A 288,358-nucleotide genomic window follows, 5' to 3' on the forward strand; every position below is an offset into this window, starting at 1 on the left:
TATTACCAAGAGCAGATTTTTGTGGATGACCTGCTGCTCTCCCATGCTGCCAGCAGTATTGGAATAAATGCTCATATATGATTCAACCATCTCTGCTTAATTGGCTCAGTTAGTGACCGGCAGCATGGACCCATTATTGTCTAATTACATATTCTGGCGACCATGAAAGGACATAAGCAAGAGACTCCGCTGGGTTCTTTTCCTAGGAGAGTCTGATCTGCAGAAGTGCCCTCCAGCAGGCTACAGAAATAGCAGTGGGGGGCCACTCCCATTTTTGTAAAGAAAAAGAAAAGAAAATAGTACATTCACATTAAAGTCACTGGAGGCTGGTTACAAGCCCTACTCCCACCTAGGGAAAACCACCTTGAGGTGCCATTGCCACCTCTTTCTGTGCCCGGGCCTCATCTTCCCTCTGACAAAGAGCAAGGACCTCTTGTCTTGAAGGAAAACTTCACCCCTCCTCAGCAGGAAGCAGTTACAGAAGAGACGCTGTGCCCCTTTTCTCAAAGAATTCAGAGCCAAGATACTTGAGGGGGATGTGGTGTGATGTTAGACATGAGCAGAGCAAGGAGGACGAGCCAACTGGAGGAGAAGTGAACGGGCCCTGAGACATGCTTCTCACCACTCCAACTGCTCTGAAGCTGGCAATGGAGGAACCTGTGTAGAACGGACCTTTACATTTTGCTGAGTAGGTGGTGGGACACCTATTGATAATATATAGAATTAGTCCATTCATTTTTGGAAAGTCATATACAGGGACCTTTATATGTTGGGACCTACTGTCTGGGAAAAGGATGGCTATTGCCTCTAAAGCAAACATGTCAAACTCGTGGCCTGTGGGCCAACAAATATTTCTGCAGCCCAGCCAATATAATGGTATGTAAGAAATGTTTCAATAAAAATTTTGTGAGAACCAAGATGGCGGCATAGGTTAACGCCGGAGTTTGCTGCTTTGAACAACTACTTCAAAAGTGAAACCAAAAAACGGAAGGGACATCACCCAGAACCACAGGAACGCTGGCTGAGTGGAAGTCCTACAACTAGGAGGAAAGAGAAACGCATACGGACACTCAGAGGAGGCGCAGTGCTGAAGTCAAATTCTGAGGTGCGGAGTGCTCGGAGCGGGCTGGCGGCGGAGGGCGCGGTTGGCGTTTTCAATCGGGAGGGAGTCGCAGACTCTGAGCTCCAGATCCGGGCGAGTCTTTGGGGACCCAGACTCAAACGGGAGAAGCGGGACTGTCTGGCTTCGGTCAGAGCGAGTGCAGCTTTCTCTCTGAGCTTTGCAGCGGGTGCTGGGACTCAGAGAGGCAGAGCCCCTGGGGACAGGACTGAGAGCCGCCATAACTGCTCTCTCCGGCCCACCCTGTTGATCCTGTTCTACCCGCCCCGCCCAAGCCCTGCACACAGGCATTTGCCGGATAGCCTCAGGCAAAGGCTAGATTAGCACCTCCCTAGAGGACAGAAGTTCTCTCACTACTGACACAGCTGATTCTCATAGCCACTTGGCCTAGAGGTCAAACCCTCCCTGGAATTAGCTACAACAATCAAGATTTAACTATAAGACTGCAAACAAAGACCACTAGGAGGTGCACCAAGGAAGCATAACAAAATGCGGAGACAAATAAACAGGACAAAATTGTCAATGGAAGATATAGAGTTCAGAACCACACTTTTAAGGTCTCTTAAGAACTGTCTAGAAGCCGCCGATAAATGTAGTGAGATCCTCAAGAAATCTAATGAGACCCTCGATCTTATATTGGGGAACCAACTAGAAATTAAGCATACACGGACTGAAATAACGAATATTATACAGACTCCCGACAGCAGACCAGAGGAGCGCAAGAATCAAGTCAATGATTTGAAATGCGAGGAAGCAAAAAACACCCAACCGGAAAAGCAAAATGAAAAAAGAATCCAAAAATGCGAGGATAGTGTAAGGAGCCTCTGGGACAGCTTCAAGCGTACCAACATCAGAATTATAGGGGTGCCAGAAGATGAGAGAGACCAAGATATTGAAAACCTATTTGAAGAAATAATGACAGAAAACTTCCCCCACCTGGTGAAAGAAATGGACTTACAGGTCCAAGAAGCGCGGAGAACCCCAAACAAAAGGAATCCAAAGAGGACCACACCAAGACACATCATCATTAAAATGCCAAGAGCAAAAGATAAAGAGAGAATCTTAAAAACAGCAAGAGAAAGAAACTCAGTTACCTACAAGGGAATACCCATACGACTGTCAGCTGATTTCTCAACAGAAACTTTGCAGGCCAGAAGGGAGTGGCAAGAAATATTCAAAGTGATGAATACCAAGAACCTACAACCAAGATTACTTTATCCAGCAAAGCTATCATTCAGAATTGAAGGTCAGATAAAGAGCTTCACAGATAAGGAAAAGCTAAAGGAGTTCATCACCACCAAACCAGTATTATATGAAATGCTGAAAGGTATCCTTTAAGAAGAGGAAGAGGAAGAAAAAGGTAAAGATACAAATTATGAACAACAAATATGCGTCTATCAACAAGTGAATCTAAGAATCAAGTGAATAAATAATCTGATGAACAGAATGAACTGTTGATTATAATAGAATCAGGGACATAGAAAGGGAATGGACTGACTATTCCTGGGGGGGAAAGGGGTGTGGGAGATGCGGGAAGAGACTGGACAAAAATCGTGCACCTATGGATGAGGACAGTGGGTGGGGAGTGAGGGCGGAGGGTGGGGCGGGAACTGGGAGGAGGGGAGTTATGGGGGGGAAAAAGGAGCAACAAATGTAATAATCTGAACAATAAAGATTTAATTAAAAAAAAAAAGAAATTAAAAAAAATAAATAAATAAATAAATATGTAAAAAAAAAAAAAAAAAAAAAAAAAAGTGAAACCAAAAAACGGAAGGGACATCACCCAGAACCACAGGAACGCTGGCTGAGTGGAAGTCCTACAACTAGGAGGAAAGAGAAACGCATACGGACACTCAGAGGAGGCGCAGTACTGAAGTCAAATTCTGAGGTGCGGAGTGCGCGGAGCGGGCTGGCGGCGGAGGGCGCGGTTGGCGTTTTCAATTGGGAGGGAGTCGCAGACTCTGAGCTCCAGATCCGGGCGAGTCTTTAGGGACCCAGACTCAAACGGGAGAAGCGGGACTGTCTGGCTTCAGTCAGAGCGAGTGCAGCTTTCTCTGCGAGCTTTGCAGCGGGTGCTGGGACTCAGAGAGGCAGAGCCCCTGGGGACAGGACTGAGAGCCACCATAACTGCTCTCTCCGGCCCACCCTGTTGATCCTGTGCGACCCGCCCCGCCCAAGCCCTGCACACAGGCATTTGCCAGATAGCCTCAGGCAAAGGCTAGATTAGCACCTCCCTAGAGGACAGAAGTTCTCTCACTGCTGACACAGCTGATTCTCATAGCCACTTGGCCTGGAGGTCAAACCCTCCCTGGAATTAGCTACAACAATCAAGATTTAACTATAAGACTTCGAACAAAGACCACTAGGGGGTGCACCAAGGAAGCATAACAAAATGCGGAGACAAAGAAACAGGACAAAAATGTCAATGGAAGATATAGAGTTCAGAACCACACTTTTAAGGTCTCTCAAGAACTGTTTAGAAGCCGCCGATAAACTTAATGAGATCTACAAGAAAACTAATGAGACCCTCGATCTTATATTGGGGAACCAACTAGAAATTAAGCATACACGGACTGAAATAACGAATATTATACAGACTCCCGACAGCAGACCAGAGGAGCACAAGAATCAAGTCAATGATTTGAAATGCGAGGAAGCAAAAAACACCCAACCGGAAAAGCAAAATGAAAAAAGAATCCAAAAATGCGAGGATAGTGTAAGGAGCCTCTGGGACAGCTTCAAGCGTACCAACATCAGAATTATAGGGGTGCCAGAAGATGAGAGAGAGCAAGATATTGAAAACCTATTTGAAGAAATAATGACAGAAAACTTCCCCCACCTGGTGAAAGAAATGGACTTACAGGTACAAGAAGCACGGAGAACCCCAAACAAAAGGAATCCAAAGAGGACCACACCAAGACACATCATAATTAAAATGCCAAGAGCAAAAGATAAAGAGAGAATCTTAAAAACAGCAAGAGAAAGAAACTCAGTTACCTACAAGGGAATACCCATACGACTGTCAGCTGATTTCTCAACAGAAACTTTGCAGGCCAGAAGGGAGTGGCAAGAAATATTCAAAGTGATGAATACCAAGAACCTACAACCAAGATTACTTTATCCAGCAAAGCTATCATTCAGAATTGAAGGTCCGATAAAGAGCTTCACAGATAAGGAAAAGCTAAAGGAGTTCATCACCACCAAACCAGGATTATATGAAATGCTGAAAGGTATCCTTTAAGAAGAGGAAGAGGAAGAAAAAGGTAAAGATACAAATTATGAACAACAAATATGCATCTATCAACAAGTGAATCCAAGAATCAAGTGAATAAATAATCTGATGAACAGAATGAACTGTTGATTATAATAGAATCAGGGACATAGAAAGGGAATGGACTGACTATTCCTGGGGGGGAAAGGGGTGTGGGAGATGCGGGAAGAGACTGGACAAAAATCGTGCACCTATGGATGAGGACAGTGGGTGGGGAGTAAGGGCGGAGGGTGGGGCGGGAACTGGGAGGAGGGGAGTTATGGGGGGGAAAAAAAAGGAACAAATGTAATAATCTGAACAATAAAGAATTAAAAAAAAAATTTTGTAACTTAATTTTTACAATATCCTGTTATACATAATCCTATATAATAAAAGTCTAATATGCTAAGTGTCCAGTCATCTGCTCAACCAATCAAAGTGTAATATGCTAATGATATGCTAAGGCTGCTCAACTGCTCACTATGACATGTACTGACCAACAGGGGGCAGAGAGTCAACCGGTCAACCAGTGGCTATGATATTCACTGACCACCAGGGGGTAGATACTCCGACCGGTAGGTTAGCTTGCTGGTGGGGTCCGGCTGATCAGGACTGAGCGAGCAGGGCTGGACCTGCCCTGGAGTCCTCCCACGGTCCCTCTTCAGCCCCAATCGTGCACCGGTGGGGTCCCTCGGCCTGGCCTGTGCCCTCTCGTAATCCAGGACCCCTCAGGGGATGTTGGAAAGCCAGTTTTGGCCCACAGGCCAGGCCGAGGGCCCCACTGGTGCACAAATTCGTCTAGTTATTAATAACGAACTACAACGTTCGATAATGACTGATTACTATAATCATGTTGCATTCATTTCCTTTACATGCCTTACATGCAGGTGCACCATTTCTCTCCACTGATACTAGCAGCGAATATTTTAGCAGCCGATGGCCATGTCATTAGTCTTGGACTGACTTGTTTGGTGTGCGCAATGGGAAATGTTTTGCTTTCGGAGAATAAGAAAAATAGGTTTATTTGCATTACACTTATTAATTTGTGCAGTTATTCAGTGTCTGGTAAGTTAATGTTCAAGAAAAAATATTAATTTTTATTAAAATGTTCTATTATTTTGTTAATGATTACTCATTTATTTCAGCCCTTTGTATTCAGCATGTCTCTATTGAAATAAACCTACGTTTCTATGAAAATGAACGCTTTGGTTTTTTTGTGACCCACATAAGCTTAAACCTTTTTATTTAGCCCGTTAGCCTTTGAGTTTGACATGCTTGCTCTAAAGGTTAGTGCAGTAGTTCCCTGTGGCGAATGTCTGACTTCTACCAGGTGTTCTAGTTATTGTCTTTAAGTATCTAATAACTACAATAGGAATTGTTCTGATCATTTTACCCTCCCGTAGAGTAATGGACGTATTAAGCCGCCGGGTGATTGGTTTCTGATATGTGGGGTAGCTGTTCATTCATATATCCCTGCCAACAGCACGGGGTGCTGGGGGAGAGGGGCCTTGTTCCTTAGGATGACTGACATCTTTGAGCCCCAGAAACATCACAGGGTTGGAACCAAAAGAGACCTTCTCACGCTGTTACACTGGACTGCAATGACATCCCCGCTGTGGAGCGCTGCTGAATATATTGTTTTATCCATCTTTGTTATGCCGGTACTGGTAGGCTCCCTTAGAGTAGAAGTGACCCAGCTGGCTTGGAGCATGGTAAAAGCCCTGAATGCCACCTCGAGAGCTACACGTGGGATAAATTAAGAGCTGAGCCAGGTCAGGAAGGCAGCACTAGAGAATTGGGTAGTGTTATGCCCAGATTTCAAGATCCCCCAAGACAGACCACTAGGGAGCCGAGTCCGATGCAAAAGCATAGAGTCATTTATTCAAGCCCGGGACTTGGTCCCCCCCATGCCTCCATTACTGGATGCAAGAGAGAGCCCTGAGTCCCAAGGGAACAAAGAATTTATAGGGCTTGGAGTCGGGGGTGGGGGCACACTCTCACCACTGATTTGGCCGATTCTGGTTGGTTGAGTGAGGGCCGGGGGCTAGTGACGCAAGGGCAGGTGCAGCTAGGGTCTGGTTACACAAAGACAGGGGGGTGGCTAGCATACTCTTGGCCTTGGGCTAGTTTTCCCCGCTTTCCCATTGGCTGAGATAAGGGCAGGCTGAGTAACTGATACATTCTGTGGCTTTCCTGGGAGAGGAGTTAGACACAGCTATCAGTTCCATTCTGTCCCTTCAGGTAGCAATAGATTGTTTGCTTTTGTGGCATGACCACAGTTGTGAGGAATTCAAAGGAATGTGCTGTTTTAATCTTTCTGACAATTCTCAGTAGATAGAAAACATATACAAGATCCTGCATTTGGTGTGTTCCATCCCTGGGAACTGCTTTCAAGGCAGAAGCAAATGCAGTCCAGCAAGATGAGACTTTCATGTAAAAGGAATTTATAGATATGAGATGATAGAAATAGCAGTGGGGAAATGTTAGGGACAAAAATAGAATATTGGGGGCTAGCTATGGTTATGGGAAATATTCATCATGCTGTTATCCATGATTGTCTTGTGTTAGTTAAAGGACATTCTGACCTGGCTGGGAGTTGTATGCCCCGGGGCCTGGGAGTCAACCTTGGAATATGGTCCATTCTCATTCAAGAACTGCCTGTTAACATGGAAAGATTAACAATCTTGTTGCCCAAACAACAGAGCCCCACCCCAGCCCACCTTGCCTACTTCCCCATGCCTATAATGCCTACTGTCCATGTAATCCTGGTCCTACCCTGATTAAGCAGCTGGTTTATGGGGTGTTGCACAGCAGATTTTTGTGGATGATCTGCTGCTCTCCCATACTGCCAGCAGTATTGGAATAAACACTCATGTAAGATTCAAATAGATAGATAGATAGATAGATAGATAGATAGATAGATAGATAGATAGATACTATCTACAATTAAAAATCAAAACCAATCTTGGTTCTCTATTAAAAGACCAATTTTTAGTCAATAACTATACTTTCTTCAGGAAACTATTGTGAAACTCAGAGAGAAAATAGAATGCACCAAGACAATTTATTTGCTAAATTACAAGACTCTATACTAGCATAGGCTGCTGTTTGGATTTCCAAAGCAGCTTGAAAAGAGGAAATACCAGCAATGATATGTAACTCATTGTGATTTTACTGATTAGCAGTAAGTTGAGAATTCTCTTGCTGACAGAAATGGGTAAGATGTTAACGCTCAGTCATTCTGCCTATCTGCCGGTGGGCATAGCACTTTTCCACAGCTGAGCTCAGACCGTGTGTGAGGGGTTCACTGTGTTGGGCAGAAAGAAGCTAGAGAAAGAAGCTACCATCTCACTTGAGGACTACCCTAGACTACAGTTGGGCCAGTGGGAGGGGCTAGTAAATTATAAAGGTAACTGCATGTACAACTTGTCCTCGGATACCAGAGGTCAGATAATAACAGGTCAGATAAGAGAGTAAAATTTGGCAACTCAAGTTTATTATGGTTTGAATCTCTTTGACAAAGAGGCTGTTTGATGGTTTCTATATGATATGAACACCCACTCATCTTCCCACTCCCCCATCTCACCCATCCTTCGATCTCTCCTCCCTGTCCTCCAACATCTTTTTACTCACTACCGTGATTCTCCCACCTACCAATCAGCGAACCCATGTCCATGCTCTCGAACCCTTTCACTGTTATATCAGGCATCGTGGTTATCTGTGTGATGTGCAAGTATTTGTTACTTTTCATCTCTAGAGCATGCTGTTCTTTAGGTAAACAGGTCCTTTGGCTAACTTGTGTGCCTATATTGTGACATGATGTGATGAGGAGGTGTGTGGACCTACTGAGCGATGGGTGAATCCTGAAGGTGGTTTAAATCAACCATCTTTTTATACAAAGTACAGACCGTATGTATGTAGATATGTACATACCAAGAGGTGTGTAACTCTTGTGTTTATCTGGGTACCTGGGTTTAGATACCTGGGTGTATTTGTGTGCATAAATCTGCATCTGTATACATCTGTATGTGTGTCACAAGGTGCAGCCAATAGCTTCCTATAAAGTATGACCGTCTGTCTCCAAATCTCTCTGACTCAAAATAGTTCTCATTTTGGGGGGGGGGGGGGGAATGTGATAAGATATATGTAACATAATATTTAACATTTTAACTGTACAATTCAGATGCATTAATTATATTCACAATATTGGGCAAACAATTACAACTATCTGTTCCCAAATTTTTTCAACACCCAAACAGAAGCTCTGTACCCATTAAGCAATAACTCCCTATTCCCCTCTTCTCTCAATTCCTCATAACCTCTAATATACTTTCTGTCTCTATAAATTTTCCTATCTAGATAATTCATATAATAATTGTCCTTTAGGTATCTGGTTTATTTCACTTAGCTTGTGTTTAAGGTTCATCCATGTTGAAGCATGTATCAGAATTTTATTCTTTTTTATGGCTGAACTAGAGGCCTGTTGGTTGCATGAAGAGATTTGTGCAATAGGCCTTCCCTTCTCCTGGCTGTCGGCACAGGTTTTCCTCCGGCACCCGGGACCCAGGCCTTTGCTCTGGCCGGAGCCGCCTTCAGTCTTCCGTCTTTGTGGCTCCGGCTGGAGCTGCCTTCAGTCTTCCATCTTCGTGGCTCCAGCTCGCCTTCAGTCTTCCCTCCGCTGCTTGGAGCCTACGTATGCAAATTTGCATATTGTGCTGATTAACCCATGGGAGGCATAGCGAAGGTATGGTCAATTACCATGTTTGTCTATTATTAGATAGGATAATATTCTACTATGTGTACTATATATCACATTTTATTTCTCCATTCATTTGTTGATGGACAATTGAGTTATTTCTAATTTTTAAATATTGTGAGTAATGCTTCAATAAATACTGGCATACAGGTATCTGTTCCAGTCCCTGTTTTAAATTCTTTTGGATATGTATCTAGAAGTAGAATTACTGAGTCATTTTATGCTTCACTTTTTGAAGAACCACTGGATTGTTTCCATAGTGGCTGCATCATTATAGATGAGTTAATAATGATTTGGAGATATGTATCTATGAGGGCATCACATATGTAGTCTTTGTGTGTGTGTGTGTGTGTGTGTGTATGTGTGTATGTTAGATGAGATGCTGAGGGTCATTCTGAAAACCATTTAATCCATTAGCTCTCCCCACGCTGAGAGCAGAAGGCCCTGCACTAGATTCTGCCTCCTGAAGAACTCACTTCATGTAGAATTACTTCCATTTACATGAAGAGTGAAGAAAAGAGCAGGGAAGAGGATGGTGCACTTCTTTACAAACTGGGGGATTCCTAATGTGATTCAGAAAAAGAGTTGTTTGTTTTTGGCTCCCTCCTGAGGTAAGGGGTCAATTGGCCTGGGACAGTGTAGTCCTCCCTTATTTCGGCATTTTTCCAAGCTGTGCAGTCTCTCCGTCATTCTCCTCCTGATAGAGGTTTCTCCCAAAGAAACCTTCACCCATAGCTCAATTTAATTCTTAGCTGACACAGGAGCTTAAAGAACAAGATGAGATCATTTGAGCCAATGGACTCCCATGTGTCTTTTGGCAAATTAGGTTTAGAGTAACTATTAGGGAGGAATTCTAGGTAGCCAAGATAATGGTGGAGGCATCAATCTGAATCTCCCAACATATCCCTCCGCCCCAACAAACAATGTTGGCAACAACAACAACAAATCAAATAAAACTACATCAAACCCATGTCTTCAGCATGAAAACAGAGGACGTCCAAATTTCACATTAACTGGAAACAGAAAACCACTGAACCCCAGCCAGTGCCTCCGTACTGTGACGCAGCCTCCAGGAAATAGTCAGGTTGGGGAACTGTGGAGCATAGAGAAGGGGAGCTAGTGGTGAACTTAAGATTGATTTCAAATCACTACCAGAAAGAGAAAGCCCACCCCAAGCTCTGACCCATAAACACTGAGAACAAAATTTGCTATTTTAAGCTGCTGTGTTTGTGACAATTTGTCACACAGCAACAGAAACGAACACAATGCTTTCCACCTATCTCGTAAGCTGGGCGCTTTAAAAGATCATCTGTGATCATGAAGGAAAGGTCAAGCACCCCGGCCCGACCTCTTGCCCCCTAAAGCAAGGCCAGCAGATGCTTTTCTCCAAACACTCTTTACACCAGAAGAAGAAATGTCTATCTGTACAAGGCAATACAAATTAACATGCTCTTCTTTTACTTGCAGTTGAAAGCATTTCTAACTGATAGAGCAGACTTCCAAAAGTAGCATGAACAAGTTCTTATTTATGCACTGGCAAACATTTATAAGGCATCTATAATGTTCCAGAGAGGGGAAAAACACAAACCAACCCACCAAAAATATAATTTAAAAGTCTTTGCCCTCAATAAGCCTAGTGTTGGGAGGGGCTGTGGGGAATGGGAGGGAAACGACGGAAATCAGGGTACCATTAAAGTAGAGTGGTTGGGCTGTGACAGGTATAAGCAGAAGGCCTTAGGGAAGCTCAGAGAAAGGGCCCCCCGTGCAGACTTTAGGGCGGCCAGGAGGGAAGATGGCTGGATATGCAGGTTTGGGTGTGGAACAGAATTACGAGGGAGGGGTGTGGTCACTCAGAAGCAGTGGAGCGGGGAGCCCTGGCAGAGAGAGAGTAGAGGCCAGTCAGTCAAGCCATCGACAGCCCCACAGCGCCAAGTTCGAGGCCCGGGGAGGTGCCAGATGCTACAGGTGACAGAGACGGGGGTACCTGACACCAACCCCAGGTTCTTATCATCACCCCCCACCTCCACCCCCAGTGGAGCAACGCGAGTGCTCCCTTGTCAGCTAGGGAAATGCCAAGGACACCTGCCACTTGGTTCTGTGGCCTGCTTTCCAGATGAGTGCCCTTGGCCGCTGCCCCGATGGAACCACATCCAGAGTGCGGCTCACCCACGGGACAATCTAGGCCGGAATCCTCAGGAATGTGCTGGGCACAGGAATTAAAGAAAAGAGAAACACACCTGACAGGGAAGACAAGCCCTTCGGCCTTTGAGGGAGAATCCTGAGGCACTCCAGCTCTCAAACCACAGCCTCTCTCCCCCTGACTTATGAGTCTTAGAGCCTCGAATTTTGCCTGGAAATTGGAAAGCTCCTATAAATCCTCTTTAAATAAATAAAGAAACAAATACGTCAAAATGATAAACTGTGACTTCTGAAGTAGGGCCTCGAGGAAAACCCTGGAGGTAAAAGACTGAGGCAGATATGACTGCAGGAAGCTGAGAGCAGCAACAAATCTCATTCCATCCACTGACCTGTTTTGTCATATTTGAGGAACTGCTAAAAAAGGGAGCGGGAGCTCAGGGGCAGGGAACCCACACATCCTTCCGGCCTCAGGGGCGTCTTACCCCCTGGTTTCCCCAGAAGAGGTTGGGAACCTTTCTTCGTGGCAGCCTGTAAGGAGCTTGCCCAAAAGCCTAGGGTTTGTTTTGCACCACCCCCCCACCTGCCCCAATTTCTAAATATGTCAGTTTTACTGAGGTTGAATAAATAATACAGTGATATTTGCCCTTTTTTAGTGTCCAATTTGATGAGGCCTGACAAATATGCACAGTAGGGTAACGGCACCAGGAGGAAGATGTGGGACTCTGTCACCCCACAACGCTCCCTCCCGCCTCTCTGTAAACTCAGCCCCACCCCCACCCCCAACACAGGGACTGACTTAATTTCTGCCCTATCCTTTTGCCTTTTCCAGAATGTCATATAAATGGAAGCAGATAGCCTTGTGTGTCTGCCTTCTTGCACTTAGCATTAACACAAGGCCAATTTTTAAAAAATATGTTTTTGTTGATTTCAGAGAAAGGAAGGGAAAGGGAGAGAGAGACAGAAACATCCATGATGAATGAGAACCATTGATCAGCTGCCTCCTGCATGCTCTTCACCCCGTCCCCCCGCCCCTCCCCCCCCTCCCTGCCACAGGAGATCCACCCTGAAACCTGGGCATGTGTGCCCTGACGGAATCAAGCCATGACCTCCTGGTTCATAGGTTGAGGCTCAACCACTGGGCCACACCAGGTGGGCACAAGGCCCATTTTTAAAAGCATTAATGTTGTCTGACCAGGCCATGTTTCCTTGTGACCTAAGGCTAAGTGGGTGAAGATCAGTGTCCATGCTTGTCTTAACAAATCCACTGGAGTGTGACTGTAGACCCTAAATCAAACCCACTGAATACCAAGCAATTTCACTTTGTAATCTATCCTGATACGCTGGCTCAAGTTACACTTGTACAGTGCAAACAATAGCATAGCGAAATTATACATGAATATTGTCGTATTTATTAGCATTTAGAATGCATAATTGCATCTTAATCATCTAAGAGCATTTATAGGCCTATACTACTGCCTTCAAGGAAATTGCAAAGGTAATTAAAAAGACAGCACATAATTAAATCATAAGGTTTTATTGCTGAAAGGGGTTTTAGGGAATCATCTAGTCATAGCATCATAGAATTTCAGAGCTGGCAGTGACCTTCAAAGATTATGGACCTGCCCATCATCTTAGATGTAAATTTCCTCCAGGGGTGGCAAACTCCAAGAGCAATGAGTGATGTGAGTGTGTGAAGCTTGCCAGTAGACAGTGATGGAGATATTGCATCCCGGAACCCTTGAAATTGTCTTGAGAAATCTCTGATCTATAGAAATATCTTTTCCTTACTGACATGGAAGTGTCTTTCTAGGTTGATATTGAGAAGTTCCCTCTATGAGACCATATACTATTGTGTGAATTTGTCCAGAAATCTCCCTCTTTAGAAAGAATCGTTCAACCCAATTCTTAAATTGCTTAATTATTCTTAAATATCTCCTACATTTCACTCACATAATTATGCCCCCCCCAAAATTGTTAGTTTATACACAAAGCCAGTAGTGACAGTCTGGAATTAAAAAAAATGCCCAGGAGAAGAAAACCCCCCAGAAATGTGGGGGTTGGAGGATGATACTGAAGTTCCTCATTATGTAAGATGGAAATTAGACCCATTTTTAGTTAAATGTTGAAAAAAGAAGATTTCCTGGCCAGTGTAGCTCAGTGGTTGAGCGTGACCTATGAACCAGGAGGTCACAGTTCGATTACCAGTCAGGGTACATTCCCAGGTTTTGGGCTCGATCCCCATTAGGGGGAGGCAGCCCATCAGTGATTCTCTCTCGTCATTGTTGTTTCTCTCTCTCTCCCTCTCCCTTCCTCTTTGAAATCAATAAAAATATTTTTTTAAAGAAGGGTCAATACAGAAGACTATAGAACATGGAATCATTTTTGTTTACATATATAATATATGTATTGTCTGTATAATTTATGGTCTAAGTTTTCCACTTTGGGAAAGAATATGCAAAAATATGCTATGTCTTAGTTTCAGCTTGACAGTTTTCAGGTGTTTTTTTGTTTCCCTGTCAAGTGTATAATATTTGTTCTAGTGTATACCACCTAACAGGGCTTCAAACACTTCGTAACGGTGCTGGTAGGGTATTAAATTCTCAGCTTCTTTCCAATACATGTATTTTGGGTACACTGTATACAAACTACACATAAATATTTAAAAACACACACAAAAGGAAGGTTCTGGATGGTCTTATCAGTGTCCTGAGAGCATCTCCTACCTATCCCTTCCCATCTTAAGGAGAGTTTCAAGAGACCAAAAAGTTGGGTAAAATGAAGCGCAAACTAGAGTAAGGGGTAGATTTCCAAGTCCTTATGAACATGCCTTCTGACACTGAAATAAAGCACTTGTTGGAGACTTAGATGTATTAGTTTCTAAACTTTGAAAGCACGTTGAGGACATCTATGGCCATTTTTTTACAATCTGTTTCTGGGACATGCTGAAAGAACTGATTACTTGCTAATATGCCTTGTACCCTCTTGTGGACATTCTAAGAACAGCACCCTAGTAAGGGAGGCATTGCAGTAGTGCCCTCTTGTGGACATTCTGATGTGGACAAAGGGGCCACATGCTAAGCTAACCTAACTCAGGGAAGGCCTGCATTGCGGCTTTGCAACCTCAAGAGTCCTAAATTAACCACAAAGGATGGTCTGAAATCAAAACCTTTAATTTAAAAAAGCAGTTTATATTGGGTAGTCATGTCCTGTATCTTTCCTGACAAAGATCAACTTCGGTCTTTACTGAGCCTATTATCTTTTTGCATCTAACATAACATACCTGTGAAATGTTAGCTTATAACTTCCTTTTCTCTGGACCCCTAACAGCACAATTAATGGCACCAGGGCAGAAACCACAAATTCCCTCATCGTTATTGTTATCATATTAATTGTCGACTGTTAACTCTCCTGTACCCACCTATGTAAAAGAAGCATATGTCCATCATTTCACTTTTTATCCAATCACAGAGGTTTTCCTGCTTTGCTTTCTCCTACCTCCCTAATTTATTACCTGTGGATTTCATGAAACCCCTTTACGTCTCCTCCTTTGATGGAAATTTATAAAACAAAGTGAAAAGCTGCCATTTTTCGGACTACTATCTCAATAGATGGAGATACTGCTTCCCAGCAATTGTTGACAGTTTGGCTCAAATAAACTCACAAAGATTCTTTATAGGTTTGAAATTTTTTTTTTACCTTAACATTATTTGGCGTAGTTGGCAGGATTCCAAAGATGTTCACCCAGGACCACCCTGCATACCCACTCTTAGTGTGAGGATCCAGCAAAGGGCCCATTGAGCCTGCCAATTCCCTGCCCATTGGGCGAACTTGGGTGAGGTGTCTCTTGGATCCAGGACCTTCCCTTACTTTTGGTAGAGGGTTTGACTTTATTTGAGCTGTATTTTAAAGTCCTTGAGGTGGAATAAGGGTAAGAGTTAACAGAACCCAGGCTATAAGGCAAGACTGGAGGAAAACATGGGTGGCTGGTTTTGATTTAGGCTTTTCAATTGGAATTGCTTTCTGAAAGTCTGAGCAAAAACCTGCGCCATTTAAGAGAGAGCTGAGCTCCTTCCGCTCCAAAGATAAAGGGGCACATCCTCCCTCTTGCCTGGTTCTCAGGTGTTCTTAGGCAACTAAGAATCTTTGTGGAGGTGTCAGAGGTTATTCCTCATGACATGCAGGAGACCCATAGGGAAGTTCCAACTCAACTGTAATTAACAGACTGGCTTGTTCAGGGGGCCTCCATAAGATTTGGTCTGCCAGGGCCCTGAGCCCTTCCGGTTGTTTTAGACAGCTGAGAGAGAAACTGAGGCAGATAAAAGGGTTGAATTGCAACTCAAAGGGTGTGAGCCTCATGGAGCTCAACCCATAAGCAGCACCCTTCAATGTACTACATTACATAACATCCCTAGAAAATTTGCTCAGACTCTGCAGATATAAAAAAAGAGAGAGAGATGGGAAATTGCATCTCTAAAGTTGGTAAAGCCCAAAAATTCTAGCCCCGTTAATACTCCAGCAGGGTACTTGCACAATTCATACAGAATTTCAACTTGAAAGTATCTACAAAAATGGGAAAATTTAAAAATGATATCAGCTTAAAATGGCCAAAGTGGGGAACTTTTGACACCTCCAAACTGATTTTTCTGTGCGCTCAATTAGAAAAAGCCATTAGGCCGAATCCCCTACTAAGGTACTGTTCTCAGAATGCCCACAAGAGGGAGCCATTGTGCCTAATCCCTTATTAGAGTGCTGTTCTCAGAATGCCCTCAAGACTGAATCCAATCAGCGTGCAGGCAGAGGTGGTCTCTGGAAGCTTTGAGTCTTTGCTTGATGTAATTAGTCAGAAACAGCATTTGACATTGTCCTGCACTAGAGATTGAGAGATGCAGCATATCTTTCGAATACATAGTCACAAATCCAAACAGGCAACCAAAATGGGGAGACAAAACAACCCCCAAATGAAAGGAAAAGAGAATTCTCCAGAAGAGATAAATAAAATGGAGATAAGAAATTTATCTGATAGAGAGTTCAGAATAATGACAGTAGAGATGCTCAACAGCATGATAAAAGATACAGCAACTATGAAAAAAGAGCAGTTGGAAATAAAGAATGACCTAGCACTAATAAAAAAAACACATTGGAAGGGATACTCAGCTGATTAGGGGAAGCTGAGGATTGGATCAGTGAATTAGAAGACAGGGTAGAAAAAAATCACTCAATCAGAGAACCCAAAAGAAAAAACAATTTAAAAACAGGAGGACAGCTTAAGGGAGCTGTGGGACAAGGTTTTATTTTCAACCTCACCAGCACCCTGACTCACCCACATCCCTCTCCCTTCCTTAATTATTAAGCTCTGAGGACAATGAGGTCTGGTCAGCATCCAATAGTCTTAGGAACAAGATCTTGGGTCTATTGACCATAAAGACAGAGTTTTCCATCAAACTAAGGATAATATCTCAGTTGTGTTTCACTCCAACCCAGGAAAGTGAAATAACCCCACTGAACGAATTCTTGTGAAATTAGATAGAACAATGCCATGGCTGACATCAGGACCAGATGCAATGATCAATTACCCCTACGCTAGCACCAACCAGTCAGTAGAGAAAATGACCCCAACTCCTTCAGGCATCATGATTAATGATTTTTTCCCCCCTATACTGCCGGAAGCCGGTCCATCCTTGCTGCTTGACACAGTCGCTCCAGGGAAGAAACATCTGCACAGCATATGTTTCAAGGGGCATGGCATATATGGCATACTGTTCTTAATATGTTTGCTCCCCTATTTAGCGCTATGTGTTTTAACCAAGGTCACCTCTCCGAGAAAGGTTGTTTCCCCAGGTGGGTATTTTTCCCTGGAGTTAGGGATTAACAGGACTAAGGAAGGGAATAAATCAGTAAAACCCCTTAACTAAGTGCCAGGCGGGTAGTTAATCACTTTAACTATGAACAATCACGCTTAAGCTACATAATCTTTATTTAGGATAATCTCCTTCAGTTACTTCCTTGTAGCTTAACAGAACAATAGAGTAGTGACCTTGGAATGGAGATAACAAATGCCCTAACCTTTAAATAGAATGGATAGGATTAAAATCAACTGGTATAAATACAGATTTAACAGAATAAAGACAGAACCTAGCAAGAGAACCTAGCGAGAGAACCTGGCTATGCTGATCAACTGAACACTGCCTCCGTGTCATTCCTTCTTCGCTGACTCCGTCCACACCTTTGGGAACCCCTGGACCTGTTGGGGCTGGACCCCAACACTATACAATCCATTCCCTGGAAGCTATCAGGGAGCCAGGTCTTTGGGCATTAGCTCACCTGTGACTCAGGGCGTGGCCCCATTTCCTCCACTAATAAACCCTCACTTTCTTGGTTGTAAACTCCTGTTTGTGTCTTACAGGGCTGTGGTGCGCACAGGCAAATGGACCTCTTCCATCTGGTAATGATGCTCTAAACATGGTTTTCTCCGAGTATATCTTCACTGAGGCACCAACTCAGATAACAGAATTAGTCATTAACTTTTCAGGCAGCCTTTACGTTTTCTTTATGTAGTGTGTTCTATACTCATCGTAATATTGTGCCATTTTTATCAACTAGTTAAGATTTCATTGTATAAACAGTAGCTGAATATATTCATGTCAAAGATAATCATTCCTTTAAAAGGTTTCTTTGTCAGGTATTCATTAAAGTAGGTTTCACATCAAAATGAGTCACTAACAGAGGGCAAACATCTTACCTACCTGGCAGGCTTTTAAAATTTTTTAATTTTATTAGCACTGTCTCAAATCCTCAGCCTGTATTATGTGTCCTTAACAGCACAAAGATCTGTTTTATGAATACACACAATTGGTGGGCATGCAAAGTGGAATAATCTGTGTATTGTATAAAATATAGGAAACCACAATAGAGATGATGTTCATGGATGCAGCAGAAATTAATTACTGCTCTTTGCACTAATGCTATGCTTTGTAAACAGTGCTTTTACTTTCTTAATATTGGTCTTCAGAAATTCACTGTGTGATTAAAAAGGTTTCTTACAGCTGATGTCCCCAACTCCAGGCTGCACGGAACACTGGCATCCTGCTTCAAGGCAGGAGGCCACAGGAATTACTAAAGCGCTGCCACACTTCCTCGGGTCGGATCTGTGAATGCTGCGAGCATTGTGATGGAGAGCATGGGGGACCAGAACCTCACGGAAGCGCCCACACCAAGAGCAGCCCTTCTTCAGGGGCACGGCTGCCCGTCTGGCTCCTGTCATCACAGTTCACACCTCCTCCAGGGTTCCAGCAGCAGCTTGCAGGCACAACGTGTTTAGCCCAACCCTGATGGCACGGGGTGACTTCTTAGGAGGGAGGGCCACTGGATTTCCAGACCGTGAGAGGGAAGAGAAAAGGGCACACGTGGAGGTCACAGCTGTAAATATCTGAGTTCTCGAAAGTGAGAATAGACACTGGCAGTCATTAAATTAATGCCAGTATAAAAAATCTACATTCCGAGGAGAAACCAAGATGGCGGCATAGGTTAACGCCGGAGATCGCTGCCTCAAACAACCACTTCAGAGATATAACTAAAGGACAGAACGGACATCACCCAGAACCACGGGAAGGCTGGCTGAGTGGAAATTCTACAACTAGGAGGAAAGAGAATATCATACCCAGACTCAGAGGAGGCGCAGTGCTGAAGTGAAATACTCAGATCCCCGGGGACCCGCCCCGCCCAAGCCCTGCGCAGAACCATTTGCCGGATAGCCTCAGGCAAACGCTAGATTAGCACCGCCCTAGAGATCCAGCACAGAAGCCCTCCCACTACAGACACAGCAGACTCTCATAGCCAGTTAGCCTGGAGGTCAAATCACCCCGGTATTGCCGACATCAATCAAGGCTTAAAGGCAACAAGACTGCGGACAAAGACCACTAGGGGGTGCACCAAGAAAGCATAAAAAATGCGGAGACAAAGAAACAGGACAAAACTGTCAATGGAGGATATTGAGTTCAGAACCACACTTTTAAGGTCTCTTAAGAACTGTCTAGAAGCTGCCGATAAACTTAGTAAGGCCCTCGAAAAGACTGGTGAGACCGCCGATAAATGTAGTGAGATCCTCAAGAAATCTAATGAGACCCTCGATGTTGTGATAAAGAACCAACTAGAAATTAAGCATACACTGACTGAAATAAAGAATATTATACAGACACCCAACAGCAGACCAGAGGAGCGCAAGAATCAAGTCAAAGATTCGAAATGCAAAGAAGCAAAAAACACCCAACTGGAAAAGCAAAATGAAAAAAGAATCCGAAAATATGAAGATAGTGTAAGGAGCCTCTGGGACAGCTTCAAGCGCACCAACATCAGAATTATAGGGGTGCCAGAGGATGAGAGAGAGCAAGATATTGAAAACCTATTTAAAGAAATAATGACAGAAAACTTCCCCCACCTGGTGAAAGAAATAGACCTACAGGTCCAGGAAGCGCAGAGAACCCCAAACAAAAGGAATCCAAAGAGGACCACACCAAGACACATCATAATTAAAATGCCAAGAGCAAAAGACAAAGAGAGAATCTTAAAAGCAGCAAGAGAAAGAAACCCAGTTACCTACAAGGGAATACCCATACGACTGTCAGCTGATTTCTCAACAGAAACTTTGCAGGCCAGAAGGGAATGGCAAGAAATATTCAAAGTGATGAATACCAAGAACCTACAACCAAGATTACTTTATCCAGCAAAGCTATCATTCAGAACGGAAGGTCAGATAAAGAGCTTCACAGATAAGGAAAAGCTAAAGGAGTTCATCACCACCAAACTAGTATTATATGAAATGCTGAAAGGTATCCTTTAAGAAGAGGAAGAAGAAAAAAAAAAGGTAAAGATACAAATTATGAACAACAAATATGCATCTATCAACAAGTGAATCTAAGAATCAAGTGAATAAATAATCTGGTGATCATAATAGAATCAGGGAAAAAGAAAGGGAATGGACTGACTATTCTTGGGGGGGAAAGGGGTGCGGGAGATGCGGGAAGAGACTGGACAAAAATCGTGCACCTATGGAAGAGGACAGTGGGTGGGGAGTGAGGGCGGAGGGTGGGGCGGGAGCTGGGAGGAGGGGAGTTATGGGGGGGAAAAAAAAGAGGAACAAATGTAATAATCTGAACAATAAAGATTTAATTAAAAAAAAAAATCTACATTCCTAGGTTAGTTCATAGGAGAGACCCATATTTGTCCTGGGGGCTCAGTGGTGGGGGTCAGGGTGAGGGTAAGTCATGGGTCCCACATGCCATGCCTTACGCTTTCTGGGGAGTTCTGTGAGAAGCCAGCCCGGGACTGCTGCTGAGGAAGCCCCGCCCACTGTGCTGACCTCTGGAGACTCCGATGGGCTTGACTGTGCATGTGTCAATCACAATTATGTATGTAGCACTATAGCTGTTTGTTGGGAGATTATAAGTGAAATTTGAAGTTGTTAGCTATTTTGGGGGGGTTTTTTTGGTAAGTCACAGCATCTATCTAAGTGAGAGTTGGCTTTCAACATTGTGACCTGACATTTTTCCAAATTTACTGTCATTGCTTAAAACATTTTGGGGTGTATCTTTCAGAATTCCATTCAACCCCAGTGGCATATTCTTTTCTATGTCCTGAGTACTATTAATCTTCATCCTTTGAGGGGATATTTTGTTTTGTTCTATTTTTTGTATGTAGTTTTTTTATTGTGGTAAAATACACGTAACATAAAACACATAGCGTTGCCATTTCAAAGTGTACAATTCAGTGGTGTTTAGCACATTCACAACATTCTGCAACCATCACCACAATCTAGTTCCAGAACATAGTCCTCACCCTAAAAGGCAGCTCCCCATTCATTAAGCAGTCACTCCACATGGCCCTCCACCAGGCCCTGGCAACCAAGAATCTGCTTCCTGTTTCCATGGATATTTCACATAAAAGAAACCTTCCAAGTGTTGTTTTCATGTCTAGTTTCTTTCACATCATGTTTCCAAGGACCACCCATATTTACTTTGAAGCAATAGGAACTCATGGGATAATTCTCGCTGGTTAAATGGAATACCAGTTACGACTGCCAGGGGGCACTGTGGGCCAAGTTAAGTGTTCTTTCCATTCCAGTGTTGCAAACTATAGAGGTTTCTGAGGACCTTCAGTAAAAGACGGTCCTTGAAGGCGACACTATTCCTGCCACCTTATGAGTCAGATGTTTCAGCTAGCTCAAGGTCCACCAGAGTGCTGCACAAAGAAGGCACCCCATGCATGCGTGGGAACTGGAATCTTGTGATGTTACACTACCAGTTACATCAAGGTCTAGAGGCTTTAACAGGAAGGTGTATTCACTGGGTTTGGATTTGTGATCACGCAGTCACTCCAAGTATTGGGTGCCCATCCGATGCAGCTTTACTCCGGGACACTTAGAGCTACAGCTCTGGGAACTTGGGAGTCCTGGTGTGCAGGAAAGGAACGTGAACTTACTTACAGAAGTCACATAATAGCTCCCCCTTCTAATCAGTAAGAATGAACTGCTTCATTCTGTATTGCTTTGTAAGATCTGCGGGTGGTGTATGACAGTGCCTTGTCTTCCAGAGTCACAATAATAGAGAATTATCCACTTTTATTGTCTTTCCCGAGTCAGGAATCTGAGCTTCACATCACTCTAAACCTGAGTTGGGCTCCCCAAAAACCCATTTGGAAAAATATTAGTCTAGAAAAATAAAGAATGAATGAAAAAAAAACACAGTTTGATGAAAAAAGAATGGCCTCAATCTATTTTATAGAGTTTGATAAACGTTCACCATATTCTATTTACAGTCAATTTGAAGGCACTATGAATTTTATATTCTACTAAAATAAACCACCGTTAAAGAAGACATATAACTACAGAGATATTATTTCTAGAGTATTTGCTTTTAAGAGAAAATACTCAGAATCATGCAACCATAGAAACAGAAACCTCTTTTTATCAAGTCTGATGGAATTTTAGGTTCTTCTTATGCCATCTAGTGGGGGGACTAAATGGTTTTATTTGAGTTTTGTGTAGATAATTTAACATCAATTTTTCCAGTGTCTCACTAGTAGCAAATCAACTATATTATACCTACTATATATGGTACATGTCAAATTATATGTCAAAAATAAAACTAAAGTACAAAACAAAGTGCTAACCCTGCCTTATGTTACAAATAACTTTATGCTCAAGCGTCCAACTCACATCACTAATGACACTAATTTAAGATTTTATGAGTAAGATATAGGTCATTTCTGCTATTGGTAAATTATTATATTATGGCATGATGACACATACTGATTTATTCAGTCAAGAATATCCTAAAGACAGATTTCTAGATTTTAAATAGAATGTAAGGCCTTTTCTCATGCTGTTTCCAGTCTTTCCTCTCCTCTGCCTTTCCTCTTCTCTGCATGGTGAAATCATACTCATCTTTCCAGAGTCCTCTAATATCATGTCCTTTGTGAACCTTGCCTTTGTCACAGTCTGCCTGCATATCTCTCTCTCTCTCTCTCTCTCTCTCTCTCTCTCTCTCTCTCTCTCTCACACACACACACACACACACACGACTAATTGGTCCCTCCTCGCTGCATTTAGAGTGTGCTGCTCTCCACTTCAGTTAGTGCACTAACTCACATTATGGTTTTCACAGAGCTGCTTGAGGACAAGTGTCATGTCATCTTCATCTTTGGAAAAGGAAGGGAGGGAGGAAGGAAGGGAGGGAGGGAGGAAGGAAGGAAAGCTCTATAGAGTCATCGCTACTGCTCTTTCCTCTTCCTCAGTGGATTGCAGAAGCCATGCCTGTCCAATTCCCAGTGCCTGGAGGCAGTGGAAGATTACAGAGTGTGTGAGAGATGAAGAGACAGGCAGGGGTGGGAGTGTAGGACGTGACAGAGCAGCAGGAGCAGCTTTCCAAGGGGTAAATGATGAGCTTCCCCTTCCTGATCCTTTCCCCTTTGTCTGAAGCCCCTTCTCCCCTAAGGCTGGAGACAAAAAACTCAAGAGATAAACCATCTCACAGTTGGATTTGGCTCAGTTCCACGCATGCAGCTTATGGAGAGCAGGGATAGTCACAAAGGACTCAAATGCTAATAGTGACAGTTCAGTTGGAAGTGAAGGGAAAAACTACAGGACTTCCCCTTTGCATGGATATGCATATGCAAAGCCTGTCCCTTGAGTCCAGCTCCAGGTACCTGACTTTACTGGCCTCTGGTCAGCACTAGGGCTCCTCACATGATCATGTTCCAAAAGAAATGGCCACCATCCCTGTGGGCCATGGGAAGAACCATCAGCAACTGACCACTCCTCCTGAAAGAGCAGCTTCTTCAGTCCCTACAGCACTGACAGTGTGCTTGGTCCTGTTGGGAAAACATTACAATAGCCCATTCCGTTAAGGGGTACATCCAAGGGTCAGAACATGATATTAAGCACAGTCTGCCTCCCTCTAACTTTCCTTGAACCGAGTGTCCTCTTTGGAACAATGTAGAGCCACACGAGACCTTCCTTCCCACGGCAGACCTACAGGTATCTGAGAAGAGCCACCTTTCTCACACCCTGGAGTCCTGAATGACCGTGGCTCATCAATTCTGTGAAAGTACAGTGACCAAAAATGGGCCTCATCCTGCAGGGAGAGTCTGGTTTGGCACGGCCATACGTCATCAGCTCATTTGTGCTCTTTCTTCCCCTGCCCCTCAGCAAATAGTTCTCTGCTTTCTGAGACACATTTAAAATGAATCCTTCTCCCCACACCCAGAGCTGCCACCTCCTTTCACTCCCCTGAAATTCTCTCTTACATTATTTCCTATTTCAAATGCCTTTGAGAGCTACCTGTGATTTTTTCCCATCAGATTCAAGTTTCTCGATTTTACTGTTACCATCTGACCCCAATCATTATTTTTACTGCTTCCTGATTTTCTTGGTCACCTTTCTCCTCCACAACTTTGTTCCTGGTCACCTGTACTGAGTATACTGCTGATCTCACACTGAACTTTGAAATGTTCAGCCCATTTTCATTGTTTCCTCTTTTACAAGTCCCTTTTATATAACCACTTTATGTTTAAAACTTAGAGGAAATACATGCACACATACACACAAAATCCAAATGATATTTTTCTCCTTCAAAGATCACAAGTGTCCCCATTTTAGTGCTTTGATCTCATTCTCTGACTTTCTCTGTATTAAATACTAGTGTCAAGGGTAAACTATTAGTACCAAAATCATAGCTTACAATGTTTCATGAAAAGATATGCCCTGTATAATTATGTAAAATCTATAGAACTTGAAGTACATTGGAAATAACACTTGAAATAACATTGGTTGACAATCACTTCACTGAAAGATGTATTTTATCATATCGATCATTCAAATGCTGTATAATGCTCTCATTAGAGTATTTGTCACACAGGACTCACACTTAGCTCTGCTCATTGTGAAGAAGCCTAAAATTCAGGCCTCTGAGCTTTGATGAAAATCTACTCGAGCTCCTATTTTAAAGATGATACCAAGTTAAATATGCAGCACTGAGTGAGAACTTGCTATCTATATCTGGACAAAAGCCAAGTTAAAAAACAACAACAACAACCCACATCTATCCTGCCAGAGGGGCTCAGTTGGTTGAGCATCATCCTGTGCACCAAAGGGTTGAGGGTTTGATTCCCAGTCAGGGCACATATCTGGGTTGTGATCCCTTGTTGGGCACATACAGAAAGCAACCCTTTCTCTCTTTCTCCTTCTCTCTCTCTCTCCCTCCCTCCCTCCATGTCCTCAGGTGAGGATTAAAAACAACAGCAACAACAAATAAAACATTTGAATGTAGATACAAATATCATAATGTTGAGTCACCAGAATTCCTTTGCTTATATTTATACATTTTTATTGAAGAAGCTTAAAGTCCTCCTTAGATATTATCTATAGAACCCTCATAGCATTCTCTTTAAGCAAGTAGAAACTGAAACAGTCCTTTAAGTGGAGGCAGCTGCGCCTTCCCCTGGGGTCATTCCTCTTGACAGACTGATGGTTTGCCTGAGGTCAAGGTCACACATAAGGTGCTAGTGTGGCAAGAAAAGATTCTAGTTTAATGATCCACCCCAAGACCTGGCTGACTTCCATAAGTACAAAGTCAGCCCTGAGACACTGCGGAGTAGGACACTGACTGAAGCACTGTCTATAAAAACTCACTGTTTTCTGATAAAACATTTCTGGAAGAAGAATACAAACATACAAGTAACATATGAATGCTATTCACATGGTCATGACCCCTCGGGTCCCATCCTTTCTTGATATCATGATAGAAGACTAGCTTGGCCAGCAAGCCCTAATGAATTTATTTCCTTGTCCCAACCTGCTTTTCAGTTCCTGCCCTAGACCCTGTCCTCATTCTTTTTTTAAAAAAATTTACTCTTTATTGTTAATGTTTCTAATAGACAACTAGTTAGCCTGCTGCTGCCCCTCTCCTGGAATTAAATTAAAAAAAAAAAAAAAGCCAGTAAATTTACACAATAACCCTCTTTGACCCCACAAATCAGTGGGCTTTGAAAACAGTCATACTAGACAGTGACTTGACTGAGCAGCAGCCTTCTTCACCTACCCTGACACCACCATGGGAAGGGCAAGCCACCTCTCTGGCGTCTTCTGCAGGGTTCTCTCTGTCTTTCTTAAGGTCACAGGTAGGAAGGGGCCTTTGTTTTCTGAGTCACCTGACTGAGGCTTCTTCCATTTCCCATTTCTACCAATACTTTAGTGCCTCTGATTGGGTCTTCCTCTTCCTTCCTGCCCTGTACCCCCAGAGATTTCCTGGAAATACCCTGGATTGCTGGAAACTTCTACCCTCTCTGCTCTAGAATTCTAAAGGTGTACCCTCATCTTACCATCCCATCCACTTGGACTGAGCCTTTCCTTGGACTACCAATGTTTACCCAGAGTGGGTCTGACTTTGCTTTCCTCTTAGAACTTGCTCTCCAAAAGCTAACCTTCATACATACTGCGGCCACCATTCCCAGTTGCTCCAGGTTCCTATTAGTTTCTTACTAATCCCCTTTCTCTTGACTGACTTCCTCTTCCTCTTGCTCCCCACATGCCTTGTGGCCATTGCCATAAAAGGGTGTTCTATTCCCTGCTGAGGACCTGAACTGACACTGCGTTCCTCTTCATATCCTTGCTTTTTCCTGTTAGATTGTCACCCAGCCTGTGCGCAGCGGGCTGCTCACGCACAGCAAGTGGTTCTTCCCTAACCAGAAGCATTAAAACCAACCAACAAACAAACAACCATGGCTAGGACAGATCTGCCTCAGAATGAGGGTCATAACTCAGTATGTACCACCAGCCTGGCATGTTGACCTGGGTCACTCAACTGCCTGGATTTAGGACACTGTCTCCCAGAACTTACAAATGCCCTGCTTAAGAACTGCTTCTTAACTGGGGAAAACAATTTGCAAAACATATTTCTGATAAAGGATTTTTTATCCAGGATATACTAGCAGAAAGATTTACAGCTTAATAAGGCAAACAACCCAATTACAAAATGGACAAGATAAATGAACAGATTTCACAAAAGAATATATTCAAATAGAATAGAAATACATTTTTAAAAAGAAGCTCTACAGCATTAGTCATTATGGAAATGCAAATTAAAACCAAAATGAGATACCACTGTACATGTGTCAGAATGCCCAAGTTAAAAAGACAACGTCAAGTCTTGTTTGTTAGCGTTCAGGTTAGTGTTACATGAATTCTGCTAAAAATCAATAGTTAACTAAGGGTAGTTTCCTGATACCTAATGATGGATTATGTTTAATTGTAAGTAATTCCTTAAAGTCACTCATTTCATTTCTTTAAATATTTTTTATTGATTTTTAGAGAGAGAGGGAGGAGAGGAAGGGGGGGGGGGAGAGAGAGAGAGAGAGAGAGAGAGAGAGAGAGAGAGAGAGAGAGAGAGAGAGAGAGAGAGAGAGAGAGAAACATCCATCTGCTGCTTCCTGCACGCTCCCGCTCCCTACTGGGGATCGAGCCTACACCCTGGGCATTTGCCCTGACCAGGAATCGAACCAGCAACCTTGCTGTGCACAGACGACACCCAAACAACTGAGCCACACCGGCCAGGGCTGAAGTTACTCATTTCTAATAGAACTTTAGTTATCTTTCTATCTTTCATATAACAATTTCAGTTAATAGATCAAACAGCACTACATTTCACCAGTTAAACCTTAAGCTCTTTTCATTAAAGACAAATTTGCACAGCATTATCCTGCTGTGGTTAAAAGATTTTGCTAATGCTGGAATCGGAGGCAAATTGTATTCTGTTGCATAGTTAACTCTAGTGAGCAAGGTTGAAATTTCCTGTTTAAGCCTTGTGGACTCTGGCTGCCTGTGGCCTGGGTTTACATCCTGTTCCTGGTCTCAGTTTTGCAATCTTTATAATCTCCTTAGCTTCTCTGACTCAATTTCCTCCTGTTTAAAATAGAGATAATAGTAGCCCTTCACGTGCACTAAAGATTAATGGAGTTTATGTAGCTAAAGTTCCTGGAACAATGCCTGGAGCACAGTAAACACCACGTGAGTTATTAAGGCAGGCCAGTGGCTCAGCCATGGGAAGTCTTATTGCTGGTATTTCTCTCCTAAGTCCTTTTAATTGTCTATGACATCTCTGGTCAAAGCACTGTGCTCCCCCAGATCAACTTCCTGTCCAGGGAGAGCAGAACCGCAGTGTCCTATAATAGGCCGTAAGCCTACCTGGCCTGTTGCCTTCTCAGCCTCCGGTGACTTCCCATTGCAGTTATTTCTCCATTAGCAACACCCTTATGGTTTAAGTGTGATCAGCAGGATCTTTTAATACCCCAAGCATCCACTCTATATAGCGTTTGGCATATAAAGAGAAGCGGATTAATAGCGATGTTAACTACTAAAAGATTAAATAAAGAAAAAGGTTTGGTTCAAGATTTGGAGAAAGAGGCAGCAGATGGCAGCTGACGTGTCTACCTGAGCTCCTTGGCACAGGAGGGAAGGAGAACCCCTGATTTCTTGTGGTGACTTGTTTCCAGAGATGCCTGCCAGTGTTTCTCCATTTCTTGGCGTGCTTCTGCACAATGTCGATTCCTAGGGCTCACCCATGCAAAAAGATTTTGGGGGGTGGAGGAGACCTAGCATCTCCCCGTTTATAACATGTCCGCCCATGTGATTCTAATGCCCTCAGCTCACCTGCTGCTGCCTCATTTCTCAGAGTGATAAACAGACACAAGGTGTTGGTCCCGGAAATGTGGGATAAGAGGAGGCCTTATAGGCCATCCAGGGTGCCTCCCCTTCATCCACAGGACAAGGAGGTCCATAGGTAGAAGCCGAAGGACTAGCCCAGGGTCACTCGGACTGAATAATTTCAGCACTGCTGAGAGGTTCCGGATCTAAAGAATTGCTTACCCACAAAACCTGCTTAAAGTGTAAGTTATTTGTTTTGCTAACAAAGTATCAAGGCGGGACAATAATGTTCTGTTTTAAAAGACTGCCATTGGCACTACATAATTCAAACATCCATAACTAGTATATCATGGGAGTTCTCTAATTAGCTTTCTTTTTTCTTTTTAAAAATCAACATCATTTTATGCTCTCTTCGTTTCCGTAGATCAGAATTTCAGGAAGACTCAGTTCAGGATTAGGGGGTCTGTCTTTTTAAAATATATATATATTTATTGAAATATAATTCATATATTATACAATTCACCCATTAAAGTGTACAATTCAATGATTTTTACTGCATCCACAAAGTTGTGCAATAATCATACTATAAGTTCACAACATTTTCAACCTCTCAAAAGGAAATCCCGTATCCATTGTCACACCCATTTCTCCCAGCCTAGCCCATGCTCCCAACCCTACCACTGCTACTCTCTTCTAAGAAACCACTAATGATATGGAACATTTTTTCCTATGCTTATTGGTTATTTTATCTTCTTTGGAGAAATGTCTATTCAAGTCCTTTGCCCATTTTTAAATTGAGTTTATTAATTTTTATATATTCTGGAAACTAACCCTTAGCAGATACAGAATGTTAAAACATTTTCTCTCATTCTGTAAGCTGTCTTTTTACTTTCTGTATAATAGTCACTGATGCATAAAAGGTTTTAATTTTGATGAAGGCAAATTTAATTTTTTTCTTTTGTTGCCTGTGTCTCTGATGTCATATTTAAGAAATTACTGCCTAATCCAGTGATGGCGAACGCGTGTCAGAGGTGACATGCGAACTCATTTTTTTGGTTGATTTTTCTTTGTTAAATGGCATTTAAATATATAAAATAAATATCAAAAATATAAATCTTTGTTTTACTATGGTTGCAAATATCAAAAAATTTCTATATGTGACACGGCACCAGAGTTAAGTTAGGGTTTTTCAAAATGCTGACATGCTGAGCTCAAAAGGTTCGCCATCACTGGCCTAATCCAAAGTCACAAAGTTGTACACTTATGCTTCTCATAAGAGTTTTGTCGTTCTAGTGCCTTTATTCATAACTTTGGTCCAATTGGAGTTAATTTTATAGATGTATGAGGAAAAGATCCATATTCATTCTTTTGTATGTGGATACTCAGGTGTCCCAGTACCATTCATTGAACTTTGTGTATTCTAATCGATATTTTGCCCAGATTATAACATAAGTGAAGTTAGTTATTCCATGTTGAATCCCATCAGAAGATATTATCTGGAAGAACCGTCATTACAGATAAGAAACATACTATACATTTAGTGTGATGTCTACTGGATACCTCCAGGATACAATAATATTTTTCTTTGTGACTAGAAAATAATCTGTGTGGTGTGAATCTGGCATATAGGAATGGCTACTTATGCATAACTATTCTCTTAAGGATTTTAGCATATAGTAGTTTTACTGCTTGTCATCATCAAATTAGGCATTTGTTGTCTGGTTTACAAAATGAATAACTAAGACCAAATGGTCTTAAATATCACTTTCCATTCTAATATTTTATTCTTAGTCTAAATGTTGACTTTATTTGAATCAAGCCATATTTTATTTTCTTCTCCAGTAATAAAATGAGACTATTACTTCAAATGACTAAGGGAGTGGTCATACAACCCCAGGAAGAGGGTGCAATCCTTTGGTGAATTTTTCTTTTCCTAATACAAGCAAAAGTTTATTTAGAAAGTCACAGACACAGAAGAAGTGAGCTGGGGAAGAAGTGAGCCAGTTGGGCTGCATGGGCTCAGGAAACAAGTTACAGAGGCAAAGGAAAGGCCCTTGGAGCTTAGGAGAAAGAAAGCAAAGGTCTGCACCTTGAAAGAAGACAAGGGGAAGGAAAGCACAGTGTGCTCCAGAGAGCGAGCCAACCCTTTGGTGAACATTTCAAGGAGATATACTATTTGCTCTCCAATATTTGTTCTGTCCTCCTGCTCTTTCATTGTGCTGCTCATGAGACTGATATAACAGCCTTAGTTAGAGAGTTTCATATTTTAATGTCATGGCCCTAAACATCGGTGACACCAAGTCCAACCTCTGGAGAAATGTGAAAAGCTGCCTTTCCATAAGTCAGCATTATGACGATAGAGATTTTGTGGCGATTTTCCTGAAGTCTTGGGAATGTATTAAGGGAAGAAGACTGGAGAAGACTAAAGAGAAACAAAACTGCTGTTTCTAAGAATCTGAAAGGCTCAGATCTAAACTTAGGAAAGCAGAGCTAGTCTTTGTAGCATTAAGACCAATGGATGGACTTACAAGGGCAGACAGACTCAAGGTCAATGTACAGAAGCTCTCTCTAAAATCCATGCTGTCCAGGATAGAGCAGGCTGCTGCCTTATGAAGCAGACAGCTCCCTCCCTGGACGGGTCTCAACAGAGGCTAGTGGGCCACCATTTGGGAATGCTATGGACAATACTTCTGCATTGGGTCAAAAATGAGGCTGAATAATACCTAAGGCTCTTTCCACACTTAAGAGACCTGGCAGTCATCCATGCCTTCTTCACATTACTGAACTCTACTTGTCATTCCACCTCCTCGACATCTCTCACATTTACCCATTCTCACTCTTAGCTCTGCAGCCACTAGGGCTAAAATCTCCTACTCCTCCTCTACATGAATTTCATACTCAAGGCAACTTTACCCAAGTTGTTGCTCCTGCCTCCTTCTTCATTCTGAATGTCTTTTTTTCTTGCCAATCAGTTCAAACTCTCCTCCTCGGGAAAGCCTCTTCTTACCCAGCCAAGCAGAGTTTTTACTACCTCCACTGAAGAACAGAAAATACTTTGTACACACTTCCATTATGCACTTATCATCCTATATTGCAGTTTTGTGTTTACACATTTGGCTCCCTACTTAGATGATAACCTCCTTGAGGGCAAGGATCATGCTTTATCTGTGTATTAGCAGAACCTAGAAAAGTATTTCCTATAAACATTGCTCAACAAATATTTGGTGAGTAAATAAATCAATGAATGAATCACCAGGATTTCACTATTGCATTCAGCTGATTTTTTTGTAGCAAGACTTTCTTGATTTCTATTAACAGTTCTTTTAATCATATGACTGACATCTTTGGGGAATGAGACTGTAGTGCTTGGTGACTGATACCAGTATTTTTGTATCTAGAGTAGTACTTTTTAGCTTTACATTTTTATTTTTTACTAGAGGCCCGGTGCATGAATTCATGCACCAGTGGGGTCCCTCGGGCTGGACTGTGGGATCAGGCCGAAACCAGCTCTCCGGTATCCCCCGAGGGGCTCTGGATTGAGAGATGGGGCAGACCAGGCTGAGGGACCCAACTGGTGCATGATCAAGGCCTGGGAGGGACACGGGAGATTGGCCAGCTGGGGAGGGACTGCAGGAGGGCTTCAGGGCATGTCCAGCTGTCTCACTCAGTCCTGATCGGCCAGACCCCAGCAGCAAGCTAACCTACCGATCAGAGTGTCTTACCCCTGGTGGTCAGTGCACATCACAGCAGGCAGTTGAGTGGCCTTAGCATATCGTTAGCACATTACGCTTTGATTGGTTGAACAGATGACCAGTCGACCAGACACAGCATAGTAGGCTTTTATTATATAGGATTGAATTTATTGGGGTGACATTGGTTAATAAAATTATATTGGTTTCAAGTGTACAATTTTGTAATACATCATCTGTATACTGCATTGTGTGTTAACCCACCAAAGTCAAGTCTCCTTCTGTCACCATTTATCCCCCTTCACCCTCTTCTACCTTCCCCCACCCGCTAGCTTTAAATTTTTTGTTCCCCATATCTTCCTCTGAAAGGATGCTTTTACTACAGGTGACTAAAAGTGTTGATTACAACAGTAAAAGGAAAGTGAAAAGTTATTGCCATGAGATTTGGCTCTGAGAAGATCCCACCTGAAGACTTCATTAATATTGATGAGAAGGTAGATAAAACAGGAAGTACAAAGGATACCATCTGATTGACAGGAGGAAGAATAGGAAAGCAAAAAGAACAAACATGGGCAGGAGAATGTAAACATCAGAGGAAAAAGTAGATGGACCACAATTTGGAATATATATATAGATATTAGTGCCATTTTGACAATCTGATTAGAAAATGGTGCTTGGAAGATCCTGGAAGTTTTTTGTTTTTTTTAAAATATATTTTATTGATTTTTTACAGAGAGGAAGGGAGAGGGATAGAGAGCTAGAAACATCGATCAGCTGCCTCCTGCACACTCCCTAGTGGGTATGTGCCCGTAACCAAGGTACATGCCCTTGACTGGAATCGAACCTGGGACCCTTGAGTCCGCAGACCGACTCTCTATCCACTGAGCCAAACCAGTTAGGGCGATCCTTCAAGTTTTCAATCTATGGTCAAGAACAGAGTACAGCCCTAACCGGTTTGGCTCAGTGGATAGAGCATCGGCCTGCGGACTGAAGGGTCCCAGGTTCGATTCTGGTCAAGGGCATGTACCTTGGTTGCGGGCACATTCCCAGAAGGGGGCGTGCAGGAGGCAGCTGATCAATGTTTCTCTCTCATCGATGTTTCTAACTCTCTATCCCTCTCCCTTCCTCTCTGTAAAAAATCAATAAAATATATTTTTAAATAAAGAAAAGAATAGAGTGCAAAGGGGCAGAGCATGGCTCCTGTAAAGGCTTTACGAAGATCAGCAGATAACGATTAGCCTAGAGATGTGTGTAAGGAAGGATGCTCAAATAGCTGGCACAAGGTTTCTTCCCTTCCTGGCACAAGCAGAATCCCTTCACCCCTGTGCCATGAGAGGTAATTTTTGGCTTTCTTGGCTAACACCAGCCTGAGGGAAATCTGAGAAGTAAACAAAGTTTAACATTTATTCATCCTTTTTGAACAGCTCCTTCCATTATCTCATTTTCTTTAATTTCCTCACCACCCCTTAATTTCACTGGTTTTCCCGGCCCTCTCCCCAGTCTGTGATAGCCCAAGGCATCCCAGCATTCCATTCTCTGGGCTTATTCTTTCCTAACCTTCCTCGGTGGCCATGGCACTATGTCCATTCTCTCTGGCAAAAGTGCTTGGCCAGTCTCAGCTAAGTTGTTAGTGACTGACTCTGGCTTTGGTTCCTACTGTGTTATTTTTCCCACACATACTTCTGCTAGAGATTTTCAGTGGCTTAATGAAAAGGCGAAATAAATATTGAACACTAAATAAAGGAAACCATTTGCAAAGCTAACACACAATAAACTTTTTATTTTAAATAGAAGTCTCATCTTTAAGGAGCTTGAGAGCCTTAAAAACAGTTTCATATTTCATATTTTATTAAAATAAACAGGACGCACAGTAGTTCATTTTTTTGTTTCACTCTAAAAATTTTTATAGCAGCTGTTGCTAATTGGGGAGGAGTATATTTGTCAAAGCAGCTAATCATCTTGTATTAAAAAAACCAAGACAGAATGTAACGGAAATTTGGAATCTGCCCAGGATGCCTTTTGAGAAATGGATGGCAATGGTTGGCATCTCTTTTTTGTACCTCTTCCTGACACTCCCTCCCAGGGGCACACCCTGCCTGTTCTCTGGGAAAATCTAAAGACAGATGTTGTCTAATAATTTAATGACACAGAAATGTGTTGTCTTCAAGCTACACTGAAGGAGCATCAAATGAGGCAGCCATAAATTATTAACAGTTGCTCCTATGAACTTGCTCGTCAAGAATGTAATACTGGTTGTCTGGAAACTCTTTTCTGTGTGTTAAGAGAAAAAAAAAATGCAGACAGGAAAAGAGGAAAAATTAGGAAGGACTATCCCAGCTTCTTACTGTCAAGTAGTTCTGTATCTTTGAGATGTCAACATTTTGAGATGAAGCTTCTTGGAATATTAATTTTTCCCAAGACTTAGTCAAAGTCTCCATTGGCAATACTTGATCACTGTATTGCCCATATATTTTTTTAGTAATTATGTACATATTTCCATGTTTAATTTTATCCCTCAGGGTGAATCTGTATTAAGATGCTTGAAATCAATATTTCCTCTCTCTAATGAAGGACATCTCCAATTCTCTTTTGCCTTTGCCTACATTCTTTTGACTTTAATTTAAAAAAAGATCTGGCCTGGCCCGTGTGGCTCTGTGGCTGAGCATCCACCTATGACCAGGAGGTCATGGTTCGGTTCCTGGTCAGGGGACATGCCAGGTCGCAGGCTGGATCCCCAGTAGGGGACATACAGGAGGCAGCTGATCAGTGATTCTCCATCATCACTGATGGTTCTCTCTCTCTCCCTCTTCCTTCCTCTCTCTGAAATCAATAATAGAAAAAAAATATTTTTAAAAAATAGATCTGGCCCTGGCTGGTATGGCTCAGTTGGTTGAGCATTGTCCTATGCACCAAGAGGTCACCAATTTGATTTGGTGTACAGGAGGCAGCTGGCCAATGTTTCTCTCTCATCAATGTTTCTCTCTCTCTCTCCCTCTCCCTTTCTCTCGCTCTAAAATCAATTTTAAAAACATTTAAAAAAAATAGATCTGAGCCCTGGCCGATTGGCTCAATGGATAGAGCATCAGCCTGTGGACTGAAGGGTCCCGGGTTAGATTCTGGTCAAGGTCCTATGCCCAGGTTGTGGGCTCTATCCCCAGTAAGGAGCACGCGGGAGGCAGCCAATCGATGATCCTCTCTCATCATCATTTATGTTTCTCTCTCTCTCTTCCTGTCCTTTCCTCCCTGAAATCAATAAAAAATGTATTTTTTAAAAAATCTGATAATGAGCTTTAATGGGGATGAGCCCCAGAAATGGCTGAGGATTCAGGGATCAGCATACTATATGGCCCACAAGCCACAGCATGTTTGCTGCCTGTTTTTAAAATAGTTTTATTGGAACACAGCCACACCCATTCATTTATATACTGTGTATGGCTGCTTCTTTGCTATAATGACAAAGTTGACAGAGATTTTATGGCCCTAAAATATTTACTATCTGTCTCTTAACAGAAAAAAAAAATTGTTTGCCTTTAAGCCTTAGGTCATTGTCACCAAAAGCATGGTTTACAGACTGTAATTGGTCTATGTACTATTTATTACCCAATTGTAGTACTATAAGGAGCTTTCATGAACTATGTCATTATGCACACTATTGCATCCAGCTGATGTTTTCTGTAGTGAGACTTCCTTGATGAAGGAAGCAGTATACAGGTTTACATTCTATGGCAAAGTCTTTATCTCTCTGTGGATCAGCACTTTTAGTGCCAACAGGTTATAGGGCCTGCTACGCCTGCCCCCACACTGAGAGTTTTCTTTAGTACATTGCCTAAATGCCTGCAGCCAAGAGAAAGGCAACTTTTCTTCTGTATTATTTCCTACTACAAAATTCCCTTTTCCAGTGACGGAACATTCAGAGAGAGGCATTAGCTTCAGAGGACAAGGACTTTTTGTTCTATGTTTTGTCACTGACATATTCCAACTATCATAAATAATGCCTTAGCATACTAGGCCTTCAATAATAATTGGAGGATTGAATAACATTGCTTGCTTTTATTTAAAAAAATAATCAAGATGCAATAATGGGCACATTTCCAGAGTTCCATTATTTCAGAACACCACCAGAAAAGCCTCACCAGGAAGCCAACCATGGCTTCCTAGTTCACAGGTTGACGCTCACCCTGAGCCACGCTGGCTGGGCTGTAGTGAACTCCTTTGAGAGCAAAATTAAATATCTTAATGAGAGCAGAACAATAAATGTAATGTTTTTAGGAGCCTTTGATAAAATTCTAGACTAAAAATCACTATTAAAACAAAAGTCATCACGGAAAACAACTTGTGAAAGAAGTGCTCTAAAACCATTAAACAAAGCATGAAGGGAAGTGGGCAGGTGCACATTCAATCAGTGCACTGAACAAGCACTAACCTGTGGAATGTACTCAGAAAAACAACTTTATCTTTTCTCCTTCATTGTCCACTTACATCTATTCAGTGGGTCTCATCCTTCCCCTGCTTCTCTGTGGAAGTTTGGCTTTTCTTCTTTTCCTTAAATGAGTTCACAGTGCTTGTCCACTTTAGGACTCACTCTTGACTTGAGATAAAGTGGGAGGTGTTGATGTTTTTTTTTGTAATCTCTCATTAAAAAAAAATCAAAACACTTTAGAAATGCCCAATAGAACTAACCTTTATGCCCGTGATATAGGTAAGGGCTCTAAGAAGGTTGTAACTCTAAAATTCATAAATTCACAATTCACTTAGGTATCTGATACTCTAGGACAGGGGTGGGCAACCTTTCTGTGAGTGCGTGCCAAAACCAGCAAAATCTCTGACTCAAAATTCTTCTGCGTGCCAACCCTAATTTTTTGAGAACATGTTATGCCTACTTGATATCTCTTAAGGTGTACGTATGTGAAGAACCTTGAAGAAATAATAAAATTCATTCAAGTGACAAAAACACAGTATATGATGATGAAAAATACATTTATTTTTTAATGTATACATGTATACTGATAGTCCGGCAGAAAACTTTATGACTCCGTTTGATATGATCAGTGGGACTTTTGCTGCTGCATCACTGATGACAGATTTTACATCAGGTTTGTATTTTACAACCTTCAGAGATATGCATGAGCTACTACTTTCATCCGTCAGGCTACTCCTATGACGAGACTTAACAAAATTCATCACTGAGAACAAAGATTCACAAGCGTATGTGGGTGAAAACATGGAGAATAACACTGTTGCAAAGTTTTTTAAACAGAAAAAATTTTCTGGAATGGCATTCCAAGTCCTCAATAGTTCGTTTTTGACACTTCTCTCTGGTACTCCTGTCTCTAATCGCTTTTTTCCAATGTTTTCCAAGTCAATTCTAAGGTCAATAAATTTCTGCTTCCAAATTGAGCTACTCTGAAATTCAATCAATTGCATTTCAAAGTCAGCCATGTCTAGCCACGAAAACATTTGTAAGTTTAGTTCCTCCAGTTTCATGCTGTCTGGAAACTTCATGAATTTTGCTGTTTCTTCCAGTTCTCTGAATTTCGCATATCTTGAGAACTGCTCAACAGTTGACTCAATGATGTTTAAAAACAGCTTTTGAAGGCTTTGACAGTCTGTTCTGTCATCTTTTGGGAGGTCTTTGATGTGCCTCTTGAGGTTTGGGAAATATCTAAATTTCTCACCATCCACATCCTTCTTAAAGACTTCCAGTTTCTTTTCAAAAGCCTTTATGTAACCAAACATAACATCAAGTGTCTTGCCAGTTCCTTGTAATTTAACATTTAATTCATTCAAATGTTCACAAAAATCTGCAAAGAACATCAGTTTAGAAACCCACGTGGCATCAGACAATTCTTGGTAAGAAACATGTTGGTTATTCAAGAAGAGTGTTATCTCGTTTAAGCATTCAACGAATCATTTCAGAACCAAACCTCGGCTAAGCCATCAAACATTGTACATTTTCAGTCCTTTATACACAGACTCTGCCTCTCATTCAGTAAAACTTGAAATTGTCTTTTGCCGGGAGCCGGTCCATGCCTGCTGTTTCAAGGATCCTGGCATATATGGCATACTGTTCTTAATATGTTTGCTCACCTTCTTGGCACTATGTGTTTTAACCAAGGTCTCTGAGAAAGGTTGTTTCCCCAGGTAGGGATTTTCCCCTGAAGTTAGGGAGGGAATAAAACCTCTTAACTAAGTGCCAGGCAGGTAATTAATCACTTTAACTATGAACAATCATGCTTAAGCTACATAATCTTTACTCCCTGGAATGGAGATAAGAAATGCCCTAACCTTTGTAATAGAGATTGATAGGATTGAATCAACTGGTATAAATACAGATGTAACAAGACAGCAAGACTCAGAACTTAGAATACAGAACTAAGAAGACAGAACCAGGAGGCACAGAACCTACAGAGAACATTCTCTAGAGACAGAAGAACTTCACTGGAGAGAACATGGCAAAAGATCCTGGACAGAAACTGGCCTCAGAACCTAGAGACAGAACCTAGCGAGAGAACATGGCAAAAGATCCTGGACTGAACCTGACTACAGAAATTGGCAAGAGAACCTGACTAGAACCTGGTAACTGAACCTAGCTGGAGAACCTGGACAGAACCTGGCTGGAGAACCTAGCAAGGGAACATGGCTACAGAACCTGGCTGGAGAACCTGGAGAACCTAGCAAGAGAACATGGACACAGACCCTGGCAGGAGATCCTAAGCAGAACCTCTCTGGAGATCCAGACCAGAACTTGGCTGGAGATCCTGGCTGGAGATCCTGGCTAGGCTGCTGATCAACTGAACGCTGTCTCCGTGTCATTCCTTCTTCGCCAACTCCGTCCACACCTTTGGGGACCCCTGGACCTGCTGGGGTTGGACCCCAGCAGTCTTTTATTTAAAGCCCGAGCAGAAATGTAATTAACAACTTTGGTAACTGTTTGCATCACTTCCTGCAGTTCCTTCAGGCCAGCTTTTGCACATAAAGCCTCCACATTATGATGCAATGGAAACCTATCAGTGTATGACCAACTTCTTTCGCAAACAGATTTACAAAACCTGCCTTCTCACCAGTCATGCAAGGAGCACCATCAGTGGTGACAGACACTACTTTTGAAATGTCAATTTGTCGAGAAGAGAATTCGTTCATAACTGCTTTACATATTTCAGCCCCGGTAGTACGCTCAGGTAGAGTTAGAAGGGCAACCATCTCTTCACATATTTTATCACCTTTACAAAGTCGAGAAAAAATGGCCAGCCTAGGTGACAATGTAATGTCTGTACTTTCATCAAGACAAATAGAAAAAAATTGACATGAAGACAAATCTTTTGTTAATTGTTCAGCAGTATTACTCTCCAGCTTAAGTATCCTATCTTTAACTGTTTTCCTGCTCAAGGACAAATCTTTAATGCGCTGAATAATCTTTTCTTTTTCTGAGAGGGTTTCGCGTGCCAGCAAAAGTTACTGGCGTGCCATGTTTGGCACGCGTGCCAGGGGTTGCCCACCCCTGCTCTAGGCTCTCAGCTGAAACTTCCACTTTAACATTTCATTCCACCTGAATAAGGAGGTTTAAACAGCAGAGTACACCGGGGGTTGACTCTAACGCATTCTTATGAAATAGTCTGGTAAGTGATTCAGAGGTGAGCATGCGTGTGAAATATCCAAAGTGACATATGACATGAAACTTTCAGTTAGTAAAATGCCAAGTGCAGAATAAACTGCAGGAAGATGGCACCAGGCTGGATGAGTGGGCAGAGACATGACAGATGAGTGTTCAAAGATACACTAGAAGATGCTTTCCAGACAAATAATTCAAACACCGTTTTCAGGGTAATGGTCTCCAGGGCATTAGTCATGACCCCCTGAAAGGATGGGCTTCAGAAAGGCACAAAATTGTTCACAAAATAAGGATCACTTGAGATACAATTAAAAGTCTTCAGGAGCCCAGCCGGCGTGGCTCAGTGGTTGAGCACCGACCTATGAACTAGGAGGTCATGGCTTGATTCCCAGTCAGGGCACATGCCCGGGTTGTGGGCTCAATCCCCAGTGTTCCTCTCTGAAATCAATAAAAATATATTAAAAAGAAAAGTCTTCAGGAGACTGTCAAGATTTTTTCCCCCATTGAAAAGATGAGGCATTGGATAGCTGGTACAATTCCCACTAATAAAAATAAATGCCCTTCAGACAGGAATCAGATAAGCAGCTTGTTTCTGCAAAAGCTGAACTGTAGCCAGTTCTCACAGAAACTCATTTCATAAATACTTCCCTCTTCCAGAGAGAGAGAGGATAAATGGATTAAAAATGTCCAGGAAGGTGCTAAGGGTTCTGCTCGGGATTACCCCAGGGGGAAGGTCCATCTGTTCCCTCTAATAGGTTAACTTGCTCTACTCTTTCTGTATTTCTTCATCAGGACTTTGCAGTTTCTGCATAAGATCAAATATTTTTCTCACTTCCCCTTTTATATTATTAAAATACCACAATTATTTGAAAAATCATTTCCCTGCTCTATTGCTTACAGTATTTATCTTAGGAGAGAGGAAATATTTTATCACAAAAGATTTCATGACATCTCTATGGCTATACAAATATTTATGTATCTTTTTAAGTGCCTTGTTTGATTGGTCTCAGATCCTCTCAGATTTTATCTGATTTCAATCCCTGCTTTATTTCCTATTTAATCCTGCTTCCTAGGCCACAAAGGTCACCTTCAAAATAACTATGACTTTTGCTCAACTGGTGTGGCTCAGTGGCTGAGCATCAACCTCTGAACCAGGAGGTCACGGTTTGATTCCTGGTCAGGGAACATGCCTGGAATGTGGGCTTGATCCCCAGTGTTGGGCATGTAGGAGGCAGCCCATCAATGATTCTCTCTCATCATTGATGTTTCTCTCTTTCTCTTTCTCTTTCTTTCTCTTTCTCTTTCTCTTTCTCTCTCTCTCTCTCTCTCTCTCTCTCTCTCTCTCTCTCTCTCTCTCTCCCTTCCTCTCTGAAATCAATAAAAATATATTTTTAAGTGTTATGACTTTTATGTCATGAAAACACCAAACATAACCATCACTTAAATGACTTCAATATGAAGCATGATTAAAACCCAATGTGAGTAATTTTCAAGTAAACAGGATGTCAAGGTAATTCAAGAAGAGGAACTCCACAAATCTTAGCATTGGAACAAGCACATAACTTTCATCTGCTGAATTCTTTGAATATATGTGCTGTAATATTTATTTACAAAATCATTAACACTTTTATACTCTCGCCTCATACTTGGTATTAATATGCTATACAGTATCTCGTATTTGGAGTAAAACACTTCCTTGTTTTAATGTATTCATGTAAATAATAGCATTCAGAAGTGGATAGATTTTAATTTTTAGTAGTCTCTTGTTTTTATTCCATACATTCTCACATCTATAATAATAAAAGCATAATATGCTAATTAGACCTGATGTCCTTCTGGACGTCCTTCCGGGACAAAGCAAAGTCTACAGAAGGTACTTTCAACTCCCCTGTGAAGGGCAGTACTCTGCAGTAATTCTTTTCTGGCAGGCTCCTGTAATTTTCCATCACAAATGAGTACTCGAGCTCCTTCCAAGCAGACACACCTTCCATGTGCTCTAAATACGTGGCTGACCTTGAAATGGAAGTGGAAACCAGCCCAAGTCACATTCTACTTTCCCCTCTCCTGCTCCGAACATTTTTATATGGGAACATCAGCTGAAAAGAAATCAACCTTAAACCAAAGAATGAGGAAGAGCCACACCCAGTCTGGGCAGAGGGTGTGCATAGAAGATAAGCCAGTCTGACCTGCTTGCCTCGCTGACCCAGGGGTGGCAGGAGGTTGGGCACTCATCAGGAAAAACTTTTCCCCTAAAGGATGTTGAGGACACTGAGTTTTATACCCCTGGGAGACAGAGAGTGATCTTATCCCCATATTTACAGATGGGAAAACTGTACTTCAGTTGTTTTTAGTACCAGTTGGGGAATTGGCCAACTGCCTGAGTGAGTCATAGTCCAGATGCTCAATCCTACAGCCATGAGGGCCTAATGTTCTTGTCACTACTTGCATTAGCTGTGTCCAGCACACACCCTGAATATTTGATAACATATGCTTAAAAAGTAACTCCATATTGTACTGATTATCACACAAATATCAGTGTTTGTGAATATTTATTTTCAGTATTTGCATCACTAACCCTCACTGCAGTACTGATTTTCTCCTTGGCCGTTTGTGCCAATATAAGGAAGCATTGGCACGGACATTGGAAGTGGGCAATTCGCCCACCCAGCAGGACCATGCTCCTCACACAAATGTGCCAAACACTGAAATTTGCGGTCACCTCATTCCTCTACAAGTAAAGCTAAAATTGAAGAAAACTACCACTAGGGGGCAATAAATATCTTATCATCTGGTCTGAACCAGAGATAAATTGGTGGCCAGCAGCCATATTTCGCTTGATTCAAATGGTTTGTTGGCTTGTTCATTTTAAATTTAAGTCCACATTTAATAATAAGGAGTGTTCACATAACAATAAAGATTTTTTCAGTTTTTCTTGGAAAAAGAATGAGAAGATCTAGCAATTATTGGCTCTGTGTTTCCTCACAATAATGATTGGCTGTCACTGAGTCCAACCGCTCCATTTAGACAGCGAGGCTGTCTCCAGCATTCGTCATTCATATAATCCATGCACACGTGCTCCCCCCGGCCTGCTACAGGTTACCCACCTGGCCTCTGTGGCATTCACGTTTGTGAACTCCTCATCCAAATATTTAGGCTAAGGCGGGAAGTATGGTTTTAAGAAAGATTGTATTCACTAAATGTTAGGCTTCCTTAAGTAAAATTTTAACTTTGTTTTAAAAAAACAACAACACTGTATTATCACGGATACAATAATTAAACATTACATGTTTGAAAGTGACCGAATTTTAGGTATGATTGGATGTATTTATCACTAATGTTTAACTAGCTTATTCTAATTCTATTCTTAATCTCTGATGAAAACAGAAATTTGGATAGTCAGTCTAAACCCACACCCTGAAGGAATCAGGACCCTCCTAGAGAAGCTATACATTGTGTTACTTCCAACCCACCTGGCACCTGGCCATTCTCTTAGCTGCAGGGGGAAGCAAGAATTGTACAGCTGCCATCAGGGTCTTGCTTAGATGCAGCCTCCCAACTTCTTACCTATTTCCTTCTCTCTCTAACAGGTAAGCTTACTCACACTCAACGGGCAGAGGGAGCAAGTGATGGTCAAGAAGGGCTTTGGCAGGGATACAGTATTTCTATTTCCAGACTCCTAGACTGTCCTCACTGATTAGGGTCAAACTTTCTGGTTTCCTAGAGAAATTTACTGTTGCTCTACAGAGGTAGTTTGGAGTGGCAGACAGAGATCTAGGTCTGAGAAAGGTGTGGTTTGAGTTCTGACTCTTATCACTCGCTGACTAGACATTTCTATTGTGCCCTGAGGCTCAATTTTCCTGACTATAAAGTGGAGATGTTACTATTTGCTCTTACTATTTCCCCATGTTATTGTTAAAAATAAAATAAAATAATACAATGAAAACAAAGTGTAGAACACTGTATAATACAATGTATTAGAATTTGAAAAATGCTTGGGAGGCAAACGGGCCTAAGATGCCTATTTTTCTTATCTAAAAGGTTTAGTAATTAAGATGCAGGTGAGCAAAATCCTCACAGTGAAAGAGACTTTTGGTAAGAGTTAGTGAGTCTTTGGGAAAGGAGCAGGCAGAGTAGTCAGCACCAGGAATCTGACTCCCCACGTAGGTAACAACTGTACTCAAATCTGCCTGATATAACTATTTGGAGTCTATTAAAGTCTCCAAACTTCCAGGAGAAGGCTTGAAGGGTAAATTGTGGTTATTTTTTACAATGTCAGCTCTGAGCATAGTAGCCACTACCCAAGCCCCCACCCGTGGCAGGCAGCTGTGCACTTGTTCCTGGGCAGCTTGCATGCAGCGTGCCAGAGCCAGCATGGGGTTGGGGGGGGGGGGGGGAAGAACACTGTCCTCCAAATATCCGGATCTGCTCTCTGATTGCTGACTGCTGTTTATGACCACAGAGGAGCAGACAAAGAGGCAGCTGCCATGTGGTACACCTACCCTCATGCTGCAAGCCCCTCCGCCTCTGGCTGAAGTTAACTTCCATGGGTTCAAAGGGCTTACCCTTAATTTTTCTCTCTCTTTTTTTTTTTTGGAAGGCATACATTAAGAACTAGGACATCAAAAGCAACCATATATACAAGGGAAATTAATTAGAAAGTCACTGCACATATCCAGGCAAAGGCACAGGCTCAGAAAAGACCTGAGAAGACCTTAAAGTTACACCTCTGCCTGATTCTCAGTACAGAGACAGCCTACAATAATAAAAAAACCAAACCCCAAAAATAAAAACAGAAAACCCTAGGGAAGGAGGAGTCTTATTTCCAGAGTTACCAAATTATTGGATTTAAATGTCCATTTTTTCAACAACCAAAAATTTGCCAGGCATACAAAGAAACAGGAAAATATGGCCCATTCAAAGGAAAAACTAAACCAACAGAAACTGTCTAGATCAGTGGTTCTCAACCTTCCCAATGCCGCGACCCTTTAGTACAGTTCCTCATGTTGTGGTGACCCCCTATTTCATTGTTACAAATTGAACATAATTAAAGCATAGTGATTAATCACAAAAACAATATGTAATTATATATGTGTTTTCCGATGGTCTTAGGCGACCCCCTTTGGGGGTCGCGACTCACAGGTTGAGAACCGCTGGTCTAGATGGTGAAGCTACTTGACAAAGACATTGAAACAGCTGTCTTAAAGATGCTCAGAGAACTGAAGGAAGACATGGAAAAAATCAAGAAAATGATGTGTGAATGAAGAGTGTAGGCAAATATAAAGACTAACAGATAATGCAGGTAGACCTTAGAGGTGAAAAGTCTTAGACAATGAAATGTGAGTAGGGCTGCCACAGTCAGACTTTTAGTCTGAGTGTTATGCAGATACTTGATAGAGCAGTCAGGGGAACTGAAATTCAGACCCAATTTCACTTGTCAAACCTCATGTCCTGGGGAAGGGGGGAGAATGGACTTTACCCCTAAAAACAGGTACCTTTTTCTAATTCACAGAAAGACACTACACAGGCTATCTGTGCCCCTGACTCCAAAGGTGTGCCTTTAAAACTGAAAGTATTAAGGAGAGAGACAGTCGGTGGTGCTGGTACTCTGCACTCAATCAAGGGTCTTCTTAACAATTTTCTCACATGTTTGGAATTCAAACGTATATTTTCAAGACTTTCAGGTATGTATATCCTGGGCTTATAATAACCAGTAACAATAGATTTTTAAACGTGGTGCTTAAGTTCTTCATCTATTTTAAGAGAATACTTTAATACTATATGAGATAATCTATAATAATAAAAGCATAATACGCTAATTAGACCAGAAATGACCTTCTGGACGAAGCCAGGGCAGTGAGGGCCGAGCCCCTTGCACGAATTTTGTGCATCAGGCCTCTAGGGTATTAAATAAAACAAAATACCAATGTCTTGTTTACCTTTATATTATGCTATGTTTTAAGAATCATATTATTATTATTATTATTATTATCATAATACTTGAGAAAATCACCAGGCTCCAATGTAAAACATGGTCATTTATTATTTGAATAATAAATTCCTCATGGTAAAAGAAAGCAGCTGTGCACTCATGTTCATACAAATCGTAGTGTGAACCTAAAACACAAAACCTTGTGTACATGTATATTTTATGAAACCTAAAGTTTTATAGCTTTTTCATGTGCCTATCTAAGACATGGTGTTTTTGGTTCCATAAGTGTTAAAATTCATTAAGTGTGCATTGTGCAAAGCATTGTGGAATTAAGCAGAGAAATATATGATTTCTGCCTTAAAAGGGATAGGTTATTTTGGCATTAAAATATCAGTTTTAATGAAGATTATAACAGCAGGAAGATGGGTCGAATATGAGCAAAATTGTACAGCTGTCTTCTACTGTTTTGATTTGTCTTTGAGGATTCGGAGGGGGAGGGGGGAGGGAGGAAGAGGCATGTGGAGATATTGCTAATCCTCCCATGACAGGATGACAGGATGACAGGAGAATGCCAGGAGTGATATGCTGGCTCTCCAGATTCCCAGAGGCAAGCAAGTTATGAAAGCTGAGCACACCATTGCCTCCAGGTCCAACCGTGCTGGGCCCAGGCCCCAGTTCTCTCAGGCAGTAGTGCTGCGAGACTGACTATACAATGCTTACTGCCAACGCTCCCCATACGTCCTCATAGCATAGCTGTGTTCTGTACACCACTCCCACCCCCTTAGAAAGTGTCCCCCTGTGATTTCTGAGTCACCAACAGGGTCCTCACCTGCACAGAAAAACCAAGTCCTTCCTCTCCCGTTGGGTTCCCTCTTGCCAATGTCCGTGGCACCTGACTTCAAGGACCTGCTGCCCCGCGAAGGACAGTGAAGCAGCCTTGAGTCGGCCTTCACCGGGCAGAGCCTCGAAGGGGAGCCCCAGCCCTTCTCCAGGCAATGGGCTTCCGAGGCCCCCTGCTGGCACCTAGTGCCTCTCAAAATAGAACGCCCTCCCTTCTTTATGCCTTTAAGCAAAAACCTGTCTCAACAAGAAGCGGCAACAGTTCTCTCTGTGTTCCCACTCCTGCATCCCTACGTCCAAGAAAAATGTTTCCTTTCCCTGCCGCTGAAATGCACGCAAACACGCGCACGTAGGCCGTCAACCCGAGACTTGGGGATGAAACCTCGCCCCACGCTACCCCGCCAGCCACTCCTCTTACCACCCCAGGATGCTGACTACCCTGCTCAGGGGAATGGCCCTTGCTTTATATTTGTGTAATTCTAGGCATGATTTTCTTTTAAACAGGAAACAGTTTAAAGATGAATGAATATTTACTTGTGGAGACCCAAACACACAGAAAAAACTTCACAAATTTTGAAGTTCAGCCTCAGCCAAGACCCTCTAATGCCTGTGGGTGAAGACATCAAGAGTCGGGAACATTGAGTTTGGTGGTTAAAGTCACCCAGGCAGCGGCCGAGCCGGGGAGAGCCCAGGGTGTCTCCTTCCCAGGCTCATGCTCACCTTGGGAGAGGGAGAGGAGAGGAGAGGAGGCTAAGCGAGGTGTCGTTGGATGCTTTTCCCTCTCAGGAGAAAGAAGAATGAATTTCTCTGTTCTCCTTTGCCTAGTTTTTTGGTCATCTGCTTGGTATGTGTCATTTCTGGCTCCTGCGTTTTCAACACAGCCGGCTCTTGTCTCCTGAGCGTGGCGGCTTGGTGGTTTTTCTGGAAGCTCAGCCTGGGCCTCCTCGGAAGGGAGCGTCGGCACAGCCCTCCCCACCCTAAAAACACACTCTGTTTCAGCGGAGGTGGGTAACTTATGATTAAGTCTCGTTTTATTATGGCCTGAATTGTGTCTAAATTCCTTTCACTGGTTTTCTTTCCAACTTCCCGTGTTCCGGTCCACCTTTCCACTTTTCTATTTTTATCTTTTGAATAAACTGATTGTAATGTGCTCCCTGGATCCTAGCATCACTGACTTGTGCTTCCTAATAAGTCAGTGTCTGCAGGCTGTCATTCATGTGCAAGCCCTCTCCTGGAGCATGGCTGCGTGGAGGCGCTGCCAGAGGGCCCGCCATGGGGTCAGACCAGGACCAAGGCCGGACTGATCTGTGAGGCCCCCTCCCTCTCCCTGGTCCAGGGCAGGGCTCCTTCCCCCAGCTTCACCAGGAAATAGAACGTAGACACGTGCCAGCTTCATAACTCCCTAGGCTGCTTGCTCAGTGTGCCATGGGAGAAGATATTGGGAGTTTGTGGTGGCTGTCTTACCACATTCCTGTGAAAAGCCTGCAGACAGACGGCTCCACTCAAGGGCCAAAAAGCCTTCCTCCAGCCTGTCACCTGCGGGGCTGTCCCTGCTAGAAGGCGTGAGTATCAAAAAGAAACCCCTGGGGGACAAGATTCCTAGGACGTGTCCCCAGGCCCAAGGATTCTGTCCTTTTTGGGTAGAGCCCCAGGACCCTCCAGCAGCACCCACATAATCCTGATGCGGGCTGTGCAGAGCATTCTTCGAGAAATTCTGATTACAATTTCAGAATTAGGCTCCTTATTCTTTTAAAAATCCTCTTCTTTTTTTTTTTTTAATATATTTTATTGATTTTTCACAGAGGAAGGGAGAGAGATAGAGAGTTAGAAACATTGATGAGAGAGAAACATCGATCAGCTGCCTCCTGCACATCTCCCACTGGGGATATGCCCGCAACCCAGGTACATGCCCCCGACCGGAATCGAACCTGGGACCTTTCAGTCCGCAGGCCGACGCTCTATCCACTGAGCCAAACCGGCCTCGGCATAAAAATCCTCTTCTTTAAACTGTGGGTGGATAGTCAATTTTGAGGAATGCTAGAGGAGGTTAACAAACAGATGGGGGAGCGGGCCAGATTCCTTCCTTCCCACCTCTACCATTCTATGATTCTGCACTTTTTAGGCTGTTATAATACATCAGAATCCACGGAATTCAGGCTCAGTATGGAGAGACAGCTTGGCATCTTTTTTCCCTAACTGAAGAATCTGCCAGATGAAGGCTTATATTAAACTGTAGACACTGTATATATAGAAGCAGCTTTGGTACCTTTCTGGAGTGACTCTGCTGATGAAATAAAACCACAGACTGCGGTCTAGGTCTGTCCCCGTTCTCACCCTGTGGGCAGTCGGCTTGGTTTTACAGGATTAGGACTAGAGTGAATAGTCTGTAAAGAGGAGCAGAGGGGGAGTGTGCCTGAGGAATGCGGTGAGCCCTGAGCCTTAGAAGCTGAAAGGGCGGGCCTGGAGCACGGGCACAGGGCTGGCTCACTCATGGTGGCACAGACGGGACTCCAGTGGTGTGATTTTAGAGCCCAGGACACTTGAGCATGTCATTTCTCTACAGGGGTTAAGGTGGCTGAGTGCCAAAGCCTCAAACTGTGTAAAAATAAAACTTAAAGATATGTGCCTGGAACATGATTTCTCATACTATTATAGATAAAGGATTTCCATGAACGTTTAAAGAAAGCTGTTTTCAATGTGGAGGGCGGAAATTGCCATAGAAAGTTGGAGTGGTGGGGGTGGAGGTTGGGGAAGGATGCAAATAAAAATAGATCATTATCACCATGACATAGTTCTTCTTTTTTGTTCTGTTATAATGATGGCTCCTTTTATTTTATTTTATTTAAGATGATTCAACTACTTTTATTTATTTACTAGTGGCCCAGTGCATGACATTTGTGCACGGAGGGAGGGGGGTGTCCCTCAGCCTGGCCTGCACCCTCTCCAATCTGGGATCCCTCGGGGGATGTCCAACTGCCAGTTTCACAATCCGGGACTGCTGGCTCCTAACCGCTGACCTGTTTGCCTGCCTGATTGGCCCTAACCATTCTGCCTGCTGGCCTGCTAGGAGGAGGACTCAAAGTGGGCAAAAAAAAAAAAAAAAAAAAGAGGAAAGACTGTCAATCTAGACAGACAACCAAGGCCAGAGAATGCAGAAGAGAAGGTACCTAACGTAGTGGCTGGCACTTAGGAACAGTCATAAATATGCATGAAGGAAGGGAGGAAAGACAGGCTTTCCTATAAAAGCTCCTATATCATCGGAAGAGGCGATGGGCTATAAAATGTGCTGTCATGATAAAATACAAATGGGACCAAGTCCAGAATCCAACCAGAAAGGATTTTAGTACTTCCTTTCAGAGACCTGTGCAGAAGCACAGCTCGGGAAACTAGAGCAGGTGACTTAGCCATTGGTAAATGATTCAAAGGCTCATGTGATACGAACTAGAAACCAGGTACAAAGACACGCGTGCAGGGGATGTTTCTACCGAAAGCTAAGGAGAGGCAGGGCCTTGAGGTACTTTTTTTCATAGTGAGCGGCCCCTTCTCTTCCTCTTTCTAAAATCCCTCTTTTCACATAAAGTTCAGTTTTGCTCCAGAATCATTTGCAAATATTGAAACGCAGTGGCAGAGGTGGCGGGGGGCGGGGGGGGGGGGGGGAGAAAGGACGCTAGTTAAAGAGAAAGTAGGAAGAGGATGAGACACAAAGGTACAGTATTTGATGGAAGCATTTTCTTTCTCTTTTCCTCCTGGAGGCTGGCTCACGAAGAACCCCCAAAGTTTGCCACCAGGTTGCCTGGAGTAATGTTTTCCCATGTTTCATGTGTGTGGGAGAGAGATCTTTTGATAGGGGCAGAAATAGAATACTGGGTGCCAGCTATAATTGTAAGAAATATTAATCATACCCTGTTATTTTGTTCTGATTAAAGAAGGCACATTCTAACCTGGCTGGGAGGTGCACATGGGACCTGGGAGCTCACCTGGAAATGTGGCCCCTCCTGTCCATCTGGAAGCTGCCTATGATCATGGAAAGATTAACAACATAGTTGCAGAAACCGGAGCTGCCAGCCCTTTGAAAGCCCCCCGCCCTTTGCAAATCTCCAGCTCCCATTACCTGTGAACTGCCCATTTGGCATTCCCTTTTGCCTACTTCCCCATGTAATCTTTGTCCTTCTACCCAACAGAAGCAGCTGAAAGCTTATAGTGGGGGGCAGAGCAGATTTTTATGGATGATCTGTTACTCTCCAATACTGCTGGCAGGATTGGAATAAACGCGCATATGATTCAACCCTGTCTCTGCTTAATTGGCTCAAGTAGCAACAGGCAGCAGGGACCCACTGATTGTCCAGTTACACTTTTACTATATCCGCAGGTAGATTCTCCAGCAACAAGCACGCCCTGCACCCTTCTCTGGGCCAGCCTGTGGCCGTGAGAGAAGCAAGCCTGCTATCCTGGCCCTTATGTACCTTACAGTCCAGGCGGGGAGAAATGGTCACATAGGATTATTCATTCGATTGAAAGGAAAGAACAGGTGATAGAATTTTAACGGGGAAACACATCTGAGGAAGTGACATTTAAGCTGAGACCAGAAGAGTACGATTTGGCCAGCAGCAAAAAGGTTAGATGAGGGTTTCAGGCAAAGGGACAGCATGTGCAGAAGCAGTGACAGTCCCCAATTACATTCAGAAGGGCCTCTCCGGCAGCAATGTGGCTCTGAGCAGTGCAGTCAGAAGCTATTTTTGCACAGCATTTTACATAACATTTATAGAGTATCAACTGTGCATATTAAATAAGTTGGGGTTGATGCCTATTACATAGGAGATAAAGCCTCCAAATCTCCCCTTGTGCTCCTACCGTGTAGGAGCCATGAGGCAGCCCTGCCCATCTGAAGACCTGGAAGAAGGCAGTGCGGCCACAGTATAACCCTAAGGCGAGACTGGCTGACGCTGTAGCTAAGACTTTACTAGTAGGCAGAGCCGAGGCGGCCTTGTGGGAAGGCTATGAATTTTTAACATTACCCTTACTGCAATGGGAAGCCATTCAGCTGGGGAGTAGTAACAAGATCTGACTTACAGCTTAAGAAGATCACCTGGGTTTCTTAATAGAAGTGGACTGCAAGGGACAGGAAGCTGACATCTGGTGAGCTCCTGGGCCTGTCCCTGAATAACACGCACACACTACTCATTGAATTCTCACCACGGTCCCCCAAAGAGGTGCTACTGTTTGCTTTACAAGTGAAGAAACAGAGTTCCTTTGAGAAGCAAGGTAAGGGTGCAATTTGTTTTATCATTGTGCAGTTCATGCATGGGGCAAACTATACACCCAATAAAATTACAGTGATTGATTTACCATAACGTTCTGTAGGTGGGTGATTGTCATATCCAGAATGCAGTGACCATGGAAGGGTTAATATGTGTTTTTGCAGCAAGAAAGTGCCTGACCCTGGCTGCTGATCTGAGAGAGAATGAATACAGCCATGTTTGATTGAAGCTATTACAGCATTTTGCTCTTAAAACCTCTCTTATCATTGTTAAATGTGCGAAAGGCCTCTTTTCACTGTTTTGATCTTTTTGTCAGGTTGTTTTCCAGGAAGTGGTTGCTAGGAGTGAAAGAGTTATTATTTAGAGATAAGTGGAGCCTAGATATCCCATTCCCTTAAAAAGTACACCCCCCTCCCAAATAAAAACCTACAGTAATTGACTTGAAAATTATTTTCGTGACACTGGTTGTGCCAGTCCACCTGCTTTCTATTGACACTGGGGTTATCTCCTTCTGCTAATGGCTCTCTAAAAGTACACACCAAGGTTCGCACCACTATGCTGTCCTGGGGACCGTCAGAGGGGTCCGGCTGTAAAGCTCTTAGAGCCAACAGCTGCTTCTAAAGGCAGGGAGCATGTGCGTGCTGAGCGGCTCCTGAGCCCCCTGCCGTGGGTCGGAGTGCCAGCTGGCCAGTGTATGAATTACCCGCAAACATGGTTGCCTTATATTCTGATAATGTCTGCCCCTGGGGAAAACCCTACTGAGACTCACATTATACCAACCAGATTACAGTGACATTGTTCCACATACTGGGACAAGTTCCCACCCAGGCTCTGAGGTTCTTGGCTGTATATATCCCATTGCCCCTTCTCGCACCATCCCTTAACAGTATCTTTAATTATTAATCTAAAGGTGCATGTGCCCTTTATTGCTCTTGCAAAACTGCCATATGCTAGGCGTTTATAGCTTTTGTCTAGTCACTGGACTTACAACAATCTTTCACCTGTTTGATATTTATAGTGTGTCACCTTGAAAGTAATGCCCATAGTATATGTTGGAAAACAATAGACATGAGAATTCATCAGCAAGTGTCAACTAATCTCCAGACAAAAGCCACAACTGCATGTAACCCGTGCTCAGAATCACACTTGGGACTCAGACAACACCTTTGAGGTCACTTAGTTCAAGCTTCCATTTTAGAGGCGGGGAAACTGAGGCACTGACAGGTCAAGACTTGCCCGAGCCAACCTGCTAGGGCAGCGGCTGCCAACTGGTGGTCCATGAGGTCCAAAAGGTTGGCGACCAGTGCGCGAGGGGATGGCCAGCCTGGAGCTGGAACTCCAGTTGCCTGACTCTCACAGTTCAGAAAGCCTGTAGAGATCTATATACATTATTAAAGTTTTTAAAAAATGTATTTTTATTGATTTCAGAGAGGAAGGAAGAGGGAGAGATAGATAGAAACATCAATGATGAGAGAGAATCTTTGATCGGCTGCCTCCTGCATGGTCCCCCCTGCCCCACACTGGTGATCAAACTCACAACCGGGGCAATGTGCCCTGACTGGAAATTGAACTATGACCTCCTGGTTCATAGGTCGATGCTCAACCACTGAGCCATGCCAGCCAGGCTACATTCTTAAACTTTAAATAAACAAATTTAGTCTTCAGAAATGGACTTAAAATTTATTTATTCGATTTCTCACTGTGCAGGGACTTGATTTTCCTCTCAACATCTGTGCAGACTCTAGAAAGTTACACACTTGAGGCACTTACCTTGGCCTACTTCACAACTTATTGAGAAAAAAACTACAATTATGAAGAGACAAAGTTTATCTCCATCTTTGTTCCACATCCCCTTGTCTTCTGTTGGTATTTCTCTCAGTGCTCAGGTATCTTAAAATATGTATTCCAACCGGTTCATAGACCCTTGACCTTACATGTTTCCAATTTAGGACAACCCCTCATGTCTAGACCTTTTCCTACCTCATTTCCTTCTCTGCCTACATAAGCTTACCTCTACAGAAACTACAAACTCTTAGCTCCTCCTCTCACGGAGGGTGTTAGCAAAGCTCAGGTGCTAATCAACACCAACATTCTTTTTTTGCCTATCATGAGATGTCAAGTTCTTACTATTTCAGTCACATTCTTGGATTAAAACAATATTTCTAGAAACCTCTGTTAAAATATAATGTTAGCTGGGAGGTAAAAATCCATGAAGGAAAGAAAAAATCCATGAAGGCAGTACTGTGTGAAGGTAGTACAACCTACTGGAATTAAAATCTAAACCTGTCTCTCTCCAAATTGCAAGCATTTTCCTTTGTATCATGCCTCTTGCAGTAAAAATGTAATGACAGCTAGTGTTCAATACCAACGATAGCTAATATAGACTAAGGCTACAGATGTCTCTGGATACTTTTTTCTACCTGGAACACAAAGGTCAGTGACTTTGTGACTGTAAGATTAAATAAGGCTTGGATTATGAAGACATCTTTTTCTTGACTTAAATTACATTGGTCAACTTTAGAGTTAGTTGTGAAATAAGAACAGCTAGTCAGAAATGGCATTCAATTGAAAAAGCATAAAATGTGTTTACTTGAATTCATGAATTCAAATATTTTGGCAACACACTTTTAGGTAAACGGTCATTTTATAAACTGACCTTTATATATGCTGCCAATAGGACTGGCTTCTCAATGATCTTCCTCCTACCTTCCTCTCATATTAGGTGGATCAATCAGAAGAGAATAAAGTCCCCAAATCACAGAAGTTTAAACTGACAAAGTTTCTCTCTCTAAACTTTTATACTCTGGTAGACAAAGCAGCCAACAACTTTAAGCATTAACAGCTATAGGGGCATAGGAAAGGAGAGATTGGAAAATTCTGCATTGGCCTGTTAAGTTTATAATCACATTCCCCTGGCCAAAGCAAGTTGCCTGGATCCATCCAACTTCAAGGGAGTACAGATATGCAATCCTACACAGTAAGAGACTGGAAATATTTAGTGGAGAGTACTAATAAGACTATACCAGATTATTTGTAGTTCCCTGAACCTACCATTTAACTTCACTCTTTTTTGTTCTTGAAAGACTGCCCTGGTCAATCTATACACTAGGGTTTTTACCTACCAAATGCCACCTCCTTTCTAGAATATTCCATAACCCCCATCGATAGAATTCATTTCTATATCATATTTACCCATAAAAATACATATATGTGTAAGGTCTATAGCATCCAGAATACTGTATTTAATTAGGAGTTTATCTATCTGTGTTTTGTCTAGCTCCTCAAAGCAAAACACCATGTTTTTTTTTTAATCTATGTAATCTCCTTGGTGGTTGGCACAGGTAGACAGTCACTAAAAACAAGGGGTCCATACAGCCCTTTTGCAATTTGATTTTTAAAATCTCCTCCTCTTTCTGAAATATAATAAAGAATAAATTTACTCAAGATTCAAAAAGCGTCAGAAAGGTTCATTTTTTCTTATATATTTCTTTTATTTTATATGTTACATTAAACAGCCTCAATTATGTGATTGAAAATGTTACTCAAAATGATGGTAGATATGTTGAAAGTTAAAAATACTAAATCCTCAAAAAACAAACAAACAAACAAAAAAACCCCACTAAATCCTCCTATCTAGTTCGAAGACAGAGGCACACAGAGTACTGCAATAAATGAAGATATTACCAAAAGAACCCTGATACAGAGAGAAAGGACCCCTTAACTCTGCCTGGACAGGCCAGGGAAGACTTCTCAGAAGAAATGACATTTGAATTCTTAGGAAAGAGGAAGTATATCCAGATGAAAATGGAAAGGGACAATGGTAGGGGTAAAAGACATAAAGTCAAATATTTGGTACTTTTGAGGCAAGTTACTAAAATGCTGGACAGATTATTTAACATTTCTGTGTCAATTTTCAAACCTGCAAAATGAGATTGTACCTACTTGCCCATCTTCAACGGCTGTTATGAGGGTAACAGCTGTTACCAGCGTAAAAGGGCTGTTACATAAGAAATTGCAGAGCACCGAATGAAGATGTAAGATGGGGACCTGGAAAGGTCAGTGGGATTTGATAAGTAGAGAAAGGGGCTTAGGACATATATGGTGATAAGAATGGCATAAGCAAAAACTCCCAGGAGGAAAGTTGGTTAGGTAAAGAAAAACTGATCATTTTGGCAAGAATGAAGAATAGCAAGTTAAAGTCCAAACATTAATCAATCAGGCACAAGCATAGAAGTCTAGTTTAACACAAGGGCAAAGCTGGTTGTCTTAATATGGCTCAATATTATTTTTGTTGGGAGAGAAGGGAAGCAAATCTAGAATGAAATGAAAATGATTGTGAGTCCAAACTGAAGGTTAGGTGCTGGCTTCTTATGCTCTCCGTATCTCCAACTCCATGATTTTATTTTAAATAATGCGAGTCATATCATGTGTATATAGGTTAAAACATAGATATATAATTCAGTAGGGTTAAAAAATGAGAGCGGAAGTAGATGTCATGAATTGTTCTCAGGGCAAAGAGAAACACAGACACTATAGGAGACAGAATCTCCTACAGTGTGATTTTGAATTAGTCAGAATGTCTTAACAGAAACCCAGATTCAAAGTGATTAAAATGATAAGGAAATGTATCACATGTAACAAAGGGGAGCAGGCATCTGAGCTGGTTGAGTAAATAGCTCATGAATGTCATTGAGATTACAGATTCCATCTCTCCTTGTCCTGGGTGTGTTGGTTTGTTGGGAGACTAGCTCCTCTCCTGGTAGCAAGGTAGCTGCAGCAGTTTCAAGGGAAATGGGATGTGCATGGCTGGGACTACAGATCTGGAGTAGAATCTGTCAGGGAATAAACCTCATCATCTGACTGCTCAGCGCAGTCAAATTATTCTTGCAGATAGTTTGTATATAGTGTTTTAAAAAATTTAGTGAGCTGCTTATGTTTAAAAATCAGTCATATAATTTTATTTTTTTTAAAATCATATTTCTTAATTGGATTATCTTTAAGAATCCAAAGAATCCAAAGGTCTGGTAACTGTGCCTGTATGCCACTTAGCTAAAATGCGCCGGAATGGATTAGACGAAGCATTCCAATTCTGACTTATCGGAGCTTCATCTTTATCTAAAATAGTACAACCTGTTCTTCTTTACTCAGCTTGCCAATGGAGCCTCTCATTAGGGACATTACTCCCAGAGATTTTATGACCCTTGTGGCATTTTTACATCCATAAACATGTCTACTGTAGGCATTTGTACAATGGTTCAAAAGAAATGAGGGCAAAGGCCACATTTAGTTTGAGGGTGTATCATTGCCAACTTTATTATTAATTAGCTGTGTGACCTTATCTACACTAATAAAAGAGAAAGATGCAAATTGACTGTACTGTGTGACACCCACCAGCCAATCAGGAGTGAGTATGCAAATTAACCCAACAAAGATGGTGGGTTAATTTGTATACGCAGGCACTGAGCAGCTGGGGGAAGAACTCAGGCATTCTGCACCACCCCAGCTTCTCTGGGCTTCTGGGAAGCATGGGAAGGCAGAAAGGCGGCTCCAGCTGGAGCGAAGGCGGTGCTGGCAGCCAGAGGAAGGAAGGCCCATTCTTTTCTTTTCTTTTTTAATTTTTGTGCATTTTATTTTTTATTTTTTTAAATATATTTTTATTGATTTCAGAGAAGAAGGAAGAGGGAGAGGGAGATAGAAACATCCATGATGAGAGAGAATCATGGATTGGCTGCCTCCTGCAAGTCCCCCACCTGGGATCGTGCCCACAACCCAGGCATGTGCCCTTGACCGGAATCAAACCTGGGACCTTTCAGTTCACAGGCTGACGCTCTATCCACTGAGCCAAACTGGCTAGGGCGGAAGGCTCATTCTTGCATGAATCTTCGTGCATCAGGCCTCTAGTTAATTTATAATTTCTATAGCCATAAAGTTTAGCAATTGATACCATCCCTAACAGCAATATTACAAAGATAAATAGCTTCTTTTTTTTTTAATCATCACCTAAGGATATTTTTTCCATTGCTTTTTAGAGAGTGGAAGGGAGGGAGGCAGGAGAGAGAGGGAGAGAGGGAGGGAGAGAGAAGGATAAGGAAGAAGAGAGAAACATCCATGTCTTACATTGGCTCATTGACTGGTTGCCTCCTGCACAAGGCCCGACTAGGGCGAAGAGTGAACCTGCAACCCAGGTACATGCCCTTGATCAGGAATCAAACTTAAGACCCTTTGGTATGTGGGCTGATGCTTTACCACTGAGCCACACCGGCCAGGGCATAAATAGCTGTTTAACTTCAAAGGAAGGAAGGATATACATATAAATCCTCACTCGAGGATATGTTTTTATTTATTTTTGAGAGAGAGAGAGAGAGAGAGAGAGAGAGAGAGGCATCAATGTGAGAGAGAAACATTGATTGGTTGCCTCCCCCCATGCACCTTGACTGGGGATTGAAACAACCTAGATATGTGCCCTGACTGGGAATTGAACCTGTAACCCTTTGGTGCACGGGTTGACACTCCAACCAACTGAGCAACCAAGCCAGGCCTGGAAGCATGTATTTTATTTATTTATTTTTTTGAGAGAAACATTGATCAGCTGCCTCCTGCACACCCCCTACTGGGGATGTGCCCACAACCAAGGTACATGCCCTTGACTGGAATCGAACCTGGGACCCTTGAGTCTGTAGGCCAACGCTCTGTCCACTGAGCCAAACTGGCTAGGGTTGGAAGCATGTATTTTATACTCATACTTGTTTAATGAAAGAATTACTTACATATTTATGTTTATAAATATAGCCAAGAACCAAATAATTTTTTCTATAAGTTTCATTTAAATATTAGTCATTCTTACCTTTTGTAAAGTCTTTAGCTCAAGGATAGTGTCTGTTGGTTGCACTCTTGAAATATATTTCTAGGGTAGCTATATTGCTTACTGGTTTTATCAACCAGCATTGATTAGGAAAAATTAAATAAAGTTTAAAAGGAACCTTAAAAATTGAATATTGTATTTTTAATATTTTCTACACTTATAATTGTTAGGGAAAAATAATGGCTTTCAACATAATAAAATTTCTTCAAACAGAGAAAAAGAGAGAATATAAAGAACATCCATAATCAACTATCCAGGTGCCGTATTGCTTCAGATTTTTTTTTTAAATCAATCATTACAGATGAAGCTCTCTGTGTACATGTATGTCTTCAATCCCATTCGGCATTGTATATACACAGAGATAATAACCAAACACTGAATTTGATGTTTATCATTCCTTTGCACATTTGAAACTTTTAAACCAAATGTGTATAAATCTATAAATGTATTGTTTTGCATGTTTTACCATTTTATAACCATGGTATCATACTATACACATCAATATTTAACTTTTCTTCCTCCTCAACGGTGTTTTTGAGACTTATCTACTTTAATACATGATACTGGGGATCATTGATTTTAAATAATTTATGTTATCCCACTATATGGAAGTATCACATTATTTTATTCTATTCTCCTACTCCATTTAGGCTTTTTCTACTATCTGGGGTGCATACGAATAAAATTCTGCCTTACAACACACCACATGGTGTTGTTGCTGTGAGATGCAGCTCTATCATGAATCATGAGCCAACATTTCTGTTGTGGAGCTGCTGTTGCGACTTATAACTGGACAGAGGGAATCACATGCTGACTGTAAATGTCAGATGCTTGAAAAGTAAAGACTGAGTTTGAAGGAATCCAAGCTATATAGAGGATGAATATTGATTCCCCTTTTCCCAAGAACATCAAAACACATTACTGTGGACGTGGATGCTTTTTCTCAGATGTCTGAGTTTAGCTCTATAAATAATGGTTTCAGTGGATTTTAGTAATTGGCTCCCGCATTGGTAATATGATCTTACCTTCGGATGAACATAAACAGGCAAAAGTCCAGGCTCATTTTTCTTTTTCAGGGTTTAAAAATGTGACCAATGCCAGATGTTGAACCAACATTAGATTTCACAGAATAAAGCCAACACAGCATAATTGGTTTAGAGCTCATACTTCAAACCATTGCTAATTCCCCCAATTAAAATGTCCAAATATGTATGGCATGCTGAAATATTAATCAAACATCTCTTATCTAACCTTTGGTTTTAATCGATCCTGAAAGAGGTCTACTCTGACTGTTCTCTCATTGGTATTAAGTTTCAACCACTCTGGAGGTCTACTGCCTATCTTTCTGAGTTCTCTTTGTAATCCATACTAGTCTCAGGGCTGCGAAGTCTTCTTCACTGAGTTGGATGATTTACTGGTCAAGGTAAGTCAAGTCATTTGATGGTAATAACCCCCAAGTTAAAATGACTTACGGTCAGGTGTCTCTCTCCATGCTGTCAGTGGCAGTTACCTTCAGCTTTGTGCCATCATCCTGGGACCCAGTGAAGGACATCCTCTTTGTGGGACATGCTGTTCTTGCTGCAAAAGAAAAATATGACAGAACCAAGCAATTACTCTTAAAGTTTACGCTCAGCAGTGGTATATATCACTTTCTTCCTCATTTCGTTGAACAAATGAAGGCATAAGGCCAACCCTGCCATTCAACAAGGTGGGGAGGTAAAATCCTACCAGTGGGAGGGACAAAATTAATTAGGAACAGTAATACAATCTACCACAGAGGCTGTTTGCATTCTCAGACAGGTATGGTTTTGACTTTTGGATTATTTATAAAATAAAAAAATTTTAAAGTTTTGCTAATATACAAGTAAGACTTTCTTATCTCTGGGACGGGTGTTAGTTCAATTTAATGCTGTGAATTTACAAAAAAAAAAAAAACAAGCCCCCCCCCCCCTCAAAAAAAACCAACAAGCCCTAGCCAGTTTAGCCCAGTAGATAGAGCGTCGGCCTGAGGACTGAAGGGTCCCAGATTCCATTCCGGCCAAGGGCACATGCCCCGGTTGTGGACTCGACCCCCAGTAGGGCCGTGCAGGAGGCAGCCGATCCATGATTCTCTCTCATAATTAATACTTCTAACTCTCTCTCCCTCTCCCTTCCTCTCTGAAATCAATAAAGAATATATTAAAAAACACAAAGGCAAAAACACCACATCTAGAATTAAAATCACTTTGAAAAAATCAATAAATATCTGGAAGCTCTATGCATATAATTTTGATCTACGTATAAACAATATTAACATAAACTGAGCTAATTGAAATATTTACTATATCACTCTGAATGAAGGAAAAATAACTGATTTCCACCCCACTCCCATTGCAGCTATTAGGGGATCCCTCAAAAAGAATTTCATGTATTTTATTTAAATATTTTTTAAAATTAATTTCAGAAAGTAAGGGAGAAGGAGAGATAGAAAAATCAATGATGAAAGAATCATTGATGGGCTGCCTCCTGCACACCCCACACTGGGGATCAAGCCCACAACCTGGGCATATGCCCTGACCAGGAATCAAACCGTGACCTCCTGGTTCAGAGGTCGATACTCAACCACTGAGCCACGTCGGCTGGGCATAGTTAGTATTCTAAATGAGAACATTCAAATAGTTTCTTCAAATTTGATAAAAATTTCTCTCACCATTTCTGTGTAATGCCACGAGGGAACAGAGGTTTAATTTATATAGGTAGCAAATGAAAATTTTTTTAGATTTAATGGTATATGACATATGTATTGAGGCAAGTTTTTTGTTGTTCGATTTTCGCTTGCAATTCTTCTTTCTTTAGTATTTTTTAAAAGTTATTTGTCAATAGCTGGTACCTGGGGCACTGAGCCCAGCTTTGCTTAATTTGACTGCTTTTGCAGCAGTCTGTATTTCAAGATACTTTGGAAATTCTTTCTAAAAATGAATTAAATAATCTCATTTTGGGAAGCTAGCTTCTTTTTAAATGGTATTTTATGACTAGAGTTTTTAAAACAATTCCTAGTTTGGCTTTTCATAACAGACCTGACAACAAATCACATTGCACAACAAAATGTATTCACTCAGAGAATGAGAGTAATTATTATCATTGCTATTAATTATTATTGCTATTAATAATTATTATTATAGCTAACAGTGCTACTGCCATTGTTCTAAGTGCTTTACATGTGTTGATTCATTTCACCTTCACAAGAATCCATGAGATAAGATACCAATATTATCCCCATTTTACAGAAGAGGGACTTAAAATACTTATTTTAATGCAAATCTAAATTCAGCTTTGGAAAAATAAGTCATGTTTGGCAGGGTTTATCAGTGAGGCTAGGAAGTTGGCCAATTAAAGCAGGAAACCAACAGAAGAAAGGGAAGTAGCAGCAGAAGCTTGTGTAGAGGTTTCCTGAACCTTACTCTCTTCTTTAAATAGAAGAATTTCAAACAAACAAATAAAAAACCTTAGGCAGTTCTTATGAGCTGTTAGTCAAAAGAGAATTGTTTTCTATTTAGCTCTAGGTCAACAAATAGCCTTTTAGTTGTTATGAAGGGCAAGATCTGGAACTTATGTATAGGTTACGTTATGATCCTGAGACATTAGCCATTTTTTAATCTTCAAAAGAACAGAGAAGCTCAGGAACTGTGCTTCTAGAGAGAATAGACACAAAGTGGGTGCGTTCCAACCTCTCCTGTGATGGTGGACTGCCTTCCCAGTGGCTGTGAGACCACACCCATTGTAGGCAGCAAAGAGGAAGTCTGAGAGTAGCTCTGAGGACCCAGCCACTTGCTAGTCTGGAGAGGCCTTTGTATTTGTAGCAATCTTGGTGGGCCATTGCACGTGTAAAAAACGTTTTTATAGGGCTGTATTTTGTTTTATATGATATGATTGAGGAGGTGAATAATTAACCTCATGGAAATAGTAATTAACTGCAGTTCATAGTTCCAAAGTTGTACTTGATTAAAAGACAATTAGTAAAGATTAAAAGAAACATTGTAGATGAAGAAAAGAATCAAATGAAAGCACTGAGTCACATTTTTATTCTATTTATGGTCATTTCAATTTGCTGTCTCTAACTTTGTCATCCGTCTTCTCAGAGGGGTTGAATTTCATCAGACTCTTCAGTTTTTCATAATGTTAGGAGTAATGTCTATTCTCACCAGTTTATCCTTGAAAGGAGGAACTCTACAAAATAATCTATTACAAGGTTTGCTTTTTATGTTTAAGTATACTATAAAGTATTTACACCTTTAATCATTGGAAAGAATTTGCATAGAAAAATTAGAGAAACTAAGAGAAAAGAACAGGGAGGAAAATAACGGGATTTGTCAGTAACCTGAACGTGGTTGAAAGGAAGGCACCCACGAAACGGATTAAGCAAAGTTATACCTAAAAGATGGGAGAACACTCAGGTTTATGTCATTGATAAAGCAGACGGGAGAGGTTAGGCAGAGGTAGTATTTATCGTTCTTACAAAATGTGGTGTTCCTTTTCATGAGTATGTTATTACTTTGATTCCTGTCAAATTTTGGTGACAGGCAACATGAAGTAGTAATAAAAGGCCTCTAAATAAATTGCAATTGCCTTAACATTTTCTTTTTTAAATGTGGTTAAGTGCTTTACACAATAGCTCTTTCCACGTTCTTCTGGTTCAGGAGCAGATAGAGCCGTGGCCGGTTTTGCTCTGTGGTTAGAGGTCAGGCCCCCAGAGCGAAGGGGGTGAGGTACCTCGATCCCTGCTTACAGGAGGCAACCACATGGATGTTTCTCTCTCTCTCTGTCTCCCCCTCCCTTCCACTCTCCAAAAAAAAAAAAAAGGAAAAAAATATCCTCACCCAGCCCGGGTGGCTCAGCAGCGATTGAGCGCTGCCCTATGAACCAGGAGGTCACAGCTGGATTAGGGGTCGGGGCACATGCCCAGGTGGCAGGCTCCATCCCCAGTGTGGGGCGTGCAGGAGGCAGAGGATCCATGATTCTCTCTCATCATTGATGCTTCTATGTCTCTCTTCCTCTCTGAAATCAATAAAAATATATTAAAAAATATGTACTTATCATCAGGTAAGGATTAACAGCAACAAAAAAAGGAGCAGATAGAACTTAAACATGGCAAGAGGGTGACATGCCACAGGTGACACACCCTGTAGGGACAGCCAGCTCTCCTAATTAAGAATCTGCTGCAATAGTATCAGACTCATTAGCTTTCTACGGTAAACCTGGTGATCAGTTCATGACGCGCCTGACACACACCCTTCGTAAAAATCACCCCACTAACCTTTTGGGGGAAATCTATGCATTTAAACCTACTTGTTCCAAGAAACCATCTTTGGCCCTGCTGGTGTGGGTCAGTGGGTAGAGCGTCGGCCTTCGGACTGAGGGTCCCGGGTTCGAATGGGGTCAAGGGCACAGGCCCGGGTTGCGGGCTCCATCCCCAGTGGGGGGCGCGCAGGAGGCAGCCGATCCACGGTGCTGTCTCATCACTGAGGTTTCTCCATCTCCCTCTCCCTTCCTCTCTGAGATCAATAAAAAAATATTAAAAAGTTCATCTTAAAAAAAACAAGTCTAAAAATACATGTTTTAGAGCGTTGAGCGGAGTGACTGCAGGCTCAGAGGGACACTCAGGGGTCACGACCCCGGCCGCCCCGCGCAGGTCCAAAAGGGCAGGCGGCCCCGGGGATGCCGGCCGGCCCCGGGGGGACCCGAATTCGCGGGCTCCCATTGGGAAGGGACGAGGCGGCCTTTAACACAGAAAAGCATCTTTCTCTCGAGCTGCTGCCCATTAATGCTTTTTGGAGATCCGGGTGCACATTGTTTTTAAAGGCATTTGGGACCCGGAGAGCAGCCGCCTTCTGGGACTGCCCCTCGCCCTCCGCCCGGCCCGGCCGTCCACATGGCCGCGCCACACAACAGCGGACTGGGCTCATTTTTTCCAAAACACTTCACATCTGGGCAGTCGCCAGCCATGGAAACTGCCAGCGTCTGGGAGAGGGACCAGGCTCGTCGGGGGCTGCCCTCGCGGGGCCGCGGCCCTCGGAGGTCGCCGCACGCCCTTACCCGTCGCCGGGTCCCGCCGCCCTCCCGGTCTCCTCAGCAGCGGGAGGGAGCCCGGGAGCCTTATCCGCCGCGTCCATGACGACCCCTGAGCCCGGGGCTCCTCAGTAGAGCGGCCGCGGGGTGCGCACGGCGAGAGGGAGGCGGCTGCCCCGAAGCCCGGACGCTCCCCGCCTCGCGCGTCCATTCCACGCCTCTCCCCGCCTCCGGCCGCTCCGCCGCCCGCCGCGGTGCGCACCCAACGCCGAGGGAAGTTTGACTGCTCCAGTCCCCAATCAGAAGAGAGGTCTGGAATCGCAGCCAATAGGAGCTGGCGAGGTGGGCGTGCCCGCGGCGTGGTCCCGCCCCCGGAGAGGGAGCGCGGTATGTCCCCGGCCGCCGCCTGCGCTTCAGCCTCAGTGCGGAGCCGTCGCCGGTCGGAGCAGCAGCGGCGGCCGAGTCGGAGGCGGCGGAGTCGGCGGTTGCGGAGCGGCCACCACACCCACCCCCACGTCGCGGGCCCTGTCCTTGCTTGTCCTCTCGCCGCCCCGCGGGAGGACGATCCCGGGAGGAGAGCGGCCGCCTACGCCCCGAGCATCTTTCCCCGTCGAGCCGGTGCGGGCTGAGCGGGCGGCATGATGAGGCTCCGAGGGTCGGCGCTGCTGCGGGACCTCCTGAGGCCGCCCGCCGCCGCGGCCCTGAGGCGGGCGCAGCCTCTCGCCACGCTCCGCCGCCGCGCCCGGGGCGGGGGGCCCGAGGCCGCGGGCCCGGCGGCCGCCGCGCGGCTCTGCCCGCGCTGGGGCGGGGGCGGCCGGCTGGCGGGGCCCGGCGCCAGGGGCCTGTCCAGCTCGCCCTCCGAGATCCTGCGGGAGCTGGGCAAGGCGGGCGCGCAGCAGCCGCAGGAGCCGCAGTCGCCGGAGCCGCAGCCCGGGGCGTCGCCGCCCGCGGCCCCGCCGGCGCCCGGCGCCAAGGACGGCCCCGCGGACACGGACGCGTTCGGCCACAGCGAGGGCAAGGAGCTGGCAGCCTCGGGCGAGAGGTGAGTGTCTCCGCGGGCGGGGCGGGCGGGGCGGCCTCGCCCTGCGTGAGGGCCCGCGTCCGGGCGCGGCCCGCTGCGGGGCGGGATGGGAGCGGAGGTTGGAGAAAGAGAAAGAAAGAGATGCCGGCGGCCTGCGTCGCCTGCGCCATGTGATTAGGCCCAGCCGCGCCCCAGCCGTCGCCGCCCGCGCCCCTTCGCGGGCCCCCACTTCCCTTCCCGGCCGCCCGCCCGCCCGCGTGGAGCCGCCGAGGGGCCGGGTGATGCCCTGGCGCTGCGTGTCCGCGCCCCGCGCTCCCCGCTCGGGCTCCTCCGCCCGGCCCTTCGCGGGCGATGCCACACGGACACCCCCACCGGCTGACAGGCAGGGGCCGGGCGCTGAGCGGAGCCCGCGCCTCCCCGGCTCGTGGCTTTTCCGGGCTCGGGTGTCCTCCGTCTGCCCTCCTTCCGTCTCTGCCTCCGTCTCTTGGGAAACCTAACGTGGCCGAGGATCCTGACAGTTTCCAGAGTGGAAACATCCCGGTCTGCGTGGAGCCATCTGGGCGCCGGAAGTAAGGTTTCCGCGAGGAGATGAGGGGCCGGAGGCCGCGGGGATGGGGCGCGCGTGCCGACCACCTGTTGGCCCCGGGGACCACGGGCTTGGGCCTGTGGGTTGTGCTGCGGGAGGTGGGCGAGGTGTTTTGGGAGACAAAGGTTAGAATTCCGAAGATGAAATGCGGCCGGCAGAACGCTCACTGAAAAGGTCGAGTTCAAACAGCGATGGCATGTGAACGCCTCTGTACCGCACAGCCCTTTAGTCTTCACGCAAAGCTGGCTTTTCTCCCACGGCGTGGGAAGCAGGCCCTGGGTACTCTGTCCTGTGCAGTACAAGTGGGCACGACCCCTGTCTCCCCAGGGGCTTACAAATACTCCTGTCTGTTCTCTTCATGCCCTGCTATTTTTCTGATCTTGTACCGACATTATCTCCAGCCCCATGGAATCTTAAGTCAAATCGAAAGTGTGATTCTTCATACGTTCAGCCTTAGGTCAGCTTCATGTTTCCTGTAATTGAAGCGGGCACCTTCTTAAAACATTCCAAGCTAAAGTTTTCCCAGACTGAAAAAAAAATGTTATTTTTTTTAAATCACTTGATGATGGGCAAAGTCTGTGGTATTCCGTGGTGATGATGACGTGCTGCAGAGCAGGACCTTGGGCATCATTTAGCACCTTCAGTTAGATGACTCACATCCCTTCAAGATCTAAAAGGCTAGGTTTTTGTTAAATTTCCAACTCCTCTGTTTTTTTAGGGACTAGAATGGGTATGGTTAATGTCATCTGATACCTTTATGATCTGGTTTACCAGACGTGTAACTAGTTTAAATACCTGTACTCACACACAGAATTGCAAAATGCGATTACTGGCATTTAAAGTTGTCCTTAAAGGCTATAGGATGGGACCTGCTTTCTACTGAAAACGCCTTCCAGTGTATGTCTCTTCAGTGGCTTTAGTATCCCTCTTTTTCCCCCAGAACCCTGTGCCTTGATTAACGTTGAAACCCTAGCAATGACTTTGAAACCCTATTTTGGCTAATACTGACAACCCCTACATAAATGTCCTCCTAGTCTCCCCAGACCCCAAAGAAAATCAGCCTCGGCCGGGGATCCGTCAAGATTATTTGCTTAGATGTCCTGGAGTTTGAGTGATCAGTAAGATAGTCTTGTTTACCTCAATTAAAAGTTTGGAGTAATAGGCTAGACTGGTTCAGGTACTACAGGCATACCTTGCATACCACTGTAATAAAGCAAATATTGCAGTAATAAGCAAGTCGTAATCTTTTTGCTGGTGGAGAGTCTTGCCTTCAGTTTGTAAAAAAACAAACAAAAAAACCCTCAATACCTAGGAAGGGCAATAAAGCTAAATGCAATAAAATGAGGTATGCCTAAATATGAGAATCCTGAGAGTTTTCCAATGAAGGATTTCAAGAGTGAACGCCAGCTGTCTCCAGTTTACATATGAAGTGAAGAGCACTGGCTTTGAGATTGTGAAAAAAAATTTATCTGGTTAAAGATCCTATTTTCTGAATGTTCTGATTTCCAATTGTAGCTGTCCTCCTTTCCATTTGCCTGTGTTCTGGGAGGTAAGCTTCCAGTTGATTTTGTTATTACTGGTGCTCAGCTTCCAAAGCATAGGTCATCCCTCCAACCGCAAACCACCTGGAATGCCAGTCCTCACTCAGGACCTGCCAGGTTTTATAGGGGGTTATTAAAAGAAATAGCCAAGTGAAAAACGAGTTAACGTTTTGTAAAGGGCTTACTTAGAACAGTTTTGGCATGTGTTGTATACAACATAACTGTTCATTAAATAGAATGAAATTGCTTTGTTTATTGTAAAACCTGACAAGGACATTGGCCTTGAATTTTAGGACTGTGTACTTTCTTAAATATCTCCTGGAAAAATGAAATGATCTGTGCTCAGTTTTCCATGTAGTGCTCTTATTTAATTTTGTTACTGTCATTCTATCATTTTGAAAACCACTTTGCTTGGCTCTCCCATTTTTTAAGTTGTCTGTCTGCTTTCCTGACTCTTTGGGTCTGTTCACTGGGTAAACCCTGAGGCTGGGGCCTTTGCTGCTTTGCCATTTGTCTACCTTCTCAAGAGCATCTCCCTTTTCTCGGCTTTGACTCTCATCTTTGTGTAGGTAATATCATCTCTCCTCCAAGCTCTGTTCTCACATTTACCTCCACATATCTGATGACTTCAAATTTAAAATCTGTATCCTCATATCCACTCTTTGGTCTCATTTCAACCTATTTTGCATACTGTTTCGAGACTAATGATAGACTTTTAATTTCAAAAAATCACTGGCCTTTCAGAAAACCAATATGGACTGGAATGAGTATTATATAAAAGTCACAGAGCATGCTATAGCATTAAAGATTCCTCATTAACCTTTATAGCAATGCTTGTCCAACATGGTCATTTTTATCACAGTGTTTCGTCTCTGTCAAGCATGCCATGCTTCATGTCTATAAAGCCTAGAAGTGTGTATATTCTAGGTCCCTGGGAAGGGTTTGCAGGTGGGAACAGGGCATTTTAAGTTACTTTTTGTTGAGCAATTTCTTATTTAATTAGAAAGGAAAAGAGATATAACGGAAGGACCAGGTTGGGAAAATACCACTACAAGTATGCTCTTTAGAAAATAGGTAATTCAGACAGAGGGCAATATTGAAAGTATTCCATTAAAATACCAGTGAGATCATTTTTACTCTATCAGATTGGCAGACTTTTGTTAAGTTAAATCAAGTGATGCAAAGGGTGTGGGAAATGGGAACTCTTATGTTGCTGGTAGAAGTATAAATTAAATTAGTTCAGCTATTTAGGAGGGCAGTTTGGTAGTATCTGTTAAAAATTGCATACCCATGTGCAATAATTGCACGTTTGCTTATCTATACAAAATCATGGCACTTCAAAAATATTTTTACAATTAGAATAATTAAAAATACTTTATTAAAAGTGAGAGTGATTTCCTCTATCTTCAGATACTGTGATCTTGTTTTGGAAATTCATATTTTTTTAAAAAAATTATGTTTTTATTGATTTCAGAGAGAAAGAAACATCAATGATGAGAGAGAGTCATTGATGGGCTGTCTGCTGCACGCCCCCTACTGGGGATGGAGCCCGCATTCTGGACCTGTGCCCTGACCAGAATCAGAGATCTCCTGGTTTATAGGTAGCGGCCCAACCATTGAGCCACACCGGCCAGGCTGGAAGTTCATATTCTTAATAAATGGAAAGCAAAGGCCATAGAAGCATTATATTCTATTGAGAATTGAATTTCGAAATAAGGTTAAATACTTATGCATTTCAACAAACTGAGTTGGGTCTATAGAACAGTACTGATAATAAAGTTGCCATGGTATTTGGCAGATACAGATAATATATTTTGGAATTTAAAAAAACCCTTTATTGACATAGATGACAAATTTTGTTATGATCATTTAATTATTTGCTTTTATTGTAAAAGTGAACATATTTTCATTTCACAAGGTAAAATTAAATTGGGACAGTACAGTTAATTTTGAGATAAAATAGTTAATTTTTTCACTGAACCTCAGTCATTTTGTTTGTGATTTACTCTACTACAAATTTTTACTGGTTATCAGTGAGTTTAAATTTTGTTTTAATAGCATCATAACATAACATTTTTTGCTGCCTAATGTTTACATTAAACCACACATCTAGTTAGCCATGGATATATATATATATTTTTTTTAATATATTTTATTGATTTTTTACAGAGAGGAAGGGAGAGAGATAGAGAGTCAGAAACATCGATGAGAGAGAAACATCGACCAGCCGCCTCCTGCACATCCCCCACCGGGGATGTGCCCGCAACCCAGGCACATGCCCTTGACCGGAATCGAACCTGGGACCCTTCAGTCCGCAGGCCAACGCTCTATCCACTGAGCCAAACCGGTTTCGGCAAGCCATGGATATATTAGTACACAATCTGTAATTAACAAACTACATGTTACTAATTAATGTTTAGGTGAAGTTCACTGATAGAGCATGAATTAGGTCCTGGAATGTAGTCTCCTTGAGTTTTAACTTCTAGTTTCCGGGCTTTACTGTTTTACAAAGAAGTCTGTGTACTTCAGAATCAAGTAATTCAGGATAGGACTACCAAATCGAATTTAATCTTTTTTTGCATGTGAGGTAGTATGTAGGGAAAGTAATTGGGGAGTAGGACATTATTTTAGTCTGGAAAAGATAGAGGTCACCTTGAAGAGAAATTTGTTGCAGGTATTTGTGGGTTACTTTGAGATTTACAAAATTATTTGAAACCAGTAAAAAGCTGCACTACTTCCTTCTTGTAGTATTGAGGTAAAGGAAAAGTATGTCTGTAGAAACTGCAAGTCTAATTTGTAGAATTTGCATTCTTTAAGGAGCTCAATATTTAAATCCTATATAAACAAAGGAGTTGCCTATCATTTTTAAAAAATTTATCTTTATTGTTGAAAATATTATAGATGTCCCTTTTCCCCCAATGACCCTGGTCTGTGCCTTTTCACCCTTTACCAGTCAGCATGGCTCAGTGGTTGAGCCTATGAACTAGGAGGTCGAGGTTTGGTTCCTGGTTGGGGCACATACCTGGGTTACGTACTGGATCCTCAGTGTGGGGCGTGCAGGAGGCAGCTAATCAATGATTCTCTCATCATTGATGTTTTTATCTCTCTCTCTCCCTCTCTCTAAAATCAATGAAAATCTATTTTTTTTTTTAAAAAAGAGGAATTCTTAAGCCTAATGAAGTTACATATTTACAAAAATAGTTACTAATAATTGATATCTCTACGCGAGGTAAATAGCTTATAGGTAGAGAGACTGTTAGTATGATTTTTATCCTGGAACCTACTAAGGTATAAAATTGCTTTGGTTATGAAACAGTGCATATGAGTCATCACTGCACTTGTGATTTTTCTGACCACCTACAGTGTGGTAGAAGCAAAATGTTAATGTAAGTCTTGGCTTCCTTTGGGAAGTATCTCTGGTTGGTATGTAACATTATTGCTTACTAAAGAATTGTTCATCGTGAAAACACTAATTTTTAAATCAGAACTATTGATATTGCATAATGAACAAAAAGTTGATAGCCTTGAGGATTTAGGAATTTTTTTTGCATACTAATTTCTGATGCAGGCCAAAGAAAATTTTAAAGTTGTCATGTTGCTGAGGTTATTTTGAGTGACAGAAGTAGATTCTTCCTGGTGGGAGTTATTGAAAGAGTACAAACTTTCTGAAGAATAGTTTTTAAACTATATGAAGAACTTTAAATATATTCATACCTTTTTAGGAATTTATGGTAGCAAAGTAAGCTGAGGTATAGGAAGAATCATCTAATATTTTGGCACAGTGTTATGCATATTAGAGAAATGTGGGGAAAACTTGTGTTCAACATTAGTGGAGTTAAATGAATTATGGTACATCCACATGCCCTCCCTGTGCCCCTTCCACTGTTAGACTTCTAAAGCTGTGCGTGTGGACAAGTGGCCATCAGCTGATATGAACAGCCTGGTTATTTCCTCATGTAAAGCTGGCTTTTGTGCTTCTTACTTTGGCTTGCTCTTGAATACATGTCAATGAAGTCCAATCAGAACAGCAGCCCTAATTTAATTTAATCTCATCCTCACTTTGTACAGGATGCAGTTTCAATAAGACAGAACAAAAATTTAATCATGTAACATGTTCAAGGGTAAAACTAATTTTTGTCAAGGAAGCTGTAGGCGTAGGGTAGCTACCCACCACGGCCTGCTTTTAGTTAGCCACCCCACATAGTCACGTCTCTGGATTTGTGAGGCCCACCGTGCACCTCCCCTGAGCCTCTCCGGCTTCGTGTGAGGCCCCATGTTTGTCCACACACAGCAAGTAGAATCTGGGGCTGGGAACCCAGGACCGGCTTTGTAGGACTAATTCTGGTCGAACCACTTGAGTGTGTGATGTTGGACATGCTGCTTGAATTTGAGACTGTCTTTATCTGTTAATTGGGGACAGTTTTATCCAGCTTGCATTACTGTTTAAGGGTTTTAAGATAAAAGAACAGAAAGTCCTTCAAAAAAAATCTATTACATATTTATATTTTTTATTTTTTATTCTCACCCAAGGATATGTTTTTATTTTTAGAGAGAGAGGAAGGTGGAGAGAGAGGAACATTCATCAGTTGCCTCCCATTCATGCCCCAACCCGGGATTAAACAAACCCACAACCTTCTTTGATGTATGGGACAGTGCTTCACTAACTGTCCTCTCTCTCAAATCAGTCAGTAAAAAAAATTTAAAATTAAATAAAGATCACTCGGGGCGGTAGTTCCTCATTTATAAGTTGACTTAAAATAGATTTCTTCTAACCCTGAAAATTGGGCATTTTAATGGACACATAGGTAGCGACAGGCACTTTAATTCGTAAGTCCTATGCTCTGTTTGTTTACTGTTCTTTATAAACACCCAGTGAATGCTTACCTTCATCGCTTTGGTGATTCTGTTTCCTTTGCCTGAAATTCCCATTTGTTGTCATGTTTCCAGCTCCTACCCATCTTGCAAGTGTAGCTCAAATTCCACATCTTCTAAAAAAGCTTGACCTTATTAGTCCACAGTGAAGTACTTTTCAGTGATGGGATCCCATAGTTTCTTTATTATAATTCCTCCTTATGTACGTGTTCTATTTCCCTTAGGTTGTAAGCAGCAATTAATAACACTACATGTCATGGGTGGCAGTTAAATACTTGGGAGTTTTTTCACTTTTTAACAAAAATCATTTGTTATTTTAGGCAGGTATTTTGTGAGGGTAAAGTAGGGGAAGGAATGGGAAAAAGAAGGAACAAAGTGATGGTGAATGGATCTTAAAGGCAGAAATTAGAAAGGGAGTGAGGGAGAGTAAAAGGAAAAATAAAAAGGTATGAAATGGGTTTTTCTTTGGATTTATTAATCTATGTATATCCTATTTTAGTTTCTGAGTGTCATACAATTTTATGTTTTTCCCTAGGGTATTTGGAGGAATCACTCGGGTTTACTTGATGTGATGGTTTGAAAGCCTGCTATAATCTTTTTTTGTCATTAAAACTTAAAAGACTTCTCAAGGATTTTCTAGTTATTATATAAGTTACTGAAAACTACATTTTTAGCTTTTGAATTTTAATAGCAAAATATGTTATTGTGAAGTGTTGCTACAAAGCCATATTCAATTTGGGGAGAAAAAAGGGACAAGAAAGATATTTGTAGTAATTTCTACCTGGTTGAAAGTTTGGGGAGAATCTGTACATTGGTTTGCTCACCAGATTGTTGAAGCTAACTCGGTCTCTGTTCAGAGTCTAAGCTTTTAAAGGCCTACATAGGTAGTGAGGGGGAGAATAAAAAGGCATGAGACAGATTTTTCTTTGGATTTATTAATCTGTGTATATCCATCCTATTGTAGTTTCTGAGTGTCATAAACTAATTTTTATTTTGTTTTTATTAATTTTGACCATTTATTTTGTGAGAATATTTTTTAGAGATGACTTAAATTGCTCTCCTATGGATAAAACTTAGTCCCTTGTCCAAAAGCAAGTAACAATTTACTTTTGCTAGGCAATAACATGGTCACTAATTTTTTTGCACTATGATACCATAAGGTAAGAAGTGTGTTCCTATTTTATGTTAGTTATGTAGCTTTTAGTGAAAGCAAATACCATTTACTGGGGTGATAAATAGATAGAAAGCTTATTCTGCAGTTTTTTTTTGAAACTACCACTGTCATTTATTTGACAAACCATTTTCTGTAAATAATCAGTATGTTATTTTTCACTGACTTTTTTGACAGCTGGCTCAATTTTCCTTTAAATATTAAATCACTAGTATTGTTGAACACTGTTTAATGGTTTAGATCAGGGTAAGACCAAAAAACATTGTACCTTATAAAAGTAATAACTAATAACTAGCTAGTAAGTTTGGTAGTCAGTATACTCTAGTACAGTGATGGCGAACCTATGACACGCGAACTCATTTTTTTGGTTGATATTTCTTTGTTAGATGGCATTTAAATATATAAAATAAATATAAAAAATATAAATCTTTATTTTACTATGGTTGCAAAGATAAAAAAATTTCTATTTGTGACACGGCACCAGAGTTAAGTTAGGGTTTTTCAAAATGCTGACACCCCAAGCTCAAAAGGTTCGTCATCACTGCTCTAATGGTTAATGGTTTGGAATAAGAGAAACCCATCTCTGCCACTATGTAGTCATGGGAAGTTTCATATGTATGAGCCTCTATTTCCTCGTCTCAAATGGGGATAGAGTCATTTATCTTATCAACAAATAATAAATTTATTGAGCTTCTACTATGTACCTGGAACCATAATGTATTTTGGGTAATAATAGTACCTTCTGTCATAAAATTGTTGGAGGCATTCATTAAATTAGGTAGAATGCATGCTCTGAGAGTTTATAGCACAAAGTGATTGGTAAATGTTAGCTCTTATTTTTAAAATATCGCAAATACATTTTTAGAAGTTCTCTAAGAGCCAAAATTGTTTCAGGGAATACTTATATATCCGGGATATGTCATTAAATTAGGATATGTGTTAGTTTTTTTGTTTGTTTGTTTTTTTAACATTGGCATGAAATTCATATATTTTAAGGTTCACTTTAAAAACTAAAAGTTGTAACATCTTTGAACACAACTATAAATTATATTAAAATCAACTTTAACATTTTAGGATAAACTTTATAGTTGCCATGTATAAATGTATATGCTCTGTGGACCAACTCCATATTCTATTGTTTTTTTAAGGTAGAACTATATGGATCACTAATAATAGGGAAATAATTATATTAAGTAATAACTAAATACATAAATACATGTGGTCAGTCTTATTATCAGGACATATTTGGACAATGAGAAAAGTTTTTTTTTTTTTAATATGTTTTTATTGGTTTTGGAGAGAGAGGGAGCAGAAACATCGATGAGAGAGAACCATCAAGTGGCCCCCTACTGGAGGATGGAGCCCATAACCCTGGCAGTGTGCCCTGGAAAGATGCTCAACCAACTGAGCCATATCAGCCAGCACGAAAAGCTCCTTTCAACAGTATAAAAACACAATTTTAAACATACTTATGCTGTGTGATAGTTTATTTTACAAAAGTAATTATAGGATTTTCCTTTGAAAGTTGTCGTTATACCAATAACCCTGTGAGATCTCCTTTTCTCAGATGAGGAAACAGAATCACAGACAGGTAACGCAGTTTAAGTATTATAGCCAGGATTCAAGAACTTCTGTGCTAACCTTTCCTATCCAATACATAATTTCTGTCTCCCTTAAATTTTACAATCAGGTTAAATATTTGAATAACTAGAGGCCCTGATGCACGAAATTCATGCAAGAGTAGGCCTTCCTTCCCTTGGCTGCCGGCACCGGCTTCCCTCTGGCACTCAGGACCCGGGCTTCCCCTTGCAGCCCCGGCTTCCTCGGAAGGTTGCCCAGTCTAATTAGCATATTACGCTTTTATTATAGATATGTAAATATACTCATAATTTTTTTTTAAAAAGAGCAACATTTTGACACTTGCCTGAACATTTGCTGAGCTCTAATTAATATTGGGTGGTTGTATTAGATTGTGCAGGAGAGTACACCATAACAGATGGTTAGGCATTAGCACAACTAGGAATGGTCATCAAGGTTTTAAAACCTGGTATTAAAAAATATCTGTATTTAAGAATGAATCGTAATTTACTTGTTTTTCAGTGTGGATTCAGTAATACTGGTTTAATTTTGATAAATCGGCACTTAATGCTGTCTTGAGTAGATCAGTTCAGCCTGGGTCAATGAATATTTAATAATGGCTGTAGCTTAAATTCACTAGAATGTTCACATGATTAATTTTTTCTTCTTTTTTCCCCTTTAGTAAAATAAAACAGGGTCTGTTACCTAGCTTGGAAGATTTGCTGTTCTACACAATTGCAGAAGGACAAGAGAAAATACCTGTTCATAAATTTATCACAGTAAGTTTTTATACTTTTCTAAAACTTTAAAAATCAGCAGTACTGAATCAGTAATACAGAAATACTGAAATGTAATCTTAACGGTCATTTGATAGGTAGATTCTGACTGACACTTTCTCATGTTTTCAAATTTTCATTATGCTCATTTCAAGGTAATCAGTGAAAGAAAAAGACTGAGAAACTTATCCAGAAAGTGTGTAGTAGTGACACTAAAATGCCATATACTATATATTCAGGTCCTGGGTAGAAGTGTTTATGTACAGAAATAAAAACTTGTATTGGAATAAGCATATACATTATTTGCACTATATATTTACACACTCTTATTTTTTTAAAAACAGGCACTCAAATCTACAGGATTGCGAACATCTGATCCCAGATTGAGTGTATGGATATGTTAAGATTAACTCTTCAAACAACATCAGATGGTGTCATGCTAGACAAAGATCTTTTTAAAAAGTAAAAATTTCTGCCAAACATTTAATGGTGATTGCTGTGCTATATGGTCATTTTTATTTTATAACAAAATTGCATCATTTAAGGCCAATGCTTCCTGTGTAATTGAAACAAAAAGGAGGGATTTATAAACATTAATTGTTTGAAAAACTTGGTGCACATTAAGGTTTCTTAAGACATTGGGGCTATTGTGTATTTTCTTTGAAACTGATCTAAAGAAATGTAGCCATGGGTGCTTCCAATGGGTAGTACCTGGGGATTACATTCACTTTACATAGAGCCTCCTCTTTGTCCTGCCATGGCTTCCATTGATCTCCACTTCCTCCGATTGTCTTACGGCTGTCTCAGCATGGTCTCTGCTTTCTTCTCACAAGGTGACTTAGAGGACATCATAAAATGAGAAGGCTTCAGACAGCCAGTATTCCTAAGGCTTACAGTTCTTCTCTGTTCCTTTCCTCTCTTTAGATGTATTCATACATAGGCTTTTATCTGTTTTCATTTTCCTCACATATTTAGAAACTAAAGATAACTTTGGAGATTAATGCCTCCATTTGGTAGATTGAGAATATTTTTTGCTTCCCTATACATATCTATTTATTACTTATCTTCATTAATGTGTTCCTGCTAGTCTGGTTACTTAATGATTTAATGGACAGCATGGTTGTAATGGGTCCCAAAGAGGTAAATGATATTTTAAACTAATAAAGTGGAAAGTAGTATAAACTTGTCAACACTACTGTAAGATGGCTTTTTTTCAGACCATAGGTTTAGGTTGAAATAGATCCCAAAGAATTCCAGTGTCGACCTTGAAAATGTATTTGTATGTGTATATGTATTTATCTTTTATTTTCTTATGGGGATTGGATGATTTGTTCTAGATATCGCCTGGGAATATCCTGGAGTTTTAAGTTATCTAAAGGTGTAAGAATTTTTAACTGAGATCCTTCAGAGTTTCCTGGCATGCTGTAAAGCGTTGCTGACAGTTTGGGATTATCTTTCACCACGAGGTTCATGATTCTGTTAATCCAGCTGACCTAGTAAAGCCTAGACTTTAAGGTCCGTATTGGAATTGGTGTTAGGAATTTCGAGTTTTCAAAACCTGTTTCTTTGTGGAGAGAAGGAGGTAATTTCTGATTAGCTATACCTTTGCAGTAAGGATTGTTTTGTTAGCGTTCATAAGCTCTCACCTTTGATTATGGAGTTACTTCGGCATATCTGAGAATGAAGTTGTCAGAGAGATGGTAGGTAGACCTGTTGATAATAGCAATGAGAATATGCCTTGAAATTTTAAGTGAAAGCAGCAATTCACACTTTAGTACTGTTTAAATTTTTTTGTGCTCAATAAACATGTTGCTATGCTTTAATCTGAAATTAAAAGTAATTTAAGTACATTGATTATAAATCTAGGAAACATAATTATAAAATTTCCTAGCCATAATTATATAAAAAACAACCACCATTATTTTAAACACTAATCCAGTCATTTAATAAAATTGATTATTGTAATACAGGCAGTTCCCAATGGGACAAATGTGTACTAGTATGTAAGCAGGCAGAAAAGCCTTAAATCTGTAGGCATAAGGGTTGATCTTTCAAGCCCTAGAACAATGGTTCTCAACCTTCTGGCCCTTTAAATACAGTTCCTCATGTGACCCAACCATAAAATTATTTTCCTTGCTACTTCATAACTAATGTTGCTACTGTGATGAATCGTAATGTAAATATCTGATAGGCAGGATGGTCTTAGACAACCCTTGTGAAAGGGTTGTTCAACTGCTAAAGGGGTTGCGACCCACAGGTTGAGAACCGTTGCCCTAGAATGAGTTGATTTAAAAGTGCTGAAAATTAATCTTTTCAAAATAAGTTTTCTAGTTAGTGTTGCCAGAAATAAAACTATTTCACCTCCATGCAGGTGGGAATGAGATGGTATAGTGGAATTCATTTCCCCAGAAAAATAAAGATTTTATTGAAAATAATTTCAATGAAAATACGTTTTTGGTTAGTATATTAAGCCTTTGAGGATAATCTGAGAAGCACCTATTTATGACTTTTTTAAAAATTGATTTCAGAGAAGAATGGAGAGGGAGAGAGATAGGAACATCAGTGATGTGAGAGTCATCGATCTGCTGCCTACTGCACACTCCACCCTGGGGATTAAGCCTGAAACCCAGACATGTGCCCTGACTGGGATTCAAACCGTGATCTCCTGATTTATAGGACAGTGCTCAATCACTGAGCTGTGCTGGCAGGCTGACTCTTTTTTTGTTTGTTTGTTTTTTAAATATATTTTATTGATTTTTTTACAGAGAGGAAGGGAGAGAGGTAGAGAGTTAGAAACATCGATGAGAGAGAAACATCGATCAGCCGCCTCCTGCCCCCCCCCCCCCCCCCCCCACTGGGGATGTGCCCGCAACTAAGGTACATGCCCTTGACCAGAATCAAACCTGAGACCCTTCAGTCCGCAGGCTGACGCTCTATCCACTGAGCCAAACCGGCTACAGCAGGCTGACATTTTTTTGAAAAATGGGAAAATGAATTCTGAGCATATTGTTTGGAGCATAATCTATTTGAAAGTTGGAGACTGCCTGTTAGTCAATTATTTTTAATGCTAATAACCTTAAAATTAATAGAAGTAGGAAATTTATGTGGAAAATGAATGCCATATTTATTCATGCATTTTTAACCATATGAGTATTAGAATTTTATGTGTAATCACAATTTTTGGTCTTTTCTCTTTTGGGGGAAAATGAATGGTAATCTTTGCATTTGTATAATGTTTTAATTTTCTTTAAAAACAGGGTTATTTTACTTTTGTAAAATATTGACATACATTACAGTTGTTAATAATAAACACTTAAGAAGGAAAGAAAAGTGATTATTATTCCCAGTTTGCAGATGAGAAGACTGAACAAAGCATGAGAAAGATGTGACCTGCTGAAATACATAAGGACTTCCTCCTCAGAGTTCATTTTTTATGACTTCTAATTATAGATTCATTCCATCTATATTAAAATAACTCCCAAGAAAATATTTGCTATTTGGAATCTCATCCGTACACAATTAGGCACACTTCTGAGTTTAAAATTGCTTCTGTTGGCCACAGAATTCACCAGTTAAGGCTGCTACCATTGCTTTACCAGCACTTTCTTATAAAGAAAAAAAAAATTCCTACTTTACTGACTGTACAATTTCGTTAATTATAAAGCCTTTTAAAAGTGCTGATAATTTTAAATAGTTAAGTAGTTGGTAGTAGGTTAATAATTTAAATTTGTTTGGCAGTTCTCATTTTCTCATGCATAATTTCTTAAAAATAAGGATGTGTATTTGTTTTGATGCAGATACAGCGATTTAAGATCAGGAATTGTCTTAACTTTTCTGCAGAGTAATGTACTCAGTATATGTCTTGCAACTCTTATGTACAAATTGAATTGCTATTTGAAATATATTGGTTGTTATAAATGAATGCCAAAATTTAATTTTTAGATTAACATTAAGAAGGTATCAAAAAAATTTATCAAATTTACTGAAGCAAATACTTGTTATCTCTGGAGTAGCAATTATTTATACATCTATAGGTTAATAATGGAAAAATAGGACTAATTTATGTTCTGCCCGGGGCACATCATTATCACTGAAAACAACTTATTTTGTTTTATATTGTTTTAATCTTATGTTGATCAAGTGAGTATATATTCTGAATTTTTATTAATAGTTAAAAGTGAGTAGAATAATGTAATTGTTTTGGTGATCCAAATATAAATTTAATTATACTACATTATATAATTTCATTTAAAATCATTATTTTTACAAGCATTTTAATGTTATTTAAGAGACATTAATCTGACTAAACAAAGTTGATTTTATCTCCATTTTTTTAGCTTAGAAATGCAAATTTTTCAAAATGTAATTCAGGAAAAATACGTTAAAACACAAACTTCAGCTTTTTGGAAATACTAGTAATACTTTTATAGGAACTAAGATTAAAGTTTAATTTTTGTTACCTAAATGCCATGTTTAAAATCGTTTTATTCATTTTTAGAGAGAGGTGGAGAGAGAGAACGTGGATGTGAGAGCGAAACACCAATTAGCTGCCTGATGCATGCCCCCCACCAGAGACTGAGCCTGCAGCCAGGCACCCCCAGCTCTGGTGCCTGAGATAATGCCCAACCAACTGCGCCACACTGGCCAGGGCTAAAAACTTGTTTTTAGATGTTCTTGATACTTAACCTGATGGAATATTCTGTTTTAATCTTTGATATATTTTTTTTGGCAATCTAATTTATTTTGTTAACTTGTTCAACAGATTATAAGCAACTACATGAAAGGCTGCTTAAAGGAAAGAAACTGTAGAAAGAATATTATTTCTAGAATTTAGTTTGTTGTATAAAATGATTAATTTCTCTATTGTTTAAATATTCTCCTAATGTTATTACCAAGTACTCATATTTGAAGGGCATTCAGTCGACTAATTTTTTTTCTCACATTCCACAGATGTGTTCAGAGCAACATTGTTTTGTTGACGCAAGCCTTTCGAAGAAAGTTTGTCATTCCTGACTTTATGTCTTTTACTTCTCATATCGATGAGTTGTATGAAAGCGCTAAAAAGCAGTCTGGAGGAAAGGTAACATTTTTAATGTGAATATTTTCCTAAACCAATCACTTAATAAATTCAACTCAACTTGAGGTATAGAGAGTAAAATTGTGTAGTTTTCTTATGTTTTGCTAATTAAGAAATTTAAGTTAAATGAAGCCATTGGATAAAGTACTTTTAACATTTTAAATATTTGAGTTTGTTATTTTGGCTAACAAGTTTACAAACTCTTGATTTTCAAATGATTGAGATGGCTTTAAATCTCTAATAAAAAGTAACTTTACTGGGAATTTCTGCAGATATGATATTCTCAAACATTAAATATTTTTAGTTTTAAAAATCCTCTAAATAAAACTAAGGGTTATTTAATTTATTTCTTCTCCATATTGAAAGATTTTAGACAATGAAACCCTACTGGTATGACCCTGATTAAAGAAATTCTCTATTTCTTTTCCTTATTAAACATACTCAAATTCTAATTCCTCTTTTAGACTCTGTTCTTTCCTAGGAAGAGAGAGTGCTTTGGAAAACAGGATGGTGGAGACAGATTTCACCTATAATTCTCAAATCTGTTGTGCCCTTAGTTATTATGAATATTGTCATAAAAGACTACAAAGCCACCAAGTGCTATAAAATAAGTATTCATTGGTGGAAACTAAATTGAGATAAAATTTTTGGTAGACGAAAGTATTATTTTCTTGTATTAAATCTGTTAATTTCTAATATTTTGATTAGGTTGCAGACTATATTCCTCAACTAGCCAAGTTCAGTCCTGATTTGTGGGGTGTATCGGTTTGTACAGTTGATGGACAGAGGTAAGTTTATTTCAATCCATGAAAACCAGTCATTTGTGAAGTATGAGGTCAGTTGCAAAACATGCAGGATTTCATGAAGTTTATGAAAGTTGTCTTTGGGAAATGCTTACACTACAGGCACAGGCACTGACAGACGAGGGTCTAGCACAATTATAGAAAGGATACTGATGTGAGGTTACTTCAAAGAGAATGATTTGATTTTAAAAACCAGTGAATTAAGGAGAGGCCCTTGGAAAAATGGATGAAGTCTGCAATATTTTTTTTTTGTCAGTTAAAAAGAAAAAACTTTTTTTTATTTAAGGGCTTAGCTCAGAGGTATCACCCAAGGTAATTCTTTTTTAAATTAAAATATAACATAAAATAAGATATGCAACACCTAAGTGTATACAACTTTATTTATAGCATAGATGTAATTTACCCTAGATTTTGTGAAAACTAACAGGTCATTTAGCCTTATAATTTTAGGTTATTTCTAAGAAAATGTCCAATTAAAGCTTTCATTCCCCATTTGTTAAATTCTGGTATGAAGTGCCTTTATTCTAATCTTTTCATTATTTCTTCTTATTTTCCTCAAGTATTTATAATAAAAAAACATTCAGTTTAGTGTATTCATTTTTGAGATAAGGAATCTCAAGCCCAGAGATCATATAATACTGGAAGAATTGAAATTAGAACCTAGGTCTCTTAACTTATAGTGCATTTGACTAAATGTTCATCTAGTCTATTAACATTTTATCCTCATCTGGGCCTGTAAAATATACTAAAATGCCATGAAAGGACACAAATCCAGAAAACATGTGGTTTTATCCTGATAGAGCACATTCCAATAGGCAGTAAGGAAATGGTTTATCATGTAATGGAAATGTTTATATTTGGAGAAAATCATTACTATGTAATGCTTGCACATGGCTTTTCTCTTACACATTGTGTATAGAGGTGATTCTTTTAGTTTAGTTTTCTTATCTAGAGAATTTTAAAAGACAACTTTGGACTGTTTTTGTTTTTATTTATCCTCATCCAAGGATATTTTTCCATAGTTTTTTTTCTTTTCCTTTTTTTTTTTTTTTTTTAGTGAGAGAGAGTGGAAGGCAGGGAGAGGGAGGGGGAGGGAGGAAGGGAGAAAGAGAGACGTCCGTGTGAGAGAGACACATCTATTGGTTGCCTTCTGCTTGTGAGCCTGCAACCATAGTATGTGCCCTTGACCGGAATCTATATATGTAAAAGCCTAAGGAACCATTTTGACTGGTCACTGTAATGTGCACTGACCACCAGGCGGCAGATGCTCAAGGGAGGAGCTGCCCCCTGGTAACAGTGCACTCCCACAGCCAACGCTCTGTGACTGGCTAACCTCCCGCGATCTCTCCCCCAGGCCGGATGGCCCCTGTAAGCCTTGATCGCCGGCCAGGCCTAGGGACACCACCTGTGTACGAATTCGTGCACTGGCCTCTAGTCAAATATAATGCAAATATCTCTCTGTTCTTAACACATTGTGTACCACATAGAAATCTCTAAGACATACGCCAGGGACCGCACGTTTTTGGGCAAACTGCACGTTATTTAAATCCTCATAATGCACTTTAGGTGTTGTTTTTCAATAATTATAACATTTTTATTTACAAAAACAAACAATTAAAGTTCCTAGTACTTTTTTAACGTATGGTACAGCGTAAAACATTTCCCTCTATGAAGAGGGACCAAACAAAATTTACATAAGTATCTAGATTCGCTCCTTTTTCCACGGGCGTGAAAAACGAGAACACTCGTGAGCGGTCCTTACAGATGGCGCACGAAACACGAGAAAACTCCTGAGCGGTACGAAATGTGTTAAGCTTACATTATAATGGCGTCAGTAAGGATTTTTCTATTTTTAAACCTATTCTCTACTTCATGAGAAGACCAGTTGGGTAATATATGAAGTTTTTGTTCTGTTCTTATCTACATGGTGATAACTGATAACTATTAGTGCTAGCTATACTGGATGCCATATATAATGGTGCTGGAATTGTAAGTAGATATGGTTGACAAGATGAAGCATTTATTGATAGTGTCTCAGAGAATGGTATTGAGTCTAAATTGTGCTCCATTTAAAAATTAACCATGGTTTAGCTGTGATTAAGGCTATGAGTAAAAAAAAACAAGGTGACTAATTTCTAAAAGGGCTAAGTGATTTTATATGATTGAGTACAGGTTGGAATAAGGAGGGCCGTACCCGCTTGCCCTGAGGAAAAAATTTACATTATTTAATTATCTAATTTGGAATTATTTTATTGCCCAAGTACTTTTAAGGCTTGGCTTTATTTGCACTATTCCTCTTAAAATAAACATACTTACATTTATTTTTTAATATCTAGGTAAATTTGTGGTTGAATTATAGGGAAACCGTTGCAAATTAGCATTACCATGTAAATATAACACCAATGATTCCAGTTTATTCTAAGTATTATTTAATCTTCCTTTAAATAGGCATTCTATTGGGGATACCAAAGTTCCATTTTGTCTTCAGTCCTGTGTAAAACCTTTGAAATATGCCATTGCGGTTAATGACCTTGGAACAGAATATGTGCATCGCTATGTTGGGAAAGAGCCAAGTGGATTAAGATTCAACAAACTGTTTTTAAATGAAGATGGTAAGAATTATATAAAAGTTGGTCAGAAAAAAGATACCTTTCCTATGTAAACTTAAGTGGGTCTTTTTTTGGAGGGGGAACATTAAAAGCATTCATACTTCATTTTTCATAGAATTCTGTGAAACCAGTGGAGATGTTTTCATAACCTACTTTTTTAAATGGTTATTTTAGGCATCTCATACCACTGGAAAGTGGAATAAGGAGAAGATAATAGGGGTGGGGGCAGGATAAGATTTTTACTTTATAATCACATAGGGGAATAGCTTATAGTAAAATCTCACTATCTGGAATTTGCTTTCAGAGAATTCATGGAGTGTAGCTGAGAGTGCTAGGTGTGACTTCCTGTATGTTGGTAATTGTTAAAGCTAAAGGATAGCTATACATGGGTGTTTATATTTCTGCTTTTGTATATTGTATTAGGGGCCCAGTGCATGAATTTATGCACCTTGAAAGGAACTGTGGGCCGAGAGGCTGCAGTGGGCACAGGGGCGGGTATTGGCCAATCCTCCACACCCCTGCCTGGGCCCTCCCATCGCAGTCCCCTGTCTGCAGGCAGCCCCCATGGGCTGATGGTGCCAGCCCTACTCGCACCCACTGCTGGCACGGGGCTGGCGCTGTCAGCAGTACAAGCAGCGGTTCATGCCCCAGTCACCCCTCAGGAGCCAGGGGGAGGTGAAGAAACCCTCAGCGGGTGCGAGAGCCAGGCGGGACTGTGCACACGGGAGCAAAGAATTTTCAGTAACCACCAGAGGCTCGACCCAATAACAGCAACCGGTGCCCCACCTTGTTCTGGCACCCCTACTCACCTGCTCCATCTGCCATGGCCGATGCCCACCATGTTCCGCGCACGCCCATTGGTGGTCAGCACATGTCATAGCGACCAGTTGTTCTGCCGTTCGGTCTATTTGCATATTACTCTTTTATTATATAGGATAGGATATATTTGAACTTCCATAATAAGTTTTAAGTGGTGGCCCTGCTTGAGATAGTGTTTTTGCTTTTTCTGTTTTGTAACATTTAATATTTGAAAGAAACATTTTGCATTAAATAGTTAGACAACTAACAAGCCTTATTACTTTACAGGGATCCAAAAGAAAAGGGAAGACAAAGGTAGTTAGTACTTTTGATCTGATAGCAGTTGGTGTTTTAAATCTACATATCAACCTATAGATTTGTGTGTTTTTTTTAATGTTTCAGGCACATGCTAGGTTCCTCATTGTGTAAGTTAAGATAATTGAAGAAAGCAAGAGTGAAGGAATTCAGTAGTTGCAATAATGGTTTCGAGAAATACTTTTGTATTTTTTCTTTATTTTGGATAAAAATGAAATGTGGTTTATAGTCATTGTTTTGTTAGTGAAGTTAGAGGGTATTTTCTCATGTTTCTTTTCCTAATTATTTTGGGAATGACTACATATTATTCTTTTATTATAATCTTTCTAATGTGATGCTACGTTTGACTATGGATATTACCATAAACTCATAACTTCAGTAAGAACAGTACATGCAGACGTACTTTATTTATTTATTAAACTCACTGAAATCAAGGTTTAATGTGGAAAAAAAGATTTAATATGGGAAGAACAAATATTTTTGTTCTAGCAAGTTAAACATTTTACAAGAAAAACTTAATATTTTTCTATGTAATGTAAAATAGAGTAATCTAGGAAGTTCTGGTGAATTGACTGGTGGTGGTTTTTTAATCCTCACTTGAGGAATTGCTTTTGTTGATTTTTTTCGAGAGAGGCAGGGAGAGAGAGAAAAATTGATTGGCTGCCTCCTGTACATGCATGGGGCCTCAGGGAATCACCAGGGCTGGGTGAACAGTGATTGTCAGGTTGATGGGACTCAGAGAGAGTGCCTTTCTGCACCTGCATCAGGAGGGCTCAGCAGTGAAAGCATGGCCTCTGCCAGCTCTTGTGTCTGTGAGAAAGCTGCCCCTCCAGTCCTTGGCTCAAAGCCAGACAACTCAGTTCCTCCCTGTATGTATGTCCCTGGTGCCTTATAGGCTGCTGCCCCTGCCCTGGGGCTCAGAGGGAGTGAGTCCAAATAAGTCCACATCCAGGCCCTTTAATAGGAGTGCCTGAGACTCTAGCAGCCCTCCATCTTAACTTAATTCCTGCTGGTTTTCACAGCCAGAAGTTATAGGGGTTTCTCTTCCTGGCACTGGAACCCTGGGCTGGGAGCTTGGTGTGCATCGATACGTTGGGAAAGAGCCAAGTGTGGGTGCCGGGCGGGACCCCTCAATTTTCAGGGGGCCTCTGAGCTGCAAGTTTCCCCTCCTAATTTTTAACCTACACACGTGGGTGTGAGACTAGCCTGTTCAAATCTCTGCCCCTCCTACCAATCTCCATTTGGCAGCTTTATGTCCTTAATTATAGGACTTCTGGTCAGTCAGAGCTCATGCCATTCTCAGTAATGGCTGTACTGTAGTTTAGTTTTAATTTTGATGTGATCTTTGGAGGATGACAGTACCATCTTTACCTATTCTATCTTGACTGGAGTCCTCTATTTAAGCGTTATGACTTGCTGGGGTGCTGGTGCTATTGTTATCCTAGTTTACAGATGGGAAAACATGCACAGTGAAGATCAGTTAGTTGTCCATAGTCAAATAGCTAGTAAATGGCAGAATTAGAAAATTTGGATGCACTCTTAACACATTGTATGCGGGAAACGTATTTATACGTTTTACTTATACGTTTTACGTTGACTGGTAGTAGAGCGCAGGACACGTATTAATACGTTTTTTATAGACTAGCGGTAGAATGCGGGTAACATATAAATACGTAAACTAAAGTTATCGCAATTTTACTGAACGTTGCCATTTGTGCAAAAAATTAGCAAAAATGGCCCGCGCCACCTGTTAGCGCACGATAAAAACTACCCGCAAACAATGTGTTAACACTACTAAGCACTGCCTTCTGTACATGAATTTTTGTTCACGTATACAATTATTACTAGAGGCCCGGTGCACGAAATTCATGCACTTGGGGGCGGGGGGGGTCCCTCAGCCCGGCCTGCGCCCTCTCACAGTCTGGGAACCCTCGGGGGAATGTCGCAACTGATGGCTGGAACAGGCCTAAGCCAGCAGTTGGACATTCTTAGCTCTGCCACGGAGGCGGGAGAGGCTCCTGCACCTCTGCTGCGCTCACTAGCTGTGAGCCCAGCTCAGGACTTCTGGCTAAGCGGCGCTCCCCCATGGGAGCGCACTGACCACCAGGGGGCAGCTCCGGTGCTTAGCATCTGCCCTCTGGTGGTCAGTGCATGTCATAGCGACTGGTCGTTCCACAGTTTGGTCAATTTGCATCATCTCGGATAGCAGCTTCCTGGAGGTGCATTACTGGTTTGATATGTAAGTGATTTTTAAGTGCATTCCTTCATACTCCCCACCACCCCCCAAAAAACTGTGACAGTGGCTTACATGAAGAAATAGGTACATGTTCATGGGGAAAAAACTATGCGTCACAGAAAATGATATCAGATATTCGAAATAATGCTGTTGCTTTTTTGTGTTACAGATAAGCCACATAATCCTATGGTAAATGCTGGAGCAATTGTTGTGACTTCATTAATAAAGGTAAAATGGTGACATTTCCTTTTTACCTAGTACATCTTTTTAATAACTAAAGCATAAATGTGAATTTTGGATTATTTATGTAGAACTATAAAAAGTTTTCTTTTGGTGTTAAATTACTCTTTTGGTATAAAATTAGGATATCTATTAATGTAAAAATAAATGATATAATTTCAAAACAGATGACTCATTGTAAATTTCAACAGTTGTGCTTGATCTGAAGAGCTGGCAAAAATTCAAAAAGTCTCTGCTGAACAATAGGCACAAGTTTTTCTTCTTAAAGTTTTGATTTTTTTTTTTTCTGTTCCTTTTGGCTCTTTTAAAATGCACAGATGTAAACAGTTAAAAACATTTTATTGTTTAATGTTTGTCATCAACATATGTAGGAACAAATGTTCTGGTACTTTGTGTTAAGACAAAGTACATTTACCCTTGAATATTCTCAAGTCTTTGACATTTTCATGAACTTTAATTATGATTTTCATTTAAACTTGTTTTATTTGGTTTACTTCAATCATGTTAGTATAATAACTAAAATAATTAAGACTTAATTCCAATTATTAAGTTACATTATTTTTTATGCTTTGGTTTGCATTGTATGTTTTAATTAAAAAAATTTTTCAGTGTCTGGTTTGCCTTAATAATTGGAAGCTCTAATGTGATGTTTGAAATTGGTATTTGAAAATAGTTCTGTTGTGTGGTATTATTTAGATTTTATTATCTACTAGTTATAGTCAAATAAGTTTCATTTGTGTTTGGAACATTTATGTGCTGTCTTAGTAAATCTGTGCTGTGTGTTCCGAGCTTGAAAAAGTAAATGTATGGCTTTGTAGGTAGGTGTGTGACTGAGGATGGGATATCTTGGCTAGACAAAGAATGTTTGAATATCAATTATGCTCTTGGCCCAATTAATGAAAATTCATCTACCTTGTATGCTAGAAATCCTGTTTCATGAATTTTATATGCTCATGAGAAGAGGCCTTTAAATTAGAAGACTAATCTTAAGAATATGTATATCTATTGACCCACTCAATCCTTGTAACTCTAATGACGTAGGTAATATAACCAAGTGTTATTTTTATGTAACTAATTCAGTAAGCTCTGGAAATTTTCATTTTGTCCATTATAGCATCTAGTTATTTATGACTGTTTTGCATAAGAGAAAAGTTGTCAGTTTGAGGCGAAAAGAAACTTTGTCTCTTCTAGAAAATTATAATATGAATATAGCTAGGCACAGCCCTGCCTTCAGGTGGCTTACATTATAGTGTGGAGTATACACAAGTAAATGGGCCCTTACCATGCAGTGCAATAAACACTGCAATGAGAGAAAAGTCTCATTAATAATTGTTAGATTTGAATAAGTAACTTGAATTAGAGGTGAGCAAATTTATAATAATACATTGTATGTGTTAATAGTGTTTAATGAAAAAACAAGAAGGGTTCTGAACCTTTTGTGGATCTTCCCAGAAAAAACGTTCACATACCATGATTTTATGTAACTTTTTGGGAGTTCACAGACCCTTTGAAGCTGATCCATGGATCCTAGTTTGAGCTCATATGCTGGAGAAAGATTCATGTGGCACAACAATAGTATCAAGAAAGGGCATATGCAATGCCTTCCTTAACTGCATTCGCCTTCTGTTTAATGATTCCTGGGTTTAACATACCACACTGCAAGGCTGCGTGTGGGAAATTCATGTCTGGTCATACCATACCGTCACTTCATTAGTTTCACTTACCATGTTCATTCACAGCCATTAAGCCATATTAATGTGAGCACTTAGAAACAGAGTTAAAACACAAATACACAAGTGTGGTTCAGCGTCCAACAGAGCAAAAATTTAACTGAGTCATCTTGTATTTACAAATTTGATCATGATTTTAAATTTACAAAAGTTTAAATTTACTGGAAATGAAGCTTTAGGGTATGGTTTATATTTAAGGTCACTTTAAATTTTTATTTTTATTGTTTTTCAGAAGGTGTTTCACAAGGGGTTTTTTTGTTGTCTTTTTAAATGACCTTTATCTAAATCTAGAGGTACATCAGGGGTAAGCTTGGTGTACCTCTAAAACTCACTGCCCCAGTATATAATAGTCTTCAAAAAAGAATTGAAAACTCTTATATTAATTGTATGTAATCTCTACAAGTTATATGATCATGTAATGTTTATGAGTTGGTCATTGAAATTGGGGTGAGAAAACCATAGCCGAAAGGTTCTTCAAGCCCAGCCCTCTTACTTTAATATGTGCAGTGAAGAAATCCCATGGCTTTTAACTGCAGCAGGATCGGGCTTGAGCTAAATCTCCTGATTTTTCTGTTTGCTGTTTCTGTTAATTTCATCTTTGACTTTACCTACCACAGTTATATTGTCCAAGAAGCAGAAATTTTATTTTCTGAATTTTAATTTATACAAAAGATACAAATTTACTGGCTTAAAAGTCACGTCTGATTTTCAGTGGTGCATGGTCATTCTTAAGACAGTAGCGGGTGCTCACTACCTATAGACCTAGGCCTTTGCTCAAGGAGCACCCAGAGCTTGGGTATTTTATCATGGCTACGAGATAGGATTCTCTCTTTTAGCTTTTCGTTAATGTCTTTCAAGCTATGTTTTTTCCTTTCAAATTCAAAACTTTATTATGGTGCTATTAAAATAGTCTCTTCACGTTACTTCCGTTCACACACACACACACACACACTAAGTAGAGTCTTTAGTAAGACTCTTTATTTCATAATTTTGTAGTATTGATATTTTTTCCTTGTAGGATTGGTGGTGATCCTCAGGAAATGGGGCAAGAGGCAGAACAAGTGTTCAAAGGATTAGCAGATTGTGGAGAAAAGGAGGATTTGGACAGAAGGAACCTGTTGCATAAATTCTTACCTACTAAACTTGTAGGAAACCGCCAATATTTAACATTTTAAACAAAGCTATATAGGTAAATACCTTCATAAAAGAAATGTCATTTTGTACATAAAAAAAACCAACATAAAACATAAAGGTACTACCTCTCTTTTTCTCTATGGTAGCTATTAAATTTAAAGGAATACTTTCTGATGTAGTTTTATTGGATGATGATGATGATGTGATCATTTGATTTAAAGAGGAAAAATAAATTTGAAAGGAGCACTGTTATTCTGGGTGGAATAGTAGTATTCGTATGTAATTTTTTTCTTTCCAGTGGTAAAACTTTTCATGTAGCTGTAGTTTGAAAGTTAAGCCTGATAATAACTTGAGGGTTAGGGCATGAAAAATGAGGATAACATATTACAAGATTATTGCCACACTTCTGCTTTTTTATCTTAAAAGATTTACATTGTCTTCTTTGCTTATGTATCTATTCTAGTGGTAGTTTCCAGTGTTTGTCATTTGAAGAAGCTGTTTTTTAATATCAGAAGTATTTTTTAATTTAAAAAATCAGAAGTTTGTTTCCCTTCTTTCTCTTAAAATGAGTTAATCATGCTCCATGAAAATCTGCCTGTTGTGATGCTCGGTTTGGTTATGTCGGCAGTAACCTGTCAGGCTGGCTGGGAAGCCACATTTTTAAGGCGGTTTGTGGTTCTGGGAGCAATCGATGATGCCTTGGACTTGCTGACATGCATAAGAAAGGGTTGTATGGGTTTATTACTTCATGTTTATATCAGTTGGTGTATTTGAGGTTTCTTTTAAATGAAAAATAATTTATTGCCAAACAATTCACTTTTTTGTTGCTTTATTTTTAAGCAAATTTATTGGTTTAAAAGTCACATCTGATTTTCAGTGGTGCATAATCATTCTTGAGATAGTAGTGGCTGCTCACTACCTGTAGGCCTCGGCCTTTGCTCAGGGAGCACCCAGAGCTTGGGTATTTTATCACGGCTACAAGATAGGATTCTCTTTTTTAGCTTTTAGTTAATGTCCTTCAAGCTATGTTTTTTAATCTATGAAAAAACTAGTTTTAGAACATTATTTTTTATCTGTAATACCTATTAAAATACTCCAAGTAGTTAGCTTTTAAAGCATTCTCTTTAAAGCAAGATTAAACTTGGGAGTATTTTATAAAATTTTCAGTTACTTTGTTTTGCCTTACTTCTAGGCGTCTTTTCTCTAAGATCTATAATTGTCAGTTGGCTTTTATATCTCCATATTTTATGGACGGAATCAAGTTATTTGTATACAAAAGAACAGATTAATGCAGTGACTTTGTCATTTTTATATTAAATTTATTTCTGTTAACAGTGATATTTTCACCTGTTAAATTGTATAATACATGGTTCAATTCATGAGTATTTTGTAAAAACAGGTTGTAAAACCACTCTAGTAATACATTTTATCAGCCAGTGTTGAAAGTCACTGCCTCTTTATCAAATTTTCATTCATAAAGTTTTCTTTAAAGGAATGTAGATTCTTTAATATCTTTGATAGGTATGTTTATAGAAAAATAAATATATATAATTTTGTAATCTCGGTCTGATTACTGCCTTTTCAAACAAGCCATGTGGTTTGCTTTTTAAACATATTTTTTATTGATTTTTTACAGAGAGGAAGGGAGAGGGATAGAGAGTTAGAAACATCGATGAGAGAGAAACATCGATCAGCTGCCTCCAGCACGCCCCCCACTGGGGATGTGCCCGCAACCCAGGTACATGCCCTTGACCGGAATCGAACCTGGGACCTTTCAGTCCGCAAGCCGACGCTCTATCCACTGAGCCAAACCGGTTTCGGCAGGTTTGCTTTTTAAAAGTCATTTGGTCATCCCTGGCTGGTTTTGCTCAGTGGATAGAGCGTCGTCCTGCAGGTCCCAGGTTTAATTCCTGGTCAGGGCACATGCCCAGACTGCGGGCTTGATCCCCAGTGTGGGGTGTGCAGGAGGCAGCGGATCCACGATTCTCTCTCATCATTGATGTTTCTCTCTCTCCCTCTCCCTCCCTCTCTGAAATCAATAAAAACATTTTTTTTAAAAAGTCATTTGATCAGTGGATTAGAAATTTAGTGAGTATATTTTATCCAGCTTATTTTTTTTAAAGTTTTCCTGCTATACTTAATGTAACTTTTAAAGATTAAAATAATGCGATATATAATAATGCTGCAGTGATTTAAAACTGGAATAAACATACTTCTGGTCATAGGGTTTTTTCCCCCCAAGAATAAAAGGCTAAAAAGAATAAAAGTATTAATAGCTTTAGATTATCAGTTTTCAAATCTCAGTTTTTATATATGCTTTTTTAGAAGTTAATCTGCCTTTAATCCGGGTTTCCTCCCACTTCCCAAAAGAAAGGTATACTTCTCATGTGTCCCAAATTTTACCATGGTGCACTGCTTCCGGTTCTGAAAACCTGTGGGCCACCAACAAAAGAGGACATTTGAAACAGTGGAGTCAGTGGTAGTGAGGATGTGAAGCACTGTAGTGACTGGGAGCAGGTCCTCTTATAATACCAGGTTGTTTCTAGTTCTTTGGTTTCAGCAGAATAGAAAGAGGATCTAATCGCGGTCTTAGTTTTTGTAGCAGCAATAAGCATAATTTTTGAGGATTACTGTGACTTCTGTATGTAATGAGATAGATGTGTAAAATACTGTGACATTGCTTTTAAACCTTTTCTATTTCTATCTTCTCATCTGTTGTCAGTGATATTTCTCAACTTGTGCATTTGTAAAAATTTAAAATAGTGAAAGAATTAAACTCATTCTAGTAATAGAAAATATCCACTGATACATGAACTAATTAAAAATCAAATATTGTTTTAAGGGTAAAGAAAATATTCTCAAGGACGAATTTTGTAAATTAATATGAGAAATTATTAGCAAATAGACGTTTTCCCTTTAATATTTAATGAGAATCTTCAGACATACACAAAATAAACGGAAGAGTCTACCCAGCCCCCATATGGCCATGACCATTTTAATTTTCACCCCTGTCCCTCCACACCGCTGCACCCACTAATTGATGATGAGGATGGTTTTTTAAGTTCACGTTTGCTTATTTGTTTGCAGGGTATTTATTCTATTTGTATGCGTATTTTTTCTTTGATATCTTTACAAATAAATTCTATATAGTAACTTTTTCAAAATAAAAATAACATGACATCTTATGATTGTTTGGGTTCATGAAGTCTTTCCAAGAGATACAGGGGCAAATATATTTATTGACTTACATTAAATGCTATTTCCAGGATAGATAATAAGAATAAATAGTAACCAAGTGCTTTTACATTTAAATGGGGTAAGTTTTGGAGAGTTTTTTGAGTCAACACCATCATTTAAATATTTTTATTTTTTACATAATTTGTCTAGAACACTTCAAGTAGCTTACTCAAATTTTTTATAATGATAGGCATTGGTAAATATGAAGGTTTCTGTAACAAAACCATAGAAACAAAACTCAATCGTACTTGATTTTGGTAAGCTACAAAAAGGTGGCCATAGTCTAGGATTGAAACGGTTTTTCTTTTTTCTTTTTCTTTTTTTTTTTTTTTTTTTATTAAACACAACAGCTAAATAAGGAAAATTTGTGTTAATTTTATAGGGCACAGTTTAGGTGAGAGAATGAAAGTTCAATCTAACTTGTTTTACATTGATTAATTGTATAACCAGTAATCAGGTGACATCACAATGCAAATGCTGACATCCTTTTCCAAAAGAGTTGTGGTTCTTTTTGTTTGTTAGTTTTTTTGGGTTTTTATTTTTTATGCTTTTTTAAAGGTTAAAAAGGTTTTTGTGGTTTAAATGTTGTTACATATTTTACAGCATTAGGATCTATGGAATATTTTGACAACTGCAACAGTTCAATGAAGTTGGTAATTTCTTCTTTTAATTATTTTTCATTGAACAGCTTTGGAGTTAAATTTCTACATTCTGATTTCTGGTGTATTATAAGGAAAGAAAACTTAAAATATGTCAGAAGAACATTTTAGAGAAAAGACATAGTGATTACAGTATGGCTGTAGCTAAATTATCCTTGTATAAGTTTGTTAATAACTAATTTGATGAAAAAATGTGGTGTTCTTTCTAGCTACTGATTGTATATGTGGATTGCGCATCCTTTCTTAAATAAAGTGATTTTTAGGATTCCACAGATTGTCAGCCACATTCTAATCTGCTTATAAAGTGGAGAATGAACCTGGCTTTATTCAGTTAAATAATACTCTCATACAGGTTTTCCCCCCATACTAAAATTTTAATAGTAATGTTTTGGATTTTTTGAAGGTAAAATTAAAATTTTTTATTTTTAAAACTATAGTTGTCAAATTTTTTTATTTTGAACCTGTTTTAAACTTAGAGATGTATTGTTTCTTTTGGGTGCACATCACCAATTAATACGTTTGATTTCAGATCTACAACTTACTGCTTTGTAAACTTCACTGAGGTAAAATGCAACCGTTTGGCTACTTGAACTGATCTACATTACATAGGTTTTACCTATTGACATTTGCAGTAGCTAACATGTCAGAAATAGAAGCGATGAAACAATACATCTTCTATATTCTGAATTGGCACAATGTTAAATACAGACGTAGCTAACTTTTTAGAGACTCTGAAATATGTTTTTTTATTTCAAGGTTTATTATATAACAAGTGAGATATTAAAAGTAGAGCTTTCTCTACACTAGTAAAATCTATCCAGAATGTTTGCATATACTAGAATTAAAAGATTAATTTTGCAACATAACTCATTTTTCTAACTCATATATTGGTTTAAGGTTATTTAAAAAATATAAGTAGATTGCTCTTAATTTAAAACCATACTTACTTTTTCTCTAAGGGTGAAACTTTATTTTAAGTTTTTTAAAAATATGGAATTAACATTGTCTAGCAGATTATCTGTCATGAAAGATACGGGATTTGGAGTAACTTGTATTTAAAATTCTATAACTTTGGGTTGGGTAAAGTTATACTTAAAATAAAGCATTCCCTTTGTAACTCAGATAATTTTCAACATAGGATATTAATGAAAAAATGTATATAATTTATGTAAATATTAGGTTACTTTAGAAGCATTTTCTAGATTTGAAAGTACTAATGCACAGTATATTAATTTTATGATAGTTTGAAATTTTTATATTATATTCATTTAAAACTTAAATGTGGTACCTTCATTAATGTTTTCATGTCTAATTTCTTTGTAGCAAGGAGTGAATAATGCTGAAAAATTTGACTATGTAAGTGCAATATAGAATTCAGTTTTCATGCTACATTCTTTATATCTTTATTTTTTGATACTGACACTTTTAAATTTTGGTTTATAGGTGATGCAGTTTTTGAATAAGATGGCTGGTAATGAATATGTTGGATTCAGTAATGCAACGTGAGTCTGCTTTATGACTTAGGATTTTATAATGGACCATTCCTCTTAGCTGCTTTTTATCAACCTCTCTCCTTAGTAAAAAAATATATGTGTATCTCTACATGCATACACACACACACACACATACATTCTAGAGCAGGGGTGGGCAAACTTTTTGACTTGAGGGCCACAATGGGTTCTTAAACTGGACTGGAGGGCCGGAAAAAAAGCATGGGTGGGGTGTTTGTGTGAACTAATATAAATTCAAAGTAAACATCATTACATAAAAGGGTACGGTCTTTTTTTTTGTTTTGTTTTATTCATTTCAAATGGGCCGGATCCGGTCCGAGGGTCGTAGTTTGCCCATGGCTGTTCTAGAGGCTTGGTGCCCGAAATTCCTGTGCAGGGGGCGAGGGGAGGAGTGGTGGTTCCTCAGCCTGGCCTGTGCCTGTTCCCAGTCCAGGGATGTCTGGCTGCCAGCTGGGGCCTTCCTTCATTCTGCGCCACCCCCTGGTGGTCAGTGCGTGTCATAGCGAGTGATTGAACTCCCAAGGGGACACTGCATGTTAGCCTTTTATATATATAGATATGTACATTTATATGGGTGACTTCTATTCTAAACTGTTTGAAATTACGTGAACATCATGACGCTTCACTTTTAAATAACTTCACCTGTGTATCCTAGGAATAAGGGCATTTTCCTACATAACTATAGTACCATCGACACTTAAGGACATTATTTAACACTAGAAGCCCGGTGCACAAAAATTTGTGCACTCAGGGGGGTGGGGGGAGTCCCTCAGCCCGGCCTGTGCCCTCTTGCAGTCTGGGACCCCTCGGGAGATAACGACCTGCTGGCTTAGGCCTGCTCCCGGGTGGCAGGGGGCAGGCCCAATCCCTAGGTGCAGCCCCTGGTCAGACTCAGAGCAGGGCCGATTGGGGAGTTGGGGCGCCGCCCCATCATGCACAGAGCAGGGCAGATTGGGAGGTTGCAATGCCACCCTCAGTCACGCTCAGGGTAGGGCCAATTGGGGGGTTGGGGCACCGTCCCCTGTCACACTCAAGGCAGTCGATGGGGAGGTTGCGGCGCCACCCTCTGTCACACACAGAGCAGGGCCCATCAGGGGGTTGGGGCACCGCCCTCTATCACCCACAGAGCAGGGCTGATCAGGGGGTTGGGGCGCCGCCACTCTCATACTCAGGGCAGGGCCGATGGGGAGGTTATGGCTCTACCCCATCACACACAGAGCAGGGCCCGTGGGGTGGGGGTTGGGGAGCTCCCCCCCATCAGGCACAGAGCAGGGCTGCTCAGGGGGTTGGGGCCCCACCCCCTGTCACACACAGAGCCGCAGGGCGATCGGGGTTTGGGCGCTGCCCCCTATCACGCTGATCCCGGTGCTGGGAGGCATATTACCCTTTTACTATATAGGGTAGAGGCCTGGTGCATGGGTGGGGCCGGCTGGTTTGCCCTGAAGGGTGTCCTGGATCAGGGTGGGGGTCCCCACTGGGGTGCCTGGCCAGTCTGGGTGAGGGGCTGAGGGCTGTTTTCAGGCTGGGGGTGACTGAAGTTCCCAGCCGCTCCTTTTTTTCTTTTTTTTAATTTTATTCTGGGCCAGCTTTACCTTGAGGCTTGGCTCCAGCTCTTAGGCCTCCCTCCGGTGCTGAAAGTAGGTTTCTGGCCTTTGCTTACAATGTTGCGAATGTGCTGGCTGAAGTTGGGCGGTATTTGTTACAATGTTTCTTAAACTGCCCGCTCAGAGGCCTGCAGCCACAGGCGGGGAACGTTGGTTTCCTCCGTCACTGAGGCAAGCAAGCCTCATGTTAGTTTCAAGCTGCCTGGCTGCCGGCCGCCATCTTGGCTGACAGTTAATTTGCATATCTCACTGATTAGCCAATGAAAAGGGTAGCGGTCGTACGCCAATTACCATGTTTCTCTTTTATTAGTGTAGATGTGATATTAATCAATATATAGGTGTCCCCAAATGTCCTCTAAATGCCATAAACTAATTAAGGAACTAATCATGGTCTCTTGTCTTTTAAAAGTAAAACAGTCTGCCTGCCTTAGTCTCTTGCTTTTAAAAATTTTATTAAATGACTTTTTTTTAAGCGTGCCAATCACTTATTTTCTAGAGCAGGAATTACCTAACTTTTTCTGTGAAGGACCAGGTAATAAAAATTTTAGACAAGTAGTCTCTGTTACAACTATTAGTTCTACTCTGAGTATGAACGTAGCCATATAAACAAACCTTATTTATAAAAACAGGAAGCAAGTTGGATCTAGTTCATGGGCTGTAGTGGATATTCTCTGTTTTTTATAGGCCTGGTTGTTTCCTTGTGATTAGATAAAGTTCAAACACTTTTGGCAGGAGTTCTAATTAGGTGATGCTTTTTATGTTTCAGAGGGCAAACCTTTTCAGGTTGTCTGCCTTACCAACTGTTATTCATCAGCTTCAGTAACTTTCCCAGGAAGCTTTTTATTAATTTCATCTCACCCTTCTGTGCTCTCATATTTCATTGAACTATTTCTATATCTTGTCTTTGCCCCATTGTCTCCATTAGACTCTGCCCTCCTTAAGACCTGGTAGAGTGACTTCACACTATTTCTCTTTTTTCCCATCAAGTCTGAAGATTTGCACAACTGCTCTCATTTTAGTCAAACTTCTCCCTCCAGGTCTATCATCACTACCTAAATTCAGGCTTCCTGTAATTCTCATTACAGTAGTCACCTAATAACATCACTCATCCTTTCTTTTTCCTGTTCCCAAACTGATGTCAGAACTAACCTTCTAAAATGTGGAGTTAACAAGGTAGCTTGTTTGAGAGCTTTAAGCTTTCATTTTGTTGGCAATCAAGAGCTATTACATTTCTTAGCATTTATCAGTCTTGATAATTTGGTCCTAGTCTCCTTTGTTAGTTTTTTTTTATTATTATTAACCTTTATTGTTGAGATTATTACAGAGGTCCCTACCCCCCAGAGCTCTCCTCCACCCAGTTCCCACCCCACCCAGACCCTTGCCACCCTATTGTCTGTGTCCATAGGTAATGCATACATGCATATAAGATCTTTGTTTAATCTCTTTCCCCACACCCCCTTCCCTCTGAGAATCATCAGTCAGTCAGTCAGTCAGTCATTTCCGTGCCCCTGATTCTATTCCATTCACCAGTTTATTCTGTTCATCAGATTTTTTTACTCATTTGATTTTTTTAGATTCAATTGTTGATAGATGTGTATTTGTTGCCACTTTGTTGTTCATAATTTTTATCTTTACCTTTTTCTTCTTCTTCCTCTTAAAGAATACCCTTCAGCATTTCATATAATACTGGTTTGGTAGTGATGAACTTCTTTAGCTTTTTCTTGTCTATGAAGCTCTTTATCTGATCTTCAATTCTAAATGATAGCTTTGCTGGGTGGAGTAATCTTGGTTGTAGGTTCTTGCAATTCATCACTTTGAATATTTCTTGCTACTCCCTTCTGGCCTGCATAGTTTCTGTTGAGAAATCAGCTGACAGTCGTATGGGCACTCCCCTGTAGGTAACTGGTTTTCTCTTGCTGCTTTTAAGATTTTCTCTTTGTCTTTTGCTTTTGACATTTTAAATATGTGTCTTGGTGTGGACCTCTTTGGGTTCCTCTTGTTTGGGGTTTTCTGTACTTCCTCTACTTGTAAGTCTATTTCTTTCACCAGGTAGGGGAAGTTTTCTGTCATTATTTCTTCAAATAGGTTTTCAATATCTTGCTCTCTCTCTTCTGCTGACACCCCCATAATGCGAATGTTGGTACACTTGAAGTTGTCCCAGAGACTCCTAACACTATCTTCATATTTTTTGTTTCTTTTTTTTCTTTTTGCTCTTCGGGTTGGGTGTTTTTTCCTTCCTCATATTTCAAATCATTGTTTGATTCTTGGGATCCTCTACTCTACTGTTGAATCCCTGTATATTATTCTTTATTTCACTTGATGTATGCTTAATTTCTGACTGTTTCTTTTTCTTTCTTTCTTTCTTTCTTCCTTTTTTTTTTTTTTGCCATTCTCACCAAGATCCTTGAAAGTCTTACTAAGTCCCTTGGAGGTTTCTAGAAGATTCTTGAGTAACCTTATAATCGTGGTTTTGAACTCTATATCCACTAGATTGCTTTCTTCCATTTCTTTCATTTGTGACATGTTTCTTTGTATCTGCATTTTGGCTGCTTGCTTGTGTTTGTTTCTATGTATTGGATAGAGCTGCTAAGTCTTCTTGAGTTGACAGAGTGGCCTTGTACAGTAGGTGTCCTATAGGGCCCAGTCACTCAGCCTCTCCAGTCATCTGATGTGGATACTCTAGGTGCACCCCTTTGTGGGCTGTGTGCATAGTCTTGTAGTTGAGCCTTCATTGCGCTTGGTGTCACTGGGAGGAATTGATATCCAGGCCAATTGGCTGTGAGGACCAGCTGTGACTACAGTGGGAGAGCTGCTGTGCAGGAGACACGCCTATGGAGTAGGATTTGCTTCAGTGGGGCTTTGGTGTTCACTGAGTCTGCCCCTTGAATTGTGTTGCTTGTGGATGTGTAGAGTTGTAATCTGGTATGGTCTCACACTGACCACTGGGTACACTGGCTCTTGGGTCTCCAGGGAGGTGCAAAGTCAGCCACTGCCTGGGGCCACCCAGCAGGAGCTACAGAGAGATCTACAGATTCCTCCTGTTTGTATCAGATTTGGAAGTGCCCAGACGAGGCCCCGCTGTGAAGCAAAGCAGGCTGGTGCTCGTGCTGGGTCTTCGGCCTTTTGATAGATTTGGGTCTCCCTGACCCAGCTGCAGCCTTTTTTTATTTTTTTATTTTTTATTTTTTAAATTAAATCTTTATTGTGCAGATTATTACATTTGTTCCTCTTTTTTCCCCCCATAACACCCCTCCTCCCAGTTCCCGCCCCACCCTCCACCCTCACTCCCCACCCACTGTCCTCATCCATAGGTGCACGATTTTTGTCCAGTCTCTTCCCGCATCTCCCACACCCCTTTCCCCCCCCAAGAATAGTCAGTCCATTCCCTTTCTATGTCCCTGATTCTATTATGATCACCAGATTATTTATTCACTTGATTCTTAGATTCACTTGTTGATAGATGCATGTTTGTTGTTCATAATTTGTATCTTTACCTTTTTCTTCTTCTTCCTCTTCTTAAAGGATACCTTTCAGCATTTCATATAATACTGGTTTGGTGGTGATGAACTCCTTTAGCTTTTCCTTATCTGTGAAGCTCTTTATCTGACCTTCAGTTCTGAATGATAGCTTTGCTGGATAAAGTAATCTTGGTTGTAGGTTCTTGGTATTCATCACTTTGAATATTTCTTGCCATTCCCTTCTGGCCTGCAAAGTTTCTGTTGAGAAATCAGCTGACAGTTGTATGGGTATTCCCTTGTAGGTAACTGAGTTTCTTTCTCTTGCTGCTTTTAAGATTCTCTCTTTGTCTTTTGCTCTTGGCATTTTAATTATGATGTGTCTTGGTGTGGACCTCTTTGGATTCCTTTTGTTTGGGGTTCTCTGTGCTCCCTGGACCTGTAAGTCTATTTCTTTCACCAGGTGGGGGAAGTTTTCTGTCATTATTTCTTCAAATAGGTTTTCAATATCTTGCTCTCTCTCATCTTCTGGCACCCCTATAAATCGGATGTTGGTACGCTTGAAGCTGTCCCAGAGGCTCCTTACACTATCTTCGTATTTTCGGATTCTTTTTTCATTTTGCTTTTCTGGTTGGGTGTTTTTTGCTTCTTCGCATTTCAGATCTTTGCCTTGATCCTTGCGCTCCTCTGGTCTGCTGTTGGGAGTCTGTATAGTATTCGTTATTTCAGTCCGTGTATGCTTAATTTCTAGTTGGTTCTTTATCATAACATCGAGGGTCTCATTAGTTTTCTTGAGGATCTCACTACATTTATCGGCGGCTTCTAGACAGTTCTTAAGAGACCTTAAAAGTGTGGTTCTGAACTCAATATCCTCCATTGACAGTTTTGTCCTGTTTCTTTGTCTCCGCATTTTGTTATGCTTTCTTGGTGCACCCCCTAGTGGTCTTTGTGCGCAGTCTTGTTGTAGTTAAGCCTTGATTGTTGTCGGCAGTACCAGTGGTGATTTGACCTCCAGGATAACTGGCTATGAGAGTCCGCTGTGTCTGCAGTGGGAGAGCTTCTGTGCTGGATCTCTAGGGCGGTGCTAATCTAGCGTTTTTCAGTTGATCAGCAGCCTAGCCAGGATCTCCAGCCAGGATCTCCAGCCAAGTTCTGGTCTGGATCTCCAGCGAAGTTCTGCTTAGGATCTCCAGCCAGGTTCTGTGTCCATGTTCTCTTGCTAGGTTCTCCAGCCAGATTCTCCAGGTTCTCCTAGCCAGGTTCAGTCACCAGGTTCTAGTCAAGTTCTCTTGCCAATTTCTGTAGTCAGGTTCAGTCCAGGATCTTTTGCCATGTTCTCTCCCTAGGTTCTGTCTCTAGGTTCTGAGGCCAGTTTCTGTCCAGGATCTTTTGCCATGTTCTCTCCACTGAAGTTCTTCTGTCTCTAGAGAACGTTCTGTGTAGGTTCTGTGCCTAGGTTCTGTCTCTCTTGGTTCCGTATTCTAAGTTCTGTGTCTGCTGTCTTGTTACATCTGTATTTATACCAGTTGATTCAATCCTATCAATCTCTATTTCAAAGGTTAGGGCGTTTCTTATCTCCATTCCAGGGAGTAAAGATTATGTAGCTTAAGCATGATTGTTCGTAGTTAAAGTGATTAATTACCCACCTGGCACTTAGTTAAGAGGTTTTATTCCCTCCCTAACTTCAGGGGAAAATCCCTACCTGGGGAAACAACCTTTCTCAGAGACCTTGGTTAAAACACATAGTGCCAAGAAGGTGAGCAAACATATTAAGAACAGTATGCCATATATGCCAGGTCCCTTGAAACAGCAAGCATGGACCGGCTCCCGGCACTGAGGCTATCCGGCAAATGGCTCTGTGCAGGGCTTGTCCGGGGCGGGTCGCCAGGGGATCTACAGGGCGGGCCGGAGCGAGCAGTTATGGCCCAGCTGCAGCTTTTTGACAGGTTTTTAGCCTGAGAAAGGACAGGCCCTTCATATGCAAAAGCTGTTCCCACAGCTTGGGTGGGGTTGTAAATTGGGTGGGGTGGGGTCTCAGGGAATCACCAGGCAGAGCAAACAGAAATGGCTGCCAGTCAGCCCTGCAACCAGAGAGGTCCCAGCACAGGAACAAAACGGCTCAGAGCACCTCCATCTGGAAGAAAGCCGCCCCCACATTCCTGCCTCGATGCCAGACAGTTCAGTTTCTCCCCATATGGGTCTGGGTTCCCCAGAGTCTCACCCAGCACTGGAGCTCAGAGCAAGTGGGAGATTGTAATTGTAAGCTCAGTTCAGGGTGCCAGCCTTTTAACCAGCCTGTAGTTCTTACTGCCCGTAGGGACTTCTGTCCCCAGCTCTTGGACCCTGGGCTGGGCTTCTGGTGTTGGGCTGGGACCCCTTGCTCCTCCCGGTGGCCTCCACAGAAGCTAGCTCCCTCCCAAGTGCAGCCCACATGGGTGCCGGACCAGCCCGTCCTGCACCTGCTCACCTCCTCCCAGTCTCAGTGTGCTCCCTGCTTTACTTTCCTAGTTGTAGGACTTCCATTCAGCCAGCTTTCCAGCAGTTCTGGTGATGGTTCTGTAGTTTTCTTGTCATTTTGGTGTGGTTGGGGGAGGCGGTGAATACAGGCATTTGCCTACACAGCCATCTTGGTTCTCTCCTCCTTTGTTAGTTTGATGTTTCTCTACTCTTCTTCATAAATCCCATTTCCCAGATACGTCAGAATATTTGCTATTTTTCAATGAAATGCCGTATTTTATACCTTTACAACTTTGTTCGTGCTACTGCCTGGGCTTCCACCTGAAATCTGTTAATCCAGTGAATGCTGTAATTTCATGTGTCCCCACCTCAGTGCAATGTCCATGTATTCCCTTAGTTAGAATTGACTATTGTACTTTTGAGAGAGCTAGAAAATTGTGCATTTTAATGGTGGAATTTTGGGTAATTAGCTTCTTTATTAAAAACAATAGGAGGATTAGAAAGGGCCTAGTTCCGTGGTCGGCAAACTGTGGCTCGCTAGCCACATGCGGCTCTTTGACCCCTTGAGTGTGGCTCTTCCACAAAATACCACATGCGGGCACGCACGTACAGTGTGATTGAAACTTCGTGGCCCATGTGCAGAAGTCGGTATTTTGTGGAAGAGCCACACTCAAGGGGCCAAAGAGCCGCATGTGGCTCGCCAGCTGCAGTTTGTTGCCGACCACTGGCCTACTTTATTTTAACCTTTTTACACTGAGAAATTTAAGATGGAAAGAGGTGTCACTGAAATGACTTGCCTAAGGCCACATGGCTAGCAGGCCTATCGACAGAACTGGGACTGGGACCCAGCAGTCTTGACCATGAGGTCCGTGTTCTTTGTACTGCACTTGCACATACAGATTAAGCTACACAGCCATACTTTTACAGAAAATAAAGCAAATGTTATTTTTTCTTCTAGGTTTCAGTCTGAAAGAGAAAGTGGAGATCGAAATTTTGCAATAGGATATTACTTAAAAGAAAAAAAGGTTTTTAACTTTTGTTCTATTTCAAGTTATTCTTTTATTTAATAAAATATATGAAGATACATGCTAAGAATTCAACAGTCGATTTTAAACAGTTACCTACTATTTAAGATTTAGAAGTTTTTGCAAAATAACCTTGAGTTATGCTATCAAAGTGTTCATGTTATTAAATTGATTTGTATCTGGCAGTATTCAAATATTTGACTAGTTATGTTAATGCAAATTTTGTGAAAGGATTCACCCATTTACTCAAATAAATGCCTTACTATTGTTGATTACACTTGATTTTTTAAATTTTAAGAGGCTGGTCCAGTAACTTGGCTTATGAATTATGAATCAGTTTATCTTTGTCATTTAAACTAGAATCTAGAAGTCTATATGTGATGTTATTTTGTTTTATTGTTCTTTGTGATTTCATGTTTATACCCTTTCTTAGGTTATGTGCTATTTTGTTCTCAATTAAAATAAAACATCAATGTACATTTTTAAAATTTAATCTTATATCTGCATTTCCCCCCCCCTGTGTTTCTATGTTTTTAATTGCCTTTCTTTTTTTTTCAGTGTTTTCCAGAAGGCACAGACATGGTTGGTATATTAGACTTCTATTTCCAGGTAATTTACTTTAAATATATGAATTGTGTATACAAATAAATGCGTGTATCATTTAGCACAATATAAAAATCTCTGAAATCTTGTCTGTGAGCCAAGAGAAAATACATTTCCCACTGACATTTGAAACAATATACTCATGAAAGACACTCTCATGTGTGTATCTCCTAAAAAGTCATGACTCGGGATGTATCAGGGAATATTTATTTCTGTAAACACATTCTATTTAAGAAGTGTCAGGAACAATTGACAGCTTCTTGTTATAAACGGACCTCTGTTTTCTTAGCTTTTACATTTTGTTTGGAGGAGTTAATGATGGTTCATAGTCACTTGCAGTTTCTCAGTTCGCTTCTGCAGTCACATAGTGGGTTTTCTTTTAAGGTAGAACAGCAAGCTCCACTCTCTTCAGACTCATCATCTATTGTGGTATAGACTCAATTAAAGATAGTATTCCTGGACATCCCTCCCCCCATACTTTCAGCTCATTCATTTTTATCACTTTAATACCATTAGCGCCTCTGATGGGTCTGTAATGTGAAGCTACATAGTAACATCGATCAGCTGCCTCCTGCACATCTCCCACTGGGGATGTGCCCACAACCCAGGTACATGCCCTTGACCGGAATCGAACCTGGGACCTTTCAGTCCGCCGGCCGACGCTCTATCCACTGAGCCAAACCAGTTTTGGCAGGGCTGTAGAATATTTTTGACCTAACTTTCTGCATTGAAAATACCATGAGACTATTGGTGTGAAGTTTATTATTTAATATCATATTTACTTTTATCCAGCAGCCCTTATTTTTTCCCCTAGCCCATATGAATTTCTTGTATGTGTAAGTTCTTTTCCTTTGGTATACATATTTAACTTTGGCTATTACATGCTACTAAATCTGTGACATTTCTACACTTCAGTGCAGAAACCAAGAGACAGCCACAGAAGTACTACTTTTTGTAGAAGGGCTGCATCTAATTAAACATTCATCAGGGTATCAGGAAAGTACTCTTAAATTAGGATATGTCATATTAGGAGTGTATTACCTTATGACACACAAAACTCATTAATACTAAGTATAAATTAAGAAATGATTGTTAGAATTTAAATTTCATTTATTTTAGAAAGGTTTTCATGATTACATCAACCTTTGTCTTTGCTGAATGGGTCAGTATAGTAACTATGGATTCTGTAGTTTTGGGGGAATTGGGAAGAGGTTTTAATATAAATAGGCAAAAGTGCAAGTCAGTAAAAAAGTGGCTTCCAGTCATTGCAGTTAATTAGTCTTTCTTTTTGCTGTCTTCAAACCCCTTTGCGCTTCTTGTATGTAGATCTTGAGGTGTGAGTGAGAAAGTTTCTAAGTCAGAGAACTCAGTTTTTTTTCTTTCTCTTCTCCAGGCCCTATTTCTCCTCTACTTTTCACCCATTTCGTTTGCTGTTAATTAAAAATTAAATAGGCCATATTTATTGTTTTAGTTTTATGGGTAAATTTGGGTTTGGTATAGTAAACTTTTTCCATTAGTTTGATTATATTTAACTACAAACATTTTATTGTACATTGTAACTGGGCTTTGCTTTTCTACATTCAGCACCCAGGGTCAATAGTAAATAAATATTTGAATGTTAGGAGAAGGTTAAAAGAAGGCACTTTGCTTTAGGCACACATGTATCCAGGCTAGAGCTGCCTTAGATTTTTCTTCACTGAGTCCTTTGCATGTTGCCATATGGGGATGCTGAGCTTTGTTATAGGCGAAATGTCAGGCAATTAGCATTTTTTCTCTAAAGTGACAATTTCTCATGTAGATGTACCTGTTATACTGCTTTATCTAAAAAATATCTCATGTCTCCTTTTTTCCTATTGAGTTAATAATTATGTTGGTGTATCTTAGAGAAAGCATTAAATATTAAGCAGTTCTGAATATTACATGGAGCAATTACGAATACAGTGGGGCCTTGACTTACGAATGTCCCGACTAACGAGTTTTTCGAGATACGAGCCGTCTCTGCCGATTTTTTGCTTTGTTGCTTTGAGTTGCGAGCTAAAATTTGGGTTACGAGCCAACTTCAGATACCCCACTGCTAGTTGGCGCAGTGATCGCCACATCAGCCCAGCATTCAATTCATTGTAATGGTGAAAATTGATTTGACATACGAGTAATTTGAGTTACGAGCTCCGTCACAGAACGAATTAAACTCATAAGTTAAGGCCCCACTGTACTAGTGCGTAGGGCCTGGCTGTTCCTAGCCTAGTTCTGCCATTAAAAGACTGAATAACTGGGAAAATCAGAATAAACCTTAAAGGGGCTAGAACTTTGGTCAAATTAAAATCTTTAGAATGTCAAGTTATATTAAAATGACCCCTTTGGGATCATTTCAGATCTGTATGAAAAGCCAGATAAAATAGATCATCTTAGAAATCAAATGCAATACTAAAAATAACGTGAGCCTAGATTTTCAGAATTGGTTTTTTGCTTCCTTTTAGTTATGCTCCATTGAAGTAACGTGTGAATCAGCTAGTGTGATGGCTGCAACACTGGCTAATGGCGGTTTCTGCCCAATTACTGGTGAAAGAGTACTGAGCCCAGAAGCGGTGCGAAACACTCTGAGTCTGATGCATTCCTGTGGCATGTATGACTTCTCAGGGCAGTTTGCTTTCCATGTAAGTTATTGTTTAATCTTAATTTTCTCTGTCAAGAAGCTAGTCTGGACTAGTTCTTTTAAAACTGCAGTTTGAACTTTCCTTCTTTAATTGTACGTTAATTTTTGAGAGAGAAGCTTGTTTTCAAGGTTAATTTGTTACAGAATTGGTAAGAAATAGAGTTACTGTTAAGCAGTCTATCAGATGTTCTTAAGAACCTGAAGTTTTATTTATAGAACCTCATCACTTCTTTTAAGGCATTCCAGTATACAAGGTTAGTATAGACTACTTTCATTGTTAATGTTTAAGTTCAGAAATAGTGCATAATTGTGATGTTTAACATTTTTTGGTTAAATCCACAGATATTTTAAAGGACATAAAGTATATTAAAGTTAAAACTTAAAAATCTACTGCTTTAAATTCTGTTGTGCATGTGCCACTTGTAAAATGTGTAGACTTTTTATTTCAGTCTGTTTATGTCAATAAGCAAATGCCCTAAAATGATTATTTTATTTTAAAACAGAAAAACAGACTTATTTAATGTTAATGCATCACTCAACTTTAATACTTACCAATACATGACCAATTTTGTTTCATCTGTATGTATACCTGCTTCTTCCATCCTTGTCATAGTTCCGTCAGTAATTCTAAATGATAGCAGCTCTTAAACCCACAGCATCTTTCTTACATAAAAAAACAAAAAACCTTAATCCTTAATATCAAAATATTTCATTACTATTCAGGTCATCTGGACTGTCTTATAAATTATTATTTTTTCTTTGACTTGGGCTGCAAATAGTGCCTTACAATTATGATTGGTTGTATCTCCCTCTATTTTTCTTCTTTAATCTATAGTCTCCCGCCCTGCCTTGTCTTTTTTTCTTGTTATTTTGGGTTGAAAAAACTGGGTCATTTATCCTGTTCAGTTTCTCACAATCTAGATTTGCTGATGCTCTCACTGTCTGTTGTATTCCTTGTGACTTGGTAGATCCCATTCAGGTGAATTTTTTGTTTAACTTAGTTTTATACAAGATTACTTGTAGCAAGAGGAACTCATTGTTTGAACGTTAGTAAGCGATTAATTTTGTCTTTTATCATAATTATTATCAAGTTTTGCATAATGTAAAGGTAAATGTCTTGAAGAGGATTAACTTGAATTATCATCTTATCTCTATTCCTCAAAATTTCTCTGACATTATACCACAGAGAATCTTTTAAGAAGATAGAAATTCTCATTTTTCTAGTCAAAATATTTGTTGAAAATCATTTTTACACTTAAGCAGTACATGTTTATTATAAAAACAATTAGAAAATGTAGGCAGAAAGAATAAAATAAAAACATAAGCCCACAAATTAGAATATCTTTGAAATTTTTCTACATTTAAATACATCCCAACTGTTTTATATCTGTCTTTTACCATATTATAAGCATGTTGGTAAATGCCCACAACATTTTTAAAGTTGGAATTCTGTATAGAAATAAATACACCATGACTTTTAAGCCATTTATCTTATTGTTGGACATAATAACTTATCTTATTTTAAAATGTTAACATAAATGGTCCTTTTTTCAAATTACTTTCAGGTTGGTCTTCCTGCAAAATCCGGAGTTGCTGGGGGCATTCTTTTAGTTGTCCCAAATGTCATGGGCATGATGTGCTGGTCACCCCCTCTGGACAAGATGGGCAACAGTGTGAAGGGAATTCACTTCTGTCACGTAAGCATGTGTTCTCAACGGAAATAATGATCATATAACTTGAGCCATCTTATGATTCTATTTTTTATCTTTTTATTTTTTTTACTCGTTTTCATAGTTCATTGCTTGTTGGCACTCTGCCTGCCTGTCTGCCAGTTACTAGGTAGCCATGGGAGCACTCATAGAGGGCTCTCCTAGAACCATCCTCGCAGAAAATTAATTTTCTTTGATGCTTGTATTTTACTATTTATGGTTGTAATTACTTTTTGGTTTCCAAAAGCTCAGCAAAACATACCAACTTGGAGAAATAATTTGAAATCCAATATAAATTAAGATTATTATAGTGTATTGTATCATCTTTAATCTTGCATGGTTGAATAACTTTATCCATAAAAGTTTTTGTTTTTTTTTTAGGAAACAGGCACTGCAATTTAAAATTATTACACTTCTTGACTAGTTCAGTGTTTTATGTTGTGACCCAACTCTTGCTAATATTTTAGCTTCCAGCTTATTTACAGTTATTACTTCCCAGGGTCTTCATTTTTTTCTCCAGACTTTATTAATTAAAACTCTGATTTATCTTCAGTTTCTTATTTTCTATAAAAATTAGAGAATGATACGAGATTGCTTGCAGATTATAACAGACTGTAATCAGAATATGTATTTGTATTTTTGTGGTGTTTTATTTTATGGCTATTTGAAAGAATTCTTTCATATGGCCTGTTATTATAATGCTCACTTTATAGGAAATGAAACTTAAGCAAGTTGAGTCGCTGAGCCCTGTGATCATGCTAGTAAGCAGTGATCTCAAAATGTGTATTCATATCCTTTTCTTCTATTGCAGTCCTCTTTTTGATGGATCGTGTTGCTTTAGTAACATGCAGAAGTGCTTTGTAGGAGATAGTAGTTAAATTGGGCTGCATTCGTATAATTTATTCAGTTATGAAGAAACAATAGTTAGTGAATAGCTAATTTCTTATACCTGGCTCTGTTTATTTACAGGATCTTGTTTCTCTGTGTAATTTCCATAACTATGATAATTTGAGACACTTTGCAAAAAAACTTGATCCTCGAAGAGAAGGTGGCGATCAAAGGGTAAGCTAAATTCTTATTTAGAGTGTTATGCAATATTTTTTTAAGAGAGAAAATGAGACTCACCAGTTTAAATAAAATTTAGTGTAATTGGTAATGGCCTCATATCTGTACTGATCGCAAATGAGTGTAAAACAAATTGTTCACATTTTTATCCTGGGCCAGTACTTCATAGATATTAAGTATTGATGTTTTAATTAAATTGAAACTGGTTAGCCTAACAGCGGGGTTTCCTCTCTTCCCATTTTTTGCTATTTTAAGCAATATTTTAAAGAATTGATTCTGCCAAGACACGTTAGAAAGCGCTACAGGCTGTAAGAAGAAAGCCTGTTTTTACTCTTAATACTTGTCTAGAATTTTATAGTCTTGGAATGAAGTTTACTTTGACGTGGATGGATATGTAAATAGGAAGGGATTATGGTATTACAGTATTAGTGAGACACCATACAAAGCCTCATAAGTTTTATAACCCACTATTGTTGAAATATTTTTCTACAAAAAGTGTTTAATGCAGTATCCCTGATACTCGTACTATTTTTTTTATTAGTGTGCTTGGCTTCATATTACACAAGCACTAGTTGTTTAGAGTTAGTATTAGGAATCAGGACTTAAATTTCAGGAACAGGATTTTTTTTGTTTTCATTGTTGTTCACTGAACTAAGGAACTTGTTTTGTTTTGAGTTTTAATTAAATTCCTTTGCAACCATATGGAAAATGTATGTAATAAAATTACCTAATTAGACTTGAAGCTTATATGAAGCACTTATAGGTAGAAAGAAAATCCTTTAATGCATAAACTAAGTAAGTTTTCATGTCATTAGTTGCAATCAAAGTCACTTATAATAACATATGAAAATTAGAGCCAGCACAGTAGGCACTCCCATGAGAGTCAACATGAATAACATGGAGCTAACATCAAATGGTGGTGGGTGAAAATGTGAGCAGATTTTAATAACATTCACTGAAAAATACCATTTTATAGCTCGGACCTTTCTTCACTCAAGTGCACTAATAAATTATGTATGTTGCTTGAACAACTAGCATTCCTTGGGACCCTTGGACTGTGAAAGTCTCCAACAAGAACTTGCTTTAAAAGAGACAGTGTGGAAAAAAGTGTCACCTGAGTCAAATGAGGACACCTCTACAACTGTAGTTTATAGAATGGAGAGTCTGGGCGAGAAAAGCTAAAGCAGTGGGCGCTAGTTTCAGAGTGTTCTTCATTTACCTTTCACACATCTTTAGTGTTTTTGCATAATATAAATATTTATATAAGTTTTTTGTGTTCTCAACCTTTGCTGCTAAGCCATAAAACTTTTTCTCCTTTTAGTCTTTGTGTAAAGGTAGATTTGTCGGTTTTTAAAAAGTATTTATAAGTAAGTAAAGCAAATTTGCTTTATTTTAAAAAATGCTAAAAGGATTTAAAGTTTTTCCTGGTATAATTAAAAAACTGAATTATGGAGTCAGGTAACCCCATTTAAAATAGTAATCGAAATTCGTAATTCTTTGGTTCTAAAACCCACACATTGAACCTATCAGTTTCATTACATTCTGTTTCTTCTTTTCCAGTTTTAAAGTGGACATGTCTTTAGTGGCAATAAAAAGTATTTCTGAGCTAAAAAGAAAACTTAAAAAGGTAAAATAATGAATCCCAAATTATTTAATATAGCAGATTATAAAATTAGCTTATGTTTACATGTCATGCCATTTTTAGTGATAGATTGATTGGCTTTAAATTTTAAAAAATCCATTTAAAATTTTACCAAACGCTCTATAAGTCGTGTCTTTGCCTTTTTACTTTGCAACTCCTATGTTCTGTCAGAATTGTCATATACAGGAATGTCTTATGTTACTAAAACATTCCAGCCAAAGAATTTCAGGTACAAGATAGTGACATGTTCTCTGCTAAGAAGCTATGGTCACCAGAAGGAGCAGAGTGTCTTCAAGTGAAATGTTTACCTGATTATTTTCTATTATGCACGTAGCCTTTTCTGTTATATTTAAATAAAATTGGTGAATCTTGGTTTTAGCTTTTAGTAATTTTGTTCCAATGGTTTTACAAATGCTAATGAATCTTTTATGACAAATTATAGCATCTCATAAAGTTTGTTCTATGGGAACTCTTTTAGAGTACTTAGGAAATTGAGTCTGAAGGTAGTGAGTGTTCTACTAAAACACCTGTTAGATATGAATCCTTTTGTTTGGTTATAAAAATGGAATATTGAGAATCAAAACTTGTTTTTAAGAGAAGAACTATATGTTCTACACAATCTGATTTCAGAGAATTAAAAGTATTTAAAGTCTGTCTTGGCAAAGTGATTATAAAATTCTGTAGGACCTATTCACTCTTCCTCCTTCCTCCATGCATCTCTAATCTCCCCACAGTTTCTCAGCTTCCAGGTGCTTTTTGTTAATTCATTTTTAAACTTGTAGATTTTGGAGGTGCAGGGGTGGGATCCTAGAAAGAGAACTTGATAGTTTCTTGTGTCATGGCGTATTTGTGGTAGGTAAAGTCTAATAAAAGTAAATACAGGATAGCGAGAAATATTTCACTGGGTCATTTAGATACCAATGCAAACATAGATGTAAAAATTCCTGATCATATGATTTTCCTGATCATTAGGAAAAGATGTTTCCTCCCAAAGGTGTTCAGAAGCCTTTTGATCTAACATAAGTATTAAAACTTTTCTATTTAAATAATTATGTTAATGTGAGGTTTTAGAGGATTTTACCAAGGACTTTATGGTTATTTGAATGTTCCTCTAATGTACAGATGTATATTCTAACTGGATGCTTCTGGTGTGGCCGTCCACAGGAGAGGAGTGTGTGTGGAGGCCTCACCTCTGCTAGACCCGGGGACAGTATACGTTCAGAGCCATTTGTGGTTTGGGGAACTGAATGCCTTAGTTGACAGTTTGCAAAAAAGGCGTTATTTCCCCCCCGCCCCCTCGTGTCTTAAATTCTTACATTTTACTATTTTATTTGTAGGTTAGTTTTACTTTATAAATGAAAATTTAATGTTTCATATTGTATTCATATTTGTATAGATTTCAAAATTGTTAATCTGTGGCACCTTTTTATGTTGGTAAGGCTAACTGCACACTTACCAGCGGAGTAGGGCACTGTAAGCTACTGTATTTATAGCCTCTGGTTAAGGAGGGGCATCCAGAGATGTATAGGAAGGCACAGAAGGAAGACAGGGAGGTATTGTGAATAGGCCCTCCAACTTTACTTTGCAAAAAAGGGAGAAAACTTTGCCAGATTTAACAACATTATTTTAATCCCTTCAGTGTTTTTAACACCTTTTCAAATACAGTTCTTGAAAAGTACCCAGTATTGTTGGATTTAATGTTTCATGCCATTACTGATTCTTGATATTCAAGCACTTAGAAGTCAACGTATTTGTTTTTCTTTTCATTCATCATTAACATTTCATTTGAAATGTATATCTTTCTTGAAATACTTTATTTTTAGCATAAATGTTGTGCATTTTAATCTTCATGTTTGGATTAAAACATTTGTGTTATTTAGCTTTCTTTCATTTGCTTTGTATATTTAATAATGTATCTTTTATTTTCTAGTATGCCTACTTTTTGTATTGTACAATAAATTTATTTTAAGCGGATTTTATTGGGGTTTTTTTTTTTTTTTTTTAATGACAGCAATTCCAGCATTTATATATAACAAATATTTAGAACTTTAACTTTAAAAAATTATCCTTTATGAAGATACTATTAAAATGCTTTATATTCTTAATTATTTCTGAGGCTGCTGTGAAGAAAAAATTAGAAATACTCCTAAGGGATTCTTCCTTATTTTCTTTCTTTTCTTTTTTTATAATGCAGTGTAGCATTAGTGGGGGTTTTTTCCTATTAGTTGTACTAAGAGTATTTGAATAAAGACTTTTTTCCTAGTTCTTGGTTTTGTTTTGTTTTTTATTTTTATTTGACAGCCTAAAAAAAACAAAACACTACCCTATTTTTTGCAGGTCTTTCTGGTATTTGAGGAGGAATATCACTGTTGTTATTGAATATATAATCTGTTATCTAGAGTTAAAAAAAATTGCTAAATCAAATGAAGATAATCTCAGTAGAACTTATATTGTGAAATAACTATAAATATAGGAATTTACCTTAGCTATTTTCAAGGAATTCAGTTTTCAGAAGGAACTTAGTATATTTCCATAGCACAGTTAAAATTATAACAAGTTTCCGTGCATTGTGGATCAAATACAGCACTTAAAATTTTCCTGTTTGATGAAATTTGCCATTCATGTAACAGCTTATGATCACTTGTTCTAAAAGATCCCTTGTTTTTTGTTGGTGTGTTTAACTCATTTGATGCACAGGAAATGGTAACCCAAAGAGCTTAATTGTCTTGGCTCACAATGTGGTGTCCCATAGGCATGTATGTCTGTGGAAAGAATCACTGATATAGACTGATACGTCAATCTGTATCATGATAATCTATATAAGATGTATGTGTTATACGTGCAAGTGTTTATGTGTCTATCTATATCAACGTCTATCTTGCCAGCCATCTCTCCACATTCTGAAAACCAGCAGCAGTTCTTTCCACATAGTTTGTTATGCATAAATGATTCATTGAGCTATTCCGATTCCAAGTTTTGTCATAAAAGAAGCTCTAATATTTTTGCTGCCCCAGAATTTATTTATTGTTCAGTGTAACGTGAAGGATATGTGGTTTCTGCTGTTCCCATGCACTGCCATGCTATCGGGGTGAGAGAGCCACCCGTATCAGGCAAGTCCACAGCAGGGAGCAGGGCCATCAGCGTGCAGCGGAAGTGACTGCCAGCCTCCAGCACTTGTTATATAGGAAGGTTGCTTTCAACCTAAACAGTGCGCTGCTCAGTTTCAGCAAGTACTTTAGTTGATTCTAAAAGTTATGCACTATTTTTAGTTTTAAGAATCTGCTTTACTGTTCATTTGTAAAAATTTTGTTTTTTCTCCTAGGAAATGCTAGAATGCTTTTTTTTTTAAACAAAGTAATGTAATTTCTGCTCAGTCTCTTCTTTGCCATTTTATATTAAATGTGATACTTACATTGTATAATAAAAACCAAAATCAGATCTTGGAGATGCAACTTGCTGTGCTGTATCATGGCACATCCCTCAGATTTTCACTTAGATTACTCAGAATAAACTTGACCTGATTACCATTTTCTGTCATGGCAAAATAGAATATTTGTTTATTTCTAAAATATAGTTCAATCTTTCTAGATCTTTGATCATCTTCTGTTTACCATAATCTTAGAGTTTGTTAGAATCACATTGGGCTTGAGAATAATCTTAAAGGTTATCTGCTGTAAACTCCCACTCCATCCAACCCCCTTTCCCAGGTTTCTCACACCTTCCTCTCTCAATTAACGTCTTTGTAATTTTTTATGAGTCAGTCTGTTTTATGTTTCGTTGGAACAGCCTTCTGCTTGTGGGTTCATTTTTCATGAGAAGTGTGGTCGGCAGTATTTAGGATGACGAGACGTTATTTGGCAGACTGACTCCCATCCGTGTTCCCTTGGACTGCTTGTGTTTTTCTAGTGAGCAGTCGTCTACCACAGTTTATAAAGACGGGTCACGTGAGAAGTGAATGTTACAATTATACAGAAGCTCTAAAAATAAACATTACCCTGGAACCTTTGAAAGAAAGTGAGTGTAGCAGAAATGTGACTCTAAAAATAAATGTGCACCATTGGCTTTTAACATAAATTCCTTTGGAGCTAGGCTAAATGCGTAAGTAATAAGATTTTAAACAAGCAAAAGGCTGTTAAAGTTCTAGACAAATGTTTTCTTTAAAAAACGTTTTTTTCCTTTTTCTTTACAAGTTAGCTCTTCCAGCATATACTATGCAAAATGTATAGCCACTTCCCTCGTTTTTACTTTAGATATTTGGATCTCCTAGTGTCTTCAGAGCAGGGCCCTGGTTTTTCTGTTTATTACTCCACTGTGTTAATTTTCCTCAGTACCAATCTATCTCATAATTCTGGCTTTTTATTTTTTACTTGTGAAGGAAAAGTATATTGCTTTTGTTACAGTGCACTAATTTTTTAAAAAACCTTTGTTGACTTAAATGCTAAAATTCAAATATTGTTACTCCAAAAAAAAGTACTGCTCCTTAATTCTCAGTTTAACCTGGTGTGGGAGCTCTTCTCCCCACAGGTTCATGCCGGGGAGCCTGAGCATGCAGGAGCCTGGCTCTGAGCCGGTGAAGCGCTCTTGACTTCACATTAAGCCCTATTACCATTAGAATGACGTGGAAGTAGTAGCACCAGTGATGCAAGTGTAATTACTCAGATTTGGGCCGTTCCATTGTGAAATCCAAATTAAAATCATAATTTTTTTAGCCTCTTACTAGACTTTTTTATGTTAGAATTAACAGTTTTCATTATTTTGCGTGTGTTTCACAAATTATCACTAAGGGACACTTACAGATTGTCCTTTGAGAGGATAGCATAAAACTTAAGTCTTGACTTTCCTCCATTAAATGAGATTAATGATGTATGAAACCATGGTATTATTAATTGAACTCCATTCTAGATCTCTTGTTTTGTTCTTTGAGTCATTCAAAATTAAAAGTTCTAATTAGAAATCTTGAGATATATTTATTTCAAGTAGTCTTTTTCATCCTTTCCTATCATTCATTTTTGGCTGAAAATCAGGTATTTAAGAAAATTATATCCAAGTTGCTTATAAAATTGGGGTTTTCATTTTCAGATCTTCATATTGCTTATATATTTGTTACCAAACCTTTTAATATTATTGACATTTGCCATTCTAGTTTTATTTTCTTTTTTAAAAAAATATTTTTTTATTGATTTTAGAGAGGAAGGGAGAGGGAGAGAGAAACATCAACGGTGAGAGGGAATCATTGATTGGCTGCCCCCTGCATGCCCCACACTGGGGATCAAGCCTGAAACCCGGGCATGTGTCCTGACTGGAATTGAACCATGACCTCCTGGTTCATGGGTTGAAGCTCAACCACTGAGCCACACCGGCTGGGCTAGTTTTATTTTCTTTCAAAAGTGTCAATCCAAACTTCTTGATTGGTCTTTGAGACGGGAGTCTGCCATTCTCCCAGGTTTTGTGACTGACTCCTGAATAAAACCTCTTTCCTTTCACACCAAAAAATAAAAATAAAATCCAAACTTTTTTCAATATACTATGGCTTCCTGTTGATCATTTATTTCACACTCAACTTCAAATACATGCATCTGTGGGTTCAATTATATGCACAAGATTTATAATTTAAATAAATCACCTGAATCATTGCTTCTATTTTGAATTGAGATAAATGTCACATTTTCTGCACTATGAAACTTCATTAACATCTCCATGAAATACAGAAGTGATTTTGTTAAGATTCGGTGGTGACTAATACTATTTAACCCTCTTTAATCATGCCAATAAAATATTTCTTCCTTAATGCCTCACTTTTTTTTTTTTACCTGAAAGACAAGCTTTAGAGAAGGACTGATTTTAAGGAGTGGAATAGAGCTTAACTTTCTATTTGCCTGTTTGTGAAGTGTCTCAGCGGTTACAACAGAGTTTAGAGCACTTATGACGTCCTTTTCACCTAACGGAAACACAGAGGAGCACGGAAAGCCAAGAAATGAAAGCTTGAGAAACGTTTTATTTGGCCGCGGTTGTGCGATTCTGTTTCACATCCACCGTGTGTCTCTGCCACAGAATCAGCCCCGTTGTCGCGGGCCCCTCCCCTGCCGGCTGTCCTGACGAGGCCTGCCTGCTCACGGGGGCCACTCACCTTGCTCGGCTCCGGCTGGAGGCTGATGCGCTGCGCTTGTCGTCTTGGCTTTGCAGTGATCCTTACGCAGCAACCTGTGAGGCTTGGGTTCTGGGTTCAGAATCTGGTATCTTGCGCAGAAGTTCTTCATAGACTGGAGCTTGGTTTTATCTTTGTTTTGCATGTTGGGTTTAAATAGCACTAGTGAGTGCTGGGCGGTTGCACATAGATCTGGATGGGTCGCCCAGTGTGAGTTAGCAGAGACAGGAACTTCTGAAATTCGTTTTCTACCTTAAAAGTCCATGTAATTTTTTAAAATGCCCTGATACCCGGTTTAGTGTTTTACAGCTGTGATACCAGTTCTATGACTATTCCTTCTCCAGAGGAAGATGTGCCATTCTAATTCCTTCTGACAGGACAGCAACCCATAAGAATCCCTTAAAAATAGAAAGCACGGGTGGAAATGGCCATGCATTCCTAAATCAACTGATTGAAAGTGGAAAAGAACGCCCCATCCATGCCTACTCCCTGTGCCCCAAGGCCGTGGGAGTCTGCACTTCTTTGTCAGCCTGTCGCAGGAAGCTTAGTGTGTAGACTGGAGCAGAGTGGACACTGTGGGGTCCTCAAGCATGGCCCTAAGCCAGTGATGGCGAACCTATGACACGCGAACTCATTTTTTTGGTTGATCTTTCTTTGTTAAATGGCATTTAAATATATAAAATAAATATCAAAAATTGCCGGAGTCCAACCCCAGCAGGTCCAGGGGTCCCCAAAGGTGTAGACGGAGTCGGCGAAGAAGGAAGGACACGGAGACAGTGTTCAGTTGATCAGCAGCCTAGCCAGGATCTCCAGCCAGGATCTCCAGCCAAGTTCTGGTCTGGATCTCCAGAGAGGTTCTGCTGTTTATTGTCTTGTTACATCCATATTTATACCAGTTGATTTTAATCCTGTCAATTTCTATTACAAAGGTTAGGGCATTTCTTATCTCCATTCCAGGGAGTAAAGATTATGTAGCTTAAACATGATTGTTTGTAGTGATTAACTACCCGCCTGGCACTTAGTTAAGGAGTTTCATCCCCTCCCTGACTTCAGGGAAAAATTCCTACCTGGGGAAACAACCTTTCTAGGAGAGGCATCCCCTCCCTGACTTCAGGGAAAAATTCCTACCTGGGGAAACAACCTTTCTCGGAGAGGTGACCTTGGTTAAAACACACAGCGCTAAGGGGAGCAAACATATTAAGAACAGTATGCTATATACGCCAGGTCCCTTGAAACATATGCTGTGCAGATGTTTCTTTCCTGCAGCGACTGTGTCAAGCAGCAAGGATGGACCGGCTTCCGGCAAATTCCCCCTTTTTTATTTTTTAAATGATCACGCATGCAAATCAGTGGCCACCTCTCAGATTGGGCCATTTAAGTCTCGGAAGAAGAGTGGCAAGCAATGATAGTGAGCATAGCTATAAACATAGTGGATGGAGCACAGAAGGAGCCCCATTCCTGTAGAAGGTTGCCAGCCTCTTCAGTCAAGGGATTTCAGCTGTCCTCAAGTTGTTGGTTTAATTGTCTTTGTTGGTCTGGCTAGCGGGCGGCGTCACTGGTGACAGGCTTCCCGAAGCGTCAGCAAGTTGAAGGGCTGCATCAAAGGGTCCATCAGGGCCGTGGTTGATGGTGGTGTCGATGTCCGAGGAGGAGTAAGCTGTGCTCTCTGGATCCAGCTGATATGGAAAATGGAGGGTAGTAGAAAAAGAAGAGAAAGCAAAAGAACTACAAGGCATGGAAGTGTTTAGAAAAAAGAGGGAGAAGAAAGGGAAGAATGCAGCATCCTGACACAGCCCTTTCCTTCAGCTGCCCCTTTCCCTGTGGTCCAAGGTAGAAATGGGAAACAAGTCCTGTTGCAGTGAGAGGGCAGCTGCTGTCAGCCAGTCTCTGTCTTTACGTGGGTCCCGATCTGAACTGGGCATGGGAAGCAGGAAGCAGCCATGGGGACAGGAGACCTTCCTCAGAAGGGCCGAGTGTTCAAGCCCCTGCACCATTGGGGAGGGGGGTCTGTGCCCCACCTTTGTTGCACCCCAAGTTTTCTCCTACTGGCCCCCGACTGTGCCTGTCTTAGGTTGCCCCACCCTGTGGAGTCTTACCCGTCGTTGACTACCAGCCATCTCCGGGCCAAGTAGGGTGATGTGAGGTTCAGTTTTGTCTCCTTGATAGCCTATGTCCCTCTGGCCTCCATGCCCAGCAACTGCCTTGGGATCCCCTTGCCTGCTGGCGGGGCTCTGGCATTGATCATAGGGAACGCAGGTTTCTTCTCTAGAGAGGGCCCAGCTTACGCCATTGGGCCAGAGACAGATCCATGGTACCAGCCACCATGCGGCTTCAACCTCAGCATGAACAGAGAGCTCAGGCAACAGCTATGGGCAATTGGATTGTAAGAAGAGGGTCCCTCTTGACACAAGGGTAAGAGGGGCCAATACAGGACAAAGGAGAGTCCTGGAACAGGGCTTTCTCAGCCCAGGATGTCAGGCTCTTGGCCCAAGACAACTCCATGTATGGGGCATATACCAAACACCCTTAGTCACGGCATAAAAGGGAGATGCCCTTCCTGGAACAGTAGGGTAGGGAGATTCTAGAAAAGGCTGTGTTCAGGAAAGAAGGAGAAAGGCCAAAGAACCAGCAAACAAGTATTTAGATTTTAAAAAAAAGGGAAAAGGAAAGGAGATGTGGGGGAAAGCTGGGACATGTGGAAAGACAAAACGGAGGCACATGTGATCCTCCCAATGGACAGATTGTTCCAGCTCAGGGCTGCACATCTGCTACAGACGGGCACTGGTCAGGTGTGCTATGATGAGGCAGAGATGGCGGGCGGTGAGACATAAGGTCGGACTAGACGGTCTGGAATCCACACAGGTGAGTCTGCGTCCTGTGGAAATATACAAGCATATCCTCTCCCCTGGGTTAAAAGTACATCAGGTCCCTTCCAGGCTCCTGTAAGCAAGTCTCTCCATTTGACGAGGGCTTTAGGTTTAGTTAGATCAGGGTTCCAATGCCTGTACATCGGGGAATTTCCCTCAGAATCTACATTTAGTATATTAATTACAAATTGAGCATGTTGTAGAACATGATGAGGAGAGGAATATTTAAACTCATTTTCTTGTAATTTTTTAATTTGTGTTTTTAAAGTTTGGTGAGCCCTTTCTACTATTGCTTGGCCTTGAGGATTGTAGGGTATTCCTGTAGTATGTGTGATGCCGAATGTAGAGCATAAGTTTTTAAAAGCTCTAGAGGTATAGGCAGGCCCATTGTCAGTTTTAAGTGCCCTTGGTATTCCTAGGTAGGAAAAGCATTGGAATAGATGTTGACTTACATCTTTAAAGGCTTCTCCTGTACGTGCAGAAGCAAGGATAACATGAGAAAAGGTATCAATACAAACATGCACATAGCAAAGTTTGCCAAAAGATGGGACATGAGTAATATCCATCTGCCATAAGTCACAGGGTCTAAGTCCTCTTGGATTAACTCCAGTAGCAGGGCTAGGAAAATGAGTAGGACAATGGCCGCAGTCACGCACAATACTTCGAGCAGCTTCTGTAGATATGCGATAATATAGACGGAGAGCAGAAGCATTTTGATGGTGAATGGCATGAGACCGCCGGGCTTCTTCTAGAGCTGTACAAACTACTGGGCGAGTTAGTAAATCCGCCTGATAATTTCCTTCGCTTAAGGGTCCTGGTAGGCAGGAATGAGCTCTAATATGTCCAATATAGAAAGCCTTTTCTCGTTTGTGAATGCAAGTTTGTAGCTGAGTTAACAAAGAGAAAATGGCTGTTCTTCCTTGTGGGAGAGAGGCGGTCTCAATATGAGGAAATAATTTAACTATATATTGAGAGTCAGTGTACAAGTTAAAGGGAACCTGTTGCAATTGTTCAAAAGCATAAATGACTGCCAAAAGCTCTGTTCTCTGAGCTGACGTCTCTAGAGTTTGTTGAACATGGGTTATTGAGTCAATGATTGTTACTGCCCTACCATTAGAGGAACCATCTGTGAATACTAAGGAGGCAGGAGGTGATAATGGTTCTTTTGAACATTTAATAGGAAATATAAACGGATGTAGGGAGAGAAATTGCAATATAGGTGATCTTGGCAAATGATGTAAAATTTGTCCTGGGAAGTTACCTATAGCTATTTGCCACTCTTCTTCAAATTGTAATAGTGTGTCTAATTGTTCTCTTTTATAAGGTATTATTATCTCAGTAACTTCTCTTCCAAAGAGTTCGATACTGCGACGTCTACCTTTGATAATGAGAGTGGCCACTAGGGAGGGATAGGGTGGTACAATCTTCCTAGGAGTGACAGGTAAATGTATCCATTCTAATGGTCCTTCCTGCCACAAGCATCCTGTAGGAGTATATTTAGTGGCTAGAATAATTAAGGCCCAAGATTTGGAATAATCTAGATACTGTAGTTGCTGTTTATTGATGGCCTGTTCTATTTTTGCTATAGCCTTTTCTCCTTCTACAGTTAATTGTCGGGGAGACTTAGGGTTAGAATCTCCCTTTAAAATGTCAAATAGAGGTTTTAAGTCAAGAGTGGTTATTTTTAGATATGGCCTGACCCAGTTGATATCACCTAATAGTTTCTGATAATCATTCAATGTGTTTAAATGATCTTTTCTTAATTGTAGAGGCTGATGGGTGATAGTAGAGGTATGTAATATTCTGCCTAAGTATGAAAAAGAAGGTTCAGTCTGAATCTTTTCTGTGGCTATTTTTAGACCATGTTCTTCTAAAGCAAGGATGGTCTGAGTAAGAATTTCCTGTAAAGTAGCCCGATCTTTATGAGCTAGTAAAATATCATCCATATAATGAATAAGATATAGATCTGAAAATTTCTTTCTAATAACTTGCAATGCCTGATCTACAAACTTTTGACATAATGTAGGACTATTTTTCATCCCTTGTGGGAGAACCTTCCATTGGTATCTCTGATAAGGCTGTTTAAAGTTTTCTGATGGTATGCTGAATGCGAATCTTTGACAATCAGCTGGGTGAAGAGGTATAGTGAAAAAACAATCCTGTAAGTCAATAACAACAACACAATACTCCTGTGGAATTGCCACAGGGGAGGGCAATCCAGGTTGTAAGGAGCCCATATCTTCCATGGTGGCATTTATGGCTCTTAGATCTTGCAAAAGTCTCCACTTGCCTGATTTCTTTCTTATTACAAATATGGGTGTGTTCCAGGGACTATTTGATGGCTCTATATGTCCCTCTGCTAATTGCTGATCAATTAATTGTCGGGCTGCTGATATTTTCTCAGATGTTACGGGCCATTGCTCAACCCATACTGGTTGTGACGATTTCCAGACTATGGGATCAGCAGTCCTAAGGGCAATGGCCCCAATTACAGATCCTGTCGAGGAGTGTGAGGTATTACTTTCCTTTCCTAATCCCTTTCCTGGATTAAATCTCATGTCTAGCATCTGTGATGTTACTCTATCACTGGGGCTATATAATACAACTCCCATTTGAGACAAGATATCTCTTCCCCATAATGTAAAGGGGATAGTCGTAATTACATAGGGACAGAATGTTCCTGAATGTTGATCTTCATCAGTCCAAGTTAGAATCTGAGAACTCTTTTTTACATTAGATGCCTTGCCTAGTCCTACTAGGGAAGTGGAGGTGGTGTGCGTGGGCCATGAAGAGGGCCAATCCTTCTCTGCTATGCAGGAAACATCTGCTCCTGTATCCAATAGACCTTCAATTGGTTTTCCCTGAATTTGTAAAATTTGTGTAGGTCTAGTAGCATGGATTTCTTGTATCCAAAATGCTGCATCACTAGATCCAAAGCCTCCGGCCCCTCTAGCTTCCTGGGTAACAGCTGTCCCTATTTTATGTATTGGTAACAGGATTAATTGGGCAATTCTCTGGTTGGGCTGAATCTGTATAGTTGTGGTGGGTGGGGAAAGTAAAATCTGTATTTCTCCTGTGTAGTCTGCATCAACAACTCCTGGGATGACTAAGATCCCCTGTAACGAGGTGGAGCTCCGTCCTAATATTAAACCTACAGTTCCCTCAGGCAGTGGCCCAGACACTCCTGTAGGAATGGCTGCTACTGGCGAGTCTGGGGTTAGTACTGCATGGGTGGTTGAGTGGAGGTCCAATCCTGCACTGCCTGGGGTTGCCCTGAAGAGGTCACTGACTGATCGAAATTTGCAAAGGGGTTGAAGGTTGATGCCCCTATTATTGCAGGGGCCTGGGGCTGGCCCCTTCTCAAGTTTCCCGATTGAGGTGATGGGATATAACCTCCTTGGGAACTATTTGTAGAGTTTAAAGGCCGACCATTTTTATGGTATTTTGATCTACATTCCTTTGCCCAATGGAATCCTTTCTGACATCGGGGACAAACGGTTTTTGGAGGATTAATATTATTCCCTAATGTATTTCCAGACTGTCGAGGAGCTTGCCATCTGGCCTGAGTATTATTATTTTTATTTGGGCATTCTCTGCTAAAGTGCCCAGATAAGCCACAAGAGTAGCAGTTCATATTTCTTTTATTACCTGTAGTATTGCTGGCTTGTCCTATAGCCTGTACATATTGAGGGTATGTCTCCCCTTTGAGAGCTGCAGCTATAGCTACACCCTGTATAAATGCTGGACTTACATCAGCACACTGTTTTATAAAATCATTTATAGTTCCTGTTCTGCGAATCGGCCTTAATAAAGCCTGACAGGTATTATTAGCATTTTCAAAAGCCAGTTGTTTGATTAGGATATCGGCTGCCTCTTTGTTATTGATTACTCTCTTGACTGCCTGTATGAGGCGAGAAAGGAAATCCTGATATGGTTCCTCGACCTTCTGTTTAACCTCTGTAAGGGTGGTTGTTTCTCCTGCTGTATAAGGTAGGGATTTCCAGGCACTTACTGCACAACTGGTTACTTTGGTAAGTGCCTCTGTGGGCATATTCATTTGCTCCTCAGCCGTGTTAAAATCACCTTCTCCTAATATCATGTCTAGGGTTATTCCTTTTCTGGTTTTTTCGCTAGTGGCTACAGCTTTCTTAGCAAGATCTTCATATTCAGTTTTCCATAATAAGTAATCACCTCCTGAGAGACAGGCTTTACAAACCTGTGACCAATCATAAGGAGTCATCCATTTACTGGCTAGGGTTTCTACCAAGGTTTGTGTGTAAGGAGCTAGAGGTCCATATTCAGAGCAGGCCAATTTTAATTCTTTAAGTACTTTGTAAGGTATAGGCTCCAAGGTGGGGTTTCTATTCCCACCAGACTCATTCTCATATGTAACTGGGAAGCAGAGTGAGAATTCAAGATCTCCATTAGCTTCAGCTTCTCTTATTGCCCTTTGAAATTTAGACATGGAGCTCATAGGAGCCACAGGACCTGGTTTAGGCTTCCTTTCTAATTTGGGGAGCCTGTTTTGAATGGGAGGGCCATTCTCCTCTCTACTGACTGGAAAGGAACAATGGTCATGTTTATGATATTTATTCTCCTCCCGATCAGTAGGCATAGCTAAATTGCTTTTAGATTGAGCTGAAGACAATGATGATGTGTCCTCTCTGGGTGGAGCCGAGGGACTATTTAAATTTTGAGAAAGTTCAACCGTTTTTGCCTCTGGTGCCAAGGTGTCACAGATTGAATCCCAGAGGGAAAAGAAACATGGCAGGACCTTGTCAGATTCATGGTGTTTCTTTAATTGCTTTCCTACTTCAACCCAAGTTTTTAAATTAACAGTTCCATCCTCTGGAAGCCATTGACATACTTCTTCTATAAAACTTTCTGTCTCACTGGGAAAAACCTCAACTCCAATTCTGCTAGTAAGCATATGCGTTAAAAGATTAATACAGAGTCTTTTTTCTTTAGACTCAGTATGACCCATCTTGTCAATCTAAGTTCTGTACTAACTACCCGCTTACCCTACTTATTCTCTATGGGGGGGGGGGGGTTCTGCAGCACCCTACGGTGCAGTCCTATCCGTCCCAAATATGGGGGGACTTACCTAAGGGAACCCTGTTCGGGCGCCAGATGCCGGAGTCCAACCCCAGCAGGTCCAGGGGTCCCCAAAGGTGTAGACGGAGTCGGCGAAGAAGGAAGGACACGGAGACAGTGTTCAGTTGATCAGCAGCCTAGCCAGGATCTCCAGCCAGGATCTCCAGCCAAGTTCTGGTCTGGATCTCCAGAGAGGTTCTGCTGTTTATTGTCTTGTTACATCCATATTTATACCAGTTGATTTTAATCCTGTCAATTTCTATTACAAAGGTTAGGGCATTTCTTATCTCCATTCCAGGGAGTAAAGATTATGTAGCTTAAACATGATTGTTTGTAGTGATTAACTACCCGCCTGGCACTTAGTTAAGGAGTTTCATCCCCTCCCTGACTTCAGGGAAAAATTCCTACCTGGGGAAACAACCTTTCTAGGAGAGGCATCCCCTCCCTGACTTCAGGGAAAAATTCCTACCTGGGGAAACAACCTTTCTCGGAGAGGTGACCTTGGTTAAAACACACAGCGCTAAGGGGAGCAAACATATTAAGAACAGTATGCTATATACGCCAGGTCCCTTGAAACATATGCTGTGCAGATGTTTCTTTCCTGCAGCGACTGTGTCAAGCAGCAAGGATGGACCGGCTTCCGGCAAAAAATATAAGTTTTTGTTTTACTATGGTTGCAAATATCAAAAAATTTCTATATGTGACAGGGCACCAGAGTTAAGTTAAGGGTTTTTCAAAATGCTGACTCACCGAGCTCAAAGAGCTCAAAAGGTTCGCCATCATTGCCCTAAGCCCAGGCAGTCTGGTTTGCTAACAAAATCCTACTTTTGTAGATTTTCACCCAATGACAATTTTAGTCACTTCTAGCAACAATGCATGCACAGTACACCATTTTCAGAAACGGTAACACCCAAATTTGAATGGCCTGGCTTTTAGGATCATTGGTAATAACTAGTACTTACTGTGGGTCAGCCACCAGGGCAAAGCATGCTTTGTTGGATTTTTAAATCTTCATAAAGTCTATGAAATAGGAACCCCCCAAACTGTCCTCACCCAGCCCCGTGGCTGCCTCCAGAGCCGGGCAAGGGGTTCAGAGCACTTACCAGAAACTTTTAACAAGAGGCTTTGGAATCTACTTCGGACCCAGCCTATGTAGAAGAATCCTGTTAGGGTTTTTCCTTGTAGAATTTGGTTCTGCTTAAAGAATTTTCCACTTACTGTAGATTACACCAACAAGTGAGTGTGTGTAATTCTGTGGTCTCCATCCTTGCTTCTCGGAATGAGTCCTGGTAAGAATCACAAACGTTAGCGGTAGATGCAAGTCTCGTGCGAAGGCCCTGGGAATCGTGTTGAGTGCGAGTTTTATATAGTTCCCTCAACTGTCACCTTGTGTATTTGAAGGGTCTTAAAACCCTGTTCTCCAGCTGCTTCCTGTATTCTGTGCAGGACTAGCAGTCACCATGGAACGTCTAGGACAGCACTGAGGGGCACAGCACAGAAGCAGACGCTGTTCCTGGCCTGTTCTGTGGGGGGCGTGAAGCACACTGTGGACTTCCCCATGCAGTCATGGAATAACATGAAGGAACGTAGGCCCTGGAGACCAGTGGGCATGAGGGATTGCTCTCTCGAGTCAGAGCCGTCGGGAGGGGTGCTCGGATGCCGTGTGCATTTGCTGTGCTGGTGTTGAGGGCGTCCAGAGGAGAGGGGCCCTTAAGTGAGACCAGGATTCTGCCTGTCATTGACCAAACTTTGTTTCCTGGCAGAAAGAGCCCCCCCCCCCCCCCTCGTTTCAGGGAACTGGTTTGTATTAAGTTTTTTCCAGACTCAATCTTGATTCCAGTGGCCCTGCTCCTGGTTTACTTATTTTTTAAGTAATACAGGCATTTGGTGACCAGTTAATGCTTGTAAATAAACGTGACATTCCATCATGACAGCGGGCGCCTCGTTCTCAGCGCTGATGTGCTAACCACGGAGTTTTACGCGTCTGTAGGAGAGGAGGGGGTCAGGAAGATGGGGCGCGAGAGGCGGGCACTGTCCGTGGAGCACCGGCCTCAGGCCTGCTGGGAGGGGCAGCGCGGTGTCCCCATTGGCTGCTGCTTCTAGAAGGGAGCACTGGCCACACAAAGACATCGCTGTTCGCTCTCAGATGCGGGTGCACTCAAGCCGTGGGCGTCTTTGGAGACTCTCCACTGAGGAACAGGAGCCTCTGAGATCAGTTGTTCACCTGCTGCCAGGCCCAGCACGTGCCGCTCACCTTGGCCCCAGGCTCACATTTCACCCCACCTGCTCTGTGCCCTTCATTTTCTTCAGTAAAAACACGCCCTTGGTTAGCAGCTCAGGAGGAAATTGGTGTCTCTGATTTTTCTATAATTTGTTTCTCTGTGGCCGTTTCTGGTTTCCCATCTCAAGTTGTAGCCTTGGGATGGTATTGAAGTCCCAGCTCAGGTTTTCTTAGGAGTCTCGGCCCCATAGACCCTGGGTCCTGGTCTGGAGGCCGAGCCCGGCCTCTGACAGCTGCTGGGGCCCGCGCCTGCCCTCGCAGCAGCGTCGCCCGGCTCAGGTGTTGAGCATGCTGTCCTTCTCTGTCCGGCCTTTTATGATAGGACCAGGGATGACCATTCTTAAAGCACTGGGCTTAGTCCAGGCAGAGCAGGTGTTTCATATTAGCCACTTGGTTGTCAATAAAATATAATCACTTCTTGTCAACATGGGTTGTCAGATTTCTTTGATATAATTGCGACTTAGTTTAAGAAGTTATTTCATTGGGAAATTTTGAAAATGGTATGCTTCCGAGATGTATTACTTGGCTAATCAAGAGCAGAATACAGTGTTTGGAGCTGACGCGTCTAAGGTTGCATTTCATAGATGAAGTGTCTGCATTCCCGTTCAGAGCACAGCTGGCTGACACTCTGTTAAAACGACCAAGTGAGAACCTGCGTTGGTGTAAAAATTCCGAAATGCGGTCATGAAACTGCCAAACTGTTGCTCCCTCAGGAATGTCTCTGATCCCCGATCGTGTCTGTGTGGATTCACTTTGTCGCATATGAACAACAGTGTCTGAGTGAATCGCCAGGACGAGTAGGGACGTGGCTGCACGCCGATCTTGGGACGTGGCCGCACGCCGATCTTAGGCCGTGGACCACCCAAGCACTCTCGTCCCGTGTTCCTCGCCCCGGGAGCAGGAAGTCGGCTCAGTGGGCAGGAAAGGGAAAACACCTGTGGTCACAGGCGTCTAGTTACCCCCGTGCCACTCGCTGACAATAAACATGACCTTCGGCTGCGCTGCACAGGCTGACGGGTTCTGACCTGGCCTGTGAACAGTGTCTGTGAGAGAAGGCTCTAAAGGGCCCCGTTGTAGTGAAGCTTTTTAACAAAAACGATCTGTAACAGATGAGTATCTCTTTCCCGGCAACAGATACGCCCGGGCTGGAAACAGGAGCCGCTCATCTGCCTGGAAAAGGGCGGCTCTGCTGCCCCAGGTGCGCAGGGCAGCGACCTTGGGAACTGTGACCCTGCTGTCCTCCGTCATCGTGACTTAAGATAAGCTCAGATAAGGGCCAGATAAGGCCGCTGGCTCAGGCTGGGGGAGATCTGATAGGGGAAGGCGGCAGCGCTGGGAACTGCCGCAGCGGGAGAGCTGACAGCGTTTATAGGCGCCCGTGGCCCCTGCCCAAGTGCAGCTCCTCTGCTATGGAGGGGCTCTCACAGCGGAGAGGCACCCCGGAAGCCAAGAGCACTTACAGGCTGCGGAAGCCCTGTCCTCACACAAGAGTGAGTCATCAGAACAGGCTGGCCTGCTGGCAGCTGCTGTTAACCCATTGCTTGCCAGACCCTGGTCTTCCTGACAGGTGTTTTAAAGCTCACCTAATCAGTGTGCACTGGGGAGTGAGGGGCGGGCAGAGCAATGGTTAGCACACGCCCTCCTTTGCCCGTCGGCTTGGCACTGGGTGAGTCCTCTGTAGGGTCCCCCCCACCCCTCCCCCATGTGGTTTTCGTGGGCCTCGTGGCAGAGGGCGTGCCCTGGCGTCGGGGATGTCAGTGGGGACTCACTGTGGTCCCAGCACTGCCAGTTCCCTGGTCCCAGCCGCCCACTCCTGGCGCGGAGGTTCCACCTTCCGAAAGGTGGCTGTGGCTCAGTTCAGGGGCGCCGTGCTGTACCCTCCTCCCTGTGTGTCTTCTGGCCCGGACTAAACGCACCCGTGCAGCCTTCCGTTTTCATGGGAAGACTCCCGAACCCCCATGTTACGTTTAATGTGTGTGCTTTGTAAGACAAGCTAATGGTTTCTCCCACCCCCCGGTTAGCCGCAGAGTCTTTTAAAGTGCATTGTATTTTTCTGCCATTCTTTTACATTTATCTCCCTGAACTGAAGCATGCTTATGAATAAAGTATTAGTATACTCTCAGTGACCTGATTATATTCCCAAATCAGCCTTTCATGGGCTTTATTAATAAGGAATGTGCTCTTAAAACTTTGGAAATATTGAATAATTGGTGATACTTGCTATATGTAATAAAATCTCTTCCAATGAGCTTGGCCTAAGTTCAGAAAGTGGAAAAGGTGTAGGTGTGCATACAGTCACAAACAGGCCAAGGACTTACTGCCGATAAACGCTGTGAAGAATGGGAACTGTGGGTTTAAGGTTAACATTCATGCTGTGCCCGTCGGAATTCCGGGGTGAGATGCGTGTGTGGGCTGGTGCCGTCCATCAGAAGCACATGTAGGAGCAAGGAATGGCTTCTGATGTAGGAGACTGGCCTGGGGCTCACAGGGAGGGGCTGAGAATAGCATTGCAGTGAGAAATGGGGGGAGGAACTGTGATTTTAGGGAAGAATTAGCATGTACTGTGGCCGGGGAGGAGCAGAAGAGACATTCAGGGCTGTATTGGGAAGAGGGTATCTACTTGATGGCTCTGAGCACCACATGGACAGTGTGGGCCGTGAATGCTGGGTGAGAGCCATGAGGAGGCGTGGCAGCCCGGGGGCTCCCCGAGTCTTGCGAGCCGGCCGGAGGGAATGGAGAGATTGACCAGGAGCCTAGGTGCTCCCAGAGGGAGAGAGAGGGGCGCAGACAAGACAAGAACAAGGGCAGTGGTAGGACCGTGTTCTGCCGGGGGTGAGAGAAGAGGCAGCAGGCTGAGGAACCCTATCAGGAATGATTCGGGGATGTGTTGACACCCCTTGCTGAGAACGGTAGTGATCTGAGCAGTGTTTTGTGAAGACGGTAAGGAGTGTGTGGAGGGTGGAAGGAGGACTAGACGCAGGGCCCCAGTGAGGAGAAGCGGATGAATTGGGTAGCGCTGTTTGAGGGTTAGGGGAGGTAGAATTAATCATGACTCTAACGGAATCCCCAGGCGGTGCTAACAATTTGAATATTTGATAACTTGGGAGAAAATGTTTAGTGAACACATTTTTTAAAATTGAGATGTAGTCAACAACTGAGCGTAAGGTGTGCAATGTGTTGACTTGAATGAGTCAACCATTTCATGAGCATCTATTAGAAGGGGAGCCACGCGGGTCATGTGGGAAGAGCAAGGCGCAGTCTCTGCCCAGATGGAGCTTGCGTTGAGCGGGAAGGGACACGGAACGGGGGTAACTACCTAAAGCCAAGTGCCCGGAGCCCCGAGGAGAGAGAGCAAGGAAGGGGCTAGAGCAGTGGTTCTCAACCTTCCTAACGCCGCGACCCTTTAATACAGTTCCTCATGTTGTGACCCCCAATTTCATTGTTACAAATTGAACATAATGAAAGCACAGTGATTAATCACAAAAACAATATGTAATTATATATGTGTTTTCCGATGGTCTTAGGCGACCCCTGTGAAAGGGTCATTAGACCCCCAAAGGGGTCGCGACCCACAGGTTGAGAACCGCTGGGCTAGAGTGATGAAGAAGGGGGCAGTGCTTTAGAGCTGCCTGGGAGTGAGACCAGGCAGAGGGAGGGGAGCCCCTCACCGCCTGGGGGACAGCACCCAGCAGCAGGGGCAGGCCTGGATGCCCGGGACCAACAGGACAACTGCCTGGCCGGGCAGAGCCACACGGGGCAGAGGGTGGGGAAGGAGAAGTGTGACCGGAGTGGGGCAGTTAGAGTCCTGAAGCCACGGTGAAGGTTCGCCTTCTGTCTGGGCTGTGATGGAGAGCCACCAGGAGTGCCACGATGTCTGTTTTAAAAGCTGCTTGTGTGCTCAGCCGGCGTGGCTCCGTGGTGAGCATCAGCCTATGAACCAGGGGGTCACGGTTCCATTCCCTGTCAGGGCACAGGCCTGGGTTGTGGGCTCCATCCCCAGCGTGGGGCGTGCAGAAGGCAGCCGATCCATGATTCTCTCTCATCACTGATGTTTCTCTCTCTCTCCCTCACCCTCTCCCTTCCTCTCTGAAATCAATAAAAATGTATCTTAAAAAATTTTAAAAATAAAAAGCTGCCTGTGGCAGCGGAATTGAACAGAGGAATACAGCCACGGGCCGCCTCACGAGGGGTAGGGTCTGAAAAATGTGTCGCTGGGCGATTTCGTTGTGCAGACATCACAGAGCACCTGCGCGCACCTAGACGGCAGGCCCCGGGCTCTGGGACACACCCCCTGGGCGGCAGACCGCTGACCCACACGTGGTGATGCGATGAGAGCCTGATGAGAGCCAGAGGCTGTCGCATCCCCGGGGGGATAGGGCGCGGTCGAGAGGGGTGAGAAGTGGGTGCTGAGCACACTGGAGGTGGAGCCTGTTTGTCGATGAGGCCGATGTGGGCTGTGAGGCAGAGTCAGGGACGCCTCCAGGTCTGCGGGTGGTGGTGTCCCTTAGAGAGAGCTCGTCCTGCCTCTGAGGGAAGCAGGCCCTCGCACAGCCGTGGGAGGGACCCGCCCCGCGCTCCTCAGTGCAGCCGGGCAGCAGCCTGGGCCACGGGGGAGTGGTGCCCTTCCATACGGGGGCGCCGGGAGAGGAGCTACGAGGTGGGGTGGGGGAGGCGGTGGAAGTCGGAGACACCTGATAAACATCCTGGAGGCAGCGTCCAGCAGGCGGTTGGATGTGGGCTTTCAGAGCCCGGGTGGCAGCCTGCGGGGAGGTGTGCCATTTTTAAATAAAAAGATTGAATAAATATAATTTTATTGATTTCAGAGAGGAAGGGAGAGGGAGAGATAGAAACATCCCTGATGAAAGAGAATCACGGATCAGCTGCCTCCTGCACGCCCCACATTGGGCATCAAGCCTGCAACTCGGCCATGTGCCCTGGCCAGGACTCAAGCCCTGACCTCGTGGTTCATAGATCAACGCCCAACCACTGAGCCACACTGGCCGGGCTCAGGTTAAAATCTCGTAAGAGTCCCCAGGGCTGTGGCTTTGTCTGTGGATAGCTGGGTTACTTTCCACCCCTCCACTTAAACTTCTCTCTTCCACCATTAAGTCCAGTATCAGTTGCTGAAGTTGCAAAGTATAAGATAAAAGTGGAAATTTACGAAGTATTTACAAATAGTGTACATTCAGTAATTCAGTTTCTGAAAACCAGGGCTGGCTAAAGGCTGCATGGAGGCTGATGAAACCCAGAGGCCTTTGGGTTAAACCAGCCTTGTCCTTATCGTAAGACAAGACGGTGGGTATTGTCAACAGCAGGGACCTACTGTTTGGGGAGGGTCCGCCACCTGAGAGCAGTGTTGGGGCTGAGCCGCTGGGCTTGCGGATAAGACCGTCTTCCCGTGACACAGCCTCGTCCGGGGTCCAGGTGCCTCGTGCTGAGCGCGGCCTCTGAAGGTCTGAGAGGAGCCAGCGATGGCGATGGGGAGACGGTGACTGGGGCAGGGCCTCGATGCTGGTCGGGCATGCCTTCGTTTTCAATCATGATGGGACGTGAATGCTGTGCGCACGGTCAGCTCACAGTCCTGGACACGCAGGGAGAAGGGTCCTGAACACACTTCAGAGGCCCAGCCATGTGTTTCGCACGCAGGTTACAAGTTTGCGTCCTTTTGCTCCAGGTGACATCATTCCATCCCTTCCCTCCCGCATCTAATCTTTAGTGTTGAATTTCCCAGAATCCTCTAGTGAAACAGGAAAGTAACGCCCCCGTGCCTGCCTTAGGTGTGGACGTGCATGCAGCTGGGGTAACTGGGCAACCGGATGGAGCGTCCCCAGCTCGCGGGAACCCCCGGGTGCCCATTCCATTCTGTCTCCCCCGTGAAACCTGACTTTCCCTGTCTTCTCAGGTGAAGTCGGTGATAAACCTCTTGTTTGCGGCCTACACGGGAGACGTGTCTGCACTTCGGAGGTATGTTCCCGGGAGGGCTGGCGAGCGGCTCACAGATGTTCATGAAGCAGCTTCTGGGCACATGGCCATCTGAAGGCTAAGCCTCACTTGCATGCCCCTCTAATATAAAGGACCCAAACTAATGTACATTAAATGCCCGCTCCCAGGGCAGTAGGCTTGCTGTGCAGTCTCCTCCCTTCCTGCCTCCAGCAAAGCCCAGGCCCCTCTTGTCCTAAGTGGTAGCGGGACCTTCTCCAGCCCCAGGCACCCTCCACCCCATCTCTGGCCGGAGGGGGAAGGAGGGGCAGTAAACAGGCCGCACGGCACTGCGTATCTAACATCAGGTCTTTTGTGTAGAGCTGCAACTCCAGTGTGATCAAGTCTGTGCTTAACTCCATCTTTAGAGTCTGTCAGTCCTTGTGTCAGTGCTGTACCGTGTGCTTCAGAGTCACTAAGAGACTGGTCTTCATGTTCTCACCACGAAGACAATGATGTGGGCTGCCAGGTGTTAGCTAACCAGCACTTCGCTGGTATTTATATTGCAATATATAAATGTATGCAACACATGTACACCTTAAACGTACATCAAGTTACATGTGAATTACATCCCAATACAAATGTGCTCTCCAAAGACATTTAAGAAAAATAAGGTGACTGGTTCTGGCACTCTGTGGCCTGTAACCTGTGGAATGGGAGCTGGGGGAACACTGAGTGAGGCGCTAGTTGCTTGCCCGCTGAAGCGCACACTTCGCATGGTGGTGTCACTGTCCTTGAGTTTGAGTAACTGGAGTGCCGCTCACCCTGTGCAGAGGGCGAACGCTTCCTCTTACCCAACGAGAGCAAAGCTGAGGAAGGGGGCGAGGTGGCCGTGGCCGGCGGGACCAGGCCTCGAGCTCCGGGTGATGAGCCGGGTGGAGGGCCCTGCCTCCAGGGCCTTAGCCCGAACCCAGGGTGTGATGCTGTGTGAGTGTAATATTTTGTAAACACACAGTGAAGAGCTGTGCCTCCACATTTTCAGATTCGCCCTGTCGGCCATGGACATGGAGCAGCGGGACTATGACTCCAGAACGGCCCTCCACGTGGCTGCCGCCGAGGGTAAGGACGTGGCCCCGCGTCCACTTGTTTTTCAGACTTGGCCTCGACTCGGCACTCAACTCTGCCTGCTTTGTGTTGGATACAGGTCACGTTGAAGTCGTGAAATTTTTGCTGGAAGCCTGCAAAGTCAACCCTTTCCCCAAGGACAGGTGAGCCCAACAGGCCTAACACCGTGGCAGGCCCGGGGTGCGCTAGTTAAGGGTGGCGTGTTTAAGCCCACCAGGTGCATGTGGGAGGTGTGCTTGAACTCGGGGTCGTGCCTTCTAAAGGCAACACCAAACCGTGTCTGCTGGGGAGAGGGTCCTCTCTCCCCTGTTCTATTTCTTACCCAAAGATGGACTCTTGTCCAGCATTTTTCACGTCAGTGTGAGTGTGGTCAGCACACGTAGGAAGGAAACAGCTGTTTGCCCTTGGAAAGAGCAAGTAGGAACTGTGTCCTCGGGTTTTCAGCGACACGGGGTAGCCGAGACGTGGACAGGCGCGCACTGAGAGCGTGTATGCATGCTGCTGCTCTGGAGCCCCCAGCGAGCGGACGGGGTTTCCGAAATGCCCCATTGGCCCGAGTCCCTCTCGGGGGCTTCGAGGAAGTGGGACTTCAGTCCGTGCTCTGGGGAGACGAGGCTGGAACACAGTTCGCTCCTCTCCTCTCCCTCTCGGCCCACATGGCAGACTGCCACTCATCCTGCAGGAAGCGTGTCCAGAGGACGGCCCAGGAGCAGTGCAGCGCGTGTAGCTGCTCGAGCTCTCCCCACACACTCGCACGTCAGAACTGCACGCGTGCTCATGCGCTCACACACAGTAGAACTGCACGCGTGCTTACGGACTTAGGTGCCCCAGTGTCTACAAGGGTTACGTCCTGTTGGATTGATCCCTTTATCGTCATGCAGTGCCTGTCTCTTCTCACAGCCTTTTCGCCTTGTTGTTAAAGTGTAGTTTGTCTGATACGAGTATTTCTACCCCAGCTTTTTTCCCCCTTTGTATGGAATGTTTTTTCCATCCCTTTACTTGCAATCTGTATTTTTCACTGAGGTAGATCCCTTGTAGACAGCATACATCAGAGCCTTGTTATCCATTTTGCTACCCTGTCTTCTGACCCATGAGTCAGTGAGGAAGGAGAATAAAGGTTTAGAAGAATGGAAGGAGAGAAATACTCGGAGAGATTGGATATTAATGAGTGTGGATTGGATAACTGAGGACTATATTAAGTTTGGAGCATGCTGGTTATTCTCTAGTTAAGGTTTTACTTTTTTAAATTAGAGGTTTAGCTTTTATTAGGTCAGCTTGCAAGAAATGCAGGGAAGTTATGGAGTCCGTGTCTGAAAACTGTGAGCAACTTTGTCAGTGTGGTAACACATTGGTTCTCTAAGGCCATACCTTTATTAGCAGCATCCTAAAACCTCACGCTGGGACGACAACCCTCCCTTTTATCCCCAGACGTGACGCCCACGCCGGCTCTTTCCTTAGCAAGACACTGAACAGCGCTCCTCTCACTCTATTTATAATCCCAACCACATTACTCACCACATGTGGAGATACCTACTGTGCTTGCGTATTTAAGGATTGGGGTGTGTTGTGGGTTTTTTGTCCTAATTGGCCAGTAGGAACGTGGAAGTGAAGTACCCATCTGATAGCAAAGGTTAGCTAAGCAAATAACTTGGTAACTAGGTATTCAACTATTTGAGATTGTAATTTAAACCAAGACAATTCTTTCTTCTGTTTCATAGTCAGCATCACCTCCACTTGAAGAATAGGCTTGAGCAAATTTAGTGTATTCTGTAAAGTTGATATTTTGCATTATTTCATGGAAAAAGTTGTAAAAAAGGTAACTTGCAGTTAACATTCAATTCCCCCCCGCCCCCCCGAAAGACAGGGGACTGAAAACTGTCCTCACCTCCCATTTAAGGCCACCGACTCCCTAAGTAAATGAAGGCCAGTAAAGAAGTAAAAGCAACTTAATTCAGCTGGGGACTTTTGCGGGGAAAAATACATGTAAAATGTTACTTACCTGATTTTAAAAATTAAGAACAGGTTACCAAACTTTATCCAGAAATATTTTTCAAGTGAAACTGTACATACAAAACCTTGTGGGTCCATATGGTGGCCTCCTTCAGAAGGTGAAAGGTTAAGGACAGAGATGGAGGAAACTGAAGGAAGGGAAGCCAGAAGGTGGCGAGTGGCATGAGCCCGAGCGCCTGGCGGCCAAGGCCCAGCGACATGAGTGAGGAGGAAGGGGGGCTTCATCGTTTGTGAGGTGTTAGGGGGCCAGCGGTCACCCTCTGTCCCTTCCTTGGGTTGTGTGTCACCGTCAGCCTCATTTCTTTAAAGGCCAGTGAGCTGGTTCACCACTGCTGGCCACTCTTCATGTCGTCTCATCGTCGGTCTTCCCCTGTCACCCTCAGAGCACAACCCCAGCAACACGGCGGGCAGGCAGGGGTTGCGCTCCTGCCCGTGCGTGGCCCTGGGTCCCACCTTCACCAGAGAGGAACACGCCCATTCCTCGGGGTCGAGCTTCTCCTGCGATGTGTGCTCGCGCCCTGATGAGGTCGCGGTTATTTCCAGGCCTTTGGGATTCACTGCGATTCTAATTAATAGGAACGTAATTTTCCTAGCAAAGGCTGGGGCGTGGATGCCACAAACCTGCGTTTTCTTCGGACTTTTTATTGAGAGCGAGCTCCCTTGAGCTTTTCAGGCAGTCCCAGCTCGGGGTCAGGAGTCTCCTGTGTCCGCCAGCACCAGGACTTCCCCTGCGGAGGCACCTACATCCTGTCCTCCTCCTCCCCGGGCCCCAGGCTGCCCCCCAGGCCGCTTTTTGAGCCACAAGCCCCTTCTGTTTATTCCTCCCACTGGTGGTTGCTGGTCGCAGGGCTGAGCTGGCACGGCCCTTCCCTGCCCCCGAGCCCGGAGGCGCCTCACGCCCCGTCCTGTGTGCTGCCCGCCCAGGTGGAACAACACGCCCATGGACGAGGCGCTGCACTTCGGCCACCACGACGTGTTCAAGATCCTGCAGGAGTACCAGGGCCAGTACACGCCGCAGGGCGACGCCGACGACGGGAAGGAGAGCCAGACGGTGCACAAGAACCTCGACGGCCTCTTGTAAGCCCGGTGCCCACGAAGTCACGTACCTGTGTCACGTGGACTTGATCAGGGCGCGTGTGTCTTTCTGCCTCTAGGTGTGTCTCCTACAGCGTGGGTCAGCGCCGTGCTACCGGCAGCCTCCTCGCTGTCCGCCCAGGACAAACCTGATCTCTTGGGGACAAAATAGAAATAAAACCACCTCCCTCCACAATGTGAGCACTGTTGACCTGGTGCACTGTAGAACCCGATGTAGAAGTAGTGCCAGTGCTGGCTTCGCGTGAGGTCCCCATGATTCTTGTGTTTTGTGGACTTTCAGTTTGACGCATCAATAGAAATTAAGCTGTTATATATACAGCCTGTCCACAGGGGCGAGGCTGCCTTTAGAAGCAAAATAGTGTGATTTCCAGGACTCCACATATAGACTTAGCCTGAGCGTTTGAACAACTGCCTGCACTTATGGTTGTGTGTTGAAGATTTCTCCCATCCCCCTCGCTTCATGATGTGACTAAAAATTATAGTTAACAGCTGTGAGTAGGATAGACCAACTCTGATCAGACTATCAGGGCATCTGTTCAAGATATGTTTGGTGACCAAAAAAGTGTGTCAATGGAGTTCTACTTTTGGAAATTTTTCCTTTTTCTACGTCCCCTCTGCCCAGCCTCTGCCCTTTAGCTGGGCAAGGGGGTGTGGCAGGCCCGTCCTCATGTTTCCACACACGTCAGATCTGGCATGTGAGCTGTAAGGAGCTGCCTGTCTATAGATGAGCCAGACAAACGGAGTTCGCATTGGCCACACTGACCCGCCCAGAGGGGTGTGCTCCTGCGGCTCTCAGACCACATTTCTCAGCTTCCAGGGTAACTTGAGAAGTGCTCCGAGTCCGAGGGGAACCGCTGCAGAAGCTGCACCGAGAGGTCTGTTCCCTGTGGGGTCCACCAGGTCACGCGGTTCCTTGATTCTCTAGCGGACCCTTGGGTGCACTGCGGCGTTTAACAAGGCCAGATCATTTTAAATTGAGCCCCAGCATTTTTCGGGGAAGGAATTGCACATATACTTTGAAGGGGTATGTTAGTGAGAATATCTGATATTAAGTGCACACGCACACATACACACACACGCACACATGCACACGCACACACATGCACACATGCACACGCACACACATACACGCACACGCACACATGCGCCTCGACTTCTTCGAAGCTGTTTAGTGAAATGAGCAGAACTCTCAACCCCAGGAAAGCTAGTGGCTACATTAATACGGCAAATCCCTTCCCCTTTTCTATGGGCAACACGCTGCTTCCGAGGTTTATGGTGCCTGACGGCCCGTTGACCCCGCTAGGGGCCTGCACGTGTTTCGATTTTTGCTTCCGTCTAAGTTAGTGGCTCGGCCCCGCCTGCTCCGACAGCGCGTCCTTGAGGACGTGTGGCCGTGGCCGTGCCGTGGAGGACTGAGCCGCCAGCACGAGGCCGGCCCGTGTGTCTGTGGGAACGAGGCGGCGGGCCTCCAGTGGAGCCCGTGGAGCCAGGCGGCCGGGGAGCAGCGTTGCCCCGGCAGACCCGCCACCCGACACCAGCGGGGTCCCCACTTCAGGAGCAGCGCTGTGAGCTGAGGGAGCCCTCAGAGGCTCCTGTGGCGGACGGTTACTGATGAAAAGAGGTTCTCGCTATTATTTCCGAACGAAGTCTTCACCTTTTCTCCGATTAAGACTATTTTGTAAAATCTTGTGGTTTAGCTCAGTGTGCCCTTATCTACCCACGAGGCTATGTGCGCTGCACACTGGCTCCTGCTGTGGCCGCTGGCTGTAGGCTGACAGCCTGAGGATCTTCGGTTTAAATGCTTTGGGCTGTGCCGCTAATGGATGCCACCTGTATACTCCAAAGATCTTTGTGTTTGGCGTTAGGCTCCTCTGCCCAGGAGAGCGCTCTGGTGACGTTTACTCAAGCTTTGTACTCACTGCTGTTTGCTCTCTGGGCTCTGTGCTCACATCACGGGTGCAATGTGCTGCCCCCCACGCTCCTGAACTGGGGAGCTGGGCGAGCAGTCGGCCATGGGGTGCTGCTGTCTGTCTGGCCGGGCCTGGGTGACGGCCTGTTGGGTTTAGACTCTTCCTGGGATTGTTCAGCTATGAATGTATTTGCCGCCAGAACCTCCCACAGTGAACTAATCGTAACTGTTCAGTTGTAAGTATTCTGAAGTCGGGAAATATTTATTTTAAGTGAAATCGGGTAGTGTTGCTTTCCACAGCGTAATAAACACATGCATAAAAAAACCTATGGCAATGAAATTTTAAAAAAAACAGCCACGGGGTCTCTGCCAGCCCTGGGGTGGGCATGCCCTGGGCAAGGCCGCACTTGGCTGGGTCGGATCCATTCCTGATGCCTGTGGAGAGCCAGGCGCCGGGCAAGGTGTCAGGGGTGGGCACCGTGGTGGTGAAGGTGAGAGCCCTGTGTGGACTTGATCTCTGAAAGCGAGAGGGTGGGGGGCCGGGGCAGTCTTCCTGGTCTCACCTGCTGACCTGACAGTGAAGTGAGTAAATCTGCAGTCGCAGACCAGATGGTACGCAAGTAGCTCAGGAATGTGTGAGGCGGCACTTAAACCAAGGCAGGCGGGGGGCTGTTACAGTTAGGTGGACAGGACGGGGTTCAGCAGGAGACTTGGGAAGGCACGTGTGTGTTCAGATGGGAAGGTCAGAGAATTTAGTCAGCTATTAAAAGGGGCAAAGACTGGGTGTTTCGATTCTGTTCCGGAGTCTGAGCCCCGGCCTCCGTGTGCCCCTGCTGCCCCCACCCCCACCCCCTGGGTCAGTGAGGGCCGCTAGGAAGTGAATCCAACAAGCGGTCATGAAGCAAGAGCCGCTCAAGGCGCTTCCCTCTGGGACAAGAAATGGGAGAGGCTGAGCAGACACCACACCGGGCGCAGAGGGCGCAGCGGCGTTGACCCAGAGCTTAGCTAGTGACAGCAGGTGTGTGGCGGCAGGTGTGTGGCGCTCTCTGTGCAGGTGCCTCCGAGCACCTTTATACGCTTTGTGCACCCATTTATCCCTAATAAACGTGTTTAAGCTGCTTGCCTGGGGCTCTTTCTTCAATGGGTCACATAAGACGCTCCATTTCTCCGTGTGGGAGACACAAAGGCGGAGCTGAGTCTTAGGTCGGTTTCACTGAAGAGCTGCTAGTACACGACCTCGTCAAAGGAGGTTCCCTGAAGCCACTGTAAGGCCGTTTCCTTGAAATTGTGCACGTTTTTGTAGAACATGTGCAGTTTCGGAGCTTCGGGCTGTGTCTGTCTCCCGCTTTGATGAGTGAGACGACTGTGCCGGAGCGATGGCCCAGGGCCTCAGAGCACCCCCACCCCCATGGCCCAGGGCCTCAGAGCACCCCCACCCCCATGGCCCAGGGCCTCAGAGCACCCCCACCCCCATGGCCCAGGGCCTCAGAGCACCCCCACCCCCATGGCCCAGGGCCTCAGCACCCCCACCCCCATGGCCCAGGGCCTCAGAGCACCCCCACCCCCATGGCCCAGGGCCTCAGAGCACCCCCACCCGCAGCCAGGCTCTTCTCCGACTGGTTCCCGGCGTCTCCCACCCCAGGGCGCTGGCTCGGGACAGGTGCTCGGTGTGTGATGAACCGGTGAACGACCGAATACCCAGAGCAGCCATTCGAGGAAATGCCCTACCTGCGGGGGCAGCGCCAGGTCTCACACGGGCGCCAGGATTCTGGAAACAGTCCCTGGCTTTTCTCACTTTCCCTGGGATGGCCAGAGGCGAGTGAAGCACTCCGTTCCTCAAGACTTCCTAGTCCACTCTCGCTGGCAGCCAGCAGGCAGACTGAACGCGGTTAACGCCAGGTAAGTAGCAAGATCTAGGTCCTTCCATCCGAGCAGCCCTCTTCCCCAGTGAGGAGGCATTTCCCCCAGGTGCCACCTGGAAGCGGACGGAGCACGGCACAGACACCACACGGATTACCCTACACCCCCCTGAGCCACCTCTACTCGTGACTCCCACGTGACCGACTGTGTGAGAACACGCGGACCCTGGCAGCGGCACTGGCTCCGTTCCCCGCAGGGTCCCCTGCGTGTGAGTCCTGCAGGGACAGAGGGAGAGGGAGGCTGTGGGTCATGGTGCTCGCCTGGCTTCGGAACCGCTGCTGCCCGACGCCCTCCCACAGCGTGAAGTCGCTGCCCGTCCTCGCCCGACTCCCCAGCGCCCGTGCCTCTATCTGAGAGCACCGTGGGGAAGGCACCTTTCTGCACGGGGGCAGTGACGTCCCAGCAACAGCTCCCGGGGCGCGGGGAGTGGGAGTCAGATGGAGACAAGCAGAGTCCCACTTGACAGGCACTTCAGCGTGAAGCCGTGTCAGCAGCACCGACGTTCATTTAGAACAAGGGCCTCGTTATTTGTGCACAGGGGGCAGCTGTGGTCGCAAGGCCACGGGACTCATCTGCTCTTTAGGGCGCCCACCACAGCCTTTCTCACGTGTCCTCTCTGACCGCGGCCACGGACCGCCTCGAACCTGATGGCGAGCGGGTGAGGAGGCACAAGGCTGAGCAAGACGATGTTATTAATCTCATTTTAAAGCAGTGGCGGGGGCCTTTTTCCTGCCAGGGGCCACTGGATATTTATAACGTCATTCTCGGGCCAAACAAAAGTATCAACTTAAAAAGTAGTAGCCTGCTGCCCTGGCTGCTGTGGCTCCGTGGATAGAGCATCAGCCTGCAGACTGAAGGGTCCCGGGTTCAATTCCGGTCAAGGGCACAGGCCGTGTTGTGGGCTCGATCCCCAGTAGGGGGTGTACGGGAGATAGCCAGTCAATGATTCTCTCATCATGGATGTTTCTCTCTCTCCCTCTCCCTCTCGAGTTAAATAGAAATATATTTTTAAAAATTAGCCTGCTCTATTTGGTCAAATATGTAATTAGCTTACCCCTCATGCCTTGGCAGGGCCAGACCAAAGGGCCTTATACAGCTCACGGGGCAGACGTTCCCCACCCCTGTTTTAAAGGACTGCTCATTGTTCTATGAAAAACAACAGCAGCAAGAACAAGAAAAGTAAAATAAACTTACCCAGATCTCTGACCCCACCCCCCCCAAAAAGGAAATATATTTTTAAGTTTAATCATAAGTTTAAAAAAATGAGAAAACACCAAACCTACACGTAATGCCCGTAACGTGTCAGATCTTCGCACCGAATGCTGTTAGTGAGACCGGCGCTGGCACTGAACGCTCCCTGAGAAGCGAGCAGTCCCTCGGCCAGTGCGTGCGATGAAGCCACCCAGACGCTCACGGGCAGAACGCACGCCAGAGAGGGGAGCACGGCAACGAGAAGCAAGGGTTGGCTGAAGTCTTTGTTCCTTTATCCTTTCAGTTTACAAAGTCCACGCACACCCAGCCAGGCTGCCGCCGCCTCAGGTGTGAAGGGAGAGGAGCCGTGGCTGGTGTTCAGTCCAAAGGACCAGGTGCACGTGCATTCAGTGCAATCGGGAGGCGTCAGCTTTAATTCAGAGCAGACGTCAAGCAAACCCCATCCCCACCCAAAAAGCACCGCATTGCTCAGTGACTAGTGACACAGTGACGGCGATGGTGGGAGCACAGACGCAGCTACGAGGACAGCAGGCTGTGAAGAACCGTGTCAAACCCGACCCCCACACACGATCTCTGTGTCAGAACTAAGGAAGGAAGAAGGCACGTAACGTAACACACGCCACAAATGCCACCAGTCAGAACGGGTCTGGGAGAAGCACGGACAGACGGTGGGACCATTTGCAAATGCCTTTTTCAGAAAAACACTTTATCAGTGGAAAGAAGCCATTGTCCACGCGGTTACACAGCACGAGCTTTCAAGGGTTTGATTCTCAGACTACCTCTGGGTAACGACTGGCCAGTTACATTCTTCCTCAGTTTGAAAATGTTAGGACTAGGAGGCGAAATACCAGCGAATGACAATAAAGACAAGCTAATCCATTAAGAAACAGGAACTGAGCCGCGTCCATCTACACCCGATTACTCTCCACTTTGAAAGAGCATCAGGTCTGGCTTGAGCGGCCGGGAACAGCTGTGCCCGGATAGAGCGTGAAGGCGATCGAACTGACCAGCGGCCGTGCTGGAGGCAGCGTCTTCTGCTGTGGACACTCACGCTTACACAGCAAACACGACTCCCGAATGTGGGGATGTGCTGCCTTCCACTGGTGTTAGCCAGAATCATCACCGTGACAGCAAAGCGAATCCTCCCGAGAGAGAATTTGTCTTTGGCTGCGAGTGGCTAGTGTGGGCGTTAGGATAAAATACAGAACACAGCTGTTCCCCCTGCCCAGGTTCAGATGGCTACCTCTGTTAGGAGGTGATGCAATTCTAGATAAACTTAGCTCTGAACTGTTTCCTAGGGAAACCAGGGGAAACTTCCAGCCATATTTAAGGCAGAGAAAACAAACACGAATTCTCCAGAAGAGGATCAGCCAGAATCCCCTAAGCCAGCAGGGTCTGTCCCGACCCGCGGGCTGGCCCTGGCTTGGCGAGTGGCATTGCTGGGTGCTGCCGACGCCTCCCCTTCCCACTCTCACCCGGGGAGTCCTGACTGCTCTCATGTGTAGCCCCGCTCGCTCCACTCCGTGGAGAGGGCCTCTCCCTTTTACCTTTAATGAGACGCATGCAGCCCTGCAGGGTAACAGGTGTCTGAATTAGGGGGAATCCACTTGCTACCAACAGGCTGCAGCACACTGTGGGCCTTTCTTCCCTTTCCCTAGAAGTGGATGCGAGGACAGAACAGCAGGAGGGAGCACAGGCGGAGGGACAGGTGTCGGCAGAGGAGACGAGAAAGCTCGTGCTCTATACTGCGTTCATCTGTGGAGAGAGGAAACGTAGGTCGGTTTAGTGCACGGCCCGGTGCAGGGCAGGCTCACAGCTCTCACATTGTCTGTTAACAAAGAAGCAGGAGGACAATTCTAGCAGCACACAACCGTGGTCTAGAGGCTGTCAGCATGGCTCCCTCCCGGACACACGGAGACCTTCCCATCCCCTCAGCTGACGGATTAGTGCTCTGCAGCTGGTGGCTTAGGCCTGGCCACCCATCCCGGCTGCACAAAGCTTTCGGCTGTTATGCAACCAGCAAATCTGCTCCTGCAAACCAGGGAGGGACATGGGGAAACGGTGGACGTGCCTACAGGCCGCTCAGCAGGAATAAGACACGACTGTCTCAGGTGTGGGGAGAGCAGCAGGACCCGTGGGAACCCCTGCCTCCAGCAGTGCCTCCTGCTCAGTGGCCTGAAGGCGGCACCTGGCAGGCGGCAGTGCTCACCCAGAGGACACCGCCCACTGTCGGGCTGGGCTCTCCCTACTGGCACCTAGTGAGTGGGGCGGGGCGCCGCTGAGCATCCTGCACACTGACCGGCCTGCATGAGGGGTGCGCAGCCCAAAGTGCCCCGACTGGGCAAACCACGGAGGGGGAAGCAGCGATCCCTAGAAGAAAGGGGCTCGGGGAGGCCCTCGGAGCTTGGATAACAGCAACTGGCGGGTGCTGGGAGGGGGTGGGGAAGTGAGGGGAGGAGGAAGGCAGAGCGAGCTCCGGGGAGGGAAAGCGCCAGGAAAGGATTTTGGACGAAAAGCACAATGAAGGTTTGCCCGTTTCAGTGCGGCTGATGCTGCCAATGTGTGGCTAGGGGGTAGACTTCGGAGGAGTGGGAGGGAGGAAGCCTGGACTCGAACCAGCCCCTGTTCCTCAGCAGCTGTGACAGGCGGGCGTGTTCGCTGGCCTCGCTGTATCTCAGGTCCCCCCCGCCAGGAGGCAAAGGCGGATGGGGTGCTCAAGGGCTAAATTGGACACAGACCGCCGGTGTGGCAGACAGACAACAGCAGCAATGACTAAATGTCCCTTATGGTCACATCAGCTCTGACCAAAGGCCTGGGAGAGGCGATGGGTTTTCCTGGCGCCGAGGAGAAAGTTTATTGGACAGGAAATCCCGGCTAAACACGTACGTGGGTCCTGCGCGGGAGCACGCGTGCCGTCCCCCGGACAACCTCCCGGGGCCTGCGGGCTCCTGCTCCTGAGGGGCACAGGCATCGCCCACACCAGCCCACCGCGGGCCACCCGTGCCCAGAGCTGCTGCCTCCAGACCTGGGCCTGGCTGCTCTGTGAGGGGTTACTCCGGGTCAGAGCAGGTGCCCTATTCCAGGAGTGGATGCTGATGCGAAGGGTGGCCCAGGTGAGGACAGACCATCTGACACAGACAAGGGGGTCTACTCAGTCTGGGACGAACCCAGCGCTTGTGTCTAGTGCTGCCCCGCACACAGGCCTCTAGCTCAGAGGTGGGCAAACTTTTTGACTCGAGGGCCACAATGGGTTCTTAAACTGGACCGGAGGGCCGGAACAAAAGCATGGATGGAGTGTTTGTGTGAACTAATATAAATTCAAAGTAAACATCATTACATAAAAGGGTACGGTCTTTTTTTTTTTTTAGTTTTATTCATTTCAAATGGGCCGGATCCGGCCCGCGGGCCGTAGTTTGCCCACGGCTGCTCTAGCTCCTTAAGTCCTCTAATCGTATGTGTGTGAAACAGGGTTATTTATTCTATATGGACCTGTGGCCCTGAAATGAAAGAAGTCATCTGGAATGGGATGGGGTGGCTACAGGGGACATCCGGGACCCAGCCATTGCCAGCATTTCAAGGGTTTCCATTGCTCTCCCAGGATCACCGAGAGCGCGGAGCATGCGCTTGCACTGCGCACAGATGGAGGAAATGAATCCATCTTATTTCCTCGGGCCCGGGAGATAACGGAGATGACGGACTTAGAACTCCAATGTCCAGCCCACAGCAGAGGCCTCTCCCCCCGGCACACGGCCCGTCCACAGCAGATCAGACACCACGCCCCGCCCTCACAGACCGCTCCCCCAGGTGCGGGAGGGCTCTGAATGGAGCAGAGGCTGCTGTCGGTGGGAGGCGTCTGCGATGGGGGACGGGGCAGGCTCTCCATACGCCCCGGGATTCAAACCCGCCCTTCACTCACTGCTCTTAGTCAAGTGACCTAATGGGGGTGCCTTTTCCACCCCCGCAGAACGGGAGGAACAGTAATGCCAGCTGGGAGGTGGTGTGAGGACCGAGTCATTACCTGTGGGTGCCTGGCACACAGCCAGCCTGAGGAGTGTCGCCTGAGGGGTGGCGGTGCCCATGAGGACCAGGCCGTGCTCAGGGACAATGGAGGCGTCAGAAAGGCAGCTGTGTTTTGGCTCCACTGGCCTATCTCACATGCTCGCTCTCTTTCCCCCCTAAATACATGTTTATTGATCTCAGAGGAAGGGGGAGGGAGAGAGAAACCATCCATGATGAGAGAGAATCACTGATTGGCTGCCTGCCTCCTGCACGCCTGCTACTGGGGATTGAGCTCACAACCTGGGCCTGTGCCCTGACCAGGAATCGAACCGTGACCTCCTGGTTCACAGGTCGACGCTCAGCCACTAGGCCAGGCGGCCGGCTCACATGTTCTCAACAGGCTCTCTATTTACGCCTCTCTGTCAGCTCTCAAAGCACTTCCACCAGGGCCGGGGGCCCTAACGGAGGACGTGCCCTTACACAGGAGGTGCCCTGTCCGCCGTCCACAGGAACAGACTGTGGTGCTGCTTCACTACCTGAGCATTTTCCCAAGTGACTGAGAGACACTGGTCAGCAATCAGGAAGCATAAGGAAGGCCGGTGTGAGGATTTCAGCCTGTGCTGCCTCAGGTGAGGACAAAAGAGAGAGTGGCATAATGGGAACTTTCCTGATGTTTTATAAACGCATTCCCTGCCCGCATGGACCCGGGACCTGAGGGTGTGACCTGGGACCCTGCCTGCATGGACCTGGGACCTGCGGGTGTGACCTGGGACCTGAGGGTGTGACCTGGGACCCTGCCCGCATGGACCTGGGACCTGAGGGTGTGACCTGGGACCTGAGGGTGTGACCTGGGACCCTGCCCGCATGGACCTGGGACCTGAGGGTGTGACCTGGGACCTGAGAGTGTGCAGAGCAGAGCCCATGCGGCCTCCCCGCCGCCTCCCGCCCACGACTGCCCGCCGGTCGGCCCAGGTCCACGGAGATGCAGAAAGGCCGGTAAGGACAGAGGATGTTTGGAAGCTGTGAAACACTTCTTTCACAATGAACTGGAATGGCTTCATGTGGAAAAGCTTAAAATTAAACAGCGTCAGCAAAACCCAGCCAACCAAAAACATCACGAGAGGGAGGATTTCAGGCAGACAGGAGACAACAGGTCGGACCGACCGGAGTGGCAACGCCCTCCTCCCACAGGAAGTGGCCTCGGACCTGACCCTCTCGAACTGCTTCCCTCCGGCCCAGGTGCCAGCAGCTCCCCCCAGTCCCACCCGGGAGCAGGTGGGAGGCTCCCTGCTGCCGCCGCGTCTCCCATCAGCTCTGTAGTTACCAAGCTCTAGCCCTCCGACAAGTAGAAGCTCCCCCCGAAGCAGCAGGCCCGAGGCAAACCCGGTCAGAGGGTCCTAGTCCCTGAAGGCTGGGAAGTCGCCAATGGACTGCCGCACAGGGCGAGGGGCTCGCCCACCTCTGAGCTGTCACTAGTGTTTGGAAGGTGCTGCCGCCAGGGGAGAAATCCTGGGGGTGACGTGGCTTGTTTGGGCGCAGCCGATCGGAAGCCTCCCTCCGGCTCTGCCAGGCTCCTTCTGAGGCCCTGCAGCCGGGCCCAGGCCTGTCGGGGTGCGGGGGCCCCCTGCCCAGGGAGCTCCCACCCGCGGGGCACTCACCATGCTGTCGAATTCCACGGGGCCCACGATCCGAGACACCTCGTCAAACTCCTCGGGAGACATGGGGAGCAGGTTGTCTGTGGTCTGCAGTCGGGAAGGGTGACTGGAAGGGGAGAGAGGGAAGCAGGGTTAGCTCTGGGCGGGAAGCAGGGCCCGGCCCGCACACATCGTCGTCGGCCTGCGACTGCAGGAGCGGGTTGTTTTCACTGCAGGTGAGTGTGCACACCTGCAAAATACATTTTAGAAGGTGCAGCCCCGGGAGGCTGCTGTCCCCGGCGTGGCCCCTGAGCGGTGTGGCCTGGGGCGTGGGGGCAGGGGCGCCCGTCGGGGCGCATCAGAGGCCAGAGGCGGTGGGAGTCCCTCTTCCCTACCTTGCGGTGTGAGTGCAGAGGAGGCTGATCCGAGATTTTACGTGAAGGCTACTCCATGCGCCCACAGCGCTCAGGCCAAACTACTGACCATGCCTTTTCCAAATTTTTTTGTCTACCTTTTATGAAATGAAACGACAGAATAAAAGCAGGTGGAAGAAATGTATCTCAACCATCACGGTGGCCGTTTCCAGATCGAAAAGAACTACTTTCCCACTCTGATCGATTTTCGCTCATTTTATTCACACTTTTTCAAAGTATCCGTTTGGGGAGAATTTATGTCCCTTAAATACAACTTTGGGTGTTTGGGGTTTTTTTGTTTTTGTTTTTTATATAAAGGCAGTAAAATGCTGAGGCGGTGACACCGGGACCTCTAAGTGGGGTCTTCCCATCGGGTTGAGTGCGGCGGCGGTCTCAAGGACAAGGGAAAGCAAAGTGCAAGCATCTTCCGCGCCCAGCCGAGCGGGCGGCACAAGGCTCTGGCTCACTTACACTTCAGACACGGAGATCAGCTCCGTCTTGATGTATCCTGTCCCTTTGGGGCCATCGACTTCCATGGGCTCTGCTGCTGGAAGGAACACAGGGACACCCCATTAGCAGGACCACACGCAGGCACGCCCGTTCCACCAAATGGGACTTTGGGCCCTGGCCGGTGGCTCCGTGGTTAGAGCACTGACCCAGGATTGAAGGGTCCCGGGTTCGACTCTGGTCAAGGGCACGTACCTCGGTTGCAGGCTCGATCCTTGGCCCCGGTCGGAGCCTGTGCAGGAGGCAACCAATCGATGTGTCTCTCTCACATCGATGTTTCTCTCTCTCTGTCTCCTCCTTGCCTTCCACTCTCTTTAAAAAATTCAAGGGAAGCCCTGCCCGGCTTGGCTCAGTGGATAGAGCGTCAGCCTGCGGATTGAAGGGTCCCAGGTTCAATTCTGGCCAACGGCACATGCCTGGGTTACAGGCTTGATTCCCAGTGGGGGGCGTGCAGGAGGCAGCCAATCAATGATTCTCTCTCATCATTGATATTTCTATCTCTCTCTCCTCCCTTCCTCTCTGAAATCAATAAAGAAATATATTAAAAAAAAATTAAAAAAATTTAAGGGAAAAGATATCACCCGGCGAGGATGAACAACAACAGAAAGTGACTGTATTTTCTCCATAGTCAGAGACTGGAGTCCCGTAACTTCAAGGGGTCGGAGCTCCCTGGCTGAGTCACCTGAGGCTCTGGTGGGGATGTGAACAACGGGAGACGAGGGGAGGGTTTGGGACAGGGGTCAGACTGAGCGGCTTCTCTTTCCGAGGCTCAAAACCCTGCAGGAGCTGTGCCTGGCTCTGGGGTCCGGCCTGGCTGCCGTAACCACACAGCTGGCCAGGCCAGGGAGGGCAACTTCCCCCCGAGTAACTGCTGACACTGAGGCTTCAGGTTCTGAAAAGCAAGCAGCTTTGCTGGCATGTTCCAAGCCAGAGGAGCCTGACTGAGCGTTCTCAGTGCCACGCATGAGGGCAGGGGAGCAGGAGGCCCGTGTCAGCGCTAGGTCTGCTCTTCCCACAGTCACTGTCACACACGCCTCATGCTGGCCGGGTCACCCCCATGAACCCGGGCACTTCTCCTGGGCCTCCGTTTCCCCGGTTTTAGCAGGAGCAGGCTGCCATATATCGGCTGGCCACAGTGATCCTACCTTTTACCCTTTCCACGTGGAAAAGGCAATAACGTAACATATGCAAGACGAGAAGTGACCTTTAAACCCCTCTAAAAGAAGAGTCATTTACTCATTTCCTAGTAGGTATTTCAGGCCGACGAATGCACTAGGGTCAGCTGCGCTGTGTGGATGCCATGTTTTCAAAGCCTGCTCTGAGCAATTCTAAAGGTAGTGGCGGTTTGATGGCTCAGCGTGGGGGTCGGGGCCCTGCCGGCTCCTTGCACGAGAGGAGGCAAGCGCCCGGGGGCGTCTGAACCTGTGGACGGCGATGAGATGAGAACACGGGCACTCACCTTCCTTGGGCCTGGAGTAATATTTCCCAAAGGCGTGGTCTTTGTCGATGTTGGGGTACAGGTACTTGAGGGGGTTCTCTGGGATATTTTCAGCGGCCATGACCTTGTAGTTGCGAATGATGTCAGGGAACGTCACCGCAGAGAGCTCTTTCTTCGTGTAGGGCTCCACCGCATGGAAGTAAGGCTCTAAAGAGAAGAACAGCGAGGTGAGTCCCATGGAATATCCCAGCACAACCGAGGAAAGACGCAGAACACAGCGGTGTCCAGGGATCTGAGAGACACCGAGAAGAACCAATCACAACCTCAGGGGTGAATTATAACCCTTTGCACTAAGTGAATCATAACCCTTTCATAACCAAGGGAAAGCAGGCCGCCATTACTACCAACAGCACTCGTTTGTCATCGCATGCCGGCACCTGTGATACAGCTGTAAGCACGTGTCTTCATTGTTGTGCGGCTCCATAGCAAACTGCCAGCTGCCGAGAAGGAACCAGCTCCCCTACCCTGCCCTTCTCTGTTCAGCCTTTGCCCCCAAACGGGCATTTCTCAGTCATGGATTCATTTGTTAAACAAAAGAAATCCAATTTAACAAATGTCAACTTGCATCTGCCCCGTCTGACGGCAGGTGGAGGGCTGCAACCAGGCCCAGACCCCTCTCAGAAAGCCTGCCTGCACCTGTGACACCCCCCTCCCCCTGCACCTGTGACGCCCCCTCCCCCTGCACCTGTGCCTGCCCCCCTGTACCTGTGCCTGCCCCTGCACCTGTGACACCCCCTCCCCCTGAACCTGTGACACCACCTCACCCTGCACCTGTGCCCGCCCCCCTGTGCCCGCCCCTGCCCCCTGCACCTGTGACACCCCCCTCACCCTGCACCTGTGCCCGCCCCCTGCACCTGTGCCCGCCCCTGCCCCCACAGCCTTCCCCTGCTAAGACCTGGCTGCCACTCATACGGACTCCCCTTCCGTCTATAGATGACAAGAAAAAAAACGTGGCCGTGTGAGTTAAAGCCCAAGCTCTGCACACCACGTTCCAGGCTACGAGGGAACCACAGACCCTCGTGCGATGGACTGAATCCTGCCTGGAGGTGGCTGGGTGAGGACAGTGTCTGGTTTTATGTCGGAAGCTGGTTCTTTGCAGGAGCTGCTGTGCAGGGAGGGAAGGGCCATGGGCCTTACCGCCTCCGTTCTGCGGCCGCTCCACCCACGTGAAGGTGATGGCGCCCTCGCGACAGCTCTCGCTGAAGCGCAGCAGGAAGGTGCCCGGCTGCTGGTCCTTGAGCAGCGCCCGCTCGCGCTCCTTGCTGATGAAGCCCACGATGCACCTGGCGGGAGGGCGAGGCATGCGGGTCAGTCGTGACCTTCATCTTCATGTTAACTTTCTATCAAGGTCGCTGGGCCCTGACAGACCAGCTCACGAGGGACCGGCTATCGGAGGCTTTACAGCGATTTAACCCACACTCAGGAAGGACTTCACTTCCGCATGGCGGGGTCCAAAGAGGATCGCCAGCATGGGCCCAGCAGGGGCTCCAGGTGAGCAGTTAATACTTGCTGGCCCGCCCGCGTGGCTCAGTGGTTGAGCGTTGACCTATGAACCTGGAGGTCACGGTTCGATTCCCGGCCAGGGCACAGGCCCGGGTTGCAGGCTTGATTCCCAGTGTGGGGTGTGCAGGAGGCAGCTGATCCATGATTCTCTCTCATCATTGATATTTCTCTCTCTCTCTCCCTTCCTCTCTGAAATCAATAAAAACATATTAAACAATAATAAAAGTGTTTTCTGCCTCCCTTGGGGCAATAGGGTGGGCGCTGGATAAATGTGAGTGGCACTCAGCACCCCAGTGTCATCTCTGAGGACCCCCTCCCCAAGCCCTGAGGGTGCCGGAAGCCCCGTTTCTGAGACGCACACAGGTCTTGGCAACGGGCCAGGCCTGTGCCAGCAGCACAGCCCGGGAGTGTGCGCTGAGCACAGGTTCAACGCCGCACCTGCCAACGGCTCTTACCCATCGTTCCAGAGAGAGAGCAGGTGCTTTTTGATGAGTTCAAGGATGCTTTCAATCCAAAGCCAGAAAGGAAAATTTTTATCATTTATATTTTCCTGCAAGTAAACAAGTACACACATTAGGAACAAGGAATCCAAAGTCCTGGTGATTTCCCGTGCCTCCTCCCACCACCAGGCTGGAATCTGCAAGGCAGCCCGGTTGCCACAGCCCGCGCGGTCCTGTACTCAGAAGTCCCCCATCCATTACTGGTCCCCACACACCCAGCTCTGCATTTCCTGGGCCGCCCCCGCTTCCCTCTCCGAACAGGAGCAGCCGGCCAGGGAGTGACCTCCAGGGGAATCAGAAAAGCTGCCCTCGCACCAGACAGACCAGTAGCAAGTGGCAAGCTGCAGGGGCAGTGAGCAGGCAGCAGCCTGGTGACTTCAGGGGGTCTAATTATTCCCTCCGCTGGTGGCTGGTCCCTGGGCTTGAGTTTCCTGGGGTTGAGTTGGCTGGGGGTTGAGTTGGCTGGGGGAGCTCATCTGGTGCCAACCCCCCCACCCCGCACGCACGGAGCACACATTTCTCACGGACGGACTAACACGCTGCCCGCGGGGCCGTGTGAGCAAACAAGACTCGCTCGGGATGTGAAAGAATGTTATCACCCGGCAGGCGCTTCCTGTCTGACTCGGACTGCAGGCCCACTTCAGTGCCAAGGAAAGTAAACACTTTGCCCTGGGGGCCCACGGGGAGAGGGATGAGCCAAAATAAACTCCCTGTGCGACTGCCACAGGGAGAGACGCGAGGACCTCGCAGAGAGCCAGGGACAGAGCATAACCCGACAGGGCCCACCTTACAGAACCTCGTCCACGGAATCAGGCCGTCGGGGCCGGCACCAGGACCTAACGAAGAAAAACAAGCTTCATCAGCAAACAGAGGTCCGTTCCGGAGCTTTGGCTGGGCTGGTGGCTTGGCTCCTGTTTGCTCTCAAAGGAAGGAGCCAGCACCCGGCACAGGGAGGCTGTGTGCACAAGGCTACCCGACACCGCGTTTTCTGCAGAAGCCTCCACGTGGTCCCTCCCAGGGCCATCCCCACCCCCATGGCCTCCCTCTCCAGTGACCTGCAGAGTTGGTTGTTTTAAAAATGCAAACTAAGGCCAAGACCATCCTAGGCGACCTACTGAATCAACACTTGACTTTATAAGCGTGTCTTAGATATCGATGAGGCATTTCCCTCACCCCTCCTCCAAATGGGACAGGGGCTAGGGCAGGGGTGGGCAAACTTTTTGACTCGAGGGCCACAATGGGTTCTTAAACTGGACCGGAGGGCCGGAACAAAAGCATGGATGGAGTGTTTGTGTGAACTAATATAAATTCAAAGTAAACATCATTACTTAAAAGGGTACAGTTTTGTTTTTTTTTAGTTTTATTCATTTCAAACGGGCCGGATCCGGCTCGAGGGCCGTAGTTTGCCCACGGCTGGGCTAGGGAGTTTGATGCAAATCAGAAGTCTTTTTAAAAAAATATATTATTGATTTCAGAGAGGAAGAGAGAGGGAGACAGAAACATCAGTGATGAGAGAGAATCACTGATTGGCTGCCTCCTGCACGCCCCCTAATGGGGATCGAGCCCGCAACCCAGGCATGTGCCCTTGACCAGAATCGAGCCTGGGACCCTTCAGTCGAAAGGCTGATGCTCTATCCACTGAGCCAAACCGGCTAGGGCAGAAGTCGAGGGAGAAAAAAGGGAGGGGAAGGAGGCCTTGGGGTTACTAGCTACACATATGAAAGCAGCCCAAGGCCATCAGAGGTGGGAGCTCATCTCTCCTCAAAGAGAACCACAAATGGCCGGCCTGGTGTGGCTCAGAGGTTGAGCACAGACCCATGAACCAGGAGGTCACGGCTCAATGCTTGGTCAGGACACATGCCCAGTAGGTATTTTTTTATTTTTTTAAAGAATCACAAGCCATTACAGAGAGAAAATATATCTTTCTTAAGTCTCACCAACTAAGGAGAATAGGGTGACTTTCTACTTTTGATTCAGTAGCACAAGCCCCCACGGTAGCAGCTACATGGCCAAGAGGAGGCGCTGCAGCGAGCCTTGTGGTCAGGGGAGCCTGGGGGGCTTGCAGTGCATGCAGCGCTGCTGGGCAAGGCGTGAACATGCAGCGACGCTGCCCGTGAATTCTTAAAGAAATCGTGTGGACGCCCTGTCCACTAAAGGCCTGAGACCAGCAGGTCTTTAATTTGCTGAGGGTGGGAGACTCGTCCACCCGTGGCACTGGCCACTGGAAGGGGACCATCTGCCGGGGGGACCTGCCCGGGGAGGCAAAGCTCTTGGTCAGGGGGGTCCCAAGGTGGGCAGTGGGCAGTGGGCAGGGCCTCCTACTGGCCGCTGAGGCCAGCACCCGGGGGGTGCCACGCGCGGGCCCCAGCCCTATTCGCATGTGGTGGAGACTTAGTTTTCTCTCCAAGGTTAAAAAGACTGTACCTTTCTCTTCGGAACCTATTTTAGCCACAAGGAATATACTTGACACAATGCAAAAACACCTTCTCTCAGGACCGCTGCTCAGAAGCAACGCGATCGTGGGAAACAGGCACCAGACCTCTGGCCGGTCTGTCTGTGGAGGTGGGGTGCCGCCCGCTCAGCTCTGAGCTGCCCTGGAAAAGCCAGCGGTTCCCCTCCCCCCTTGAACAGAAGAGCAGGAGGGGGAGGGCGCGGAGACACTCGCGACTGCGGGCTCACAGACGAGCGGGACGTACCCAGCAGCTTCTCGCCCAGCATGGCCAGCTGGTCCCCGTTGAGGCCTCGCTTGGTGACGGAAGAGAACTGCCAGCTCAGCACCTCCGAGAGCTGCGCCCAGCGCGCGCAGGGCGGGTTCAGGAAGAAGGACAGGTTCTGGGGGGAGGACACGACGTGAGCGGCGCCCCGATACCACGGCCACAGGCCAGGACTCGGCACCGCCGGTGCCGGCTTCCGACAGCCACGGCTGACGGAGAAACAGGGCCGATGTGCACGGCCTGCAGCGTCCCCTCTGTGAAGTCCGTGCTTCCCGAAAGGTCCGTCGCTGGGAAATCGAGACCCACGTGCTTCTGCGCTCACTTGTGGCCGCGCGTGTGAGAACTGCGTCACCCGCTGAGGTCAGAGCGCCCCCACCCGTCCACCCCCAGTCCGCCTCCAGGGGACCGGTCCTTCCCGAGGTCTGGGCCAGTGCAGCGCCCGGCATCTTGGGCTGCTCTGTGGGGCCTCACGGTTACAGTAAAGGTGCTGCCTAACCCTCAGGCCAGGACCGGCTCGGGGCCCTGTGACGCCAGACAAGCTGTGCTCGGCCGGAGGCTCAGTGCCGCTGGGCAGGAGCCTGGCGCTAGTGAAGCAGCAGCACAGCGGGTAAGCGTCTCAATGGACACCCACAGGAACAGGTCCCTACGAACGGGTGACGAGAGCTTGTCACCGAGCTTCAGGAGCCTAACCCCCTTCTTTGGCTCAGTATTTGCTAAACCAGTGTTCACGGTGAGTGGGTGACTGAGGGGCTGCAGGTGTTCACGGTGACTGAGGGATGCAGGTGTTCACGGTGACTGAGGGGCTGTAGGTGTTCACGGTGACTGAGGGCTGTAGGTGTTCACGGTGACTGAGGGCTGCAGGTGTTCACGGTGACTGAGGGGCTGCAGGTGTTCACGGTGACTGAGGGATGTAAGTGTTCACGGTGACTGAGGGGCTGCAGGTGTTCACGGTGACTGAGGGGCTGCAGGTGTTCACGGTGACTGAGGGATGCAGGTGTTCACGGTGACTGAGGGCTGCAGGTGTTCACGGTGACTGAGGGGCTGCAGGTGTTCACGGTGACTGAGGGGCTGTAAGTGTTCACAGTGACTGAGGGGCTGCAGGTGTTCACGGTGACTGAGGGATGCAGGTGTTCACGGTGACTGAGGGCTGCAGGTGTTCACGGTGACTGAGGGGCTGCAGGTGTTCACGGTGACTGAGGGGCTGTAAGTGTTCACGGTGACTGAGGGATGCAGTGTTCACGGTGACTGAGGGATGCAGGTGTTCACGGTGACTGAGGGGCTGCAGGTGTTCACGGTGACTGAGGGGCTGCAGGTGTTCACGGTGACTGAGGGGCTGTAAGTGTTCACAGTGACTGAGGGGCTGCAGGTGTTCACGGTGACTGAGGGATGCAGGTGTTCACGGTGACTGAGGGGCTGTAAGTGTTCACGGTGACTGAGGGGCTGCAGGTGTTCACGGTGACTGAGGGGCTGTAAGTGTTCACGGTGACTGAGGGGCTGCAGGTGTTCACGGTGACTGAGGGGCTGCAGGTGTTCACGGTGACTGAGGGATGCAGGTGTTTACAGTGACTGAGGGGCTGCAGGTGTTCACGGTGACTGAGGGATGCAGGTGTTTACAGTGACTGAGGGCTGCAGGTGTTCACGGTGACTGAGGGGCTGTAGGTGTTCACGGTGACAGGGATGTAGATGTTCACGGTGACTGAGGGGCTGTAAGTGTTCACGGTGACTGAGGGGCTGCAGGTGTTCACGGTGACTGAGGGGCTGTAAGTGTTCACGGTGACTGAGGGGCTGCAGGTGTTCACGGTGACTGAGGGATGCAGGTGTTCACGGTGACTGAGGGGCTGCAGGTGTTCACGGTGACTGAGGGGCTGCAGGTGTTCACGGTGACTGAGGGGCTGCAGGTGTTCACGGTGACTGAGGGGCTGCAGGTGTTCACGGTGACTGAGGGATGCAGGTGTTTACAGTGACTGAGGGGCTGCAGGTGTTCACGGTGACTGAGGGGCTGCAGGTGTTCACGGTGACTGAGGGATGCAGGTGTTTACAGTGACTGAGGGGCTGCAGTTGTTCACGGTGACTGAGGGTTGCAGGTGTTTACAGTGACTGAGGGCTGCAGGTGTTCACGGTGACTGAGGGGATGCAGGTGTTAACGGTGACTGAGGGATGCAGGTGTTTACAGTGACTGAGGGCTGCAGGTGTTCACGGTGACTGAGGGGCTGCAGGTGTTCACGGTGACTGAGGGATGCAGGTGTTCACAGTGACTGAGGGATGCAGGTGTTCACGGTGACTGAGGGGCTGCAGGTGTTCACGGTGACTGAGGGGCTGCAGGTGTTCACGGTGACTGAGGGATGCAGGTGTTCACGGTGACTGAGGGATGCAGGTGTTCACGGTGACTGAGGGATGCAGGTGTTCACGGTGACTGAGGGGCTGCAGGTGTTCACGGTGACTGAGGGATGCAGGTGTTCACGGTGACTGAGGGATGCAGGTGTTCACAGTGACTGAGGGATGCAGGTGTTCACGGTGACTGAGGGGCTGCAGGTGTTCATGGTGACTGAGGGGATGCAGGTGTTCACGGTGACTGAGGGATGCAGGTGTTCACGGTGACTGAGGGGCTGCAGGTGTTCACGGTGACTGAGGGGCTGCAGGTGTTCACGGTGACTGAGGGATGCAGGTGTTCACGGTGACTGAGGGATGCAGGTGTTTACAGTGACTGAGGGGCTGCAGGTGTTCACGGTGACTGAGGGATGCAGGTGTTCACAGTGACTGAGGGATGCAGGTGTTCACGGTGACTGAGGGATGCAGGTGTTTACAGTGACTGAGGGGCTGCAGGTGTTCACGGTGACTGAGGGATGCAGGTGTTCACAGTGACTGAGGGATGCAGGTGTTCACAGTGACTGAGGGATGCAGGTGTTTACAGTGACTGAGGGATGCAGGTGTTTACAGTGACTGAGGGATGCAGGTGTTCACGGTGACTGAGGGGCTGCAGGTGTTCACGGTGACTGAGGGATGCAGGTGTTCACAGTGAATGAGGGATGCAGGTGTTCACGGTGACTGAGGGCTGCAGGTGTTTACAGTGACTGAGGGATGCAGGTGTTCACGGTGACTGAGGGATGCAGGTGTTCACGGTGACTGAGGGATGCAGGTGTTCACGGTGACTGAGGGATGCAGGTGTTTACAGTGACTGAGGGGCTGCAGGTGTTCACGGTGACTGAGGGCTGCAGGTGTTCACAGTGACTGAGGGGCTGCAGGTGTTCACAGTGACTGAGGGGCTGCAGGTGTTCACGGTGACTGAGGGATGCAGGTGTTCACAGTGACTGAGGGATGCAGGTGTTCACGGTGACTGAGGGATGCAGGTGTTTACGGTGACTGAGGGGCTGCAGGTGTTCACGGTGACTGAGGGATGCAGGTGTTTACAGTGACTGAGGGATGCAGGTGTTCACGGTGACTGAGGGATGCAGGTGTTCACGGTGACTGAGGGATGCAGGTGTTCACGGTGACTGAGGGGCTGGAGTTCAGTGAACAATGAGAATCGACTAGAGTCAGTCGGCGGGGAGTGTGCACACTCTAACAATGAGGTTGTTTAGTAGAAGCACCCATTGTAAAGAAGTAACAATAAAGGGCCTCATCCACAATAAGCTGTAATAGACGACCGACTGCCCGGCTTAGTCAAGCCCGAGGGAAATCACGGTTCTCATACAAAACACACCCACAAGCTCCTGCCTCCCCAGAATCACTCCAGACCCCTGGCCGCGCCCCTTGTGCTATGTCCCTCGGCACCTGGCCCTGGCGCCTCTTTCGGAGCAGAGCTGCGGAAGCGAGAGCAGGGGGTGTGGGGTGAAGGCAGACGTGTGTACATACCCTGGGCTCCGTCACCAGCATGTTGTACCACAGGATGGAGGCCCAGCCGCTGGGGAGCTGGCTGACGTTGGAGATCACCACCACAGGCAGGGAGGTCGTCTGAAAGAGGGCGGAGACCATGAAATCGTCTGAGTCACAGCAATGTCGCCTTAGACCTCTGCCCGGCCGGAGCCTGAGCCGGGGATTATGGGTAAATTTACATAGATGTACACTTCAAAATTAAAATGTCAAGTTATGTTCTTTCGCTCATAGTTTAGTTTTTTTTTTCTTAATGTTGTCATTTTTAAAAAATTGATTTGAAAGGGAGACGGGGCGGGGGAGGGAGGGAGAGAGAGAGAGAACGAACACATTGATTGGTCGCCTCTCGCACACACCCCAACTGGGAATCAAACCCAGGACCCTTCAGTACACGGGAACGACATTCCAACCAACTGAGCCACTGCCTAGGGCTTAATTTGTTTTTGACTTATCTCAATGCTTTATATAAAAACTAACAGAATAGCTCAACTGAAACAATGTGCTTACGGAATTTGAAGATTATTTCAATTACCTAGCTTCATGACTCATTAAGATAGTATTAGCTGGAAAATACCATCTTTTCTTAGCAAGTAGGTAAATACCTCTAAAACAAAAACTGAGGAATAAAAATACAAGCAAGCAGTTAAATAAATAACGTTTCCCACGCCCAGGCCACATAAACCTCACCTCCAGGTCGATCACCAAGCCGGGCTGGCACAGCTGGGTCTCGAAGCTGAGGGAGTGCAGCTCCTCAGTCACGATGAGCGGGCCCTGAAAGAGAGGGGCAGCGCTCATCAGGGTCCTGCAGCTCCCAACTCCACCCCACGCCCAGGCCGAGGGCTGCTCCCAGGCCAAGAGCTGCTCCCAGGCCGAGGGCTGCTCCCAGGCCGAGGGCTGCTCCCAGGCCGAGAGCTGCTCCCAGGCCGAGAGCTGTGCCCAGCCGGGGCCACGCGGGCAAGGGCTCGCTTCCCTCTCTGCCCCAAGTTGATGACAGCAGACACCCTGGTGTTCTCTCCAACACAGAGCGCTGAAACCATGGCAAGGACCGCTGATTAGGGAAAGAACCGTCGCCAGGGAAACAGCCACTCCCACTGGGTCTATCTGTGCGGCTAAGGCTCCTTGGCCCTCCCCCTGCCCCCAACCCCACCCCCCACGGGCTGCACTCTGGCAGGTGGGGTGGGCGGCGCCTGCCGGGTGTGATTCCCGGCTGGAAAGGCGATGTGCACAAGCCTGGGGGTCATGAAGTGCCTTGATCTGGGTAGAAATGTTTTCAAAGCGCCTTGCTACATGTTCTCTCACGGGAGCATCTGTGTGGGGACTGGGAACACGGCCCCCCTCCGCCCCGGTGCGCGGCTGGGGGCCTGGGGAGCCTGGCCAGCCCCTCGGGCAGGAAAGCGCGTTCTGAGGCCACACGGCACTCGCACGGCCCGCCCTCACGCCCTGGTTCTGTGTTCTGAGCCGGGGAAGACCTCGTGCTGAGAGTGGGGGTGGCGGAAACAGCAGCACCGCCAGCCGCCCTGTGCGGCCCGTCCACAGGCCGGAGCGGACCGGACTTAGAGGTCCAACTTCAGGGGTGGCAGCGGTGGGCAGTGACATCACAGCCGGCCGCCACCGGGCACATGTAAGTCCAATTAAGCCCCCGTTCCACAGCCAGTCCTCCGGGCTCTCTCTCGGGAGGTTTGCTGGGACCTCAGCACTTTGCAGAGCAAATAACAGCATCACAACTCAGAACCAGAGGTGCAGCGCTACCCTGCGTCCAGGACAGGAGACCACACGAGGTCACGGAGACAGTACAGGTCCAGGCCAGGGCCGGTCCCCTGCTCCCGACTGGAAGGACGCACGCTGTGCGGGCACAAGGGACAAGCACATTCCAACCAAACCCCGTGCTCTGCTGTCCCCGTGCACAGCTCGTTGCTGAGTGCAGCATGGACACGATCCTCCCGGCTGTGGCTCTAAAAAGGACACGGCAGAAGGTGGCTGCCCTGCGGGGAGTGCGGGGGCAGGGGCACCTCGGAGACCGGCTTCCGCAGGGCAGTCCTGACAGCGACCCCTCTGCACGCGGAGCTATTCCCGCAGACTCCAGGTCTCCCCTGAGAAACGTGAGGAGCACAGCCACCTGCAGATGCCCGCCACCCCCCACCCCCCACCCCCCACCCCCGGGGCAGTCTGGAGGGTCGGGCCCACTTGTGAGCAAAATCATTGGAAAGCCATAAGCCACGAATGCAGTATGTTTGCTGTCATTACAGATGCACCAAGTCCCCAGACATGCCCACCACTCTGCCCTGCTGGGCCTGAGCGCCTGTGCGAGGCGTCCCAGCCACAGGGGTGCTGGGCCACCCCCGGACAGGCCTGCGGATGAGACAGACTCACCTCGTTGGTTCTGTTGCCGGCGTTCTTCTGTTCCTTCAGTTGCTATAAAACAAGAAGCCACCTTAGTACACGACACAACCTTCGAAGGTGCTATTTTCACTTACAAATCACACCAGAGTCGGGCCTTGGGAAGAAGGCAGGCTGGGAAGTTATGCTCAGAACCAGAGCACACGACGACAGGGCCTGTGTGAGTCCCCAGCAGGAGCCTCCGCAGCTGGGCATCGGCCAGCACCCGCACACAGAAGGAGCCAGAACACAGCTCCCTTCCCTCCCGAGTGACCCCATCTCCCTCCCCAGCTGCTCCAGGCTCCCCAGGCTCAGGGCTCTGCCTCTCCTGCCCTGGCAGCCCTCGCAGCCCCCCAGGCAGGCCCAGCAGTCCGGGCCCAGCTGAGACTGTCCTCACAAGGAATCGATCCTTGTTGTCGAGGGAACAGCTCAGGGTCCGAGAGCAGCTCCGGACACCCTTGGGCTCCTGAGTTTGGACTGAGGTTCTCACACCAGCTCTAGCTTCCTGGTTGGGTCGCTGTTCACGGGAGGCCGCCAGGTGCAGTCTGCCTTGAGCCGCCCTGCAGGCCCCGGGAGCATGGAGGGCTTGGCACCAGCCCGTCCTCAGCATGCACCCGGGTTTGCAGGGGGGCGGGTGAGGTACCGCCCACCTCCACCCCCGCTGAGCGCCTGCTGCCGGGTGGCAGTGGTGCAGGGCCACCAGGAGGGCGACCGTGAGGAGGGGCTGAGGAGACCTGGGGTCGGCCACGCCGGGGCGGGGAGAAGGCACCGCCAGGATGTGGGGGCGACAAGGACCTCTGGGGAAACGGCGCAGCCAGAGCGTGTGCCCTCCCAGGTGAGGTCCCCGGCGGCGCGTGCAGGCCACTTATGTGCGCACTGGTGTGTGGGAGACGCTGCCGAGTCCCTGCGGCCCAAATACAGTGCCTCCGGGAGAGAAACGCAGGAAACAGTGCAGTCCTGGGCTGGGGAGGGACTCAGGTTCCCCAAGCGCTGGGGGGGCATCGCCGGCCACAGAGGGGCATCTCCTCTAGGGGGCCCCCACACCCCACGAAGTCCTAGGAAACCTGACGCGCTGTAAAGGGGGAACGGGCTGCCCTACCAGGTGTCGGAACTCGGCCGCCAGGCTCCCGTTGGTGGACTCCTCCATGTTCATCACCTTGGTGTGCGTGCCCAAGATGTTGAACTTCCTGAACCTGGACAGCAGAGGGCAGAGATGCGAAAAGGGCTTGGACTATGAAACACGCAAAGGAGATCGTGAAATAAGTGCAAAGTACTTTACGTACCCTTTCACTGTGTTTCTCTCATTCACGTCTCTGCAAAAGAAAAGTATCTATGTAAAGTGCTATCTATGCATTTAAGCTTTGAAATGAGCTTTATCAGAAATATAAAGTATCTGTAGACATAAAAGGTCACCAAAAAGGTCAATCTGTATCTGTGGGCCTTTTGCCCTTTCTTTCACTCACTCGCTCCCACACCAGCTCTGCCCAGTGTCACTGGGTAATAAATTACGGGGCAGAAATTTTCATTTGTGCAACATGTGAACAGCACCAACCAGCAGCCTCTTGTGAGGCGTGAACTAGCTGATGGGTGCTAGCACGCCCTCACGCAATGCAAGCCTCGGTTGTCACGATTTATTGAGCAACTACTTGCTCCATGCAAAGCACTGTGCCAAGCCCTGAGGATGCCACTCAGCAGAGCCCTGCTCAGCTGCTACGAAACTGAGGACCTTTGAAAGTGACAGTTTGATCCTCGGGCTGCAGAGTCACGGCAGCTGGGGCATCGGCAGCCTCCCCCGGGGTGGGCCGGCCTAGGAGGCAGGGTTCAGGGGGAGGGGAGGCGGGGGTGCGGAGACTTGCTCACACTCGTACACTTGCTCCTGTGCCCTCTAAACAGGCCGGGCGCGTGAAGGCGCTAGGATCAGAGTGGGAGCTACAATTACAATCCGCTGGGATCCCGTACAACGGCCTGGGGCGTCGGCCTGTGTTTGGCTAACAAGACCAGCATTTCAACAGTACATGCATCTTAGATAGTATTCAAGATATCTTACTTATCAAATAGGACTTTGACTTTCAAGTTATAATTCAGCTCTTGCAATTTCACCAACAATCTGGAAAGAAAAATAAAAGTCATTATTACTTAAAAAAACTATCGATTACAATTTATTATGCCAATTCCCTATCAATAAACATGTAGATAACCCCCACCTCTCCAGTCTGGGTCATCACAATGAAACTGGCATCCTTATCTGCCCCCCCGACCTCTGACGTGTGTTTGTGGGACACATTCTGGCTGTGACGGCGGGCAGAACGGCGGCGTCAGACTGTGAGAGAGCGCAGCACCTGCTCCCTACATGGCCCAGCCCACAGGGGATCTTCACAAAATGTCTACTTTTAGTCAATTGTATCAGTAAAATATAGGAGATACTACTTTTACTAAAACTTGTATCTAATGCTTGTCCTCTCGGGAGAAGATAAAAACGATCGCCCCTAATCAGGAGAATGAGGGGCCTCTCTAATCACCCGGGCCGGTGGAGCGATGGAGACTCAGGCCTCCTGTGCTCACTGAGCCGGAGGCCTTGGGCAGGAGCCCCACATCTCGCTCTGCTCCGTGTGGAGGCGACGGGATGAGACTTTCGGTGCCCTCCCAGCTGTGGTGCCAGGACCCAAGGTGCCGAGTGTAGCACCAGGAAGCAGCCCCTACGACCTCACTAACTGCCCAGCACATGGGACCAGGGCCGACTCAAGGCCAGTGCTGCTCCCTGGAGCCCCGCTACTCCCCTGGCCAGTGCTGCTCCCCTGAGACCCGCTGCTCCCCTGGCCAGTGCTGCTCCTTTGAGACCCGCTGCTCCCCTGGCCAGTGCTGCTCCCCAGAGCCCGCTGAGCCCCTGGAGGGGCAGGTGAGCAGGGGCAGCTACTCCACAGGAGGGAAAGCATGAAAACATCTCCGCAGTTTATCATCAGGAGAAAAACAGGCCGCAAAACAACTGGCAGAATCCCAGTTCTTAGAAATACAACGCTGCACGTCATATGTATTTGTGTGTGCAGGTGTCTATGTATGAACACATACACACACAAACGTATTAACTCGTGTACTTATGTTGACGTGGTCAGAACCCTGTGAGGCCTGGCACAGGCTGTTACCACAGTCACCTACAGGTACTCAGGTAACTGCACATCTGATGAGAGCTAAGAACCCACTGGGCAGAAAACGTATGCGTCACAGGCCCACACACAAGGTGCATCGGGTTCTGGGGGCGCATGAAGCTCTTCCACGGGCTGACACTCGGAGGGAAGGGGCTGCCGGGACTCAGTCTGTTGTGTGCGGCCCTGCAGTCTGACTTCCTCGTGCAGTGAATGCGCACTGCATCTACACTGGAAAAATTGGGGGGGGGGGGTGTGCACGTGTTTGCACACACATCTGCTACAGCTTTAGTGGGAGAAGACAGCAGACTCTCAGCCTGAAGAAGTGCCCTCTGGGGACTCCTCCCTCCGATGCAACACCGGGCAGTGCTGTGGGGAGGAGGCATCGGCTGCAGCCTGGCGTTCTCACCTCAGCTTCACGGTGAACTGCACGCCCGTCTTCAGGACCAGCGGCCTCTGCGGGTGCGTGGGCATGCAGGGCTGCCGCTCCACCACGAAGGAGCTGTGGGTCCCAGCAAAGCACAGGTTAGCATTTCCAGGAAGCCGAGCAGTAAAAACTGATCCCCCACAGAGGAAGGGGGTACAGGGCACACGCTGAGAAGCAGTTTGGAGGGCTGTGACGGTGAATAAAGTGAGGGTTCCTAGTCAGTAAAGCAACCCTCCGGTCTCATTTGCTCTCGACAGAATCAGAGGAATCGTCCTGAGCTGTGACCCTCTTCGCCAGCGAAAACCCTCAGTTAGACTGTGTTCACGTACAGTCTGCACTGAGAAGCAAACCTGCTAAGCGTTCAGGAGAGGGGATGTGCGAGCCTGAGAGGAGAGGAGGCCAGAGGAAGGGGACATGTCTGATGAGGGGAGACCCACCGTCTCTGCACAGACTGGCTGTGGAGGGACAGAGAAGGGGTGACCTTTACCAGTTCTCACTCTAGGCGGCCACAGAAAGAAGGACTCTGGAAAGAACTGACTGGCCGTGAAAAGTTTATGTAACCCATTAAACCCTCCTTTTTTTATATAAATATATTTGTATTGATTTCAGAGAGGTGGGGAGGAGAGAGGGATAGAAACATCAATGATGACAGAGAATCACTGTTCAGCTGCCTCCTGCATGCCCCCTACTGGGGATCAGGCCTGCAACCTGGGCCTGTGCCCTTGACCGGAATCCAACCCAGGACCCTTTAGTCCACAGACCAACACTCTGTCCACTGAGCCACACCGGCCAGGGCCCATAAACCCTTCCTAACTGTCTGCATTACCACACAGCCTTCCTCGGGCAACAGAACTGCAGAAGGAGCGGACAGTCCCCCCTTACCTCTGGATGAGCTGCTGGAAGAGGCTGAAGGTGCGGTCCGACAGGGCCTGCTTGTTCTTCGTGATGGGGTCGTGCTCGTACGTGTACTTCTGCTCCAGCTCCTCGAGCTTTTTAAGCTGCTGGCGGACCTGCTGCAGACTCTCGGCGACGACAGTGAACCTGGGAGGCACGGACAGGGCTCTGTCAGAACAGCCCACAGCGGCCGGGCTGAGGGCCCGTGGCCACCAGCCAGGGGTCCCCACAGGTAACACCCGCCATCTACACAGGTGCACTCGTGCCGCAGGGGGCGGCGGGGACGAGGCTCCTCTCGGAGTTAAGAGGCTGGTATTTGGGGAGAAAAAACTAAGTGCTGCTCTCCCTGGCGGCCACGAAGCCCTCCCATTCGTTCTCAAGTGCAATCCAACTTCTCCTGGAAACCTGAGGCGAGCCCTCCCCTCGCCCCCCATGGAATCGTCAGCGCTGGCAGACTGTGCTGCCGGACCCCCCACGGCCCCTGCTGCCTGCACGCCCAGAGCGCCTTCCCGGGGGGCCAGCCGCCCTCCCCCTGCGCCCCGGGCCCGGCCAGGCCGCACGCAGCTTCAGGACGTACTCATCCGCCCTGGACGAACGGCCACACAAACTGTTATCTCATGTCTTCCTGGAAAATGCCTCAGGCTCGTTTTTAATAAAACACCAGGGCCCGAGTTGTTAAGCGTGTCATGTGACGACCATGTCCCTGGTGTTCTGGCACGGATGACGCACCCTTGGCCCGGGGACAGAGGGAGAGGCGTGCCCTGGCCCAGCGGAGCGGGGCTGGCCACCCCGCAGGGGGAACAGGGCCACGCTCACCAGCTCTGCAGCTGGTCGAGGCAGGCGTTGGGGGGCCCCCCGATGCAGGCGCTCTGCTGCCTCCGCTTCCACTCCACCAGCTCGTCGTTGATCAGGGCCTTCTGGGTCAGCTCGGTGGCATTCAGCACCTCGATTATTTTGTGCACGACTTCCTACAGGGAGAGGACGAAACAAAGCAAAATCGATTTGCCTTTGATCGCTGAGTTTTAAATGATTTTCTTAAAAGCAAAGCCACTATCCTTTCATCTCAACTGGGCGCTATGTCAAGTGGTTATAAACACCATCGCTCCTCCGCCCTGAGCCCCAGCCCGCTCCTCACAGTCCCTGACGAAAACGGCACGTCTTCCCGGAAGGCGAGTCCCCACCTTTCTCTTATTGTCCAGCATCAAGTACATCTTCTGCAGCAACATCTGCTCTTGCTTCTGATCGCTCTTCGCCACGCCGTTGGCTTCGTGCTCTGTGAGTGGGCAGAGACAACAGGCAAATGTGAACGTGGAAGAAGACAGGGTGAGCGAAGGCCACGCCTCCCAGGCCCAACGCTGCAGCGAGAGGGCCAGTCGGGTCTTCTCCCATCTTTCTTGAACAGGAGGAGAAGGTCCCACGCGTAAGAACCGGACACATGGAACAAAGCCCTTGTCTCCAGCGACTCTGTGGGGTGGAAACAGCGCTGCCTGGCTCTGAAGTTACTGTCACAGTCTGACCTCAATGAATTGCGTGGCAAACTCCAAAACCGCAGGTAAAATGGCAGAGCGGATCGGTGGCTTTGAGAGAAGTGGGTGATTAGGAAGTTGGAGTAGCTGAGGTTCCTTCTCTGAGTTTTTACTCAAATCATACGAATGATCTCTCCAGTATTTTTTATTGAATTTATTGTGGCGACACTGGTTAATAAAATTGCATAGGCTTACAATTCTACGACACATGAGCTGTATAATGTGTGTTCACCCCCCCAAGTCAGGTCTCCTTCCCTCACCACTTGTCCCCCCTTTGCTCTGATATTAACCAGGCTAGCCTCCAAAGGACTGCTGGGGTCACATGTTCTACTACACAACACACACTTGTGGGTTTTTTCAGTTGCTCTAATCAATAAAAACAACAACAAGCCCGGCCGGCGTGGCCCAGTGCTTGAGCGTCGACCAGGAGGTCACAGTTCGATTCCCGGTCAGGGCACGTGCCTGGGCTGTGGGCTCGATCCCCAGTGGGGAGCGTGCAGGAGGCAGCCGGTCCATGAGTCTCTCTCATCACTGATGTTTCTATCTCTCCCTCTGAAATCAATAATAAAAATAAATAATAAAAATTAAACAAAATAGATCTCCTGCTTGAAGACACGAGAGGAACGCTGACTGTTGTACGAGGAGCGCACACGCGGAGCTGGAACGTGTGGGGGAGCCTTAGGCGTTGGGCCTGGGCATCACTCCACATTCCTAACCGTCTCCGTCAGCCAGTGGGCTAGACACAACAAGTGAAGTAACACGCCACCTGCCACCAAGGGACCGCTGGGGCCCAGGGATAGCGCTGCTGCCCCCTAGGGTACAAGCCAGACACGCACAGGACACCCTGCACAAACATCCACAGCACTGAGGGCCGGAGCCCTGGCGCGGCCAGACGAGCGATTCCGGGTGGAAAGATCTGCACGTGGGAAGGAGGACTGGTCTCCGTTAGCTCACGGAGGCAGAAAAACTCGCGGCCAAGGAGCACCGCTCCGCATGCGAGCTTACCTCTGTTCTGCGAGGTTTTGCATTTAAAGTCATATTCATCTTGTAAGTCTTCCAGCGTCTTGATTTCTTGCTCTATGCACTATAAATAAAGACATAAATAGGGTTGCTACTGGGCAGCTTCCACAACTTTAAGAAACAGATCACTGCTTCTAGAAGACCCAGAAAACCATGGCCATAATCCTGCTCTCTCAGAGGGACTTGCAAAATCCAAGTCATAGACATGAAATAGTGACCATTTCATTAATCAATATATGGTAACTTTATTTAGAAAAGAAACTATACACCCAGCCAGGGTGGCTCTGTGCTGAGCACCGACCTATGAACTAGGAGGTCACGGTTTGATTCCCGGTCAGGGCACAGGCCCGGGTTGTGGGCTCGATCCCCAGTGTGGGGCGTGCAGGAGGATTCTCTCTCATCATGGATGTTTCTATCTTTCTCTCCCTCTCCTTTCCTCTCTGAAATCAATAATCAATTAAAAAAGGAGAGAACTAGGAGCTATGTCAGGGCTGGGCACTGATCCCCACTTCAATGACGTGGCTCCCTAGGAGGCTGCGAGAGCGAGCTGCTCCAAAGAACCTGGCGTTTGGGAGGACGCCGTCTGGCACACCCCATGCCAGTGTGACCCAGAGCCCCACGGGAGGCCCCGCCCTCATCCAGCAGCCTTTTCCAGATACAGACACGGGCTTCCTCCTCTTCCCCCCAAACAGCCCTCAGAGCAGGGAGGGAGCGGACCCCAAGGCGCCCAGCAGCCCCCGCGGCCACTCGCTGCCTCGAAAGCTTATCTTGAAACGACTGGGCGTTCTGCTCCAATCGGAAACGCAGCCGCACTGGCTTCAGGGAGATGCTTTCCTCCCCAACCAAGTCTTAGAGCAGCGGTTCTCAACCTGTGGGTCGCGACCCCTTTGGCGGGCGAACGACCCTTTCACAGGGGTCGCCTAAGACCATCCTGCAGATCGGATATTTACATGACGATTCATCACAGTAGCAACATGACAGTTAGGAAGTAGCCACGGAAATAAGTTTATGGTTGGGTCACCACATGAGGAACTGTATTAAAGGGCCAGAGGGTTGAGAACCACTGCCTTAGAGGAAAGCAGGTGCCTGCACGGGCCATGGTTGCCCGGGGCTCCGTGTAACCGGGACTCCGGCTAGAGAGGCGCAGACAGACGGGGCTGTCAGAGCAGCAGCTTCTCGTTTAGCGGGTGATGGGGAAAGTCAGTTACCACACGCGCTACGGGAAGGAAGTGAGCTCCATGTCTGCACGTCACACCAGGAAGGCCTAAGAGGCTGCTGCGCACTGGTGTCGCCAGCTTGTTTACTTGAGGTTCGGGGCCTCGGCTAAACTTTGCTTCGCGACCGTTTAAAGGGCTGAGATGAGTTACTGTGTTACACTGGAGCCGCTGAAACCCTTTTCCCTCCCCAGAGAGCTGCGGGCACACGGTACTCACCATCACCTTGTCCTTCACGGTCCTGACTCTGGCGTCCAGCTCCTTCTGCTTGTCGAGCATCACCGTGCCCGGAACGCTCCCCGACTGAGCCTGTGACGGGGGTGCATGTAACAGTCACCTTTCCCTCGGGGACTTACCTGCTGGTCACACTCCCCAGTCAAGTCCATACCGCGTGCCCCCCACGCCCTCCGACCTCCCCGAACTCCTCCTCAGGCTTCCCACAGGAGCGCCTGTAAGAAACAGTTCCGTGCCAGGGCCCTGGAGGCAACGCTGGCGAGCTGTGAACGCTACAGAAGGACCAGGCTCAGTCCGTGCGACACAAACACACAGCAGTTCAGACACTTCCCACTGGTCCACACAGCCGCAGGCGCACACAGGCATTTGTTTCGGGGCTTCTCAGGTTCTGTAGACGAGGTTCTTCTTATTCACCCTGGACTCCTACGATTTCACTTATGTGGGTGAACACCAACACCGGGGTGGGGGTACCAGAGGGAAGCGGGTGGGGGAAGTAGGGGGCCCTAATATACGGTGATAGGACACTGGACTCTGGGTGGTGGGCACACGGTGCCATATACAGGTCTCATAACATGGACACCCACACCTGAAACCCGTATGTTCATGTGGACCAATGTCACCCCAATACATTTAATAAAACAAGAACCCTGTCCTTGTTTGTCTTAAAGCCGCGGAGTCCCCGTGTGTCCCAGGCTGGCCGCCGCTGGCACCTGAGCTTGCTGGGAGGCAGGGCGGCGGGTCCTTGTCTGATTCTGACTCAGACACCCCTGTGACTCACCAGGTGACTCAGGCATGACGGCGCTGCGGCGGCCTTCGGGGAACACACCTGTCGTTCACTAGGCCGGGTACCCGTGGGACCAGTCAGCTTGAGTTTAGAGCAAATACTACATGTATCTTTAAATGCTTAGCTCTGGCCGGTTCTGCTTGGCGGACAGAGCGTCAGCCTGCAGACTGAAGGGTCCTGGGTTTGACTCTGGTCAAAGGCACATGCCCAGGTTGCAGGCTTGATCCCCAGTAGGGGGCGTGTAGGAAGGAGGCAGCCGATCCATGATTCTCTCTCATCACTGATGTTTCCATCTCTCCCTCTCCCTTCCTCTCTGAAATCAATAAAAATACATTAATTTTAAAAAATAAAAGTAAATGCTTAGAGCAGTAAGGTGCATTCAGAGTGACAGGGACACAGAGCCTGGAAGGAGGCAGGACTGGCCGGATGCCCAGGACGTGCGTGGGGAAGGGCAGGCACCACCCCAACTTAAAGACTCTCTCCCTCTGCTCCCACATCTCAGTGCCCCGTGGGTGGTCTGTCAGAGAGATGCCCACAGGGCACACTCCTGTGCGCGCTGGCCTTCTCCCCGTCTCAGCCAGAACCACCCACTCCACTGCGGTGCCACACTGCCTGCCTGGGGGCTGTCCCCACCACCCAACACTCAGGAAGAAAGGGACAAATGCCACAGCAACTTTAAAGCTGCTGGGCCCTGGTCACAGGAAGGGCTGCATTAGATTTAACAAAACCGTGGCCACATGTCTTGCCCTAGTAAAGCCCTGTCCCATTCACCGTTTGGCTGCCCCGGAAATTTAACGGTGTCACAACCCTGTGTAAAACACGGCTCCTGGCCTGGCCAGGTGGCTCAGCGGTTGCGCGTCAACCTGTGAACCAGGAGGTCATGGCTTGATTCCCGGTCGGGGCACAAGCCAGGGTTGCAGGCTCCATCCCCTTTGGGGACGTGCAGGAGGCAGCTGATCGATGATTCTCTCCCATCTCTGATGTTTCTCTCTCTCTCTCTCCCTTCCTCTCTGAAATCAATACAAATATATTTAAAAAAACAAAAACAAAGCTCTTCCTGGCGTCTGGCTCAGTTGGGTAGGGCACTGTCCTGATACTCCATGGTTTGGGGTTTGATTCTGGTCAAGGCACATGTAAGAATCAACCAATGAATGTATAACTAAGTGAAACATACTGATGTTTTTTCTCTCTCCCTCTCCCTTCCTTTCTCTCTCTCAAATCAATAAATTAAAAACAAAACAAAACCCGAAGCTCTTGCTTGTCCCATCAACCAGTTCTCCCAAAGCCTCCTGTGCCGTCAAAGCCCTCCCTCACCCTCTCACCCTCCCTCGCCTTCCGGGCTCAGCACACAGTGTCTCCCTGTGAAGTTACAGATCAGTCACCCTGGACCTTCCACTGTCTCTCTCCCACGTCTGAGCCTTCACGACAAGCCCTTTGGTACCATGTCCAAAACTTGCCCCCCTCTGCTGTGTGCGCCCCATCTCCCCGCCCTGGGCTGCGGCAAGAACCCACTCACGCCTGCCTGCCTCCTTACTGCCCCCGCACCTCAGCACAGGGTCCGGTCCCTGATCTACACAGCCAGCCCCCAGACACCCCATCACTGTCTACACAGCACCCTCCCCGTTATCTCCATGGTGATCCTTACTGTCGGGAAGAACTACGTTTATTCGTCGTCTCTTCCATTAGATCAGGCGCCTTTCCTGAGCCTGGGTCCGCAACACCCTATTTCTGATTTCCCCACTCCCTGGGGCTATAGCATCAGAGGACTGCTCACCACCACCTCAGTAACATTTGTTGGAAAAATAAATGCGTTTATTTTGTTATTATCACCAGTGTTTAATTAGAAGAAAAAGTACCTGATTGAATCTCTGGGCATTTTCCAGAATTTTTCTTTCCTCCTTCAGACAGTTATAGATGATCATAGACATCAGTATTGGGTCTTCCTGGAAGTTATCCTATACACGGGTGGTTAGGACAAAAGTAAATTAAGTGTCAGAATGTTTAAACCATTGTGCATTATGAATTGAGATGGACTTGTTCATATTCACTGAGAAACCTCATCTTGCATTTATTAAGTTCTACAGAAGTTAATATTTGGTAAAATCAAAATATTCTTTTCACAAATTCTGACAAAAACTGTTCTAACTTTCCAATTAAGTGCAGGTACCACAATTACTTCTTCATTTAAAAAAACCAAGTATTTTTATACATGGTTCCTATAATACTTTTTCTTTGGTCTCTATTTTTCATTTATAGTAATGATCTTTTGTTAGGATCCTGAGACAACGCAAGTGATGCAGAAATGACCCATGACATTCCCGCTGGTCTCTGCTTCAATTAGACCAGAGATATTCTTTTCAATTTTTCTGCTTCATTGTCAAAAGTAGTTTGCAAAATACTGGCAATCACAGCTTTATATAACAGGTATATGCAAGCAAAGTCGATAGGAGAACAAATGTTTATGAAGTTAATCTGACTTCCTCATCCGCTGGCATTGTAAAACCCTAGAGCCATTCTCAGAGGGAAAAAACAAGGTTCTCACGACCGACCTAAGTTGAACGGTTGGTTGCGTTTTATGAAACAAGAAAACAATGGTGCTCGCCTCCATTAAAACAGGAACGTTCCACTGATACAGAAATAACTATGGGAGCCAGACTTAAGGACGCGGGAGTGCTTCTGAGGTAACCCCCAAACTCGCAGCACATTCTCTCCTGCCGGACCCCCCTTGACCTTCCCTCTCAGGGCAGCCCCACAAGAAGCAAGGCCAGGAGGGCCTCGTTCCAACACCCCGATGCCCCGTGGGCTCCCGGGAGGCCTCACTGTCCTGGGCCTACTCTCCATCAGAGACCAAGGACTCAGACCGGACTCAGCACTGAAGTTCCTTCGAGCTCTGACATGTCGCTATAGCTCACTGCTCTTAAAATGGAATCTTTTTCCATTGGCTTAAATAGCAACAACTGTTAGTAAAACAAGTTTATAGCATCACATTTTTCTCAGAGTTACAGATGCCTAACACGTGATACGCTGAAACCTAAACATTCCACATGTGTTTCCAAACGAGGTGACATTTTATTTTACTTGTGCTCTGAAGTATCCCCACAGAAAGGGGCTGGCTTTGCAGTCTCTAACTTGTCTAAATGCCAGTGAGCGTGTGCGCATAGTGTCTGGCGAATGGGAAAAACTCTTATGTAAACACGGGCGCATTGCACGGCGCACAGACCAGGCCGCACCTGGAGGTTGCGCTTGCTTTTCCTGATGTTGTGCTGCAGCAGAAAGTTGTTCTCCAGGGAGAAGCGGCTGTACTGATCGTCCAGCTGCGACAGGAGGTCGTGGAAGCGGATGGTGGCAAACGAGACATCATTGGCGGCGTGCTCCCTAGATGGAAAAACCACACACTTTACTCAGGGGCTGTGACACAGACAAAACCACGCTGCCCTCCACACTGACGCTGCTAACGAGAGCGGTGAGTGCTCTCTTGGTTTTGATGGCTTTCCTGCCACATGGACCCCGCTCTCAGCGGCAGTCCGTCCAATGTTCCTGCTATATCCAGCTAGCCTGAGAAATCCCAGAGCTCCGACCGTGCACAACACTGCTGATGGCGATCATGGCGATCGACTCTGGAGGGGAGCAGTCGGCAGGGCCCTTCATTGTCTATGCCGAACACGTTCGGAACATCAAAAGCATCTGCGGTCGGCAAGGAGAAATTCTAAAGTAGAACATGGGTCACTTTTGAGAGGTACGCCCTGTATGCGCCTTCCTATCTCTCATCAATATTTGCTGTAACTCAGCTTGAATGGTTTCTTTTATTTTCTTTCTATGGCCTGTACCCTAACTTGGGAAGTAGCTGGTGTCTCATTACCTAACGTATCCAAAGCGTTTAGGAGCATCTATAATAATAAAAGTGTAATATGCTAATTAGACCAGAAGACGTCTTTCCTTCTAGACCGGTGGTTCTCAACCTTCCTAATGCCACGACCCTTTAATCCAGTTCCTCATGTTGTGGTGACCCCCAACCATAAAATTATTTTCGTTGCTACTTCATAACTGTAATGTTGCTACTGTTATGAATCGTCATGTAAATATCTGATATGCAGGATGTATTTTCATTGTTACAAATTGAACATAATTAAAGCATAGTGATTAACCAAAAAAAAAAAAAAAAGTAATTAGATATGTGTTTTCCGATGGTCTTAGGCGACCCCTGTGAAAGGGTCGTTCGACCCCCAAAGGGGTCGTAACCCACAGGTTGAGAACCGCTGGTCTAGACAAAGCCGCAGCGACCAGGGGCTGCAGCAGAGGCCCCTGGCCACGGTGGTGGTGGGCGGGGCCGGGGCCAAGGCCCTTGCTCGCATTTCGGGCACCAGGGCCTCTAGCGTATCGTAATTAAACTGGCAAAACGACGTGAAAGTACTTAATGACTAATGTGTGTAGCTGTGTAGAGACACGTGCCACTCTCCAAACCAACACTCTTCCGTAACAGACAATCCCAGGGGCCTCTGATGAGGTTCATCTCCTAGTCAACGTGGCTCACGTCACTGGATCAACAAGTTCCTCGAAAACCAGAGAGCAACGCCCCCCTCTCCCCAGCGCCCCCCTTACCAGTCCTGCTTTTCCAGCCACTGGGCCAGGTACTGGCGGATCTCCATGGGGAAGCTGTCATCGTAGAGCTGGTGCACCTGCTCCAGGAACTTGGCGTCCAGCTGCTGGAGCTCGTACCACTGGGACATCCTGGAGGAAAGCAGACGGTCAGGCTGCTTAGCGTGGTGCCTCCTGTGGATGCCTTGCTTGATCCAAAACATAACTTGCCTCAGAACTATATTGTTTCAATAGTGTCTGTACTAGAAAGCCTGGTTTTTTGTTGTTGTCACTTTTTAATCTTTATTGTTTAAAGTATTACGTACGTCTCCTTTTCCCCCCTTGGCCCCCTCCGGCCTGCCTTCCCAGCCCCCCTCCAAGGTCTTTGGTTGATTACCTCCCACCCACTCTCCCCTGCCTTCCCTCCAGAGGTTCCACACTCTTCTTTTTTCTTTTCTTTTCTTTTTTAAAGCAACTTCTTTCTTTCTTTTTTAATTTTTTAAATTGATTTCAGAGAGGAAGTGGGGGCGGAGAGATAGAAACATCAATGATGAGAGAGAATCATTGATTTGCTGCCTCCTGCACGCCCCACACTGGGCACTGAGCCCACAACCCAGGCCTGTGCCCTTAACTGGAATCGAACCCTGGACCCTTCAGTCCACAGGCCGACGCTCCATCCACCGAGCCAAACCAGCTAGGGCTGCACTCTGTTTTTTAAACTGACGTTTGGAGTCAATATTTTTTTTTCTTTTCCAGGAAACACATTGTAAGATCTTTGCTTAAACTTCTCGGGGAAGCCCTTTCTGGACTCCTTACTGAAAGGGACACCACCTCTCACCCTGGAAAATGCTATGCCTCTTCCTGATGCATTTTTCTCCAGAGCACTTACCGCCACCTGACCTAACACGTATTTTCTTCTTCTTTTTTAAAGATGTTTCTTATTGATTTCAGAGAGAGAGGAAGGCAGAGGGAGGGAGAGACATCAGTGAGGAGAGAGAACCATGGACCGGCAGCCTCCTGCACGCCCCACGCTGGGGATCGAGCCCGCAACCCGGGCTGTGCCCCGACGGGAGTCCAACCCAAGTCACACCGCTGGGCCGCCTATTTTCATTCCTTTTGTTTTCCTCACACGAGGAAAGGGTCTCCGGGAGGCTTTGTTCACTGCCGACCTCAGGACAGTGCGGACACACAGCAGGTGTTCAGTAAATACGCACTTTAAATACATCTGTACTCTTATCAAACAAATACATGCAACGCAACCTAGATTTACTTTAGGACGAATCATAAGAACTCTCCCAAAATCGCTGTCTTACAAATTACAGTACATTTGTAATTTAACTCAAAGAATTTTAAACTCGTATCTCACATTTTATGATTCCTAGGTTAAAATGGATTATTCTTGTTATATAGCTTTTAAAAGAGACATGTTTGCTTCTTTGCCAACTGCAAACAGTAAGTCTGGCACAAAATGTCTTAAATCTCAGTGATAACTTAAAGATCGAAACAACATCATTAAATATATGATAACTGGGAAGGATCAAGTAATACCATCTCTTTGCCTAACTGTAAGTCCGTTTTTACACAGCAATGCTAAAGATTAAGAACTAAGACAAAAGCCTAACTGAAGGGGGCCCTGACGTCCAGTAGGAGAGGAGGCCTCCCATCGCCAGGGCGGTTTCGGGTCTGCACCAGGCTGGGCGACACCGTTCGGGTGGATGGACCTGAGTGCTGTCCTGCCCGCCCTCTGAGGAGGGGTCTGGCTTTGCAAGCAGCACAGAGTCATATCTGCTCCACAAATGTCCTCCCAAAGGACGATAAGGACATGGTGGGAGCAAAGCTGGGACGATAAGGACATGGTGGGACCGTCACGGAAGCCAGCAGGAACGGATGCAGCCCACCCTGTCGCACTCTTTCTCTGGCCACTCGGTGCTCACGTCAAATGTCTGTGCCTGAGGGGAAGGCTCCAGATCTGTGGTCTCTCCCACCCTGTCATGCGTCTCCTAAGGATGTGCCTTAGGTAAGTACAGGCGCTGTGACGGCTCTGGCCAGGCGAGTGGCCCCAGGCCACTCATCGGCCTGTCAACAGGCTGGTGGTTAGGACCCGATGAACTAGCTAGGCCAGAGGCACTACCTGGCACCCAGCAGGCAATCAATCATTCACACCAACAAAACCAGGATCCATCTTACCAAGCATGTCACCAACACAGGGATTGGCAAGATCGTCCTCCCATGACCTGGCTCCGGTCCCAAGAGCTCCTACGTCCCGGCCTCCGCACGACTTCCCAATGCAGCCTCTGCCACCCTCGGGTCGGACCACATCCCTCGTTTGTTCAAAACTGCCACAGTGTGTGTGTGTGTGCTCAGGCTGACTTCCTCCCAGGCCTCATCTTCTTCATCTATGAGCAAAGCAGCCCAGGCACCCAGTTCTCCCTGGGTGTTGGCTCTGCCCACCGTTCCTGCTGTTGCCCTTGAAGGCAGTCTCCCCACAGATGTCTGCCTCTCTACATCCTACCAGCGTCCCAGGGAGGTGGACGCCCCTTCTCCATAGAGCTGCCTGAGCCTGACTCAGAAACAGCGATGCTTCTTAGACGGGAACCCCGTGGCATTCTGTACCTCTCTCTGTTAGAGCGCGGCCCCTGCCTTCCATAGAGAGCCAGTCCCCTGCGTGATGTCAGCTCCGAGTTGCAGGGACCATGTCTCAAAAAAAAAAAAGCCCTCTGCTCCTGGGACAGTGTCCTGCACATGTCACGCACCAATAACAGTTGGTGGAATTGGAAATCTGGTGTCTGAACGAGAGCAACAGAAAAGTCAAGGGCGAACCGTATTCCCGCACAACCTGTTTGAGCTCCGCACCCTCATTCAGCAGTGGCTGCACACTGGCTTCCGGGGAGGCTCAAGTCTGATTGCCATCCCGTAACAGCAACCACCTCTCCAACCTACACAGACAACACGCCAAGCGCAGTCACCCACACACCGGTGCGTCTACCCCCGCGCTCCTCGGGACAAGCCAGGAAAGTTCAAGGAAGACGGGCTGTATTATTGGGGGGTTGCAGGGAGGAAACGATCCCTTTCTTATTCTGGGAAGACACTAAGCTCCTTGCACAGAGAGGCACAACTAAGTCCCCAGTCATGCACCGTCCCTTCATTGCCATGGGCAGTTCATGACCCATCGCCTGTGCCCCCGCCAGGGGCTGGGGATTCGGTCCGAGCAGCAGCTGCACCCAGCGCTCAGGGGCCAGACCGTCGGGTTTGCGTGCACAGAACGAGCTTCTCACCCGGAACGCTCTGCAGGGGCGGATGGAACACGCCGACCCAAACTTCCCGCGGGCCCTGGAGGCCCTGCAAACCTGGGCGCGCTGGGCAGGGGCGGGAAGGACGGCATCGCGGGGGAGAGGCATTTCACAAGCCATCGTTACCGCCAGGGCAAGGCTGGCCGGGCAGCCGTGCCGGCACCGAGAGCCGCACCTGGGACACTCCGGACACGAGCCCTGCGGGGAGGGGGCCGACACACCTGTCAGCGCTGCCAGCCCGTCCAGGCCGGCGCCCCGCTGCCCCTCCCCGCCCCGCCGCCGATCGGACGCATTCCAGCCCGGTACCGGAACCCACGCTCACTCACTCTGCGCGCCGGGCGAGCGGGGCGGGCGAAGGCGCCCCCGGGCCGGTTCCGCTGGGCTTGGGGTCCGGCAGGTGTCGCTCAGGAGAGGCGGGACCTCCCTGCAGACTCCGCGCCGGAAAACGAAAGTGCCGGCGAGGAGAAAAGGCAGTGCCGACCGCCCCGCCCCCTTCGCCTCCACCAATCAGCGGCCTCGAGCTCAGCCAATCGGACGCGGCTGTTCCGCGTGCGCGCTGCCTCCCCCCGCGGGGCCGCCGACCGGCCAATCCGCTGGGCCCTTCCGTAGCCTTTGGGCGGGGACCCCGTATGAGTGACGTGTGGCCCTGCTGGTCTGGCAACTTGGCTGCGGGACAGTTGCGTTTTTACCTTCTAGGGAGCAGCTGAGAAGGAAGTGGTGCGCCGAGGCCCAGGCTCGGAAATGTCTGCGTGGCTCCGCCATCCGAGAGCCTGCGGCGGGGGCGGCGCGTGGCCATCGGAAACTCACGTGGCAGCTGAAGCCGGTGGGGGGCGTGCAGGGGGCAGCCGGTCCATGATTCCCTCTCATCATGGAGGTTTCTCTCTCTCTCCCTCTCCCTCCCTCTCTGAAATCAATAAAAATATATTTTTTTAAAAAAAATGCAGTATAGAGAACAAAGTACCCCAGTGCTGCAAGAAGATATAGAAATGTGCCCTGGCCGGTGTGGCTCAGTGGATAGAGCGTTGGCCTGCGGACTGAGGGGTCCCAGGTTCAAGTCCGGTCAAGGGCCTGTACCTTGGTTGCGGGCACATCCCCAGTAGGGAGTGTGCAGGAGGCATGTTTCTAACTCTCAATGCCTCTCCCTTCTTCTGTAAAAAATCAAGATATATTAAAAAAAAAAGAATATATAGAAATGTAAATACATGACAGGAGAGGGGAATGGAGCGGTGGGCTACTTTATCCCTTTTTTTTTATCACGTTCCCCTATTACACTTGCAGCCCAACCCCTCGGGGACGCCTTTGAAGTCGGTGCTGCCAGGAGCGCCGCCTGGGCCGCGGGTGGGGGGGTGGGGGTGGGGGTGGGGGGAGGTGCTCTGGGCCGCGAGGCCAGGCGGGGGGCGGGGTGTTCCCATGGCAACGGGCCTGCGCGGCTGGAGGGGCGCGCCGCGGGGGAAGAGCCGCCCCACGTGCTTTCGGGGAAATGCTCCGAGGCCGAGAAGGCCCCGAGTTGAGGGGAAACGAAAAGCGAAAGCGGGCCGGGCGCGGTGCGCAGGCGCGGGCGCAGGCCGGGGCTTTCCCGCGGAGCCTCCCCCCCCCCCCCCCCCGCAGCCCCCGGTGCCCCCGCAACCCCCGGCGAGCACGCGCGCACCCTGCGCTCCCTGCCCGGGCCGCACCCGAGAGGCGTGGTCCTTGCACAGAATGGGGGGTGGAGGCGGGAGGGGACCGTGTCCGTTGCTTCAGGTGCTGGGCAGCTCCCCCCCCCCCCCCCCCCCCCCCCCCCCCCGTCTGCGCTTCCCTGGGAGTCGTCCCGTCCTAACCTCGCTTCTCCGTCGCACCACCGTCTGCACGCGGCTGGCTCGGGCCTTTCGGGTCCTGCAGGCTCTGCCCCCTCCCAGCGGGGTCCCTGACCTTGAACCAGAAATGAAGCGGGGCTGGCTGTCTCTGGGGCTGTCCTTTCTCTAGACCAGTGGTTCTCAACCTTCCTGATGCCGCGACCCTTTAATCCAGTTCCTCATGTTGTGGTGACCCCCAACCATAAAATTATTTTCGTTGCTACTTCATAACTAATTTTGCTGCTGTTATGAATTGTCATGTAAATATCTGATATGCAGGATGTATTTTCATTGTTACAAATTGAACATAATTAAAGCATAGTGATTAATTGCACAAACAATATGTAGTTATATGTGTTTTCTGATGGTCTTAGGCGACTCCTGTGAAAGGGTCGTTTGACCCCCCAAAGGGGTCGCGACCCACAGGTTGAGAACCGCTGATCTAGACCCATGAGGGCTTGCCTCTCTCCGGGTCGCATTTCTCCCGGCGATTATACCGAGGGGGTGGGAGAAGTGGGGGGGGGCGGGGGGGGGGCGGGGGCGGGGAGCGAGCATGACAGTCACTGGACCATGATTGGGAAAGTGTGGCGGCTCTGCCTGCAGCCTGCGCGGCTCATCCAATGGTTCCGGGAGGCACTGCCTCATGTCTGGGGGCTCTGCCTACCTACTAAGAGGGGTAAGAGGGGCCTGGGGACCAACCGAGGACCTCCAGGGTGAGGGGACCCACCCCACTGGACCCAGCCTCCAGCCTGCAGTGAGCCAGCGCGCCAGGCCCCAGGGCTGCACTTCCCTCGACCCCACAGTGCAGATGGTGCCTGTCTTCTCCAGCCTCCAGGAGAGGGCATGGATAGTTTCCAGTGCAAAGGGAAAATGTGGGGCTCCTTTTCCAAATGTACTAAGAATTTCAAGAAGGCAGCAGCAGAGTCTTTAACCACGCCGGCTGGCCACCTGCCCACCCAGGGGACTGGCCCCGGGGACTGCACAGGGAGCGGGAAGGCCCTGGCGGGAGCCTGGGCGGGGCTTCCTCTGCAGAAGGCTGGCTACCTGTTTAGGTAAAACCAGTGAAGACCTGGATCTAATGAAGAAACAGGCCAGGACACCACTCCTTCCTGGGGGCACTTGAGTAGCATCAGGCCTTCAGTGTTCCCTGGAGAGCCTGTGTGATCTGCTCTGCCTCCCTTCTTCTTTTTCATTGATTTTAGAGAAAGAAAGATGAGAGAGAGTGTGAGAGAGAGAGATGGATGGGTCTCATGGGTTGGTTGCCTCCCACACATGCCCCAGCTGGGGCTGGGGATCAAAGCTGCAACCCAAGTACATTCCCTTGACCTGGTATTGACCTGGAGACCCCTGGGTGTGCGGCCCATGCTCTGACCATTGAGCAATGCCAGCCGGGGCTCCGGGAAAGGATTGTAATGAGAGCACCATTCTCCCACGCCCTTTAACCTCTCCCCATCCCCGCCCTGTCTAGGCATCCTCCAAGATTCTTTCCTCAGAGGCAGTGGTGAGACATCTAAGTTGATGACTGAAACCTTAGGTAAGACAGTGGGGTGGAGCATTTTTACCCGGGGCAGGAGGAGTAGGGCCCTGAGTTTAAGGAGAGGCGTTAGGGGGAAGCTTCAGGAACTCTTGCGTGGGCAGATGTCCGGGATGCCTGGCACACATGAGGTATCCAAATGGAAGGAAAGTTAGAGTCAGATAATCAAGCTGTCATTCCAGAGCATTGCTACAGAGTGGGGAGGTTCAGAGGGGGGTGACAGAAGGGGATCCCTATGTTGCTTGAGCAATCGCAGACGTGTTTTGGTTATTCAGTTAGAAGTCTAATTGGGGACTGTTCCATGATTTTAGAGTCTGAAGGCATCATAAAGGGAATTCTAGTGTAGTCTTGCAGGCAGACCCAGGGGTAAAGGAAAGAAAGGAATTCATTACCATCCTCCCTGGGTTCAAACACCAAATCATTAGCATACGCATTAGAGAGCAGACGGTGCTAGATTCTAGGGGTATACCTATGAAGAAAGCCTTCTTCGTCCATGCACATACAGAGCTTGCAGAGAGTCTAAGAAGGCAGATGATACACATTTACAACAAAGGTGATAAGAACCGTGCTGGGAGCTAGAGGATGTGAAGCAGGCGTGACGTGACCTGAGCCATGTGTGTGCATGCATGTGCGTGTGTGTGTGTATGTGTGTGTTTGAAAGGAAGGCCTTTCGGGGCCTGGAGGATGTCCGATCCTAATCCAGTAGGTGAGATGGGGCTGGCGACCTGAGAGGACCGAGCAGAGGGAGCTGAGAGGGAGCGTGACCACCAGGGAACTGAAAGCAGTTCACTCCGTCTCCTGTGTGTGCCCTGGAGGCTGAGAAGCCCTTGGGAGAAGTGATGATGAGAGATGAGTTGAGACTAAAAAGAGACTAAAAAAATGGCTTTGGAAAGCTCTGTTAGAACTATGGTCCGGAGCTGGGAACCTTGATTGTTTTTTGTGCCAGGAGCCTCTCTGGCAGTCTCGTGAAACCTATGGATCCCTTCAAGGAATAATGTTTTTAAGTCGAATAAAATACGAAAGATTCCAAAGGAAACCAAAACCACTGAAATACAGGTATCAAAATATTAACACCAACCTTGTAATATAAGTGCTTTATTAATGGCACCACATAAGATCTAGCAACAGGTCTGATGAATGCAATTTCAAACCGTGCTTAGCACAAGCGTTATTTTGAGATAAATGTAGCAACTGTGATGAGAACATGGTGCAGGTCATGGTTTGTTGGCGCTGTATCTCTCTAAAGGAATTTCCGTTTCAGCAACAAGTTGGTAGAAATAAACTCCTAACTCTTGCCATGCAAACCCACGACCCTCCGGAATTCTGCGCATACTCTCTAGGCGGGCACTGCTACGCCGAGCGTCACGAGCCATTTGAAGAGTGTCAGCGGCGACTGAAAGGATCCGTTTGCTTTCAGTGGAGCGCTCTGCTCTGCCGACACAGGAGGCACGTGGAGCTGTTTGCTGTGTTTACCGGGAGGTGATGCAGAGCGTGTCTTCCTTGCCCTGTTCTCACGGCGTCCTCTTGGGAGGACTCCGGCTGAAATGCTCTGTGTCTGACAGGGGTGGCTACACACCTATGGGCCTGTCGGGAAAGGGTGCCTTTTACTGTCTGTACTTCAGTGAGCCAGACTTTTCAAAATGCAATCATCAGTCGGTCAGTGCTCGTGGTCAGGTGACAGAAGACGGCCGTCTATGTGAGAAACTGGCGTGTGTGCACACAGAGGCCCTTTGGCGAAGTCTGGGCCACAGCATCTGCTGCGAGCACGGCGCTAGGACGGCTGGTCCCCTCACTCTGCTCCTCTGCCAGGGGGCGTGCCTGGGCGTCCTGAACCGTGTGAGGTGAAGAAAACCCCTGGGGTTTGCAGACTCCCATTCGTAGTTTAGGGTTCTTCGGGGACTTTCCTTGCTCCCCCGAGACTTTGAGGAAGTCCACTGGCAGCGGCCTTTCTTCAGATGGAGGCGCCGGTACTCGGCACAATTGTGGAGGATAAGAAGCCATTGTTGGGGAGAAGGGGTGAGATGGGAGATGAGCTGAAGCATAAAGAGAGATGAAAATGTGACTTTGGGAAGATCTGTTAAGAATGACGGTCCAGCACTGGGACCATAAAGAATATTATTCTTTACATTAAAAAGCATTGGAGAAGGGATTAGCAAGATGGACACCTGTGACGGGTGTGGGATGGGTGAGGGGAAAGTGGAAACATGACTGCTATTTTGAAAATCTTCCTTGTGTTTCATTAGATGCTGCTTGTTTGCTCCTAGCTGGCAGAAAAAAAATATTCCGGGGCAGAGAGGGGACTGGTAAGACGGAATCTCCTGTTGGGAAGGTAAGCTATGTTAAATCTTTTTATTTTTTAAATTTTTTCATGGGACATTGGCCTCTCCCTGTCTGCTTGCCTGGGGGCCAGGAAAGGGTGGAAGTTGGAGAGGATCCGCAGAGGGACTGACATTTCTGCCGAGTCAGGGCTCCCGGTGGACACCAGCCTCGGGCTTTTCCCCGCAGTGAGACATGCAGATGCCTGGCATAGAGACCTGCCCAGGTCCTGGCACCAGGGATCCCACACTCTGACTCAGAGCAACTGCTGGGCGATGGCATCGCTAAGCATCCAGTCTGGTCCGTAATATCAGTGTCCCATATGCCACCAGGAGGGACTCTGGTCCCCAACCCTAGAGGCTTATGGGAAGTCACTGTGATGCAATATGGCCCCAGAGGCAAAGGCATCTAGGACATGTTGGATTCTTAACTCTCTGTAACCCCAGGCTTGGCTGACGACCCAGAAAGCCGGAATGCCACCCAAAGACGAACGCCATGCTCCCGGGCAGGTTAACGAATGTATAGTGTGTGATCCCTGCATGATGTTATCTGCTAACCCAGGAGAGCACTGTTCTTTCTGGTGGTCTGCTAGTAAGTGACTGCCCACCATCTGGTTTTACTACAAACCCCTGTAAAGAGACCCGGCCCTGGGAGGGAGGGATTCTTCCCGCCCGGCCGGCACTGGCAGCAGCTGCCTTGCCCGAGTATGTACGTTTCTCCTATTAAAGCTCTTACGGATTTGAAGAAGGTCGTGTGTCAGTTCTTTGGAATCCACCCTGAATTTAGACTTTTGGGGCTTCCCCCAACAGAGGAATCCCTGTGCAGTGATCCCAGCAGCTGTGAACCCCGAAGTTGGGACCCTGTGGACACGACAGTCAGGAGGCCTCCTAGTTCAGCCCTGGGTACCCGGCTGTCGCTGCCCCCTTATTCCCGCCAGGCTGGGTCCAGGGTACGACTCTTCCCTGCGGGCACTCAGGACGCTGGCTTAGTAGGCTATTCCCTCAGGCGCTCCTGCTGGCTTCTGAGTAATGCAGTGAGGCCTTGCTATTCTCGACCTATTCTGAAATCTTTTTTTAAAATCATTTTTTAAAAATTAACTTTATTGGGGTGACATTGGTCAACGTGATCATATAGGTTTCAGGCGTGGGTTTCTATGTTACAGGATCTGTATATTGTACCATGTGCCCACCACCCAAAGTCAAGTCTTCTCCTGCCACCATGTATCAGGACCCCTATTCTGAAATCTTAACCTTGAGCCGTCTAGAGCCAAAGTCATCAGTAACACAGGAGAAACAAAGTCAGAGCTGAAACACAGACGAACAAATGAGTCTTTGGTTCATATCATATTAACACTTGGTTTTTAAAAGTCTCTTATCTTGCAAGTTTATCTGAAGCTTTGGTTTAGGGGTGCCAGCGAGAGGAGAGCTTCAACCATGGGGCATATACAGAGCTGAAGGAAGAAGATGTGACTGCTGGCAAACATCAGTCTTTCAGGTTCCCTTTGCTTCTTTCCTTTGCGTGTCAGGAGTTGATCCTGTCATTCAGCAGAATAGGGAGACTTCATCTAAAATTGAAAAGTGAAAAGGACCTTTGAGGAAATGACTGCTTGGCAAATAAATCACTATTTCTTATGTAAACATCCACAGCTACTAACTACTCCATAATCATTGTACCAATTAACTACTAAGCATTCAAAAGATGCCTTTAAGTGGATAAAAACTATTTAAAGAAGGCCTATTCATCTTGCGAAAAGTAAGAAGAAATGGGTGCAAAATGTAGCAAAAGTTCTCTCATAACTACATGATTTAAGGACAACTAACAACGGAATGGCCGTCCAAGGCGACTATGGATTTTTCATCCCTAGAAGTTTTCAGGAAAAGGATTAAAACCCACTTGATTTATAGTCAGACAGATATTTCTCGGGCCTCAGAGTCCCTGCAAGAGTCTATTACTCTGACGTTCGTTCATTGTGGTGCAAGTTGGGGGTTTGAACTGCTTGACAGAATTGGGGCATGAGAACAGATGGAAGGCACCCTAAATCTCATTACTGCATTTACAATTATGACGCAGCTCTCAGAAGAGTAGTATTACACTGCTGTTTGTTCTTCATATACCACTGGCAGAGGCTCCCGGGACGAACAATGCGAGCAATAATTCATCAAGAAAAATGAGAACTGGTGGTGCTTGAACTGCTAAAGTAAATATTAAAGTAAGCTTGTAAGTATTGACTAATACGTGTGGTCTGCTCAAGTGGGGAGAGAGGTGGGGACTGGCATGGCCAACAGTGGAATTAGGGACGAAGCGTATTTGAGAGGGTTCAGGAATATTCTGCCCTGTGGTGGCTTGAGATGGGAAGAATTGAAAGCCGTTCAAGCAAGTAAAGATGCCTGCTTTCCACACGGGTAAGATCAGCGGCACACAGGCCCATACAGACATCCTTGTGTTATGCTAATGAACCTGTTTTCTCGCGGCCCTGGCTCCGCACACCACCTTTGCTCACTTGGGAATGCCCTTGGCCATGGAGGAGGGCCTGGAGAAGAGAGGGAACCTACTGCGGTTTCGATCGTCGTGGGACTCAGGTTTTCTCTCAGCACCGCGTACACACTGGGCGACATCGGCAGAAGGTCTGATGGAGACTGTGGCTCGGTTGAATCGCTTCGGCTTAAAGAAATAACAAGGAAAATAGCGAAGAGGATGAAACAGTCATAGCGCGTGTGGCTTACTGTGCCAGGAACGCATTTCCAGGGCTTTATCTAGTTGTGACACTGAGATGCCTCATGCATCACCTGACATCACAGCATCAGCGACTGCAGTCAGGGTAGACTGTGGTGTGTCTTGAAGACTAGCTCTATGTATTCAGGAAAGCAAAGTGTGAGCAAAAAACGCTTTATTCTCGGGTATATGTGTTCTCCCCACCCTTAAAGTTCCTACAGAAAAGCTGCTTTTTTTGGATGAGTTCAATAATAAACATTTTACATGCAACTAAGATTACTTACATTGTCGAGATGGGGATAAAAACAGAAGGAACATAACCTTTGTCCCCCTTTTCTGTCGGTCGTGAAACTGGAAAAGCAAGTGTTGGGAAACACGTTACCGATATTATTGATGAAATCATAAAAAAGTCTAGAAAGATATGAGTAATGCTGAAAATAAGAGATGATACAAAAGCTTATTGATTCACGAAACTCTTTAGTTGAGTATTTTAGATGTGCAGAAAAGGTGCAAGAAGAGAAAAACACATCTTTTGGCAGGTCCAATCTAACTTTACATATGAATGTCTCTAAAGTGCATGAGAAAAATTGGTAATCAGCCTGGCCAGTGTGGCTCCGTGGTTGAGCATCGACTTATAAACCAGGAGTTCACGGTGCGATTCCCTGTCAGGGCACATGCCTGGGTTGCGGGCTCAATCCCCAGTAAGAGGCATGCAGAAAGCAGCCAATCTATAATTCTCTCTCATCATTGATGTTTCTCTCCCTTCCTCTCTGAAATCAATAAAAATATACATTTAAAAAAGAAAAACTGGGAAACCAACTATATTACTCGCTTCTACGTTACATTTAAGTTTGATTATAAGGACTGATTTATTTGTGTTTGGGGGGATTTAAAGTGATTCCGTTCTTTTCATTAAAACTGACACCAATCATGATCTTATAATTTCACAAATTTTTGAAGCACAGACATCAGTGCTACTAGAAGCCCTACTGTGCTGTGGGCACAGGATGTGTAGACGTGAGCCTTGGGAACAGCCCGTTTCCCTGCTGTCCTATGCTGGCCTTGTGCTTGCTCCGGCTGTCATTTGGACCAACTGTCATTTGTTTCATTGACATTTGTTGCTTCATTTGGTCAGAGGTAAAGACACTTAGGGTCTGTTGTTGTGTTATTTTGTTGTTTGCTTGTTTCAGAAGGGGATGAAGTAGGGCAGCAACAGTCACCCTACCGTGATGACGACGGTAGGACAGTCCACAGATGGTGCTCATGGATCTAGTTGCTATAGATGAACATTTTAATGGATGGTTTATACTCTCATTAAAGGACCAAAACGGCGAACTTACATTACAGCTGTGTAGCTAATTTCATGAATGTTCTTGCATAGACTCAACCAGTGTTTAACCACATGCCTTCTGTGGCCAGGATTCTTTTAGGCCGTTAGCATACACCCAGGGAGGCGGGCATGTGGGGACTTGTTACTGGCAGGCCCGGAGGTGGGGGATGTTACGCAGACTCCCTGGTCCTCTCCTGGGCACATGAGTAATACTGAGTTGTGAGATACAGTTCCATTTAATTTTGATTATAATGACTGATTCATTTGTGTATTTGGGTATTTATAGTAATTCAGTTCTTTTCATTAAAACGGACACCAATCAAGCCCTAGCCGGTTTGGCTCAGTGGATAGAGTGTTGGCCTATGGACTGAAGGGTTCTGGGTTCGATTCTGGCCAAGGGCACATGTCAGGGTTGTGGGCTCAATCCCCAGTGTGAAGCGTGCAGGAGGCAGCCGATCAATGATTCTCTCATCATTGATGTTTCCATCTCTCTCTCCCTCTCCCTTCCTCTCTGAAATCCATAAAAATATACTAAAAAATAAACTGACACCAATCATAATCATAAGTAAAAAATATATCCTATATAAGAAAACACTAATATGCAAATTGACCGAACGGCAGGCAGAATGACCGGTTGCTATGATGCACACTGACTACCAGGGGGCAGATGCTCAACACAGGAGCTGCCCTCTGGTGGTCAATGTGCTCTCACAGGGGGAGCGCTGCTCAGCCAGAAGCCGGCTCACAGCTGGAGAGTGCAGTGGCAGTGGCGGGACCCTCTCCCTCCTCTGCTGCAGGCAGGTGGTAAGGAGCGAGGGGTCCCACATTGCAAGAGCCCTGGACTGAGAGAGGGATGTCTGACTGCCGGCAGGTGGACATCCCCAGAGGGGTCCCAGACTGTGAGAGGGCGCAGGCCGGGCTGAAGGAATCCCCCTCCCCTGCCCCCCAGTGTATGAATGTCATGCACCAGGCCTCTAGTATATATATATAAAGCTTATAAGCCCTGGGCTTTTTTTTGCAAAAAACAGACTTGCTGGACTTGTAACGGCTTTCTAATCACCTCCTCCTTGTTTGCCTCTCCCCCAGTCACAGAAGTGAAGGCTGTGGGTCTGGAGAAGGAAGGAGAAACCCAAACTCTGCAAGTGGCTGGGAGAGGCCCCCACGGCCATGGCCACGGCCACAGCCATGGCAAGGTCTGGCCATAGCCACGGATCGGCCGGCAGGCAGTCCCTTTCCAGGAACCGCTGACACGCCGCTTCCTCACTAAGGTTTTGACCTCCACGTAGTCTTTGGATCTTATACTCAAAGAGGAACTTGGTTTCCTTTAACCCGGTGTGAGGCTATTTTCCAAAATATAAAGAAAAGAAAGCAAACGGAAAGAACCTGACCTTCGCAGGGCTGGGAGCTGTAGTGTTTCCCAAAGGCTTTGTCCTTGGGGATGTCGGGATAGAGGTACTTCAGGGGGTTTTCAGGGACGTTTTCGGCCATAATAACCTTGTAGTCTCGGAGGATGTCGGCGAAGGGCAGCGCCGACAGCCGGCCCTTATTGTAGGGCTCCACAGAGTGGAACCTCACTTCTCCTGGGGAGACAGACAGCCGGTGGTCAGGTTTCCTCGGGCATCGTCTGTGGCCATGCCTCCTGCCCACGGTATCTTCACATCGCTGGTCATAACACAGTGCCAGCCCCCTCTGCAGTCCGACAGGACAGATCGCCCCATGAGCCAGGACACCGCCCCGGGGGGGGAGGAAGTCAGGGTCCCTGTGATCTGGGATGACTGTACCACGAATATTCAAACCCACTGACAAGCCGAATTGTTAGGGGCAGACATAGCATCTTGAAAACGCATTCTAATTATAATTACAAGGAGTATTAACCGTGCTCTGTTAACCACGATGGCTCTGTTCTGATTAGAGAAAGCACATCAAACCTGGCTGGGAGCTGTGCGCCCTGGGACAGGGGAGTGCACATCAGAATGCAGTCCATCCTCCTTCCGAGAACTGCCTGTCATCATGGAAAGATTTACAACCTTGTGGCCGAGAAAGTCTAGTCCGGAGGCACCTGCTCTTTACAACCGCCAGCCCCATGGCCTGTAATCTGGTCCCGGAGTGCCTGGAGGCGCCCGCTAGCCCCCCCTCGTACCCCGCACCCACATGACTGTTGTGATTGTCCTGTGCCCACTTTCCCATGCCTTTCATCCCCACTTCCCCACATGATCTTTGTCCTCCTGCCCAACACAAGCAGCTGGCGATGGTGGGGGGCGAGCAGATGTTTGCGGCTGACCTGCTGCTCTCCCACACTGCCGGCTGGATTGGAATAAACGCTCCTATGAGTCAACCCCATCTCTGCTGAATGGGCTCAAGTAGCGACAGGCAGCCAGGACCCCTGGGTTGTCTGGTTACAGAGCAACACCCCAGGCACTGAACACGGAAACACCAGTGGCCAAGGCCCAGAGTCCCTGCGCAGGAAGGCCCGCGAGCACGCACCGCTCTCAGCGTGGTCCACCCACGTGAAGGTGATCCCGCCCAGGTGGCTCTCGCTGAACCGCAGCAAGAAGGTCCCCGGCATCTTGTCCTTCAGCAGGAGCCGCTCCTTCTCTTTGCTCACAAAGCCCATGACACACCTGGGAAGGCAGCAGTGGGCTGTATTAGCTGATCAAGGGCAGTCACTTAGGGCATTTGCATTCTCCATGAATGAATCCACAAAGAGCAGACCTAAATTTGCTTTGGGAATAACCCAAAGTTAACTGTGTCTGTAACAGTCGTCTTATACAGAGTAAAGTGAACATCAATCTTCTGTGAGGAACGGAAGACACGGCAGCGATTTCCCCTCCACAACATTCAACATGTTTAAAAAGAGAAGAAAAAGAAAGCCAACAGCATAAAAATAAACACCTAGGGAACTCGTCTGCAAAATATAAGCTGTAACTCACCCATCGATCCAAAGGGGGAGAATGTGCTTCTTAATGAGATCTAATATTGCTTCAAGCCACGTCCAGAAGGTGAACGATTTGCCAGGTAAGTGCTCCTGTGAGCAGAGACAGACACAGCACAGAATTACTCCCCAGGTGATGCTGATGGAATAATTCAGGCCCCCTTTTTCAGGGGAAGAATTTCTTGAAGTGAGACAACACTTTATAGAGTTTCTTCTTAAAACAACCTTATCCAGAAAATCCTCAAAATACAGATTACGATATAGAGACTTACAGAGGAGCGCTGTTACCTCTCACCCATCAGATCTACAATAGAAAAATGATTAAACCAGTGCTGGCGAGGACACAGGGAACCGAGCTCTCGTTTCTGCTCAGGGCTGTAGTTCAGACAAGTTTCCCATGAGGCTATTTGGCAATGTGTATCGAAAGATTTAAGTATGCCTTTAACTCAGCGGTTCTCAACCTGTGGGTCACGACCCTTTTGGGGGTCGAACGACCCTTTCACAGGGGTCGCCTAAGACCATCAAAAAACACATATATAATTACATATTGTTTTTGTGAATAATTATTATGCTTTAATTATGTTCAATTTGTAACAATAAAATTGGGGGTCACCACAACATGAGGAACGGTATTAAAGGGTCGCGGCATTAGGAAGGTTGAGAACCACTGCTTTAACACTTTGCTCAACAGTCTTTTAGGATTTTTATCTGAAGGAAATATTTAGACGAGTATATAAAAAGGTATATACAAGATCCCAATGGCAACATTAAAAAAATAGCCCAGCCCTAACAGGCTGGGCTCAGTGGATAGAGCGTCAGACTGGGGACTGAAGGGTCCCAGGTTGGATTCCGGTCAAGGGCATGTACCTTGATTGCGGGCACATCCCCAGTGGGGAGTGTGCAGGAGGCAGCTGATTGATGTTTCTCTTTCATCGATGTTTTTAACTCTCTCTCTCTCCCTTCCTCTCTGTAAAAGATGAATAAAATATTTTAAAAAAATAGCCCAAACTGCAAACATCAATGTCCAACTGGTTGTTTACAATGTATTTCCTCAACCTTAAAACATTCTTATCTTTCCAAATTAAATGCATGCCGCAGGTGAGATGAACAGGCTATCTACAGTTGCCAGCTAGAGAAAAAGGAGCACTATTAAAAAAGACTATAAATGCCGTCTCCCCTTCCCCTGCGGGTACCTTGCAGAACTTGGACCAGGTGAGATGACCATCACTGTAGCTGGACTGGACTACAATGAAAGAAAAGAATGACGTTTTTATTAAACAAGGAGACTCTTCAATTTGGTGCTCAACTTAGATTTCCCTCCTTCTCTCAAGCATTTCTCAAGCACCTGCTCTGTGTTTTTTAGTGTATTCAGTGCTGGAAACAGTAAACATCTGTCATGCAATTTATTATAACGGGGCGAATTCTTTTCCATGGAGGAGCTACAGATAGCTTTAGGAAGGGGGTAGTTGTCTAGGACCGAGCCTCCATGAATAGACAGGAAATACATCGTCTGAGGAGAAGGAGGGGCCCCTCCAGAATAATGTAGGGTGAAGCATAGTGGACATGAGTATAGTTTATATAAAAGACAGTTAGCCCTGGCCGGTTTGGCTCAGTGGATAGAGCGTCGGCCTGTGGACTGAAAGGTCCGGGTTCCATTCCAGTCAAGGGCACATGCCTGGGTTGTGGGCACGATCCCCAGTGGGGGACGTGCAGGAGGCAGCTGATCCATGATTCTCTCTCATCATTGATGTTTCTATCTCCCTCTCCCTCTCTCTCTGAAATCAATAAAAACATATTAAAAACAGAAGACAGAACAGCCTAGTGTTGGTGAATAAACATAAAACCAATTTGCATAAGTAGACGAAGCCAGATTGCCAGGAGTGCTGACTCTTCCCATGAAAAGAATGGATGAGCCATCTATTAGGCAATAAGGAGCCATGGGCAGTGAAAGGATCCAGGAGTTTCTATCTGAATTTCCCTTCCTTCCTTCCTTCCTTCCTTCCTTCCTTCCTTCTCTCTCTTTTTACAGATGATGTATATTTTTATTGATTTCAGAGAGGAAGGGAGAGGGACAGAGAGAAACATCAATGATGAGAGAGATCATTGATTGCTGCCTCTTGCACGCCCCCTACTGGGGATCAAGCCCACCATGTGGGCATGTGCCCTGACCTGGAACTTCCTGGTTCATAGGTTGATGCTAAAACTACTGAACCACACCAGCCAGGCTCTATCTAAATTTCTAAGAAAATTATACTCAGAAGAATACTTTGATAAAGATCTGAAAGTATATGGTGGCTATCTATGCTACATATTTAAAAGATTTATTCACTCACTAACAAATATAAGTTGAATTCCTACTACTGTGGTTTATGAATTAAATAAGGATCCAAAGGGATATTTACATTAGTAAATGTTATAACATTCTTAAAGTCCTGATCTGTTTAAATGCCTATTGATCATATACAGTCACAGTACCAGTGGCAGCCCAGCATCACCTGTACGTCCAACTTAACCAAATCACACAGGTTTCAATGCTGCTCAAATGCGTCCTTGCCCCACTTTAACTACAAATCTATGCAAACCCAACTTTCACTATTTTTTTTTTGGTGCTAAATGTGTTCGCCCTAAACCTGTCAAAATATAGGGTATCTTTTAAAATTCTTTTAGAAGAAGCTTAACACTATGGTCACTACACTGAGTACCAATGTCTCTATTTTGCAAACGTTAGAAATGTCAGACTGAAATGTTCTTGCTGGAAAGGATTAAGTGTTACCTGGTGGGTTTTAATTTCCATTAGATCTTGTGTCCCTGGAATCAGCGCTTTTCCAATTGGTTAAGGGTCACTGTGATATGAATATGAGAGATCAGGCGCCATCAGGACTGCCCGTCATATTCAGCGGAAATGGCGTAAGAACACCCCGGAGACTGGAGTGTGGGGTGGGAAGGAAGGGGCTTTAGGCCCGGACAGGCCTCGCCCGTGTCTTCATGCTACGACACAGCAGCCATGCAGCGGTGGCAAGTTACTGACCTACCCTCATCTATAAGATCAGTATTCTGCCTTCAAGAATGCTTGAAAGATAGTATAGCATTCGGCCCTGTGCCTGGCGCTGAAGAAATCATGGTGATCACTATTATGACTACTAGAAGCAACATCACCCTGGCGCTTTACAGCATGGGAGTGCCACGCACAGGGCCCAGGCCTTGGCACCTGGCACTCACCTGTCAGCTTCTCAGCCAGCATGTTGAGCTGATCGGAGTTCAGGCCACGCCCCACGTACGAGGAGAACTGCCAGCTCATCACCTCCAGGAGCTGGCTCAGCGTGGCCGGGGGAGGGTTGTTAAAGAAAACCAAGTTCTGAAATAGAGTCGGAACGGGGGTTACATGTCACATCAAACACCCTGCGATCCAACAGATTCCTGATGTCAACTCTTTAGGCCAACCTGAGGGAGCAGTGCGGATACAGAGGGGAAACCGAGTTAGTTTGTAGGAAGACTCTCCAGGCTGTGCAGCTGTCTCAGGAGCTCTGTGTGATGCATCCCCAGAGTCGTCCTCCAGGAGCAGACGGGATCTGGGATGGCTGGTGCTGAGTGGGAGGGTGGCTCTCTTAAAGAAGAAGGATTGAGGGGAGGGGGGGGTGCAGCCCCAGGGCACTCGTAGGCTGGAGAACAGAGAAGTATCCCGTCTCCCTCCCACATCCTGGAGTTGGGTGAAGAGCTCTGAACGCCTGTAGCTCCTAGGGAATGACGTTTCATTTCAGGGGTGTTGGCTGTTCTTGGCTTTAAAGACAGGGTGACTTCTCTAGTGAGTTCTGTCTCCTCACTGCAGGCAGAGAGGGCCCTGACAGCACAAGGCCTTCCTGGTCAGCTAGTCTGTCTCAGATGCCAGGGCCCGGAAGCTGGGAGGGAATAGCATAGCGCTGAGTCATTGTCCACGCCGCTTCCTTATCAGGAAAGACACTGGAGCTGACTCAGCCTGCCTGTTCTCATGGCTGGACCAGGTAGAATTCTTCCCTTTGGAAGGAACATCGGCTTTGAGTTAAGAAGAGTTGTTATTTGCATCTGACCTCTTTTCTCTAGAGTCTTCTAGACCCTGGTGGTTTCCAGGACAACGCACTGAGGTTTTGTAAGAGGGATCAGCGGGAAGTGCTTACTCATCTTTTTGCCACGCCCTCCCCTGCTTGTTGGTTAAGAAAAGCATCTGTTGTCTGCTGGAGGCCAAGTTCCAATCAATGTCTCAAGTAACCACAAGACAGCACTGAAACCCACCTGGAGCCTAGAACGGATTAAATCTGTAATGAACGTCAATGGGTTAAATAATTACACAATCGACTCGAAAGTCTGCACCACCAGAGTGTAGTTAGGCAACACCGATGTCCACTCTAGTTACTTGTTTGGAAACCAGTTCTCTGCCTCCGTCGAGGGGTCTGTGTGAGGTGTGGGCAGAGTAGTGAACAGGCAAGCACAGCAGCCATCACATTCTGGAGCACGCGTCTCCCGTAGCCCAGTCAGCAGTCGGCAGGGTGACCCCAGAGCTCCCTCTGATGCACGTACTGGGGAGCCGACCAGACCCTCCGTCTGTCACCTTTGTTAGCCTGAACTCTCTCAGGGTCCACGCACATTTGAACATAATACTTTGAATCTGACATGAAAGAGGAATCATACAACTAGGTAGACTGGAGTTCTGAAATGCAGCAACCCACAGGACATGCCGGAATTTTATTTCCAGCTTTTAAAATCCCAGGAAACACAGATTTTTATTTTTATTTTTTTTTGATGCGGATGGGTTTCATCGACAAAGCAAATCCAATGGAATTAAAGGAGGAGAAATCGGAATAGAGACTCTACCTGGGAATCGTTGGTTGACACATTGTACCAGATGATGGACGCCCACGCGTTAGGTAACTGACTGACATTGGAAATCATCACCACAGGTAAGGAGCTGGTCTGGTTTAAAAAAAAAAAAGGCATAGTTATTACAGGTAGGTGCACCTTGACATGATTTTAGACTTGGCCCTCTCCCCTCAGGAGCCTTCTCCAGCCAACCCCACTGCTCCCAGCCCGGTGTCTGCACTGCCCCGGTCACCTCGGTGATTTGTGAAGGCTCATGTATGCTGGCCGAGCACATATGAAAGGTACAGGGAGGAAAGCAGCTGTAGGCACCGGAATCCTTTCTAAAGTGCCCGGCCAGCCAGCCTCTTTAATATCTTCCCTGAGACCATGGGAGTATCTATACTTTCTTACATCAGGTACTGCCTAAAACGCAACTAATTCGAGCTTGTAACCATCTAGCCACTGTCCTCTCCATAAGTTACATGAAAGAATTGAATTTTAAATTTATCGCTGAGATGGATCAATATGTTCAAATTATGTTCTGACACCTCATGAACGTCAGTACTAGACATGGGAGTTTTAACTGGAGAAGACGGTGAAGTCAGCTCTACGGGAACACCAAGCATTATGGAGATGGCGCTGCGTGGCCTGTTGGTGCAGAACTTAACTCAGTACTTGTGGTACTGCAGCTTCCCCTCTCATGGAGGAAACAGCCTTTCACAGACTGGCCTGGGAGGCTGAGCAACTTTCTTCAGTCCCTCCCCAGAACAGAGGCTAGAAGGCCCTGGGCAGGGAAATAACCATGGAGGAACTTCATAGCTCATGGAAACAAGTTTTGGGAAAAGAGATGAGTGAGGAATCCGTGATCAATTTTATGAACACGTTCCCAGTCAGTGAGACAAAACAGCAAAGGCAGAGCTCTAACATAATACATCCCACAGACAGGATCGCTGCCAGGGTGTGACAGACACTGCGCTTGTTCGTTCATTTCCTCGCAAACGCTGAGCAAGTGCTGTGTGGCGGCACTGCGCCGGGCGCTGGGCACTGCGCTGGGCGCTGGGCGCGGGGGACCAACGAGGCACGATGCCTGCCTTCAGGGCGCTCCCGGTGACCATGTTCACTGTCCCCAGGGTTTCTTTATTCCTTCTTTGACTTCGATGGTGAATGTTAAAAGAGGATCAAAACAAGGTGCTCTTGGTGTTCCTATTATTTATCTTTACGTTAGAAAAGTCTTTCTGAGGGATTTGTACGTGGGAGTTAAATTTTTGAAAATATATCACGACGTGACATCATGGCTCAAGGACACTGGTTTCTCTTTAGGTGTTCCCCTGAGTATCCCTGACTTGGGAAATCCCAGGAAACAAAACACACACACACACACAATCTTCCCAACCAATCATTCACTAGGCCTGTGTATGGAATTCCTAATGCCCGTGAGATTTTTATCATTCAGATTCAACCAGTGTAGTCTATGTTGACTAATTTGTAAGCATTTGACATATTGATTTTCTAAATTAAAAAAAAAAAAGGAATAGGGGTGTACTAAGACCTAGAAAAGACTGAGGTTTTTATCTACAAATGCTGACCGGGTCCTGAAGACGTTAGTAGTAAATAGTAGATGTTTCTGGAAACCCCTACCTCCAGATCGATCGTCAGGCCGTAGAGGCAGATCTGTGCTTCAAAGGTGATGGAGTGAAGCTCCTCCGTCACCATGTGGCAGCCCTGGGGAGAGAGAAACGCGCCTTCACTCTTACAGACAAACGCAGACTTGCTCTCTGTGACAGGCCTGCTTCTACTAGTAAAAATCAACACATTCTCAGAGTGTAAGCCCCCAACGTTCCCCAGGATGCAACAGCTCCCCTTGTTCTTTCACAAGTTATTTGGAGTATGTAGTACAGAGTTTGGGTCATCTTCATTTCCACAGACAGAACAACGGTAAGTCTCCAAAACAATATACTTTCCAGCTTTTAAAATTCTAGCATGGTTTCATCAGCTGAAATTCAGATAAACAGCTCTTTCCTTTTTAACTTTCGGAGATTAGTCCTTTGACTTACCAACGAAGAACAAAAGCAAGCCGTGTGTGTGTGTGTGTGTGCGCGTGCGTGCGTGTGTGTGCATGTGTGTGTGTGTGTGTGTGTGTGTGTGTGTAGCTACAACAGAAGCAGCTCGGTGTCATAATACATTTGTTTAAAAAGAAACAGGATTTCCTTCTGGTGACTGTTCCAGCTGGAAATGTCAATAGCATAACAGCTGGGGTTTTGTTTACTTTCCAATAGAGTAAAACCCTAATCTAGATCTCCCAGTGAGAGTGGGGGTTGAGGGTGGCAACAGGCTCCCTGCGCCCCTGAACCAGGGGCCCCTGAGGCTTGAGGGTGAAGAGGGCTGACCAGCAGGGGCCCCAGTCCATGCAGTGAGGCCCATGCCTCCCCAGCCCCAGGCAGGGCAGGAGGTCGACTCTCTGGAGCCCATGAATCACAGGAACTGAAAGGGTTCTCTGCAAGGTCAAGCTGAAGGCTGAGGTGAGGTGCTGAAAGGGGAAGATGTGGTGAAAGCGTACAGGAAAGCCTGGTGGGCGTGGCTCGGCGGTTGGGCGTCCACCCATGAACCAGGTCACAGTTCGATTTCTGGTCGGGACACATGCCCAGGTGTGGGCTCCATCCCCAGGGTGGGATGTGCAGGAGGCAGCCCATCCATGATTCTCTGTCATCACTGATGTTTCTCTCTCTCTCTCTCTCTCTCTCTCTCTCTCTCTCTCTCTCCCTTCCTCTCTGAAATCAGTAAAAAGATATATTAAAAAAACACACCTGTATTGTTGAAAGTATTAGAGATGTCCCCTCCTTCCCCCTTCTAGCCCACCCGCCACCCCAGGCCTTCACCACCCTGTTGTCTGTGTCCATGGGTTATACATCTGTGCATACAAGGTCTTTGGTTGATCTCTTCCACCCGCCCTCCCTGGTCCCTGATGAACCTTTAAGCACTTTGCCACGTGCCAGGACCTGCAGCTTTGTCATCATCGAGAGCTCGTTGGCCTGGCCCCAGGCTACCGAGCCAGAATCTCAACAAGACCCCCAGGTGGAGTTTGTGAGAAGACCATTCTCAGTGTGGTGTATCCACATCCGCCTCAAAAGGGATCTGAGAAATTGGGAGATGGTGTAGGAAGCTTAACCAATTTTAAAAAATCACCCCGTGGGAAAATGAAAACAGAAGGGGAGTTACTGGCCTAGAAGAGTCCGGGTTGGGGAGGGGGTGTGGGTGCAGTCAGCTCGGGGCGATGGGGGCCTAATACTGCGTGAATAACAAGGCCGAACCAATCTGATTACATTTCAAGTATTAAAAAATGGTTCTGATAGGATGGCATGGCTAACAGCTACATGAGGAAGATTTTACTGACAGCAAGTGTTAAACTTACGGTTTGTTACGGAGCAGGAAGTACAGAATTAAAAACTCCATCTCCCTGGGTGAGATCATTGATACCTTATGTTGCCTGCAGGTAGTTAGATTCACTAGGTGGGTTGCTTCTTACTGGGTTAGTGGAAAGTGATGTTAGTGAAAATTCTGCTTAAAAACCCCTTAGGCCACCCTAAAAATTACTCCCAGCACATTCAGCACACCAAACACACAGCCCACCCCCATGTTTAAACAAACAAACAAACAAACAAACAAACAAACAGCTGTTGCTTCGGTTGAGCATGAGATAAAGTAGTTGGCTTGTGTTTAGGCACAAAATGGAACAAACCCCCACATATTTTACACAATAGAAAATCTCACTGCCCTATGCGACCCGCAACCTCCTGGCCATTACCGGGTGCCTCTCCCCCTCGCACTGAGGTCGATGGCAGCATGATGCAAGCCAGCACAGAGCCGGCGAGGCCGGAGGCAAGCGCCTGTCTAAATGTTAACCATTCTAACTCGAGGTAACAAACTGTGGGAGTGTGGCCAGCCTCCTGCTTTGACATCTAAGCTGCCACATGACCTCAAAGGCCAGTTTTAACTTCTCCCAGTCTCCTGGGACCATGTGGCCTGGGGAGAGAATGGTCACCCTAGCCTATTGCCCACCCCACTCTCCTCCACCTCTGTGAGGGCCTCGCAGGCCACTGAGGCCTCCAGGCCCCTGTGCTTGTGCCTAGAGACGCTGGCGTTGCTGGTGACACCCATGCTGGGTAGAATAAGGCAGAAGAGGCCCTCGCAGGCCCTGGAAGCAGGTTGAGGTCTTCCGGGCGGGAATTCTGGTCCTGGGCTCTGGGGGAGCAGGTTGCCTTGGACCCAAAGACCATTCCCTGTAGGGAGGCACGGCTGGAAGACAGCCAAAGGGAGCCTTTTTGAGTCTGAGGTCTTGTTCCTACCTGATTCTAGCCTCTAGTTTAAGTTCCATGATTAAATGTAAGTATGATGTGGTCATTCATTCATCATGGGTAATTTCCTCAGATCTCTGAGTTACAGCAGCCATCGAGGTGAGAGAGCCCGGGCCTCTACAGACACTCAGGGCAGTCCATTCACTTTGGAAAACGAGGTCATGCTTTAGGATTACATCACTGGACTGGGATGGATGGTGAGAGGTTTCCTCGGTGATTCAGACTAGTCTCTGATATTTACTTAAAATCCCTAATGCAACTGTGAGGCACGTTTAGAACAAAATCCATCAACGCAGCTGACTTACAGAGCACATGACTGGGGAACAGTGGCTCCAGCCAAAGAAAGCATCGTTAATTCTCAAAGCCTGCGTGGCCCTCGCTCCCCGTCTCTATCACTCCACCGTGCAGTCCACGCCAGGACCCTATTCCGTTTCATGCTCCCAGGATTCCTTCCTTACAGATCAGAAAACTGTCACAGGTAAGATGGACCACTCATGTCTGTATTAAAGGCCATTCTAACCATCTGAGATGATTGTGGGGTTTAAAAGATCCACATTTGTGATACTTCTATGATACTGAATATTATAAAGGGCTCCACCTGGGGAAAACCACAAGCGAATGAAAGGCAGGTACAGATGCCGCCATATTCTTTTTGTTTCCGCTGCTCAGTGCCTGATAGCACACCCTGAGCTCCTGGGATATGTTCACAAACGGTTATGGCTTTTGACGTGAAAGGAAACCTCTGCTAAGTCAATAGGACTGGGGTAAGGGTGATTTCCATCTAAATTTCTGGCCATAATCTATGATATTGTTGCACATGGAAAACAATATGGAATAGGCCAAATTACAATACTCCACTGCCTTTCGGAGCCTACTTTTATATATTTTGTGACTCTTCAATTGTTCCCATATCTTCAATTGTTCCCATAGCACAGAAAGCAATGTTCAAAATCTATGGCTTCTTTTCAATGGCCATAGGAGTCATATTAAAATTCTGTCAACAGGGGGAGCTCAAAGAATAGTGTAAAATAGAATTATTCTGATCTGGTAAACTTGAAAACAAAAGGGAAGAAATGAAAGGATTCTGATGTATACTGTACAATTTTGTTATTATTTGGAAAGTAAGAAGAAATACATTCAAATTAATATACTAGTAAGTAGACAGTGTTAATAAGCCTGGTTGATTTTTCTATAGTTTTTCATCTCTAGGGAAATCCAAGGTTTTGTTTTTATATCCATCAGGATGACAATGTATTGAATGTTTACATTATTCCCATTTGATTTAGTTGAGCTGCTAAGAGTTCAGAAGCATTGCGCTTCATCTATTCAGACTTAGTCAATATTACTCAGGGATGTCAGGCTGCATGAAGTGTCAATCACAACTCCTGCCCAAATTCCAGGGAGATGGGCTTTCATTTATCATGTGCTAATGTTTCAGTCACGAAATTCGGAAAACCATTATGGGTTTCTATAAGGTAGGAAGAATAGCTCCCACTTTTTTCGTTTACTGGAATATTCTTAAACTCAAAAGCTCTGTTCATGTGACATCTGGGTGTTCGAAGCTCTGCCCTACGCCAAGGGTCTACCCAGGGAGAAGGCTTCCTTAGCTCATCTTTGGCGAGGCTGTGAGATTTGCCAAATGATCTTTCCGACAAGATTAAGAGACTGAAGCATTCTGGGAAGAAAAAATGTGGAACATGGAATCTGCCATGAGGGATCTGTGTGGTTTTGTGGGTGGGTCAGATGGATTGTAGTTGAATGCAGGGTTTATAAAGTGCTTTTTCCTTCCAAATAATTCAAAGAGATGTTGCATAGGAGCTGTGAGGTATAAAGCCAGGAGGTAGGAGCCACACACCAATTGCGCCAGAAACCAGCCTCATTGCCTTATATCTGCCTTGTGTGGATGGCTTTACATTTGCAGCATCTCTGAGCAGAGAGCGTTGGGCAGTACTACCCTGATCTCTGAGAGGGAAAAATGCAGTATTTCTCCCACAGATCATTTGTCAAGGATCGCATGTGCAGTCATGGCCAGAATGGACTCAGACCCAGGTTTCCTAACCCTAAATATGTAGGGCACAGGCAAATGCCCTGGTATCTGGACCAACGAGATCGATGGTCTCCAAGACCACTGCCAGCCCAAGACCCGGCCACTCTAGCATTTACAGACTCAAATGTGAATACGTAGACTGCATCCATTTGTCCTTTAAATCAATTCATTCAGTGGAATGCAGACCTTAAATAGAAGAGCAAGGTAATTGATACCATGAAATAACTGTTTTTCACCTGTGGTTTTTACATAATTTGTCATGATGTTTGAGACTTAACTCTTATTTGTAGAAAATGAGTAATTTTAAGATACTTTATAACAAAGGAGGAGTGACTAAAGAAAGTATGGCACACCTGTAAAATGAAATACAATACAATCACGTAAAACCATGTTCTTCAAGAGTGTTCAAGGTCATGGGAACTGTTCACCACATATTGCTATGTGGAAAAAAAGCAGGTTATGAAGCAATGTGTCTATATGAAATATATACAAAAAGTCTAGAATGATGTGAACCAAAATGTTAATAGTCACTTTCTTAGGAGGGTATTATTATCTGTAATTTCCTCCTTGTTAAAACAAAATTTCTTATATTGTCTGCAATGATCAAGCTTTACATTTGTAATCAGAGAAACATGAATTTGACTTTATATCTATAATAATAAAAGCATAATATGCCAATTAGACTGGGCGTCCTTCCAGATGTCCTTCTGGATGAAGCTAGGGCTGCAAGGGAAGCCCAGGTCCGGGGTGCCTGCCGGCGGCTGGAGGGAAAGCCCGGGTTCCGGGTGCCAGAGGGAAGCCAGTAGCGGGGGGAAGGAAGGCCTACTCTTGCACGAATTTTGTGCATCGGGCCTCTAGTAAAAATATAAAAGGCAGTTTAAGGGCTTTATAAAAATAAGACGTTATAGAATTATTTCCTAGAAAAACTCTAGAAGAAAACATTTCCTACCTCATTTCCTTTGCTTCCGGCAGTGGACTTCATTTCCTTTGGTTGCTTAGAAAAAGAAGACAGTGTTTACATGGAGACACGTTATCAGCTGCATATCAAAATCACCTACTTTAGTGATTTTCTTGGTCACAATTTTGAAAGTAACCCAGATGTCTTCCAACTCATGGGACCCGACAGCTGCCCACATCACAGGAAGCAGCTTCCTGTTCGGGTGCCAGTTTGGAAACTTCCATCGAGCTCAGTGAGGAGGTTGGCAGATCACTAAGCCTGTGTGTTTCAGCCAACATTTTGGAAAGAGGCAATCATGCTGGATGTGCTTGAACGTATTCAGCCCTCCTTTGTACCTCGAAGGGGTCACCCGAGCTAAGCCGTGGGATTCCCAAGCCTGTGAAACCCCGCCTGGCACAGAGGGCTGGGAAAGGAATGACGGGTCAGCTGTCCAGGAAGGACTAGGTGCCGTTAGAGGACAGGGAGACTTCCTGACACAAAAATGTTCATGCTATGGATCACTTACTAAAACAGACAGGAAGCAAATGACACAGTGTGCACAATCTCGTCTGGCTTTAAAAAGAATGAACACAAAAATAAGGGTGTAAACAGCGTTACCTCAAGGTGGCGGGATTACAGGTGATGCTTTAATTTAAAAATTTTGCATCTCTGATATTCTAAATCGACTTTTATATTGAAAGTAATTAAAGTCATTATGCAAAAATACATAATGAAAATGCTTGGCCACTAGAAGAGCAGTGTAGAAACTAATGTTTGGGCTTTTACCGCTTTACTAACTTATCAGCAAACACTGGCCGTTATTAAAAATTCCCTGAGGACCGAAATTAATCCTGAGCAAAAAACAAGTGCTCGCTAGAAGGACGTAGAAAATGCGACTCCTCGTTGCATTTCATTTAACAGTCTCACGTGGCAGGAATTCAGCTAAAAGGAAATGCCCCCTTCAGTACTGAAGAGCGAACAAAAACCAAACTAAAAACAAAAGCCAGCATGAACGTGTGTAGGCAGATACCGTTCTGTGAACGTCAATTCTGTATGTTAGAAACTAGGCCTTTTGAGGCTGATTCTGAGACGTCCCAACGTCCAGGGAAGAGACTTCCTAAACGTTAACAAACCAGATGAGTAACACGTTTCTGGCGAGACCAGCCACAGGGTCCTTGGGAATCTAAAACGATGCAAAGCATGAGAAAGAGAAGTGAGAAGAGGGCTCTCGGTGGAGAGGAAGTGGTGAGCACCAGAAGCAACAGGACGCGGCTGGTCAGGGCTTTCTAGACATGCCAAGGCGAGCCGCAGCTGTCATGCCAGGAGCACCCTGTCCCCCCAGCTCACCGGTCTCAAGTGGACGTGCCTGTAGCCAGACCTGATGTTCCGTGATGGCATTTCTCGGGGGCATTTAAAAAACGAACCCAGGAATGGCTGTCCGTTACAAGATGGATTACTCTTGTCATTATTACCAAAATCTAGGGACCAATTACTAAATATACACTGAGTGGCCAGACTATTATGACCACCCCATCAGGACTTCATTGGCACTTCCAAAAATACTGAATATTGAAAACTTCCTAAGCAAATGTTCTCAAGGTTTTATTATTATTATTATTTGCATAACTAATTCACTTCATTGTACTGATGGGGCGGTCATAATAATCTGGCCGGTCAGTGTATTTAGGTTCTACTTCCCTGGTAAGAACTCAGACCTGAGTTTAGCTTCGGTGTTCCTTCTACCATTTTTAATTCTTCAATGATGGCATGTTGTTATAGCTCAACACACCCTTTAATCTCACATGAGGAACATGAAGAAACAACATGCATGGGGTTCCAAGCCTATTAGTAAAGATGTGTTTGATTTGAGAAAGAAGAGAAAGCTCGTATAAGCTGACTGTGTACAGGTACTAGGCACTCACCAAATGGCGGAACTCTACCGAGAGGCTCCCGTTGGAAGATTCTTCGATGGACATGGCTTTGACGTGCGTTCCACACAGCACAAACCTGCGATTACTGGGGAAGAAATCTCAGCCGTTTACATGGTCTCTGGGAAAACAGATTTATGACAACAACCAAGAGTTCCAAAGTACAGGGCTTACCTTAGAGTGGAAACATTCCTGTAAACACAAGAAGATTTTTTAAAATAAGCTACGTAATAGACCTGGGAAAACTTTTTATAACACTTGAGAGGATAGTAGGCAAACCTTCATCCCTGTTTAGAGCAAACTTTTACAAATAGGCCTTCACTGGCGTTCTGTTAAATGGTTTAACTTCAAAGTCCAATATTTGAAGTGCATTGATAAGTAATGTTAGAGAAATAAATGTAAACGTTTGAAATTATTCTATAAAATAAGAACAGTTCTTTTTAAGAGTCTTACATTTTCCTGTTTCAAAATGAAATTAGGTACTTACTTGTCAATCGATGCTTTCACCTTTACCTGATAATTTAGTTCTGGCAGTTTTATTAGTAGTCTGGAAAGACACAAAGAATCAAAGGTAAAAATCACAAGTCCTAAAAGTCTTTTTTTACATTTAGAGATTTAGATATATTTATAGCATATACATATAGATCTGATTGCATTATCTCCCTATGTTAGTGTGTTTTAAACATGTCCAATTCCTCTTTAGTTCTCCATGTTACTAACACTGCTAGTCACTTAATATACTGACAAGCATTTGGGAAGTGTTTCCATATGGCTGTAGTTCAGTGATGGTGAACCTTTGAGCTCGGCGTGTCAGCATTTTGAAAAACCCTAACTTAACTCTGGTGCCGTGTCACATATAGAAATTTTTTGATATTTGCAACCATAGTAAAACAAAGATTTATACTTTTGATATTTATTTTATATATTTAAATGCCATTTAACAAAGAAAAATCAACCAAAAAAATGAGTTCACGTGTCACCTCTGACACGCATGTCATAGGTTCGCCATCACTGCTGTAGTTGATGTGTGTTGGATAAAACCTTGGCTAGGTCAGAAAAATAGCTATATATTTTGGTTCAAGCCAAAATTTGGGTTAAATGTATAAACATAAGAAAAATTAAAGTCTATTGATATGGCTTCATTTTATTCTTGTACTAGAGGCCTGGTGCACGACATTTGTGCACTGGAGGGTTGGGGTGGGGGGTTCCTCAGCCTGGCCTGCGTCCTCTCGCAGTCCAGGACCCCTTGAGGGATGTCCACCTGGAGACTTAGGCCTGCTCCCCGCATGAGCCCAGCTTCTGGCTGAGCAGCACTCCCCCTGGGTGAGTGCGCTGACCACCAGGGGGCAGCTCCTGCATTGCACATCTGCCCCCTGGTGGTCAGTGCGCATCATAGCGACTGGTCATTCCACTGTTCGGTCGATTTGCATATTAGCCTTTTATTATATAGGATTTTAAGAACACATTTTGTAAGCTTACTAAAATTAAATGTTTTGATGATAACTGTTTTATGGTAAAAATATTGAGAAAGACTAGACCCCTGGTAGAATATGGAAAATTCACACTTCAATGCATTTGTAATCTTTAAACATACTCTATTTAAGTAACAGCAAAAATGTCCATAATTTAAAAAGACATAATTTCAAATCAAGTGATTATAGGTCAGAATAACTTTCTTTAATTCCTTAATCTGGTGAGGGGCCCTTTTTTCTTTTGCTTTCCCCATCTCTTCCGAACTGTACCCTCTCTCTGTAGGTTCAGTTCAGTTTCTGAGATAATCACTCACTTACTCATTCATTTACTTATGCCCTCATCCCAAACTTCGTTCATTCACTCAGCATGTATTGAGCTCCTCATACATATTCATTACGTGCTCTAGGCACTGGGGTACTGGGGTAGTGAAGACTGGGAAAGGGAGAGGTGTGGACACTGCTATACATAAAAGGAAGAAGTCCACTCACATATATGGAACATAGAGAACGGTGGGGTAACTGATGGGCATGAGAGACATAAAATCACAGATACTAAACAGCCCAAACAAAAGCTGGGTAGAATGTCGTGAAGGTTCCTTCAATGTCCTGCACCAGGCACAGGACTGAGTTCAGGGTTTGGGCTATGACAAGCGTGCAGTGCTGGTAGCAAGGGTTGGTATGCAGTAAGGCAAGATGGTTTTCCTCTCTGCCTTCCTCTCTGTCCCTCTGCAGGAAGGGAGTCCCCTGTTACCTCTCCCTTTGGAATAGAAGGATGCAGTGCTGCGGTGGAGAGGGGTTTAAGGGACAAACTTGAACACTAAGCAAAGGTTCATCTATTCAGACAGGGGGAACAGGATCCAGAGAAGACAAATGGGGACCCAGCGGTCAGGGAGAAGAGAAGGGCAGAACACTCACACCAGGGACTCAAGGTCTTTGTCTCATGCAGCCAGTTCAGACAGCGTGCCAGGTGGTGCCATTCAGGAACCTGTTCCACTCAGAACTCCGTGTAAGCAGTCCCGACTCACCCCCCTTTTTGTTCTAAAGAGTATCTTAGACTTCACATACCATCCATGGGGGCGCCTCAAGGGAAAGTAGGGTGCTCACTACCCCTCTAGTTTTACCTCCGTTCAGTGTTACTGTCTTCTGGGTTACAGACGGATGAGAGGATGAAGAAGAAACTATTTTTGAAAATTATAACATTTTTACAAGGAACTTGGCCTTGGCTTTAGTTCTTAAGTCTTAGTGCAAGATTCACACAAGGAAATGATCAAGAATTTCGAGGAGGGTTTTTGAAATGCAAATTGAAGACAAAACGTCTTCCCTGTAAAAATGCAGAGGTGATGAATGTGAACTAAATTTACTCTGATGATCATTTTGCAATTCCTGAATGTCAAGTCGTTATGCTGCACACCTTAAACGCATACAGTACTTACACTAATTATATCTCAACTAGAGGCCTGGTGCATGGGATTCATGCACTGGTGAGGGGTGTGGCCTGCGGGGATCCACCCTCTGTGGGAGTGCTCATCTGGCTCAGCCGAGAGGCTATGGCCCCTGTCAGCTAAGCGGTGCTCCCACTGTGGGATCGCACTGACCACCAGGGAGCAGCTTCTGCATTGAGCATCTGCCCCCTGGTGGACAGTGAGCATCATAGCGACTGGTTGGTCATTCTGGTTGTTCTGCCATTCAGTCGCTGGGCTTTTTTATATAGGATAGAACTGAAAGAATAAAATAAGAATGGAGTTCCAGTAGTGACACGTGATCAGGGACCCTACTATGGCATCCTAGTTCACCTTGGCAGCTTTACCTCTTGTATTAGCCTAGGATTTCAGCTTTCTGGAGGTGAATAGTGATCAGTGATTTTAAACTGTGGGGCCCTGGAGACTGAAGCATGATGCAAAATCTTTGAAAGCTTAAAGTCAAACTCATTAAGTGCCATGAGGGACAATGCTACATTTTGGTTGCTCCTGCTACTGGAAAGGATCAAATACATCGCTACAGCAACAATAACACAGAAGTCATATCCATAAGTAAGTATACACTGAAAAACGTGGTGTTGAGTGTTTTTTCAGAAAAGCTACTAGACAGGTCACTGGGTAACACCGGGGAGACCGTGCCACGTCTTTCCTGGAATGGACATTTGAAGCTTCCCCTACTCTGTCCCCACCTATCCTCTTCATCCGCTCTCGTCCCGCTCACAGGCTTAGGAAACAGACCTCAGAAGTCGTACTTCCTGGCTTCCCCCCTGCGAGCCTGCTCTCCTCTTCTCCGCTCTTCCCTCAGGGCCTTCCCCGGTGACCACAGGGCCTTCTCCGTCTCTGGTCTTCGCTCCCGGCAAGCTTTCCAGCCACTCGGTCCGTGGTGCTCGACGCTGCGATTTCAGGCTGCCATGCTAATGCCCCTCATCGTCACACTTTCTACCAGCAGGGCCCTCACGCCACATCCCTGCGGGCGCTGACCACAGCTGAGCGCCGGGCAAGCAGGAGGCGCTCACGGAAGAGCAGGTGGGGCAGGCCCAGGGGGAGGCACTGGCCCTGGTCACACAGTGGCTGTGGCCCACGCACACGTGAGATGGTGGGACGCACTGTGCCTACCTGAGCTTCACCGTGAACTGGATGAGCGTCTTCAGCACCATCGGCCTCTGCGGGTGGGTGGGCATGCATGGCTGCCGTTCAACCACAAACGAGCTGGATTCAAAGGAAGTCAAGTGTCACTTGAAAACACTGAACATAGCGACAGGCTACAAACCACAGAGGAACAGGAAGCTGTCCTCCCCTAAGGTCCACGTTTCCCACACACAGAAGACACTCAACCCCCAGCGCAGCTCAACTCTCTCCAAAGACGCCTCACAAATAACTACCAGGAGAGGGAAAATGGCCTGGAGCCCGTCCCTGCGTGACAACAGTAATTCATTCTTTTTAAAAAATATATATTTGATCGATTTTTTACAGAGAGGAAGGGAGAGGGACAGAGAGTTAGAAACATCGATGAGAGAGAAACATCAATCAGCTGCCTCCTGCACGCCCCCCACTGGGGATGTGCCTGCAACCAAGGTACATGCCCTTGACCGGAATCGCACCTGGGACCCTTCAGTCCGCAGGCCGATGCTCTATCCACCGAGCCAAACCGGTCAGGGCCAGTAATTCATTTTTAATGGTTAAAACTGAGTGAAGAGGAAAAGGCCCCGTCTATTTTTATCCTACTAAGCATAACATAGAAAGTTAATTTCATGCCATTTTTGAAGTAGACAGTAGGCTTTCTGGTACATACTAGTTTTTTCTTTTTCTTTTGGATGAGCTTATAAACAAACACATGTTCTCCAGCCTTCATTTCTTAGATATGCATTTGAGAAATCCTTGAAATCCTCTTTTTCTAAATGTTGACAAATGAACTTCAGGTGGGTGACGTGCTTGGTTCATGGAAAACGGACTCAGTTGGGGGGTGGGGGGGAGTACTGATGAGCAGTGAAGAACAGAAATGTTTCCGGAACTCTCTGGAGCTTTACTCAGCTCACCCCAAGGCTCACTGTTTCGTTCCCTACCACCCCTTCACCTCAATGCCAAACCCCCAGAGGGTGTCCCTACCACTCCAAGGCCTGGAGCAGCGGAGGCATTCAAGGAGAACACTCACTTCTTAAAAATGCTGCAGATCAAGAAGGTGACCCTCTCGAGCAGGTGTGGCCTCTGCAGGGGGATGGGGTCCCCTTCGTACGTCACCTTGGAAGCCTGCTCCTCCAGCTTCTCCAGCTGCCTTTTGAGTTGGAACAGACTTTCTGCCAACAGCGTGAAGCTACAGAAGCAAAGGATAAGCACAGGTCGTGTCCCCACGTCATCTACTATCTTTCTACTATTTTAACTATTCACTGTACGTAGCAAACAGTCACATGTTGAACTAAGTCAATCACATACGCCCCTGAGAGGTCAGTGACAGTTGCTTACATGTTTTTTTTTCCTTAATCCGTGTTTTCCTCTAAGATGCATGAGACAATGTTAAATATTTTCAACATTTTCTAATGTGTACCTTCAGTTACGGACAAGAAATGCCTTGTAATGACCCTCTGTTTAACACAGCACAGACCGGTCTGTGGAACATGTATGTTAAGAATTTGACACTCACCAAGGAGCAATGGAAGAGCATACTGAGAGCTTTAAAAATACATGATGTGAAGCATGTTGTGTGTAGAATCCCGAAGAAGAAACACAGTATAAAACGAGCATGTATGTTTGCTGTAAGTCCTAGGATTAGCCTGGGACTTATCGATGGAGATCCCTGGAGAAAGGTGTCCGCGTGTTCTCCTCACTCCGCCCTGACCCCAGCTCAGACGTGCAGAGGGGAGCGTGGGCCGGGGCCTAAGAGGGAGACTGGGATGATGGAGAGGGAAGGGGCCTCCGCTATCTACCCAGGAGGCTGCCTTCGACAGACTGGGCACATCGTCCGCGTAGCCCGGACCCGTCCCTTAGCCCTGGCCCATCCGCGTAGCCCTGACCCGTCCCCTTAGCCCTGACCCGTCCCCTTAGCCCTGACCCGTCCCCTTAGCCCTGACCCGTCCGCGTAGCCCTGACCCGTCCCTTAGCCCGGACCCGTCCCTTAGCCCGGACCCGTCCCTTAGCCCTGGCCCATCCGCGTAGCCCTGACCGCAGCTCTTCCCACATAATGTCCAGGCCCCACGTGGCATTGCAGGGAGCATGGCTGACCCCCCACTGGATGTGGAAGGAGCCCCATTTCACTGCTGCCTTTGCTGTTCACCTTGTTTTCCCAACAACAGAGCACAGGGAGGTCAGAGAACCGCTGTCTCTCCCCCGGGAAACGTGTGCATCTCTGCAGGAGCCCAGCTCCTTGCTTCTGGCGATGTGCCTGGCGGGGCAGCGCTTCCCGTGCCAGTGTCCCGGTCCCCACGGATCGCACTGTATTGAGCTGTACCCTCTGAAGACAGTGTTAGATTCTGTTGACCATTTTCCTTCTTTTTAATTACATTTTCTAAGGTTTCTTTCCTTCAGCTGGCTCAATTCTTGCCCTGGTGAAGGGGGAAACCAACTTTTTCTGCTAACACCAAGCGCTGCCTCTGACTACGAGCGCAGATGCTGTCCTGGTCCTGGGGACTTTCCATGAAAATACAGAAATACATTGTTCTGGAAAACACAGATTCAGGCTGAGCTTGGACGTCTTAAGGTCCACCTTCAAAACAGAGGTATCTTTTCAAGCTCCTGAAGCTATGCTTCTGATGTCCTTAAAGAAAGCATATGGATTACTGGCTTCAAAAATTCCTGAGTCTTTTTTGTTTGTCTGTTTATCCTCACCCGAGGATATTTTTCCATTGATTTTTAGAGAGAGGGGGAAAGACAGAGATACTGATGTGAGACAAACATCGATTGGTTGCCTCCTGCATGCGCCCCAATCAGGGCCTGGCCGGGGAGGAGCCTGCAACTGAGGTACATGCCCTTGACCGGAATCAAACCCAGGACCCTTTGTCCGCAGGAGGATGCACTATCCACTGAACAAAACTGGCTAGGGCTTGTAAGATTAAGCATATAAGAAAATTAAGCAATTCTTATGCATTTTATAAATTTCTACGATGCTCTCTTTTTCTCCACAAAGGAATAAAAGTGAAGAACATGTATATCATGACGTCTGTTGGTTTTCAACTGAGGAGCAGCCCCTGCTAGTCCACCATCCACCCCGGGGGGGGAGCTGGCACTCTGGCCCAAGCAGCTTTCTCTGGCTGAGCGACGCTGAACTTGGGTACATCCTGTGGTTTTCTCTAGAAACGGAAGTCAAGTGTCTCACCAGTTCTGAAGCTGGTCCAGCCCGCTGTGGAGGGGACCCCCGATGCAGGCGACCTGCTGCCGCCTCTTCCAGTCCTGCAGCTCCTCCGCCAGCATGCTGCTCATCAGCAGGTCCGACTCGCCGACTATTTGGGTCAGCTTGCCCAGCACTTCCTGGAAACAGACAGCACTGCTGAGATGCTCATGAGACACAACTAAGTCACCCTAACTCCACCTATAGAACGATGTGTCTCACCTATACCACCTTCTGTTCGCCATCCCACCGCCTCTGCCAACCAGGAAGGTCTTACAGTCAAATAATGTCATGAAGAGAAAAGCCCAGTCCCAGGGAACATTCTCTTAATAAATATGCTGAGACTATCATAGAATGTGTGAGTCCTGTGACAATCCTATATAATAAAAGCCTAAAATGCAAATTGTCCCCTCGACCGGGAGTTCGACCACTCGCTATGACATGCACTGACCACCGGGGGCAGCGCAGAACATGGCGGGCGTTGGCGACTGGGCACTGGCAGCGGGCGGCAGTGGAGGTGCTGCTGGCCCCAATGGGTCCCGACCAGAGCAGGAACGTGGCGGGATGGTGGAGCAGGTGAGCGGGCGGCACCAGGCCAAGGCAGATGCAAGCTGGGCCTGACTGCCCCGCCAATTGCCCTGCAGATGGCAACCAGCGGTGGCGGTGGGGGGCGGGTTGCCGCCTGGCTCCCAGGCACTGAGGGAGCTGTGCAGGGGCCCGATGACTCAGGCGGAGGAGGATGCACAGGGGCCCAGGGGGCCAGGTGCTGCCCAGGGCCCAGAGGTCAGCTGGGACCTGCCCTTCCACGCCAAACGCTTGTGCTTCAATCGCCGGCCAGGCCTAGGGACTGCACCCGTGCACAATTTTCGTGCACCGGGCCTCTAGTATTGAATAAAGCCATATATCTGATTTTAAAAAGATTTGTACATTGAATTAATATTCTTGTAAGCATGTTTACGCATTTATTTAAAAATGTACTGATGAAAATGTGAGCCTTTCTGTGTTAGTTGTTGTTAGTACTTAACTGGGTTTTGGAAGGTATAGTGGAGAAGTATAACTGTTAAAGGCCTAGGCATTCCTACCCTGGTTTTGCCACAAGCTGTGTGAATCTGGATAAACCACTGAACTCTGCTGGAACTTGGTCTTCTGATCTACACAATTATTTCCGAGGTTCTCTCTCTCCTTAAAATCTTATTCCTGAAGTTATGTAGTATGCCTTTACTATGCATAAAACATTAAGTTTATCTTGGGTTAACCATCTGCGTGTTTAAAATCTGATATGTAACTGTTTAAGTTTATAATTTAGGGTAAAATAAGTTTTATATTTACTTGTGCTAACACAAATTCCTGCATAAAAAAATGGAGAGGAACGGTCAGAAATAAAATACCGATTTACCCTATTTAGTAAAATAGGGTTTATTGAGAATTAAAGCAGAGATGCTCCTGCCTCTTTTAAAAGAGCTCACTGAACCAGAAAGAAGTCCCTCCTTGTTGGGAGGGGCTACACTGAAAAGTTCAGACTTCAGGGAACTATCTTGAAATCCAGCGCAAGGTCATTTTTCAGCCTGGAAACTGGAACACTTAACTTTCCAGTAAAATGTTGGTGTCTTCGAGGAATAGTTTGCGTATTTTAGTTACGCATAGGTAGCGGGACCCATCGCAGCATATGATGCACAGCGGCTAAGAGAGCCGCGTCTGAAATAGTGGCGAATAGAAAGCAGGTGACATGTTCACCCTGGCCTTGCTGGTAGCTACAGTCAGTGTGCCACGTAAGCAAGAGAAACAGACTCTAGCCCAGGGACGGCGAGCCTATGACACGCGTGTCAGAGGTGACACGCGCACTCATTTTTTTGGTTGATTTTTCTTTGTGAAATGGCATTTAAATACATAAAATAAATATCAAAAATAGAAGTCTTTGTTTTACTCTGGTTGCAAAGATCAAAAAATTTCTATATGTGACACGGCCCCAGAGTTAAGTTAGGGTTTTTCAAAATGCTGGCACGCCGAGCTCAGAAGGTTCGCCATCGCTGGCCTAGAGCAAACATGTCAACCTCGCAGGCCCGCTTTGTAAACGTAGAAGCACAGCGGACAGTATGGCCCTTTTCCTAGAAACGTTGCCATTGGCTCCTTCAGCATAAATTCTGGTCAGTGGGATTAGACGCAGGAAAAGGAGAAAAACAGCCCAAAGGCCAAGCTACAGCTCGTCGCTGACCTTCCTCTTGAAGTCCAGGCTGTTGAGCATTTCTTGCAGAGTCAGCACCTCCTGGCTCATCAGGGCATTGTTCTTGTCCCCCTGGTCTGCGGAGGAAAAGAGAGCAGGCTGAGAGTCTCCCCGAGACCGAGGTCTCTGCCCCCCTCAGATGCAGGAGCCCAAGCGGGGCCGTCAGGGCGGGGAGCGTGGAAGTAAGTCAGTTCCTTGTGCCAGGAAGGGTCCCATCGCGGCACGAAGAGAGGAGCTCTATGGTGCAGCCCTTGGGAGAAGACCACGCTTCCATCATGCTCCTTTGGGGGGGGCGGGGGAGAGAAGATACAAACATCTGTATTATGGATTCCGGATCAGCCACCTCTACGTTGATGATAATCCGGGTTGGCTGGCAGAAGCAGAAAAGGAAGGGGGCCCTTGTGCCCACGATCATATCGCATTTGACTCTTCCTGATGCCCTGCCTCGTACCCAGGAGTTACGAGAAACTGTCTGGTGGAGTTAGTGCTTTGTCTCCTTGGTCTCGTGAACTAATAACAAAGACTAAATCCTTCACTTTCCCTTTTTCTTGGCAAAACAGGCTAGCCTCACAGTGAAACTAGAAGTGGGAAAGAGTTGAAGATTTTCAAAACATCTCGGACAGAAGAAAAACCAAAAGGATTTATCCTCCTAAATGGACGATGGGCAAGGAAAATTGTATTATTTAATTTAAACATCAAATTTTATTGGCATAGAGCACGCGACGGTTTCTACCAACCACTCACATCTATGAAAAGTGAACACGGGAACGCTGATCTGACTCATGTATTTGAAAAAGAGGCACCAGGACAACAGTGTGTCAAATGCCCTATAAAACAGCAGATACCCCAAAAGGCATCCCTGGTTGCTTTATTTATTTTACAATATATGTTTATTGATTTCAGAGAGAAAGGGAGAGGGAGAGAGAGAGATAGAAACATCACTGATGAGAGAGAATTATTGATTGGCTGCCTCCTGCACGCCCCACACTAGGGATTGAGGATGCAACCCGGGCATGTGCCCTGACCGGGAATCGAACTGTGACCTCCTGGTTCATAGGCTGACACTCAACCACGGAGCCGCTCCGGCCTGGCCTCAGTTGCTTTAATTTACAAATTCACTAACTGCTATCTGTGCAGCAAAATCTTGGTTATGTAGCATTTTATCAACTCAAAACTTCATTAGCTAACATTTTCCCATCTTCACAACCAAGGATAGAACTTATTTTCCATGTATCTTTCATTTCATTGCACTTAGAGCCAACGAAGTAAATACTTGATTTAAATTGTAAGATGATTATTTTCATTCTTCATAATTCTCATGGAGCACTGAAAGATATTAAATGAACTCTAATTGCAATATATTAAGTTCAACGTAAGTTTATCATTTAATGTATTCTGTTATATTCTAACTAGAGGCCTGGTGCACGAATTTGTGCCCGGTGGGGTCTCTCGGTCTGACCAGCGATCGGGGCTGATCGGGGCCATCTCACCAGGGGGAGGGACCACGGGAGGTTGGCCGGCCGCGGGAGGTTGGCTGTGGGAGCGCACTGACTACCAGGGGGCAGCTCCCGTGTTGAGTGTCTGCCCCCTGGTAGTCAGTGCGCATCATAGCAACCGGTTGGCCAGTCATTCGGTCGACCGGTGTAACGGTCGCTTAGGCTTTTATATACATAGATTCTCAGAATTGATAGTTCACATATGAAATTTAGGATGAGGCTGCTTTCAATGAACTGTAAGGCTTAATGAAGTTCTCAGCCCTTAAATTGCTTTAGGATTGTGGACCCCTTTGGTAATCTGATAAAGCCCATGGCTGTGTCATTCCTGTGTAGAATTACAGATGAAACAGAAACTCACCCATCATCTGAATCGTTTTATACCTGTAGTCAAATTCATCTTGCAGGTCTTCTAAATATTTGGTGTCTTGTTCTGTTATCTTTTTACAAAAAGAAAACAACAAACACATGTTCCCTCAGTTGTTAGAATTCAGCATGTCAATGAAACATCACCCGTATTTCAAAATACACTGTTTTGTTCTTCTGGTTTCCGGTAATATCGTAGACTAACCGTATAGAACCTACATCTACACAGAGCCCATTCCCAGGAAAGCTGAGTGTCACTGGGAGAACCAGGCTGAATTTGCTCATCCATTGTCTCCACCCAATTGGAAACTTGTCCTCTTGTTTCTCAGTGAGTGTCAAATGATGCCACCAATCTCCTTTTCCACCCGAGAATATGCACCCTTCCCCCGTTAGTTCCATATAATTCTGTTCCATGTGCCAAGGATCATGTTGCTGGGAGTCTCCTTTCCAACCTGCTGCAGTTTATGACAATTCAGTATACATTTTCCCCTCTCTACGTCTTAGAAAAAATGCTTCCTCCGTGTCTCCTGTTTCCCTCCCTGAGATTTTTACTTTTCTCTTCGCTAAACCTGCTGCTGCTTTTCTGCTCAGACACAGCAGGTATTGAGCGTCAGGACCTGGGCTCTTCAGCCTCCGCAGCCTCACAGCAGCCCTACGGCAGCGACCCCCATACAGAGGGGGAAGCAGAGGTCTGGGCTGTGAGCTGACTTACTTGCCTGAGGCCACATGGCTCCCCGGGATGGAGAGTGGCGGGCAGACCCAGTCTCCAGTAACTGACGGTAAAAAGCTCTTTCCCCAAAGCCATCTTTTCTAATAGGACACAGGGTGTGAGAGACATTGATCTCACTGACAAGCCGCCGTGTTTCTGTGCGCACGCACTCTGGACCCCAGGAGCCAGGAGCAGAGTAGGGACGGAGCCAGCATTGCTGGGCATCCACAGCTCACTCACCTGCACGCTGTTCTTAATGGCGGCCACTTTGTGCTCCACGTTCCTCTGTCTTTCCGAAACGGAAGAGCTTTGCAAGGATTTCTCCAGAGGTCCCTGGGAAAAGAACGTCTTGAAATTTCAATGGGGTTGGTTTATGATGAATGTGGTATGTGGAGTATACTTCGAACTGAGGTTTGGATCAATATGATATGAAATACTCTATAACCGTTAAAAATCATGCTGTAGAAAAATATTCAATGACATATAAGTAGCGTCATAGTGTTAAAAATAGAGAAAATTATGAAGCACCATATGTTTATGATCTCTATTGCTTATATATGTACGTATATTTAGAAATATATGGATATATGTACAGATATGTATACTCAAGTACATGTGATTGGAAGAACACCCCCAAATGTTATGTGTGTTATCCATGAATAGTAAAGTTATAGATTATCTTATAGTTAAAATTTTTTCTTAATTTGCTATAATAGATCTGTATTACTTTTGAAATTCTCTAAAACTAATACATGTAATTTAAAAATTAGTATAGTGAAACTACATTAAGTTAGACTTAAATTTAGAATTAGACTTAACTTCAGATGAATCTGACGGCATGAGAATTATTTTTATACTGGAACAAAGGGAGTTTACGAAAGAATATGTCAAAATGTCAGCTTTGTTAAATAGAAAGGCTGGCCAACTTCTCCAAGTGCTGGCCGCTCTAATAACCTGATGTTAAATGTGTTTGCCTCCTGCACATGCCCAACCAGGGCCAAAGATTGAGTCTGCAACCGAGGTGCATGCCTTTGACCAGAATCTAACCTGGGACCCTTCAGCCCGAGGGCCGATGCTCTACCCACTGAGCCACACCAGCTAGGGTGGTAGTTAACCATATTCTTGAACCAATATTGTAACACCATGGGCCAGAGCGTGACCCGTAGAGAGAGAAAATAATGTATAGATGAGATTCTACAAACAAATGCTGGAAAAACTTGGTAATCATCTCAATAAAGAAGCAGAGAAAAGGATCTCACTCAAAAGGACCCCAGGTCTTGATGACAAGTGGCCTGAAGGATGGTGGCGCCACTAACACAGAGAAGAAGCTTGTTGGCGAGAAAAGACTTTCGGTTCAGAAAAATTGAGCCCAAGGAGATAACAAGATCACAAGTTCAGAAAATCTTACCTGAACGGGCATGTTGGCAGCAGCCAATATTCTCCTCTCTTCTCTTAAGCAATTTGAAATAACTACAGCTACATGCATTGGATTTCCATGAAATTTTCCCTGGAAAAAAGGGAGCAGAAGCAACATAAAAGCTTAAATATGTGCATCATAAAGAAACATTGCTGTTTGCAAATTAAAAAAATGACATCCCAATAAATATGGAAATCATTTGGGATTTGTTCCAACTATTATAAAACCACAGAAACTCATACTGTGAATGTAGACTTCTTTGAGGCATATTGTTCTGTCTTCAAAAATCATGTTACTTTAGGCTTAGGGCAGGTTTTAGGTGAAGAGTTAGTCATTATGAACCACAGCTACTCACTAGTTAACTGTATGCTTCATGGTCTGCTTAACGCCTTTCTTCTGGTCCCTGTTTGGTGCTGTTCCTATGGACTAGTTGGGTGTGTTATGTAAGTTAAACACTCTAACCCTCCAGGGGAGCATGTATTACCACAGTTGCCTTAGCGTCCACCACTCGCCTTACCTGCCAGGCCCCTGCTGGCGTCTGTGTTTTCTTGGTTTACAAGTCTAATTTGATCAACACCATCATTTCAGTCATAGCATTACACTTCATTATGATTAGCCTCTTTCCAAGGCAGGATTAATGGAAGGCACAATAAATGTAGACAAATGCATTTACTCTGCCCCCCCTCTCTGAAGGAGGTGACAATTACCCGTGAAATGGCCAAAAGATCAATAACAGAACAAAATAAAATAACAATCTACAAAGTGGGAAATTAGCAATTAATCAAACATAGGTTATACAGATGTAGACCAAGGGGTCTTTCTAGGAAAGAAATGAGGTTATTGGTTGTAAACATTTTTATGGCCACGATTTTGTTTGATGATGAATGTCAATTAGCACTTCTATTTGTAAAAGTATCCTATATAATAAAACCCTAATATGCAAATCGACTGAACGGCAGAACAACCGGTCGCTATGATGCACACTGACCACCAGTGGGCAGGCACTCAACACAGGAGCTGCCCCCTGGTGGTCAGTGCACTCAGCCAGAAGCCAGGCTGACGGCTGGCGAGTGCAGCAGCTAAGGACCCCTCGGGGGATGTCCAAGTGCCAGGTTAGGCCCGCTCCCCACAAAAGGAGGAAACGAATTGACAGAAACTCATAAGGTAAATAAATTAAAGCAATTCTACTTATACACAGGGGCACCAAACTTCTGATTTCTGCATGCTGACAACTTCAGATTCCTTCTAGTTAGAATGTTGTTAATGTGTTCCTGTTGTTCATGTTCCCACTTAGTGTTTCCATCTACCTCCCAAGAATCACCATTTGGCCTTGTTTTTCTCACTGCTACAGGAGTTCTTCTTGGTGATGCTATCGTCCAACATTTCTCAGCACCACGGTGCACACTTTTTCATTTTTCTTTCCTGCTTAAACTTCTTTTACCTTCCCTTTCAGAATCAGCTTCTCCCCAGGTCTTGTCAGGTTAAAGTACTCACTTTCCTCCTTTTCTAAGAGCAAAGAATCACCAGGCTATTTTTTTACTTCCCTTTTGCATTTCTCCTAACTTAGTCCCTCACGTAATGTATAAGACAAAAACATCTTATGGAAAATTGATCACTGTAGAGTCAAAACCAAATGAGCACTTTCTATTTTTGTAAGTATCAAAGATGTCACCTTTCAGTAGTTACCACATGTATGCATCTCAAAAAAAAAAAAAAAAAAAAAAAAAAGAACAACAATACAACAAAAATAAAAAACAGCCATAGCCGGTTTGGCTCAGTGGATAGAGCGTCGGCCTGCGGACTGAAAGGTCCCAGGTTCGATTCTGGTCAAGGGCATGTACCTGGGTTGCGGGCACATACCCAGTAGGGGGTGTGCAGGAGGCAGCTGATCGATGTTTCTCTCTCATCGATGTTTCTAACTCTCTATCTCTCTCCCTTCCTCTCTGTAAAAAATTAATAAAATATATTAAAAAAACAAACAAAAAAACAAACCCTCCATGTGTGGCGGGTGGAAGTGGGGAGGGAGAGACGCTGCCTTTCTGTGTGTCTGTGTTTCTGTGTACAGGCCTTCTGCCCTGTGGCTTGTCCTGTCACTATCTCACAGAGTTAAGAAACAGAAGTTTTTAATTTGAATGATGTCAAATTCTTCCCTTTATGGTTAGTGCTTTATATGATTGAAGGTATATTTCCCTAACTTGTAGTCATGGAGGATTTTCTCCCCATTTTATCTTTTTAAGTCTTTATACTATTTTTTATTTATGAGAGAGAGAGAGAGAGAAGAGAGAGAGAGAGAGAGAGAGAGAGAGAGAGAGAGAGAGAGAGAGAGAGAGAAAGGGAGAGGAAGATAGGGAGAGAAACATTGATGTGAGAGTGAAACATCCATCAGTTGCCTCCCGCATGCACACCCCGACCAGGGATCCCGCAACCTGGTTATGTGCTCTGACCGGGAATCGAATGGGTGACCCTTCAGTGGGTGCGTGGGACAACATTCAACCAACTGAGCAACACTGGCCAGGGCTAAGTCTTTATACTTTTGCCTTTGATTTTAATTCCCATGGACCCGGTTAATAATGAGAGGTCCCTTTCACCTTTTTCTATATGGATACTCAGTGCCAATGATATTTATTGAACATTCTGTGCTTTCACCACTGCTCTGCCGGGCCAACTCTGTCACATAGCAATGTCTATATACGGATGGGTTTGCTGCTCACACCGTTTCATCTTATGGTTCTGTCTACCAGCAAACTGTCTTAATTACTAGAGCTTTATGGTAGATTTGATGGCGAGTAGAATAGGTTTGGTTTGCATTTCCATACAGATTTTAGAAATGGCTTGTCAAGCTACACAAACACACAGCCACACTGAGAATCTGAATGGCAATAAATCTTCAGCTGCATCTGGGAGACTTGGCATCCTTATAATTGTGTTCGAATTCATTCATTTAGGTTTTCTTTAATGTCTCTATGAAGCACTATAATTTTCCACAGTGATCTTAAAACATTTTTGACGGGTTTCTTTCTATGTAGTTGGTAGCTTTGATAATGAAGTAAATGGTATCTTTCTTTCCTAATTGTTTTTTAAAAATGTACCTTTATTGTTGAAAGTATTACAGACATCCCCTTTCCTTCCCCATTGACCCCCTCCTCCCCATCCCCTGCCCCCTCCCCACACCCAGGCCTTCACCACACTGTTGTGTCCATGGGTTATGCATATATGCATACAAATTCTTTGATTTTGAAAACTTTGCTAAACTCTTATTGATCCTAATAATGTATCTGTAATATCTCTTATTCTAAACAGTTATCTGTAGATTCCTTTGGGTATGATTTGCATATACAAATCATAGTAAGTATAAGATTGCATAAATACTGATAGAGTTTTTCTTCCTTTTTAAAAAAAATATATTTTATTGATTTTTTTTACAGAGAGGAAGTGAGAGGGATAGAGAGTTAGAAACATCGACGAGAGAGAAACATCATTGATCAGCTGCCTCCTGCACACCCCCTACTGGGGATGTACCCGCAACCAAGGTACATGCCCTTGACCGGAATCGAACCCGGGACCCTTCAGTCCGCAGGCCGACGCTCTATCCACTGAGCCAAACCAGTTAGGCTTCTTCCTTTTTAACAGTCTAGTTTCCATCAGGATTTCACCTTCATCCTAAAGACTTATTTAGAAATACGTTGGTTCATTTCCAAACATAGGGATTTTTCTATTTATTCCTTTTCTGAAACTGATTTTTCTATAGATTTAAAAATTCTAATCATAATTAATGTTCTGAATTATTTTAATTACTAGAGTCCCAGTGCATGAAATTCATACACGGGGGAGAGGGGTGTACCCCTTAGCCCGGCCTGCACCCTCTCCAATCTGGGACCCCTCAGGGGATGTCCGACTGCTGGTTTAGGCCTGACCACTGGCTCCTAACTGCTTGCCTGCCTGCTTACATGATCGCCCCTAACTGCCTCTGCCTGCCAGCCTGATGTCCCTAACCGCCTCTGCCTCGGCCCCTGCCACCATGGCTCTCTCCGGAAGGACGTCTGGAAGATGTCTGGTCTAATTAGGATATTACCCTTTTATTAGTATAGGTTTTTGTAGCCCAGCTTACGGCCCTATTGTGAATAGATGTTCCCTGTGAGCTTGTGGAGAATGGGAATTCTGCAGTTGTCGGCTCAAGTGTCTTACATAGGGCCATTAACCCAAGTCTGTTCATTCTGTTGTTCAAATTTCTACATCTTTGCTGATTTTTTGCTTGATTCATTTAGTCAGTTATTGAAAGAGGTGCGCGGAAAGGTACTTTGTGATCTTTCTCTTGTGGTTCTGTCAAAACATTCGGACCTGGACATGTTACTGCTGAGCCAAGCCTTTCATTGCTATAACCTGGGTCTCTTATGCCTTTCGCCTGAAGCAAAAAGATCAGCTACGACATTATTTTTATCACTTAGAGTTTTATTTTATCTGTATTGAAATAATACTTTTATTTCAACATATAGATATTTAAAATCACATTGTGCATATAAAAGGGTAAATACACATGAAACTTCACATATTTAGAATTAAACTTTTCTTTTTTAAAAAAATATACTTTTACTGATTTCAGAGAGGAAGGGAGAGGGAGAGAGTGAAACATCAATGAGGAGAGAGAATCATGGATCAGCTGCCTCCTGCTCACCCCACACTGGGGATCAAGCCTGCACCCCGGGCATATGCCCTGACTGGGGATCGGACCATGACCTCCTGGTTTATAGGTTGATGCGCAACCACCGAGCCACGCAGGCTGGCAATATTCTAATTTTTTTAAGGGCATCATGCTGCAAGTTAAGTGCAGTCTGTTCAACGTCAGCAGGGAGTTTCTGATAAATGGATACTGCACATCTTAACGATAATCCTGTACAAGATATGACTTGTTCCCTCCAGCCTCCTATTGTTTTGAGATTTCATTCATCTATTGTGAGAAATTTGGCAATTTCTCTTGCCACTTTGTGTATGACAGGCAATCCTTCTGCATGAACCTCAGGAATGAAAGATAATATTCTTCTACTGGTGGGCATCTTTCTTGCTTCTTACATCCTGTAAAGCACTTTTTTGTTGCTTTCCAAGAAAATATGGCATTTAGGGTTATCCATCTAGTGACAAATAATTCGCTGAGTATCAAATTTATACCCTACTGGTTTGTTTCCATTCCGTTCCGCACACATGATCACTGTTTGCTTCCGCCCTGAGTCACAGTGTTCTACTGATGACACGTTAAACAGCAACTAAACTCAACACGTGTTGCAGCAACAGTGCACATAATCCAGCCGAGGTGACAACATGAACGGCTATGACTCAATTTCACATCACAGGCAATGACAATGACACTGTGATTGCCATCGGATAACGGCAGATCAGAAATGCTATTGGTTATAAGATGCAATTTGATCCAGAGGTGTTAAAATGTGTGTGGGTCGGGGGGAGGTATCTTGGCATCAATGAACACGCTGTTTTGTGTGTGTGTGTGTGTGTGTTTTAATATATTTTATTGATTTGCCACAGAGAGGAAGGGAGAGGGATAGAGAGTTAGAAACATCAATGAGAGAGAAACATCCATCAGCCGCCTCTTGCACACCCCCTACTGGGGATGTGCCCGCAACCAAGGTACATGCCCTTGACCGGAATCGAACCTGGGACCTTTCAGTCCGCAGGCCGACGCTCTATCCACTGAGCCAAACCAGTTAGGGCAATGAACACGCTGTTTTAATCTTCCTGCTACTGTATGCTAAATTCCTTGGCTTTCCCTTGAGTTCTTCTAATTTAAATTCCCCTTTCATCTAACTTCTAAATTTGACTTGTCGCTAAAGAGTGACTAGTTCATTTGCTCCCCTTCTGCCCCCAGTGACCCTAGGACTCCCAGGCCGAGGTGAAGGACGGGGCAGACTTGCGTAAAAGACCCTCCTCTGTTCAGGGCACAGAATCTGAGTTTTCACAACTAGACAGTCACCCCTTTGCGTTCTTTCCCCAAGGTCCCCTTTAAAATGCAAACACATGCCCTGGCTGGTTTGGCTCAGGGGATAGAGCGTCGGCCTGCGGACTGAAGGGCCCGGGTTCAATTCTAGTCAAGGGCACATGCTGGGTTGTGGGCTCGATCCCCAGTAGGGGGCGTGCAGGAGGCAGCCGATCAATGATTCTCTCTCCTCATTGATGTTTCTATCTCTCTCTCTCCCTCTCCCTTCCTCTCTGAAATCAATAAAAATATATTTTAAAAAATGCAAACACACGAGGGAGACTTGACACCACATTTAATTGGGCTCCTGGCCATTGTGAAAGGGCCACCAGGTGCCGGTCTCTGGCTGCAGGGGCCTCGCCCTGCCAGAGGAGAGAGATGGGGCCCAGGACAGGCAAGCGGGGACGTTTCAGGAGAGCCTTGAAGGACAGCAACCAAGGGGGCGTGGGTTCTGAAGAAACAGGTGCCCACAGCTGAGCTTGGGCTCCTCCAAAGGCTCCCCTGGGACAAGGATTCTAGTGCGAGAGGTAACGAATGTCCCGCCTAATGCAAGGTATTAACCACAGGGCAACTCTCTGCTGGGGGAGGGAGAGGCCAAGGGAGGCCATGGGAACTCTCTGGACTTTCCACTCAATTTTTCTGTAAACCTAAGGCCGCTCTAAAAAGTCCAGCCTACTTCTAAAAGTTGTCTTACGAAAGTCACAACTCTGACATATCCTTGTGCTACTCCTTTTGCCAGGAATGAACACATTCCAATGAACAGAGAGGCCTACCTCTCTGGTTCAGTTCGCATTAAGTTCTCTCACCACCACAGAGGGTTCTTTCCTTTTCTTTCTTCTTTTGTTAAGCCTCACCTAAGGCTATTTTCCCATTGATTTTCAGGGAGAGTGAAAGAGAGAGGGAAAGAAAGACAGAGAGAAACATCGATGTGAGAGAAACACATTGATGAGTTGCCTCCTGTACCAGGGCCCGTGCTGGGGAGAAGCCTGCAACCAAGGTACTTGTCCAGAATCGAACCCGGGACTCTTTGGTCTGCAGGCCGACGCTCTATCCACTAAGCCAAACCGGATAGGACTCCACAAAGATTTTCGTGATGAAAGAGAAATGAGGTACCCATTCTCAGTGGGGAAAAATGATTCCTGCCCCATGTATATTACTAATACTACATGGATCTTAAAACAAGCTAGCTAAAAATTAGCTACAGGTATATACAGTTTATATTAACTTATTTTTAAAAGAGAATACTTCTTAAAGGTACCAAGTACTGTACCTACAAATTCTGAGTGTATTTCCTGACATGTTCTATGTGTAACAGGTTTAACTCATCTGAGACAATTGCTCTGTGAATTGCTTGCCATGTAAAATCAAGGGAATTGGGCTTGTGATGGTTACTGTGTGACCCTAGGCAAGTCACTTCTTAACCTTCGTCACTTCAGTTGCCCTAGTAGTGGTTGTCACGCACCACAGGGTCCTTGTGGGGCAGGCCAGACAACTGAGAAAGAGCTTCGGAACTTGTAAAACCTTTACATAAGTATACGCTGCAAGCATGTCAAACTCACGGCCTGTGGGCCGCATACCTTGTCTATTTGGCCCATGTTAGCCTTTGAGTTTGACATGCTTGGATAAAGAGTTTTCTAAGTTGCCTGATGGGGGCATTAGGAGAACTTAAAGATCATAAATGGTAAATCAATAAAAACAGAAGATAAAGTCTTTCTATTCGTTTCACAGAAGTGACCAAAACGAATTATAAGGCCAATGAAGGTGGAGTTGTGTTCCAGGAAATGTATTTACACGAATATAAAAGAAACTCCAGGAAAAAAACAAGACGATGTTTTTGGGGTTTTCAAAGCATTAAACAATGGGGACTTTCCTGGCATTTCTCTAGGACTAACTCTCACAGGCACACACATACATGAAAAGCTGCTTTGAATAAAAAATTAACCCACACAAACTAGCAATTAGAAATAATAATACAGTGCCCTCACCCAGCAGAGCATAGTTCATGTGGTCTCTGGGAAAAAACAACCAATACCATCCTTTGGATGCATAGAGAAAGGCCTGGGTGGGGATATGTCGCTATCATGAACGTCACCCTTGGGGAAAGGGCTGGTGGGATGGACAGCTACACTTTTACCTCAATTCTTTGGTATTGTTAGACTTTTAACAATAATTAAGCATGTGTTACTTTTATGACTAAAACGAAACAAGACGAGAAAATACACATGCATCAGCTCTTTCTCTGATTCACGCAGAGTTGTCTTTGAAGATGTTGGCGTTGAAAGATGGTCTTCCAGGTGAAAAGAGAAAAAAGGAGTGGGAGCCTAGTGAAGTCACGTGATAACTACGATTCAGTGCTCAGGGGGCATCACAGCCTTGTAATGAGGAGATGGGTGAACTGCTTAATTAACAATGACAGGGAGAGAACCAAGTAGATGTCTGCCAACTCTACTTACCCTTTATATCAGCGGTTCTCAACCTGTGGGTCGCGACCCCTTTGGCGGTCAAACGACCCTTTCACAGGGGTCGCCTAAGACCATCCTGCATATCAGATATTTACATGACGATTCATAACTGTAGCAACATGACAGGTAGGAAGTAGCAACAAAAATAATTTTATGGTTGGGTCACAACATGAGGAACTGTATTTAAAGGGCCAGAAGGTTGAGAACCACTGCTTTCTATGTTTGGACATCACCTGCCATTGACTGAACTCCCCTGGTGTGCAGGGTGCTTCAGAAGCTTTGTTTTAAAAACTGGCAACAGCCTGCAAGGTCCACATGAGGAAGCCCAGGGGCTGTGTCCTTGGTGAAAAGCCACAGGACGCGGAAGTCCAGAAGGAACTCTGCAAGCCCAGGTGGCTCTCACTCCACACACTAGGGCTTTTCCAAATCACAACTGTCTTTTAAGAAATGCATTCTTTCTCTCTCACCAGACCCCGTGAGCCACAACTGCGTTTCATTTCATTTTCCCTGGAAATGGTAAACCTGCTCATGGACTCACCCTTCTTTCTGGAACCGCAAGAAAGCAGCAGCAGTTAAACCAACAAAAACATTACATGTTAATGACAACATTATTCAATCACTTTTTTTGAGACTACTTAGCTTGTTGTTGTTTTTAATCCTCACTTGAGGATATTTTCCCATTGATTTTTAGAGAGAGTGGGAGAGAAAGGAAAAGACGGAGAAAAATATTGATGTGAGAGAAACGCATTGATTGGTTGCCTCCTGCACGTGCCCTGACCAGGGCGCAGGCCGGGGAGGAGCCTGCAACCGAAGTACATGTTCTTGACTAGAATCGAACCTGGGACCCTTCAGTCCGCAGGCCAACACTCTATCCACTGAGCCAAACTGGCCAGGGCAAGAGACTACTTAGGTTTTAATATCCCTGACAGTTGTATCTGCTGCTGGTAGAGGCCCTCTGCCAGGGACCCTGGGTATCCGCACATGACCTTGATGGACATGCCAAGAGAGCAAGGCCTGGCCGTTCTTCGGGGCTGCGTTTGCAGAAAGCAACCGTAAGTGATGAGGTCATGTCTCCCCCCAGCTAAAGAGCAGGCTTGCTTCGCCCAGCTCTAAAAGCCGTGAGCCCCTCAACGTCAGTCTCCTGGTACACAACCCACTGAGTGTGCATGCGACCGTGAGAGACCCCTGTGTCCCCGTGTAGGACGCGGGAGAAGAGGGGGACCAATGCGAATGAGCATGAAGCTCTGAGCCCGCCTTTGCTGTGGAAAACCAAGTCCTTGCCTCTGACCAGGCAGCCTCACGTCTTTTCTGGCCCCCATCACACAACACCGAGCTCACGTGGTCGCTTGAAAGGAGAGTCAAATCCCAGCCCCTGATACTTCTTGACGCCTACTTGTGTGTGCAACTTCTCACATGGCGCTTCCATGGTTTCGTGCTATGTCTCATTCCCCGTCTAGACTGTATCTTTCCTAAGCAGAGACTGGTCACCTGATAGGAGCCTCACCAATGTTTGTGGGATGATCACATGAGAGGATCAATGACAACAATCCTCTCCTAACTGGGAGAAACAGAAAAAGCATATTGTTCAGGCTGTGTGGTGGGAAAGATGTCTATCCTGAAATCCTCCGGGGGTCTTTATCCGTCCCTTGTCCCTGATAGTCAGGGAGGAACGAGACAGGCTTGAGCTTAGCTGGAAGAGGGCAGCAAGGACTGAAATCCCCTGGAGAGGGTAACTTCGCTTCTCGAAGGCCCTGGCTGACCAACATCATTGGCAGTGAGGCTGCCGTGGGGAGACGTGGACCGCGAGGATGTCTCCCCAGTGTGATGACACTCTGAGCCTCCTGCTTTCTGTAGACGCTGACACCTCTTTTACTAATGGCGAAGGAATCTGTGTCCTTGGCTTATGTCTGGTAGGATCCTCTCGTCACCCTCACTATCGTGGTAACAAGGATACATCCTCATAACTAAAGAGTTTAGACAAGAACATAAAAAGTCAATATTGGTAAAGAGGGTATACACACATCTCTCTTATTGATGAAATAATTGTATATCTAGAAAAAATAAAAAAGCCCAATAAAATAATTCTGGACTAGATTGTCAAGATAACACGCTTTTGTCTACACTGGCCAAGGCCATCTAGAACTTGAAATGGGGGAAATGTTGCAAACCAAATAATAAGAAAAATAATTTTCTGAACTTAGGAATACATTTAACAAGAAAAAGCACAAGTCTGACAGGACTTAAACTAGGGTCCTATTGAAGACTTTAAACAAAGCCTAGAGGGCAAAAAATCTTAAAAATAACATAGAAGAAGCATCACATAGAATTCTAGGGTGTGAGACTTACTATCACAAAAAATATTAGCTGTCCCCAAATGAGTACATGCATGTGGAATTGAAGTTAGGCTCTTCGGCGTTGCTTGTGGAGGGTTCGGGCTGAAGGAAAAGTTTATACGGAAGAAATGCTCACAACAGTTAGGAAGGTGACCAAGCTAATGGTTTTTCAGTGCTTGATGGTAGAAGACTTTCTGGGTTTTGTTTTGCTTTACTTAGTCTCCACAACTGCTTGAGGTCATACTAGCATGGATTTCACCAGGAACTGATAGAGAGAGATGTTAAGTCACTTGAAGCCCGATTCAATTTTACTCCAGAGTGTGGTTATCAACCAGTTAACCGCAGTCATTGTCAGTAAGTTGGGGAAGGAGGACTTACCATGCAAGACACTGAAGTGTACTATACAGTGCAGTATGTTTATAAAGCATAAATACAGTACAAAATACACATTATAATCAATAGCATCCAGATTAGCAGATTATAACAGAGAGGGGTGGAAAGTTAACATAAGAAAAGGTAGTGTTTCAGCTCAGTGGTAATGATTATCTGAAAAATCTTGCTGTTATAAATATCTATCAATCCTTAAGAGAAAGCTGGATACAAATAATTCTATGTAAATTAAAGACTTAAAACTTTTTAAAGGTTACAATACATTCATGAAAACATGTGTATAATGGGAGACTTTAAACCAAAGCAGGACTCCCAGAAACTATACAAAAGAAGATGAATTTTCACTACATTTAATTATTTTTGTGTGGAAAAAGATGTCATAAAGCCAAATGACGTATCACAGATTGAGGAAAATATTAGTAATGCATACAAAAGAGTATTTACTAGGAAAGACATTTTAAATATATATATATATATTATTGCTTTTTTACAGAGAGAAAGGGGGAGGGATAGAGAGTTAGAAACATCAATGAGAGAGAAACATCGATCAGCTGCCTCCTGCACACCCTCCACTGGGGATGTGCCCACAACCAAGGTACATGCCCTTCACCGGAATCAAACCCGGGACCCTTTAGTCCACAGGTCGATGCTCTATCCACTGAGCCAAACCGGTTAGGGCAGGAAAGACATGTTTAAAGTAATATTTTAATATACACTTGGAAATTGATGAGAAGGCCCAATAGGAGAAAGTGAATGGGAAAGTGGACAAAAGGACACATCCAAATAGCCAATACCTGAGGGAAAGGTGCCCCAACTCACAAGCAGTCAGAGAAAAACAAATTTAAAGTAGAAAAAGGAGAGAGCGACATCAGTGCCAACAACCAGGTGGGCAAACATGGAAAAGAATGAGAACGCCCGCTGCTAATGGGGCCTGGGGAGGCGGTCCTTGTGCACGCTGCTGCTGACGGGGCGAGTTTTACAGCCTATCTGGAAAACGATCTGACAACATCTACTAACACTTAAAATATTTATATCTCTGACCAGTGAGTCCATTTCTAGGATCTATCCTATAAAAGTAAGCGCACTAGGCCATAAGAATGCACGTACAATGCTGTTTATGGGCAGTGGTTCAATAAATTGTGACATCCACTCCATGGGCCATCTGCTACCATTCAAATCAAGAGACTTCTGTGATGTAAAATTTGAAAAGCATAGAAATGAGTCACAAAACTTCATTTTTTAAATGACAAAATTCTGGCTTCCCCATTTATAAAATTCCAAAAACACACACAACATACATGGAGATAAATCACCCGTTTTCCCATTTTCTGTAACTAATCGGACATAGAAATGGAAGAGTGCACACTGGTTGTTAACACTGATGTCTTTGGGGGTGATGTCACTGGGGGTGATGGCACAGAGGGAGGTAGGGAAAAGGGAAGGGAAAGAGTTTGGAATAAAAAAATAGCATGTGTAATATCTAATTTATGATAAATTACATATGAGTGTTTATGGAGTAAAAGTGTGAAAAGACAGTGAACAAAATGTTCATGGCAGTTATCTTATTTTGGTGGAATTTCAGGGGATTTTTAGTTTCTTCTTAGACTTTGCATTATCGTTTGAATTTTTACAATGATATGTATTATTAAGGAATCGGAAAAAAAATCAAAAAGCTATTTTCATCGTAACAAAAATTCCATCAGTAAAAACGTTTATATTAATTTACATATTGTGCAGAGATTAGAAAGTTACAGCGCCTGAAGCAAGAAGTGGAAACATCATTCCCACGTGAAGAATAAAACCGGTCTCTGAAGACGTGACATTTACGAGGCAGCCCCCGAAGTGTCCCTGTACACTTTCCATTGAACAGAAGTCTGACATCTATTTGAACTGAGGCGAAGTCTCAATACCAGTGAGCGACGGCGGGAAATGGAAACTGAGGGAAGGCTGCCGCTCATCAACAATGGAAGGTGGTGCCCTACTGACCTATTTTCTCAACTGGGAACTCGAGGCAGGTCGCAGAGCCAGCCCTGAAACTGAATCCCGGTGCTGGTTTGCAGACACCGGAGGGATGCTTGCAAGTGGCCTTCGGGCTGGCCCACAATGCAGGGCTCGTTCCCGTGCTTATATTCTGGTGACTTCTTCTCTCGTGGCCACTCTAGACAACACACTAACTAGGAAGAATTCGTCCCTCAGGTGCCAGCGCCTTAAAGGTGACAGTTCTGGCTTCCAGGACTAGTCCTACGTTCAGCTCCCATCAAAACGTACTTATCTCATTCCCTCCGTTCCTACTTCATGTAGAACTAATTAATCAGATGTGGTCGCCTCTAACTCCCACCAGCTTAGGTGAACAGGCCCTACTGAACTCATGAGTTTCTATATTTTATTACCTCAGGGCCTTGATCACTAGACATGCTGAACCAGCTGCATTTATTTAATTTATTTTTATTTTAATCCTCACCCAAGGATATTTTTCCACTGGTTTTTGAAGGGAGTGGAAGAGAGAGGGAAAGACAGAGAGAAGCATCCACAGAGAGAAACACATTGATTGGTTGCCTCCTGCACGGGGATGGGAGGCACCTGCAACCGAAGTACGTGCCCTTGACCGGAATAGAACCCTGGACCCTTCTGCCTGCAGGCCGATGCTCTACCCACTGAGCTACACCGGCCAGGCGCACCAGCTGCATTTAAACAAGGCCCTTGTGGAGACATGGTTTATCCCCCAACAGGCACTGGGAAGTCCTCAGGATGTGAGGTCAGAAATCCAGGTTCTAGCCCAGCCCCCATCACTGACTATGACATTAAAAATAAAAGCCTTGATTTTCTCCCCAGTAAAACCCGAACCCTGCCTTTTCTCCCAAGTTGTGAGAATCAAGTGGGATGGTCGTAAGATCACAATCATTATGCAAAGGTCAATTATGTTTTTCTCCAACTGTAGAGGCAAAAATGTCCTTTGAAAAGGATTTTAAATGCAAACATCACCAAGAAAATAAAAACCACCCATAATCACAGGATCTGGAGATAACCGATGTTAACATTTTGATGTGCCCATTTAGTTTCTTTTCTCCGTGTGTATATTTACAATCAATATCATTTTTAATAGCTGTGTAATGGTTATTTTAGCCCGTCTTATTTATTTAGTAAATTCTCTACTGTTGACCTGTAGATTTATTTTTCACCATCAATAGGCTGTGATATATTCTTGGTTAAATCAACCTCATTAAATTATAATATTTAGATCTTGTTCATTTATGGTTTTTCCTACTTGATATGTCAAAAACCGAGAAAAATGTATTGAAGTGCCCCACAACTACTTTATTTTTCTCATTTTTTCTTGTATTTATAATTTGTACCTTATATTTCAATTCAATATTATTTGGTGCATACTGATCCATGAATGTTAATATTTTATTTGAAATTGTTTCTTATTTTAATACGTTTGTCCTGATTATTGCTTTGGGACTGAAATTTGACACTGTCTGCCAAACCCATAAGCATCATGAGAGACTTGCCAACGATTCCACAGAGAGAGAGCAACTGCTGGTGGAGGAGCAGGTGTTGGAGAAGAAAAGGTAAACTCAGACTTGTCTTATTTTCAAGGAGGAGACCTGCTTTAACCAATGTGTTTTTGTTTTATCACAAGTTCTATTGAATATATAGATGTGACATCTTTAAATCCCCATCCTATAGAATAAAAGCCTAATATGCTAAGTGTCTGACCGTTCATTCAACCGTTTGACCAGTCGCTATGACACGCACTGACCATCAGGGGACAGACGCTCTGACCAGTAGGTTAGCTTACTGCTAGGGTCCGGCCAATCAGGAGGGGGCGAGACACGCCCTGGAGCCCGCCCTGCGGCCCCTCCCCAGCCCGGATCGTGCACCAGTGGGGTCCCTAGGCCTGGCCTGGGCCCTCTCACAATCCGGGACTCCTCGGGGGATGTCAGAGAGCCGGTTTCAGCCCAATCCCCGCAGGCCAGGCCGAGGGACCTAATATAATCAATGATAGTGATACTGTTAAAAGCTAAGTTGATTCATGTCACTCCTTTACCAAAAGCTTCCAGTGGTTTCTCATTTCAAAATAAAAGCCAAAGTCCTTACACTGTCCTACCCACGCTAAAGGCATGAAGGGATGGCACGTACATCATGCACCACGTCCCTGCTGACGTGTTCTTTCTAAAGAGGGATGGTCTTTACAGCTACCAACTCTTCTCCCCCGGTGATTATAATACATTGGGTTCTTTGCAATAATACTCTCTGCCTTTTAGATGACAAACAGAATCCATACCTACTGTATAAAATATATAAAACATGGGAAAAGTATACATGAGAAATTATCCCCAAATTTACCCATTACATATGAGTAACATTTTTCGTGTATTTACTTCCAGGTTTTTTAAATTATTTTTTCTTTCCTATATATAATAGAACATAAAATTGAGATACAGGCGTATATTCAGTCATTTTCACTTAGCAAATAACACATCAGGATTACTTTCCCATGTCATTATTAAATAGTCTTCAAAAACATAACGCTGAGTAAATAGATGCTGCTGAATTACCTGGGTAGGCCACAGTCTACGGAGACAGTCCCCCTTATGTACACTTAGATTGCGGCTGATTTCTAAATGTAGCACTTAATTATCCTGTATTTAAATGCTAATGGCTACAAACGGAAAACAAACAGGCCCTAACTTCTGGATGGAGCTGGTGCTGGCCTGAGCAGAGGGGCCTGAGAGGGTCTGAGGTCGCGGGGGAAAGACCCGGGTCTGCTTTCCTGTTCCTGAGGCTTGCGGCCTCGCCTGAGTCATCAGTAACAGGAAGGGTCAGGTTAATGGTGACAGCATCCCAGCTCTCCTCGTTTCTATTTTGCTATCCTCCTGTCTCAAGCCCCAAATAATTAGCCATCTGTGGGCCAGAGCACAGATGTTACAAAAGAACTGGGGCCCTGGGGCCTCACTGGTGCTTTCCTGGCAAATAAAGCACTCGGTGCTGGGACCTCTCCAACCGGGCCGAGCAGGGGACACATCAACACGCATGCCTAGCACTGCCCGAGTCTCACAGGTCAGTGCTGCTTAGAAGAAGAAAAAATGTCTGATCCGAGATTCCTACAAAAAAGTCATGAAGCAACAAATCATCTTAGGAAAAGCAAACACCATCTCTCAGGGGCAGAATGAGGCCGCCTCCCGCTATAGAGCGCCTGCGCCAGCGCCAGCCCTGGAGTGAGGCCAGATCCGCCAGGAACGCCAGTGTGGGGGGAACCCTCCTCTTCACGGGACAACACTCCCGGGAGCCTCCAGGTGGGAAAGATATTCCATACAGCAGACCCTGCATGAAATATCCCTCCCGTGCGTGGGGATACCCCTCGCGGGTCAGTCAGGCGATGCTGGACTCGCTACCGACAGGTGTGTTACTGAGTTCAGTATCTCCACACTTCAGCACCAGCAGCAGAGACGTGGAGTGCACACATAAGCACAGGGCTTGCTTCTCATCTGCGCCCAGGGAGGAAAACTCTTTACAAGTGTCAGATCAGCCTTCTTGTTCACCAAATAATTTGTATTTCTTCTTTTTAAAAACGTTTTAGATCTCAGATTTAAAAAAAATTTTTTAAATTGATTTTAGAGAGAGGAAGGGAGAGGGATAGAGGGATAGAAACATCGATCAGCTGCCTCCTGCACTCCCCCCACTGGGGATCAAGCCCACAACCCAGGCCTGTGCTCTGACCAGGAATCAGACCGTGACCTCTGGGTTCATGGGTTAACACTCAGCCACTGAGCCACACCAGCCGGGCTATTTCTTCTCTATAATTCTCCTGCCTGCTACTAATCTGAAAGAAAGGTGTCATTTACCCTCAGGGCTAGAGATGGTAATATTTATGAAATGACATATATTTTGGGCTTTCTGAATGCTAAGAAGCTCCGCGTGAATTCTAAGGGGCACAGCACTGTCACTCGCCCATTTGACAGGGAAGAGACAGACAGGGAGGCGCAGGGAAATTGAGGGACTTGCTAAAGCCACGCAGGTAGGAAATCAGGGCCAGGGTCCAACCCAGGTCGCCCGACTCATGAGTGCACAGCCGCGCCAGCATTATGCGCTGAATTCCGTTCCCACTGTTTGGGTCCGATGTGGTGTTCTGTGTTTCCCTGGCTAAGTGGAAACAGTCAAGGCACCATTTCTTGGTTTTTCCATTCAGATGACCACATACCTTCCTGCTGGTCTCATGCAGGACCACAGGAGAGCTGCCACAATCCTTCTACCTTTTCAGCGAGTATTGATTATGTAGGAAAGTCCCAAATCTTCTATGGGGCGAAGGCCCCCCATTTTGATAGGATGTTTCTTTCTTGGTTAATGCCCTCATTTTACAAAAAAGGGGGGCATGTCCATGGTCTCTGGAAACTATGATTATCACTGATGAGGCACACCAAGGATGAGCTAGAGAGGTGCGCCAGGGGTGAGCCCGGAGAGGGGATGTATCTGGGAAGAGGGAGAAATGTGACGCTGGTCACAGCCTGTCCTGTACAGATGAGTGTCCTTTGGGAACATACTTTTTCACGCACACACAGAGATGCTTCCAGAAACAGACGCAGAAGCGGACTGGGGGGGGGGGGGAGGGAAGGTTCAGGACGGAGAAGTCATACATGAACTGCCGGGGAGGAGGCAGAGCGGGAGGAAGGGAAGGGGCAGGTGACTGAGGGCTCGTTTCGCTTCCATTCACGCACACAGGTGATGCCAAGCTAAGCAGACATCTTTTTCTTACGTAAGAAAGAAGCTCGTTGGGTCCGCGTCAGCACAGCGGGGTGAGCGCAGGGTGAAAGGGAAAGAGTAAGCCGGCCCGGCCGTGATTCTGTGGTCGGGCCTGACAGGTTGAAAACCAGCCAAAGGTCACACAGCCGAACGCGCGCAGGCACCGATGGAAACTCCCCTGAAATTCTAGAGCCACGCGGCCGTGCCCTTAAACACTGGCTAGAGAGTCCCTAACAAAATCATTGTTCTTGGCAGAATTTTCCATATCTGCTCAGCTACCCGAAAAATAAAACTGCATGTGTGACACAGTTCTTTCCATTTGGCAAAAACAGAAACCTCTTGGTTTCTATTGGAAAAATCACCACACGCCAGCTCTCTTCACGTTCCTGTTTGTCAAGGATGCGCCCCCTGCCTGAGCTGCTGGCCCCCGACAAGACCAGCACCTGAACCAGCAGCCACAGTGAGCTCTCCCCCCTCCCCCCAGCCCGAGCTGCCCCCCCTCCAAGACAAGCACCAGCAGCCACAGTGCGCCTCTGCCCCTCCCCGCCCCACCCCCCAAGAAAAGCACCAGCAGCCATGGTGCCCTCTGCCCCCCACCCCCCTCCCCAGCCTGAGCTGCTCCCCCTGCAAGACCAGCGCCAGCAGCCACAGTGTGCCTCTGCCCCCCCACCCAGCCTGAGCTGCTCCCCCTGCAAGACCTGCACCAGCAGCCACAGTGTGCCTCTGCCCCCCCACCCAGCCTGAGCTGCTCCCCCTGCAAGACCAGCGCCAGCAGCCACAGTGTGCCTCTGCCCCCACCCCCCTCCCCAGCCTGAGCTGCTCCCCCTGCAAGACCTGCACCAGCAGCCACAGTGTGCCTCTGCCCCCCCCACCCAGCCTGAGCTGCTCCCCCTGCAAGACCAGCGCCAGCAGCCACAGTGTGCCTCTGCCCCCCCACCCAGCCTGAGCTGCTCCCCCTGCAAGACCTGCACCAGCAGCCACAGTGTGCCTCGCTCCCCCTGCAAGACCAGCACCAGCAGCCACAGTGCGCCTCTGCCCCTCCCCGCCCCACCACCCAAGAAAAGCACCAGCAGCCATGGTGCGCCTCTGCCCCCCACCCCCCTCCCCAGCCTGAGCTGCTCCCTGCCCAAGACCAGCACCAGCAGCCACAGCGCGCCTCTCCCCCCACCCAGCCTGAGCTGCTCCCCCTGCAAGACCTGCACCAGCAGCCACAGTGTGCCTCTGCCCAGGAAAGGGGTGCCTGCCGGGGGCTCTGAGCACTGCCCTGGGTGCGGGAGGGCCTCAGGCCCCTCCGAAGGCTGGTGGAATTATCCCCATTTTGCAGATAAAAAACGGAGGCTGAAAGGAACTTGCATTAGTGTTGACCAAATGCGTTCAGCTTTCCATAGAAACTTACACACGATGACGACATCTTATTAAAGAAAAGCAGGGAAGCCGGAAGGACGCTTCCCATCTGCACAGCTAAGAGGAGACGTCTCCTCCGGCATTCACTCAGCAAAGGCCGACTGAGCACCTGCTAGGGACGGAGTTTCTCTGTCCTCCCTCCCTCCCTCTCATTCAGTCCTCTTCCCTGCGGTCGGTAAGATGGACACCATGACCCCGGTTCCCAGACAGGAGCCCTGAGCCTGCTCCAAGGGCAGCGGCTCCCGGGGTCACTTCCCTTGTCAGGGGCTCACACCAGGTGCCCCGCCCTCCAGAGTCTTTAGGGCGGGAAGAGATCAACCCAGGAACTAGTATGCATCATGCAGAGCCCACGGACACAGACAACAGGGTGGTGAAGGCCTGGGCTGGGGGGCGGGCTAGAAGGGACATCCATAGGGGGGTGGGGGAAGGGACATCTATAATACTTTCAACAATAAAAATAAATTCAAAGAAATAATAAAGAAAGAAGTTTAAACACAGTAACCATTCTTCTTTAATTCTTTTTTTCTTTATTGATTAAGATATTACATATTTGTCCTTATCCCTCCATTGTCCCCCCTACCCCACTCCTGTTCACGCCCTCACTCCCTGGTGCCTGTGTCCATTGGTTGGGCCTATATGCATGCATACAAGTCCTTTGGTTGATCGCTCCCCCTTCCCCCCACCCTCCCCCACCTTCCCTCTGAGGTTTGAGCATCTGCTCGATGCTTCTCTGTCTCTGGACCTGTTTTTGTGCATCAGTTTATGTTCTTCATTATAATCCACAAATGCGTGCGATCATGTGATAGCTTTCTCCGACTGACGTGCTTTGGATTCCTCTCATTCCAGTGGTTCTTAAAATATTCTTTAAAACATTTTATTTCTCAACCCTATTATTTCCCATGTTCCACTCCATCTCTCAGAAACAATCCCACTGTTGGTTTAGGGTTGCTTTCTTCTTTGGCTTCCTGTGTCTGTGAGGGCCCCGTGCCTGGATAGGTGTGCGGCGAGAAGTAGAGATCTGTGCTTCTCACCACAGATATGTCCTCACCACACATGTGTGCTTCTCACCACACATGTGTCCTTCTCACTGCACATGTGTGCTTCTCACTGCACATGTGTGCTTCTCACCGCACGTGTGTCCTTCTCACCGCACGTGTCCTCACCGCACATGTGTCCTCACCGCACATGTGTCCTTCTCACTGCACATGTGTCCTTCTCACCGCACATGTGTCCTTCTCACTGCACATGTGTGCTTCTCACAGCACAGACCATTGGCGGAAGCACTGTCTGAGCAAACCTGCTGACGGGGACACCGCCTTGCCATCTTCTCTTCCTACTTCAACGTGGTCAAGTCCACAAGCATTTCAGGGCTCACGGGTGTCTCGCTGGACTCCCTGGAGACGCTGGGTTTCTCACAGTGGCAGGGTGCTCGGCGCTCTGTCACCACAGGGCGTGCCGGCCTCCCGCTGGCTACCTGGCCCTGAGTAAGCTGCTGCGTTTCCCAGGGGGCCCGTTCACAGCGAGGCCGCGGTGAGCACGGTGAGCAAAGCGCTGGTTTCCAATCGGAGCCGTCACCTCCCACCCAGGACCCAGCCACTGCACATCAGCGAGGTCCCCGCAGGTGCCGGCCACACAGCAGCTCCCTGCCCCAGGAGACACGCAGGCCTCTCGGGGGAACAAGGCCACCGTGACCTCTCCCAGCCTCAGGCTGCACAGGGTTTGCTTTGCTGCCGGGGCTGGGAGAAGGGTCTCCTTCGGGTCTTCATGCAGCAAGTATGCCAATGCCGGCTCCGTGCCTCGCTCTGGGATCCAGCTGCGAAGAAAGCATGTGAGAAGGGCTACCGCAAGGCCCTCCCGGAGCCTCAGGACATCTTCAGGGGAAAGGACTTGGGAGGCGCAGGGAGAGCAAACACCATCTCTGACATCTGCACGTGCCAATTGCTGGCAAATGCCTTCTCACTTAGAGCCCAGCGCAGTCCTTCCAGAGAGCGACGGGTTTTGTTTTACAAACAGGGAAACTGAGGCCCAGGGAAGTCCGGTCCCAGCCTGCGGGTCTGCCTACCACACCATCTTGAAGTGGCTGCTATTTGTCTTTCTCTAAAGTGTTCTCTCATGGAATAATTATATCGAAAGTGGGAGAACTTATTGCCAATTAACAACTCTATCACCAGGGAAAGATGAATTTCAGCGGATACAACTGAAGCATTCTATCACTGAGTTTCTGTAGTTGAGAGCACCACACTGGGTTACTTTGATTTTAAACATATTTCAAATGTAGAACTTTATATACCGAAGATGAGATATCGATTTTCTATGCCTGCACGCATAAAACTTCAAAATTAACTCGTGGTTTTGAAAGACTAGAAGGATATTACATCTGGGAGACAAATTCTCACCCATCGCCTCCTCTACCCTATCGGAAGCCCCACCTTCTTACTCAATGTAGACATCCACTTAATACTTCAGGGAAGCATGCTGCTGTTTTAAAATAAATATAACTTAAGGAATAGAGCACAATTTTTTTCCTTTTTGCACATTCCAGAGGATAGAGAATTATTAAAATTATCATAAATAGCCATGTGACAGTACGTCATGCAGTAGAATTCTGCAAGTAAACAACAGGAGTGAACTGTTGATACATGTAAAAATATGGAAAAAACCCAAAATAATTATGCTGAGTGCAGGAGGCCAGTTAGAAAAACGAAGTGCATAATGTATGATTCTATTTTTATTAAAAAGGCAAACTAATCTTTAAGCAGGTCAGTGGTTGCCTGGGGGCGGGACCCAGGGCAGAGAGGGTGGAAGGGAACGATTCAAAAGGGGCCTGAGGGAACTTTTAGGGGTGGTAGCTACGCGTATTGTCTTGGTTGTGGTAATGGTTTCATGGGTGGATCCGCTATGCCCAAACTTGTCAAACTGTACACTGCAAGTCGGTGTTTGTTGTAGGTCATTCCACCTCAATCAAGTTGTTAAAATTATCATAAACTATATATATTTTTAAGAGAAATATTAAGACAGAATTTGGAGAAATCGCCTACAGGTGCATAATACTTGGGGCACAGGCTCTAGATTCAGAAAAGCTGAGATTGTCTCAGTTCTCTCACCTCTCAGCTCCGTGAACTCGCGAAGCCTCAGCTCTCTCATGTGTAAAGTGGGGAACAGCAGCAACCTCCCCACAGGACTGTTGTGAGGAGCAGATGAGCTCATGAACGCCGTTACCACAGGGCGCCCAGCCTACACCCAGCACTCGCATGATTCTAAGGTGCACACGTGCACAGGCATGAACACCGCTGCAAACACACGGCGGGCAGAGGAGGCCTACAGCGGCTCACTTGGAAACTAATGCAATAAACGATAAAGAGTGAAACAAGAGTGGACTGTGTTCTGCACACTCACCGCTGTAAACCTCCCTCTGCCCACCCTGCATGTACGCATTCGTACTTCTACATGAGCGATGACGGGGCACAGGATAGGATAGTGCATAGGATAGTGATGAACCCCAAAGAAGCCATGAGTCAATCAGTGAAAAATGAAACTTTTGTGATTACTGTTATTACTTTCCCAAACATCACCTGATTTTTAATGCTTTTTTTCTAAATATATTTTTATTGATTTCAGAGAGGAAGGGTGAAGGAAAGAGAGAAACATCAATGATGAGAGAGATCATGGATCGGCTGCCTCCTGCATGCCCCCTACTGGGGATCGAGCCTGTAACTTGGGCATGTGCCCTGACCGGGAATCAAACCGTGACCTCCTGGTTCATAGGTTGATGCTCAACCGCTGAGCCACGCCGGCTGGGCAAACATCACCTAATTTTTCACAACTATGCGAGTTGTCTCATTATTACCTCCGTTCTGCAACTAAAATAAACCTGAAGCAGAGGGTGGGCGAGGCCGGCTAGTGAGGGGGTGAGGTCAGCTAGTGAGGGAGGGGAGGCTGGCCAGCTAGTTAGTGGTAGAGCTAGAGGGGACACTCCAGCTTCAGGACAAACCACAGGAGAAGCCAAGTCAGTGACGTTGCCAGCCCTGGCAGGCCTTCACCAGCAGGGCTGTGGGCAGGGGTCACAGACGACAGAGCATGTGTGCCAAGGCGCAGAGATGGGCAAGCCATGGGGGAGACACAGGAGCCTGTACCAGGGCTCTGCGGGCACCTGGGTGCACACACGTGAGTCATGGGAGGATGGGCCAGGGCAGCGGGAGCTCAGGGATGCCCTTCATGGAGGGAGCGTGTGAACCAGCAGTGGGTGCAGGCCAGAGAGATTCTCTTCCATATGCTCGCCCCCCTGAGGACTAGAAATCGTGTTTAATCCGAGTCACAGAACTATTCTAACTAGTTTTGAGAAAGGTCCTTGGCTTCTCTTCCTGTGGTTTGTCCTGAAGCTGGAGTGTCCCCTCTAGCTCTACCACTAACTAGCTGGCCGGCCTTCCCCTCCTTCACTAGCTGACCTCACCCCCTCACTAGCCGGCCTCCCCCTCCCTCACTAGCCGGCCTCGCCCTTCCTCTGCTTCAGGTTTATTTTAGTTGCAGAATGGAGGTAATAGTAAGACAACTCACATAGTTGTGAAAAATTAGGTGATGTTTGCCCGGCCGGCGTGGCTCAGCGTTGAGCATCCACCTATGAACCAGGAGGTCACGGTCTGATTCCCGGTCGGGGCACAGGCTCATTCATGCGCTCATTGTTCATTCATCCCACACATTTGAACTGAACAACGGTTATTACCAGGCATCGATCTGGGTGCTGAGGAAACCACACCAACAAGCACCCCTCCTCCCTCTCTCCTTCCTTGAATCTGACCTTCTTTCTTAGTATCGACGGTATTGTTGTTCCTCTGCCCTTGCGAGCTAGGACAGGGCCAGGGAGCAGGGCTGCAGACCTGGGAGAAAAGCTCTTACTCAAAGGCATCCATTGAAGAGCAGGGAAAGGGCTGAATTGGATATAATAAAAAAGCAGTGGGTGTACATAATGCTCAGAGACGCGCACAGGTGGCCGGCCAGACGTGAGGAAGGCTGACATGGGGCACAAAACTCCAGGAAACCAGGAGACGTAGGAGGACACCAGCGCCAACGTCTGCCTTTTGCTGTCACTTGGGAGAGGGAATAACCGGATAAAGATAAAATGTAGAAGGTGCTTCCGATGAGAGCTTTAACGAAAGGACCAGGTACTAGTAGAGGGGAAAACTCACGACAGAAACCGGGCTAATGAAAACCTGTGGGAATTTTTATCTTAAAGTAACTTTCTCACAGAGGACGCTCTCCCAAGATCCGTGGAGAAGGCCGTAGAACGCCCGGGTTTTTATAACAGAGAAAGTGATGTGTGTGGAGAAAATGTGCTCATGCAGGTTATTTTTGACGTGCCTCTCCCTTCTTCTCAAAACTACCACAAGCAGGAGGTTCCCCTAGAGTTTCTAGCTGATCAGATCACATGTTTAAAATACTCTGTTTCTCAAGAAAGCTGTGGTCTGAGAAAGGTGTGAGCTACAGGAAGTTGCTGTTATAATTTAGTCTGGGCTATAATTGTTCTACAACTTCGATAGCTTTTTAGACTTAGTTTATCCAACTGAATTGCAATAAAGATAGGGAATGAATTACCAATGAAAAGAATGAAAAACTCAGTCTTAAGCATTGTTGAATTTAATACTAAGGTACTGATATATAGTTTTAAAGCTGAACATGACATAAAACTTAAGAAAATGTAGAGCTTGAAGGCTTATTAAAGTCATGGTAATGATACCATATGTCAAGAGAATGTTCCTTTCCCTTAAGTTATTTTTTTTTTGCCAGTTATTTGTTGCATACATATTCATTACTAGGGACCCAGTGCACATGGGTCCCTCAGGCTGGCCTGCCCCCTCTCACAATCCAGGACCCCTCAGGGGACAGCTGGCAGTTGGACATCCCCTGAGGGGTCCTTAGTGCTGCTGTGGAAGTGGGAAAGGCTGCCATGACCACCATGACCACTGCACTCGCCAGCCGTCAGCCTGGCTTCTGGCTGAGCAGCGCTCCCCCTGTGGGAGCGCACTGACCACCAGGGGGCAGCTCCTGCATTGAGCGTCTGCCCCCTGGTGGTCAGTGCACGTTAGCAACCAGTTGTTCTGCCGTTTGGCTGATTTGCATATCAGGGTTTTATTATATAGGATGTCTAAGCATTCCTATCTAAAGCGTTCTTCTTCTAAGATGCTTACACATTATCATGTAATCAACCTAAAATGCAGTTCACTCCATAGAATCGCGGGGAGAGCGAAAGCAGTAGCAGCTTATAAAGAAAGCGGCTTTTCACAACAGTTTCCCTCTGACTGTTGCATTCTCACCTCCTCCAGAAAGTTTAACAGGAAGTCACAACTCTTGGTGGCATAATTCGTGTTTTCCATCCTCTGCCGATTTGCAGCTGAGCACTTAGTAGAATTAGGACGTCAGTGTGAGTGAGGACATATCTTACCACACGTGACATCACTTGCATCTGCGATCGAAGCCCTGGGCTCTCCTCCCAATATTTTAGGTGCCACGGGTGCCCCCGGGGACTCCCAGGAGGAAGGGCTGCCTTTGGGGTGTGGAGACAGCAGTCTGAGGACCAAGAGGACGGAGCTCTGCGTTCCACTCGGTTCAGCAGCCGCCTGGTGTCGGCCGGGCCCGTGGGAAGGTCTGTCCCCACCCCTGGCACCATGTCATGTGCCTGTCCTCTCTGTTGTCATCAACACGTTTGCTATGTTTTGTTCTCAGAATGGATGCACTGATGCACGTTCGTTTGTGCATTTAAAAGGGTACATTTTTAGTACCCTCTCTGTATTTAGATTTATTTCTTACAACAGGCATGGAAGTGTATTCCTTTTATTAAGTAGAAATGGAAAATTTGAAATACATCTTATGGTCATGGAAAGAACTTTTAATCCTGTTGGACTGTCAGAAAAACGGCATTTCCTCGGAATATACTCTGCTCATAGATAATGCGAAGGACTTCGGTAAGGGCCGTGGCTGGCACAGTGGAAATCTCTTTTTTTAGGGGAGGGCGGAGGAAGGGAGCGAGAGAGGGAAACATCCCTGTGAGAGACATCCATGTGAGAGAGACATCGATTGGTCGCCTCCAGTTCTCACCCCGACAGGAGCCAGGGATCAAGCCTGCAACTGAGCATGTGCCCTTGACCGGGAATCAAAGTCATGACCCTTCGGTCCTCAGGCCAATGCTCTAACCAAAGCCCCAACGAGCCAGGGCCACAGCGGACATCTGATGACTCCTTCCCACTGCTTCCATTTCTAATGAGAAGCAAAGACCGCACACGCCTTCGTCCCCTGGTGCTGACCCAGGGAAACGGTTTGGTCAAGCAGTGTCTGCAGGCCTGTGGTCTGGGCCCGGCTTCTCTGCGGGGTCAGACTACCCATTGCAATTCCAACCCGGACCAAGGCCTTGTCAGTTGGTCTTGTTGCTGTACAATCACTTTGCAACCTACAGTTTCCATAAAGAAGAATCCTCTTAGTCACAATGAAAAGTTGCCAAATAGAAGTTGAGAAATGGCGTTTCAGGTTAGGAAGATAGACCCGTGAGTGGCCTAGAGGAGTATCTTTTAATAAGATAAGTGTACATTTAGGACACATTAGAACAGTGATGGCGAACCTTTTGAGCTCGGCATGTCAGCATTTTGAAAAACCCTAACTTGACTCTGGTGCCGTGTCACATGTAGAAATTTTTTGATATTTGCAACCATAGTAAAACAAAGACTTCTATTTTTGATATTTATTTTATATATTTAAATGCCATTTCACAAAGAAAAATCAACCAAAAAAATGAGTTCGCGTGTCACCTGTGACACGCGTGTCATAGGTTCGCCATCACTGCATTAGAAGGAATAGCCTCATGGAATCAGAAAGGTGTTTTAAGTGCACTGCATTTAACGTAGACAAGGTGGCGCATTCTGGGAACGGCCCATCATAGTAAACGCTCCTGGTCACAGCAGGACACCCCAAGCTGCTTGCAGACGCCAGTGCGATCACCTGCATTGTTTAATTTCCGCGCGCTGGGAATTGCATGCGCCAGGAGGCATTATCCACGCCGTCAGCAGTGCTCCTGGGAGAGAGCCTCGTCAACCCATACTTGTTGAATGAAAGAAAGTAAAATGACTTGGACAGATTCTCACAAATGACAAGGTTGTGGAGGGAGAGAGTATATGAATCTTTGGGAACCCATCACGTCTACTAGAAAAGCAACTCAAATGATCCCCTCCCCTTAAAATGGTAAAGAATGCTGAAACACAGATGTGAGATCTACACATGATTTGTTTGGCATTACTTTGGTTCATGTGTCTTAATCTTGGCTACACATGCTAATCACCCAAGGGGCTGGAAAAAAAATCAAATCCCAATTTCAGCAGAACATGGGTGGGGCTGGGCCCGTTTGCTCTTTAAACACGTCTCTGCTGGTTCCAATGAGCAGACGCCGCTGAGAACACTGGCTGAGGGGCACTCTCTCCCACGCATGTGTGATCAGAAACCAGCAGGCTGCTCAGGCCACAGTCCGCCCTGTGCCGTCTCTAGGACTTTTCATCTCTTCCCGTTTGGAAGAGAAAAAGTGCCAGTTTGTTTTGACAGAGAAGCACTCGTTTCTAATTCTTTAAGGCTGTCGGACTCCAAATGTCACCTTCAATCGTGCTGCCATTGCCTCCAATTTCCTGTCCCCACAGAGGGAATTTATTGCAGGATTATTTTCCCGGTGAGCCTGGGCATTTCCTCTCGTCCTGAAATGGTACTTCGACAGCCTTCCCTGGACGACATCTCTGCTACTGTGAATCGATCCCCATCTTTCTAAAGTAATTACAGTGTGTGATGAAGTGTCAGGATGAGTTGTTTGGACGCTACGTGGGCGAGTGAGGAGGAGGGAGAAATCGATGTGGATTTTAATGACTCGTAGAGAGGATGTGGCTGGCACTGGGCAGAGGGCGTGGCACGTCATGAGCAAAAGGTCTGTTCTAGAGACGCAGAACACCCAGGTCGTAAGTTCATCATTGCTTATTTCTCTCCTGATGCATCTCTTCCTTGTAAACTCTGAATCTCACTCCTCCGACTCACATTCCCAACCTCATCCTCGACCTGTTCCATCAACATTGGAAGCAGGGGGCCAGAAATCTCCAGTTTTAACAGGTTCCCCCAGTGATTTCTATCATGAAACATTAACTTGGGAGAATGAATCTATCTACGCAACTCATGAGGAAGACAGATGCGACAAAACGTACCCCAGAGAGAACCAAACGCAACAGACTAGCACTTCTGTCCACATCAGTGAGATGCACCATTTTTCATGCCTCAAACTGGCCAAGACGAAGACACTTGGCACCACTCAGGGTGGAGGATGGAATGAGCCTGTGTGCATTGCTGGTGGGACGTGAATTGGCACATCACTAAAGGACCACTTGGCAACTCTTATCAAAAGCCTTCATCTTTGCCATACCCTTTGATGTAGTAAAGACACTTTCAGGAATGTGTCCTCAAGCTGTGGGCTCAAAACGGCGAACTTATCAGAATCACTTGGGAAGCTTTTATGAACTACAGATGTCTGGGCCCCACTCTCTGGAAATTCTGGTTCTGTAGATTTGGGGTGAGGTCTGGGAATCTGAGTTGTGAAAATTCTCATGTAATTTGGGCTTATTTTTTTTAAATTTCAAGTAATGGAAAAGTTAAAAACTGGTGAGAGCAGCATCCCCCACTTTGTCTCCTCACCCCTGTGGGTAGTCACCCTGGACACGGTGTTTTGTGTGGTTTTCATTCACTAACGTATGCTATCGTCATTCTTTCACCTCCAGATATTCAGACCTAATATTTTAATAGTTGTGTAGCATGCAAGAAACTAACCCAATTTATATAACCATGTAGGCATTTTAAAGATGGACAAAACCAGCAGGTATTCTTGTATAGGTACCCTCTCTTACTTGCATGAAGATTTCTGTAGGCTAAATGTTCAGATGTGGAATTGCTGAGTCACATTTAACTTTGATATTGGAAAAATTGCTCTCAAAAATGGTTTTACCAAATGGGGCAGACATACCTAATTGCCTTCCAAAGCTCCTCCCCACAGGATGTCCTGGAAAGTGGAAGTGGCAACCCATGGAGAGATCACCCTTCCCGGCATCCCTTACATGGTGTGGGAGGCATGTGACCAGTTCCTGCTCTTGGAATGCAGGCAGCGTGTGCTGTGTCTAGGCCAACGGATCTCAGATGTGGCTATGACTTCATGATCTTCCTCTTCCTCTCTCTCCTCTCTCTCTCCAAAGACATCCAGCCCTCTGGAAAAGCCTAGCCACATTATGGAGGGAACTCGGATCCCCGAATCAGGATGAAAAGGGGCCTGGTCGGCTGAGCATCAACCTATGAACCAGGTGGTCAAGGTTCGATTCCTGGTCAGGGCACATACTCGGGTTGTGGGCTCAGTCCCCAGTGTGGGGTGGGCAGGAGGCAGCTGATCAATAATTCTCTCTCATCATTGATGTTTCCATCTCTCTCTCCCTCTCTGAAATCAATAAAAAATATATATATTTTTAAAAAAGAATGAAAAGGGAAGCCACCCTGACTTACAGAATACCCAGCATCACACTGTTATGTGAAGGTAAGTGAAAGTCTATTGTCTAACAGTTTAGTTAATACAGTAACTAGCGCAATCCTCATTGATAGATCAGTTTACACTCATGTCACAGTGCACATTTATATTAAAAACAATGACTTTGCAAGATATTTTGATGCAAGAGGTTAAGAGCCATTGCCCTAACAGAATAATCATAAATATGAATAAAGTTTTAAAAATTGGTATGTTTCCTTCACTTGTTTATATTGGTGAAAAGTTGAAAAAAGCTATAAATGTCCAATTAATGAGTGAATTGCTAAAAAGATAATATTTAATCTCATAGAATACCATTCCATGGTTGGTTGATTATTTAAGTGAATGTATGAAGCTTAGAAAGTTATAAGACAATAATAATTCTTCAAATGAATTAAAAATATTTACTGTATGAGTAGAAATATTAGCAGGCAATATACCATAAATTAATAGTGGTTATCAGTTAAAGATGGAATTACAGGTTATTTTTTCCCATTTTACTTATATATGTTCCCTGAATTTTCTTATTGGATATGCATCACTTTTGTAACAAGAAAGTTCTTTTCAAATCAGTAGGTATGATATTAAGCTAATAAGCAGAAAGGTATAACCTACAGGACCAGAGATAAACCACCTCCATGGCTCTAAATTTGTGTGGTGTGAGGCTTAATAACTTCTGCATGTTGGCCGCTGAGAGAAAAACTGAAACCAAAGTGGTTCCCTTGAGTATTAAAGGGCCTTCAATAGAACAGTTTACCAACAAGGACATGCTTCATTGATTAGCAGGGCTGGGGAGCAACCTTGCTAATCACTATGAGCTAAAAAGCGTTGTAGACATGGGAGATTCAAGTCCCACCCATTCAGGTTCTGTCTTGTAATGCAAGGAGAATCATGTTTCAAAAGTAAGAACCAGATGTTCTTCCATTCACTGGGAAGTTCATCTGTCCACTGAGAAGTGAACGAGGAGAAGAGGGGTTTAAGTGACAGCAGGGTGACAAAAGAGGCGTTGCCTGATGGCCACGTCGCTAACCCTCTGGAAGGGCCACGGAGTCTGCTCGTGCAATGCCCTTCCCTGGAGATTTTGAATAACAGGAAACAGAGCGAGGTGGTTCCGTTGTGGTTTTAAACATCAAAGGAGGGGACATCCTGGGGGGGCCCTTCTTTGCCCTTTGACTTCTCACGGGAAGATGAAAAGGGAGGAGGGAGAATGAATGGTGTGAGATGCCAATTATAGAAGTGAAGAGTGATGATTATAGCACTCACTAATGACACGGTTTTAAATTTCATTGTGCTTATAAAGATGTATTGGAATAGCCCGGCCCACATGGCTCAGTGGTTGAGCGTTGACCTATGAACCAGGAGGCCATGGTTTGATTCCCGGTCAGGGTACGTGCCGGGGTTGGGGTTGTGGGCTCGATCCCCAGTAGGGGGCATGCAGGAGGCAGCTGATCATGATTCTCTCTCCCTCTCCCTTCCTCTCTGAAGTTAATAAAAATATATTTAAAAAAAATATATGCCGAAACCGGTTTGGCTCAATGGATGGAGCGTCGGCCTGCGGACTGAAGGGTCCCAGGTTCGATTCCGGTCAAGGGCATGTGCCTGGGTTGCGGGCACATCCCCAGTGGGAGATGTGCAGGAGGCGGCTGATCGATGTTTCTCTCTCATCGATGTTTCTAGCTCTCTATCTCTCTCCCTTCCTCTCTGTAAAAAACCAATAAAATATATTTAAAAATGCCGAAACCGGTTTGGCTCAGTGGATAGAGCGTCGGCCTGCGGACTGAAAGGTCCCAGGTTCGATTCCGGTCAAGGGCATGTACCTGGGTTGTGGGCATATCCCCAGTGGGAGGTGTGGAGGAGGCAGCTGATCGATGTTTCTCTCTCATCGATGTTTCTAACTCTCTATCTCTCTCCCTTCCTCTCTGTAAAAAATCAATAAAATATATTTAAAAAAATATATATATATTTAAAAATATATATATATATGTAATGGAGCAAACATTGGAGACTAAGTGCCCATTTCTAGAGACCTGGCTAGATTATGATACGTCCATCTGATGTGAAAGACCGACACAACCACAGTGACACACTCCCGTGACAAGGGAATGTTTCCTGTGGTGACCAGGTGAAGGAAATTTGCCTCCAGCTCCCTTTCACTTCATCCCTCTTTGCTCTCCCCAGGGCGCACACGGTCTCCAGGATTCCCGAGGGCCAGGGTCTCCTTCCTTCCTCTGAACGGTTTTCTCAGCTCTTCCTGCAGCGGGCCCATCGAACGCGACCTTCCCTCACAGGTGTGGAGCCTGACCTTCTCTCACAGATGCCACACATTCTAAAACGCTTCTTCCCAAAGCCAACCCCTTCATCCTTAAAAACTGCCGATTTCAGCAAGAACATGTGATAATCTAAACTACACTGACACACCCTAAGCAGCATTTGCAATAACGACATGGCACTGGCTCAGTTTGGTGAGGGATACTGGTTGCAACAAGGCAGTACCCACATTCAGCGTCAGCTCAACTCTTCATTTATGAAACACTGAGCCCCTGGTGGATGCTGGGAAGGCAGAGATGAATGTGCCCAAGGAGCCCACAGTCTTGCGGAGGAGACAGGCAAGTATATAAGCCTACCAGTTCCAGTAACTTCCCATTACCTTCCGACTGCACTCCACTTAGAATCTATCAGACTCACTTTGTGATCCCACCTCCCTCTCCAGACCTAATATCCATGTAATAATCCAAACTAAAACCATCAAGCCATCTCTCATTTCTCACTCTCTCACAATGAGAACTCATTTCCCCCCAAAATAAATCTTGACAGAGATTGGTAAGTTATGAAGATCTGGTAAGTACAAAAAGCAGCTAGCTTTTTTAAAAAGTGTGATATGGCCCCGGCCCGTGGAGCTCAGGGTTGAGCATTGACCTATGAACCAGGAGGTCACAGTTTGATTCCCCATCAGGGCACATGCCCAGGTTGTGGGCTCAATCCCCAGTAGGGGGCGTGCAGGAGGCAGCCAATCAGTGATTCTCTCTCATCATTGATGTTTCTATCTCTCTTTCCCTCTCCCTTTTTTTCTGAAATCAATACAAATATATATTACTGGTATGTGAGGTTTGGTAACTTGCAAATGGGTTATAAACTCATGCCCATACAAAAATCTGCACATAAATGTTAATGTCAGCTTTATTCACAATTGCCAAAAATGGATAAACAAATTATAATAAATATTCCCCACTTATCTGTAATGGGCGTGTTCCAAGACCCCTGAAATCACAGATAGGACTGAAACCTGCATATACAACTGTAAGATGGAAACTCTCATAAATCCAAATGCCTTTAATATATCCAACCTCCCAAAACTCAGAACTTAGTCTAGTCTGCCTTAAACGTGCTCTGAACCTTACACTGGCCTACAGTTGGGCAACACCATCTAACACAGTGAGTACACTGTAGACTGCCCGTGTTCACCCCGATCGCGTGGCTGATGGGAGCTGTGGCTCATGACCAGCAGCGCAGAGAGGATTGTAGTGCCTATCGCTTGCCCAGGAAAAGATCAACATTCAAACTTCGAAGTACAATTTCTACTGAATGCATATCCTAAGTCAAAAAATCCCAAGTCAAACCGTTGACATTTGTAGGATGTTTTTTCTTTACATACAGCCCTATGATAAAGTTTAACTTACACATTATGCACAGTAAGAGATGAACAGCAATGACTAGTAATAAAATAGAACCATGATAACAATTTACTGTGGTAAAAGTTCTGTGAAGGTGATCTCTCGTCCATACAGCGTAACCGATTGCTGGACTCACGGTCCACTCACAGGAAGCACTGACGGCTTCTCTTTGGCAAATGCAAGTTGCCGTCATCCCTGCTCCTGGGCGTGGGCCATGGCCAAGTAAATAACGCCTACAGGACCCAGCCCCGCGACCTGACAGCAGAACCGGGTCTGATAACCGAGCCGGTTCGGGCAGCACTCAGCATGGAGACGCTGGGCAAAGGGGGTGGGGGGGAGCCTACATCTGCAGCAGGTGGAGTAGGACCTGTGAGGTTTCGGCACTGAGAATGGCAGGTGTGCCATTTAAAACTTGGGAATTATTTCTGGAATTTTCTATGTAATCTTTTCGGTTGGCTACAGGTAACGGAAACCACAGACAGTGAACCTGGGGATACCGTAATGTATCCCAGTAGGTTCATAACCATAACACTAAGTACACCAATGCAACACAGCAGCCATGAGAGCTGCGGAACTGAGGACAGGGATGGAGTGGGAGCACGGAGAACTTTCTGTTCCATTTTTCTATAAAACTAAAACTGCTCTAAAAGATAAAGTCTACTGTGTGTGTGTGTGTGTGTGTGTGTGTGTGTGTGTGTGTGTGTGTGTTTCTTTTTTAAAAAAGGTCCGAGAGCGGGACAAAGCACTCTTGAAATACCTGGGGCAGGTCCTTATGTTCAGCAAATCCTCACACAGCCCTACCACACGCTTCAGGCCGGGGAGTGCAAACGCCTTGCCCTGGGCCACACAGAGAGGAAGTCACAGCCAGGATTCAGAGGGAGTCCTTGCTCCTGACCTTGAGCTGAGGCGGCCGCCCCTGGAAGGGGCTGAGCCAGCTGGACATCAGTGCTCCCAGCTCCCCAGCTCAGGGCTTGCCTCGACTCTTGCGTCAGTGGTTTGGTTTAATTTGTCTTTTATGAGAAGCCATTCTAAAATCTTACTGGAAGTAGGTGTGATATCAAATAGAAAACTTAAAATTGAAATTGGAGACTTCAGTTCCTCTAAAAAATGAAAATAAATCTACCTTATACCTGCTTAGTTCTCCTGGTTCCATATTGCTGCTTTTTTTTGCTATAATAGTTAAAGTAGATTGTATTTAAAATCCCAGAGGATGACAATGCTTAGACCAGATAAGCATGGTGTCAGTGACCTTTTGATGTTTTCTTTTCCCTTTTGGGGTGCACTGTGTTTTCTCCCAAAGACTTGACTTATCCAAAACCAAAACAGAAGAACAAACAGCACCCCTGGGAACATGCCACATTAAAAAGAAGGTGTGTTGAGGTGGAAGACCTGGCTGACGATGTTCTTTACTACTATTTCCACCGTGTTCTGAATTAATACAAATGTCCAGGAACAAGAGCTTCTAAGATGAAATAGGCAGAAGCACCAGAAAGAAAGAGCAAGGGTTTCTGTCAGTTCAAAAGATCTTAACGAACCAAAGGCTTTCGGGTCCCCAGGCTGTAGTGGAGCCACAGTGGGAACCACAGAGGGAGGAGAGTCACAAAAGGAGGTCAGGCTCTTTCTCTCAAAGGGCTCGTGACCTGCTCAGACACGGCCAGCCCGAGGAGGCGCTGGCCACCTGCAGCCCTGCCCCTGCCCGTGGAGGCTGAGAATAGAGCCTCCTGTGGCATCGGGACCTCCAGGCTCCTCTCGGGATGATGGGAACTGAAGGGGGGGGGGTGTAGCAGAGCACCCCTGGTCAGGGGACCGTCGTGGACAAAAGCTCAGATCATTCAAGAGTGAGCGTGGGGTGTTTGGGAACAAGGAGTAGATCATTTTTCTGGGGCAGGGATGTTGGGAAAGGTCTACAGAGGCAAAATGCAAAAGGACCAGTGACATAAACAGAAGAATTTGTGCTTGAGCTGAAATGTGACTGGGAGGAGCGGGATGGGAGTGGGAGGAGTGGGATGGGAGTGGGAGTTGCAGGGTCTCAAGCTCCCTTGTAATCTGAGACCCACCCAGAAAAACCGATGGGCTATCCACTTCCCCTGATATACTAAGAAGGCCCCTATCAGCAAGAAACATTTATTGGGGGCCAATATTTTTCCAGAATCAAAGCCCCAGTCTTCCTTTCAATTTCAAAAGGTAAGCAACAATTAATCTCATTTATATGATAGACATGAGAATTCAGAAAGATTACGTGATCTGTCCACAGTCATATTTTGAGACCCAGAATCCTCAGAGGCCACACACCGCCATTTCACCATCTTTGCCCCTCAGCAAAGCGTAGGGTCTTCGCTTCTAGGCCAGAAGGCAGCCAACTTTCCCATGAAGGGCAAGATCAGTGACACACACACACACACACACACACACACTCACAATCAATTAGAATCACACACACGCACGCGCACACACACACACACACTCACAATCAATCACAATCACACACACACATACGTTTATTTTAGGCTTCGGGGCCCTCAGTCACGGTGGCTGCTCACCTGAGCGGTGGCCGGGCGAAGCAGCCACAGCCAAGGTGAAGGAGAGTGGCCACTTTCCATTAAAATGCAGACCTGTTCATTTCACGTCACTTTCACATCACAAAAGCATTTTATTTGTTTACTTATTTTTATTGTTTCAATCACTTAAAAATGTGTATACGATTCTCAGTCATGGGCTGTACATAGAGGCAGCGGCGTGCCCGCCGGCTCAGGTGGGCGCATGAGAGCCCTGAGCTGGTGGGGCCGAGGCTAAGGGTCTCATCTCCATGAGAGAGGGCCTGCCTGATGCTCCCAAGACCCTGCTGTGTTGCCCACAAGCTCTTTTCCAGCCCTGGCCAATGGCTCTTGTCAACTTGTAAGGCACTATATGGCCACGGTGGCTCAGGGCCGCCCAAACATCAATCGGAAAAAGCAATACCCGTGTCCCCCTCACAAATGTTATAGCTTCCGGCACGTGTCCTTTATAGTGTGACTAACATTCTCTAAGAATATACTGGGCAGAAGCGTGGGCCTCTAAGAGCCTCCCTGAGACATGGCACATGCTCTACAGGCGCCCGGTAAACACGACGGCAGCCCAGGCTCCCAGCCGGCCCTGCTTGCTCCCGGGGTCAGCTCAGGCCGCCTGCCCGTCATTATCAGAGCCCCATCCACTCATTCACCCGCTCCCGGGGTCAGCTCAGGCCGCCTGCCCGTCATTATCAGAGCCCCATCCACTCATTCACCCACTCCCGGGGTCAGCTCAGGCCGCCTGCCCGTCATTATCAGAGCCCCATCCACTCATTCACCCGCTCCCGGGGTCAGCTCAGGCCGCCTGCCCTTCATTATCAGAGCCCCAACCGCTCATTCACCCATTCCCTAGGTCAGCTCAGGCAGCCTGCCCTCCAGTCCTCAGAGCCCCATCCACTCATTCACCCGCTCGCCCTTCAACCAACAAGGGTTACACGTCTACCATGCATCCCACCTGGAGTGGGTGCAGGGAATTCAGGCTGAATGCTGAAGGCGGCCTCAGGGACCTCACGGTGTGGAGGACAAAGACATGCTAATGTCCCCCTCCCTCCCTCCCCCACACTAGGTGCCACGGTGCAGGGAGGTCGGGCGCCAGAGCAGCGTGCGCTTTGCCTATCCCTGCGGGATAGGGGCTGGAGTGCAGCAAAGAATGTTTGTGAAGGAGGTGAGATCTGAACCAAATCTGGAAAACACACAACACAAGGCCTGCATCTATGAAGGAAACAACACTAACTTGAAATTATGTAAGAGACAAAGGCTAGGGAGGGTGGGGGGAGGCAGGGGAGAGGGGCCCACATCTTTCCAACCCCTGCTCCAGCATCATGAGGATTGATCATCACCTCCAAACAGTCACATGTACATCACACTTGCCCTCCCCACAGATAGTGCATCTCAGGTTCAAAATCTCATGGAAAACAAACAAAAAATTGAGCACGAAATTCAAAATGGCAAGAGAATTCAAGAAGTTATCTTTTTAAATATGGTTTGAAAACAACATATGGGTTCATATTTGATTTCTGTAAACTGAATCCACGCCTTAAAAAGCTGAACATTTGGAAAAAGTAGGGTGCGCTCTCACCTGCAGGACTTTCCGAATTCTCTTCAGATTGTGAATCAAAAGCAGGTTTTTCTCTTTGGAAACGCGGCCTAACTGGTCATCCAGTTGTATTAACAAGTTTTGGAGAAGGATGGTTGCCATGGTTTCGTTGTTAGACGCTGCCTCCCTAAAAAAAAAGTGTTATTACACAGCAGGAAACAACTAAGTAAGATGTCTACCTTCCTATCACACACATTTTAAAGTGATAAATCTCTTCCACAGTGATAAGCATTTAAAGATTTTTGAAAATTAAATTGTACACATGGAAAGTTTCTCAACATCACTAATTAGTAGGGAAACGCAAATCAAAACACCAGGGGATACCACTTCAGAAAGATTGGGATGCAGTTATGCAAATCACAAAAAAGCATTAGCTGGGGAGGAACTGGTCCCTGGTGCGTTGCTGGGGCGGGGCGATGGGGGGGGATGTAAAATAGTGCCGCCGCCAGAAAAAACAGGGCAGGAGAGGCCTCAGATAGAAGCAGAATCACCTACAGCAATTCCTCTCTGGGAAGACACCCAGGGGAAGTGCAAGCAATGAATAGGTATTTGTACACCAATGCTCACAGCAGCTTTAGTCACAAGAGCCCCAAGGTGGAGACAACGCAAATGTCTGGACAGATAGATTTTACATATGTACTAGAGAGGCCTGGTGCATGAATTCATGCATGGGTGGGGACTCCCGCCAGCCAGCCCTGATTGGGGCCATCAGGGCCGGGCTGGCTGAGGGGAGAGGCCGTGGGAGGTTGGCCAGTCAGTCCGGGCCCCGATTGGGCCAGTTGGCTGGCTGCAATGCACGTCATAGTGACTAGTTGTTCTGGTCGTTCGGGTTGCTTGGCTTTTATATATATACACTAGAGGCCCAGTGCATGAAATTCATGCACAGGGGCAGGGGTCCCTCAGCCTGGCCTGCACCTTCTCCAATCCGGGACCCCTCAGGGGATGACCAACTGCCGGTTTAGGCCCGATCCCTGGCCTAAACCAGCAGTTGGACATTCCTCTCACAATCTGGGACTGCTGGTTCCTAACCACTCCCCTGCCTGCCTGCCTGGTTGCCCCTAACTGCTCTCCCCTGCCAGCCTGATCACCCCCTAACTGCTCCCCTGCCAGCCTGATTGACCCCTAACTACTTCCCTGCCAGCTTGATCGCCCCTAACTGCCTCTCCCTCAGCCCCCGCCACCATGGCTTGTCTGGAATAGGTCTGGTTTAATTAGCATATTACCCTTTTATACACACACACACACACACACACACACACACATTTTATTAATATTATTCAGCCTTAGAAAGGAGGGAAATTTTGATACATGCTACATGAATGTATCATGCTAAGGGCAATCAGTCAGTTACAAAAGGACAAATGCTGTGTGCTGATACTTCCATGAGGGGCCTGGAACAGTCAAGTTCATAGAGACAGAAAGGGGAATGGTGGTTGCAGGGGGCTGGGTAGAGAGAATGAGGAGTTAGTGTTTAAGGGTAGAAAGTTCCAGTTTGTGCAGATGAGAAAGTTCTGCCAATGGATGGTGGTGGTGGCTTCATGACAAAGTGGATATACTCAATGCCACTAAACTGCACGCCTAGGAATGGTTAAAGTGGTAAATGTTGTGTTATATACATTTTACCACAATAAAAAAATCAGACAACTGTTTAAAGCAAAAAAAAGTTTAAGTTGCACAATGTAAACAGAACTTTAAAGAATGTTTGTAAAATATACTAAGAAAATGCATTTGTTTACATTGCGTCTGTGATAGAGAATTGATATTAACTATTGATTTACTTCATGGCTTTTTAACTTCTAGAAAGTGGTTGAGGTTTTGGCTTACAGAGAAACGAAGCACGAGCAATGGATGAAACCAGAAAGAACTAGTATCCTTCTTTGAAAAAGTTTTCCAAAACTTTTTTATCTGAAAAGAATGCACCTATCAATCGGAAAGTGAACCCCAGAATAAACCCGTCTGGATAGAGCATAAAGCAGGTGCGCATCGCCCTGGAGGAGAAACACAACGTCTGACCTACCAGTCCTGGTTCTCAATCCACTGGGCCAGCAGGTGTCGGATTTCCATTGGAAAGTTGTCATCGTAGAACTGGTCTACTTGTTCCAAAAACTTGATTTCTAACTGTTGGACTTGATTCCACTGAGACATGCTATAAAACGAGGAAAAATAGAGTTTAAAAGTAATAACTGGTACATCCTCTTCTTTCCTTAGATTCCAAACAAAGACAATGCTGTCCATTAGGTAAGTCACTGAAGAAAAGTGACTTTTTAAAACAGTCACTCAATTAAAAGAGAAAATGCTTTCAATTCAAAGGATAAAGCCAATCTAAGCTTTTGTGTAAGTCAGTCATCCCTAATGAAGGACACAGGACTCCCTCTGGCCCCGGACCACCTCCTTCTTGCCCTCCAGGAACTCCTGTCCAGCCCTCTCCAGGGGCTTCACACCCCCCTCAACACCCCTCTCCCCGCCCGCCCGCCCCCATCCAGCGGTTCTCAACCTGTGGGTCGTGACCCCTTTAGGGGTCGAACAATCCTTTCACAGGGGTCACCTAAGACCATTGGAAAACACATATATAATTACATATTGTTTTTGTGATTAATCACTATGCTTTATGTTCAATGTGTAACAATGAAACTGGGGGTCACCACAACATGAGGAACTTATTAAAGGGTCGCGGCATTAGGGAGGTTGAGAACCACTGCTCTACACCAATTTGTATTCTCAACGAGCTCCCTCCCCATCCCTTGTGACCCCTATCCTACTAGACACTGAGCAACTGCAAGGCAAACAGCACATGCAGCTACACCTCCCGAAACCCTCCTAAGGCTCTAGGGGTGAGGAACACCCAATGCAAGTTTGTTTTCTATGAAATGGCCAATCCCTCTGTCTTCATTTCAGGTCTGTCTGGCTTCTAGCCAGCCGTATGTCGGCAAACTTCAGTCTAGCTCCATTTTAGCTACATGAAGAGTTGCCTGTTTGCCTGTTCATGGGCACTAATTCTTTCAGGTCAAAATACCTCTGAGCCCGTGCACAGTGTTATTTCTCTCTCTGGCTGCGATGGTCCGCTGTGGCTGGGCAAAGCTCTAAAAGTCTCCTTTTCATTCGTCTCTGACGTGCATGTAAAAGTGGTTACACCCTCAAGTTACTTGAGGACGAAACCACACTCGGTTCGTAGTTGACAACCTGTCATGAAACCAAATGGTGTGTTTCCCCCGCAGAACCCGCTCCGGCCACTGGACGCTTTAGCCACGTTTCCTCATTGGGAAAGCCCAGGCGCCTCGAAGTGGCCGCACTTCACTGCCTCAAAAGTCACATTTTTAATCGTTTTGTCAGCAATTGCAGAGCAAAGGGGGAAAGTTTTATGTAACTAATAACCATAGTATTTCCATCTATCTTGTAGGTGAGTTAGAGTTTACTTGCGCCTACAGAACATTTACAAGAACAAATTTCGGGATTCGCTTGGGGGAAACCAAGATGGCGGCATAGGTTAACGCCGGTGATTGCTGCCTCGAACAACCGCTTCAAAAAACAACTAAACGACGGAACAGACATCATCCAGAACCACAGGAAGCCTGGCTGAGTGGAAATTCTACAACTAGGAGGAAAGAGAATATCATACCCAGACTCAGAGGAGGCGCAGTGCTGAAGTGAAATACTAAGGTGCGGAGTGCACGCGGAGCGGGCTGGAGGCGGAGGGCGCGGTTGTTGTTTTCAATTGGGAGGGAGTCTCAGACTCTGAGCTCCAGATCCGGGCGAGTCTCTAGGGACCCAGACTCAAACGGGAGAAGCGGGACTGTCTGGCTTCGGTCGGAACTCGAAGGCAGCTTTCTCTCCGAGGGTTGCAGCGGTTGCTGGGACTCTGTGAGGCAGAGCCCCTAGGGGACGGAACTGAGAGCAGCCATAACTGCTCGCTCCAGCCCGCCCTGTAGATCCCCGGGACCCGCCCTGCCCAAGCCCTGAGCAGAGCCATTTGCCAGATAGCCTCAGGCAAATGCTAGATTAGCACCACCCTAGAGATCCAGCACAGAAGCTCTCCCACTGCAGACACAGCGGACTCTCATAGCCAGTTAGCATGGAGGTCAAATCACCCACGGTATTGCTGACAACAATCAAGGCTTAACTATAACAAGACTGCGCACAAAGACCACTAGGGGGTGCACCAAGAAAGCATAAAAAATGCAGAGACAAAGAAACAGGACAAAATTGTCCATGGAGGATATTGAGTTCAGAACCACACTTTTAAGGTCTCTTAAGAACTGTCTAGAAGCCGCCAATAAATGTAGTGAGATCCTCAAGAAAACTAATGAGACCCTCGATGTTATGATAAAGAACCAACTAGAAATTAAGCATACATGGACTGAAATAACGAATACTATACAGACTCCCAACAGCAGACCAGAGGAGCGCAAGGATCAAGGCAAAGATTTGAAATGCGAAAAAGCAAAAAACACCCAACCAGAAAAGCAAAATGAAAAAAGAATCCGAAAATACGAAGATAGTGTAAGGAGCCTCTGGGACAGCTTCAAGCGTACCAACATCAGAATTATAGGGGTGCCAGAAGATGAGAGAGAGCAAGATATTGAAAACCTATTTGAAGAAATAATGACAGAAAACTTCCCCCACCTGGTGAAAGAAATAGACTTACAGGTCCAGGAAGCGCAGAGAACCCCAAACAAAAGGAATCCAAAGAGGTCCACACCAAGACACATCATAATTAAAATGCCAAGAGCAAAAGACAAAGAGAGAATCTTAAAAGCAGCAAGAGAAAGAAACTCAGTTACCTACAAGGGAATACCCATACGACTATCAGCTGATTTCTCAACAGAAATTTTGCAGGCCAGAAGGGAATGGCAAGAAATATTCAAAGTGATGAATACCAAGAACCTACAACCAAGATTACTTTATCCAGCAAAGCTATCATTCAGAATTGAAGGTCAGATAAAGAGCTTCACAGATAAGGAAAAGCTAAAGGAGTTCATCACCACCAAACCAGTATTATATGAAATGCTGAAAGGTATCCTTTAAGAAGAGGAAGAAGAAGAAAAAGGTAAAGATACAAATTATGAACAACAAACATGCATCTATCAACAAGTGAATCTAAGAATCAAGTGAATAAAGAATCTGGTGATCATAATAGAATCAGGGACATAGAAAGGGAATGGACTGACTATTCTTGGGGGGGGGGAAGGGGTGTGGGAGATGCGGGAAGAGACTGGACAAAAATCGTGCACCTATGGATGAGGACAGTGGGTGGGGAGTGAGTGCGGAGGGTGGGGCAGGAACTGGGAGGAGGGGAGTTATGGGGGGAAAAAAGAGGAACAAATGTAATAATCTGAACAATAAAGATTTAATTAAAACAAACAAACAAACAAACAAAAAGAACAAATTTCATATATTTCATAGACACATTTCTCAGGTTTCCAGGGACACCCTTGGGAGCACCTTTCCCTGACGTCTGGGAGAAATGATGGCCATGTGTCCTGAAAGAACGCCACCGGGGAAAATGATGTTTCACTTGCACATCCCATTATGTTTATGAAGACCTTACGCAGGACAATTCCCGGCGTAGTGGGTGCTCAGCACCTGCTGCCACATGAGGGAGTGGCCCTCGGATACTGCTGGGAGGAGGGCAGGTGTTACCCCAACTTTAAAAAGGAAAACAGCCCTAGCCGGTCTGGCTCAGTGGATAGAGCGTCGGCCTGCGGACTAAAGGGTCCCAGGTTCGATTCGTCAAGGGCATGTACCTTGGTTGCGGGCACATCCCCAGTGGGGAGTGTGCAGGAGGCAGCTGATGGATGTTTCTCTCTGGGGGAGGCAGCTGATCGATGTTTCTCTCTCATCGATGTTTCTAACTCTCTATCCCTCTCCGTAAAATATATATATATATATTTTTTTTAAAAAAAAAAGGAAAACAACCGGAGGGTCAGAGCTGAGTCCTGCCCCAGGGGCACAGCGTCCCGGATGGACCAGAGTCTCCCGGCCACAGACGCCCTCTCTCTCCAGATGCGGGTGGATGCATGTCCCACGGGAACCTGGCACCTGCTGGCTCCATCCCTCAGTCAGTGACAGACCTGAGCTGCGAACAGCATGGCAGCTGCAATCGCTCCCACTGTGGGATCTGCTGGGATGGCTGCACATCTGTTTTCTAACCATGACGTAACTGAAGGTTAGCTCCCTCTTAGCCGCCTGGTCCCCGTCCAGAGAGCTGGGCCCGCGGCCCAGAGAGGGAAGGCCCTGCAGACACCCCAGGTCAGGCTTGTCCGTGCAGCCTCCACCAGCGCCTGCAGGCCCCTGGGACCCTCGCCGCGCTCCCCCTCGCTAGGGGCCCGCTCCCCCGTCCCCAGACATCCGTGCCACATTTCCTTTCCGCTGTGAGTGCCTGGCCCGGGAGACCTGCAGAAGGGGGCATTCTGCTCCTGGAGGGACAGGGGAGCGCACGCACCCCGTTGGCTGGGGGACCCCGAGCTCGCCAAGCAGGTGGTCCGCCCCACATGTCACTGGCTCTCATCGCGGCCAGCATCACCGGCTCCCCTCCCCGCGGGCTCCTCCCCAGACCCAGGGCGCAAGCCAAGGCCGGACGTCCTCACTCACAGGAGCTGGTAAGGAAGGGAAGCGGGGTCCCTTCCCCACCCGGCGGGGACACCCCTCCGGCGGCGGAGACCTGCGCCCCGCGCATCCCTGAGCCCGGAGCCGGGCTTCTGGGCGCAGCCGCCCGCCGCCCGCGGTCACAGTGCAGCGGCCGTCCGGGCGCCCAGTGGGCCGCCTGCCCGGAGCCCCCGCGCGCACCGCCGGCCCCCTCCTCCCGAGCGCGGAGGGCGGGCATCGGCCCACTTACCTGGCTCCCTCCCGGTCCGCCCGGTGCTCACGGCCACGGCCAGGCTCGCTCGCCGCCCCGACGGGACAGGCCGCCGCGCCGCGGGGATTTGCATCTCTCCTCCCACGTGAGGCTTTCCTGTGCGTCAGTGTCGCCTCGGGACTTTACTGGGCCTCCACCCACTCGCTCTTCAGGGCGCCCCCTCTCATCGCCACCGTCACCTGGGATTGCAGGAGCCCACGGTGGTCAGGAGGAGGTGGGGGGTGGGGGGGGGGCTACTCCTTGTCCTCCCGGGTCCCCCAGGCAGCCGGACCCCCTGCAGCTTTCTCGCCTGGAGCCCAGTTCCTGGCTTCCTGTTTCCTTCCTTCAGATGTGCTTCCCCAGGGCAGCCAGGCGCGTGGAGGGTGGGGAGGCAGGAGCAAAACCCCACACTCAGCCCCACCGGTGTGGCTCAGTGGGTAGGGCGTCCACCTATGAACCAGGAGGTCACAATTCGATTCCCCGTCAGGGCACAGGCCGGGGTTTCAGGCTCCATCACTAGTGTGGGGGGTGCAGGAGGCAGCCCATCCATGATTCTCCCCCATCACTGATGTTTCCCTCTCTCCCCTCCCTTCCTCTCTGAAATCAATGAAAATATATTCAAAACAACAACAAAACACGCCAAACTCAGACCCTACTGTGCTGGGATTCAGGGTGTCTGCTCCCTGGAGAGAGGGCAGCCCCCCCAGAGGTGCAGGCAGCCCCTGTGCAGCCTGCCCCATGCTTGGCCCTTCCCTGCTGGCCCTGCCCTCCCCCAGCCCTGCAGCTGGGGGCTGTGGTGAGCCCTTCCCCTCCGATTGCACCTGCTCCGAACCAGGAGCTGGAGAGAGCCGAGCCCAGCTGGTGCTCTCCGTCCACAGCTGAAGGCCTGCGGCCCCAGGTGCCCGGAGCTGCTGGGAGCGTCCCAGGTGCTTCCGCTCCCTCCTCAGGGGTCTTGTCAGCTCTCCTCCTGGGAGCGAGATGGTGAACCCCTGACACGCAGCAGGAGCCCATGAATGCTCTCGAAAATAAAGGCAAAAATGAGGACGCCTGGAGAGGGAGACAGATGCTGGATCTGCGGACGCGCAAGGAGAGCAGCAGACCTGCCCTCACACACCTGCAGCCGATTCTCCTCCCGGGTGAGTGACCACGGCTTCAACACCACCTCTCTCCCTCCCTGGGAAAAATGAGTCCCTAGCCCCAAGGTCGCCCCTGGGCAGCAATCTCAGGTCACAGGCAGGGGGGCCTGGGCCTGGCCGCCTGCCCACCGGGCGTTTCCCGGGCGCCCAGGCTGCTGTGTCCCCGCCCAGACAGAGGGCCTGCTTCAGGCCTCCCATCGCCTCCGGGGAAGCCCTGTGTTCTTCTGGGGAAGCAGCCACTGTCTATGGTAAAAAGACCCAATTCTTGCCACTCAAACGTCTGTACAACGTGGTCCCGAGCTACCCAGGAACCCTCCGCCCTGCCGGAGCCCAGGCACCAGCCTCCTCTGCTCCCAGACTCACCACTCACTGTCAGGACTGGCCTTCCCTTCCTCCCCCATTTCCTCCCCCAACTCACCTCCTATTGAAACCATGTTCTTCTCAGGGGAGATTCCCTGCTCTGGGCTCTCATCACACTTCCATCCAAACTAGCGCTGTTCAGAGAGAAATGAAACACACCACATGCGTGTAAGCGTTCTAGTTCTCACGTGAAAAAAGGAAAAGGTGAAATTAATTTTTAAAAATCTTTATTGTTAAAAGTATTACATGTGTCCCCTTTCCTCGCCCATCAACCTCTCCCAGCCGCTCCCATCCCCGCCCCAGGCCTCCACCACCCGATTGTCTGTGTCCTCGGGTCATGCATGTACTAGCATGCACACCAGGCCATTGGTTGACCCCTTCCCACTCATCCTTCCCAGCTTCCCTCTGAGGTTCGATGCTTCTATGTCTCTGGATCTATTTTTGTTCATCAGTTTATGCTGCTCGTAGATTCCACAGGTGAGTGAGATCATGTGATACTTGTCTTTCTCCGACTGGCTTATTTCGTTCAGCATAATGCTCTCCAGGTCCCTCCAGGCTGTTGCAAATGTAAGAGTTCTTTCTTTTTTATAGTTGGGTAGGATTCCATTGTGTAGATGTACCAGTTTTTAATCCATTCATCTTAAAATTAATTTTTGTGCTGTAGATAACCCAATTGCTACAGAATGTTAACCTTTCCGTCTATAATCCATATAAAAATTATTGAGATACTGTCATTCCTGATTTCATCCTAAATCTCTGAAGTCTGGTGCGTAGCTGCACTTTCAGGACATCTGGGTTGGACCATGGCCACATGTGGCTGGTGGCTGCCCCACAGGACAGCACAGGCCCCGGCCACTCACCCAGCGCTTTCCACATCCTGCCTGGGTGATAGTCATACTGGCTTTGCGTGTCTTTGCCATCAGCGTTGCGTGTCTTTATTCCACCGTTGAGTGTCTGCTGTACAAACAGAGGCTTTGTTCCCTTCTCCCTTTTAAGAACCTCTTCCTGGGGCTCCCCCAACAATTCTCGACTGTTTCATCTTGTGACACCTTCATCCTCTTGAAAACTGTTGACAACCCCAAGATTTTTTGTGTTGCTGTTCTTTTAATGGGTATTTGGTGTATCCATTAAAAGTGGATTCTTAGAAAAAAACCAAAATATGTATTCATTAAAAATGACCATTCTAAACCCATTATGTGTTCAAACAAACTTTATGAAAAACAAGTACATTTTCCATCACACAGGAAATTAGCGATTTACAGCTTTGAAAAATCTCTTCAGTGTCTGGCTTGAGAGCAGACATCTGGATTCTTCCATCTGCTTCTGCCTTTGATCTGTTGCAAGCCATTGGTGGAAGTATTTGAAGAACATCTGGACTCACACAGATGTGTCCCTGGAAAAGGAGAGAGCCTAACAGCCTTTTCAGAGCTGTGGGCAGCCTTCTTAGACGCCACCCCGAATTCCAACACGCGCTGGTTCCTTAAGGGCTATTTGCGTTGTGGAATGTGACCACATCAGCGAACTCGATATGCACAGCGCTGCCACCCAGCCCATAGTGTCCTGTGTTTTGAATGGAACTTCCACCCACACATGCTATCACACATCGGTCATTTGGAGAATCCTGGCTCCCCGAATGATGCAGCTCTCCAAACGCCGACACCCTGTCACACACTATCGGCAAGTCACAGTAGCGAGTCTCACCAGTGATCTCCTTAGAAAAGCGTTTAAGTTTTGGGGAGCTGTATGCGCAGAGTGAAGATACACGTTTTGCGCAAGGTCCAGTGTTATCACTGGAAACAGATACTGCCAGTTGCTTTCCTTGACGTGACAGGCTCACTGTTCATTCTTAGGAAAGTGTCTTCCCATACGGGTCTGGATACCACGGTCTGTCATTGTTCTTCCCGTCAACATGGTGTCTGTGAGGAAGAGTGGCCAGGACGGCGGGCAACGCAATCTCGCGAGTGCTTTCCCCCCAGGCCTTAGTAAGTTCACTTCCATTTCCTCGCACAGAATGTTAAGAGATGTAGTCAGGTCTGAGATTTCATACAATTAATTTTCTTGCAGCACTGAATACATTCTTTTTAAATGTATTCTTATTGATTTCAAAGAGGGAGAGAGAGAGAAAAACATCAATGATGAGAGAGAATCATTGATCGGCTGCCTCCTGTACACCCTACACTGGGGATCAAGCCTGAAACCCGGACATGTGCCCTGAACGGGAGTTGAACCGTGACCTCTGGTTCATAGGTTGATGCTCAACCATTGAACCACACTGGCCGGGCCATTGAATATATTCTTAAGTCAAACTGGCATTGAGATGTTTTAAGTTTGCGGTGGTGAAGCAGGCAATGACTACGGGGACACGTTGGCATCAGCCCCCTGGTTCATGCCATAGCACCATCATCACCCGCCATTGCTTTGGTACCATCTATGTGACATCCAGAGTGAAAGGCAAAACAGCATTATTATGAAAAGAATTTTAACTTTGCAGGCCCCCTGGAAAGGTCCTGGGCCCGCCCCCAGGGATCCAAAGACAGCAGTCTCAACACCTCTGCTCTGTCCACGTGTCCCGCCTACTGTGGTCAGTTCAGCCAGAGGGGCGCAGCGTGAGGGACTCGCCACCCACACGCACACTTTCTTTTCTTGGTTAAAGCATCTGCCGTGAACCCGTCTCCCTTCCTATTTCAAGAACTGAGCCAGGCTTCCAAGAAACGGCATCTCTATGTCCATGTGCCCCTCTTTCTTAGAATCAAGTCTAAACAGCTGGGTCCCCAAGTTCTTGGCTCTGCACTGGCCTGCCTTGGTCTCACAAGCCCCTCAGAATGGAAAAGAAAAATCCAAAGCAAAAACACAGAAAAACACCCCAAACTGAAATCCCCATAAAAGTTTCCCAAACTCAGAGGCCATCGGTTCCTCTGTCCCCTGCAAAGGGTCTCTCAGCTGTCCTAGTTGTCAGTCCTACACATTTTGTTTCCTTCTTAAGAGGGAAACCCCAGGTTACAGACTCGCAGGAAAATAGATTCTAGTTCTGATTTCTCCACTTTTAAGCTACCTAACCTCTCTGAGTCCCACACTCCCTGTAAAAATGGGGATATTCTATCCCCCACAAAATTGCTGTTAAGAGTCAAAGATCTAATATAAGACTTGCGATAAGGAAAATGCTGGGTAATGGCTGTTAGTAATAGACGAACAAGCCACTTGTGAGAAACTCTGGAGGCTCCTAGGCTAACTCCCTTCCTCCCCCCGGAGCTAGAAGGGGTTTCAAGTGGAGATGGAGCGAGGTGGACAGATTTGCACCGGCCAGTCCCCGGCACGGAGGACTCAGAGTCGGCGCTCTGCTGTCTTCCCCCACCACGCTCAGCAGAGCTGTGTGTGTGTGTGTGCGCGCGTGTGTGTGCATGTGTGTGTTTTAATATTTTTATTGATTTCAGAGAGGAAGGGAGAAGAAGAGGGAGATAGAAACGTCAATGATGAGAGAGAATCATTGATCAGCTGCCTCCTGCACGCCCCACAATCTGGGCATGTGCCCTGACCCGGAATCGAACCGTGACCTCCTGGTTCATAGGTCGGTGCTCAGCCCCTAAGCCACGCTGGCCGGGCAGAGTTGCTTGTTTTGGGGACGAGAGAAGAAGAGAGGGGAGATCAGTGCCCCGCTGCTGACTGTACCCTCTCCCGGCTCTTGTCTGAAGGGTAGAAATGTGGCTGGTTTTCATTTTTTGTGGCAGCATCTTATCTCTCCTGTCCAAGCTTTGCCTCTTCTGTGTCCAAAGGAAGCTGGAGAGTCAGGTTGGAGGCTGGACAGACAGAAGACGTACCTACCGACAGGCACTCTGGGTTTCTTGTGGCACAGGCCAGCCCCCGGGTGCCTGGCAAGGCTGACTGGGGCAAGGCAGTCTGGGGTGGGGCTTGGCAGCTCATGTGTGTGCCGGTCCTCAAACTCCATCGCCATGGGGATGATGTGCTAAGGGTTTAATACTATCCATCCTGGTCCATTCCTCAAACCCAGTTCCCAACGACAGGGCTCCCCCTGCTGCCCCCTCAGAGGCACTACAGCTTACAAGTCAGCCTCTTTCCTATCATAGCCCTTGGCCAGCTCTAGGCCAGGCCACAGGAGGAGCTGAGAACGTCAGGTGCGTTGTCTGACCTCAGCCTCACAGCACACACAGGATTGGGACCATCCTCGCCTCCGACTGTCTGACAAGGACAGTGGCTTCATGAGGCTGGAAGGCCTGTGCATGGTAATCCGATGTCAGGGGCAGGTCCCGGATTCGAATCAGGACCGCCTGCCTCCAGAGACAGTGCTTGAACCCAGGAAACGCCGTATCTGCCCTTATAAGAAAAGCCTAGTTTCATATTTAGTTTTGTCACTAAAATCGCCGACTAAGACCTCTATCTGGAGACTGTGAGGGCGGGTGTGACAAATCTTTCCGGAAGATGGCTCCATCAGATCTTCACCAGCTTGGAATCCCTTGCTACAGGCAGAAATAACATAAATAAATATTCCCAAAGAAAATAAGCACCCGGAACAAATACCCGACGTGTGCGAACACTGTCGGTAGCACCTAGCTCTCCTTCTTCCATGCACAGCTGTCACCAAGGGCTCTACAGCCCCAACCAAGCGAAACGGAAGGAAACTAGACTAAACAGGCGCTTCACGGCAGATGAACGTGTGAATGGAGCTCCACTGGGTGTGAAAATAATGGACTAATAATGCAGGGTTGCTATCGCCTTTCTCTTAAGAATTGTTTGCACAAATGTTTGGCTTCAGCCTCCATTCATCTTTCCCTGTGAACTGCCAAGTTCTTCCTTAGTTTCGTGCTATATGTAGGTGAAAAGCCTCACACACGATAGACAGTTTTGAATGGGAAAGAGAGATTTTAAGGACAGCCAGTCCTATTGCATAAATCTTTCACTATTGGTCGGGCTGTCAAGTTTTCCTTTCCTTAGCCAGTGTGCAGGCTAGAACACTGAACAAACACCAGGGGGCACTATTTTCACAGGGAAACCAACCCACAGCTGGGCTAAGAAATGGAGGCCTGTGAGTTATCTATAAAAAGAGTTCTTTTCACATTTAAACGAGGCGTGTATTAGTCTGAAGGCTTTTGTCACCTGTGATTGGCCTTATCCTTGCGACATCACAGGGTTTACGGATTCAATAAACTAGGCCCACCGACTTGCTCAATGGCCGTGGCAAGTGTATTGGATAATACTTTGTACCAGGATGAACGTGGGGGGAAGGAGAGTGAGGGTGAACAGCATTTAGATCAAAGGATTATGAGGACTTGTTCCTGGCTTTGCTTAACCTGGGAACCTGAATGGTGACATTGTCCGATTTGTACCTAAGAGAGATCTGAGCCAGGAATTTGGCCAATTTAGATAAAGTTAGTGTTTGCACTTTATTTATTTAGGGCTGTTTACACACAGCGATAATTCCAAGAGGTTAGGGATCGCTAGCTAATTCACAGCCCTCACCAGCCCCCCGCCCCGGAAGACATATCGGCGGAGTGAAGGTGGAACACCTGCCCTGCACTGGCTCCTTTAAGACGAGTCCCGTTGTCCCTCCCAGACAAGTTGCCTCTCAGGTCCTTTCTTCCAGAGCTACCCTGCCCGCCCACGGGATGGGTGGGTGGGTGGGTGGGTGGGTGGTTTGTCCAGAGAACTCGCTCCAGTAACCGAAGTCACTTCTCGTACGAAGACAAGGCCCTCTCATTCACTATTTCGTTGCTGCAAGGAGTAGACAGATCCACAAAGTACTTACAAGGACAGAAGCCATTTTTATCAATGGCTTGGATATAAAAGCTTAGTTAATAAAAGTCACATTTGTCCTCAGAAATAACTCCCGAGTTTCCAATGCTGGCGAGATCCCTGGTCACGTTCCAAAGAGCTTTCTGCTCAAGTTCCCTTTGAGATGGAGTTCCGTCTGCACACTCTCTCCGGGCGGAGGGAGGGCTGGCACGTCTGACCGCAGCAGACGCAGCTGGTGAATCAGAAGCAGCATGAGATGGTGACAGGACCGCACAGTGGCAACCTGTCCTGTAAGCGATTGTCCTCGGGCCGCACTCGGCAGTGCTGCCCCATTGTAAACCGGCGTCTCTGAAAATGTTCAAGCTCAAGCAGCAGCTGACACCCTGGGGAAGGCTGGACACCCCGCCCGCGTCTGTGTTCCGTCCGCACTTCCTAGGCCCATCCCAGGGCAGCCGCGGGGTGTTGCTTAATCCTGATGACAATGGGTTACACAGAGCCCTTGGCAGAGGGAGAAGGAACGGTTAGATCATCAGCCAACTGGTCTCCCCAGCGAAGGGCAGCACCCGCAGGTGGGGCATCTCACACCGCCCTGCAGGCGAGGGGCCGCAGCAGGAGCCACACTGCCTCCTGCGCGGCACCCGGCTGTTTGACCTTGGAGACAACCATGGAGTCAATGCTGTCCGTGGAAGGCAGTTAGCTCTGGTACACGGTGCCTGCGCAAGCACAAGGTCAGGTGACTGCGGGGAGCCCTGATGAGGCCCACGCAGGACAGGTCTCCCGTGGGAGGGCCCCGCCTCGCTGTGCGCTGCACTGTGCAGGTTCTGGCTCAGAACGAGCCCTTGTTTTGGGCTTATTGACTCACCTGGTTGACTTTATTCAATAGCCACCCCCCTGAAATGCTTGGCTCCTCACTCCAGGCTGCGGTCTTGATACGAACTGGAGAGTCTACCTTGTTCCTGGGTGTACTTTTGTTGTTGTTGTTAATCCTCACCCGAGGATATTTTTCCATTGGTTTTTTAGGGAGAGTGGAAGAGAGAGGGAAAAGAGAGAGAAACATTGATGTGAGAGAGACACATCGATTGGTGGCCTCCTGCATGTGCCCCAACCAGGGCCCAGGTCGAGAAGGAGCCTGCAACCAAGGTACGTGCCCTTGACTGGAATTGAACCCGGGACACTTCCAACCACAGGCTGACGCTCTATCCACTGAGCCAAACCGGCTAGGGCTGTTCCCCGGGTAAACTTTCTTCTCAAGTTCAAATAGATGGCTGATTCAGATCCTCACAGTGGATTTTCTCCTCTCTGGGGGTGAGAGATGAACTTCCCACTCCACTTCGGGCCTTGTGTGAGGAAGGTGGAAGGCTCCACCCAGGACATACTTCCCACAGTGATGCTGCTCAGACCGACGTGGGGCCCAGATGGCCGGGCCCGCAGTCAGTCTCCGTGGGGCTCTCTTTGGGGGATTGTGAGTGTGAAGGGCCAGGTAGGCCCGGAGCTCTCGCGGTGGATTGGAAAAAGCCAGTGTTTGTCCCTGGACCAGTCATAGCGAGAGCCCTACTCTCCTGGGCTTCAGTTAACCTGGAAAATGAATTCCTTTTTTAATTAAATATATTTTTATTATTTCAGAAAAGAAGGGAAAGGGAGAGAGAGAGAAACATCAATGATGAGAGAGAATCATTGATTGGCTGCATCCTGCATGCCCCCCTCCCCATCCTCCCCCCTCCCCCAACTAGGGATCCAGCCTGCAACCCAGGCATGTGCCCTGACCAGGAATTGAACTGTGACCTCCTGGTTCATAGGTTGATGCACAACCATTGAGCCACACCAGCCGGGCTCCTTTTTTTTCTTAAGCAACTTGGAGTTGAATGTCTGTCAGAAGCATCCAGCTACAGCCTGATTGGCGGAGTATCACAATAACAGCACACTATGGACTAGAAAAGGACACCCCAGAAAGAGAACGCGAGACCGGCAGTAGATTGCTTGTAAAGAAGCCGTACGCAAGCTTACAAGGACCGGGCCTCCCTCACGGAGGACTTGCCGAGCCGGCTGACGGTGGGCAGGGTCACACCTGCTCTGCTTTAACATGTCACGACGGCCTGGGAAGGGCCAGCACGCTGGGGAAGAGCCGCAGGAGATGGCTGTGTAATAAAAGGGGAAGACGTAGCCTGGAGATTAAAGACCTGCAGGCTCAGCTTTTACAGCAAGAGGGGAATTGCCGCAGTGAAAAACGTGAATGGGACGAGATGTGGACTTTACATGAGCAGCATTTTCCCGCAGACCATCATCTACTGCATAATGACGGGTGTATTATGTCTGTGTCTGAGCTGGGAACCCGCGGTGCAAAGCCGGAGAAGCCGTGACAAGATGGAGTCTCAAGGTCCGAGTAAGAGAGGCAGAGCCCAGAGCTGGAGACATAGCTTGTGCCAGGGTCTAACCCTGAGGGGCTTAAGGTCATCGAAGAGGCTGTGCCGTTTTCTGTCCCTCAAAAAACTGGATTTCTGAGCGTGGCCCTCTGAAGATTGCTCAGGTCCTCTGAGCACTGTGTCCACACTCATGTCACTGGATGCTGCTTTGCACATGATCATTTATTCCTTCTTCATTCATTCACTCACTTGTTTAATACCTTGTTTATGCAAGGCACCTTCTGAGGTATCTATATATATATATATAAAGCCAGCATCCATAATGACCAGGACAGCCAAACAACCGGTCACCATGAGGTGCATTGAGTACCTCTCGGTCCCTCCCCTGTGGCCCACAGACTCTGATCTCAGCAAGGCGGGTGGCAGGCAGGCGAGGCGGTGAGTGCGGCGAGCAGTGGCAGGCTACCACGTGCGATTTCGTGCACTGGGCCTCTAGTCTATAATACTAAAAGTGTAATATGCTAATTAGACCAGATGTCCTTCTGGACAAAGCCAGGGCTTGGAGGGAAGCCCAGGTCCCGGGTGCCAGAGGGAAGCCGGTGACGGCAGCGGGGGGGGGGGGGGGGGGGGAAGGCCTACTCTTGCATGAATTCTGTGCATCAGGGCTCTAGTAAAAACAATAAACATTAACAATCAGGTGTTTCTCCAACCAGGACAGCTGTGTCGGGGAGCATTGTAGTTGTGATCTAATCGGTACTGACCTTTCTATTTAAAATTTCTTCTCAAGGGAATAACAGTTAAGATGTGACTAAGTCCTGATGACTTTTTTCCGTTACTTGAAGGTCTGCTATATGCTTGGACAAAATTTCCAAGAAGAATGAGTGTCTTAAACAGCTCTGTGAATCATGGCGTGGCTTCGTCGGGGCTGTTTTTCGCTTATAGTCTTCTTTATAGATTCCCGATTCATGAAGTCCTTTTCTGCCTGCTGCTTCACACAGTCCCAGTATGCTGCCAGCCAGTGTCATCTTTTATCTGCACCTTTGTTGAGGTCAGAAGCAAAACAAACAAAACAAAACATATGGAGAAAAGATTATCTCAGTTTTTTCACTGTTCTCTTCTATTTTTACTTTCCTTATAAATCAGTAAACTGGAAAGCATGTTTCTACGTCACTCCCATTTTCGGTGGCTTTCCATTATTGCGTATGTTCTTTTGCAAAATAACTCATTAAGAGAGCTTCACTTACAGACCTCTGACTAGCTTCCATGTCTGAAATGAACTCTCACTTTCCACTTATAAACTGAATGTAAAACATCCAATATCAATACCTTTAAAGCAGTTGTCACATAATTTCCTTATACTTACAGACAGGTGTCTACAAGCTGAGCCAGAGGGTGGTTTATTTATCTACCTATTGATTCCACAAATGACTGAGAACTACACGGAACAATGAGCTGCATTAAGGTAAGGCCAGGTGAGACACCAGTGTGTGCAGGACACACTCCTGCTCTCAAAGTTGGTCCCAGTGGCTGGGGGAGACAATGCCTAGTATTAAACATAAATACCACAGCAAGGCAAAGGGATTCATTGCCAGGACTGACAGGCAGACCCTGAGCGACAGATGAATGATGACTCTGACACACGTTTCTGTGAAAGAGAGGGCTAAGGGACTGCCTGGCTAGAGGAACCAAACAGCCCCATTTGCCTGCCTCTTTAGGCTTTTATTGTAATAGAAGCTTGAACTAAAATTCACTATTAGACACTATCAGCAGGGCAAGCATCCTTGAGAAGACGCCTGCATCTGCAGTGTCCTTTAAGCAAGGACATCTGCAGTGTCCTTTAAGCAAGGACATCTGAAGACTAAGCATAAAGATTCCAGTAAACACCCGGGGGCTCAGACTTGTTTGGAAAAGTCAAGTCAGGGGCTGCCGCCTTCGGCAAGGTCCCCCTAGAGCAGTGGTTCTCAACCTGTGGGTCATGACCCCTTTGGGGGTCGAACGACCCTTTCACAGGGGACACCTAAGACCATCGGAAAACACATATATAAATGCATATTGTTTTTGTGATTAATCACTATGCTTTAATTATGTTCAATTTGTAACAATGAAAATACATCCTGCATATCAGATATTTACATTACGATTCATAACAGTAGCAAAATTACAGTTATGAAGTAGCCACGAAAATAATTTTATGGCTGGGGGTCACCACAACATGAGGAACTGTATCAAAGGGTCACCGCATTAGGAAGGTTGAGAACCACTGGACTAGAGGCTCCCGACCTTTTGGAGATTCCTCCTTACAGACTTTCCAAACAAGTCCCGTGCTTCCCCACACTTCCTAATAGGTCATTTGAATAAACTAAGGGAGATTGGGATGGCGAAGATGGGCCCTAAAGGGTGGTTAGGACTTTTGATAAGTCTTAACGAATGAGGAGAAGGCATTCCAAGCGATGAGGAAGGTGTGAGTAAAGGCTGAATAGAGAGGACGATGCAGCGTGTTCGGGGAAGGAAACACGAGGCACATTGGCGGGAACAGAAGGTTCCTGCTGATGGGCAGAGTGAATGGAGCTGGTGAGTAGTCCGAGGGCCATGTTGTGAATGTCAGGCGCATGAGTTTGGAGTATTTCTAGGACCCAACTGGCCTCCCTGATGTCATTCTCAGCCACTCCAACTCGTCCTTAAAACTGATGCCAAAGAGACCCTCCTAAAAGAGCATGTTAGCAGAGAATTCCTGTGCTTATAATTCTGCAGTGGATTTTAAAGGGGTGCGGGTCCCTAAGCCCACCCCAGGGGCGGGTGTCTATGAGACTGTGCACATCTGAGCACCGAGACCAAGGGTCCTCTGGCTGAGCTCGGCCTGGTGGCGCCCCTGGTGGCCCTCCCGGGCCTTGGAGGGAGCTGGGTAAACAAAACCCTTCTCTAGCCAAAGTGACAGCCTCAGATGGAGGTGGAGAAACAGTACCTGTGACCCATTATGCCACGGCAAAGGGGCTGAGAGGTCTCTCTGGGGCTCATGAACTCTCAGGACGCTTCCACGACAGAGCTGGATGTTATGGCCTCGCCAAATGCAAACTGACCTCCCCACAGCTGTGCCAGATGCACAGTGTGCATGCCTCCAGTCTCAATAAAACCACACCCATTGCGTGAGATTCGGATTGGTCATTTAAATTTCATAGGTTACATTTTCATTTAGATTTAATGAGCAAATTTGCATTACATATGGTAGAAAGTAGGGATGGATATATTCCTCAGGAATTGTTACCTAGTTTTATGTGTGTGATTAAATAACATTATGATAAAAATTAGAGGCCCAGTGCATGAAAATTCATGCACTCGGGGTAGTGGTGGGGGGGGGGGCTGTCCCTCGGCCCAGCCTGCACCCTCTCACAATTCAGGACCCTCGGGTAGGTCCCTAGGCCTGGCCTGAGATCAGGGCCTATCGGGGCTTTCCTTCTCCTGGCTGTAGGCAGCTGGCCCCACTCCTGCCGCTGCCGCTGCCACTGCCTGCCATCTGTGCAGCACTGCCCCCCCCTTTCCTGCCACCTGTGGCCTCCCTCTGCAGGCGACAGGCTGGGGTGCGATGGCTTGGCTGGCCTGGGCCTCCCTCTTTCTTTGCTGGGCGGCGGGACCAGCCCTGCAAGGGGCTGTCTGCCTTCCTGATTGTTCCTAACAACTTGCCTGCCTGCCTGATCTCCCCTAACCACTTGCCTGCTTGCCTTATCACCCCAAACTGCTTGCTGGGGGGGCGGGGCCAGCCCTGTGAGGGGCCATCTGCCTACCTGATCGCCCCTAACTGCTTGCCTGCCTACCTGATCACCCCTAACCGCTGGTCTGCTGCCTGATCACCCCTAACCACTCTGCCTGTCTGCGTTGATTGCCCCTAACCACTTGCTTGGGGGTGGGGCCAGCCCAGCGAAGGGCTGTGGTGATCTGGTCTCTGGTCGTTCTGGTCGTGATGCCTGGCTTTTTATTAGTATAGATAATTTACATATATACTGAATTTCACATTTTATTTTTAAAACTTTAAAGGAGTTATGGGCATTACCCAAGTAGGGGGAATAACATTATTTTGTTTAGTCTTGAAATCACCCCTGCAAGATAGTTATTATCCCCATGTGATGGATGAGGACACTGAGGGTTGACGGGCGTAAGTAATTTATGCGAGGTCAAACAGCAGTGAAGTGACAAAGCTGAGATTTTAACCCGGTTCTGTTTGATGCCGATTTCTCCGCACACACAGGTTCAAAAGTCATCCTCAGAGACATGAGGGTGGAGTTGGTGAGTGAGAGTTCTAGACACAGAGCAGAGACCTGAGGGACCTCGGCTCACCTACAACACCAACGTCAGGCTGCCTCGCCTCAGAGGGAAACTGAGGATCGTGGCCTCACTAAGATAAAGAATTACATCTGATGACTTTTCTTTTTGAAAATAGATTTTTATTGATTTCAGAGAGGAAAGGGGAGGGAGAGAGAGATAGAAACATCAATTATGAAAGAGAATCATTGATTGATCCCTTCCTGCACTCCCCACACTGGGGATGGAGTCTGCAACCCAGGCATGTGCCCTGAACAGGTATCCAACCATGACCTCCTGGTTCATAGGTCGATGCTCAACCACTGAGCCACGCTGGCCGGGCGCGTTTGATGACTTCTCAAATCTCCTTTCACCCCTTTAAGTCCATGATCCCTCACCAGATGTCTGCTGCTCCCCGAACATCTGTTTCAAGAGCCCCCTGAAACGATGAGGAGTTCCTTCACATTTTGAAGGAAACATCCTTTACAGCAGTGTTCTCAACCTTGGCTGCACATTAGAATCACCTGGGAATTTTTTAAAAATCCTGATTTCTGGGCCTCATCCTCCGGAAATTCTGTTTCTTTGTTACTAATGTTGTGGCCCCACCCCATCACAAAGAAACAGAATTTCCGGAGGATGAGGCCCCGCAATCAGGATTTTAAAAAAATTCCCAGGTGATTCTCATGTGCAGCCAAGGTTGAGAACCACTGCTTTACAGTGATAGGTGCCTGTTTCCCCAAAACACCAAAAGGAAACTTCAAACACCATTCCCACTGCTGCTTTCTGTCCTTGCCTCTTTCAGAAAACAAATAACAGCAGCAACAAAGGCCAACCAAAGGAGGCTCTGGCCTCTGGAAGTCTGTGCCAGGTCGGTTCTGGGGTTGGCCAAGTTGGGAGGTGCTGTCAGCTGGTCACAGCCCAGGGCCCTGAAGAACAATGGGAGGGCGCACTTCAAAATCAAAGCCTGCAGCTCCCGGGTGCTTCATTGCTACCGAGGCATCCTGCTCCCCCCGCCAACGTGGACAAACACAGGAAGCCCGTAGGCGTGGATGGGGGAGGCGGGCCCTTGCAGGACAAAGGGAGCAGCATCCGCTGCTGCTAGGAATCCCGAGTCTGGGCCGCATCAAAGGCCAGGCTGCGAGGGGGGCTCATTGTGAGGGCCTCACAGGGAGCCTTTCTTTTCCAGGAACCCGCCCCAGAGGGAGAGGCTGCGCGGAATTCTCCCGAATGTAATGCATGTCAGTCAGCACATTCCCAGCTCGGCCACACGTTCCATTCTTATCGAGTGAAACTGACCTCTGTCCCAGCAAGTTCTTGTTCATCACGATGACTAATGTCAAGTTCACAGTGAGGTAGGCTTTTAGATGAATTGCACCGTCCACTCAGACGGCAGATGCTGGTATGCGCTTCTGGAATCTCCTCGCCCTGGCGGAGGGGTGGGCGCTACCTTGCAGGCATGAGGGTTTCAGGCGCAGTTGGCTGGCAGAATGCTCGGCCCAGACTGGCCTCTCTCCTCAGAGCTGGCAGAGACCTGCCCTTCCCTACTCATGCTGCCTAACCCCAGTGACTCAGCGGGAGTCACGACCAAGTGAAAACGATGAGTGCACAATTCAGGGTTTTAAAGTATTTTTTCAGCTGAAGGAAGCGACCAGGAACATGCTTACCCGGATCACTAGAGATTTCCAAGCGAATGGCCCTGAGACCATGTGGTGCCATGAGCTTCCTCTCGGGAGCAAAGTCCTGTTCCGTTTGTCATCACTGTCCAAGGGGAGAAAATGTGTAAAAGGAAGGCCGGGCAGAGGTCGCCCTTTGCCGGGCGCTTCTGCATCCCAATGGTTGTTTGCGCTCAGGTTTCCTCCCCAAACTTTGGTGGAGGCTCTGAGTGGTTCAGGTCGTGGAGCTGAGCTGATTCACGGCTCCGTTTTCTCCCTTTTCAAGACTGAGTTTCTTACTGAGACGTTTTCTTAGAGCTCATAGTAAACTGGAAGTTAGTTGTTCTTGTGTGCATCCAGGCCGTCCGCGTGCCCACAAGGACCGAAGCCTCCGGTGAGGCTGCCATGGAGCCTCCAGACCAGCGGTTCTCAACCTGTGGGTCGCGACCCCTTTGGGGGTCGAACGACCCTTTCACAGGGGTCACCTAAGACCATTGGAAAACACACATATAGTTGTTGTTGTGATGAATCACTATGCTTTAATTATGTTCAATTTGTAACAATAAAATTGGGGGTCACCACAACATGAGGAACTGTGTTAAAGGGTCGCGGCGTTAGGGAGGTTGAGAACCACTGCTATAGAGGATCTTTGGATATAAACGTGACAAAGGACAAGACACTGAAAGTTCAGGACAGAGTCTGGGGGTGCAGACCCCACTCAGGGCTGGCCTGCCCATGCAGGGGTGCCCTGGCTCTCAAATGATGGCTCCTTCATTATTTACAACTAGTGGCCTGATGCACAAAATTCGTGCAAGGGGCTCAGTCCTCGCAGCTGTGGTGGCTTGCCTCGGCCCTTGCAGCCCCGGCTTCATCCGGAATGTTGTCTGGAAGGACGTCCGAAAGGCCGTTCGGCTGTCCGTTCTGATTAGCATATTATGCTTTTATTATTATAGATTCCCCTAATTCAGCAGTGACAACACATCTGGGAATTCAGAGGTAAATAGAAAGAGTCCTTCTCACAGAGGATCCAGGGCCTATTGGGAGGGTAGGAGCTTTGAAATACGCTAACACGGCCTGAAGCAGTGGAAAAGGCTTCACTGAGGTGATTGGTGAGCTCGGTTTCCAAGGCTGAGTCGGAGATCGCCCCAAACAGCAGAGAAGGCTGGCAAAGGCAGTTGCCAAGGGAAGGAGTGTGAGATCGGAGGAGGGTAGGTGTTGCAATGAGGCCGGCCAGGTTGCGCCAGATCAGGAAGGCCAGTGGTTTCATCAACCAAAGGATGAGGTAGTGTGATTGGCAGCAGTGTGGTGCATAGCCTGGGGTGGGAGATGTAACCGGGAGAGGGATCAGCAGTGAGGCTGTGGCCATAGTCTCAGCAAGTGTTGATGAAGGCTGGGACCCAGGTACTGACAGCAGGATTAGAGGGGAGACAGCCACACGTCAAAGACTTTTTTTTTTTAGGTGGAATTAACAAGATTGGATGTGGCTGATGAGTGAGAAGTCCACAGTGGTTTCTAATTTGGGGGACTAGGCTGATTGACTAGTTCTGAAAGAGGAGGTCCCCCCCCTCGTTTATCTCTCTCAGTTTCTCTCTTTCTCTGCCACTGCTCTATCTTTCTGTAGACCCCTGTTTTCCTCCATGACACTCTATCTCGGTCTCGCTCTCTTGTGGTATCAGCTTCTCTGTGCTCACCACCTCTGTTCTCCTCTCTCTAATGACCAACTTCTTCACCGTCCACATTCGCTCTGCTCCCTGGTAACTTCCAATGGCACATGCCTTTGACTTCAATCTCCCTCCTTCAAGCCCATGAACTTGTCACTTCCCATTCCGCTGCTCATGATCAGATTTGTTCCAGATTTCTTCACTCAGATCTCCAACAGGATCTAATTAGACCAGCTCTTCTTTCTACGCTCTTTCAGGGAGTCATTCAGCCTCGCTGCTTATCAGAATCATCTGAGGGACTTAAAAAAACACACCACACCAGTGCAGGGCCCACCCTAGACACAGAATCCCAATCTGGAGGACAGAAAGCCCAGCATTTGTGGTGAGACTGATGCACAAATGGGGCTAAAGCCCCTGGATACAAGTCATCGCTTATAGTTCACAGCAAAGGCTTTGGGTCAGGTGCTCAGCCTTATTCCAGCTTCAACTGGGGAGAAGGGAGATGGGGGCAGGGAGGAGGGTCACACTGTGCAGAAAGTGGCCATCCAGGGGCTCTGAGTGGAAACAGGTCCTCTGCGGTCACACAGGCACCACGAACCGTGTTTGCTGCAAACGCCTTGTGAGGGGTCGATGCTAAGGCAGAAGGAGGAGGCGCCTCCTGGTGAGGTGACACCGTTAACTTTGGGGAACACAGTCGGTGAAGACGACGGTGAGCATCGTGACAGAGTCTGAGTGGGAGTCCTGCTCAGACCGCAACGTGAAGGCGGTCATTCACAGGCAGCAGAGGGGAGGAGGAGCCAGCTGTGCCCTGCCCTGGGGCCCCGAAGACCTGATGTCTTCCTTTTCCTGAAGGGGAAGCACAGCCTCCAGGTGATGGCCAGGTGTTGCCTCTTCAAAGGCTAAAGGTTAGCAAGGGCCGGAGGCTGGCCCGGAGGCTGCGGCTGACAGTCATCACTTCCTTCTCTTGAATTGTAGATGTTCCTCACCCTTAACCAACATTTAAAAAAAAATTTTAATTTAAAAATTTCTTTTAATCCTCACCCAAGGATATCTTTCCATTGATTTTTAGAGAGAGTGGAAGAGAGAGGGAGAAACAGGGAGAAATACCGAAGTGAGAGGAACACATCGATGGGTTGCCTCCTGCACAAGCCCCGACCAGGCCCTGGACCGGGGAGGAGCCTGCATCCGAGGTATGTGCCCTTGTTGGGAATTGAACCCGGGACCCTTTGGTCCGCAGGCTGATGCTCTATCCACTGAGCAACCAGCCAGGGTGTGACCAACATGTAGGCCTGGTTTGGTTGCTCACCTTCTGGGATCTGTGCCAGACCTGCATTCTGAGGGGTTTCAGCACTCAGTTATCTTTTTCTTATCAAGGAAGTTTCGATGCCATTCCCTTTACAGTGGGGCCTTGACTTACGAGTGTCCCGACTAATGAGTTTTTCGAGATATGAGCCGTCTCTCGGCCGATATTTTGCTTTGAGTTGCAAGCTAAACTTCGGGTTACGAGCCAGCTTCAGATACCCCACCGCTAGTTGGCGCAGCGAACGTTGCAGTGAACGCCACAGCATCAGCCCAGTATCACGTGTCTCACTCGTTCACTTTTTTATTTGACATACGAGTAATTTGAGTTACGAGCTCCGTCACAGAACGAATTAAACTCATAAGTCAAGGCCCCACTGTACTAGACAGGACGGGACTCAGGAGCGAGGAGGAGCCCGGGGATCCTCTGGTGCTGGAAACAGAGGGCCCTCCTCCAGGCACCGCGAGCAGCCAGGCTTCCGGGAAATGGCTGCGGCCTCCCCCCTGGTGCCGGCAGGCAGGGCCCAGGCGGCTGCAGCACCCGGGGCAGCGGAAACCCCGGCGGAACAGCGCCCGCCTGGGACCAGGGCAGGCACACCTGGCGCAGGACCCCTTCCTTAGGGATGACCTTGCTCCTTAGGGATGACCTCGCTCCTTAGAGATGACCTCGCTCCTTAGAGATGCCCTCGCTCCTTAGAGATGACCTCACTCCTTAGGGATGACCTCGCTCCTTAGAGATGACCTCGCTCCTTAGAGATGACCTCGCTCCTTAGAGATGACCTCGCTCCATGCACTAGGGTAGATGAACTACGTCTTGTACGTAAATGTACAAACGTGAGGCTATAGATGTTGTTATCAGGAGGACACTGACATTGTTACACTCTCCTCATCTTATGTACATGTTTTTATTGATTTTTAGAGAGAACGGAAGGGAGAGGGATAGAGAGATAGAAACATCGATGAGAGAGAAACATCATTGATCGGCTGCCTCCTGCACACCCCCTACTAGGGATGGAGCCTGCAACCTGGGCTTGTGCCCTGACCAGGAATCAAGCCTCAGCCTCTTGGCTCATGGGTGATGCTCAGCCACCCGAGCCACGCCGGCCCGGCCACGTGGAGCGTCTTTCCTGTGCTGCTTACCAGCTGTGTGTCCTCTTGGGTGACATGCCCATCAATGTCTTTCGCCCATTTTCTAATTAGGTTGTTGTCTTACCTCTTGAGGTTTGAGAGCTCTTTACAAACTATAGATTCGAATCCTTTGCCATATGTGTGATTCACAAGTATTTTCACCCAATCTGTAGCTTGCCTTTTCATCCTCTTCACGCGGCCTCTCACAGAGCAAAAGTTGTAAATGTTCTGAGGCCCAAATTGTTGATTTTATTCCTTTTATGGATTGTGTTTTGGATGCCACGTCTAAGTACTCTTTCCCTAGTCTTAGGTGGCCAAGACTGTCTTCGATTCTTTTTCTTCCTGAACGTTTTACAGGTTTATGTTGTACATGTAGGACTAGGCTGCATTTGAGTTTATTTTGGTGTGAAGTGTGGGGTTTAGGTCAAGACTCTGTGTGTCTATGATGCCCAGCTGCTCCAGCAGCGCTGGGTAAGAAGGTTATGCCATCTCTCCTGACTTGCTCTCACACCTCAGCTGGGTGTGTCTGCGTGGGCCGGTTTCTGGGTGTCACGGCCATTTTGGCAGCATCTTCCTTACACGGAGAGACGGAGAGTAAGTGGCTGCCTCCCTCTGCGGGAGAGGAGGGCGGCCTCGGTGGGGTTCCTAGTGTAACTGAGCCAAGTGGAGACAGTGAATGAGCGCAGACCCGGCCCACAGAAAAGATACCTGCCTGGCAATCGCTGTAACATGGGCCTAAGCTGCCAATGGAATCACTCTTGCTTACGGCCTGGCCTAGCGCAGGAGACTGGAGAGTTCTCTGCCTCCATATCATCCGTCTCTCACTGTTTTATCACTGAAAGGCTTGCCTCACTATTTTCTGCTACAGATGATCAAGGACTGATTTTAGGACCTCTCTTCCCACTCTCAGTGTTGGCCAGAGGCTGCAATGACCACCTTCAGAGTAACGTTTCCTCCCTCCCGTTAACCCCCTGCTGCCGTGTCTTTTCGGGATGCCTCTCGGGACTTTTCATGCTGAGAGGGCACCGTGCATCTGGGGGACCCCGTGGTTCATTTTACCTCAAGAAACCTAGCCCTCCTCACTTTACCTCAAGCTGGTCCTCTGAATCAGGTTAACACGACTTTGTCTTGAACTTGCTCACGTGCTTTGGTTATGTGGAGAGATCACTGAAGGATGAACTAATTGTCATCTGGATGCTCTCTAGCTATAGATGCTTTCACCTTTACTCTCTCCACCTTGTTCTCAAGAATTTAACTCCTTTTAGCCAGAATATCTCCAACACGGATGGGTAGACTCAGCAAACACTTAAAATTTCTTAGGAAATGAATCACTTTTCTCTCCCCCTCCTCTGTAAGACACTGATGTCCTTTGACATTTCACCTGGGAGCCTCTGGCTTCCCTGTTCCTGTCATAACATACACAGGGAAAATCTCTCTCTCTCTCTCTCTCTCTCTCTCTCTCTCTCTCTCTCTCTCCATGTCTTCTTCTTCCTCATTATATTTTAATTCTATTTCTTCTGGTCTTCCTTTCTGTAGGAGTAATGAATTACCTTTTGTAGTCTGAAATATTGATGTGGACGGAAGTACATGTTTCTATTAGAGATCCTTGAGGCTGTTGGCTTGGAAAAGCTGTAGGCCTAGAGAAGCTGTAGGCACAGAGAAGCTGTAGGCACAGAGAAGCCGTAGGCATAGAGAAGCCATAGGCATAGAGAAGCCATAGGCATGGAGAAGCTATAGGCATGGAGAAGCTGTAGGCCTGGAGAAGCTGTTGGCCTGGAGAAGCTGTAGGCACAGAGAAGCTGTAGGCACAGAGAAGCTGTAGGCATAGAGAAGCCATAGGCATGGAGAAGCCGTAGGCATGGAGAAGCTGTAGGCACAGAGAAGCTGTAGGCATAGAGAAGCCATAGGCATGGAGAAGCTATAGGCATGGAGAAGCTGTAGGCCTGGAGAAGCTGTTGGCCTGGAGAAGCTGTAGGCATGAAGAAGCTGGTGGCACGGAGAAGCTGTAGGCACAGAGAAGCTGTAGGCACGGAGAAACTGTAGACACGGAGAAGCTATAGGCATGGAGAAGCTGTAGACACGGAGAAGCTATAGGCATGGAGAAGCTGGTGGCACGGAGAAGCTGTAGGCATGGAGAAGCTGGTGGCATGGAGAAGCTGTAGGCCTGGAGAAGCTGTTGGCATGGAGAAGCTGTAGGCATGGAGAAGCTGTAGGCATGAAGAAGCTGGTGGCACAGAGAAGCTGTAGGCACAGAGAAGCTGTAGACACGGAGAAACTGTAGACACGGAGAAGCTATAGGCATGGAGAAGCTGTAGGCCTGGAGAAACTGTAGGCATGGAGAAGCTGGTGGCACGGAGAAGCTGTAGGCATGGAGAAGCTGGTGGCATGGAGAAGCTGTAGGCATGGAGAAGCTGGTGGCATGGAGAAGCTGTAGGCATGGAGAAGCTGGTGGCATGGAGAAGCTGTAGGCATGGAGAAGCTGTAGGCTCAGAGAAGCAGGAGGTAGACTAACCAGAAGTAGAGCATCCTATGTCATTGGCTGACGGAGCATGTTTGGCTTTCTCTGGTTGACCCTAAGTTGGAAGTGGGGACAAAACTTATGAAAATTGTCAGGTATTAATCAAGTCCTGACCACTTGTGGCTGATCGTTACAGGGGTGCTGCTTGGTTTCATGGACTGGTTGCTAGAGATAGGGGTCTGATTACCAGGACTAGTTACTGTGGATAATAGGTTGGCTTTCTGGCCTGGTTGCTGCAGATTGTGTGTGAGATTTCTGTTTTTATATAGAGTCGGACCATTGTTCATTTGTATAGTCAGTCTCCCAAGAGTGTATGCCACCTGTACATGAACAGATGACATGTCCTCCTCAAGTAAGTGGGGAGGGGCAGTGCTTTACATCAAGAGTCAGCAAACTTGTGCTAAGAGGGCCACTTGGCAAACAAGGCTTCAAGCTGCATCGTCTCAGTTGCAGCAACTCAGTTGTAACCTGAGAGCAGGCCTGCTGAGAAGTGGGCACGGCTACATGCCAATCAAACGTTGCTGGCAAGCACAGTCCGCCAACCCGGTGCCTGTAGGCTGCCGATTTCTCACCTCAGGACTTGGCTGGTGGAGGCTCCTCACGTAAGTGCCAGCCATCACGGTGGCAGGAGGCACAAGGGCCGCGGAGAACCAAGCACAGCTCCTGCGTGCTTCCCCTGGACGTGACTGTTTCCCCTGTGCTCACATCTCATTGATGTGGAAGCCTCATGGCCACACCTCAGCCCAGTAGACGGAGGTGGGGAGCAGGCCTCCGGGCCCAGGAGGGAGAGCAGAAGCTCTGACCGCGGCAGAAACGCCTGTCGCACGCTGCGTCATGCTTGTCTTCGTCCCTTTTTGTGGCTGCATTTTGCTGAGGAGGAAATGAGTGATGAAGCTGTGGTTTACTCTGTTCTTACAGGTTTGTTACTCAGCTTCTGGATAAACGGGGCCCCTTTTC

The 288,358-nt window shown here is 46.2% G+C and overlaps 3 protein-coding genes and 1 long non-coding RNA gene across 6 annotated transcripts; 2 read left to right on the plus strand and 2 right to left on the minus strand.

Moving 5' to 3' along the window:
• Window positions 1–65,093: 65,093 nt before the first annotated feature.
• On the plus strand, window positions 65,094–142,360 carry GLS (glutaminase). The gene is given in 19 exon segments (XM_036318962.1): window positions 65,094–65,730; window positions 76,140–76,236; window positions 76,578–76,614; window positions 76,617–76,695; window positions 81,184–81,313; window positions 82,019–82,098; window positions 84,562–84,725; window positions 88,241–88,299; window positions 96,395–96,427; window positions 96,515–96,573; window positions 105,057–105,123; window positions 105,682–105,732; window positions 108,204–108,380; window positions 109,945–110,076; window positions 111,058–111,150; window positions 135,085–135,146; window positions 136,144–136,220; window positions 136,306–136,369; window positions 139,161–142,360. Coding segments are annotated over 19 exon segments (2,022 nt in total). The 5' UTR covers window positions 65,094–65,326; the 3' UTR covers window positions 139,318–142,360.
• Window positions 142,361–145,046: 2,686 nt separating this feature from the next.
• Window positions 145,047–180,946, minus strand: STAT1 (signal transducer and activator of transcription 1). Of its 2 annotated transcripts, none has more exons than XM_036318986.1 (24): window positions 180,817–180,946; window positions 177,225–177,353; window positions 175,856–176,000; window positions 174,482–174,580; window positions 171,827–171,916; window positions 170,379–170,457; window positions 169,029–169,120; window positions 168,664–168,815; window positions 167,836–167,994; window positions 166,936–167,028; window positions 165,434–165,493; window positions 164,670–164,699; window positions 164,486–164,579; window positions 163,381–163,422; window positions 161,698–161,781; window positions 160,993–161,091; window positions 157,123–157,258; window positions 155,213–155,262; window positions 154,382–154,476; window positions 153,561–153,706; window positions 152,385–152,570; window positions 150,890–150,962; window positions 150,030–150,132; window positions 145,047–146,127 (listed from the first exon to the last, which is right to left on the minus strand). In XM_036318986.1, exons 2-24 carry the CDS (start codon window positions 177,350–177,352, stop codon window positions 146,113–146,115), a joined length of 2,250 nt encoding a protein of 749 aa, XP_036174879.1. In that variant the 5' UTR covers window position 177,353; window positions 180,817–180,946; the 3' UTR covers window positions 145,047–146,112. The 2 variants fall into 2 exon arrangements, with proteins under 2 accessions (XP_036174879.1, XP_036174878.1); XM_036318985.1 differs by having other exon boundaries at window positions 150,890–150,965.
• Window positions 148,048–150,735, plus strand: LOC118661221. Its single transcript, XR_004969212.1, has 2 exons — window positions 148,048–148,176; window positions 148,881–150,735. It is a non-coding gene; the product is annotated as an uncharacterized LOC118661221 (long non-coding RNA).
• Window positions 180,947–187,507: 6,561 nt separating the features above from the next.
• On the minus strand, window positions 187,508–265,338 carry STAT4 (signal transducer and activator of transcription 4). Of its 2 annotated transcripts, XM_036320166.1 has the most exons (24): window positions 265,250–265,338; window positions 260,435–260,563; window positions 258,400–258,544; window positions 220,706–220,804; window positions 219,538–219,630; window positions 218,584–218,662; window positions 216,721–216,806; window positions 214,497–214,648; window positions 212,343–212,501; window positions 211,307–211,399; window positions 207,728–207,787; window positions 207,415–207,432; window positions 207,235–207,328; window positions 205,325–205,369; window positions 199,615–199,698; window positions 197,992–198,090; window positions 196,366–196,501; window positions 194,340–194,389; window positions 193,145–193,239; window positions 192,699–192,835; window positions 191,603–191,794; window positions 189,169–189,235; window positions 188,725–188,833; window positions 187,508–187,736 (listed from the first exon to the last, which is right to left on the minus strand). In XM_036320166.1, the coding sequence occupies exons 2-24, from the start codon at window positions 260,560–260,562 to the stop codon at window positions 187,710–187,712; spliced, it is 2,247 nt and encodes a 748-aa protein (XP_036176059.1). In that variant the 5' UTR covers window position 260,563; window positions 265,250–265,338; the 3' UTR covers window positions 187,508–187,709. The 2 variants fall into 2 exon arrangements, with proteins under 2 accessions (XP_036176059.1, XP_036176060.1); XM_036320167.1 differs by lacking the exon at window positions 189,169–189,235.
• Window positions 265,339–288,358: the final 23,020 nt, after the last annotated feature.

Source organism: Myotis myotis, unplaced genomic scaffold, assembly GCF_014108235.1.
Source record: "Myotis myotis isolate mMyoMyo1 unplaced genomic scaffold, mMyoMyo1.p scaffold_m19_p_8, whole genome shotgun sequence".
In the NCBI taxonomy this organism is placed as follows: domain Eukaryota; kingdom Metazoa; phylum Chordata; class Mammalia; order Chiroptera; family Vespertilionidae; genus Myotis; species Myotis myotis.

What these genes read in the sequence shown, in the direction of transcription:
- STAT1 (XM_036318985.1), bottom strand. Translation starts at nt 177,352, where the DNA reads ATGTCCCAGTGGTACGAGCTCCAGCAGCTGGACGCCAAGTTCCTGGAG. An exon ending in CAAAACCTCGCAGAACAGAG is followed by an intron (nt 169,121 to 170,378) that starts GTAAGCTCGCAT and finishes GCCCACTCACAG; the next exon opens with AGCACGAAGCCAACGGCGTG. An exon ending in TGCTGGACAATAAGAGAAAG is followed by an intron (nt 168,816 to 169,028) that starts GTGGGGACTCGC and finishes CTCTCCCTGTAG; the next exon opens with GAAGTCGTGCACAAAATAAT.
- STAT4 (XM_036320166.1), bottom strand. Translation starts at nt 260,562, where the DNA reads ATGTCTCAGTGGAATCAAGTCCAACAGTTAGAAATCAAGTTTTTGGAA. An exon ending in GCCTGACGATCGATCTGGAG is followed by an intron (nt 198,091 to 199,614) that starts GTAGGGGTTTCC and finishes TTTTTAAACCAG; the next exon opens with ACCAGCTCCTTACCTGTGGT. An exon ending in CCTGGTCCAAGTTCTGCAAG is followed by an intron (nt 193,240 to 194,339) that starts GTACCCGCAGGG and finishes CTCTGCTCACAG; the next exon opens with GAGCACTTACCTGGCAAATC.